General features: G+C 39.5%; 8 protein-coding genes across 12 annotated transcripts; 6 read left to right on the top strand and 2 right to left on the bottom strand.

The window, feature by feature from the left end:
* Positions 1–13,634: 13,634 nt before the first annotated feature.
* itga1 (integrin, alpha 1) lies at positions 13,635–78,253 on the top strand. The gene is made up of 30 exons (XM_084746626.1): positions 13,635–13,878; positions 40,327–40,447; positions 44,541–44,650; positions 49,257–49,345; positions 51,092–51,206; positions 53,150–53,277; positions 53,978–54,126; positions 55,516–55,666; positions 55,784–55,958; positions 56,580–56,653; positions 58,455–58,602; positions 60,887–61,032; positions 62,156–62,299; positions 62,427–62,678; positions 63,960–64,090; positions 65,429–65,604; positions 65,682–65,833; positions 68,483–68,593; positions 70,439–70,515; positions 71,815–71,941; positions 72,038–72,115; positions 72,230–72,306; positions 72,748–72,837; positions 73,089–73,191; positions 73,322–73,438; positions 73,560–73,658; positions 74,394–74,498; positions 74,663–74,758; positions 74,877–74,990; positions 76,090–78,253. Exons 1-30 carry the CDS (start codon positions 13,833–13,835, stop codon positions 76,147–76,149), a joined length of 3,561 nt encoding a protein of 1,186 aa, XP_084602752.1. The 5' UTR covers positions 13,635–13,832; the 3' UTR covers positions 76,150–78,253.
* A 1,599-nt stretch (positions 78,254–79,852) lies between these two features.
* kcmf1 (potassium channel modulatory factor 1) lies at positions 79,853–89,988 on the top strand. The gene is made up of 7 exons (XM_084746457.1): positions 79,853–80,056; positions 82,894–83,061; positions 83,315–83,454; positions 85,825–85,926; positions 86,052–86,235; positions 86,622–86,916; positions 89,230–89,988. The coding sequence occupies exons 1-7, from the start codon at positions 80,041–80,043 to the stop codon at positions 89,492–89,494; spliced, it is 1,170 nt and encodes a 389-aa protein (XP_084602583.1). The 5' UTR covers positions 79,853–80,040; the 3' UTR covers positions 89,495–89,988.
* A 7,549-nt stretch (positions 89,989–97,537) lies between these two features.
* On the bottom strand, positions 97,538–121,899 carry ntrk2b (neurotrophic tyrosine kinase, receptor, type 2b). Its single transcript, XM_084745994.1, is given in 17 exon segments — positions 97,538–99,227; positions 100,347–100,505; positions 103,338–103,578; positions 105,222–105,394; positions 105,477–105,607; positions 106,669–106,857; positions 107,595–107,694; positions 108,001–108,053; positions 111,253–111,273; positions 111,371–111,679; positions 112,115–112,253; positions 112,889–113,025; positions 114,211–114,362; positions 114,464–114,532; positions 114,630–114,701; positions 115,060–115,134; positions 121,084–121,899. Coding segments are annotated over 17 exon segments (2,409 nt in total). The 5' UTR covers positions 121,287–121,899; the 3' UTR covers positions 97,538–99,041.
* A 7,554-nt stretch (positions 121,900–129,453) lies between these two features.
* hnrpkl (heterogeneous nuclear ribonucleoprotein K, like) lies at positions 129,454–148,355 on the top strand. 3 transcript variants are annotated; one of them, XM_084746706.1, is made up of 16 exons: positions 129,454–129,669; positions 131,212–131,318; positions 133,232–133,329; positions 133,437–133,493; positions 135,285–135,328; positions 137,401–137,473; positions 138,994–139,107; positions 139,316–139,444; positions 139,590–139,897; positions 140,884–140,937; positions 141,205–141,241; positions 143,767–143,782; positions 145,190–145,222; positions 145,351–145,418; positions 145,512–145,681; positions 147,440–148,355. In XM_084746706.1, the coding sequence occupies exons 2-16, from the start codon at positions 131,258–131,260 to the stop codon at positions 147,468–147,470; spliced, it is 1,293 nt and encodes a 430-aa protein (XP_084602832.1). In that variant the 5' UTR covers positions 129,454–129,669; positions 131,212–131,257; the 3' UTR covers positions 147,471–148,355. The 3 variants fall into 3 exon arrangements, with proteins under 3 accessions (XP_084602832.1, XP_084602831.1, XP_084602833.1); XM_084746705.1 differs by having other exon boundaries at positions 131,209–131,318; XM_084746707.1 differs by lacking the exon at positions 129,454–129,669 and adding an exon at positions 129,713–130,399 and having other exon boundaries at positions 131,209–131,318.
* Positions 148,356–151,358: 3,003 nt separating this feature from the next.
* Positions 151,359–171,983, top strand: LOC146308619 (guanine nucleotide-binding protein G(q) subunit alpha-like). The gene is made up of 8 exons (XM_084746708.1): positions 151,359–151,786; positions 152,025–152,184; positions 157,371–157,555; positions 162,902–163,056; positions 163,332–163,460; positions 166,143–166,272; positions 166,741–166,894; positions 170,816–171,983. The coding sequence occupies exons 2-8, from the start codon at positions 152,049–152,051 to the stop codon at positions 171,004–171,006; spliced, it is 1,080 nt and encodes a 359-aa protein (XP_084602834.1). The 5' UTR covers positions 151,359–151,786; positions 152,025–152,048; the 3' UTR covers positions 171,007–171,983.
* A 4,484-nt stretch (positions 171,984–176,467) lies between these two features.
* LOC146308618 (guanine nucleotide-binding protein subunit alpha-14-like) lies at positions 176,468–186,924 on the top strand. The gene is made up of 7 exons (XM_084746709.1): positions 176,468–176,908; positions 182,906–183,090; positions 183,939–184,093; positions 184,276–184,404; positions 184,915–185,044; positions 185,193–185,346; positions 186,246–186,924. The coding sequence occupies exons 1-7, from the start codon at positions 176,788–176,790 to the stop codon at positions 186,434–186,436; spliced, it is 1,065 nt and encodes a 354-aa protein (XP_084602835.1). The 5' UTR covers positions 176,468–176,787; the 3' UTR covers positions 186,437–186,924.
* Positions 186,925–188,339: 1,415 nt separating this feature from the next.
* prune2 (prune homolog 2 with BCH domain) lies at positions 188,340–221,229 on the top strand. Of its 3 annotated transcripts, none has more exons than XM_084745812.1 (11): positions 188,340–188,582; positions 194,468–194,534; positions 194,645–194,845; positions 195,249–195,425; positions 198,482–198,584; positions 217,751–217,882; positions 218,035–218,121; positions 219,908–220,006; positions 220,124–220,162; positions 220,613–220,663; positions 220,786–221,228. In XM_084745812.1, the coding sequence occupies exons 2-11, from the start codon at positions 194,480–194,482 to the stop codon at positions 220,817–220,819; spliced, it is 978 nt and encodes a 325-aa protein (XP_084601938.1). In that variant the 5' UTR covers positions 188,340–188,582; positions 194,468–194,479; the 3' UTR covers positions 220,820–221,228. The 3 variants fall into 3 exon arrangements, with proteins under 3 accessions (XP_084601938.1, XP_084601939.1, XP_084601937.1); XM_084745813.1 differs by lacking the exon at positions 188,340–188,582 and adding an exon at positions 189,790–190,137 and having other exon boundaries at positions 220,789–221,229; XM_084745811.1 differs by lacking the exon at positions 188,340–188,582 and adding an exon at positions 189,795–190,137 and having other exon boundaries at positions 220,786–221,227.
* A 2,249-nt stretch (positions 221,230–223,478) lies between these two features.
* Positions 223,479–275,933, bottom strand: pcsk5a (proprotein convertase subtilisin/kexin type 5a). The gene is made up of 37 exons (XM_084746156.1): positions 275,263–275,933; positions 273,110–273,214; positions 270,908–271,081; positions 270,619–270,762; positions 270,249–270,325; positions 268,918–269,006; positions 267,413–267,585; positions 267,101–267,307; positions 260,232–260,332; positions 260,017–260,120; positions 258,057–258,177; positions 257,628–257,816; positions 256,077–256,213; positions 255,802–255,927; positions 255,530–255,632; positions 253,868–254,058; positions 252,921–253,005; positions 252,359–252,462; positions 250,845–250,983; positions 250,489–250,604; positions 249,364–249,466; positions 247,310–247,446; positions 245,246–245,446; positions 244,737–244,805; positions 244,545–244,587; positions 244,220–244,362; positions 241,304–241,504; positions 238,794–238,877; positions 238,458–238,656; positions 236,477–236,691; positions 233,747–233,989; positions 230,990–231,226; positions 230,695–230,872; positions 228,301–228,518; positions 226,690–226,790; positions 226,066–226,261; positions 223,479–224,446 (listed from the first exon to the last, which is right to left on the bottom strand). Exons 1-37 carry the CDS (start codon positions 275,410–275,412, stop codon positions 223,965–223,967), a joined length of 5,685 nt encoding a protein of 1,894 aa, XP_084602282.1. The 5' UTR covers positions 275,413–275,933; the 3' UTR covers positions 223,479–223,964.
* Between the last annotated feature and the right edge of the window lie 12,425 nt (positions 275,934–288,358).

The following is a 288,358-nucleotide window of genomic DNA, read 5'->3' as shown; positions in this document are numbered from 1 at the left end:
CACCATTATACTGAATTCCTTCTGTGATCTCTGAAACATAGATTGAGCTTTGTCCCCGTTCTGTAAATCACGGCGAGTCCATAAAGGTGGTGGGTGGACAACAGGGGACTACTGTAATGCCGCTGTCATACTTTATGAAATGTTAATGACTGGTGGGGTCGAAGGTCGGATCATACAAAATGAGAAAAACTGGACCAGTCAGAACTTTTTATTGTGAACATAACTTTGGGAATTAACCTCTTGAGCACGACCCCCACGTCATGTCTCCTCCTGTGTCCGCTATGCTGTCATGTCAGATGTCACGCCAAGAAATGGCCACACTGAGCAGAATTTGATATCCTCCAATCACAGTGGCTGTGTGACATGCCAAGAATGTGATGTCACATGTGCTGGAAACAACTGTGCATGTGTGCGCTGTGTGCACATGTGTACATTCCCACTGATATACGTACAATCACGTCTGTCCAGCAGGACACAAGAGAAAAGTCATTACAGCGGTCCATTACTCACAGTATCAAAAACTACAAGCCATAACTTTTCCAAAGGAAGGAAAATTCGTGTGAAAGTGCCTGCAGGGAGTGATTTCAGTCCAGTTTTGGCTCTCATCATTATTGAAACAATCCAGTCCACTGAGCGAAGCCCCTCCAAATTTCCTGTGTATTTGACACCAGGATCTGGGGACAAGTCACATTCCTGTCATTGTTAAGTAGTTGTAGTCATATAGGGCAAAACCCAGAATAATAACCGCTTCCAACATTCGACTGAACTTCAACAACAACGCTGCTTATAGTCTTGTTAAAAAAAAACAATATTAAAGCCCCCTGTCCCACATCATACATAACCGTGAAATGTTCAGGAACATTTCCAGCATGTGTACCTGGGAGCAGGGATCAATATTTAGGGAAATCTGAGCCGCCATTTTCACACCTCAAGACCAAGCAATGTTTTAGGGAAAATGCTGGTTCAGCTGTTTAGTGAATGACAGCAGTAACATTGCAGGTACAAGTACATGAAGGATTACGTCCATCTTCATCTTCTCTTCATCTTCATCCTTTTAATGTATAAAATTCTGATTCAATTAGATCACGAAAAACTTTACAAACTTGTTGAACATTAAATCCTTTACAAGGGCAAGATTTACGAGATTTTGTTCTTCTTCTGGTGTTGAGTTTTAAGGCAGTTAGCATCCGTAAGTGTTGCATTACTGCCATCTGCTGGACTTTCCCTTGCTCCCTTAAAGTTCTGACTTGATGATGGCTCCAGATTGGTTGAAGAATCATTGCAGTTAATTAAATTCATCCTGAGGGAAACATAAATGTCTGTACAAAATTTTATATAAGATTACACTCAAAACCACAAATGTCAGCCTCACTTTGGCACAAGAGGAAAAGGGCTAATTAAATGGAAATGGATGTCCAGTCAGTGTTGATGGTAAATTGGCGGGTAAGTCAGATGAAGCAACACATTCCTCAGTGTGTGTGCTACACTGACAAAGAAATCTGCATTCTCTTGTTGTAAAATCATGATAGACGACGATATTTGTCACCTAACGCTATGTTCTGGCCAACAGAGTAACAGCAAGTGGCTAGGGTGATGATAAACAGCAACATGGGCGTGGCTCGTGCACAATGCATCCTGGCACATGTACTGCAGGATGAATTGTGCTGCACTGCCGGCACAGCTCCACTCACAAAGAACTCTGCTTTCTTAGTCAGTATAGCACGCGCTGAGAGATTTAGTGCCTTAATTAACTACATTTATCATCAGCACTGATTGATGATATCCACATGAAAAGTGACAAATCCTCCCTTTAAAGCCTGTAGCATTCACTCTCTGGGTACAACTAATATTTGTACCAAATTGTGTGCCAATACAACCATTAGATGTTGAGACATTTAAGTGGATAAATAGAAATTTTGCTCTGTTAGTGACGCATGATCAAAAGTCCACCAACCAAAGTCATTTCAATCAGAAACTGATGATGAACTGGGGTAGAGAAGGATCGCGATGATGTCACACTGAACTGACGGCAGCACAGAGGAGAAATGGTTTAAAGTTTGACCGCAACAAAATGATTGGGTGATGGAGCTCGTGGCACAATCTGGTTGGTTTAACTGATAGAGGAGAAGGGAGAGAATTGTGAATGAATGAGTCCTGAAGACGGTCTTCCTGATCATCCTCTGGGCACCAAATTTCCTGGTAAATTGTTGAAATTGTTGTTGAGTCACTTCTGATTGGATGGCACACTGCAATCCCAAGCCAGCATGGCTAAAATATTTCAAATAACCAGCTGTGTGCATCTCAAGTCTTCTGCTTGAGCACATCTCTGTGGCTGATTTACTCATTTGTTGCATGTCAGTTATGAATGTAGTCTCACAGGCAGGGATGCATGTAAAAATGTTTGGCATTACGTGACATGAGGGCTCAGATATGCAAACACATGTGTGTGAGGGAATTTCAGAGTTCTGCATGACCATACTGAGCGGAGAAGAAGGATTCTCCACTGTTGTAACAGAGGGCAGAGGTGCCCAGTGTGTCTGTGGGAGACAGAGAGCCGGTGGTCGGGCTGTAACCGACGCTCTGACTCCCTGTTGACAGAGTCAAAGGGTCGAGACCCCAGGCGGAGTGAAGAGAAGCTCCAGGTCCTGTCAGCAGCACAGAGAGGGGTGATAGAGCCCGAGGAAGGAGGAGACTAAAGAGATCTCTAATTGCTGTCCACATGTGTCAGATTGTTGTTTTCACCTGGGGCGATTTGAGGGTGGCTTTGAAGATAGCGTGCTAATTTTTACTCACATGCTCCACATGTGTCGGAATCTGAATTGGGAATCATGAAGAAAGAGATTGACCTGCTTAAACTTGCTTTATCCCTCCTCTAACTTTCCTGACTTTGCCCTCCTCCAAATCTTGATAATTTAAAATGCAGATGAATAAAGGGTAAAAAAAAAAATGCTTAAAAACATAAAAGTTATAATTTGAAGAATAAGCTACATTTTCCACCCAAAACACCTGCTAGAGGCTGACATTTTTTCAGGAATACTGTAGGATTCCCTCGGGATGGGGGTCAGTTTCACTATTCATGATGGAAATGGGATAAGAGAGGAGAAAAAGTCAGTGGGAGCGAGCGGGATACGCTTCTCTATGCCTGTCTATATTTTGGATATCCTGTCCGTCTGAGGCTGGTTGCAGCCACTTGACCAGTGCATGATGTGTGTGGACTGTGGGTTGATGGGAACAGGACGTGAAAGGAGTCATTCTACCGAGACTGGGACAGGACAGGAGTATTTTTGTGTGAGTGGGACGGGACAGGAGTGAAAATCACTTTCCATCAACTTTTAGTCCCAGGAACTATTTTTCAGGGAACTAAAAGGTTCCTTCAGCCCACTGCCCATTGTCTGCATTTCCACTGCGGTCTAAAACCCTGTGAAGATTAGACAATTTAGTCCATTGAAGTATGAAAAAACAGCTGTTTTTACATGTCATTTTTTGCAACAACAGTTATGTCATATAAAGTGATAGATGAATGCTTTTGTAACTCCATAGCTTTGTTTTTTACTGCATGAACTTTCTCCAGGGACCAGGAACCTTTGGAGGAACTCGCCAAAGGAACCAGGATCTAGTTCCAAGAACATTATTTTAAAATGTCCCTGCAATCCAAAAGTAAACTTTAGGGATGGGGCTTGTAGTGAACTTCTGATTGGTTGAGTAATTATGGCCACCATTTAAAAAAAATCTGCAGCCACAAACCACTCGTTTTTTTGTTTGTTTGTTTGTTTTGTTTGTTGTGCTGCTTGAACCTCCTCCATGCTTACTGTTGTTTCAGTGTTGCACAAATAATGATCAATTGTTAATGATAGTCGCACCCAAAAATTATGTTTAAAACCACTTTTTCAAACATCAGTAGAGTAATGTTTTTGACTAATCAACCAAGTTGCCTAATCTTAACGAATATTAGGACTTTCCACTGAAGTCTTGCAGTGGAAACAACAGACAACAACAGGCTGAAGGAGCCTTTTAGTTCCTTTAAAAGTACTTCTTGGGACTAAAGGTTCCAGGAAACTTTGGGTGGAAATGCAGCTCTTCATGATGAACATAGTTTCAGAACTGTGGCTGAAATAAAATGCTGCGACTACTCAGCCAACCCCACCCCCAAAGTTCCTGTATTTTTAGAAAGCACTCTCCCCCGAGCAGGGACATTTTGAGGGGTGAAATAGTGTCCCCCGGCACTTAATTTAGACCCTGGTCCCTAAGGTAGAAACACAATGGGCTCCTGCAGTGGAAATGTGGTTTTTAATTCAGGAATAAATTAAGCACAGATCCTCTTATCATGTCGGTTTCCATCTGCTTTTTATTATGAGGCCTTTCCCGTTTGTTTATAACTATTCAATCTGATTTTATAGTCACATCATTAATAGAAAAGACTAAAAAAAAAAAAAAAGAAAGAACAACACAGTGTGGACCAGACGGGGGGTAAACTTGCATTTGCTCTCCTTGTTCTGGTTAATGTTAGACTTGAAAACATAGTCAAAGGCTGTTCTCATCAAAGAGGAATCAGTGAGGATGGATCTGCTTTCGCTCACACTGAGCTGACAGGAGACTTTCTTTTTTCCCTGAAGTTCATCCCCAGCGGTATTGCTAAGTCACGCTCGCAAGCAACCACCCATACTGCTTCACCATCATGCAGCATAACCATGACAAAGTACTCTTATCTTACACATTCATTGGCTTCACTGTTAGTTTCAGATTAAAAAACAGAAGCAAAAGTCAGGCTCAACATTAATATAGAGCCAGCATGTCCTTATATAGCAATGAGCTGCTGTATTTGTCATCTTATCATAAATACAGCTCCCGGCTGCAGAGACAGACTCAGACAGCAGAACTGGCTCCTGTAACGTGTCCTGGTTTTGTTAACGATGTGCTCATTAACACAGTATGTTAATAACAGGTTCGATAAGCAAAGAAATTGACAAAGATGAACGAACTGACATTAAACAACATTAACCTGGCTGAGAAGGTTCTTTAAAGGAGCAGTTCACAGATTTTACTCACAAAAATCAGTTTCATGGGAAGCCTGGGAAAACAGCTGGAGCTTTGTAAAGTCTGAGAAAATCACTCCTGAGGTTGTTATCAAGGTTTTCTCAGCTGGAGGTCGCTGACTACACAAAACTCAGTGTTACAAACCAGACAGGAAGGATATAACAAAAAGATTATTGACTAATAGGGGATTTTAAACTTTGCATTTGGAGTCGAACAAGCTGTAAGAATTCAACTTTTAAAAGTTGCTATGATAAACGTTTGCAAACACAGAGGATCCATCCATCGTCCGTGACTGCTTATCCTGACGGGTCACGGGGGGGCTGGAGTCTATCCCAGCTGACACCGGGCGAGAGGCGGGGTTCACCACGGACAAGTCGCCAGTTCACCGCAGGGCTGACACACAGACACACACAACCGCTCACATTCACATTCACACCTATGGGCAATTTAGAGTTATCAGTTAATCTATTATACTGCATGTCTTTGGACCGTGGGAGGAAGCCGGAGTGCCTGGAGAGAACCCACATAGACATGAGGAGAACATGCAAACTCCCAGCCACAAACTCCCTGGGGGATTCGAACTCAGGACCTTCTTGCTGAGAGGCGACAGTGCTAACCGCTGCACCACCGCGTGACCACACAGAGAGGATCAATAGCATTAAATTGGACTAATAAACCTAAGTCCTGTATTCATTCTGTTTTTTTTTAGCTCTGCTTTTGGTCCCAACTCCTGATGGAAATATTTTGCTCTTCAGCTGCTAAATGCTCCACTGTGTTCACCAGCTAGTTGGTAACTCTGAGTCTTTGCTTTTTGGTGCTGGGCAGGTCGTGTAGAGAGGGTTTATCAGAGCGTTTTTGCTGAAAACAGCTGTCTGCTGTGGCCCGACTAGGGTTGGATACTGTTCACACTGACATTCATTACTTTTTGTATTCTATAATAACAAAAAAGTTATTTCAGATGTAAAAAAAAAAATGCAAACTGTTCAATTTTAACATTATTTATTTAGAACATTTTGTTATTTATTTTGAAGATATTGTTAACATACTGTTTTAGCATACTAAAGGTGGTGAGGAATTTCAGATGGCTGCTAGTGATAGATAATGCTAATAAAAATGCATGAGAGTGATATGTTGCTGTCTGATGGCAAACTAAAGAAGTAAAAATGTTCTAAATGTGGCACACAGTTAAACTGATATTTAGGTGGGCCTTTTTAGGTGGCTAAAATACATTTTGCTGCTGAGCAGTTCACTGCCCCACATCAAAAAAAAAAAAAAAATCCAAACTATCCCTGTAAGGGTTAAACTGTGTCAACAGATATAAGTTAAATATCGTCTCAAATTCCCAGGTGTCAAATGAGAATTCAATGCAATAACAGAGAACACCAAACGTAGTACATGTTTACTGTGAGCTGTCGTCTGCACTTTACACACAAGCGCTGTCCTCTTGTATACATTACAGATTCCTCAGATGCTCTTTGTAAATAGCTTTCAGTGGTGGGAGACGGTTGTTATGGGGCGAGGAGGCTTAGCTTTAGCATGACTCAACGATTGACTCAGTCTGCAAATAAATATTGTCTGTCAGACTATATGAACCGAGCTAATTTCCTTCACTTAAAGGGGTTTACCGGGCCTGGGATACACTATTTGTTTTCATTACCTCTGTGACTTATATTTGTACGCCACAGAGAGCTCCTCAGAAAAGCTATAATGACTGGAGAATATGGATGGATTTTAGAGTATTCTGTTCAAGGAAAGTATATGTGCAATTGAATGAAGATGCCTTTGATTCATTGGGGACCCTGAGAGAGTCGTGTATCTTGTACACTCCTAATGCTCTCTTCCTGTCTGCATGTATACAGACATTTAAAGGCGGAGAGGGAAGAAAAACACATTAGAATAGACTTCCATGGCTAATAGATGAATATAGTATGTCAGGATGAAAGGCTGGATGGAGGAAGAGGAGGAAACTTTGTTTGGAGGCGAAGAATGAAAACATGGAGTAACCTTTCTGCACTCTATACATTGTTAACAGGAGAAAATAAGGATATAAGTGAGCCGAGGTGTGTGAGAGGATGAGGAAGGGGGGAGATGGGTGGGGAAGGGTATGTTGTTGTAGTGAGGAAATACATGGAAACTAATCAGAGTCTTCCTGAGTCTCAGATATCTGCAGGGCTGAAGACAGGAAGGACTCCTGTAAACTGTCTCATTCACTGGGAGTTCCTGAGCACCCGTCTGATACAGATATCCGTCTTAAGTGTACATTTAAAGTCTGCATATGTTGTGTTGTTGGCCTATAACATCAAATTTTCCTTTGCCGTATAGTGTGTGAGAAAGGCTACAGCATGATGTAGCGTATGAACAGCAAAGTAACTCATTCTGCATGCTAGCTGGTGTAATGATCTCCATGTTTGTAGTTCTTTGTATATAGACATTCATAATATTTAGACTTAGAAACGGAGAAGGAAAACGGTGGTTTTGCGACTCAGTGATTGAAGAAATGGAGACGTGTGCAGGTGTGTTTGTGTGGGTGTACTGTAGTGACAAAGTTGCATGTCGCCAATGTGAAAGAAAATTGCAGGTTAAAGGGCAACAAAAAATAAAGGTGAAAAGTAAATTCAAAAATGGAAAACAAAAACACACAACAATAGGTCACGTCAAGCTGTGTGCTCAAAATAATCTCTGAAATTGTAGCTTTCAGATGGTGCTTGTTGAGCGGCTGCTTGGGTGTTATGGCCGATGTTTACGCAAGAGGTGTTCACAGGTCCAAAAAAACCTACTTGTACTGTCTGGAATTGAACTGAATTCATCCGTTATTTAGAACCTGGGACCTGGTCTCACGCAGAACCAAGAAATTTCAGACCTGAACCCGGCCAGGAGACATAGACCCGGTCGGCACTGATTTCACAGCCGATTGCTATTAAGAAGTTATTGTTTATTTACAAGTGTGGCTTTCCGTCTGCACTTTTGGCGGTGCCGAATTTAACTGTGCTTTGCTGATTTGTATTTCCATTACCACTTTTATCGTGCTGAGCTGTGCCGAGTTGCGCCCGAGGTGGACCTACTCTGGAGTGGGGTACTTTCAGGTATCTGCCTTATTTACTAGGTCATGTTTACTTTGTGACTTGTGTTAAGTTACTGCTTTATAAAGAAAACCATTTTCATTATAAAGGGGGCTTCTCTTGTAAAGAGTTTATAGAAAATTAAATGTTTAATCATCTTCAGTTAAAAGACACCTTTGAGCTGGTCGCTATGTTGTAATGGAGATGCAAATGCTAGCTGTGCAGGGCTGGCGTGCTGAGTCAAACTCAGTCAAGCCAAGCCAGCACATGTGTGTGAAAAAGGGGTTAAGGTGTCAAAACAAAACAATAATGGCCTTTTTTTGCCTGGCAGTGACACATTTAATTTATTCTCCTCTCCAAGAAAGCTGGTAAAATATATCCAGGATTTCTGTTATTCATCTCTTGCTGATTGAAACAGCATGGCTAATCCGCTTATTAATGCTGGAAGTTACAATACTCACGCACACACACGCACACACACACACACACACACACACACACACACACACACACACACACACACACACACAGCACTTCCATCATAATCAGCACTGTCATGGCTGGGTGTCACACATAGAATATAATAAGTAGACCCAGGACCCTCGGTAATAGAATGGGAACGGACCTGACTGATCATGTAATCCAGGTTGTCCCAGGTTGCATCTGAGCTCCTGAGGCTTGTGTGGCCTCATGAAAACCTCCACATTAATGAATTCTAGGTGATTAATTGGGACTGAGAGACACCAACATCTTTACTCCCACAATGAATTTTTTGTTCAAATTTTATGAGACTCCCAAGAAGAGTGACATAAACAGTTGTTGCAGGAAATGCCTCTTAATTTAAAATGCATACAGGAAGAGTTGAGTTGGTAATAACTGTACCTTTGAAAGGCCAAAGGAGGAACTGATTTATTTTTCTGATTTTCTGTACTTTTTTCCTCCATTGGCTAATAGGGCGTTGTAGTTGTAGCTGTTGCGAAGATTTTGCTGTTGCGAGGATTTTGCAAAGGTCTTCTGCTGAGGTGTCGGTAGGCATAAATACTCGTGGACACAATTACCACGAAGAGGATGATACCAGAAATTTTCTTGGCGGTAGTTTGACGTGCCATAAACCTGTCATCAGTGGATTTTTATGTTCTATTTGTGGACCATTTTAAGATAATTATAATAACACCAAACTACTGCAAAATCACCAAGGTTCAGATAATTTTACAGCTCTATTACGGGATGATGGAAAGAACTGTGAAAATACTACATATATGGGGTCATTTTAAGTCACCCCCCTACCTCTGAGTGGGTATGATACTGTTTTTTGCATTACAGGGTAAAATTGCTCTTGTGTAGTTTGTTGTAATCAGGGTGTCCTGGCCCCTGTCTGAATGAATTTTGTCCACCACCCTTCCTCTAATAATCCCTGAAAATCTTACTGGGATTTGTGTGAGTCCTCTCCAGCTGTGGGTAATTGGCACCACTTTTCAGACTATTTGTAACCCTGCACTTTTTGTAACGAGGGGCTGAATTAGCGGGCCTGAATGTGTAGTTCATTCTAGTAGAGGAGCTCGGCTACTGGCCAAAGACGAGACAAGACAGTTTTATTTTTATGGCCCGGGATCACAAATCACAATTCGTCTGAATGGGCTTTACAGTCTGTACGGCATGAGACACCCTCTGTCCTGTATCGGACGAGGAGATACCACCCCAAAACCCCTTCAAGGGGGGAAAAAAGGAAGAAACCTCACCATGCACCATGCCCATCCCCAACCTGGAGGTTACTTCGGGACAAAGTTGGGAAAATTTCAAAACAATAGTGAGGGGTCTGCAGGTCTTTCCTCAGAAAAATTTGGGTTTCCGGAACTTTATTTCCTGTTTGCTGCGACTTTTAAAGAGTGAAAAAAACAAAATGCCAAATACACTGCAAACACGTAATTCATCGGCAGATTTTACAAAATGCATGCCCCTGTCCTTTTCTGTTTTTTTCTCCATTTTTCTCTCAGTCTCTCACTCACTGAGGAGGACGAGCTGCTCTCTTATCATCTCTTATCTCTTAGGAAACAACATTTGCTGTTGCTGTATTGTTGTCCAGAAGGAAAGGTCGATGGATGTTCACTTTTCAGGTCATCATAATGAAAATGAAAGAATTGTGGAAAAAAATCTGTCCTAAGTTGAGAGAAATATGAGAGAACTGTGACCTTGGGAGAAATCCAGGAGTGGGTGGTGAAAAACATGAGGTGGTGTTTGAGGAACTTTCCTGTAAGCCAGTGGCTGTAAGGCAGGTGTGATACCCTCTGGGGCATTTAAGCCATTCTCTTGCGTGTTTCAAACTGCAGGCCAAGGTCTACTCTAGATGTCGCAGCCCTCAGGCCAAACTGGGCCTCCAGAAGGCCAGAGAGGGATGCCAGCCTAGTCTGCGGCGATGGTCTGAAGTTGGCCATCAAGCGATGTTTAAGTGTGACGAAGGACGACTGTAGAAGCAACTGACGTCCGGCAAAGCTGAGAACTGACATTCCCTTGCCCTTTTAGAACTGAAGAACTGAATGGGGTTTTCCTAAAAGTCTTCCAAAAAGTTCTTAATGCCCCAGATAAAGAGAAAAAAAGATCTTAAAGTGATGTTAGTGTCGGGCTCAGGCTTTGAACCTCCAGGGCCAAGGCTGTGCTGCAGCTGGAGTTTTGGGCCGTGCAGGTCTCCGACACAAGCTTCCCCGCCATGACAAAGTAGCAGCACAAGGGGAAGTGCGTTCGTTGGAACTGTGGTTAACTATGCATACATTGGCAACAGCCGCAAGTTGCCAAAATAAGCATAGGTGTCAGGACAAGTCAGGTCAGATAATGCTGTCATTTTGTTAATGAAATTTCAAGGCATGAACTCATTACTCAATGTAAAAAATCATCACAGTTCTTGAATACAGCCAAAAAGATCATTATAAGCCAAGAATAACAAAATATAATGTATATATTTTTTTTTAATTGCGCAAAATAGATTTCTATGTATATTGTGCATACTGTATATGATAGGCTACTGGGAAACTATTTGAACTGACAGATTAAATCTTCAAGGTCCTACTAATACAGATGTAAGGCTTCAGACTACTTTTTAGTACAGTATAGTGGCCTTAACTTTCACCACAAAACCACAGCTGGTAGATGAGTGTGGACCCCTGGGAAATAGATTACTTACAAGCAGGACTGAGTGCCAAAACAGCGTAAGAGAAATTTTACAACTTATATCAGAGAGCAAAAACTAACAATGTTGATGTTTGTCTAAAATCTGCTCAACATGTCTTCTCTCAGTTGTTTTTGTAACAGTGTGGTCGCCGCCTGTTGCACTCTAAACCACTCGAGTCTTTGAGGTTTACTCTGACTCAATTTAAATGGTAATGATTACAAATACATGTTTATGATTAGAGGAAAACTTTTCTCCCACATAACAAAGGCCAAAATGTATTTTTCTCACATTGAATCCCTCATATGTCAGCCATATGTTGCACTTTTACCCACTAACATTACAGCAATTACAATATGACTTCAATGGACGCCCACGACCCCGGGCTTTCAGACGCTATAGCGGGTGGGTTTTATAACGCTCCAAAGTTAGGCTGAATTTTGGTGAAGGAAAATATGGCTTGGTCATTTTCAAAAGGGGCCATCGACCTCTCACCTCAAAATATCTGAATGAAACTGGGGTCTGTGTAACCAAGAATCTCCTCTTTCCAGACATGCACACTTCATGCTAATCCCATGCAGTTTTTGCATGCAGTATTAAATGTGTTATTTTGTTAAACAGAATTGGAGTTGCACAAATTGGATGTGACTGGAAAGCTGAGACCTTTGTGGATTCAATAAGCCCATCTGTGTTTGTGAGTGATGATGTTAGTCACCGTAGTTGCCATTTCATTGTAGTGTGGCCATTTTTTGAAACTTGACCTCACTGTATAACATGTCTTAAAGTGACCTATAGGATGACCGCAGCCTCATGAAACTTCACAACCACAGGCTGGGGCATTCAGAGGATGGATGGGTTTTTTTTTTATTAACAATAATGGGGTCTCTGAGTAACCCCCAGAACACAACAGGATGGCTTGCCTACCATTTGTTGAAAAAATGCAACTGACCCTTTCAAAATCCCATCCCTTTTTGCCCTGTCCTCCAAAAACTGTTGAACAAACTCGGTGCCAATGCCTTTAAGCCAGGGGTCTGCAACCTGGGGCTCATGTGGCTCTTTTGCACAGTTCAATGTGGGTTTGACAAAAAATAATACAGAAGTAAACTTTTAATTTTAATGTAGTTGTTGTGGACATTAAGTTATTCTTACATTCTCCAGTTGCAAATGTGTAAGCTACGCACTGAATGAAAAAAAAGCAGGTTTCAACATTTCATCAACTTAAATGTGTGTCATATAGCCAACATCTATGGCTCAGCACCTTTTCCTCTAAATTTTGGCAGTGGCTAATCTTGAGTCTTGCTGGACTACGACTGCCAAACCCCACCCAAGTCTGAGGAAAATAAATAATGTGATAGTTGCAGCTAAAAGTTGCTGCTCAAAATTTAAATAACCAACACAAAACTGCAATGATCAGTCAATTAACTGATTTGTCAATCAAAAGAAAATGAATTCCCAACAGCTTTGATAGACGAATAATTGTTTCAAGCATTGTTCGATCAAAAAATCTCAAATATTTGTTGGTTCCATTTGATGCTTTTATTTGTCATTCATGGTAGTAAATGAAAGGTCCTTGGGTTTTAGACTGTTGGTTGGATAAAATAAGCAATTTGAGGACATCACCTTGGGCTCTGGCAAATTATTATGAACATTTTTCCTTTTTTTTTCATTTTATAGACTAATCAATTACGCCATTAATTGTTTTGATCATTTTTCAAGCTAAAATGTCGAGCATTTGCTGGCTCTTGGTTCTTAATTGTGAGGATTTGCTGCTTTTTTTTTAGTCATTTATGATAGTAAATGAAAAGTTTGGGGGTTTTGGACTGTTGGTTGGACAAAAGAAACAATCTGAAGAAGTCACGATGGGCTCTGGGATATTATGATTTGTATTTATCCCAGAGTACATTTTTGACTAAATGATTAATGATTAATATATTTATTGTGATAATCGGCAGGTTACTTGATAATGAAAATATGTATTTGTTATAGCTTTATGACCAGAAAAACCTGACTCAGATTGGTCTTAAATTAATCTTCAGGCTCCCAGCTTTCAGATGATGTATGACACGTCTATGTGGCATATTCTGTTGACCTGCTCTCTCTCATTAGGATCTCCTGTCCTCTCACAAAAAGACAGACATGGTTGTAGAGCAGGGTGGAGTGGAGCACAGACCGACTCCTGAAATGTTAAAATGAGTCTATTCTGGTCAAATTGTTTAATGCCCGTCAGTTGTATTTAAAGCCCCACACATCACAGCGGTGCTGTTATTTGACTACTAAGATTTTCCCATGAACTGAGAGCACAAACGTAGCTTATAAGGTCCTGTGTGTGTGCATGAGAACTCCTCACGACGCTCCTCCTCCTCTGTGTTTCAGTCTGTCCCGCCGCTCGCGCATGGAGCAATCAGTTTGTAACGGGACGTCAGACAAACTGTGGATGCTGCAGCTCGGGAAATGCCTTGTGGGCCGTTGTTAGTCATTTAGCGATTTGACTTCTCCGGGATCTTTGCTTTACACCGAGTTGGAAAGAGGAGAAAGTCGGTGGAATAACTGAAGCTACAGGACGTCTTTAACGCGCCGGGATGCTCGGGATAAGACATTTCACTTTGACAACTGCGGCAGTTGTTGGTGAGTAATAACTTTAATTAGTTGTGCGTTTTGTTCAGATTATCAGATGTAATCACGAATGACAGACGGAGACGGAGACAGAGCGCCTTTCCTGCCGCGTCAAGCTCTCCAGCGCATCTTTTACGCACAGCCGGCTGCTTAGATCATCCAGTCTGCATAATTGACGACGGAGCGGCTAAAAGCATCCATTAGGTTTGTCACTCACGTTTCCCTGCACGCCCGTTAAAAGGTGGTGGCACCACAGTGTCCTCGTAAACTGCCCCTAAATACTTTCCGTCCCTACTGCCCAGATGTTACTTATTCTGACTGAGGGAAGCCGCAGAGCGCTTAATTGTTTCTACGTGCAGCAGCCCGGTCTTAAAGCATGGCATTGCCTCATATAAGAGAGACATTAGAGTCAGTCAGATTACTGTATGGCGCTCTAATTGGATGTTGCGCATGCCAGTGTTTACACAACAGTTGTCAAAACTCCATGAGAAGGTGGTTTTGTTGCTTCTCAGCAAACACGACTGCAGCGTCATGTGTTTTAGTCATGTTTCTGCAGAAATAAGTGTTAGCAAAGCATAGTTTGCTGTTACAAAACAATCTCACAAAGGCTTGAGAAAACTCACAATTTCAACACAACTACTGTCTTCACTGAATGTTTTAGTTTGGAATCAAACTCAAAAAACACAAACATTTACGCATTGAAATGTCTAAAAACACTAGACATATACAATATATTTTGCTGATATGTGTACATTGTCCCAAATGTTCAAACGCAGAGAAATCAGTAATTTATTCAAAGTAACAGTGAACTTTCAGGGAACACTGGGATACGTCAGAGAGTGAGGAAGGACGTCAGCCAGTGTGACTAAACATGACGTGAATAAAACTAAATACTTTACCTCATCCATTAACATGATCCTGGAGTCATGTCAGATCAACTCTTATCCGCAATAGTGATTATTTAACAATGAAGGAAACAACAGACCCACACTACTTCAGATGTCATCAAACTAAGTTATTTTGTTGGCATGCTGTTGTTTTTTGACCTCTAGTGGCAGAATTTATGTATTGTGTGTTTAAACTGTGAAATTAACTTAAAACAAGAAGTCTTGTTGACCTACAATCTTTTGTTGTGGTAATTTATTTTTCTTCTGAGTTTTAGTAACAAAACTAAATAAATAAAACACGTTGAGTAAACTCATTAAAGTGAAAGTTAATAACTGAATATTTTCAGTTGCAACCATTTAATTTTCAAGCACCTAAACAATGAATGGGTTGACAGATCACTGTGATTATTTTTTTTAAGTTTATCTGAAGAAGGAAAGCAAATTATCTCAATTTAAAGGTCAGCAAAACAGGTTTTAGTTTGACTAATCCCGTGTAGGCAGACCAATCTCCAAGGTGCATTTTAATTCTGCTAAAGAGGACAAAAACGCTCTGGCTCATTTCTGTTTCTTTAAACCAGTCACAGTTTTCTTGGATGGTGCTAATCCCAGAATGCAATAGTGGTGCCCCTGCAAAATATTGTGGCGAGAACTTGTTTTGGAGAAACGTTTGCACATGGGGAGGCAAGCCGTGGTATTAAAATATCTAAATGGACGCAAAATGGAAGGCAACAGGTGCTAGCTGGTTTATGTCCGTACCGTTAGCTACCCAGGTGCTAATTTGCCATTATCGACGTGTTGGTTGCTAGCCTGGAGGTTGTTACTGTTTCCAGGGGACTTTAAAAATGCAGATAGCTGCCTGAAACGTAAAGTGTCCAATGGCAAGTTTATACACAGTTTACATCCAGTGATTCAGACTTGAGTTTGACTTAAAACTCCGAAATTTTACAGATGGTAGCCTTGAAATTATGTGTTTTCTCAACTTCTTTTTCCTTTTTTTTTTATAGTTCATGAAGGAATCTTTGGAAGAATAAGCAGGAGAGGGAATTTTCACAACTCATCAGTGAGAATTAGATTTTAATTTCTATTGGGTGAAAAGTGAGATCAATATTGTCTTTACGGCAGCTTTAAGAGGCAGTGAGGCTCTTTATTTGTAATGGATATCAGTGTTGTTGGTATTATGGAGTCCCGTTGGTGAAGCTGAGTGAGCTCTCAGGTTCAGCTTTAGAGCAGCAGCAGTGAATTAACTTCTAGGTCATGTCGAAGTAGTTCAAACATGACGGGAAGTACCGGCAAAGATCAGAACCAGAAAAAAAAAGTGAAGAAGAAGAAAGTAAACAGTGCATGTCTCTCTTTAATTCTCAGATTCCTACGCTTACATGTGATACTAACTTGTGATGGTCATTAGAGAATTGAGTTAGAAATGGAGATGAGTTTGTGTGTGTGTGTGTGTGTGTGTGTGTGTGTGTGTGTGTGTGTGTGTGTGGACAGGGATCTGCAGAAGCTCACAAAACAAATCATCAAGAAGTCAGGCTTATTTACTTGGCTTACTGAGCCCCTGCTACCCCCTGTTTCTGTGCAAGCTGATGTTTGTGAATGAGAGCGGCTGCAATTACTTAAAGTGACAGTTATTTTTCCTCTCACCTGTAGTGCTGATTATCCATCTAGACAGTTTTGGTGTGAGCTGTCAAGTTTTGGAGATATCAGCCATAGAGCAGAACATAAAGACTGAAATAAAAGTGTCTGTATTCACAATTTAATAACTATTACTGTACTATATTTTCTGTACAATATACGCATATACTGAACACTCAAGGTACTGTTGATTAGTCAGTGAGGTTTGTAGCATTGGCCTCAGTTCCACCACTGGATTAATCCTCTTTACAGACTCTGAAGACCATCTACTCAGTGCAATAACGTGGACTTTGCAACATGATCTGATGCCGAGGTTAAGCTGGGGTTTCTCTCCTCCACCGACCATAAAATTTGGCGTACTACCTCCCAGCAGCAGCCAGTGTCGGGCTAATAGCTTAACACGGTATGGGATCAAATACTAGCACTCAATGCTTCATCTTAGGCAGTATTGGATGCATTTTCCAATACTGGTACTGGTATCAGAACAACCCTGGTTTCTACATGAAACAGCTCACAACGAGGTGTTGCTTTTCAACTGTATTTTTTTTAAATTTGAGAGTGCTCATCTGTTATATTCAAAAGATGGCAGACATCTCTATAGTTGATATCTCCCAAACTCTCAGCAGCTCACACCAAAGCAACCTAGATGGACAAATAGCACTACAGGTGAGAGGATATTGGGGTGAACTGTTCCTTTAACCAAACTAGCAAGTGTGCTACAATGTTCTCATGTTCTGTTCTGCACACTCTTACTGCTGCTGGTCCAGTAATGTAGCCTGAGCTGTTGCAGTATGACCTCAGCCGGGTTACCCAGGGGTAGAAGCTATCTCCTTCGAGACCATACTGGGAGATCCCGTGTTGTGCTTTAGGAGCTGCCTGCCTGCCTCAGAGGCCCACATGTGGTTATTGTAGTGGCAGCATTTAATCTCCTTAAATTCCTAACGGAGATGGCCGGGGCTACAGGTGGTTTGAGTTTGGTGCTGCAGAGGAGAGCGGCATCTGGCTTCAATCAGTATGTGTCAGACCAAAGTGACCAAGCCTACTAAGGACCTGAACAACATGAACACCTATACACCTTTATGGTCATCATGTTTTTTAAGGACCAATGTTTAGGATCTAATGATGAGCTTGTGGACTGCAAACATCTTGTCTCACTCTCCCCTTCCAAGGAAAACCTACAATGGCCATGAAACTCATGCAAAACATGAAGGGATGTACCTAGAACCGATGTTTGACTTGTCCATTATGGGCTACTGTAGAAACACGGTGGTGCAACATGGCGGACTCCGTGGAAGACGACCCACACCCTCTGTAGATACATATTCTGCCAATAAATCTTACACACTGGACCTTTAATTAATTGATTTATCAGTTCAGCAGTTCCCCAGAGACCAAGATGATGTCTTCAATTTGCTCATTTAATCTGACATATAGTCCAAAATAGAGCTTAATCAATAGATAGAAAAATAACTGACAACTATATTGATTACCAATGCAGTCATTTCAAAATTGTGAAAAAGTGCCAAATATTCTGTGGTTCCATTGTCTCAAATGAGAGGATTTTCTGCTGTGTGTTGTCATGCATCACTGCAAATGAAATATTTTCAAGTTTTGGACTTGTGGTGTAACATGACTGTCAGATTAATCAATAATGAAGTTATTGTTATTTGCATATATAGTTCAAAACTCAAAAGTATGTTAACTATGGTGAGATAAAATAGGAAAAAGCCATTTGAGAAGCTGGAATCTGCTGATTTTTTATTTTCTCCTTGATAAATAATCTAAAATATTAATGAATTATTAACATAATTGTAAATTAGGGCTGCAAGTGATGATCATTTTCATTATATATTAATCCGCTGATTATTTTCTTGATTAATCAATGGATTATTTTGTCTATAAATTTTATCAAACTAGAGGAAAAATGCATTAGATCTTGTCCTAATCCAAGATATTGTCTACAAATTACTTCTTTTGTCTGATGAATAATCCAAAACCCAAAATATTTAATTTCCAGTGATATTAAACAGGAAGAAATTGGAAATCCTCACATCTGAGAAGCAGAAAATGAGCAGCAAATGTTAAACTTTTTTGCTTCATAAATTGCACAAATAATTATTCAAACGATAGTAGACTAGAGCTGCAAAAATTCAGTTTATTATCTGCTAATCATTCTTTCATTTAACCGATTTATGATTTGGTCCAGGCTATAATATGTCATAATATAAAAACTAACCACAAGATCTCCCCAGAGCCCAAGATGGTGCTTTTAGATTCTTCATTTCATCTGACAAATAATCCAATTTATGCTAATGTAAAACAGGAAAATGGCAGCAAATCGGTACATTTGAGAATAAGGAATTTTTTTTTGCTTGATTAATAATAAATAAGTCATTGATTATTAAAATTACATATTAACATTACTTTCTCAATTAATTTATACACAATTTGGTCAATAAAATGCCAGAATATAGTAAAAATGTTCATCACAATTTCCCACAAAGCCAAAGAAAATGTTATTTTATCCAAGTTCGAGTCCAAAGATACTCTGTTTGCTCTCTTAAGACAAACATGGAACAAATGCTCGACCCTGCTTGAGACTTTCTGTGTTTCTTCTCTCTCGTTCTCTTTGTTCAGCTTCTGATTGATGCAAGCTGAAGCTGCAGCACATCACAGAGCTCACATGTGATGATGTTTGTTTGTCAGATGTGGGGAAACCGCCATAGGACATTTTGGGGTTCATATGGTTCTTTAACACATCAGAAGCTGCCGGTTTGTCATGCAGAGATAATATAGACTATATGTTCGTCTTACTCAGGAATGCATTTAATGTCTTTATGTCTGCTACAAAGATGGAGAGAAAAGAAGATGGGCTTTTTCCTGCAGTTTGTCACATCTCAGATTTGAGAATTTGTCTTTTCTCTACATTTTCATGATGGAAAGCCGCAGTAGACGACCATTCATTCATCTGGAAGCTGTAAGGTCCGGGGATATAAGTCTTCAGACATTAAAGCTCAGAATTGAATTTATGGGTCTGAGCGGTGAACCCAGCCATCTCCGTCATTAGCAATATGTCTCCTCCCCCTCCTCCTCGTCTACGAACTCTATCTTTCATTTGAATCAGCTCACTCCCTGCGTCACAGCAATCAGCACTAATCTGACATAAACTGTCTGCTGGCACAGGCAGACAGATTCTCTGGAATGTTAAGTGATTAAGATCTGATCATGTTTATTCAGCATCTTTGATGATTTCAATTTTAGCATCCTCGATTTTTTTAATCAGTTAATTGTAACTACTGTCTAAAGTTATACTACCACTGAACACTTTGAACAGGTAAAAGGAAATCAAGGTTATTGTCTTTACTTATGTTGGCCGAATTATGACACTGTCAGAAACCTGTCCGTCACCCTAACATCTCAGACTGAAGCTCTGCAATGATGTGACCTTTGTCTGAAATATCTCAACAACTACTGGTTGGATTGCCATTAAATTTGGTGCAGACCTTCGTGATCTGCAGAGGATTAACCCTCCTGACTTTGGTAATCCGCTGACTTTTCCTTCTGCACCACCATCAGCCACACTTCACAAATGTTGGCATGCTAACACGTGAAACTGAAAGCCGTCAGCATGTTGGTTTTGTCATTCTGAGCATGTTAGCATGCTGCTGTTACTGTGTGTGTTTCGGCTGCACTTTTGTTTTCTTAGCTGAACTTCCTCAGTATAACTAGCCGTCTAACTTTAAGTTTAACTTAGTTACGTGCGTGTGGTGTAGAGACCAAGACTATCCTAAACCAGCATGGAGATGTATGTCAAACATGTCAGACCCATCCGAATCCTGACACCCTCTCTATACAGAATATGAACAAGTGTTGGTGTCCTGAAGTACCTCAGATGTAGGGCGCCCTTATAGCTCAGTTGGTAGAGCACACACGCCATGTACCGATGCCGTTAGTCCCCTGCAGCAGCCGCCGGCTGGACTCCCACCTGCAGCCCATGTGCTGCGTGTCATCCCCTCTCTCTCTTTCTACCATCTTTCCTGTCAGCTGTCACTTTCAAAATAAAGGCAAAAGCCCAAAAAAGAAGAAAAGGACACCAGATGCTCAGAATCCATGAATACATTCAGTAAGATAATTAGAATAGAGTGAATTGTGACAGCTTGGATTTGTAGCCATTCATCAGACCAGTCAGTGTTGTCAAAAATAAAGTTTCAAAATCAGTCATATTTCCTCTAGATGACAAACATATGTTTTCTGGCAGAGGAAGATTATGTGGTCACTTGCATGACAGCAGCATCCTGCACACTCACACAGATACTTTTAGAGAAAAAAAAAGTCTTGAATGTAGTCCATGAAAACACAGATCCACAGATTTCCATCTTTGTTGAGATGTGATGTTGCAGATAGCCTTGTTCAGCATTTTTGTCTCATCAGTGTTTATCTCATATATGTTTGCCATTTCTGGTTAGCGCTTTATCTGATGCGGCAAAGGTGAAGATTTTCACACATGCAACAAATATGGATGCCTGCGCACCAGCTAACACTTACTTCATAGTTTATGTTTCCAGATTGACTGTGTGACAGTTCATGACTGTGGTTTGAAGTTCTCTAAACACTGGTTTCACCTTGTTTATCTGTCAGGCAAAGTCAGTACAGCATCCTTTCAGAAAACTTGAGACACAATATACTGTATGTATATTACATCTACTCGCCAAACATCCTAAGACTAAAAGTAGCTCCAAAGAGTTGGGAGAAATGTTTGGCCGTGTCAGTCCTAACCTAAATCCAAGTTTTGTCAGTTGAGAAAGCCTTTTAAACAGTGTGTGAGAAGTTAGAGGTTGTTCAGTGGCTTTCCAAGTCGCTAAGACCTGCTCACTGTCAGTATTGTCCTGCATGTGTCTCATCGCATCAAACAGTCCGATAACAACAGAGATGACAGTAATTTGTGACAGAGATACTGAAAAAAAAAGTTTTGTTTGAATAAAGTTGTTGTAGCGTATAGTTTATGATACTGGTGCTAAAATGAATATTACCTAAATGGTACCTGAACCAATATTCTTAATAAAAGAAGCACATTAATGACATTAAAGAACATTTTTTTATTACTGAGGCAAATTTATACTTGAAACTGAACCATATATTAACTGTTAACAGTTTAAAGTATGCTTAAATAAATATGAATAAATTCAAAACGCAAAGCAACACATCCATTTACAGAACAAATTCACATGATTAATAAAATGTAACTGAACTACACTAACGGTGGTACATGCAGTGATGCTTTTGTTGTCTGTATTAACTGCCCTGGAGGGCAACTGTGTCAACAGGCAGCTCAAGTGGCACCGAAATCTGTGTTGCGAGTCGGTTGAGACGTATAGGAAGTGGTCCCACATTGGCACTGGGTCTTGGTAGCCAACCCCAGTTTTTAATGCTGATAAACGTGTGATATCTCAGGCATCAGACTCTTTGAAACTTCATTAAGTGCACCCTAATAATGAGCAACTGCTATTAATGCCTAAATAAAATCATGAAACATGATGTCGTCCATAGCAGCAGGGTCAACCCCGCTCCTTTTCTCAGCGTAGGAGTCTTCTCTGCTTCTTACTAACAGCTGTTTTCATCAGAGGAAACACTTACTTAGAAATTTTAGTGTAATTTACTCCCACTGATAGGATCCTCTGTGAGTTACTCAGATGACGAAACACTCAAGTTCCTGTTAATAGTTTTTATCTGTGCTTTCATCTACATCTCAGAGTCTTTATCAGCGTGTCTGTTTGTCTATAGAGGGAGAGCGTGACCAGTCTTGGTTCAAAGATGGTTTTTGTTGCACGTGAATGTCCTCCTTGATGTTTCTCTGACCATCTACTCTGACATCCTTGTTATGACCGCCATACCTGACTTTTTTATTACAACCATTGAATAAACACATTAATACAACATTTCTTACTGCACGTGGACGACTACAGGACCAGAGTAACGGCCGGTGTACACAGGATCTGGCAGCAGCTGTGTTGTGACCATATTGAGGCCATATTGACTTTGAAAACAAGTGATGACAGGGACGGTTAGAAGCAACAAAAGGTTTTCATATTCAGATACAGTCACAAAGCATCTAAATGCCCTACAAACATGTATTACTGCTTGTAAAACACAAAGAAAGCTGGCAAAACAACTTAATGCTTTATCATAAATGTGGCTGCTAAAACGTTTCCAGTTGGGGTTAGGGTTAATGTAAGTGTATGGATCTGAATGATGCTTTGTGCTTTTGACATGACAAGTTTTGTGCAAATTAGTTGAGTCGAGAGCTTCGGTGTGTATCATGCTCTGCATTCAACTGACGAGTGTTGTGGAATCTAGACTGGCATGATGGTTTGGCAGATCTCTGCGGGTCTTTGCAGAGCAGGGCGCTATGTCAAACCGCGGGTGACACAGAAAGACCAACATGCATCAAGGCCACAATGTGCAGAGCCGAGCGTCAAGCAGGCTGATTTGTTTTTCATCAAAGTGACAGTTTTTGATTCAGAATGTGTCATTTGCATGGATTTTGATGGTGAAACACAAAAACTTGTTCTGTTTTTGAGGTAAAACAAATGCGACTGCCACAGCACCCAGTGTGGGAAAATGATGCAGTGGTTTGCCAAGTGGAAATTCATGTGGTTGTCGGGTCAGTCAGTGCATGTGAAAAGCTCCACAAACAATCAGAAGTCACTGTCTGAACATCGACACACACTTGTCTGAAAAGATGCAGTAAGGACATCAATGCACATTTAGGCAAGTAGGAAATTGGTTGGCAGTATTAAAAATCTTGGCTCACACTTTATTTGAAGGGGTGTGCATAAGACTGTCATTACACTATCATTACATGTCATGACATTGTTTGAAATGTCTTTGTCACAACTAGCTAATCGCTGTGTGTTCATCACCTTGGTACTGTGCTCTGTCATCAAACCAGCCCTATAACATTTAATGACATCTTTATGACAAGTCCTAATGTTGCCACTTGACTTGAAGTCTAGGAAATTATTTATGACACGCATATAATGGCCTTATGATAGCCAGTGTCAAAGCCAACCACATATGACAGTTTAATGTCATGTAAACAGTTTCTTTAAGGTTGTTAATGTCAAGTTGTTGTGACAAAGACATGTCAAACAATGTCAGCTTTGCATTAAAAAGGACATAACTGACTGAATGAGGCTTAATGACAGCAGTCATAACCATTTATAAAGACTCCTTCATGTTCATGACATGGTTATGGCAGCATAGTGACAGTCTTATGCACACTCCTTCAAATAAAGTGCCATTAAAATCTTGATGAAAAACTCTCTAAGCAAAAGTCTAGAAACCATGTTGGTTACTGTTGAGTCAAAATGTAATTCAGACATGAATTTAGTTCAGAGAGAAAGAGTGAAAGCTTCTGGCTGCGTTTCAGCTGCTCAAATGTGAAGATTTGCAGCTTTTCTTTGTCTTACATGACAGTAAACTGAATGTCTTTGTGAGTTTGACTGTTTGTCAGACACAAAAACGCTATTTGAAAGGGTCACCTTGGGGCATTTTCCATGATTTTCTGACCTTTAACAGAACAAAAGACATACTGAATTTATTCATGATTTGCAGCCTTGTGTGAGTACTTTGTGGTCTGTCAGTGTGTCCACATTTTTCACCGTCCATTCAGTGTCAATACTTTCTTAGCTAAGCTTATTTGTAATTATCAGAATGACATAAAACGTGTGCATTGTGTTTTATGATATGTCAGCGTTCAATTTAAAATACTTAACTTCACTTGACTTGGCAGAAGTTTTAAGTACTGTTGTTGTCGGGACAGTGTCACATGAAGCTAATTAAGATGAAGACAAGCTTGTGCATCTTGGTTACATGTAGAAGTGACTGATCCGATGTCAAAATATAGCTCATCGGGCAGGAAGCTGCACTCAGTGGATAAACACAAAACAGACAGGCATATATTTCCTTGAAGAACTGTGCTAGTCAACTGAAGGTTCAAAGATTTAGCCCCCAAGCCTGTGAAACCACAAAGGCCACCCACATGACTCGGTTTCATGCTCTGCTGCCTCAGCCCGCTAAAGATGTGTAGCTCATTCTGCTGTCTCTGCAGCATGTGGCAACCGGGAAACTTCCACTTGGTTGCAAAGCGGAAGATGTTCATTGTCAGGTAAAGCTGGTGTGGTTTATAATATCAGTGATGGCATTACTGGCATCAGTGAGAGCTGATGATAACTGTGTCTTTTACCCTGAAGTCTGAGTGAAAACATCTAAAGAGATGCATTATGTTTTGGTCTTCTGTGTGTACAGTATAGATATGAACAGGAAATATGAAATGGCATCCAACAAAGGGCCCCAGCTGGAATCCAACCAGAGGCGCTGGGGTTATATAGTATGCATCATAACCACTGGATGCCCCATCTGTTTGAGCTGGTTGATTGGACGAATATATTGGCTATCTGCACGTCATCATTTTTATCTCTTGGGATATTTTTTGACCTAATTTAATGGTCATTCAGCAGCACAGCACACACATAACATAAATCTCCCAACCCTGATATCTATGATGTTAATTTCTACATCACTAAAATTTTGACTTGAAGTAGAAAAGTAGAAAGTAGTATGCACAATGTACAATGTACAGATCTTTAGGTTAAAAGTCTAATTAAAGATCTACCCACTTGCAAGTTAGGTTGAAACATGAAAAATAAAAATCAACGAAGCAAAAAGTGTACCTTTTCTCCACTGACCGCCCAAAAGCAAACCAGAAGCTTTGCATTTCCAAAACCAACACTGTCTAGCACTTTTTAATTTACATTCAATATGGTGCTGATAGATAAACAAAGGTGCGTATTCTCAACAAAAATCAAGCATAATGGATGACCATGGATGGTCCTGCTAGCCACATAAGTCGAGTTAGTAATGACAGTCTAGTAGTGCAACTTTGGTCCAACTATTGACTTTAAGATGGATTAGTTTGGGTAGTTTTAGATGCCAGAAACACTTTGTTAGGATTAGTTTGGTACTTGGTTGGGTTTACGCACTGGAAATCCTAGATTGCGTTTAGTTTTGGTAGGTTTTGACATAAAGATACTTGGTTAGGATTAGTGTGGGTAGGTTTATGCACCAAAAATACTTGATCAGGTTTAAGAAACTATAATGGTTTGAGTTAAAATAAGTAACAGAGGATGAACAGAGTGACAAAGTGCATTTCAAGAACCATGATTTCTTTCTCTGTTCTGCCGTTCTCAAATATCCCACAATTGTCACAGGAAATGGTAATGTGACTCTACCATCTAGCATCTTCTCACCCTGGAACAACCACAACCATAGCTTTGCTGTGAGCATGTTAGCATCCTGGTGTTAGCATTCAGCTCAAATCACCAAACCAAAGCATAATCTCACAACACAGCTATAGACATGGCTGGAGGAAATCACTGGTTGGTCAACTGGTCAGTCCGCCACTGTGGTCCAGACTGAAATAGCTCAACATCCACTGGCTGGTTTGCCATGAAATCTGGCACATTCATGCTTCCCAGATGTTGAATCCTACTGACTTTGGTGATTTTCCTCTTTGGGACCTCCAGCAGGTTCACAATGATTTACAAGGCAGTGTGTTGCACTCATATGCTTTGGTTAATCTATCAAACTGTTGTGTTTTGTGTACACTGAGCATTACGGTGTCATAGGGCTGCAAACGTGGCTGTAAACCATCAGTCTTGTTATAGTAAAAATTGCAATTAAATTAAAATGAATAATGTCTCTTGTATGTAATGATGACTGTCAGCAGCACACATCCCGGGTTGGGTTCTGCCACAGAACTGAGTCATCATCGAATCATTATGTCTCTGTCTTTGCCGTCGCTGCAGACGGGGAAGTGAGAGAGAAATAAAAGGAAACTCTGGGTTGCCAAGGTGATGCCTCTGCCAAACTTCTTCTGTTCGCTGACTGTGAATATGAAGTCATCTCCACAAGTCTTATGGTTTTAGCAGTAAGATGCAGAACTTAGCTTTCCCTCTCTCGTTCTCGAAACATGGGTAAATACATTAAATGTGTTTAATGTGTTGCTCTTTTTTAGGTTGTAAAAGTAAATAGTTAAGATGCTCTGTCCAACGTTAACAGTGTGGCTTAACTTGTCTTCTGAAAAAACACCTCTATGAAGTCTTTTAGCACCTAATCTTCCTGCAAATGGCCTCTAAGCTTAAAAAACATAAACACAGAGACTTGCAGAGTGAGATAAGTGCAGAATAATCCCCAAACTTCAGCCGACAACATGCAGACACTTTGTACAGAAACTGATATCTGTCATAAAAGAGCTTCAAATAAACAAGCCACCCGTGAAGGTGCGACATCACATGTCGTGCCGTCTTATGCAGGTCGTAACCCTTTCAGAACGGTCAAACCACACACACACGTATAAACAGACACACAGAGACACACTGATCACATAAAAGCATTCTGCACGTGTTTCACACTTCATCACCCGTCATTGCTTTTCCTCAGGATGTTACGGTTTGAACACTTTAAGCAGCATCCTCTTAACCCCAGTGAGCCCTGGTATAATTAGATAGATAGATTAATTTCAATTCTGTGCCAGAACTGTAAACACCAATCTAAAATACTTACACTTTGGAGGTTTAACTTTTAAAATGGCTCCCTTTTTCAGATGGATTGAGCAAATCTCTTGAAGAAAGTTAAGGGACAAACTCAACAGTTGACTTTTATGATGTGTTCTTCTCTGCTGACCCATCATGAGTAGGTTAACTAGACTAGCTAACTTTTTAGCTAGCTATCAACCAATGTAACCTTTTAGCTATCTAGTAAACAGTGTAATGTTTTGTCAACATTTTAGCTAGCTAGCAAACAGTGTAACTTGTTTAAGAATCCAGAGCAGCTGGAAGTTAAAAGTTTTTCCCCCTCTTTTATAACAATAGATACCGACAGCACTTAAAATTTACTTTTTATTTTAATTTGTTTAAGCAAGCATCTCCATATTGATTAAACTCTATTTAACTCTGGATAACTTAACTTTAAACTTAGTTTTGCTCAGATATGATTTTTAGATTAATCTTTGTTGGTGTAACTCAGTAGCCTAAACTTCACCACCACTTTTATCAAACATTAAGTTCCACCTTTGTCCACAGACAAACACAGATCATCAGATATTCATAGGAATGTATCTCTTCAGTCAGCCAGACTCTGTCCACAGATAGTTTGTTGCTGCTGAGGTATTTTTCGGTCATGTGACTTCTGGCACTGCACAGTTGTTGTGAGGCATCCGGGGCAAAGAAGAGGGGCGAGGAGGAGGAGGAGGAGGAGGAAGAGGAGGAGGCAGGGAAGACAGAGAGACAGAGGAGAAAGTGTGAAGGAGGTTGCCGCTGGAGAAAATATTGGGAGGTCCATTTCAGAGAATTTGTAGCAGGAGGGGAGTGCATTATCTCAAGTTTGAGCAAAAACAAGGAGAGGAGTGAAGAGTTCAGAGGTCAGAGAGAGAGCAGACAACTACTGGTTCTGTTTTTCGAACAGAGGGGATGGTTAGTCATGTCTGCAGCTTCTCTGTTTGATATTCCAATAGTCAACATGTTCTTCTGCCTGAATATGTTTTGAATGTTTCATGACTGCTCCACCTTGAACAAACAGTGTGTGGGTGTTTGATTCGGTTCATTAAGGTTTTGTGAAAGTTGTGAACTAAAGAACCGAGCCGAGCCCCTTCGGAAAAAGACGCTCTCTGTCCGCTTCGAAGTGGACTCATTAGTGGTGGGGAAGCAAAAAAGACCAACCAGAACTGTGTAATGGCAGATGTGTGATACTAGCACAAGTTCAAAAAGCTAAACTACTATTAATTTAGTCTTCTTATTGTAAACTGTCAAGAAAGTGATCTCCCAATCTGTATAAGCCATGTATTAGTGGTGGTCTGACACAGTGATGATCAGACCTGACAGAAAATCCTTGATCTTCTTGACCAAATGAACCAAACTACAGGTGTGAAAACACCTAAACTTCTGGATTGAGTTAAGGGAAATATTGTCAACATGGATAAAGGAAAAAACCCTACACCACTGATAGTCAACTCGTAGCCTGTGGGTCAAATGTGGCTGACCACTGTCTAATTCATACTGAAAATAAAGTGAATCACACTGTTTTTTTTCCCAGAAAGGAGGGGCTGATATTCTAGTTTCGTATGATGGGACAAATCAGGCTGTACAAAGTGCAGTAGGATCAGATGGTGAGCTCTGCAGGGGAGGACAAATATCAGCTGAAGATGAGCAAAAGTCACACAGAAATGAGGATAAATGTGATCCAATAAATGTGTATTTTATACTGAAAGAGCTTAAATATGCTATTCCTTTTGTCCCTTTGTGTTTTATGTGATTGAACTACTGTAACGTTTCAGCGAGTGATTGATGGAGCAGGTTACAGCTATGTTTAATGTTGTATAAATTCTTGCAAATGTTACCAAGCATGTGCAACTAAAACAAAGTTGCATTTATTAAATGCAGTAAAATATCTGTTCTGATTTATCTGTCAATTCTTGCAATAAGTTATTTTAATTAATATCAGGGCTGCAGAGTTAATTGCAATACTATCAAAATCGCAATATGGCTAAGTGCAGTATCGAAATTGCAGAACCAAATCACACTTTTTTGAAAAATTTGTGAGCATTATAAAGAAATACTGTAGTGCTGCAGAGGCGCCCCGGCCTAGAAATCTTGGTCTTCAGATCAAAAGAAAAAAAAAAGTTTATTACAGACCCCAACAAATATCACATGGCCATGATTTTATTTTATTTTTTATTTTTTGCAGTAAAAAAGAAAATTGTGCAAAAATGATCATTCCCACTAACTGTATCGCAATTGTATTCAAAAGACTTAAACATGAACCACATCCGTCAGTGCTGACCTCCTCCTTAAGCCTTTTTGTGCAACTGTGTAACAACGTCCTGCTACTTCCTCCTTTGATACCGAGCGAGGATTCGTCATTAGTGACTGCTGGAGCTCGTCTGGAGAAGGTCTCATGAGGACAGACAGCATCACTGTGGCACAGTCAGTGTTAAACTTTTCTCTTTTCCCAGAATTGATGTTTCTTTGAGAAGCTCTTTTGTTTTGGGTGTAGGTTTTGATCAAGAGATCCTTTTGTAAAACAGGATTTAGGTTTGTCTGGAGTTATTTCCTTGTTTTTACCAGTGTGTGCCAACCAAGACCCCGTCTTGCCAGAAAAAACATATAAGGAATACTTACGCACAAACACACACAAGAACACACACACACACACACACACACACACACACACACACACACACACACACACACACACACACACACACACACATACTTGTACTCCTCTGGGGCTCTCGCTACCTGCTAAGTGCTGATAGGTTCAGATCTGGAGGGTGTATGTGTTTCTGTGTGTGTGTGTGTGTGTTTACAACCAGAGCACCAGAGCAATGCTGCATCTGTGCACCAGGCCCGCCCCCCCCACCTCCTCGCTTCCCTCGCAGGCCAGCGGCAGGCCAGAGCTATCCATCAAACTGGCATCATACAGGGAGCAGAGGAGCTGTGGCGTCTGCCTGGGGCAACGTGTTCACATTAACCTCTGCAACAAGAGGCCAACGCGAGCGGCCACGCTGGTCAGGGTGCTCCTCTCCCAGACAGAAGTTTCCTGGGAAAAATTGTGTCTACTTGAAAAAATTTCAAAAAGTGAAAATAATCTAAAATGGCAGCGGTCAGTAATATCTGGAATCAGCTTTAGACTTCAATGTCAAGATAAAGCCCACAGGGAAAAAGAGCAAAGAAAGTTTATTTCTCTGTGTAAGAAAATACAATATTGACTCAGTGTCTATGTCACCAGATAATCAATATTAGATGACTCATATTGGAAATTGGAGCAAATACAATTGATCTGGAGTTTCCCAGAATCCTCAAATTCAATCCTCCACTGCTTATTGATACTGATACTTATCGGTGCTCTTAATGATATTACTTGTCATAAGTAACATGACATGTTATTTGGTTTTAACCTTTTTGGAGAAGTGACAAGTTAAATAGTTTCCTGAGTTATTTTAATTAGCTGCATTTTTCTTAGCTTTAGTGAAGTGAGCCCACACTTTTGAGTGTCAGGAACTGGTACTGTTTTAGTACCAGTTCTCGATACCCAACCCTACCTGTACCTGCCTTTTAACAACCTCCTGAGACCCTGGGTGGAGTCGGTTTGTTGACAACATCACAGACTCAAAGAGAGACCAGACCTGACATTTACTGTTGATGTTTCAGACTGTTGAAGAGAAGCATTTACATTTTTTCAAACAACAGCACCCTGCAGACAATTTCTAGTAATTATGACGAGAGCAAAGGTGATCAAGTCCGTGTACGGAGTGGGTTAGGGTGAGGGTGGTAGGATGGGCTGACGTTCTTAACGTAACATACTTAACTTGCTTCATGCACATAACGTAAATTACCTTGGTTATGTAACTTAACTTACTTAACTTACTGTACATAATGTATGTAACTTAACTTAGGTGCGCAAGTTGACTTATGTAACAACTTACGTCACATGCATAACTTCACTTATGTATGTAACTCAACTTTCATGGCTAACATACTTATGTTAACCCGCACCATGAGCGTTTTTTTAAACCTAACCAAGTAGTTTTGGTGTTTAAATTGACCACACTGGGACCATTTCACCACGTTAACCCTGTGATGATGAAGGTCTGGTACGCCTGTCGCTGGCTCTCTCCAGCAGTCCCTGAAAAATGACCTATTTTGTCGTTTAGTTATAGGGAGGTTTTGTAACATATCCACTTGCTCTACTTGCGTATTGTGCATTTGAGAAGCTCAGAATAAAGTTAGCAGCAGAGGGGAAATGCATTTCACAGTTCATGTGACAGATTTGGATGGATGAGTTTTGAACAGTTATGGTTGGGGAAGAAACTAAAGTGATCTGAAACTCGACGTCTGCCATCACATCTATATAATCTTGTATATATTAGATGTTTATCTTTGCCAGATTATCTTCCTCATTTAGAGTGTGTTTGTCCTGCATGATGTTTGTCTTTACTTTTCTTGAGTAACTTTGAAATAACAGCGGACAAACAAAACAAGGGGAGTTTTGACCCGTCTTGAACACATTTGTGTGTTTGACAGAGAGGGAGTGTGTCGACGGGGGTGGCGTTGACCCCTGCTGAGGATGTGTCCACAATAATGTGGACACGCTGAAAAAACAGAAACACTGACTGACTTTTTTCTCGCGCTATATGTGTATTTTTTATTAGCCGAGGAAACACAGAGCAGTGAATTATGCCCGCTGGAATAACAGCTCTTTTGTTCACTGCCTATTTGATTTATCACCGCATTTTTATTTTTTTATGTGTGGATTATTATCTGATCAACAGCAAAATTTATGGCAGTAAGATTAAATCATCAAACATAATGTATATATTATGTACGTTTTAACACGTTACAGTCGGGTGTAGGCACTTTGCAGGCTCCTCAAAGAAAATCACTGTTTCTCTTGTTCTTTTCCTTTTCAGTGTTTGCTTATGCTTAGTAAGCGATGTATTTACAAAACACCCCACAACTAACAATTACATTAATCTGCTGTTATGATCCACACCAAGCAGTCATTTCAGCATCTGTATAAACGGCATAACAAACACGGGCGTGTTTCTGTTATCAGCACTGCTGATTCAACTGTGTCTGTGTGTTAAATGTGGAGCTTGAGCTTGGTGCCAGTTAGCAATAGCCTGGCAAAACTTTGAGAAGTCACTGCATCCAAATCTTGTTGGTTTTACATCTTATTATATGTTATCAGATATACAGATTTAACAAGCAAGATATAACTGGATTTAGAGGTGCTGATATATGTGTTTTTAACTCTGGGGGAAGCCTGGTTAGCGGTTTTCCTCTTTATGCTATGCTAGGCTAATCACATGCTAGCTCTGGCTCGATACGTCATACGCAGACATGAAAGTGGTGTTGTTTTTCTTATCTAACTGCTCTTACATTTTTGTTATTATGGAGAGAGTAAAGTCACAAACATAAGGTTCCACTGGGTACTAAATTCCAGGTACTGGTGCCACAGAAGTAAATGGTACCCAGCCCTTTATAAACATAAGAAAAACACATTCTGAGCGGACAGGATCTTTAAGAGCAATCTTTTTCTTGGATCGCCTTGATCAGCATGACAGATAAAAACAAACAGTGGGCTTAAAAGTACCATTAAGCTACTTCTGTTTTATTTTTCCTCTAAATTAATTGCATCGATCCACCTAAACAGCAGACAGTGAGCTAGAAGCACTCTACTGTTCATGTCTTCTTTTACTGCTAATTAAAATTTTAGCGATATAAGTGGATGGCGCAGATCAATGAGTGTTGGACTGTTAAGTGGGAGCATCAGTATCACTTGATTATTAAAAGCACGCTAAACTTAGCACAAATAAATTGCACCGTGACTTTGTAAAACTATAATTAGAGTATTACAGCTGAAGTGTATGTTGTTAATTATACAAAGCGTGTTATTTAAACTGAGACATGCAGTTATTACTTTGTCGGTTCTCTGCACAGGATAAGTGAGGACAACCTGGACTACGTTTTCTGTGTTCATTGGATTCTCATTTGTGTCCGTTTTCTTTTAAAGTCTTTATTTGCTTTCACTGGCTTTGCAAAATAAACCTGAAATGATGTTTTAAGAGTGGTTGATTAGCAGGAATATGGTAGTGTAGTAACAGTATTTGCTCCCACTGTTTTCCTCACAGCGTGAAGAGGTGTAGCATGATTATTTTTGCATGTTGCTTATTGAATCTGGAGGAAGGTCATCCTTTGACCCCTCGGTGTGTGTATTTTTAGTTCCCCTCCCAGAGGTGTTTGATCTATCCCAGAAGCCCCCCACTTCCCAGCTGCTCCCTGTATGTTAAAACTGTTGTGATCAGCAGATTTCACGGACGTAGCATGTGTATGTGTCTGCTGGATGGTTATGGTTAGGAGAGTGTCAACCGCCCCTGCAGTATACAGAGATGATTTGGGGGGGATGAAAGCTTTGACAGTCGTCGGGGGGGATGATGTCATGCGTGGGTCCCAGCTTGTAAGCCTGCGTGTTTTCTGCACCGGTGAAAAAGCAGAGCTCCGGAGAATACATCTGGAAGTTTCAGAGTGGAATCTGACACCGTCGAGCCGTCGTGTTCAGTCAATGAATGAAAGGATGCTTGAAGGGACGAGCGGAGAGATGCCGGAATGGGTGGTCGAAGAGAAGGAGGGACGAAGATGAATGGAGGGAAGAAACAGTAGAGAGATGGATGATCTTTCTGACGGAGCGAGAACAAATTAATGAATGGGAGGAGGAGAGGAACAGGAGAGGAGCAGGTACAAGTAAATGAACATAGTTGGACAAGCACAGGTCACAACCAGATGAACAGTCCAACAGGCAAATCCAAAGGGGTCGGCAAGAAATCCAGAGTCCAGTAAATCAGGCCAGAAAGTCTAAAGACCACAGCAGAAGTCCACAAATACTGGGGAACACTGGGCTATAATAATGAGATGAGGGAAGAAGCTGCTCTTCAGTCTGGTGGTGTGGCAGCAGATACTTCTGTATCTCTTGCCAGACGGCAGCAGGGTGAACAGAATGCGTGGGTGGGGGGAGGGCATTGTCTTTTAGTATCCTTTGAGCTCTGTGCAAACACCTCTGCTGTGAACATCTCATGTCAGTATGTGATGCTTCCAGTCAGGAAGCTTTCAGTCGCACAGGATTTTTGCCTTCTTAAGTTTCCTTAAGAAATACAGCTGTTTCTGAGCCTCCTTTTTCTCCATGACGTTGATACTCAGGAACTTAAATCTGTTCCCCTGCTCCACCTGAGCTCCATTGATGTAGACATGGGCGTCCATCTTTGCCTCCTTTTTTTTTAAAACTCAAGCATTACTATTGGATAGATTGAAATAAAATTTTGTACATGAGTGTGTTTTCCACAGGATGAATTATGACAGCTCAGTTGGACTGTCCATTTAGTGCTCATTCAGCAAATGTTAGCACACTAACACCCATTTCACCAGTTTTTGTTGCATGTAAGCTGTGTCTTGCAGCAAAAAATCCTCTTGTGTTATTTTTGAGAAGAAACACCATTCTTGTGATTCATGCTATAAGCATTTTAGATGAATGTAAGACAAATGTATCTGAAATATATGCATGACTTTTGCAATCACCATTTGCATAAGCAGTGCTCGCAAAATGAGCTTGTGACCATTTTGAGCTAGCATGCACCACTGTGTATAGAGCCACTAGAATGACTATAGACCGATTGTATTCTCTTTAATCATCCTGCAGCCTGTCTGATTTATCTATATGTCCCTCTTCCTACAGATATTAACACCAAAACCCACTGGACTTTGGCCTCTGGCATTCCCCTCTGCATATAAAGACACAAAAACGCCTACATTCATGACCTCTCATGTCCACTTCACACCCACATGCTGCACATTTGCCAAGAAATAAGCAGCGTCGGGGCAGACAGCCAAATGAGAAAATTAAGTCAAAGTCAGCCGAGCTAAAACAATATCAGACACTCAGCACGTGAGTAACCAGTCCTAGACGGATTAAAGAGGAAACTGTGGAACACAAAACAAAAAGAAGTCAAACAAGAACAGACAGTCAGAGGAGGATTATGGAACGTAAGCTGAGGAAGAAGGGCAGTGGAGAAGAAAAACAGATAAAGATGAAAGAACAAAGGAGGAAATCTGGAAATATTTCAGTTTCATAACTTTTTCATGGCTCTAGGCTGCCCGTGACCATGCCAGAGTGAGACTATGAAGCTCCTCTCCTTTGCCAGTCGTGTCTGTTGTTAAACTCCAGCACATGGCGCATGAAGATCCAGGTCCCACCCAAAAGACCTTTTTTCCTTTGAGGGTTCAGACACCAGTCCGTCATAAAAACATTAGTTCATTCGTTCTTTAACTATTACTGGTGTATCTGTTTCTGAGCCACTACAGATGTTTGCTTGCTTTAATTTTAGAGGATTTATTTTAACTGTCAGTCTTGGATCAGCTGACACATTTCAGCTGATTAAGGTCGACTTTCAGTGGTACTTAATAACTTTGTTGCCCACAGGTGCTGATTTGTGTTAAGCCTTAAAGCTGCTTATAGTTGGTTAGATATGTTACAGATGAGCAGGTGCCAGTCGGGTGTGTATTTTTACTGGGGCTGAACTAGACTTTGAAGCCTACAGGTGCTGACTTTGGGGTCATTTTTATAGCTGGTTTGATGTCTCACAGGGCCAACAGGTGCTGATCTGTGCAGCTCCCTGCCCTGAACCGGCTGTGTCGCACACATCTGACTTTTGCTACTTGGTTTGATGTCTTGCAGAATTGTTAAATGCTGAAATGGAGACGTTTTGGTTTTGATAACTGTGTCTAAGAGGGCAGCAGCAGGGTTTTTATTGTGGGTTGGTGTGGCTGACAGACTGCCAGGATCACTCAGGACCACATGGAGTTTGACCAGAAACAGACTCATTGGTCGGATATTGTAGTCTGATGGCTGTGATGCTTAAACTAAATTAGATTAGAATTTTCTGGTGAGCAAAAAGGAGATTTTTTCCTATGATAAACAGCGAAATACATGGGCTGTGTATCTGTCAGTCCTTGTTTCTGTTGAAACAAGAGTCTCTGAGGCTCTACTTAAGCCCAGTAGTGCTTTGATCTACGTGCATGTCAGTGTGTTAACATGCTCACAACAACAACGCTGATGTTTAGCAGACATGATGTTTAAGATGTCCACCATCTCAGTTTGGTATGTCAAGCTTAAATGTTAGGTGCAAGCTGTGTCAAACTTGGCATGTGTCTTTTTTATCTAACTTATTGGTTGGCCAAATGTCAGCTAGAAAGGCAATGTTAAGTTTTAGAGGAGAATTCTTAATATATTTAATGTAATAAATCATAAAATAACAATATTATGTCATTGGGGATTAAGGAAACATGCTAACTTAAAATACTTGCTTCAGTACACACAATTTTGTCCTTTGAAATTTTTACTCTGGGCTAGAGCAAATTTTTGTTTATTAGAGAGTTACTAGAGTATATTAGAGTTAATATTTTAGAAGGAGTAGATGTTTATAAGATGATATAAAGATGTTTATCATTTTAAATTATAAATAAATTAGTCAGCGACTCATCAAAGTCTTTAAGATTCATCCTCTGTGGACCGTGAATGTCTGTCAGATGTCATATCCATCCATCCATGCATCCGTCCTTCCAGATATCTCAGTTGTTGAGTCTGGACCGGAGTGATGGACTCAGTGACGCAGAGCGGTGCCACTAGCTTGGCTAAAACCCCCCTCCTCCCTGTTTTCTGCTCACCATGTGCAATAGAGAACAATATGAACCCTGCAGACAGTGATGGACAGCTTTATATGCTAATACCTCGGAGGCTCATGAGGCCATTTCCATCCACAAAAGGGAGAAGTCCACTTATTGGTTTTCCAGGGCAGATGTTCGCCCAGCTCACGAAAATAGCCTGTTGCATAACTCGCTGGTTTTGATTTGAGCAGAGCAGAGCCAGGAGACACCAAACACAGCAAAACGAGATTGGTATATACACAAAGACGTCTCTGCCAATAGACCGAGGACGTCCCCGAGTAATTTACAGCTCAGGCCAGTGTGACTCTGAACTGTACTTGAGCTCAGTCTGTGATAAATGTAAAAGGCCTGGTTGGCCCTAAGCCATCTTAAATCAGCTAAATTAGCTCTGTGTGTGTGTGTGTGTGTGTGTGTGTGTGTGTGTGTGTGTGTGTGTGTACCTGTGGGTTTGGGTCCATAATCAGGTTAATAGGAACAGGAAATGGAGCTTCTCTGAGAGATGGAGAGGGGTAACAGAGGAAGTACAGAGAGGGATGAGGGAGAAACAGGGGGGATAATATTTCTTGGCCGGGATTCCAGTGTATGACTCTGCAGGTCTGGTTCTCTCTCTCTTTATTCTCCGTCTGCCTCTCTCCACCAGCAGGGAAATCTTATATGAAATCTGTGTGATTAACATCTAAACATGACGGGATGATGACTGGCAGCAGTATGTTTTCATAAGTCCTCTGTTTAGAAGAAGGCAGTGAGAGGGACTGCCAGCAGACTTAATTACGTATAATTTACGCATCTAAGCCTCCTTGACTTATGGTCCACATACATGCACTGATCCCTGTTTGTGTTGCACTCCCTGGCTGTCTTGTATGTCATGTTAACATGCACAAGAGACGATTCAACAGTTCATAATTTTCTTTCTAGTCTGAGAGTAGGGAGAATACTTCTAGCTGGTCTGTCTCTCTGTGCCATTATTTATTTATTTATTTAATATATATTTGTGGCCTTTTCATGGCTTTATTGACAGGACAGCTGAGGATATGACAGGAAAGGGGGAGAGAGAGTGGAGGGATGACGCTCAGCAAAGGTCCAGTTGAACCCACAGCTGCTGCAGAGGACTCACAGCCTCAGTGCATGGGGTGCATGCTGCATCAACTGATCTACCTGGCCACCGTGCTATTATTTCTAACATAGAGCTTAACGTTAGCTAGCAGACATGTATCATGTATGTAACTAACATTAGAACTTGGTCCAGCAGACTTCTACTAGACCAGCATAATGCCAGTTAAGAGTTTACCTTAGTTTCACGTGAATGTGTGGAAGCAAGTCAGTAACTCACGTGATCCATAAATTCCAAGTTCACTGACATAAACACACCTGATGTCACAGCAATATGGCAGCGCACACAGTGAAGAGGAAGCAGAAGTACCTTTTTGTCGGTTTTCACTGTACGTTTGTTGTAAAAAATGCTGTAACGTTTAGATTGGAAGTCAGGAATACCAACTAAGAATTATCAACTTCTCTTCCCTCAGACTTCCCCTCTACGTGCCAAAATGGTGATTGAAAGTCAGAACTGAAAAACAAGTGACACAGAAACAAAAAATACCCTGACAGGAATAAAAAAAGAAGAAGACGTTACTGAAAGAAGAAAAAAAGAGGAAAAATCAGAATATTGTCATTGAAAAACATGTCAGAATAGAAAAAAATCCTTTAAGTGTGTTTGCATACTGACATTTTCAAATCAGCAATAAACACAAAGCCGAAGGTGAAGGTCGTTAGTTTTAGAAATTCATTCCAGTTATTACAATTCGTCCTGCGGGGGAACGTGAACATGTGTGTAATATTTCATGGCAATGCATCCAATAATGGTGCCGTTCGAGGAAGCCAAGTCATTAGGATTGATTCTCTTGGGACCACAGATGTCTGCACGAAATGTCATAGCAATCCACGAACATGTGTTGACATGTTTCATACTGGACCAAAGTGGTGCACTGACTGACCGAACGGTCATCATTTGATCTCTGCTACTAGCGTGGCTAAAAATTCTATAATTACTGTGGGAGAGCCCAGACTCCATATGGTAGTTCTTTATTTTGTCTGGGTCGGACGCATTAGCTGCAAAGCATCATCGTGAAAGAACAAATAGCTGCTTTTTATTTGTGTCTCCATCCATGTGGTCTGTGTCTGTGTGTTTCTTTTTTAATCCCGCTGTTCCTCGACTCCTCTGCACTCCCTCACAAGTTCGGGAATTGAATAAATTATACTGCAGGAATTCCCTGCCTCAGTAGATATAAAGAGTGTCATTGTAGAGCCGGCACAATGAGACATGGACGGATTTATATAGAGCCTCTGTGATATATACTCAGCTCAGTGACAGACGGACGCAGACTACGCACAGTGCAGAGAAGAAGCCATTGTCCTGCAGGTCAGACTAAACTCTGACCAAAGTGCTTCACAGTGATGTTTGAAATTCCTCCAGTGTCCTCCAAAATTACTGTGTGTGTGTGTGTGTGTGTGTGTGTGTGTGTGTGTGTGTGTGTGTGTGTGTGATATGGTTCACACAGTTCCTCACTCATCTCGGTAAATGATCTCTATTTGCAGAATATTGCTAAATATTTGTGATATCATCAGATTGTATAAATAATGTGGCTAAATTACCAAAATGTCCATTATTTAGGAAATTACTGAATCTGTTTATTTTTCATTTCCGAATTGTATCTTGAGTATTTTTTAAATATTAATTGAGAATGTTTGTTTATTCTGACCTTTAATTATTGACATGGATTTCTTAAATAAGAAAATTAATACAGTTGTCTCTTATTTCAGGATTGGATTATTTATTATCTCCCCCAGGCATAAGATAATGCGGTGTGTGTGTGTGTGTGTGTGTGTGTGTGTGTGTGTGTGTGTGTGTGTGTGTGTGTGTGTGTGACAATAGGGCTGGAGCTACTGTCTGTATTTTTTGTGCACATTTATGACTGTATTGTTGAGAACCTCCTGACATTGTGCCTATTTCTGGAAAAAAATGTTTTGAGTGTTTTGTTTTATACCGACGGATAACTCCTCACTCCACCAGTCATCAACAACAGCCAGGTTTAACTTCTAGCTTGTTGCAGGACACATTTTGGCCTTGTAAAAGGTTCATAATGTCCAAATGGATTCACAGACTTGGTCAAGATCTTGTGGACAGTTTGGTCATGAACCAAACAAAAGCTGCTTACCTGTTCGTGTCAACTGGCAAAAGTGGGCGGAGCAGTGGGAGTGGCCAATAACAAAAAGGTGCAAAACTTCGGATTCATGTGCCATGGCCAAACTAACAAACTATTTGTTGCAGACTCTTGTGGGAGGCACCGACTTTAAACTTTAGTCACCCCCCCATAACTCCTGAACCATTTTTCGTAGACAGACCACAGAACATAGATCATAAACAGTCGTCATTGAACTCAGCAGCGTTATATTTTCATTGGTGAAGGTTAGCCTATGCTTTGGCGTCATCCCTTTGTTATGTGTGTGTGAATACATGCACATGTGGCTGCATGCATATACATACATCGTAATACCTGGTTGCAGCTATTACAGATTTGAATGTAACCCTTTCTTTCCCACCGTCCCTGCAGTGCTGCTTGCATGTGTGTTGTCCTTCAACGTGGACCAGAAGAACGGTTTGTCGTTCAGCGGGCCTCTGGAGGACATGTTTGGCTACACCGTCCAGCAGTTTGAGAACAGCGAGGGGAAATGGTGAGTGTCATCGACTGCATGTTCTCAGCTAACGTTCGTCAACTTTCACCACTACACAATTTCCTCCTGGTCTCACAGATGCTGAGTGAAACACGATCTCATTTCGTACATGCACCATCTGATGGCAATTTAACATGATGTTAGGTTGGAGCTTGGAAGATTTCCATAAAACTTCCAACATGGCACAGATCTGAACGGAATGTGGTCAGACTACCAGCAAGGCAGCAGCAGCAGCTTAACTGTGCACAAGAGTGAAAACAAATTCTGTTATTCACAGTGTTGAGAGCAACATGAGAACATTATCACCCAGTGGCCTGAAACTGTCATATCTCCTACAGAGTTGGATAAACCACAAACAGTTTTAAGTTATTGAGATGATTCTTCTCATCCTGAGTTGGTCTGTTAGAGAACTCATAGTGCAAAAGAGGTTAAAAAATCAACCACAACTCTAGTAAAAAGACCAGCACTTCATCTTTGTACTTTCAGGTCAACTGCATGGATGCAACTGTGAGCTTAGCCCCTTCTTAAAGTTTTAAAGTGTCATTGTATGCACTGTTGGAGATTAAAATCTGATCACATTAATGGATTGATGAAAGGGTGACGGCTCACAGTGCTCACTATAGTCAATATCTAAAATTTTCGGAAGGCAAAATAAGTTTTAAAATGTTAAAACTAATTTGTTTGCACAATTTAGTAATTTGTGCTCTGCAAAACCCTGAAAAGCTGACTTTTCATTCAGTGCGTGACGTCTGTAGAACCACTGGAACAGTCTGTTGTCCAAAGATGACACAAAGCTGAACAGAAGTGCACCGATCCAGATGATCCATTGGATCAGTTTGGATGGATGCTTGACTACAGTGTGCAGATTACAGTTCCCATGAAACAGCTTGCAGAGTGCTTATCGCTGACCCACATTAGGCCTACTTGTTTCCTCCCAGGGAGGGATTGGTTGCAGATGTTGATTGGTGTTATTGGTGGATGCTGACTGGCATTTACAGTAGCCAATAGGAACCCTCCCTTTGCCATATATCAATCCATAGAAGTAGAAGAGCTGTCATATTAGCTGACTTCTCCTGGACTGAGATCTACTAGTGAACATGGATGATCTGGGACTGAAAACAGCCTCACAGACCAACAGAGGCTGATGGCAGTTTGCTAAGTTACTTTAGGAACAAGTAAAGCTGTCTTTCCATCAGGTTACATTTTAAAAAATACCCATATAGGTGTGGACAGGGCTGAAAAACATGCAAGAATGCCTACAAAACAACTTTTTTGTCATTGTGGGGTAAGATGCTGACATACAGCTGATATATAATGCAACAGATATGTGATAAAAAACATTTTGATTTCATGGGAACTTAAGGTGTCTCACAAGCACAAAGTGATATCTCTGCCCTGGTGGTCCTTTTCAGAAAATCATTCCTAAATATTGTTAAAGAGAGGCCCAGCCAAACGTTTTATTATACCAAGAGCAGTACTCTATTCAGTTCAATTCAAATCCATAATGAGAACAAAAGTGAAAAACCGTAATTCACCTGTAAAACTAAGTGAAGGAGAACGCACCAGCTGCTGCGGTAATGAGGATATTTCTCTTTACTACCCGAGCTGTTAACCATAAACTGCCCACCGAAGTGTCCACATACTGAGCCTGTAAACATTCTGAAACCAAGCAGCCGTGGCTCCTTTCTAAAACTGTCTGGGAGCGCATTTTTAAAACCTTGTTAAACGCTATTAGAGTGTGGTTAATGGCTCTGCGTGTCTACATCTCTCCTTCACTTACTCCGTCTTTATTTCTGTCCGACCTGTTGCAACACCACCGCTGGGTCTTTCCCACATATCTGTACCTGGTACTGTTCTGCACTCATGATCTTATCACGCTCATATGAGATCAGTTAGATTAATTCACTCAGGGCTAATCAGCAGGGCCAGCTGTGGCTGAACCTCCAAACTGATCTGCTGCATCTCCAGATAGCACTTTTGTTCCAGTTCAGAGAAAAGTGTTGCCCTCACAGGTCTGAGTGATTAAGCCGAACCCGTGAAACATCAGATATCTGAGGAGTGAACGGGAACAGATGACGAAAGAAAAGAAAGAGATAAAAGAGGATGATGGAGAAAGTTTCAGGGAAGTGAGGAGGAAGAGGTAGCAATAAAATTGGAGATGATATGTAGGCCTCAGCACGTCCATGTGGGAGAAAACGATGGTGATCATGTGGTGATTCAACACGCAGGTTGCCACGACGGGGAGGTGACTGATTAGTCGCAGATGTGTCCTCCAGACCTCCACCCTTCAGCTCTTCAGTTCACCTCGGCGGTGTTGAAAGGTGGATCGACGGCACAGAGAAAATGTGTTACAGAGACATTTCAGAGGGACCAACTCTGACTCTCAGCATAAGTTTTGTCTCCTCTCTCAAGACTTCGGGCACAAATATCAGAAAAATGTTGTGTTGATGTTGAGTTTGCTGATTACGCTCCAAAAAAATCTCTTACAAATAAACAAATGATTGCTTGTTTTTTAATGACTTTTTTTTTGCCCTTTTCTTGAGAAAGAACAGGCAAAGATAGACAGGAAACAGAGAGTGGAATACAAGCATCAAAGGGCCACAGGCTGAAATCGAACCCATGACCTCTACTGAGAACTCACAGCCTCTGTACACGGGACGCACGCTCTACCAACTGAGCCACCAGGGCGCCCAAATGATCGCTATTTAATGTAGACAAATTGTGAGGAATCTGGAAAAATTTGCCAATCATCACAAAAGTGTATGGCACCCGATCAGACAGTGAGAGGCGTGCTCCACTACTTAAACAAATTAGCGCTACACCTCTCGCTGCAGGTAATACACTGACTATGGACAAGTAACTCACACAACGCCACTTCAAAAAATCTGAGCTATTCCTCAAAGAAATGCAAGACCTCTGAGGTTTTAAGATGGGTGTGATTCTTGAAAAAGCAAAGCCATTCAGTTTACTATTAATCGATATTTGAGATAACAGTTTGACTAGCAAGCAGTCCACCTCTGAGACTTGTGTCTTTCAGCTGGAGCTGAAAAATACCATTGAATTATCTAATAGACCAAGACTACGAGTCTACAGTTGATATGGGTGAAAAAAATCAACTCACAAAAGATTCTTGTCAACTCATAATTACCAAAAAACACACAAATTACAGCAAAGGCTAATGGGAATGTCAAATGACGAATTAGATTTTGACTTATTGGTGATGCAGATGAAAAGTTACAGGACACCATGGACCTTGAAACACGTTTAATGATCCAATTTAGATTTTAAAAAGTGAGATTTAAATAAGATAACACTACGTTTTGAACTGACCTTTTTGCAGTGATGTTAAACAATAAATCAGTCTTTGACAAACTGTAGCAAATAATTTTGTACATAATTTACAGATTACTTAAAAGAATAAGCAGCAGTGTTTTTATTCATAAATAAAATCCGTAGTGTTGTTGCGGTGTTTCTCACAGCGGGCAGCAGAAAGTGTGTTGTTGTTCCACTCTCACTTCAGATGACCAGGCCCCATTACAGTTCAGGAATGTTAATAAGGCCGAGTGTTTGGACGAAGGCAGATGACCGACTCTTTTTTAGCATCAGTTTACTGATGGAGTGGCACGATGTTGTTAAACTCACACATGGACTAACACTGGCTGGCATGCAGGCATGTGCATACTGGACATACAGTACACGCCCACGTACGCACACATACTGTACAATATATAATAACAGTGGAAACATCTGCAACTTATCGTGTGTTAGTATGAAATGAGGTGAAGATTAAGTGATAATTAAGTGTTCTTTATAATATAATGATTATGACATATTTAAAAGCTAATTATAATAAACCATAACGGCCAATCTGAACCTTATGTTTAATTTAACTATAAAAATATAATTAAGGCAAATCTAAATTGTTGTGAAATTAAAATATCACTCACCGCTCCCAATCTGCCAGTGTTTAATTTCTGCAATAACATCTGAGTTGTGCTTGGTATCACACTCGTAAAACTGTGAGGTGGCTGTGTGGTTGTTGGCAGGATTTCTAACCGACCAATCCCAACTGTTCTTTGTTTTATTTATCCAGGGTTCTGATTGGATCGCCGCTGTCGGGCCAGCCGGCTAAACGGACGGGAGACGTCTACAAGTGTCCTGTGTGGAAGGCGGACAAGGGTTGTATCAAACTGGAGCTGCCCAGTAAGAAAAACGAGTGCATATTTTATCTGTTTTAATTTCCTTTAATTGCTTTTGCGTGTGCACGGGTGAGGACATATATGCTTACTTGTGCTTATTACTATGAGCCAGGAGGACTATAAAACACGTCAGTTTTAGCCTCACTTCCTGTGTTACTTTATGCTGCTGACATGGTTTATTATTTGAAGGTAGGTCAGCTCAATTAATGTGAATTATTTATGTTAAAATCCCCTCTGCTCACGGCAGTCTTTAAAGTGGCAGACTATTACACCAAACTCCATTCTAAAAGCAGGCGTTTTATGTTTTTTTACAGTAAAAACTTTAGTCTCAACATCAGTAAGACTCTTCTCTGACTCACTTTGATCTACGGACACAATTGGCACACATGTCAGTTATCCAGTAACACTGTGATGAAAAGTTTGACACAGATGTACGTGTAATGTTTTTACCGTGCTTGCTTCAACGCAAAACTGTTCAGCACTGAGCAGGATACATGGAAGGAAATGAACACATAAACAAAACCTTCAGAAAGTGCAAAAAGTGTGCATTTAAGTCTCTGTATCTATAGCGCTGAAATGATTGATTAATTAATTATTTGACTATGCAACTATGCAAATCAGGTATGCATGATAACATTGGCACGTCATCAGTATCTGCCCAAAATGAACATTTCTGCAGATGCACGTGTATCACAAGTATGCATACGGCGTGGACGCTTTGTGAATCATCTGACACAGTGAGCACAGTTGATATTTGCAGTGATTGCTCAGCATCAGTCATGCGAGGAGGAGCCAAATCACATTCCTTCAACAGTACAAATTTATTTGCTTGTGTCGCCATCCCGATCATTATTTTATTTTTCTCAGTGAATGTTTACATTTTGAAAAGCATTGTATTTTATGTGTGCATCTGTCAGTGGGTCATTACAAAAAGACATAATAATGTGTTTATTCCAGGAGAGACTTGATGTTCTCTATAATTAGGAGGAAAAAACATGTGCATATATCCGTATCAGCACTGGCAATCAGCCAAAATGAGTTGGAAAATATCTGCATATCAGATATCAACAAAAATCCAATATTGTGCACCCCTAATACAAATCAGCTGTTGAGAAAATAATCTGGACATTATTCAGTTCTAATAAACTGTATATTATGGCAGATTTTTGTGTAATTGTACTACTGTGTGTTTAAATCTACTGTACATCAGACCGGGTCTCATGGGGAGGAAGTGAAGCCCATCAGAACTGCAGGAAGACAGTAAATAAACAAGGTTTTAATGTTTCATCCTCCCAATTATATCTTAACTAAACAGATAAACATAACTTAGCTCCCGGTCAGCAGTCTGCAAAGACTCTATTAGTGTTTGTCTGCGTGTTGACGCACGAGGACTGAGAGCTGAGGGATTAAGACTTTTCATCACGGCTGTTCACACCTCAGAATTATCCAAAAAACAGGAGTTAAAATTCTCCTGTTGTTGGTAAATTACTGGCTTTAAGTGACGATAATACAGTCGGGGCTGTAAATGATACTCCCCGCACCCCAGGGGAGAGGGGTATATTTGTTTTATCTTGAATGAGTTTGACAAGCAAAGGCCTAAAATCTCACAAACTGAAGTTTAGTCTGGAGAACATCCACTGGGAATCGATTGAGGCTGGCAGCTGGAGCCAGACCACTCAGCAAACAACAGGGAGTGGTTTACATTATGACAACAACAACAGTGCTGCAACAGCAACAGCATGACTTAGTTTTTTTACCTCAGATTTATTTGATTTTGACGGATGGATGAGGCGAAATCCAAGGACAGCCCCGCAGGAAGGATTCATAATGTTTAATTTAGGCAGAGGGCTCGTCAGTCACGTTAAGTCTGATCCCCGAGGAGTATGTTTCGACGCCTCTCTCACACACTGGTGCACACTATTCCAAAGCAGGGCAGAGATACGCCAAACCATAATGAGTTAAGTTAAATTGTGCGGTTGTTATGTTGTAATTTTTAATAATGTTTCCGTCCACCCAATAAAACTGAAAGGTGGTTGTGCCAGGGCTGTTATGAGTGTTGAAATGCTGACAAGAGAGTTGTCTGCAAAACATTACTGCAATATGTCTGCATTCTGTTTGGAAAACTGAATCCAAATGACAAATAATAAACATAATCTGTTGGCTGTAATTGAAAATTCAGGCTCCAGTCTTGCAGACTGAAGAAGTGACGCTCCACTGTGGTATTTACTACTGGATGTTACAAAGCTTCCTCACACAAGGAGAAAACGTGGGCGACGGAGACGATGAGAAGCTAATAACTTTGGTACAACAACAAACATAAAACTTGATAGACACCATGAGCAGTTCTCTTTTTACCAACCATATTGGAAATTAATGAATAAAATTACCTAATAGAGGGAATTTAACATTTTAAAAGTTCAAAGTTTGCAAGAGAATATTAAGAGAAATCTGCATTTTATAGTCAGACCTCGAACATGGTCCAGATGAATATGAATTATAAAGCAATTTTAAGTCCATGGCCAAAATGATGTTGCACAAATTAATCAGTTAATTAGCAGTTCTACAAAGATGTCCAATAATCCAGGTATTTTTGAGATGTTTTAGTCTGGAAACACAGAAAAACAAGACGATAATGTATAATGTGTGTAAAGACAACGTTCAGGGGGGTGGAAGCTGTTATATCGGTTATCTGCAGATATCCAAATTCTGGTATCTGAATTGGATCAGAACTGCAAAAAAAAGTGGAACGTGCATCTCTGGTTGGAAACTAACCAGCAAACTAATGTCTCTTCTACTCACAGGGTTCCTACAGCTTGAGGCAAATTAGTTTTAAGACTTTTTTAATGCCACTCTGAATGAAATTTAAGACCATATTTAGAATAACCAAAATGAAGAAACAAACGTCAGTTACTCAGTGTTATTGTAACATACCTTGGACTTTTTGGTCCGGTGAAAAAATTAGATGATCTACTTCAAATGTTGGGGGGAAAAAAAACCCACTTTCCTAACCCCAACTGCATGCCAACGTGTGTGCAGTTTTGGAGTCCAAGAACATTGTGCAGAATAAATCTCTGACTCCCTTATTTGACTTGTATAACTGGTGCTTCATCACTGTGTCCGAATGTAGTCCGGAGATCCGCTGCTGCTCGCTGTGGTGTTGGACTTTAAAACACTTGCGACACAAAACACATCATATACATTTCCTGGCACCAGTTTTAATCATGCCTTGAGTTTGTGATTAAACAGCCAGTTCTCATTGAATTCACTCTTTCCCATGTCTCCATGTTTACATCACCAGACAGGGCATCTTCTCTGAGCATCTCGGCCGAAAACAGAACAAGTGTGGTTGGTTCTGCTATCATGGTCTGCATGACCTTAATGTAAGAGGCGTTCTGTTATTAATTATTTAAAAAAAATCTTTTTAATTCGCAGTGTTAGAAAAAAATTATTAATAAAATCCTCCTTTCCATGATTTAATACATCTTAATTCCATTGAACACCTTTTAAGGCTTTCTCAGGATTCCCAGGAACCCTGTCCTCAGCTAGTAAACTCTGACTCAGAGTTAAGAAAGATACCAAGGCATGCAGAACACAGATGACTCTTCACAAATATTTGGTATTTGACCTGCATTTTTCTTTCATTTTCAAGAGGTCTTTCCAGACCAAGAGGGACTGTGTGTTAAGTCTGATTTGTTCTGATAGTTATCTGCAGTTCACAGTTCAGTGAAGACAAAGCTCGTATTCTCCTCTGCAGCTCCACAAAGCTGCTTTCAGTCCCACGTGGACACATCATGAGGTGCCGGATCTCGGTCCATGTCACTCATTTTACCAGATAGTTGAGAAAGAGGGAGAAGCTACGTCTCAAAGCATCTTTTTACTTAAAATATGAGATAAAAAGATATTTTAAATCTCCGTTCTCTTCTTCATGAGAACTTCTTCATGAAGACAAGAAACAGAGGAAGGAGAGGAAGACTAGGGATGAACTAAAGCCATTAAAGGTCATCACGTCACACTTCTAACCACTAACAGCTCTGTTGCACGTCCGTTCAAAGGAGAGCACACATGCCAGAGTCGTAACTGGCTGCTAATGAGAATCAGAAATGGTTCAATATCAAAAGTCGCCCAAGAGGATTTGGTAAAGAGGTCGATTTAAAATTGAAATGGCATGTGAATGAGTTTGTGAAAATATGTGCATCCCTCGGAAAGAAAAGTAGAGCAGATCCAAAGCATTCCCCAGTTGAGGCAATAGTTTGTCATAACATGCTAATTTTAGCCACATGTTGTGATTGCTTAATGATTCGAATCCTGTTTCTTTTTCACCCTAAACTTGGATGTTTACCAACAGAACATTTTGTTTTGTGCGTCCTTTATTAATCGCCATAAGCTACAGACTGAGGGACAGGCCGGTAAAGTAATGAAACATCCTATATTTAACCACATGTCACTGCTTATTACATCTTCTCGGATTAGACGGAAGTGAGGAAGGCGGGTGAGCGGCTCTCTTCCTCTGGGAAAATACAGGAGAGGAATTTATCCAGCTGCTCTGCCTCTCTGTTCTGCTCTGTGTTTGTCTCACTCTGTTTATTCATCCATATTTTTTTTTTTTTTAGAAAACACATCAGTTCCCAAAGTACATGAAGTCAAGGAGAATATGACCATGGGAACCACACTAGTGACCAATCCCAGCGGAGGATTCCTGGTAAGGGGGAAGTTGCTCTTTGTGATATATAAAAGCTCTATAGTCTCCATACCAAACACAGAAAGAGGACTGAACTTTGCATACTTTCTGCAAGAAACCGGGCAGCAACTATATGTTCACTAGACCTCTGCACTCTATGGAAACGGAGAGATTGACCCTTCATGTTTCCCACTGAGACTTTGTGTCCTGGGAATCTAACAGGATACTGTGAATCAGCTGTATACATGCAGAAATGTATGAGTATGTAGGAGGTGGTGACGCCCATAAAGTTTTATAGCTGTGAACTCCTGTAAAATTTTATTTGTACATGATTCTGACATTTGCAGGGTGTAAAACTTACAGTAACTCTGGAGTAGTGGTCAATAAATCTATATTTATGTAACTTATTTGGTCCAAGAAGCTGTAATGTTGTATATAATGTCCCATACAGATACGTAGTGTAAGTGAAGCTTTAATCCTAAACACCAAATGTAGTTATTATGAGTCTTTGAGAGAGAGTTTGAACACGAAGAGGGCTGGATGTGTTACATAATTTAATTTCTTCCTAAAGACTGTCCCATCAGTCCAATCCCCCAGAAAGTGCACCAGGTGTTGAAGCCAGTTTGAACAAAAGTGGCCAATTACAGCTCATGTGATGCACAGTAGACCAAAAAGGACTTTTCCCCATGTGCGTAAATCATTAAAAAAAAAGTGGCCATGCATTTTTTTTGACTGTCACAACTCTGACAAAATGAATCGTTCCCGCTACCTTAAATTCATCCTTTTGGTTTGATAACCTTTGCAAAGTCTAGAAGAGCTGCACAGTTAGATAATTTTATTCCTAATCATGTTAGCGAGGGCTAAACTGGAAGTACATGGTGAACATGGTAAATATTATACCTGAAAAAACATCAGCATGTTAGCTTTGCCATTGTGAGCATGTTAGCATGCTGATGTTAGCATTTTATTTATTTATTTTTTTATCTATATTTTTGGGGGCTGGAGAGTGGGGGAATAATGTGCAGCAAAGGGGAGTAAGCAGGAATCAAACCCACGGTTGATGCAGGGGACTCACAACCTCAAAACATGGGGCGAACGCCAGTCGGCTACTGCATCAGAAGGCATCTGTCAGGTCAGGAAGGACGACTTGTGGAAACCTCCTATACACTCGGTTGAGTAGAAAAGGATGTTCAAGGAAAAATGGACCACCCCGTTCTCCTTCAGACTTCTGTGATAAAGCAGATCACTTTATCTGCCATTATGGGATCAATCACAAATCCTTCAGTAAGTTTCCTTGTGCGGTCTTCAATTACATGCTGGCTCCCTAAACTGGCACTCAGTCATCGAAACTTTGAGAAGCCCAGTTGTAGGCTCTCTGTTGTTCTCCAGTATTCCTCCGAATGTCAGGAAAGCACTGAGGTTGTGAGGCATGCAGGGAAATCTAAGGAAATGAGGCTGAAGAATTAATAGATGTTATTGAATTTTCCAGTTATTGTTGGTCATTTTTAAGCCGTACTTCCTCGCAGGCTCAGTTTCTCTGTTTCCCTCTTCTCGCTTTCTCTCTCGGAGAAGCTCAGTCTGAAGGGATCTACGGTGGTTTTTAATAGTCCGTGTGTAATCCTCACTTTTAGTAGTTCTTTCCTCTTGGTTTCTTCCTTCAGTAGCCCTGAACCTCCTCTCACCCATGACCTCATACTGGTGGAAAGCTAACCAGTTTTACTTTCTCAAGCGACTAGAGTCTTTTGTGTGTGTTTCCTGTCTCCGCAGGCCTGCGGTCCTCAGTACGGGTACATGTGCGGGCAGCAGCAGTATATCTCAGGAGTCTGCGTGAATGTCAGCTCTTCCTTCCAGATCGTCGACACTATGGCACCCGGCATACAAGGTACACAGCCTGACAAAATAAGACACAGCAGATCCACGCAGGACGTGACGGCATCTGTACAAATGGCCCGTCGGGGCTAAGAGATTATAATCTACTCCTCACAGTAGTACCACCCAAGATCCTGACATCAGACTCACCCTCCCTCAGCGTACAGGGAGATTAGAGCATTCTTCTTAATGTAAACTCGTCTGCGACCCCCATCCCTCTCCGGCCCGGCCCTGCTGCCGCGTTGTATGCCCAAGTTAGGAGACAGTTTACTGCGCCTGCACTCTGTTTCCCAGGAAGGAAACAGCCTAGAAAGAACCGGAGAGTAAACAGTCTACAGTTATTTTCTTTCTGTTTCTTTTTCTCAGGGTTTTCAGTATCACTTTCGCTGCCATTCCTCTAACAGAGACGAACAAAAACACTGGACTGATCCTATAGTGCTGCCCATTTAAAAACCCATTCAAATTATCTAGACTCTGTTGCATCAACAAAAGATTAATTTAACCTAAGATTAGCTCTGATCAGTTTAGCAAAACTAGATTTAGAATGACTAAAACCAGATTTAAAATGAAGCAGAGCTCTGTTGCAAAATTAAAAGCTAATCTCTGTTTAGAAAATGCAAGTTTAATGACGTAAACGGAAATTAAATTGAGTTTAATCAGTACACAGATGCTTGCTTACCCCAAAATAAAACATTACATCGTTTGCTAGCTAGCTGAAAAGGCTCATGATGATGGCTCGATCTAATTTCTCCTCTTTTAAGATAAACTTGTTGACTGAATTAATGTAGGAATAATGTGGCCAAATAATGGAAGATTAACAAAACAGACAAGAGCATAGTAAGGAAAAAAAGAGACACTGTCTGGCAGCAACTGACAGACTGTTTTAACAGATCAACTGGAGTGAAAGACAGAAGAGACGCACCATAGCAGCCTTTTAAGACCTATACCTCCTCAAATGTAGTAGTGGATCACATTTGAAACTGGAGTTTTGGTGCAAAGTATTTTTTTTCTTAAATTTAAGCTACATTAAAAGTTTGGTGCAACATAGTTTAAAGTTAAGTTTAATCTAGTTTAAAAAAAAGAATCCTTGTTGGTGCAACTTAGCGTTTTCCACTGTAAATGAAACATTTGACAGATTTTGCATCTGTTAGAGACATTTTACTTTCTTGAGTCACATGAGGCAGCCTAAGCAAATTTTTGATGATGAATCTAGCCTTTTTTAAGTCAGTAACTACATGTCTATGGGATTGGTAATAAGGAAATACAACTTTGTGCTAAACTAAGCTTTTTACAGCATTTTTTCCAGTATATGGTTTCTGGTGAATCATTTTTAGCTGTTAATATGCAGTTTATACCACTATACTTTTTTAAAACATTCCAGCCATTTTGGCTTAATTCTCATAATGCATTTAAAAAAAATAAAAAATAAAAAATTCCTCCTCCTGTGATTTATTTTTTCTCATGCCTGCCACTAAACTGAAAGTTCAAATTTATTCTTGACATTTCGACTTATTCTGAAAATGCAAAATAAATGTTTTGTTTCCTTAATGTGGCCTGAACACTGCATTCATCCATCGTACTGTGTGCTGTGCAACACAAACATTTAAAGGACCTAAAATTATCCAGTAATTTAGGTAAAAAAACAACAGAAATGTTTCCTCTGCTTTCCTATTCTGTTAACACTCGTGTGACCCCTCAGATTTAACCTGCGACCTCTCGTGTGGCTCCCGAACCCCAGGTTGAAAACTGCAGCTCTACATCATTACATTTTGGTTTGGATCTTCTGTACTGTAGTGTGTCTGCTGTGAGCACAAGTAAACAGGAAGAGGACTGGATGTGTTACATAATCAAATTTCTTTCTTTGGAGTGAAAATCAGCTATTTTAGTGAGACCAGTTTATAAAACACACATCAAACTTACCATTTGATGAACTGTAATTTTCTGGTTTTGTTGCAGGATGTGGGAAGGAGCTGGACATTGTGATAGTTCTTGATGGATCTAACAGTATCTACCCCTGGTCGAGTATCACCGATTTTCTGGAACGCCTCATCGAGCAGATTCAGATCGGACCTCAACTCTCACAGGTCGGTTACATGGATGAATGAAAGAGTTAAATCATGTTTTGAAATGTCTCTTTTTGTCTTAACATCGGGTTGTTGGAATCAATGGATAAATAAATGGATAAGTGGACGGGTTATATAACATTAGACTGACATAGAGAAAGTATGAATGAAGGAATATATTTGCTGCCAGCTCAGTTTTTCAGATTTTATTATGTTTAATGACTTAACTGCCCTCCATTATGGAATTTTCCACATGTTGCCAACTGCAAGAGTAACTGAAAGATGTCCTTCATAAAGCAGACTTTATGAAATGAAGCCTTTTTAGTCTTCAAAGTAATTTTAGCCTGTGTCTTACTAAGTTATACCTTGAGTGTATTTCTGTCTTGGATCGCTCCTCCAACGGGTGGTTAGTTTTTATTATGGTTACATTGATCTGGCCTGGAGCTTGTGGAGTTTTCCAGAGGGAAACACTGGAAAGTCTCCTCGCTGTGGAGCCCGGTGGTTGTAAGTCACATCTTCCATGGCTGCTGAAGTCCTCTGCCTTCTGTATAAAGAACATTGTGTCATATCAGCCCCACCAGAGCCGACCACATCCTCAGCAGACTGTCTGGGAGGGGACGCAGAGAAGAGACGAACGCAGAGGGAGAGAAAAGGAAAAATAAATTTAATGTAGGGTAAAGTTTATATGAAAAATGTGTGTGTGTCTGTGCGTGTTTTCCAGGTGGGAATAGTGTCCTATGGTGAAACCGTGACTCACCGTGTCAACCTGAGCCAGTTCGACAACACTCCTGATCTGCTGGAATTCGTCAAAGAGCTTCCTCAGCAGACCGGCTTCAAGACCATGACTTTCCTGGGCATCGACACTGCCAGGTACTCAACATTAACCCCTCCCCTTTATTTGGGTGCGCCTGGCAACGCCGGGCCACAATACAAATCATTATGGTCTGGCAAGATTTAAAGCCACTGGAAACCCAAATCCACAATAGCCTTCAAACTGTGTAATTTAGGACTTATGTACACAATACAAAGCATCTAAAAAGTTTTGCAAATTATTTTTAATCCAAATAATAATAAACTTTCCTGATTTTTGGTTTGAATTAAGCGTGATTATGGCTGGACAAATACGCAATTAATTCCATGACTCAATCATAAAACAATCAGTTGTCCCTCAAACACTCCTACAGAGTCTTGAGAAATGGTCAGAACAGCAAAATGAGATGTATTTTTTCAGTTGGTTTTCTAACATAAATGCTTATTTTCACTTTTTTTGTAACCATGATGACGTATTTGCATTTTTACTATTTCAAGCCAGATTTCCAGCAGCTTTAACAGGCATTTGAATGGGACAGTGTCGTTTTAAATAGACTTAACAATGGACTCATAGAGGCTTCTTAATTTAAACATAAGCATGAATCATTCCTATTGGCTATCCTATATCTCTAACTGGGCTGTCATTGGTCAAATTTCTCAAACTATGAAGCAGAAGCTCTAGGATTGGTCCAGCATGTATCTGGTCAGACATGGTGGATTTTTTCTTGTTGCAAAAGCTAAGCTTAAAGTGAAATTTCAGCAATTACACATATCCCTTTTGTGCCTGCAGAGGGAGCTGCAGAAAGTCTGACAGATGTCCTCAAGTGGTGTTAGCTAGTGATAGTTAGGAAGAAGTGAGCTTACCAGACCTCTGTAGCCTCCGCAGCACTTCAGCACTTGTTAACCCCCTGTTTCAACCTCAAGTGAGTCAGAGATGTTTTTCACTCATGAAACCAAAACGCTCTCATTTTCATCCATGCCGGTGCCTGTACCAGCTCAGTGCATCTTGCATCTCAGCTATGTCTCTATCTGCAACCTTAAGCATTTATTTACGCTTCAAGTCTATTGAGGCCGAGGTTGAAGCCCAATAAAAAGTCACTGAATGAAAATATTTATCTATATTTTGCAACCTAGGTGGAGCAGCTGGGAAGCAAGACTTCTTGGACTTCTTCTGCAGTGTTTATTTATGGGCAAACTGTACTTTTACTGCCACTTCAACTTCACTGCTAAACCTTAATGCTGATGTGAAACTTGTGGTCTAGAAATGGGCAGCTTAGGTCTACATGAGCTGCTACTAGCATAACTCACGCAAATCTCCGACAACAGTCAAGTTGCATTGTGTGAACAAACCTCCACGAGTCTCATGAAAGTGAAATAACCAACATGCTCAGTTTCAGCAGGTGTTCCAGAAGTTCTTTTGACTGAATTTTGAACATTTCTACGAACCAGGAAGGAGGCATTTATGCCGGAGCGTGGAGCACGAGCTGGGGTGAAGAAAGTGATGGTGATTGTGACTGACGGAGAGTCACATGACTTCCATAATCTTAACAAGGTCGTCGGAGAGTGTGACAAAGATGGCATCGAGAGGTTTGGCATTGCCGTGAGTACAAACTAGCTTTGTGTCAGTTAGAAGAAGTACAAGACAGATCAAGTATGTAACATTATTAAAATAAGATTAAGGGAAGGTGTTGTCAAGGTGGTTTGTTGTTGTTTCCAGGTTTTGGGAGACTACAATCGTCAGAACAAAAGTTCAGAAGAAGTGCAGAAATTCATCAAGGAGATTGAGTCGATCTCCAGTCAGCCGTTACGAGAGCACTTCTTCAACGTGTCTGATGAGGTGGCGTTGTTGAGCATCGTGGAAGCTTTGGGAAGCAGGATTTTTGCCTTGGAAGGTAACACTGTAAACACACACGGACGTGTGCATGCTCAAAAAGTTTTACGTGTTCACCTACCTTAGTTAGTCCACAAAACACTGCTGGAGTTTCACAGGAAAACAGTGCTGCAGGATCTCCCAAGCAATGTAAGTTAATGGTGACCAGTGTTCAAACAAGAAAACATAAACTGCCTCCATACTGCTCACCTGGTCACCATTCACCTCCATTGTTTGTGAGATTCTGCAACACTTTTTTCCTGTGAAACTCCAGCAGTGTTTTGTGGACTAAAAAACTAAACCAGACATTCAGCTGGCATGAACTTTACCTGACCACCAAAGGTTAACACATCGCAGCTCCTGAGCTCAGAAAAATTTCCACTTCAGAGGTTGTGAATACCACAAGAGGAGGGCATTCATATTGACTCTTCTCATGAATACAGTAAACACAACCTTATGTAGAGGCAGCACTTGGTTATGAATAAGGACATATATTACCACAATATTCCCTTAAAGAGATCAGTGTGTTAATTTTCTTCAGTGAATACTCTCTTGATTCAATGGTAAATCATTAATGACAACATTTAATTATGTAATATTTCTTTTGATATAAAAAGGTTAAAATTAACTTTTTCTTCTGTAGCTACGACCGGCAATTTCACCTCGTCCTTCGAGATGGAGATGTCCCAGGCTGGCTTCAGTGCACACACTTCTCAAGTAAGTCTAAATCCAATTATTTATCTCAGAGGAGTAAACAAATACCATATTTGCAACATGAAAGTCAGTGACTTACTGTAAAATCGCTGAACCAGGCTGATGTTGAGATGAGTGTACCACATCTTAAGATTGCAGCGAGGTTCACGCGTCTGTAGGCGTTAAGTTTTAAGAGGAACCGTTTATTTTATCTGAGTGTACAGTATGTGTTGGCATGGATGTTTTCTCTACTAGTGAATCATCCAGACACAATGCCACCACGCTGTTATCTCTGCTGTATCTCCAAGCCTTTGGTGATTCACCTCGGTCAGCGGAAGCCTCCAGACACAGACCCTCTCTGTCCTCTCTGCTCAGACTTCAGACTGACCGTGTTTTGTCTGATTGCACGAAAGACAGACAAGACACAGACACGAGACGTGTACAGCACGAGACGCACCGAGGGAAGCTTGAATCAGTTGTTTGTTCGCTACGGTTAAAAACAACACGCCTGCTTCTGACCCTCCACACGCCTCTTGAGTTCATTCATTAGGTATTTCCTATGTCTATTTTAAAACAAACAGCCTCCCCTGTTACGCTGCTCTTCCTCCTGACTCATGTTTATCACCTCCTCGATCGCTGTGCACCGTCTCCCTGCCCCGCCTGCAGCGGCTCATTGAACTTTACAAAACCAGACACAAACGAACTGAGTCGTTCCTCTGTGTGTTAAACACGTGAGGCCTTGTTGTAATGGTCAGTTGAGGGAAAGAGCCTCTTGACGCAGTTCATTGTGAGTAATGACACATGTTATGTCCTGTTTGACCCTTCCTCTTCCTATTAGATAACTCTGTTTCCTGTATACAACAAAAAGACTGATTACGTGATTTTGCATATTTACTTTTTTCTATATTTTTACAGTTTTGTTCATTTTCATTTTATTCCATATTTTATCCTCTTTAAAGCGTGTGTTTTGTTCCCAACAAAGAAAAATTAAAGTCTTATTAAGGTATTATTTTACTTTTATCTTAGTCTTTATTAGATTTATCTTGTTTGTCTTGCTCTTTTTCTTTTGCTCTTTTTAATATTGTTGTTTTAGCTTCTCTGTACAACACCTTGAATCTACCTCTTTATATGAAACATGCTTTATAAATAAACTGTCTTGAATTAATAAATAACTTAAATGGTTAATTGATTATCAAATTTGTTCAAATAATGTTTATCAGTTAACTGACTACATTTTTCAGCAGTATGTATATTATCAGGTCTTTTTAAATAGTGCTGTAGTTCTGGGCTTAATTATACAACTAATTTAGAGGTACCATCTATATTTAGTATTCACAGTTTATGCTACTTTATACCATAAAAACTCTAAATACCACCAATAAAACTACCACTAAATTTCAAAGGGAAATATTGTACTTTTTACTCCACTACATTTATTTGACAGCTCTAGTTACTTTGCAGGTTCGGATTTTAGATACAAATTGATTTTTAACAAATAAAATTAAATTTTTATAGATAAATCCACCCAAAAGCATATCAAGTATTTTATATAACCTCAACTTTTACTAGCTAAAACATTAAATACAGCTTCGTCCTTACATCTTAATCCATCAGTAATAACATTCCAACAATGTATGTATTGTATTTATTTTTCCCAGTAATACTTTTTATAATGTTAATAATATTTTACATGCAGAACTTTCACTTGTATTGGAGTATTTTTACATTGTGGTTCATCACTACTTTTACTTCAGCAAAGGATCTGAGTACTTCTTCTGTTCTCATATCTGACGGTTCCTGATATCGGCTCTGTTGTCTCCTGTAGGAAGGTGTGTTACTGGGAGCAGTGGGAGCGTACGACTGGAACGGGACAGTGGTGATGCACACCGCTGGAACAACAGTCATTCCAGGAGAGACTGAGTTCTACGACCCAAAGATCGAAGCTGGGTATGAAAGACTCGCAGGGTACCTTGGTGAGTTGACTCTTAACATCTTTTAAAGCCCTGAAAACATATTCTCTCAACCAGATTCTCATATTTTTTCAACCAGCGTGAGCGATGGGGTTCTGTAAGAACCATGGATGCATTATAAATTGCTCCCTAAGCATGAGCCAAAAAAAGTTGTTTAGTTTCCAGCTTCCTCGTTGAGCAGCCCACTGTGCATGAATATTTCAATCAGGAGACAACTGACTAAAGATAAATGTTATTACAGAAATGATATGTGATGATTAGTCTTGACAGAAGGTCTTTGGCGCTTAGGGAGATCTCTGTTATCGAGGGGCGCCTGAACTCAGCAGTGACAAGATAAATCCTCCCAGGGAGTCCGGACACTGGTGGGGGTGGAGGCTGCTGACTCTGCTGGGAAAGACTGCGCAGAGATGGGGAGGTGGAGAGGCACAGCAGCAGGAAGGAGTACAAACAGAGAGAGAAACATTTAAAAAGACAGCAGCAAGATGATAGGCTGACTATAAAGGTGTGCTTGGATGGATTGGATAGAAGTGACCAGCTGATGGATCTGCTCATAACACTAATGATAGCTGGAAGAGTGAGCATGCATGAGAGGAGTAAACAGTAAGAAGAATAAACTACAGGCCAAAACATGCAAAAGTATGGTCTTCCTGAGTGAACCTTTGCTGCTCAGCCTAATGGTCATAAAAAGGACTTTTGCAGGCGGTGGGAAAGTTTTACAAACATAATAATTCATAATAGAGAAAGAGAAATAATGGCCTTACTTGTAGTTTGGTGTAACGTGACATTCCAGGTGGTTTGTTACACACAACCATCTGGGACGATGTCCTTAGAAACTGTTTGGAAAAGGGCAGGCACTTTCAAAAAAACATTTGATTGTATGAATCATCTGTCTATCACATCTAACACGGGCTAACTTTAACCAGTCAGATCAAACTCTTGCTGAGGCCTTGCTGAGTCTTTTCTGTTGAAAAAAAAAAAGCCTTTAGTGCCGTTCTTTGCTCAGTGAAGAAACACTCTCCAGTTCTGATGTAAATGATGCTATTGCAGTATTTAAGCTAACCTCTTCAGGAGCCACCATTGTTTGTTTGAGACGAGTCGCTTCCACGGACACTTCTTGCTGTCGTCACACCTAAAACCCGTAGCCTGTAGCTGTCTGTAATCCCTCCTAGGATGCTGATTGGCTGCATCACTTTTGGTGTGGGCACAGACAGATAACAGACAGATTCTCGCGTGATTTCGTGATCTTGCAAATCCAGCTGCCTCGCAAGGGAAAGTCTGATGTCCTGCCAACAGTTTGAAAGAGTGGCTTTACACTAAATCCAGATTTTTGAGTTCTTCATTTTTTCCTCACCGATTTTAAATGAATGGGGGCTAATTTATGAAAAGTTTATGTCACATAATTTTGCGCACCAGTTAGAGTTGAGCAACATTTGAATGAGAATCTGATGACAGTTAGAGGGCTGCTACTTTGTTACTGTTAATCAGATATGATCACATCCAGGCAGATTAGCTGAGTTTTTTATTGTTAATTCTTAACTAATTGATTAAAATTGATACTTTAAAATGTCTTAAACTAATGGTTGCTTATTTATTTATTAATGTTTAATATGATAGTAAAATACTTAAGATTTGAACCAGTTTTTCAGGAACTTTTCACACTTGCATGAACAGCTCTATGAGAGCTGACTGCTTTTGTATTAAACAGAGATAGACAGAGATATAAACTGGCTCTTTCAACGGATTAAGTGAAATTTCACAGCTGCAGAATAAATATAGAGTTTCTGTTGGACGGGGGAGTAAGATATGTAATTTGTCTAACTTTGACAGCAGATGCCTCTCTCTGTCTCTGTCACATAAATAACACACACAGACTCTCCTCTCTGTCCCGCTGCCTTTTATGGCTCGTCGAGCAACCGCAGCATCTTAATATCAAGTTATTTAATCAACATGTCATTAGAAAGAGCGCTGGTGGGTCCAGGCTCGCGTACTGTAAACTCAGCTGCTGGCACGTCCTCATACCTAAAGGTCTGACTGCACACACAGCCTTTGTGTGTTTGTCTGCGAGTGTGTGCGCCGCTGCCAGTTTCCAGGAGTGTTTTATAGTTTCCTCTACACACACACGGAGATGTAAACAGCTGGCTGTAGAGGTGTTTAAAAATATCCCACAAAGAGAACCAGAGTGTGTTTTTCTCATGGCATTGTTACGTGTGTATACACTGTGACACAGTCCTTATGATGTCTGTTTATGTATGATTTGAATTAACGCAGTATCCACGTGTGTCTTCAGGCTATGATGTCCAGTCGGCCTCCACCCCTGATGGAGTGCTGTACATCACAGGTGCTCCGCGGTACAACCACACAGGCCGGGTTGTTATCTATCGCCTGGATGAAAAGAACAAAATTGTCGTCTCGCAGATACTGAAAGGAGAACAGGTGAGTCTTCTTCACTTTGGTGTCTGGATGAGCCTCCGTTCCTCTGTTTATTTTTTTCATCAATATGTCTGAAAGCTGAAATACGATACTTAAGGATCTGGAACATATTCTAACCCGACCCAGTGTCTGGTTTTACACTTGCTAATAAACTCTAAATAAGACTGCACTGATCCCTTTGGGAATGTCTCTACAGTGTAATTATGGACATTATTTGTATTTAGTGTATTTAGAAATGAAGCAACTTGCTGAAGACCAGTCAAAATAATGTTTAAAGGGACAGTAGTAGTGCTATGTGGTACTATTTATCAAACAGGATTATTCTAGTGTGAGAGTTTTGCAGATATCGGCTGTAGAGATGTCTGTTTCTTCTCGAATCTAACAGAAATGAATGGCGCTCAGCTTGTGGTGCCAAAAAATACATCTGAAAAACTGGACAGCTCATGACCCGTTTATTCAAGAGAATTCACAGAGCTTGTTGCGAGCAGTTTCATGTAGGAGCAATTTTCTTTCTACCAAACTACACCCGCCAACCGTATCACTGCGCAGAAAGAAGAGTGCATCTAATTTAATTTTTGGGTGAACTGTCCTTTTAAGCTAAATTTTCCCTCCTCCTACATGAAAGAGTACAATAGAACGCCACTCAAAGTCAAAGTTCCTACTTGTTAACTTGGGTAAATCGATCTACCCCAACTTCATGAAGAAGCAGCTGTCTGACGTCACACAACAATGACAGCACTCACAATGTCACCTCACGCCGTTTTTCCCTCTCGCCATTTATGCAAAGAGGCTGCACCGCTGAATGCCAATGACACTCATAAATTTTGTCACAGTCAGCTATGTTTTTTGTCTACTTTTGGCCTCATGCACCTGGAACACTTTGAGGTCGGAAGTTGGAAACTTCAACTTCGAAATTCCGACCTCTTACTTGTGTGATTTGTGCAGTTTAAGGCACAAAACTCTACCCATAAACTCTGATAAGCTGCTTTGTTTTCTACCCAGTCTCGTGCACCGCATCTCATGGATAACCTTGGTCTGAAACCCGTCTGTAAAGGTCTGATAAGTGACAATTGTGCTTCAGTTGTGTGTTTAAAATTAACAGATGATTTCTGGCTTCTCTGTGCAGATTGGTTCCTACTTTGGCAGCGTCCTGCAGACGTTGGACGTGGACGGGGATTCCTACACTGATATACTCCTGGTTGGATCGCCAATGTACATGGGCACAGAGAGAGACGAGCAGGGACAAGTCTACGTTTACAAACTTAACAAGGTACACAAGATTGAAAATTATGTATTTTGCGTATTTGTGTGAAAGAGCTTTTATCAGATTCCACAGAAGTTCACTCTGAAAAGATTGTGATGGCCCTTGTGTACTTGTTTATTTTCTCCATTACCAGGACGGCCTGTTTGATCATGAGTTTACGTTAAAGCCCATCAATCAGTCCTGCTGCACGGCCCGCTCAGAAGTCTGCACTAATAAAAATGAACCATGTGGTGCCCGGTTTGGTACGGCCATCGCAGCAGTAACGGATCTCAACCTTGACGGGTTTAATGACGTGGCGATCGGTGCACCTTTTGAGAACGACCACCGAGGGGCTGTCTACATCTATCATGGAGATAAGAAGTCGCTGAAAGAGAAATATGTACAGGTGAGAACAGTTTCAGTGCCACTCACTGAACCATTAATAAAAAAAAAGGTCTCTGATTGTTTATTTAGATTCAAAGAAAATTCTCTTTATGTGAGCCTGGTGTATTTACCATGCTCTATGAATCATGCTAACTTTGGGCTCACCACCTCAATTATAGAGATTCAGGGAATGAGGATGCAACAAAGTCTATCAAGGCAAGCTGCACAAGCCTCCCACAGATTTATAGATTAACAGGATTTTTGCAGGAATCATTTCAAACTCTTATCTCTGAGTGTGACCAAACTTAAACACAGAAAGTAGCCACCTGGATCTACATTCATGTATCTTCAGGCTCTTTCTCTTAGCTAACTTTCCCACTGGGATGTCACGGTGGTACAGTGGGTAGTACTTTCACTTTCCAGCAAAAAGGTTGTGGTTTCTTGTCTGACCAAGGTTCAGTTGTTTGGTTTGTTGTCCAGGGGAGAGTTCATACTTGTAATTTTCCAAAAAAGCGTGGATCAAAGAAGTTAGGTGTGAAGGACCCTTAGTTACACAGCTGGGATCGCTCTCACCCATGGACCCAGATTTTTCAAGTCTGGCGTCTACAGGTCCCACTGTGGGTAGGAAAAGTTTTCCACCTCAGTCAGCTGTGGAGAACAGTGAGCGCAGGAGCACCACAGATTTCCTGTTACCTTTCTTCCTCCATTCTTGGTCTTTCCTCTTCCGTTTGATTTAGCTCCTTGTCTTAGTACTCTGCTTTGAATAAATACAGTGACATGACTCATGATCGTTGTCATAATAACTCACTCAGCATAACCGTGGTGAAAGTCAGCCTCACGCATTGAAACAAGCCAGCATGCGTAGATGAACATGCAGGTCAGTTAGGTCAGAGTTGACCCCAGTGTAGAACCCTGTGCAGTTAGTCTTAATGACTATTGCTGGTGGCTGCTTTCTGTGTTACAAGTAAAAGTTGTTGCGACGATGAGTACTAGCCAATCACAGCACCGTAGGGTGGGACTAGGCAGTACATTCTTGGGGAAAAAAATACTGCTAGCAAAACAATAGCTAGCTTGACATAGATGAGTCTAAAACAAAGCTAAGTAGGACAAGAAACAGGAAAGGAGAAATTTGATCAAGGTTCCACTATTCCACTATTGCAGCACAGAGCGAGGGGACTTAGGGTGGATCAGTTAGCATGTCCCTTGGAGCCTCAGTAGAATCATTTTTGGAAAGTATGTCATATTGAAATAAAGGTGACATTTCCTTTAATGTTTTCTAATTGGTCCTGTGGTGTCTCTGCAGCGCATCCCTGCAGGTGGAGACGGTGAAAAGGTGAAATTCTTCGGTCAGTCCATTCATGGAATCATGGATCTAAACGGGGACGGAATCACTGATGTTACTATAGGAGGTCTGGGAGGGGCTTCGCTATTCTGGTGAGACATGACCCGTCCTCACATACAAACATTCACTCCTAAAGCTACACATTCCACTTGAATCATTACCAGCAGCAGCAGCAGCAGCGTCTGTATCCCGCAGACATCATCTTACACATGTCCGTTATACATTGTCTTACTCGGGTTTGGACAGCTGTGCGCGTCCCGCTGGGCTTGTAGGCTTGAGACCAACAACTTCCTAATGATCGCTCTGTTAAAACCTCTGGCTCCATACCGTTGGACACCAGCGTACCCGCGAAACATCAGCCCACACCATGATTTCACTTCCCAGGCAGAGCTTCTCCCACAGTTTCTATTGGCAGAGGCTCAACTAAACTGTGTGAAAACTCCATCTCCCAAGAGGCTTAGAGTTTAAAAAGGATTTGGCAGCAGGCGACTGGTTCTTCCTGGACTGTTGGCTGTGTTTTAGAAAGCTCAACAGTTGGATATTTAGAGCTGAGGCCAAGTTTATGTTCAAGATGCATCCGTTTCTTGTTTCTTTCTGCACAACAGTGTTTTTACAAGAATTTTAAATTTAGTTTCAATCTGAAAATTGTAGTTAAAGTCACATTTTAGTCTTTTTGTTTCGTTTTAGTCGAGATTTAATCAGTCAGACTCTTTTGTTTTAGTCATCAATTTTTTCTGGCAGTTTCATGATCCTGTAATGGATATTTGCTGAAGGATATTTCTCCTGGCTGTTAAAATTCCAGTGAGAAGTAAGCAGACCTTGAACTGTGTTAAGTACATCTTGGCTGCGAATGTTTTACTGACACATTCTTTCATATATATATATATATATATATATATATATATATATAAATAAGCAGGTATTAGCCATCATTAATGTGTCATTATTGATTATCAGACACTGATAATATATATTACCTGACAAAACAGGCTTTTTATATATTGTGCTGTAAAAATATTCAGTCTACGGTTGAAGGGAGTTGATTCCCCCTCCCTGTCCTTTGATTTAAGTGACTGCCTGTCTCACTGTCTGCCAAACTCCATTAACATATTGCACGATTTTACCATTATAAACATCTACTCCTTCTAAAAGATTATTGATGATTTGTTACAACTCAAAAACAGACACTAACTCATTCAGCATTAATTTTAACAGGCAAACAAAAGCAGAAACGTCTGACTGTGATGGAAATTTCAAAGGGGAACATACTGGCTATAGTGCTGTTGTCAGAGAAGCCAGTATTTCAACTAAGCTTGTTTCCTTAATCTTTATCTCTTTTATGATTTAAAACAGTAAATATACTACAGATTTCTCCTTTAAGTACAATATACTGTTTTCTAAAAGTTGGCATGTTTGTTTCATCTCACCAGGTCCAGAGATGTTGCAGAGCTGCATGCCAACATGACCTTCGATCCTGTGAAAATCAACCTGCAGCAGGCTCAGTATCAGTGTGAACATGCTGGACGCAAATCTGCGTGTGTGAAGGCTGAGGTGTGTTTCGCCTACAGCATCAAATCGGACAAGCAGGACTTAAACTTTGCTGCAGGTGAGCCATCCAGCATCCTATGTTGATTCAGTCATTCATTCAAAATTCTTTTAATGACTCTGTGGTTTCTTCTGCAGAGATCCGCTACGATCTGACCCTGGATGCTCTGCGTGCAAAAGCCAGGGCCTCATTTATTGACACGGACGATAAAAGTGATCGCAGGATTACCAGGACCTTCAGCATCAAACACAGAGAGAGTAAATGCGTGCAAGAAACCTTCGTGATGTCGGCAAGTGCTCTGATCTTTATGATGTACACATGGGCTTCTTATGTGTCATTAAATCCACTCTGAAAACTATACGTTTAGCCCCGTATCCACAAGAAACAGCATTCAGATCCACTGGATTCCTTCAGTTTCTGTGACGTTCATTCATGAAAGTTATGCTCTTGGCCTGTTGGATATGTAAATGGTGTTTTGAGCCAAAAAGGAGACGGGACAAAGCTGTGAGTGGTCTTATGCAGAGCAGGAAAACCTTGGTTCTAACATGAAACAGACCCGTCCTGATCAAAGCATGCCGTGTACAGCCCCGTGCTGCTCTGGGTGATAAATCATCTGCAGGCACTTGGAGAGTCAGAGAGAGAGGAAAATGAGAAAAATGAACAATAGACGATGAGCGAGTAGATTAGGTGTTTTGAGAATGTGACAAAGTGACATTTGAGGTCAAGGAAAATTGCTGTAATTGGCCCTACAAGCCCATCACAGACTGTTCATCACGGATGAAAACTTTGTTAGCTATAGCTACACCACCTACTGTAAAACTAATCGCTCTCCAGCAACAGACATTTAGAGTAGGTGGCACCAAAAAAAGATGTCTTGCATTAGTTCTTAGATTAGCAAAACTAGATTTAAAATGAGCAAACCCAGCTTTGAAATTAAGCAGAGCTCTGTTGCACAATTAAAAACCAATCTCTGTTTAGTAAATCCAAGTTTACTGATGGAAACCAATTGAGTTTAATCAATGTGGAGATGCATCTTTACCCAAATTAACATAAGTAAATAAATTAAAAATGAGACTGAGTGCTGTCGGGACTGCTAGGTATCAAACAACCTAATATCTAAACTGAGGTTTGAATTTAATCTTTATTAATTTTTATCTAGTTTAAAGTTTGGTGCAACATTATGTAAAGCTAAACTTTGATTTAACCTCTTATAAACATGAATCCTTCAAAGCCATATGTGCAAAGTTTCTCATTCTAGCCGTTCACTCCAGCACTGGATTTCTATGATTAGCTGCCCCGAGGCGAGAGACAGAGGAACTAATCAGCAGAAACAGCTGTTGTTGCTGTGTGTGTCGAGCATGAATACCTGCTCTGTTCCAGTGTTCCAGTTTGCACAGAAACTTTCCTCGTAGTCCAGCTCGGAGGTCTTCGGGGGTCGGAGGGTTTGTAAGGGATACAGACGGTACCACAACTATCTTACCTGAGCAAATCTGAACAACAACTGAACGAAACAAAAGCAGATGTATCACAAATTAATTCAAGTGTTGAAGCTGCTGCGCTCAGTGTGTGTTGAAGCTGCTGCGCTCAGTGTGTGTTGAAGCAGAGCATCCAGTGTATTCTAAGTCATCACAGTATCTAGCTTCAAAGCATATATATATATATATATTTCACGATATCGAAATGTTAGGAAAGTAACATTGCACATGATGCACATGAAGTTAAAAAAAGTAATATTGCATATTATATTGAAAAAGTAATTTTGCACATGGTAGTGAAAAACATAATATTACATTTAGACAGTATGATAACTCTCTAACGTGTTTTAAACAACAGGCACAATCTTTGCAGAGTAATGTGCTCAAGTTAAGATGCAGCATGTTCAGCCTCATGTATTTCCCTCTGTTTTAATCACAATTTGGCACATATTCAAGAAAGACCCATATTTATTCCTTACTGAGCCTACACAGTACACTACATGCCATACAGCAGTGTGAAGCAGCTCATGTTTCAATCATTTAAAAGCCCTGTCACACAGGTTTTTTCAGTTATTCGGGTTGATTAGACCTGTTTTCTGCTAACAAAACAGTAACACTGACTTTTCCAGTGCTATGTTAAGTTACACCAGGTACAAGCAAACTTTCAATTAGAGGAATTGATTGCATTAGTGTTAAAATTGGATTTTATTTCAGCGTAACTGCCAGCGATGGAGACTTTGGCATTTCTGTAGTTCTTTTCGCCAAGAGGGAGATGTGATCACTGTCAGAAATTCCTGATGTCTCCAACTTGGAATCACATCTCAGACGCTGATGTGAACGTTTTTCTCTCGGTTGCTCATAGTTACAGTCTGAGAGATATGACTTGAACAAAACAAGGCAGACGCCCACATTGTTATGATGAGTAGATGTCTAAACAGCCAAATAAGTGAAAACACCTGTGTGAGCGGACCATGAGTGTGTAGGAGTAGTGGGATAGTATGAGGAACTTATTGATAGCCGGTGTTATCTAAAGTAGATGGCAGTCAGCAACCACCCCAGTTTGGAGAAGCAGAGAGGAGTACCTGCATGGAAGCTAAGCAATGAACAGCTGTGGACAGGGTCAGCGGCAAAACGTATTTTAGCCACTTAATAGAAGGTAAATCTAAAAAACTCAGTATCAGTTTAAGTGTACGCTGTATTTAGGATATTTTCATCGCTTTACCTTGCCGTCAGACGGTCTTTTCCGACAAGAAAACAGCCAAATATCGCACTTTTTTGCTCAACTCTCATCATTACTAATGATGATTACTAATACTCACAAGAGATTTACAATACAATTAATTTACAATACAATCAAGAGATTATCCTGATTGCTTATTTCTCTTTCTCATCATCTTCATCCTCCTCCCTCCTTCTCCTCTCCCTCTTCTGTCCTGCTCCGCCTGTCCTCTTTTCCTCAACAGGCCCGGCCGGACTTCCGAGACCCTCTCATGGTGTCCCTGGAGTTTGCACTCGCTGATGAGGACCAAGGCCCCGTCCTGGATGAAAGCATTCCCAGATCCATCAATAAGACAGTAAGGCCGTTTTATACCACTTACAAGAGTCTCTCTCAGCACTTTTAAGTACTATCTGCCAAGTAACAGTAAGCAGAGTCACAGACAGGAAGGATTTGGACCTCGTCTCAAACATCCTCCATCTGTCCGTCTTGATAATCCAAGAGTAAGAAGTGGGGTGTTCCCGTTGGTTACAGCACATTAGCATCTGCAACAGCTGACTGCCATCCTTCAGAGTTTCCGCGGGGTTGCATTAGTGTTTCAACACCAACAGCCAGGACAGTCTTCCCACACTCCCACATGCATAGTTGTTCTAACAAGAGTGTTTCCAGATAATTGTTGCAATGAGTGATGTGTCCAGATAAAGAGGGAAAATATTACAGGAGAATTCAGCTTCAACAATGACTGCAATTAAAAGCCTGAGTGTGTAGTAAACAACACCAATGCATCCTGACTGCCTCGGTGTCACATACGGTCACAGCAGCCATGCACACCGCTGCACTCGGACACTTAAGCGAGGAAGCGTTGTTCAGACCTCTCCTGTTATTGTTATTGAAAGGAAGAGAAGGGACACACACACACACACACACACAGAAAGCGGGAAGTCATCGAACGGAAGCTGCAGTGTGCAGCACACGATATTCTTGTCTCTGGTCCTTTCTCGACACTGTTGATCCGAACAGTCCGGTGGGAGATCATTGAGAGTGGGAACAAATGTGACTGTGACCCTCAAACACTCCGGGGGAAAAGTCAAAGGAAATTAAGGTCACCTGGGGTCACCCCTTTATTCAGTGATATAAACAAATAGATAGTAACAGCTGCCTATTTATATATCTGCTTGTTTCTGTAGAGGAGCTTCTGAAGCCCAATATTATAAAGCCTTATTGTTTCAGTATCCTCCTCAAAAATAGTTTAAATGCATATTAAGATACAAAAAAATCTTAAAGGGACAGTTCGCTCTAATGCATTGCATTAAAGTCCACCTCCAGTAGCACTAAAAATGATAAAATGCTCTGAGGGAAGTAATAAATTGCATCTGATATGTTGTTTTTTTTGATAAATAAGTTCAAATACCTTGTTATAATGGCTCACATGTAGCTCCACACCTTGCCTTCTTTTAGAATTCAAGTTTCATGCATATGTGAATAGTCCCCGCCCCCCTCTACCCCTAAGTAGCTGCACCTGGTTTCTCCTCTCTCTTGCTAAGTAATCAGGATAATTAGCTACATCTGGCTTCTCCTGTAGGTTTATGATTTCATATACCCAGATTACCCAGATTGCCCTTGTTCATTGCAGTTTCAAAGCAAGAAATCTGAGCAGTAGTGATCAGGGGTGGATCAGGGTTTCGAGATCCTGTGTGCACACCTGGTCGACTCAGTCGCGAGCAGAAGTCAGCTGTCAATCATGACATGAAGCCCCATTTTATAGCATCAAATAACTAATTTAAACCAAGCTGATCATAAGAAAATGTGTCCTGACATGTACTTTGGATTTTAGCCCATGTGTTAACATGGAGGAGGCAGGATTTATGACCTATCCTGCAGCCAGCCACCAGGGACCGACTGAGATATTCTGGATTCACTTGGGGAGTCATGCTGTCCATCCTTATTTATGTCAATGTTTCAAACTCATTTTGAGGTCATAAAATCTGACTCGAATACATGAATCATAAATTCTAATTTAAAGTGATGAAAGAGAAACTTTCCCTCTTCACCAGATTCAAGTGAAAACAGCCTCCAAGTGTCAAACTCTGTACATATATCATTCTGCACAGTGAAACTCAAACATCCAAGTGAAGCAATAATAAGCAAAGTACATGTCGACTATCACGTCTTAATGTCGACAACCTACGTCTCTGTCTTGTAGATTCCTTTAGTGGACTGTGGAAGCGATGAGAAGTGCATTGCTGATCTCTCTCTCAAAGCAGAGCCGAGTGTAAAAAGGTAAGTGGAAGTATCATCAAAGGACGTGTTAAGACTTTTTCAGATCTGAAATACCAGTATGTCCGTACTGTAAGTACACTGAACCAGTTATCGGTCGCTGTAATTGTTGGTCCTGTTCATACAGGCCACAAAGAAATCCTTTCATAATGAGATTTCAATTAGAGCTGCAACATTTAGTCGACTAATCAATTAAGCAGTCAAAATAAAATTAGTTGCCAACTACTTTGATTATCTGTTACTCATATCAGTCATTTTTCAAGCAAAAATGTCAAACTTTTAAATGTAAGAATTTGCTGCTTTTCTTTGTCTTTTATGGCAGTAACTGATAAATCATGAAAATAAACATCAAACTATGTATCCAGTAATGAAAACAATCCTGATTTGCAGCCCTAATTTCAGTGTAAGAGATAAGGGGAAAATCTAGAGCCCTCTTTCTGTGCAAAAAATAGATTTCAGAGTTCAGCTGAGGTTAATATGAAGTTTCGGCAGACGTGCCAAATAAAGTCGGACAGTGTTTCACTGCCATCCTGCAGTGGAGGAAAAGTCCACAAAGCGGGGATTGCATAATAAAAAAGACTACTTTGGAAGATATCCACTTTAGGGCTGAGACTAATGATTATTTCCATTATGGATCAAGCTGATTATTATTTTTACACTTATCAGATTAATTGTTTAGTTTATAATGTGTGAAAAAATGTGAAAAATGCTCAGCACAGTTTCCCAGAGCCAAAAGTGACGTCTTCAAAATGCAACCAATCAACCGTCCAAAAAAAATAACAAAGAAAAGCTGCACATCTACACATCCAAGGAGTGGGAATCAGCAAGTGATTGATGTTTTTGCTTGAAAAATGACTGAAACAATTAATTGAGTGTGAATATATTTTGGCAACTAGTTTCTTTTGATCAACTAATCAATTAATCAGCTTATCATTGCAGCTCTAATCCACTTATTTAGACTGACAGACTGATGCAAAACAAAGCTAAAGGTCAAAATGCAGTTGCACAAAAGAGGGACTGGGTTTTGTCTGTCATCAGGTACATTAGAATTACATTATGAAGAGATCTCTTCAGAGCCAGAATGGACAGGAGGAACAATTATAGCAACCAATAACTCTGTCAGAATGTATGTGAGAATTATTTTCAGACGGACTTTGTTAGAGTTGTAGCATAATACTGAAGTTGTCGGTCACAGCTCAGTAGTTGGAGCTTTATTGGCAGAAGCTCCTCCAGTGCTTGACTGCACCCTTGTGGGGAGATCTGTGCATCACAACCACTGACAGTTTTCACTCGCCTCTCCAGCATGCTGATCAGAACAGACAAAGACAGGATCGACGTGAACATCAACATCAGAAACAGAAAAGACAACGCATACAACACTAAAGTCATCCTCAGCTTCACGTCCAACATCAACTACGTCAAAGCAGAGGTGAGGTTTCTAGTTTAGTACTCCTCTGTCGGCGTTATTTAAGAATACACAGTCTGACATGCGTGTGATGATGCATGTTTTATTTTGTCGTATCAGCCGGAGAAGGACTGCAATCTGAACCACACTAAACTGGATTGTGGTGTTGGATACCCGTTTTTGGGAAACAATGTGGAGGTTAGTTTCTGCACACATTAGGATCCAGGCTTCATACTGCCTGTACAATATATTAGTTGTGTTTTTCCCTGCACGGCTACTAATTAAGGATATGATGTGATCTGCAATCTACAGGAAGATTTCACAGTGAAATTTCAGATCAACCCTAAACATATTCAGGAGGTGATTCAGATCAACGTGACAGCAACAAGGTGAGAGAATCAGCACAGTGTTTTATTTTTTATTCAGTGTGTCCTCGGGTCTTTACATAGTCTAAAATCCAATATTCTGAATTTAAGGGCTCATATAATGTCTTAAACACAGTCATAAAAACTGATTTAACCGTTGTTACTTTTATAAAGTTGCGATAACGGAAGTCTTGCTTTTGGGAAAACAAATTGTATTGATCATGTTGCAACAACTACAAAATGAACCAGTAACCACAAACACACTGTGTATGAACATGAAAATACCTCTTATATGGCATTTATAATATTCTTATAAGGGTCTTAATAATCTTAAATTTAACTTGTTGAAACCTGCAGAGACCTCGTTATTTTCATTTGAAGCTGTTTGTCTTAAAATGTTTTTGCATCTGTGCAAATTGTCAGAATTTTCACATTTCAAATGATTTGCTTTCGAATGTCCCACAGTGACAGTGAAGAGCTGCCTTCCACCCTGCATGACAACACGGTGCAAATCACAATCCCTGTGAAATATGAAGCCGGACTCATATTCTCAGTGTGAGTAGCTGCACTCCTCATGGATTATGTGTACTGCTCCTCTGGATAGAAAGTGGACGGTTAAAAAAAAAAGAAAAGAAAGGATTTAAATTGATGCAGCAGAACCAGTGATATCTTCTTTCTTTATTCCACACATTCTTCTTCTTTGTCACATATATATTTAATAAATGAATAACTGTCTATAAGTGAAGCTGTGATTGAGAAGAATAAAATCTAATATGATCTTTTTTTAAAAAAAACACATCTTCTAGGCGTCCTGTGGATGAACACATTGTGGTAAAAGAGGGTGAACAATATGCCAGTGTGTTCAACGACACCAGGGTCATTGGAGAGGAGGTCAACATCAGCTACACGGTAACATCCGCTGACAGAGATCACACCTGTGATTTATCGTTATAAACGTACAGCCGCATGCAGATTTTTGGTAATCCAAAATGAAGACCACTCCTGCCTCTGTTTCGCTCTGCCTCTCACATCTGTGCAGGTGGATAAGTCAGGTGATATAGTGACTCCGCCCCTTGACCTTACAATAACCTATCCTCAACTGTCGCCTCGGAAGAACAACTTACTGTACCTGACTCGCGTCACCACCAGCCCGCAGGTATGCACACACACACACACACACACACACACACACACACGCACACACGAACACCTGCAGATCTGTAAATGTGTCTGAACAGGCAGAGACGCCTTCATATCTGCCTCTCCTTCCTCTGCAGGTGAAATGTGATGCGTCACGTTGGATCAACCCACAGAAGATTAACCCGGAAGTTGTATATCCCAATCCATACAAAGAAACACTCAGTGTCTACCTACTGGTGAGTGATCTGAGGAGTGTTGACAGATTACCAGTGAGACCATTCTGTTTCGTGAAGGAGAACCAGAGTTACCATGGAAACTGACCCTCTAGACCACTGGTTCCCAAAATCACAGGAGGTCCCCAAGACTTTGTCTGCTCTGAGGTCCTAAAAATCCAATTTGCACATGTGGACAACATCCAGCTGTGCGGCCCAGCTCCTCGCATCTCACGTCTCAGCTGTGTCTGACGGCATAAAGCATTTATTTACGCTTTAAGTCTGTTTTTCTTGACAATATATGCACAAACGTGAGGTTGATGCCCAGTAAAAAGGCAATAAATACGTATTTTTATCCACATTTTGTAACCTAGGCATTGCAGAGTGTGCCGCTGAGCCAGAGAGCAGCTCACTCTGCTAACCATTATTTTCATTATTGATTAATCTGTTGATTATTTTCTCAATTAATCGATTAGCTCATAAAATGTTAGAAAATGGTGTCTTGTTTTGCCGAAAACCCAAAAATATACCGTTTTTTTCTCAAGAAATTACTGATTAATCTATTATCAGAATAGTTGGTGATTAATTTAATATAATGATCGGCTCATAATCAGTTAATCATTGCAGCTCTAGTTTGGATGTTTGAAAATTAATAAACAATATACACAAAGTAAATAAAAAGTAAACCAGATTTGACTTGTTTTTTTATGTCAATAGTTCAGATCTTCCATCTTATTATGTGTTTGATCTCCTCCACAGACCTGTGAACACTCCCTCTGTGCATCATTTAGCTGCTCCATCCCTGAGGCGAAGCTCAGTCAGGTCAACGTCACGTTCAGAGTGTGGAAACCCACGTTCATCAAGGTGGGTTTAAGTTTTTCTGCTTGTTCTTGGCTCCCTCTGGTGTTTGGTTTGTCTTGAATGGGAATAAATTAATTATCAGACTTATGGAGTGAAGAACTGAGAGGCTAACAGCTACCCGACTGATGGACGGACAGACAGACATTTAAAGGAGATTTGTCTTTCAGGGCGAGTTTACCAGTCTGTACATGCTGGTGAACGGCACGCTGGGAATCAGAAAGGCAGACCTGTTTGAACTGAGCAGCAGTGACCGGACCAGAAGTGTAAGTCACAAAGTTTTGGCGTGCTTGTACTGTATGTGTTTGCTTGTACTGTATGTGTTTGCATGCACAGTATGTGTACATTTACTTTACATACTGTTTATGTGTGTGTGCTGATTAGGTGAAGATCCAGGTTTCGAAGGAGACTTTAGGAGGAATCCCTTTTTGGATCATCATCATCAGCATCCTGATAGGACTGCTGATCTTAGCACTCGTCATCTTTGCTCTCTGGAAGGTAATATTATAGTTCATTTTGTTATTTAAAGACTTTAAAATTAGAGTAATAGATTCTGGTCAAAGAATATAGGAATAGGAATAGGAATAAAAATCTAATTATGAAAAATACTGCTCCCACACAAAACAAACTGGGGTTAAGCTTAGTCCAAATAAAGGTATAGCCAAGTAAATATCCTCCATAAAACATCAAACAAATCGAGTTAGCTTTGCAGGTTTACAAGCAAACAAACAAATAAAAAGGGAGGCTTACATTCATCACGTTTGTCCTTACCTTGGAAAAAATTTCCATGCAGGGTCCCAGTACATTTCCCATTTTTCCCATCAAATAGTCCAATTTCCACACTTGCTAGATTAACTTTTTTCTGCAATCATCATTCCAAACAAAACAGCATTTCTTTCACACATATTCACAAAAGATGAAGAGCTAGTTTCTTCAAGAACAGCGTCTACGAGCAGATCAGGTTCCCAGTGCTTCTCATAAACCTCTGAACAACAGTAAACTATATGTAAAGTTTACTGCATGACCTGAAAACTTTTATTAAACTACTGATCATAGACCTGCACCGATGTGTTTTTTTTACACTTTGTTTTGTTTGTATGGATTAAACATAGGAGATATAATGTGTTAATAACAGCGAGTGATAACATTAGTGCGTTTTAGAGGTACTGTTCCTCCCTGTTTCTGTTCTTTATGCTTTCAGAGGCGAACATGTAAGGGATAAAGTAGAGTGAGCAGGTCATTATTGTGAAATAAATCCAGACAGGATGATTCAGGATCCTGATGTGAAGCAGAGGAGTCTTGAATCATCCTTCATCCTCTCATGGTTACTTACTAATATAAACAAATACACAGAAATGCATAAAATATTAATTTTAAAGTGATTTTATGTCTTTATTTACTGTGTCCATAGCAACAGTCTGCTATACAGAAATAACACACCTCAGAATGCTGTATTTGACCAATCAGAATTGACAGTTTAATAATGGAATAAGCATATTTCCCAAAATGTCAAACTATTCCTTTAATACAGAGAGTGATTTGTACAGAGTAACTGTTTCAGTATGTAGTTTTGTAACTGATCTTTCTGCTCCTCCAGATGGGCTTCTTCAAGAGAAAATCCAGGGACGAATACACGAAGGATGAAATAATGGACTGAGACCGAGCAAGCAGCTGTGTGACCGACTGCTTCCAGCGCCATCGGGTCGCACGAAGCGACGGGCAGACTTTTTAAACAGACAGTCGCACAGACAAAGGAGAGAAAAGAAAAAAAAAAAAACGCCATAAGACCCACAGACACCTCAGTGCTACGACACAGTGACGACGACCTGGAAAACACATTCAGCATTCATGGTTTCCTGCGCGGGCCTGGGTCAAATGATGTTCGCAAATACTTTCCCTTTGATGAGCGTTAGGCGTTCAGATGGTCTCATACTCAGAGAGTGCTTCAACAGACACTTTCTTTTGATTGTATAAAGTCGACGGCACTTAACTGTATACTTAAAAGTATTTGCGAACACTATTTGTTCTAGATCAGCTTCTTTCTTGCAGATATTATACGGTATACGTCAAGTTAAAGTCAAGCCAAGCACTTCCAGAGGAGGAGGAGCCAGAGAGGAGGAAGAAACCGTCACTTACCAGGCATCTGCTGGCGAAGTAGCATCTATCTGTATTACACGCAGCAGCTTTACAAACCCTTCAGAGCTACAAATGCTGCGCTCCAGCTTTAGAGGAAAAAAAAGTACTCAGGTTTTTCAGTATGCAGATCCAATGTCGCCATCGCAGCAACAATGTCCAAAGGTCTATTCACTTGTGAGACGTACAATATGTGAACTTTACGTGTGTTGGAGCTGTCTGATGTCTTAAACTCCTGTTCTAAAGCTTCTGTGCTTGATTAGTTTTATGAGACACTGTACCTTTTAGCCTTTTATAGCATTTTTGTTTTTGTTTTTGCTGATTTTAACATTATAACATGATGGCACATCCTTAATTTCAACATGTTGGCTAAAGACACTGAACTGAACATATGATTTATTTGAATCAAAGGTTCAGTCTCTATGCTTTTATTATATATATATGTTTTTAATCTTAGTTAACCAGTTAAAAAAACCCAAAAATCTTGTCCCAACTCTGATGTTAAATGTTTGTAATTAGTGTCAAAAGCCAAAACTTTGATTGTACTGTAAATATAAATGCTCAAAAGTGTAAAGCTTTAAATGTACATAATTGTGTTTGCTATAATTCATGTAATTTAAGAGATGTTTTGAGATGATTTTGCTCAGGTGCTACACGTATCATGAAGGACGACATTAACATTTGACATATAAAGAAAAGTATCTGGCCTATCTCACAAGTTCAACGCTGATGCAGATATGTAAATATTATTATATTTTGATGAGAAAATGAAAGTATAATTATTCTGTACTGCAAATATACACAAAGATGAGGGTTTGTATCCACTACTTTGGTTTTATTTGATTTAAAGTGATGTTTTAAGCCTGTGAATGACCTGTTTTGAGGCTTTAACATGATTGATGAGATATGACTGTAGGTTATTTTAATTTCAATTTTAATTCGCAAAATAGAAGATAAAATATATTCACCAGCAGTTGCCATATAGTAAAAGGGTCAGTGGTTTGTAGTGTGGAGAAGCTACAACATGTACACAAAGCGTTAGCATACTGTAGACTCAATGTCTCCCATAGGTGGTACACAGTACCTTACAAAGTTATTCTTTCAGGTTTTCTGTCTTGTTTTTGTTTCCAGAAGTTGCACAGCTACACAATATGTTAGAAGAGATTATATTGTATATCAGGGAGACTGAGTTTCTGCCTCTTTCTCCACGTTTTCCCTCACGGACGTACAATAAAGCCGAGGGTAGACGGCGAGAAGAAGAAGAGGCAGCTTTCATATATTTAAATCCTCCTCAGCTCTCACTCTCCACTGTCGACATGAAGCACATGTAATAAATTGTATGTACAGAATGTGTAACTGTCATTTTTTTTAAAAAAAGATTGTATGGCTACATCAGGCTTATGCACGAGGGTGGAGTCACGAGTCTCTCTTTGTTCGCTTGAGGTGGTCTGGGATTTTTTTCTGAGATAGTAAGGGCACAAAGTGAGAGCTGCTCCACCCCAGCCTTCTACACTGCTGTGAAGTCTAATTCAATGTTATGCACTGGTTTGTCAGACTGTAAGCGTCCTCATCAGCACAGAAATGAACTGAATCTTATGTACAAAAATAAAAGACTTTTTACAAAAGAAGCACTTGATCATTAATTCTGATACTTTTGTAAAACAAATGTCAAAATGTAACAGGTGTTGCTTTTATTCTGAATGCAGCTGAATGCAAATCAAAACATATCTCTCATTCCTGGTAGAATTTTTGTGTTATGTGTTATGGGGGCATTCATAGAGAATTATAAATCACTCATAATGCTTTATGACTACATGCACAAAACATATTAAGCTTTCTGATACACTATATCCGTGATGGCAAATTTTTCTCCAAGCAAACAAATCATCCTCCTTTTACACTACAAAATAAAATCCTACATGAAGAAAATCCTTTTGCAGAACAAAAATAGTATTCAAGACAAGAGCTTGAGAACTGCTCCTGGACCCAACAGGTTTGGGTGTTATGCCTCATTTCTCACATATTTCATGGGCTGTACATCGGGTTCGGGCTGTACTATATTTATTTATTTATTTTAATTATTCTCCCCAATTTAGTCATTGCCACTTCCAAATGTACAATATGTAAACAATTAACATGTTTAAACAATAATAAGGTATAACATGGTGACTTCGGCTCTTATAATATTAACAGTCAACATTATTGATGTCAGTTATGATGAAATATAAGTTCAGTTAGCACTTAAATCGTGCCTGAAAAGTTCTTCTATGCACCAAATGGCTGGAGTTTTTAGTGACAGGGACAGTATATGCAGGGAACTGGAATTGGCAATGACTAAATTGGGGAGAAAAATAAAAATAAATAAGAAAATAAATAAATATAGTACAGCCCAAACCTGATGTGAGAAATATGTGAGAAACAAGGCCTGACCCAACCCAAATCCGGTGGCTCCCGTTGGCTCCTGTCAGCTCCTGTCAGCTCCCATCGGGTTCAGGCACTGATCTCAAGCTGTAGTTCAAGTGTCTTATGAATGCTCTTGACCAGTTATGAATTATAAATAGATTGATGGGGTTTATAATACATCGTGATGGTGGTTCCCAGTCTTCTTCTGGCATGCCTCCCTTCACAGGCCAAAAAAAGTTCCCCATAATTATCAATCAGTAACAAAAAAGATCCACATTGAATTTTAGTTCAATAAAGTTTTGCATGATAGCATCAGCAACTTGATGCTTGTTTATTTCCTCTACATAAATCAGATTAATTTGTTTCACTCCATGTTTCCCCTTCTCCTCGTTTTACACAGAAAATGTTTAACTTTGTAAAGGTGATAAAAACTCAAGGACATATGCTGCCTGTAATATATGCATGTAAATACACAATTAGTATTTATGCATTCTGGTTTAAATTTTGCACTTTTTTAGTGAAAATCTTTAACATATGCATTTTTCAATAAATAATTATCAAATAATAATAATTGTGATGATAAATAAAGCACATTGCTGATATACTGAGGCAATAGTTGGACTTTCAGCCTCTGTATACTTGTAATGGATTATTTTCAAATTCTACTACTGGAGGAGCAAGTTTGCACATAGAATGAATCCCATTGCTGGAGGAGACATTCCTGTGAGTCAAAAATAAGGGCAGAAAAACCCAGAACACACTGACTTTACTGCCCGAGGGATTTCATGTAGGAGTGCGCCGCCTAGTGTTCACCCGCAACATTTCGCGATAGCGTTAAGTGACACTCTCTGGGAGGGGAAGCAGAACAAACTGTAAGCTGCTGGCGGATCCATCTTGCCCGAAAAAGAGGCGAGGGTGAAGGCTTTTTTCCAGTTTAGTGTCAAAAAGACTGTATCGTTCCCCGTTAACCGCACTGGGGAGCCCAAGGAGGGGCTGTGCCGCTGTTTGTAGGATGTCCCGACATGAGGGTGAGTTGATAAACAGGTCCACAGCGCTACATTACCTGAGCAGCTAGCTCCTCAGCTAGCTCTGCTAGCTAAGTGCTTATTCAACTCAGGGGGGGTGTTGCGTTTTTCGCGGCTTGCTGGTAGGCTTGTCCGAACACACACATATATGCTACGGACGGCTTTGGTGTAGATTTATCTCTTGTGTCTCCTAATTTGAGGCAAACGGCTGTAACTTCACTTAACCTGCTCGCAATGATACGGCAACATCGCGAAGCCTAGCAGCTAGCCGTTGCTAGGTACTGCGTTACCTACGTTGGTCGTGTGTAGAAGGGAACCCCAGAACCGGGAAAGATCTCGCGAGAGTAATCATTTTAACCCAAATCATCATCTTCTCTTAACCCTAACTACGTGTGTTTTGTCTCCAAATCTAACAAGAACTTAACCACAGTGTTGCCTCATTATATAATATTATTAATTTGTACTACGAAGAACCAAAGCGTTGAAATATCTCGAGAGTTCCGCAAATCTATAGTTCCCGTTGAGACACGATTTTTTGCATTAGCTGGGCTAGCGAGCAGGCTAATGTATGCTAACAGAATGAGTCGTTGGTGTAGCTGCGACTTAATACTGCTTATACCGGCGCTAGTAGCCTCATTAGTTGCACACTATGTTATGTTATATTGTAGTTATTACCATCAGTCGCTTACATTTAGAGTTATTTGATCATTTAAGAGCCCGTAGCAGTAATGTTAGCGCCATACTGTCCCGTCTGGTCACATAATCTAATGTTGTTAGCGAATGCACTGTCATCAAGAAGAAGACAGAAAGTCTAAGGCCTCTGACCATAAACCAATCACTAAGTTAGCTAGCTGGCAGGCTACTAGCTAGCTAGGGTTAAGTTACGACATGTTTAACTGCAAACCAGATGGGAGTATAAATTTGGCTCTCTCAAGTCACCACATAACGTTAAATGTGAGTTGCAGAAGGCCAGACAGGAGGTTGTCCTGTTTAATCGCCTCCATAAGTTGCTATGGTGTTCTGTAATGCAAACATGAGCACAATACAGTGAGATAGCCCCAACAGGACCAAGGGGATTGCTTAAGGAACTAACTATGTTTAAAGTTGGACCATAAAGGTACTTGGTAACGTGTTAAAGTTGTCACTAGTGGACAGGCTAGTTTTTGAGACACTGAGTTGTTTTGCAGGTACTCAAAATCCTTCTTGTAAGTTGATTGTACTGTCACATGAGGAAGGTACACAGTTTTACTCGCTCTTCAGGTCATACTGATACCCAGAGATGACAAAGTATACACATTCTTTACTCAAGTAGAAGTACAGATAAAAGGACTCTAGTAGATGTATTGATTTAACTTCTTTACTCAATAAAAGTGGGAAAGGTCCAGGTTTTGAAATATGCTCAAAGTTATGTCTGACAAGTGTGATATGCACTGATGGATCCATCATGAAATCATCTTTTCTGTATGTTATTGTCCCACCCATTTACTGTAGGTTTAAAATATCATGGTCTTTGCTGTTCTGATGGAGTAAAAAAGCAAACTTTTAAACTAAAATTGTACTTGAACTGATATTTTAGAATAGTGATACATATTGTATTGCCACATTCCTGATACACAGGTATAGGGTTGTTGCTATACAAGAATTCTAAACTTCGACACAATCAGAATATTAAAAAAAAAGAAAAAATATGTCACTTTCAATATCACAGGCTCAACAAATATGATACAACATAGAAAATGTCACTGAACAGTGTCCGTTTTTTCTTTATTTAAAGCCAGGACAATACAAGATAGAACAGAACAGAACTGAGAATAGCTTTGCTACTTACAATGCTACAATTAACTGATATATTGTTTTAAACATGTGATATTGAGAAAGTATTGAAGTATAGATACTTTTGACAAGTATTGGTAACAGTATTGGTATCTTTCTCAGGTGGTACATGTACCTCTGTTTTTGTCAGCCTTTGTAAAACCCCCTGTGGTGATGTTACCAACCCTTAATCAACACGTAAAGCTGATAACTGCATATTGCCAGTTGATTTGTTTGTTCAGGCCTGGGTTTGGTTAATAAATGTTACCTTTTGTGGAGATTTTCTCTGTGTATTTTGCAGCTTTTTGTTGCAAGACGTCATATCAGACTCAACAAAGGAAATTCCCTTTGTACTTGCTTACCTCCTATTACCAAAGAAGGTGTTTTCGCCTTCCACGGAAATGTCAGTGAGTCAGGAGTTGGAATATTGTGTATAATGACAACTATGATCTCTCACTGAAAATAACTGGTTGTGTCTGCAGATTGTTAAGCCAGTGCTTGAATAGTTCTTCACTGTAATCATGTAGTAAAGTGTGGACAAGCAGAGAGATGCCATAATATTTGATTTGATGACTTATAGTAACGGTAACAATCTATTTGGAAAATATAGAAATGGCTGACATAATGTCTGGTACCTTAATTGACTCCACTGTACTTTCTCTCTCTCTATTGACCAATTCGGTTCACAAAGCTCTACACAAAAAGCAATACGCTATCTGAAAATGTGTGAACAGCGCTATAAATTAGTAATAAAAGCCAAATGAAAACAGCTTTCAGATTCCTTGTGTATCTGTGCCTCTGAGTTGTCTTTGTTGTTTGTGAAGTTCACTGCTGGAATGCCAGAGTTCTTCATCGCTGGCACTTGTGGGTTGGTGCCACTCCAAAACACATGCTCATGTAAGTGAGACTGGCCCACAGATAGACACTGCTTTCTCACAGCCAGTCTCACAGGCGCAGTTATAAGGAATTTGTAACTTTATTGTCAGGTCCAGTCGTTTGACTTTATTTTCTGCTTTCCTCTTTCGCAGGTGTGAGCTGTGATGCATGTTTAAAAGGGAACTTTAGAGGAAGACGGTTCAAGTGTTTAATCTGCTACGACTACGACTTGTGTGCATCGTGCTACGAGAGCGGAGCTACAACAACAAGACACACCACAGAGCACCCCATGCAGTGTATATTAACCAGGGTAGACTATGGTAAGGACCTGCCTGAAATAGCCCAGACGGAAAATTGTGTGGCTTACTGATCATACACAAATTCATCACACCGGTGTCACGCCATGATTATTATATTTAATGACTTCACTGTGGCCTACTTTGTGTTTACAAGTCATGTTTTCAGTCATGCTAATGTAATTTATTGAGCGTCATACAGAGGCTCTTATGTTTGTGATAATAATTAAAATATTGATTGACAGTAATGGTTGCTCTCTTTACTGTGTTCTTGCAGATCTGTATTATGGAGGAGACACTTTTTCAGTAGAGCAACCCCAATCATTCACATGTCCTTACTGTGGCAAGATGGGCTTTACAGAGACGTCCCTACAGGAGCATGTAACCTCAGAACATGCAGAGACTTCTACGGAAGTGGTGAGTATATTAATACTAATACATATTAAAGGGATAGTTCAGGTTATTTGAGGTGGCTGGCAGCTGACTTGGCCCCAGTTTTGGCTTCTGTGTATTAAAGGATTAGTTCAGATTTACTGAAGTTGTTAGTCCACAATACGTTCATGTGTTGTCTTTTTAAGTGGCTCCAGCAGCCATTTATACTCCCATTAATGTGCTGTATATTGAAGTCATTAGATGGACGGTGGGGGATACCTTTTTTTTTTTTTTTTTGCTTTCGTCTGTCAGCAACACTACAGTTCAGTCTTATTGCTGTTGATCGCTGCACTTGGGCCGGCTAATATTACTTTGAAGAATGTACACACAGAGGATATTTATGGATTACTTGTTGTCAAAGCAGGAGTTTTATGAGTGTTGTCCACTGCTGAGTAAACTGAGCAAAGCAAGGCTATGGGTCACGCTGCTGCTGATAGTGCAGGTAGCAGATATTCTGTCTGACAGTAATGGAGCCAACTAGTAGAATTTGTGCTCCATCTGACCACCTGTGCCAAGTGAAACCAAGTTGCTATGGTGCAGAAAGTGTGTCTTTGATGGATGTTATTCCATACTTTTCTTATTATCAACGAAGTCCTTAAAAAGACCCAGTTCAGTAGTGTGTTATACCATCTCTCGATACTTTACAACTTACTAAACCTGTCTGTGCACTCAGCCCCAAGGAAATTTGTTCCTGCTTAGGATGCAAATCTATTAAAACTGCACGTAGTTTCACTTTTTAGAGCAGCTTAATAATTAAAACAGCAGAGCGCTGTAGATCTTAGCAAACGTTACTCAAACAAGAGTAAATGGTAGACTATTTCTAGTGGTGGATTAATGCACACTTGGTCCACTAATGAGTACTCACAGCAGCAGGATGATGTATGTGGGATTCACTCAAAATAAAGTACAGTGATCGTGTTCATCGTAATGAAGAAACATGTCACTCAGTGCAACAATGTGGCTCATTCATGAGTTTTTAATAGTTTTTAGACAACAATGGAGCACTATGGTGCAGAGGAATAAGACATGTCAGGGATTGGCTACACAGACAGTACTTGCATAGATAAACCTAAAGAAAAAAAATGGTGCTCAGAGAAACAAGACAGCAGTAAGAGAGGAAGTGTGTCTGTCACCTGTTACTATATGGCAGTTAATGTACAGGATGTCATTTGCTGAGGTGTCATACTGAGAATCTGAAGCACTTGTGTGTTTGTGTACTGTGATACAATCTCTGTGAGCAGAAAAATGTGCTGTGTAATAACTGCCTTAATGGAGTAATTAGTGGTGAAATGTTTGGTATGAACACAGTTTGATGGTGTTTTAAGATGTCTGAGACATGATAAAGCTGGTTTGATTTTACTGCACAGTAGTACTGCCTTTAAACCCTTTTTTCATTGTGTTTGACTTTGGCTGCATGTAATGATTATTTTCATTATTGATGAATTTATTTTCTCAATTAATAATTTTTTCTGTCTGAAAACAACGAAAGATTCCTGTTTAAATTTCCCACAGCCCATGATAATGATTTCTCAAAGGTATCCAGTTTACTAATCATACAAGACAAAGAAAAGACTCAAACAAACTGGAAATAGGGAATGTTTTTTTCTTTTTTTTTTGAGTTACATTTAAACAAAATTGTTGATTGACTAGTCAGTTTATTGAGCAGTCGTTGAATCACTGGTTCGAGTCTGTTAGGTCACGTGTTGCGGGGTTTATATCTGTGTGATGTCCAATTCAGAGATTATCATCACTGTTAACTAGGGATGAACATTTAATTGAAATATTATCAAAATTGCAACATGGTCAAGCGCAATATCCAAATCACAGAAGCTTCTACAAGGAAGAATGTGTGACAAAACAGCATTATAACCTAATACTGACATGCTGCAGTTATAAATCCACTCATATCTGTAAGTTGAGCATTTAACTCATGACCACTTGTTTAGTCTTACAAGGGAAGTCACTTATCAAAGTCTGTTTATATGTGAAAAAAATTGTATTAAGTCATTTGTTGCTACAAAACTCTGAACTGTTGGTGGTCGAGTTGCATTGCATGTTTTGTTGACACCTGTTTTTGACAAGGAAGCTGGAATAAGAGGGATAATATTTTTGTGGAATAGAAAAAGATGATTTCTGTGGTTCTGCATCTATTTTGAAAAGTCAAAACTTACGTACAATAGTTGCTCTCAAACATGCCGCTCACTGCTCAGTGCTGCACACTAACAAAATCATAAAAAATAGCACTTGCTTAATACTTTCTTAATGTTTTATTGTGGGGTGGTGGACACAACAAAATGTTGTTCAAGGGAGGAAAATTCATCTCAAACAGAAACGTGTTACTCTGTCTCATTTCAGATCTGTCCAATATGTGCTGCCTTGCCAGGAGGGGACCCCAACCATGTCACGGATGACTTCACAGCTCACCTCACACTTGAACACAGAGCGCCAAGAGATTTAATATCCTTTCTGTGTTTAGTTTCTACATAAGTGTTTACATATACTGTTTAAATGTCCAAAAAATATTGGTACCTTACGTTGTGTCACATTATACTGAATTGACCCTTAACAGTCTCCGCTTTTAAGATGAATCCAGCAGCGTTCGACACGTACGCAGGATGTTCCACCCTGGACGAGGACTGGGCGGTCCCAGAGCACGACGGACAAATATGCACTTTACTAGCGGCTCCACGGGGGGACTTTCATCCTCCTCCTCACAGAGCTCCACCTACACCCCCAGTAACAGAGAAGCAATGGACCCAATTGCAGGTGGGAATCAGTGGTATACTGGTGTACTTCTCACACACAAGAAGAGTTGGATCTTTCACTTGTACCTAAACAAATTATGTATGTTTGTTTGTTTTGATCACATTATTATCTCTAATCTTTCTGTCTCTCGTCTTTAGAAAACAAAAATCAGAAGATATAAACCCTGCTACCTTAGGACTACTATCAGCCTAATGCAGTTTTTTTGTTAAATCATGTTGGTCCCGTCTTGCTTGCTTTTCAAAGTCAAAATGAATATGCACAACCACATCTTTATAAGATTCCTGTATTCTTGTTTTCTCCGTCCTTCATGTCTTCTTCCAGGTATCTCCAGTGTTGTCTTTTGAAATCATGACGTCTGTTTGTTGTTGTTGTTGTGTCTCCCGCAGAGTTGTTGTCTCAGCTGTCAGGTGTGCGGCGTGCAGCGGGGGGACAGATAAACTCATCAGGGCCTTCAGCCTCCCAGCTCCAGCAGCTCCAGATGCAGCTGCAGTTGGAGCGGCAGCAGGCTCAGGCGGCGCGGCAGCAAGTGGAGACGGGCCGCCACGCGACACGACGCAGCAACAACCCGGGAAACACTGGCACCACCATCCCTCCACCCAGCACAGCAACTGCCAACACTGCCACCGTGGGTGAAAGCAATCCCTCGTCCTCGTCCCACAACTCCCAGTTCCTATTAGCACGGTGAGTGAGGCCAGAATGTGAAAAGTTATTAGTGTAATAATGTGTGTGATTTTGTGAAAGTAGTAGTTCAAACATAGAGTTGAAATTTTTCTCACTTTCCCAGAGTCAGAAACTAATAAATGCATTTGGACAGACCTTTTAATGTATTTGATGTTGTCTGAAGTTATGTCAAACAGCATTGTTAGGCTGTCTGGGCTGTGCTGCCTATGAATCAACATAATCGTGATTTCACAGACACTAAGTAAGTAAACTAAAGGAGGTGCCTTTTTCCAGGCCTCGTCTGCGGGGAGCCCCACAATCTCAGACTTTGAAAAACCCTGGACTGACATTAGTACTGTTGGTTATAAATTATTTGGTTATTAACGGGTGAAAAGGTAACTATTAATAAATGTGTTGACAGCACACATCATGTGTGCTGAAATTTTAGAGGCAGGAAATAACATCTTGATACAGCCCTGTTTGTAAGTTAATCTGCTGATATTAAAAGACAAGTTTAGCATATTTTTGTTATTATTAACAAATTCCGCTTAAAGACCAAAACCAAAGACGCATTAGTTCAGATATCAGCTCCCTCCTGTTATTTGAGTTAGCTTTTTATGGCCTGACGCCCATTAACCTGTAACTGACTGGTTATTTTTTAAGAAAAAACACAAACGCTCACATGGCAGACAGCCTCCAGTGGACAGAGGCTCTGAGTGAAGACACACTGGACTGCTTCTCCCACTCGGCACCGATGAAGTAACAAGTAGTTGTGATTCGGCTTTCATTTGTGAGAGTTGTTCAACAGTTGGTGGTCAGAGCAGCTCTGCAAGCTTCACTTTTAGCTCATACTTTTTCTCCTCTAAGTGTTTTTCAATCCGGTCCAGCAAATTCTTTTAAATTATGCGAGTGGCTGGTAGATTTGCTTCACTCACCAGCTGAAAAACCTTAATGGTAATCTATTCAGTGGCTGGTAACGTTTAAACAGTCACCAGCTGGCAGGTGGACAAAAAAGTTAATTTTGAACACTGGTGTTGTCACAATAGCTCTTGATGCTGTAATGTACTTGGACTAAATTAGCTCTTTGAATCCCTCGCCCTTTAATCTTTGACATCCTTGTCTTGAATAAATGCTTAACGTTTTATGAAAAGATAAACAATATCCAACAGCTGGGCAGTGAACTTGGCAGTAAATGTTGCTGAAACGGGAAAAATCGAGCATTCACCGGGAACTTTTTTGAGCTGTAGATTTAGTACACTGCTGAGTATTTATGGCAACAGAATGGTGTTTGTGGGTTTGACTCAAATGAATGTCCATTTCATCATAATGAAGCGTCATGTCAGCCAGTAAAACAGTCTGGCTGACTAATGTGTTTTTAATAGTCTTTTGTGGACAACAGAGGCACAGAGGAATAAACCATCAGGCTTTGAGTAAACAGACAGAATACTTTGTCACTTCATTATTGGTTTTAGTCTTTTCATGGGCTTTGTTGACAGTAAGCAAAAGAAACAAATAACCAGCAATATCTTTTTAAGATGGGACGTTTACACAGATTTTCAGACATTAAAGCTGCTTTCATTTATTTATGAATAAAAAACATGGGAGTCATAGGAGCGTCATAACAAATTGTGAAAATAAATGTGAGCATGTATTTATGTGGCTACTAACAGTTATTTTCATAGTCGATTAATAGTGAATTCATTAATAGTTCTTTGGTCTGGAAAATGTCAGAAAATGGTGAAAATGTCAGTCATTATTTCACAAAGATGACGTCCTCAAATGTCTTGTTTTGTCCACAACCAAAAAGTATTCAGTTCACTGTCAGAAATGAGTAAAGAAACCAGAAAATATTCACATTTAAGAAGCTGAAATCTCTGAATTTGACTTTTTTCTTTAAAAAAAAAACTACCCAAACCAATCAGTCTATTATAGTAGTTGATGATTAATATCAGAATCAATTAATAATTGAATGATCGTTGCAGCTCTACATTAAAGAATAAATAAATAAATAATATGGAAGTAAAGACAAAAAAATATAAAATAACAATTATAAACATTGTCATTAATTTTCAGTCTATTAGTTCATTTATTTCTGTATATATTCATCGATATTTTGCATATGAATTATTTGTTCTATATTCATTTTTTATCTTTTATTTTTTTCATGTATTTATTTATTTATTAAAGACGTATTCTTTTTAATAGAACTTTCTGGACTCCATAGTTAATAAAAAAAAATACAGGCACATAATAGACCTGACACACAACAATATGAAAAGCCCAATTTAATTTTAAAATGTTTATTTTATATATATTGTTTTACTGTTTTTCCAGGTTGAATGAACCTAAGATGTCTGAAGCAGAGCGGCAGTTTCTAGAAGCAGAGCGCGCGGACCGCAGCCTGTTCGTCCAGGAGCTGCTCCTGTCCACGCTGATGCACGAAGAGAGCTCCTCCTCCGACGAGGACGAGCGCCGAGACTTCGCCGACTTCGGCGCCATGGGCTGCGTGGATATCATGCCTTTAGACGTGGCGCTGGAGAACCTCCAGCTTAGAGAGAGCAGCTCTACGGGGAAGGAGCCTCCGCCGCCTCCTCTTTGATGTCCGAGCGGCGTCAAGCAGACTGTGTCCTCTCTGCTGCAACTGTCAGTGATGGACAGCGAGCAGCCTCAGTCCTCCCTGGGCCTCACCCTCCTTTCTCCCTCCTCTATTTTCTGAGTTTTTGTTTTTTTCTTTTTTCTTTTTTTTTTTTCTTTTGGTGATTGTAATTTCAGGCCTGTCACCATTTTTGTTACATTGTAAACAAAAATAAATGAGAGCAAGTGGGATAAATGTGCGATAGCAACTGAGTGTGCGAGCGAGAGAAGAGAAATATATAAATATATATAAAATATATATGAAGTTGATAATCAATCCACGTAACTTTTCTTTTCTTTATCAGGTAAATGTTACAGGCAGCTGCTTCCTGTGACATGCAAACGGCTCTCCGTATAAATACTCCACATTCAAAAAGTCAAAGAGGGCGTAGGCTCCTCTGATGAAGCTGCTGTGTGTGTTTATGACTATTAATAAATAAAAAGTGCTTGGATGGGTTACCATAACTACTGCATGCAGTTATTTGCAGCGTGCATGACTTTTAATGACCTTGTCATTAAAACCTTTTTTTTTTTTTTTTTTAAATATCCCAAAGCTTTCAACTGTTTCTAAATGGTTACTTCAAACATGGTTAAACTATTGAAAAATCGAGTAGCTTACACAACTGACATGCAGAAATTTAACTCTAACAATATAGTTTGTTAGATTTTCTTGAATGCGTCTATAATATAATGAAGAGAATTGGATTCAGCAGTAGCTTCTGAAGAAATGCTGCACTGTGTGTCTCTCAGCTCCAGAATGCCTTTTTATTCTCTGTCTGATATGTCGACACAATACTAGGAAGAGATGAAGAGTTTTTCCTAGATGTTAATGTTTAGTGATAATAAGCTGTTTAGCACAGTAAACTTTATAATTTATAGATAAGTACAGACGCCCAACTCCAGTTTTGTCCATCGCTCTTTCACACTCTGCTTATGTACAGGCCCACATGCTTTAGATGGCTTGTATAACTTTTCTTTGCTGGGTAACAGGAGCTTGAGACTTTCCACACTGCAGTTTTTGTTTTTTGTTTGTCCTTTTTTTTTTTTTTTTAAGAGAAGGCTTTCTTATTTTTTCTGCTAAGGTTAGCACTTTCTATTTATTCATGTTTGTTTTCTGATTCTTTTTGAGCCTTGATAATGAATCATGCCACCTTCATGCCTATACTTTTACCCTCTATTGTAAAATACAATGAGATGTATATTGAATTTGTGCGTTTAACTTTCATAATGGTTCTAAGACATGATGGGCAGACATTTTTTTTTAATGTAAATTTAGAATACAATAAATATAAACTGCGCACAGCTTTTGATGAAACCAAGAGACCATCACACTTTTGCACTGTGTTGTTTGTGTTGAGCTGGCACAATTTCATAAACTTAATTTTTTTTTTTTTCTGGCCTTTTGCCTTTATCGTGATAGGACAGCTACAGAGAGACAGGCGGCACACGGCAAAGGGCCACAGGCTGGAATAAAACCCACAGCCGCTGCAGAGGACTTGCAGCCTCAGCACATGAGGCGCACGCGCCACAAACTGAGCTAAAATCTTAGAGGTGCAGGAAGTGATTCTGGAGAAAGACCATCAACTATCTTACCAACCGGTGACTGGCTAAAGTCTCCTGTCACAAGCTAGATTTTTTTAAAGCTTAAAAACAGCCAAGAGGAGGAGCAGAAGTCTAGTTTTCTCCCAGACTATTTCAATTACAAGATGCTGAAATGTAATTTTGAAATAACACACAACTCTTCACTCTCTGATACTTTAAACCCCCTATTGATCATTTATAAGTATATAAACATTTGTAGAAAAATAACTCCTCCTGTGGGCTCCCATAAGAAGAAGCTGCTGTGTAAAAAAAGAAAATAACAATAATGAATGGTAGGTAGTTGCAAGATGCATAAACTTAGAGATGCAACAATGTCCAACGTCATTCAAGATTTTAAGTTGCACAAGGAACTATATGTTAAGGCCAGTATTAGCATAGTTAGCAAGCTAATGTTTAGCTAAAGTTAGCTTAACAGCTGGATAACTGTAAATCAGCAAGACTGCAAATTCACTGTTACATTATGACTTGTTTAGGACTCCAGGTTCAAAGGTTAGGACATGGTACTTGACTTGGGGCTTGATTCCAAAGACTTGAGACCTACTTGTGACCTTCAAAACAGTGACTTGTGACCATGTCTGCAATGTTTTAAAACACAGGTCTGTATATAAAAATATATAATATAAAATATGCCTTCATAGGCGATGTTGTATTAATTGATATATGCTTATAAATGTTAAAAGTCACTGGTAAACTTTGTCTTGAATGCTCTGATAAAAAACAATTAGAGCTGCAACGATACATGGATTATTGATCGACTATCAAATTAATTGACAACTATTGTGATGATGTTTTTTTTAAAGAAAAAAAGTCAAAATGTATCTGTTTCCAGCCTCTGAAATGTGAATAGATCCTGTTGTTTGTTTTTTTACTCCATATTCAGTAAACTAAATATGTTCGTGTTGCGGGCAAAACAAGACATGCCAAGACTGAGCAGATTGTGACGGCATTAATTAGTCGAGAAAATGATCAACAGATTAATCGACAATGTAGATAATCGTTGCAGCCCCAATAATAATTAGTACAAATAATAACATGCAACATATTAAATATGAGAGCAGACAGTCAGCGTGATCAAATCAGGAAAAGCAATAATAATGTTTATGTACTCGGTTGAGCAGTATTCAGTGACCAGAGGGGGGTTTTATGGAAAAGAAGGCGGAGGGGGGGTTCTTCTATTTGTCCTTCCTGCAGCCGACACTCTGAAGCTTTCCTCGGTGGACAGCAGGTGACCCCCCCCCCCCCATGTGAGAGACGTGACACCCTTGATGGACTGACCCACAAACTGTCCCACCAGTCTGAGTGGAACATGGAGCTCCTCGCCACCAACATGACAATACAGAAATGTGAGTCACACACCAGGAAGTATAAGAATTCTTCAGTCTATAAAGTTCATACGGTTTGCTTCCTGACAACAGTTTGATAGCTGTTACCACTCGTCTTTCTGTGTGTGTGTGTGTGTGTGTGTGTGTGTGTGAGGTCGTCCAGGGCAGCTGTCCTTGTCACTCCTCAGTAGTTATTGTTAGAAACAAATGGTGCCTGTGGGATACCTTTCATGACACATGTTGGATTCTTTTTAAAGTAGCCCACCACCAACAGCAACAGTGAAACAGATTCACACCTTCACACACACACACACACACACACACACACACACACACACACACACACACAGTTCACAGTTCGCAGTCCTTGACGGGACAACTTATCCTGTAAGAAAACTGTCTGACTGAGATGGTCTTAAATATTTTAAACTGAACAAATCAGCCCCTCTGGTTGGATGTTCAGCCAATATCCTGCAAAATGTAACTGTGCATTTGAAAAAATAGAAAGATTACAGATTGAATCTCCATTGACTTTGAAGGAGTCACATAACCAGTGGTGAAATTTACTGTCCTTAAAGGGATACTTCACCCAAATATGAAAATACAGTCAGTATCACCATCATGCTGATTGAAGATCAGGTTTATTTTGTTCGTCCGCAAAACACTGCTGGAGTTTCACAGGAAAACAGTGTTGCAGAATCTCCCAAACAACTGAAGTGAAACATAAAAATAAAACGCTTCTGTACTGCTCGTCTGTTGTAATCCAGGTCTCCTAAAGCCCCGACATGCCAAGTTGATGTAAAAATGTTATTTACACCATGTTTCCAGCCTGAATCGTCACTGTAGATCCTTAGATTGGAGCCACGTTCACGTGCACATGCACACCGTCTGAACTGGGCGTGTGTGGTGAGACGGTGTGCAAACAGCATGTTGGGACTTCGAGAGACTTGTATCATGCCAGACAAGCAGTCGGAAGCATTTTCTGTTCTTTTCCGGTTGTTTATTACGTTAGAAAACTGGTCACCATTCACTTCAGTTGTTTGGGAGATTCTTCAACACTGTTTTCCTGTGAAACTCCAGCAAAATAAACCCGACCCTTCTACTTCTTTTAGTCTATTTCATTTCATACTTTTTACTTCTCTGCATAAGATAATAAATTATTTCTGATTCTGATATTGTTGAAACTTCTGTACTTAGCGACTAAAGCTGTCAGATAAATGTAGTGCTTTATATTTCTGCTCCACTACAGTTCAGAGGCAAATATTGTACTTTTTACAGTCTCAGGGTGGCAGTACCTCAGTAAGGACTTGGCTTGGGGACTTGAAGGAAGCCAGTTCAAGTCCAGCTCAGACCAAAAAGCACTGAGTGGACTGGAAGCTTAAAGCTCAAAACTTAAGTACAGAACTTGAGTAAATGTAAGAAAGTCTTTACCTCACTGTATGCTTCATATTTAACCCACAGACATGAGAGTGGTATTGATAATCTCATTTAACTCTCTGCAAGAAAGTGAATAAGCGTACTCCCCAAAATGCCGAACTACTCCTGCAAGTCGTGCGTGTAAAGAATTGCGAGGGCGCTCAGTGTATTGTAAGACATACCACCTTTATTAAATGCACAGTATCACAAGGAACATTTCCATTAATTGTGGATAAGCTACTCACATGATGCACAAAGCATTGAATTGATTGATAGAACTGGCTGATTAAAGCAGGATTAAATCTGCCAGGAGAGCACACACATACACACACGCACACACACTCTCACACACGCGCACTCTTGCATACGGTTGTCCACCATCTTGGAGACATTAGTCACACACACACAAACACACACACTCTTTGTATTCACACAGTAAGTAAAATCTGTTATCTGCACAGGAATGAAAACTGTAATCTTTTTTTCTTTTACGTATATATTTACAAAAAAATCCTCGACCCCCCCTCCCCTCGAGATAGATTACATTCAAAAAAGGTCCCGACCCTTCTAGATTACATTCAAAATAATATACTATTCATGATGCAAAGTCACAGTTATTCATCTGAAAGAGGATCAAAATAGGCTACAGTCAGTCAGAGGTTGAGTGGTGGAGGTTTTTTGGCCTCAGAGGCGACTTTTTGACCCCCTCGCCGTCAGCCGCGCGTCTGCCGGCTCGGAGGGATCCTGATGTTTTGAATCAGATCCAGAGTCTGTGTATCCTCCTGCAGACAGACAGCATCTCAAACAGCCTCTGTGTAAGCTCCCCATCACAGTGGAGAGGAAAGAGGAGATCATTTTTCTTTTTTTTTTCTTTTTTTTTTTCTGCTTCTTCTTCTTCATCAGAGAGAGAGAGAAAAAAAAACAACATTGTTCAAATAAAGTCCTCTGCAGATCAAAAGTTGCCAAAAAAAGGATTGTATTCTCACTGGTATTATGAACGAGCACAAAGAAATTATACAATGTAGCACAAATAAAATCGTATTTACATATAGTATGTATTGCCAGTGGCCCATAACACGTTGTCTTCAATAGATGTCACACAGTTTGGACATGATACCTGCTTCAAACAGATTATACTATTAAACATAGCCTACTATTGATATAGACAAATATCAGAACTGTACAGGATGGACAGCGAGTTATGTACAGCAGACACGTGACTATTATACAGAACTGACAAATAAAAACAGACGGGGACATTTTCATCAAGGACAATGTGTTGCTTCAGTCATGGCCGGCACAGCGAGGGTGACGTGTTGTTTTTGTTGTTATTAAGTGCAGTTGAGGTCGAGGCGGAGAGTTGTGCATTTGGGGGGGTGGGGGGGGTTAAGTAACGCTACAAAGTGCACTTAACGTAACTTATTGTCTCAGCTGACAGCCGTACTTTACCGCTCTACGTCTCCGTATGGAAATAATACATGAAAGTCGTTATGAAGCTGCTGTTTTTGTAAAGGTTGATACAGAAGTTTGTGCGAGACACTCGGACTAACACACTCTTACTCCTAAATAGTCTAGCCTGTTTTTAATCTCAGCAGAACAGAAGTGTTGAGGATAATTTGGAAAATGAATGACATGAAGGCATTTTTACCCCATAGTCAAGCATTTTAAAAGGATAGTTTGGGTTTTTGAGGTGGGTTTGTATGAGATAATGCTGTGGACAGGGTCAGCAGCAAAACATATTTTAGCCACCTAAAAAAAGACCCATCTAAATAAATCTATAACAGTTTAGGTGTGCACGATATTTAGAATATTTTCACCTCTTTACCTTGTCATGAGACAACCTTTTCTGAGGGGAGACTACTGTTATATGAGCCAAATGTTGCTCTCTCCAAACCAACCAAACTCCACTGGCAAAATCAGTCATTTTATCCTGCAAAACATTGGAATTGTTGGTCTACCACTGCCTCGATTGCTCTTTTTTTTTTTCATATAATTGTGTAACTGAATCTGACCTAACCCTTTAAAACACAGAAGTGTGCCAACCTTGAGACCTCAAAATTATGGACGATTTCAAAGTCAAAGTGGGGGATCCGGGAGTCTTCTCCCAGAAAAATGTGAGTTTCAGAGATTCATTCTGGTTACATTACTCCCTTTCCTTTAAACATTTCCCTAAGAAATGTGAATTCTTCTTTCCAGGACATCTGAAATTTGCTTGATTATTTTGTTTTTTGTAGTACTCACCATTTCTCTCTTGGGAGGGTTGGCAAGTATGCAAGTATGTAGTATGTACCTCATACTAACCCGACTTCAAAATATCTGAACTATCCCTTTAAGGTCTTCAGCCTGTACAAATGTGCTTGCTGCCAGGCTGACTGGGGCCACTCAGAGAGATGAAAGCACCTCTGGGACACTTTAAGGCCAATCAGACTCTTGATTAACCCTTTTAACTGCAGAATTAAAGACCAGATCCTCAAGTACCACTCTTGTGATGTAAATAAATGACAAATAAAAAGTAGTAACTTCAAAACAAAACTGCAAGAGCTGCGAGAAGTTCTTCGTGTATTTAACCCACATCAGTGCACATAAACTGCATCAAAGTGCTCCGTCAATCCCTCTTAGAAATTTGGTTTAAAAAAAAGAAAAAAAAAAGAAGTCAAACCATGAACACAATCTCATCACAACATTTGAAAACCTGCCTCTGGAGATGCATACAAAACCACGTCACTTACAGATATGGGCCACCGAACAACAACGATTTGCTAAATGGCTGCTGGTGAATGAAAATAAACTAAAATAAACTAAACTGTGCTCATCTTTTTTTCCTTATTTTGGGGGGGGGGGGGGGATCAGGCACAGCTCAACATCACCGAGTCCTCATTCTCTGTGCTTTATAGATACATCAAATGAAAAGGATGTGAGATGAGTAGAGCACTCCAACGATGTTCGAAACACCACTTTGTAAATATAGATGACCTGGTGTAACAGATATTTACATAAAATATGACCAAAAAAAAAGAAAGAAAAAAGGTGTAAAATGCTGTATGCCCTTGTGTTTTACAACCTCAACATTGATTTTACATCAGGAAGTCCTTCAGTGGACTACAGTAGGTTATATAGAACAGACACAGGCATCTATAAGGATCTATATGGGTTTCACACTGTTTTTTTTTTGTAAAGGGACAGTTCACCGCAAAATCTAAAATACATATTTTTCCTCGTACCTGTCATGCTATTTATCCATCTAGATTGTTCTGGTGTGAGTTGCAGAGTTTTGGAGATACAAGCTGTAGACATGTCCGTCTTAGACAGATTAAAACACTGAAGGCGATCAAATGGTTGTGTTGGTTGCAGAAAGGGAGAGATCAGCTTAAACTTTTTACGCAGTGTACGTACTCAAACCGTACTGAACTCTCCGAGCACATTACCATAGTTTGAGAATCTAGGCCTTAAGCCACATAAAAGATAAGATAAATCTTAGCCAAATCATCACAAACTCACTACAGGGACAACTTATTTAAGTTTCAGGTAGTTATATATATATTAAATCCACAAATAAGGGAGGGAGAGGATCAAATAAACTATTAATATGTCCAGAGAGTGAGGCTCAAACTTGTCTGTCCTTCATGCCGCCACCTGACAACCTCTGCACGGCACAACTGGCAACTCTGAATGAATTATATTACAGTATATTATATTACAATTTCATGTCGCATAATTTGTCATTAGTGGCTTTTAAAAAATGAAGTTGCTATAAGAGGCAACGCTGAGCCCATTAATCATGATGTGGTTGATAATCGAGGTGAAATGAAGGATTGATACGGTGGAGGATGAAGGACAAGCAAGTGGATAAAACGGCGTTTATCAGCTCACTGCCGCACTTTGTGTCGTCAGATCCCAGAGGAAAATTTTGTTTCTCACAATCGTCTTTTCTTCGTCTTAGGAAAAATAAGTGAGATTCTTACTTCTGGCTCACATCTGTTTCTCCTAACCCCGCATGTTGGGAGAAGAAGGAGCACTGAGCCAAATTTAAGATCCAGTTTTCTTTTAGATCTCACAGTTATCTGAAGAGCTGATTATTTAAGACAAATTTAAGATCAGTGCAGTGAGACAAAAAAAATTTTTAAACTCTTCAAATTGGGCTTAAATTAATCTCAGCCGAGACGAGACAGAGGCTGTTTCTCAGGAGCCAAATTTAAGAAGCATAAGAAAATTGTCATATTCATCTCATATTGGTCTTAAATCGAGCTCATTTACGTCTAAGAGATGGCCAGTATCTTCAGACGTCGACAGCTCACACCAAAACAATCTAGGTGGGTAAATAGCGCTACAAGTCAGAGGAAAACATGTATTTCTGATTTGAGGGTGAACCGTCCCTTTAAACGCACATGTATAATAATATACACGCACATTTAAAGTCTTCTGTCGACGACTCAGAAACCACAGATTTAAATCAACAAACAGCTTGGTATGAAAACAGTGAACATTTATAAACTCTACAAATATTAAAATATCTGTGACATAGAAAAGAAAAAAAGCTTCAGCTGTAACTTAATGAGTTTTTTTTTTATCTTCCTGCAGAATATGTTGCTGCTCTGTGTGACAAAGAAGACAAAGCTCTATCTACAAGGTTGTGTCCATACACTGTCCATTATGGAGACACATTATTTTCCCTTTGTTCGTTCCCAGCGAATATGGAATACAGAGGAGTGATTATTGAATGCGATGGAGACAGAATAACTCAGTAATCAATGCCTCTGATTACCGGGTTTCATTTTATTTTTATAACATATAGTAGATGTAGTAGATGGTTTGGATAAAGTTACATAATCCTGTATGCATTTTGGTTTCCATTTATGAAACATGCCTCAGTTAACGTCTGCGGATGGATAAGAAAAGAAAAGCGAAAGGAAAATTAATCAAAATTTAAGGCTTTTCTCGATGTGATGAGGACACGGACGATAGCATTTACAGGAACATTTACAGCCAGGTACTGTACACAGACGCAGCCGCTCACGCAGTCACTCATACCACCCTCGTTTCCTCCTCTCCTCTCTGTCTCATCATGTGCACACACACACACGCAGTCACTCCTCATCCACACATACCCAGCTCACACACACACACGCACACACACACTTGCACGCAGAGTACATACAAGAGAACACGGGAGCATCAGCCCAGTATGTCCAGGTAGACGGGCGAGGCCTTGGCGAGGCTCTGGAGCATGCTGTGGATCTCCTTGATGTTCAGCCTCATGTAGGGCTCCCTCTGCCAGCAGCCCAGCATCAGGTCGTACACCTCTTTAGGACAGGTGCGGGGCCGCTGCAGCACGCGGCCCTGCGTGATGCACTCAATCACCTGCAGGATGCAAGTTACAGTATACTTTACACCTGCTGTTTGGCTGTGGTGTGGTGTGTGAAGGCAGTGCAACAGGCTTTCAACAAAAACTGGTAATGAAATGAAACATCAGATGAGTCGAGAGACGATTAAAAATCAGACAAACACTGGTTGTCCAGCTTACTATGAATTGAAGTCTAATCGTATTCATCGGTGTTGTAATAGTTACTTCATTCATGACTTGATAATCATGAATGTTTAGCATTAATGCAGAAGCAATTATTAGATAATTTAATTCACAATTCACTCTTACTTTATAAAATGGTCTTTTTTCTTTGTCTGTTTTCATTCAGAACAACATGCATCATTTTGGACGGTGATAATTTGGATGATTCTGCAAAATTTTCTGAACTTTCATTCATGCAAAAGTTTTTTGTCAAAAGCAATAAAAAGTGCCCTGGTGGTCTTGGGGTAAAGGCGCCGACCATGAACCAAAAAAATGTCTCTGATTCATGTCCAGTCAGGGACCATTCTTTCTCTCAGCTCTTTTTCTTTCATTTTCTTTCTCTGTACTGTCACCATCTAATAAATAAAAACCTTGTGTAATAAAATATTTTCCTGTAAAAACGAAAAAGTTGAGAAAACTAAAATTTTCAAGGCAAATTACTTCAATAGATTTTTGAGTTTTGAACCTGAATCAAAAAGTTTTACCAACTCATAATGTTTTGTTGATATAATTTGCTTTTCTTCTTTAGAGAAACTTAAGTCTTTGAGTTTTAGAAATACATTTTCATCCATTTTTGAGTAAACTCATTAAAGTGAACGGTTCATAATTTAATATTTTCAGTTGCAACCATTTAATTTTTAAGCCCTCAAAAAATGACAAATCAGCTTCACAGCTCACTGTAAACATTTTTAAAATTAGGATTCACATTAATCTAAAGCAGAGTTTGATTCAAAACTCAAAATCTTTTGTTAGTTTACTTGACCTGCATTTTGATGTTATTTGTCACTTATCCCTGATTTTTGATTACTTTCCCAGGTTTCCAGCATCCTCTCTGAATCAGTAGAGTTGCCTCAGCGTTTTTATGTAGGTCCTGAACTTGACCGCAGTGAGTGCAGACGTTGTGTGACTCTGACCTCGTTGTTGGAGAGCTGGTACCAGGGCTGCTTGCCGTAGGTGAAGATCTCCCACAGCACCACACCGAGGCTCCACACATCGCTCTCTGTGGTGAACCGCCGGTACATGATGCTCTCTGGGGGCATCCAGCGGATTGGCAGCATCGTATGACCGCCCACCTGCAGAGACAGAGAAAGAGTCTCCATCAGTTACAAACACCACAAGGCCTTCTGAAGACTGTGTCTGTACTTCATTGGGCACGTTTTGGTCGGGCAGAAAGGATGTGGGCTGGTTGTTCCACCGCTCTGGTCCAGACTGAAATATTTCATAAACTACTGGATGTGTTGCCATGACATCTGGTGCTGACAGTCATGATGCCAAAAGGATCAAGTCTAATGACTTCTGTGATCTTCTGCCACCATGGGGGTTTTGGGGTTTTGAGTAAAATATACTGACAAATATTTAATCCATTGCTGAGAAATTTGCTGCAAATATTCAAGGTCCGTATACATTCAAACAACTCTGACTTTTCATCTAGCAGGTAAATCAGAAAATACCTGCAAAACTAATGACATTCCCATCAGCTTCACCTGGTACTTTAGTACAGATTAGCAAATGTTAGCATGCTAACCAGCTAAAGACAGGGAGTCTCATAAACATTATACCTGTTAAAACATCAGCATTGTCCTTTTGATCACGTTAGCATGCTGAAGGTAGCATTTAGCTCACTTCTGTGCACAGCCTCACAAAGCTGCTAGTAGGCCTGTCACAATAATTGCGTTATCAACTTATCGTAAAATATTTCTACATAATCGATCGATTTTTACATTGGGCGCAGTCCCTAAACAAAACAGAAAGAAATCTATGTCAAGACACATTTTTATGTCATTCATGGTCGCGCTGCTTCTGTCCTCATCATGTCAGGTCTTAAAATCAGGGGCAAGTCCAGACTTTTTTGATGGAGGTGCCCCCAAGTGAGGCACTGACTTTTGCAGGGGTCATGACGTAGGTGCGCACATTAATGTACCAGACCGGCACTGTACAAATATAATATAAAGCTTAAGAATGTCCTCAAAAAGAGATTGTACCTCCATTGTACTTCTTCCACACTCCAGCATTACAAACACTTTTATTTTCATGATTTATAAGTAAATTAACCTTGCAGGAGAGAGGTGTGGGGTGTGGCTCATGAGAGCAGCGTCAGGTGAGTTGATTGGCACAGCTGCTGGTGGTTTTTCCTGATTGCATCTCTCCCCTTTTCATGCAGTTACATGCTGGCCCTCAGAAGTCTGGTGCTCAGGCTAAGAAGAGGAACTCTGCCTGAGTTTTCGGGTTTAAACGGAACGGACTGGAGGACGTGCCGGAGGAGCTGGGCAGCCGTAAGCACGTGTTGTCTATTAATGATTTATGGTATTGTGTTCTGAACAGCAGTCTCATAATAACAGCGAGCTAAAATGAATGCTAACTAGCTAAAACTATTGCTAAACTAATACAGCAGCCCTGATATAAACCCTCCCTTCATGAAGGTTATAATGTCACTTTGTGACTGTAATGCATTATACAGAGACGTGTTTTTTATTTAGTCTACCTTTCTTTATTTAACATATAGTATGATACAATACAGTTCAACAGCACGACAAACTCCATCCTCCAAAGTGACAGTAAAGTTGAATCAACACCTCTCCAAAACACTTTTAACAAAACTGAAAATTATAACCATCATGCCTGTAGGATTTATTGCAGGATTGTTATATTACACTGCATTAGTTTAAACTACATGCACCTAATAAACTGCCAACTGAGTGCATCTTTCATGGCGAACAATTAAGTTTAGTCACTCTGGCATTCCTGTAACACGCCTGTTATTCCTTCATAACCTTTTATCCAATCAGCGCCTTCCTGTCTTCTTCCCTCAGTCTACTTAATGCGTTTCTCTCTCTTCCTGTCGCCCCTTTTATCCAATCACTTTTCCTGCACCTTCATCCTTTCACCTACATTAACTCACATCCGCCATCACTCAATTATTCCTGTAAAATGCACGATATTTGAGCCGGGGTTTATACCAAGTATGGCATCCAAACTTACTACTATGTGCACTCACTGTGCAGTACTTTATCAAAAATCTGCTTATGTGAATTAAGAAAAAACATTTTAGAAGCATAAATTCTATGTAATTTTAGTTTTATTCACTTCTAAACCTCTTCTAAACGTGAGGTTTATGCATTTATATTAACTTTCCTAGCTGATCTCATTTCGTGCTGCAGCATTACAGCCTCATATTGTCAGCTGTGTCCATGCTTTTACTTTCTGTTTGATAAAAATGTTTGATACCAGGCGCTGGTGACAGGCGCTCTTTATGTTGATCTTATCTGGTGCAGGAAAATGCATCTCAGAGACGATGTGTTTTGTTTTTCGGGCAGCAGAGGGCACTGTGGGATTCAGACTGGGATCTGAGACACAGAGGAATGAGTGAAATAAAATAATTCCATCTGTTCCCCAACATGACAATTTTTATTCTTTCTTTTTATTGGCTCGTTCTGAAGCATCAAAGTGTAATCTTCTCACAACCATCATACTATAACTCCTCTATGGTTTAATATGATGCCAGTCATGTAGAGTGAAGGGATGTATTAACTCCTTGCCCTGCGAGAAAGAAAAACTGCTTATGCATTTTTGCACTGTTGGCCTTTATTGCCATGGAAACAGTAATTTTATGCAGATTATAGAATTTGCATTTAAATGGTATTAAAAATAGATAAAATACCTCTGGTTAAAATTGTCATTTCTGCAGCTGCACAGTTATTTCAGGCCCAAACTGGAATAAAATTCTAATTACATATTTGAGACTACATTTCCATATTTCTGTGTGTATCAGAGGGTGCGTGTGTCTGTGTATGTGTGTGTGTGTGTGTGTGTCTGTGTGTGTGTGTGTGTGAGAAAGAGAGTAATAGACTGGGGGGGGGGGGGCGAGGTGAGAGCAGGGACAATAATCAGAAATACTTTGGACTCACTCTGTAGTAGTCTGTGCTGTAGACGTCTCTGGACATGCCAAAGTCTCCTATCTTGACCAGCAGGTTTTCTCCGACCAGACAGTTCCTGGTTGCCAAGTCTCTGTGGACGAAGTGCTGCGAGGCCAGGTAGACCATGCCAGCAGCAATCTGTTGGGCAATGTGCAGCATCTGGGACTGGGTGAGCTCCACCAGGATGCTGTGTTGACCGTCTGCCATTAGCACTGCATCAGGACCGTGGGACCTGCACCCACAAACACTTCATCAGAGATTCAATCAGTCGCACCACTGAAGAGTTTAGAGAATCATAATGCATTGTAAGGCACCGTTTCAGAGGTGGGCGGCATGAATACAATTTTCATTATATTGTGATGAAGTTAATTTCATGTAAAACCAATTAAGAAATAATTTAGAACTGAAACAATTAAACAATAGATAGAAAAATAATTTGTTTTTTATGTTTGATGCCATTCACTGGTTCCAGCTTCTCAGTTTATCAGCTCAGTTTGTCTTTGCACTGGCTGAACATTTACTCCTCATTCACTTTATATTATTACTCCATTGTTGTTACTGTAATTTCTTAAGTTATCTCTGGCATTCCTTTTATCTTATTTATCTCTCATCTTTATCTTTCTTAATCTTAAAGTATCAAAATTGTTGCAGATTAATTTTCCTTCAAATGGCTTCCATCAAATGATTGTAGCTGTACATTAATCGTAGCCCTAACTTATTTAAAGATTACCTAACCAGAGGCGAATGTCTGCTTCAAAGGCCTATATGGAAAAGCTAACCACCTCAGTAAAAACACAGAATAGACAATTTTGTCAGAATTTTAGTCGCTGGATTTCTGCCATCTCAGAATAATCAGAATATCACCCAGCACTAGCTTCAATTCACGGGACACTTCAAGAAATATTTGTACATTTTGGGAAACATACAGAGAGTTACATGAGAAGATCAATACCACTCTCATGTCTGTACACTAAATACGAAGCAGATGCCAGGAAACGGTGAGCCTATATGAAACTTGAACACATCGTCACCCTGGAAATGGGTGGAAACCGTTCGCCTCGTCTTGGTCCAAAGGTAAGAAAATCTGCCTACCAGCGCCTCTGAAGCAAACACGCTGAATCTTGTTTGTTTAATCTGTACGTGTGGTTTCATGGTGGATTATGTGCTGGACTACTTCTTGGTCAACAGCAGTGACTTCCTGGAGTCTCTGCTGGTTGCCTGGCAACTTCACGGCGATTCCAGGAAGTCACAGCCAAGAAATAGTCCGGAACAAAAACACATCTTGTTGTTTTCACACTTTGGTTTCATACAAATTAAACAAACAAAATATAATGCTAGCTGTTTTCTCATTTACAGTACAGGGATAGTTTGGGTTTCTTGACGTCTGGTTGTAGAGGGTTAGCAGCAAGAATAGACGAGTAACTCCTGTGTTCTGTGAGGTAAAATGACTGTTTATGTCAGTGGAGTTTGGTTGGTTTGGAGCGAGCAATATTAAGCTAACATAACGGCATTTTCCCATTGGAAGAGGACATCTGACAGCAAGATAAAGTAGTGAAAATACTCTAAATATAACATACACTGACAGTGATATTGATTTTTTTTTATGTGGGCTTTCTTTTAGGTGTTTAAAATACATATTTGCTGCTGACATTTCTTAGCTTCCTACACTGGTACACTTCTCAATACTGGGGTTGTGCCAACCGCCAGCTACTAGAGGTAATACTCTGACTATGGATAAGTACCTCATACAACCTTTAAAAAAATCTGCACTATCCCTTTAATGCTAAGAATAATAATAATATAATAACACATCCCAAAATGTGGAACTATTCCTTTAGCACATGTCAGTACTTTTAGAAGTGAGAATGATCCTACCTGAGGAACTTGTTTAGGTCGCCGTGTTTCATATATTCAAACACCATGATGAGCGGGTCGCTCTCTACACACACCCCGTAGAAGGTGACGATGTGTTCGTGCTGCAGGTTGGTGAGGAGCTCGGCCTCTCTGTAGAAGTCCGCTCGGCCGCTCTCGTTGGCCTCTTTCAGAGTCTGACCGAAGGCAAGAGAAAAAAGACAGTGAGAATCTGCGGGAACGTACATCTGATTGAGCGAACGGCCTCCTGATCTGTACCTTGACTGCCACGTGGAGCTTCTCCTGGTCTGGCGTCAGGTTGTAGCACTCGGCGAGAAACACCTTCCCGAAGGCGCCCTCTCCCAGCTCCCGCTTCAACACAATGTTGTGTCTCTTGATGTGCTGGACAACTTTATCAAAGGATAAAACAAATTACTGTGTCTTAATTATTTAGTTGGAAAAATAATCAGGATTATTTTTGACCGATTTTGATTTGCGATATTCAAGGTGTCATGGTTCTGGGTTTTATTTTGAAGGTCTTTCCTCTTGTTTCTGCTGTTTTACTTCCTTTGTTTTTCCCTCCTTTTTTGCCAATTGGTATTTTGACACATTTTGCCTTTAAGAAATATTGCACCCTCTGAGATTTGAAAATTGCAGTTGGCCATATTACGATTTTGATAAAATTTCAATTAACTGATCAGCCCCTCTGCGCAGACGTATCAGGGCCTGGCATGAGGGGAAAAATTTTTTGTACATTTCAAAACCAAGGCTGAAAAGTTGAGAATAAAGTTGAACCTTCAGTATTAGTCCCAGGCAGAAAGAGATTACATAAATCAGAGGGGTGAGACTTATTTTTTGGTGGAATTTGCTGGGAGTGAAATTGAAATGTATGGAATAAAGTTTTAGAAAAAAGTCAGTGGCATTTCAACTTTATTCTCAAAATGCGAAAAGCCCCTACCAACCTTCCTCCCCTGATTTTTTATTTTTTCCTATGCGTAGCACTAATATTCAAAGTCTGACTTTATTCTTGACATTTTTTCCTCCTTATGCCTGGCCCCAAAAACCTGCTGTAAAAATGTTATCACTTGAGTGAGGGTCAGATTTTTACTTTGATTATGGCTGGAACTAAAGAATATTTTCATTATCAATTTGTTTGACTCGACAAATCATCAGTTAGTCAAAAAACGGTATAAAAATAGTTTTAAAAAAGCCAGTCATGACCTCTTACACATCTTTAAATTGCATGATTTGTCTGATGAGACAAAACTGAAACATATTCAATTTACACTAAAGTAAAATCGACAAAAGCCACAAATCTGCTCAGTAGTCTAACCGTCCAGCTGGGCAGGAGTCACAATCACAATGCAGGCGGACGCTGACAATAAATACGGCGTCGGGCGGTGACCCCTGCATGGATTTATCAGAAAAGGTCCAGGTTACCGGCCATTTGTGGAGCGAGGCGGTAACTCACACGTGTCAGATTTCAGCATGCTGCTGGAGTTACGGAAGTACTGTGGGTTCTCAATGACAGGAATCTTTGTCATCCCAATGATCACTGCGTCTGGACCCATCTCCGAGGACGACGGGGTGTTGTTGCCATTGGAGACGTGATGAAGGGGGCTGGCAGAGTCATCGTCATTACTGATGACTGAGGAGGAGCCTAGGGAGCCACCGAGGAGGAGAGGAGAGGAGAGAGGAGCAGGAGTGGAGTGTAGAGTAAGAGAAAGAAGAAAGAGGAAGAGGAGGGAAAAGGAGATAGAAGGACTTATAAATAATATAATCAAGTTGAACATAATAAAAAAAATACATCAGAATATCAGAAACAGGTGTAATCTTTCTGTAAGTCAACAGTAACACTTTATTTCTAACCTATTTAGCACGTCGTTAACCGTTTGATGCAGTTGTAACTAGATCTTTTTAGTTCTGTAATGTCTTTGTCTAATTTTTAAAATCTTTTTTTTATTTGCATTTAAGATTTGAGATTATTTAATAAACACATCAGGAGAGAAAAAGAGGATAAAGAAGGAAAAATAGATAAAACAAAAACAGACAAGAGAACAACAGCAACAATCACACCTATACTGTCATTGTCTTAATCTATTATTACTCCTCTTATGAAGCATCCCTAACTGTATATAAACAACTGACGAACGCTTGATAACATAACACAATGTTAATTACATTTATTAAAAGATTTTCTTGAATACTCGTCTATGATTGGTCAAATTCTGCATCCCACAGTCGTTATTTCTGAAGAGCAGACCACTGCTGTCAGTGTAGTTGTGATCATAGATCATTTTAAATTCAGTGTTTTCTAATTTCTAATTCTCTGCAAGATGTCACATAAGTTTATTTTTTTCAAAATGTCAAACTATTCCCGCACGAAAATTACCTCACCTTTAATACCAAACTTGGAGTTTCTTCCGTATTTCAGAATGATGACCATCAGAACGCAGCCAGTCAAGGCAACTCCTGCGATTCCCACGACTACATACACCTGCAAAGATGACAACAACAACAACAACAACAAATTAAAATGTTGGAACCACAACTGTCAAGACAAACATCTGTTGGATCAGCGGTTCTCAATCTGGGGTCAGGTTCCCCAAATCTGATGAGTCATGAGATAATTTACGGGATGACAAAGCAGCAAAAGAAGACAAAAATAGTTTTAAAAGTAATAATAATAATAATAATAATAATAATAATAATAATAATCATAATACATTTGCTTTAAGGGTTCACGAGCCCAAAGGTTGGGAACCACTGCTTTAAATGGTCAGGACTGATGAGGATCACTTACTGCAACACTGTCATCCAGAGGAGGGAGTGGCGGGTCTGAAAGAAATCAAAATGCTTGTCTGAACATTAAAAAATAATTAACAATTATTAATTAGTGCAACCAAGTGGTACTGATTAGCATGCCATGTTATATGGGCTAGAGTGTGATGATGCCTGGGTTGCACACTGACCAATTTTTAACTCCAAATCATTCAAAGTTATGCTACATCAAACTTTTAAACTAGTGTTAAATTAAGAAAGGTTAAATTTAAACATCACATTAAAACTATTAAATGTCTGTTGCATCTTTAAACTAAAATTTAAAATAAGATCCAGTATGAACTTACACCCAAAGAGGTTTAATTTTTAAAATGGCTGCCTTTTGTGTTTTAGATGGAGTGAACACAATAATTTAGGCTGAGCTATCATGAGCAGGCTAACAAAGCGAACAAACTTTTAAGCAAGCTAGCAAACTATGTAACATTTGTTTAGTCTTTAGCTAGCTAGCGAACAATGTAGCATTTTGTTAAATTTTTAGTTAGTGAGCAAATAATGTAACGTTCTATTAACTTTTGTGCTAGCTAGTTAATGATGTTACTTAATATTTTGTTAACTTTTTAGGTAGCTAGCAAACTATATAATGTATTGTTTACTTTTCAGCTACATAGCAAACACTGTAATACTTCAGCTTTGTAGGTAGCTAGCTAAAACAATATAACATGTTGCTGACTTTTTAGTAAGCATACAAAGACTAACTTTTCTTAACTTTTTAGTTAGCTAACAAACACTAACATTTTGTTAAGTTTTTAAGCTAGCTAGCATGTTACTTTTTATCTTACTTTTTTACAGCTAATTAGAAAAAAAATACAATGTTGTGTTAACATTTTATCTAGCTAGCAATAGCCAGCAATACAGCATCCCAACAATTTTACTTTTTATTTATTTATTTTAATTTAGGTAAGCAAGCATCTCCATATTGGTTAAACTATTTAATTTGGGTTTTGTTAAATTCGGATTTACTAAATAGAGCTGAGTTTTGCATTATGCAACAGAGCTCTGCTTAGTTTTAAATCTGGATTAATTCACTTTAAACCTGGTTTTGCTCAACTCTGATTCAAACTAATCTTTAATGATTAAATGAATCTTTGTGTAACCCAGTGGATGAGGTCAAACACCTACCAGTAGTGTCTGGCAGAAGCAAGATGCAGGAAAATGCCATATGAGGAGAAACAGATGGAGAACATGTAAGAATTAGTTAACTATGCATACAGTATTATCAAGCTAATAAATATGAGCATTGTTGGATTTATAAAGCTGAATCATTACTTAAAAATAGGTATGTTAGCAGACATAGACAAAAAACAGCTTCAAAGATGAGCTTAATATCACTTTAAACCTCAGTTTAATGTTCACTGTAAGCCTAGATTAAATTTATTATTAAATTTCTGTTGCACCAAATCTTTAAACTCAAATTTAAAATATGATCCAGTATGAAAGTTAAACTTACACCCGAAGAGGTTTAACTTTCAAAATGGCTGCCTTTTTTTAAAAGATGGATTGAACAAAAGCCATCATGAGCAGGCTAACCAAGCTAACCAACTGTTTCGCTAGCTAGCAAACAACGCAATATTTTGATAACTTTTTAGCTAGCTAGCAAACAATGTAATGCTTTGTTAACTTTTTAGTTAGCTAGCAATTAATATAATGTGTTGTTTATGTTTTAGTTAGCTGGCAAACAATGTAATATGTTGTCTGTTTTTTAGCTAGCTAGCAAACAATGCAACATTGTGTTAATTTTTTTAGCTTGCTAGCAAACAATACAGTGTTCCAACAGCACTCAGATTTTTTTTTATTATTAATTTACTTTACCTTGGGTAAGCAAGCAACTTCATATTGATCAAACTACTTAATTGAGGTTTGCATCACTAGTCTAAACTTTTTATTGAATGGAGATTAGTTTTGGATTGTGCAACAGAGCTCTGCTTAATTTTAAATCTGGATTTACTAATTTTAAACCTAGTTTTGCTGAACTCTGATCTAAACTAATCTAAGATTCAATAAATCTTTGTTTGTGCAACCCAGTCGGTGAGTTCAAACACCTACCAGTAGTGGCTGGGCAGAAGCAAGATGCAGGAAAAGGCCATATGAGGAGAAACAGATGGACATCAGGTAAGAGTTAATTTTAACTATGCATACAGTTATTATCAAGCTAATAAATATAATGATTGTTGGTTTTATAAAGCTTAAGCATTACTTAAAAGTATGTTGGTAGACATAATCAGAAACCAGCCTCAGAGATGAGCTAACTGAAATAAAAATTACATTTAAATGTCAATTTAAACCTCAGTTTATTTTTCACTAAAAACCTAGATTAAATACATTATCAAATTTCTGTTGCACCAAATCTTTAAACTCCAATTTAAAATGGGATAGAGTCTTAACTTTATATTACACCCAAAGAGGTTTAACTTTTAAAATGGCTGCCTTTTTAAAATGTATTGAACAAAATAGTTCAGCCTAAGCCACCATGGGCAGGTTAACAAAACTAACCAACTGTTTAGCTAGCTAGTAAATAATGTAATGTTTTGTTAACTTTAGTTTCCTAGCAGACAATATAATATTTTGCTAGTTTTTTTTTTAGTTAGCTAGCAAACAGTTTAATCTTTTGTTGAGTGTTTAGCTAGCTAGCAAACAATGTAATATTTTTTAACTTTTTAGTTAGCTAGCAAACAGTGTAATATTTTATTTATGTTTTAGCTAGCAAGCACACAATGTAATATTTTGTTAACTTTTTAGCTGGCTAGCGAACAATGCAACGTTGTGTTCATTTTTTAGCTTGCTAGCAAACAATACAATGTCCTAGCAGCACTCAAATTTACTTTTTAATCTACTTTAGGTAAGCAAGCATCTCCGTATTTATTAATCTATTTAACTGAGGTTTGCATCACTAAACTTTTTACTAAATGGAGATTAGTTTTGGATTGTGCAACAGAGCTCTGCTTAATTTTAAATCTGGATTTACTCATTTTAAACCTAGTTTTGCTGAACTCTGATCTAAACTAATCTTAGATTTGACAAATCTTTGTTTGTGCAACCCAGTCGGTGAGTTCAAACACCTACCAGTAGTGGCTGGGCAGAAGCAAGATGCAGGAAGAGGCCATATGAGGAGAAACAGATGGACATCAGGTAAGAGTTAATTTTAATTATGCATACAGTTATATTAAGATAAAAAATATAACGATTATTGGATTTATGAAGCTGAATCATTACTTACAGTAGTAGAAGAGGTCTTCAGCTGAAAAGGAAAGAAAATCAGCACGTTAGCAGAAACCAGCCTCAGAAATGAGTGGACTTCTCACTAATGAACTCCTGTAAGAAGAGTTTATTGGCACCTAAGTGGTCTTCGTCAGGTGCGACGATGAAGTGGGCTGAGACCTTCTTCTCATCCTGGCCATACTTATTCTTCGCCACCAGCCTGTACATGCCGTTGTTGATGTGCGTGGGGTTGACCAGCTGCAGGCAGCCGTGGTACTCGCTCTCGGTGGACAGGTGGATCATGGTGCGGATGTAGTCCTGCTCCTGGAGGGGCTCGTCCTCGTAGTACCACTGCAGCTCGGGCTTGGGGTTCCCCGTCACGCTGAAGGGGATGCACCAGTGGTGGTCCCGCTCCGGCCCCAGCAGCTGCTGGATGGTTGGGGCAACTGACACGGAGGCAACAAGTAGAGGAAGAGTAATAACGGGATGATAGGAAAATCAACACCAGGAGTAAAAGCCAGTAGGAAAAGCAACATTTACAGGCTTAGAAAAGGGGATGCAGTGTGGGGAAGAGAGGAACATCTGAACACTGACATCAGGAGAACATGGAAGAGGAGAATGAGGAGAAATGTGGCAGTAAACAAGCAGAGGAGTGTGGTCAGGCATGAGGAGCTTCACAGGAGGAAGAGTTATGGAAAGGAAACATGGAGAGTCAATAAGATTTGCCAAGAGACAGTAACGATAACAAACTGAAGAGCCTTGTGCTTCTGCTGGAAATAACAAAGTCTAGAAGAAAGTGTTTAAAAGATCATGAGAAGAAAATTAAACGTATGCTACAGCTGGTTAACATTTACAGTCAGCGATAACAGAAAAGTCCTTACAGAGGATGTTGAGCTGAAGGGTGGCCTCCGTCTGACCCACCATGTTCTCGGCGCTGCATATGATCGTCTTGCTGTTATCTTCAGGAGACAGTTTGAACAAGGTCAGCCGGCTCTCTGTCTCCGCCTCCAGAGGATCAGTCTGCAAACACAACATTACTGTTTACATCATATGTCATATGTATGCAAAACTGGCAGGATGCTGATCTTGGATATTTTTTAATATAACGTCTCCTTATAGAAATGTTCTGTCTGTGTGTTCTAAGTAGTTTTGAGATATTAAGCTTGGTTATCTGCCAAAACTCAATAATCTGACATATCTGGCGTAATCAAAGTCTCCTAAAGTCCCAACATGCCGTTCACACACCGTCACAACACACACACAGTTCAGACAGAGTGCATGTGAGCGTGGCTCCAAGCTAAGGATCTACAGTGAAGATTCAGGCTAAAAACACGGTGTAAATAACATTTTTTGGGGGTCAGTTTGGTATGTTGGGGCTTCAGGAGACTTGAGGAGCAGTATGGAGGCATTTTATGTTTTTATTCTGTTGTTAGTTTGAAAACCGGTCACCATTCACTTCTGTTGTTTGGGAGATTCTGCAAAGCTGTTTTCCTACTAAAAAACTAAACCGCTCCGCTCAGAAAGTAAATAGACTAAACAAACAAAGTGTTGGCCCTGTTCCACTGACTGTATATAAAGCCCCTTAAAGCTCTTTATGTATGTCAGTGACATGTATCAAAGGTTTAGGCAGGACGCTGTGAGGTGGAGCGGCTCACCTTGTGTTGGGTAGAGAGCAGATCGAGGTTCCACTCGATCACAGGAGGAGGGGAGCCCGAGGCCCGGCACACAGCTTTGACTTCGGTCCCCTCCATCTCCGTCACGGTTGTTGGGGTGACCTCCACTCTGGGAGCCACTGCAAGAAACGGGCAAACAGTAAAGTTAAACAGCTTTACACGCACTCAACAAAAATACAAACGCTACCAAAAAGAAAAAAATCTGTGTTAGTGACTTCCTGGACAGATTGTTTCAGGCAGGGACACACACACCTAAAGTTAGTGTGATGTCACACAGGTAATATGAAGTGATAAAAAAGTTTTTTGTCTGAAAAGTGGATTTTTTCGATGCAACCAAAAAGAATGAATGAAGCTAGAACAAAAAGTTTTTCGTGTCTGTAAAAGCAAACTTAAAAATAAAGTTGAGGAAACTAGATTTTAATTTTGTAACGTGAGGGTTCGATTGCGGCGGTTGGATCACTCTCGATGAGAATCAACAGCAAGATGGAAACCAATGTATTTCTTAAGCAGCGATTTACCGTCCTCCCCGCTTCAGCAGCTTCACAACAACAGCACTTCCTGGTTACACTTCCTTATTATCACTCACACGTGGCTGAACTCACCAATCAGGAGCTAGGATGGATTTGAAACTGAGATAAATGTGTTGGACCCAATGAGGCGGATTCAGCAAATTGTTTTAACAGTTTTAAAGATGCTGGGGTAAATATTTAAACAAGTAAATAATAACTATTTGAACATAAAAATGTAAGTAGTTAATTTTAGACACTGTAAATGTCATTTTGCCAAATTCACTCAAATATATTAATTAATTTCACTTCTAAAGATTTTACATTTTACAATTTTTTTTCACTAATTTTTTTTTCTTCTTTAGATAAATGTGAAGCTTTGTGATTATCTGGGTGCAAGAAAAATTAAAGAGGTCAGTTGTTAATATTAAATTATCATGTAATTATTAATTATATGAGTATTTGAAAAAAGATGTTGCTGAAACAAAAGATTCAAGTCTATCTAAAGAAATAAAAAGTACAAACTTGAGAGTCTGAATCAAAACTAAATAAAATAGTTAGGACAGTTACCTTAAAATTATGAGTTTTCTCAATCTTTCTTTTAAATTGTTGGCAGAAATAAACCTTTTTTGTGCACAGAAAAGTCTTTTAAGATATTTTCAACTTGTGAGAAATGGAAGCAAAGACAAAAGTGCTGAGTGCAGATTTCTTTCCGTCTTTGTTTTGACCTCTCTTTTCTGACTTTTCTGAACGTTCAATATCAGCAGCGCTGCTTATTATAACACGGTTTCACGTTACCGCAGTCTGGCGGGGTGAGCGTGGCGAAGGCCTGTGTCTCTCCTCTGTCGTCGGTGCATTTCAGGTCCTGACCGTCAGCTTCTTCTAACAGCCTCAGTTTGATCCACAAGTTCTCACAAACACAGTCCAGAGGGTTTCCGGACAATAGGAGCCTAGAAAATTAAACAAGACAAAAAAAAAAAAAACAGCACATGAGAAACTTGTCTTCTTCAGTTGCACAAAACTGACAGTTTTATGAACACGCAACACTTACGGGAGTGATGTGTTGAAGTTCTGAAACGTTCTCCATGACAGCGTTGATAAGTTATTATCTCTGAGATTTCTAAAAGAAAAAAAAAAAACAGTCAAAATCCAAACAAACCTACTCAAGTCTGTGTATCAATGACACAACTAAAGAGGCTGTTTAAAATGCTTCTTACACATATTGAAGTCTTGTATTGTTGAAAAATGCATCTGATGATATAGACGTCAATCTTGTCTTCATCACTGTTCTGTTGGAAGATAAAATGTAGGGTTATCAGTTTGTTGATTCCATGTAAAACTCTGAAAATATATTACAGCCGCAACCATTAATCGATTAATCATTTAGTTGTCAAGTATTAAATTGATTGCCATCTATTGTGACAATAGTTTTGACTAATTTTTAAAGAAAATTCTCTGATTTCAGCTTCTCAAATGTGAATATTTGGTTTAGACAAAACAAGACATTTCAGGATGTCATCTTGGAAACACGGATCAACATTTTTAACCATTTTCTGACCGAACAACCAATCGATTAATCACAGACAAATTATAACTGATAGTGCAAATAATCATTAACTGCAGCCTGAAACAGTAAATGATACTTACAGGTTTCTGAGGTTGATGTAGTGCCTCAGACTGTTGTCATTGATGTCAAACAGTCTGTTTTGATTAGCGATATATCTGTGAACAAATATAAAAGAAAAACCTGTTATGACACATGAAATCACGCATTTAATTTAAACTTTGAAGCCAAGATAGTTGCACAGGTAGTTTGCTAAATAATTTTATATGAAACTGTTTGTATGTGTGTTATATTCAGCGTCAGGGAGGCTGCTTTGCTTTGCAAACTACCAATTATTTCACAGTGGAAGAAGCTGAACAACAACAACAACAGGGAGAAATCTAGTTTGGTTACCTTAAATTTTTCTAAAAAGTAGCTCAAACAACTTCTAACAACTAAAAAGTGATCAGATTGGCAAAAATACAAAGTAAAAGCAAAATATTATTTAAAAAAGTGACATCCCAGCCCTCTTCACAGGTCATAAATAAATTAAGTAAAAAAACACTATCCATGATGAAGTGACTGTTTGGTTTTTATAGTGTCCATCTGTTTATAGTGAAATTAAAAGAAAAATCATTTCTGAGTCACTAATAATAAAAGAGAAAATGGAAAACTGTGAGCTTTCCCATTATGGCCTGAAATTGTTTGTTTTTTCAGTAGCTAAAGCTACTACAAGTAACTTTCGAAAAGTGGAAGTGTTTCCATCGTATCAAACACAAAATATAACTTCAAAAACTAATATGATCTAAACAAAAATTTCTTCCTGCTTCTTTTTAACTGGCTAACACACTACTCACTGTAACTTTGGCTGGAAAAATATAAACACAGAGGCATCAGTAATAAACTGAGACTGTTTCATAACCAATTTTAAACTCCTTGATGACAAAAAAAAGTAATTTAACTCCTTGAATCACTGCAAATGTGAATATCCTCCAACAATCAGTAAGTACTGACAGCACTGGTTATATTCTATAGTGTCGCAGTGACAGTGTGAAACAAGAGAATCTGTTGTGTTTGTGTGTTTTATGAAACTAAAATACCATGACAGTGTGTTTTTTTGCGGACACAGTCAGCTAAACTTTATACAAACTGCCCGCGCAGCTGCCATATTCCTTCACTGAGGGAATCTGATCGGCAGCACATTTAGTGATCAATATAATGTGACAGCGTCAGTGACAGACATTGTGTTCAGTATTGTTGCTGATATTGTGGATATTAGTTTTAGTTACTTTAGTTTTTAGTTTTAGTTACTTTTTATTTAAGATTAAAGTGTCCTGTCTCTTTTTATGGTCTGGAATGAGCTGCAAGGATCCTTAACTTGGACTTGGTTTTAAAAATACTTTTACAGAACAGCTTCATTGCTTCTAGTGTCATTATTCATCATGATTTTTTTTTAGAAACTGATCTGTGTATATATTTTATATCTGTTTCTAGTGTTTTGATATGTTTTTTTGTGATGTATAGCCACGTTTCCACCCAAAGTGTCGGGAATTTTTAATCCCCGGAACTACTTTTCAAGGAACTAAAAGCCCCAGAGGAAAGGAAAAGTTCAAAATAAAATCTGGTCTTTATCTAGCCTGTGTCTCCTCGACATAAATGAGCTCAAATTAAGACCAATATGAAATTTGAACCATTTTCTCATACTTCTTAAATTTGGCTTCTGAGAAACAGCCTTTGTTTTCTCTCACCATGAGACTAATTTGAGCCTAATTGTTATTTTTTTGCCTCACTACACTGATCTTGAATTTGTCTTAAATAATCAGCTCTTGAGATCTAAAAGAAAACTTAATGTCTTAAATGAGATCTTAAATTTGTCTCAGTGGTCATTGTTGCTCCCTGCTTCCCATCAAAGAGAAACTTCTGAGACACCTATGAGCTTGGCAAAAGATTTTTCTTTTGCTTTTCTTTTGTTTTGCTCCTTTTTTCTCCTAAAGGGAGAGTTTAGGAGAAACAGATGAGACTTCAGTGAGCCCAAAATAAGAATCTCGTTTATTTCTCATGAGACAAATATAAGAAGATTGTGAGAAACACAATTTTCCTCTGGAAGGTTCCTTCAAACTTCTTCCCAACCCACGAAGATTAATAAGTCAGTCAGTTTAAGTACTAAAAACAGACAGCTGTTTTTATATTTATAGTTATTTTTTCACATGAGTACACAACAACAAAGGACTGGACTTTGTCGTCAGTCCTGCTTCCTTCTGTAACTCCAGCTGTTGATGTGTCGAGCACAATGAACAAAAAACATGCCAGTTTGCGGCTGCGGATTTTTAAAAATTCTGCAAGTGCTCGACCAATCAGAAATGTTCAGCACTGCAAGCCCCGCCCTTAAAGTTTCTGTACTTATGGACTTTTTGGCGAGTGAAATAATTTCCTCTCAGTTAAGTTAAAGCAGACCCTGGTCCCTGTGGTGGAAACACACTTCCTCTACAGGTTCCTTGAAACTTTTTTAAATTATTTTTCTGCACTGTAAACTCCAATTCATCCATGACACAAAGTTTTAGGGCAGAGTTCATGCAAATGTCGAGAACTTGAAAAAAATAACACGAAAACTTTATCTTCACTTGACACAAACACTCGTCCCTTGTGAGACTTTGCGTTCACTTAAAATAACATAAACACATTATTGCAACAGGCGCTGCAGTGTTGGGGGGATTATGAAATTTTCTGGGGCATGATAGTGCAAAGCATTCATTAATCATTAAAGGGTTTGAGTAATAAATGAAAAGGACATTTTAAAATGACCCTGTTTACATTGCTGAAGTAAACAATCCTTTCACAGCATCAACTTAGATTTTGTGCGACTTTTTCGGACGTTGGAACAACAAGTGAAGAAGTAGGGTTGACTGTGTTTATTATAGTTAACCCAGTTTGATCATTGATTGACTCTGAAGACTTTTTGCTGTTTTGCTGACTTTATGCTGCTTATTTGCTCTTTCTGCATTATGAACATTTACATTTGTTGATTTGACTGATTTGTGTGTGGTGGGAATTGGGATAAAAATCTGGAAAATTCAAGCATTTCACTAAGTTTTTCTGTGAAATATAAAAAAAAAGGGGGTGTAGGACTGGATAAGCACACACTTCTTCCTAAACCTTTTTGGACATGAATTATTTATTTCTGCTGACCACTTGCTGATAAGTTCATTTGTTACCCTTGTTTGTTTGTTTATTTTTCTGTGTGTTTTATTTTATAAGATGTCAGAAATAAAATCTAATCCAAATCTTTATCTTCAAACCTAAAAATTAAAGAACCACTCAGAGGGGACTCCTTAGGACAGAGTCGTCTCAAACTGGGGGCCCGTGTCTGTCTAATGTGCATATGTTGTGGGGGTCCCTGAGATTAAAACGTTTGGTAATCCCTGACATAGAGAACATGTTTTTTTTAAACTCATGGTCAGATGTTTAGAGGTTGAACCTGGTGCGTTTCAAGTTGGCTTTATAATATTTTAAAACTTCTTCCCATGGAATTATATTAACAGGATATTAACGTGTTTTTCTCTGTCTGGAGCCCCGTTATGGATTTTATTGGAGAAGACTGTGCTGAAATCATATTAAAAAGGGTCCACATGTTCATTAACATTTTATTGATATGGAGGATGATGATGATCTATGTTTGTGTTGTTTCTTTTCTTTTTGTTTATTTAGTCTCTCTGTTAATCTGATTGTGTGTCTCTAGTTTTTGTGTTATGTGCCTTTTTCTTTGAGGGCAACAAAAAACCTTACAAACTGAAATACAGTAGTTGTATGACGTTTTAAAGGGACAGTTCACCCTAAGATCAAACACATATTTTCATCTGGAGTGCTGTTATTACTTTTAGATTGTTTTGGTGTGAGTTTTGGAGAAATCGACTGTAGAGATGTCTGCCCTCTCTTGAATAAAATAGAGCTAGCGGGCACTATGCTTGTACTGTTTAAAAACAAAAAAATGAAAAACTTAACAGCAATGTCTCTTTCCAGAATCTGCTAACCAACATCACCGCAAGGAAGAAGCGTGCATCTACTCATGGGCAAGAAGTTACAGCTCAGCCGAGGAGGATCCCGTGGGATATTTCGGATTATTTGATGGGGGAACCGGCATGGCAGCTAAGAAATGTGCTGCTGTGGACGAGGTCAGCAACAAAAGGTATTCTAGCTACTTAAAAGAGTTTAAAAAAGTAAAAATGTCTGTTATATCATCCTATCTGTGTACACTATGTTTAGAGTATTTTCACCACTTAAGTTTGCCTTCAGACAGCTTTTTTTCTGATGGGAAAACTCTGTTACATGAGCCAAATATCGTTTTTTCCAAAGCAACCAAACTCCGTAGATGAAATCAGTGATGTTTGACTTATATAACAGTAGTTTCCAATCAGAAAAGGCTAGGAGGAACTGATTTGTTTCATTCAAGTGCCACTACTAAACCAATCCATGTATGACTCTGTTGGTTTTCTGTTTTCTAATACTACCCATCCAACAACAAATGACTGATAACAACAACAAGGAGACAGAAAACAAGGTGACATTTGGGCCCGTTTTTGTTTACAATGAGATTGAGAGAAAAAATAAAATATATTTCTTAATCAGAAGGGAACTAATGTGACCATAAACAAGCTGTTAAGAAATTGTACCACAAATCTCTAGAGACACATTAAAGCTCACCACACAGAAATTTAGGTAGGTTAACATATGTCAGGTTGTTACATGCTAATTAAGTTAATACAAGGAGTTATGTCCAAGGAGTTTTTTGTCTTTACATTTTCCCTGGCAAAGTTATAGTGAGGCAACAAAGTTACTTGGTTAGGTTAAGGCAAACTACTTGGTTAGGAAAAAACTGAGTTGGTTAGGTTTATGCAACAAAACTCCTTAGGTCTAGGTGACAAAACTACTTGGTTAGGTTTAGGGAAAGATCATCTCTTTCATAAGGGTGTATATAGTCACATTGGCAATTCTAACCTGGGTGCAAATAGCCATAAAAAATTGCTGGCAAAATTAACACTTCTCTGCCACTTGGGGATGGAGAGGAGAAGGACAACTTAAGAAGGGGGATGAATTTTGGTCATTTTGCTAACAAGGGGGACAGCGTCTCCTCTCATCCCCCTAAACTCACCTACTGATTATACTGGAGGGGAAGGCAGACATCTCTACAGCCAATGTTGTTTCAGTGTGTAAAAAAACGGTGTATAACACAAATTCTAGCCCAAGACAATATGTATTTTTGATTTTACCATAAACTGTCCCTTTAAATGTGAAAGCTGCTGAATTTATCTGTCAAAACCGCACATTTTACTCACCACAATAAAAGTCTCTTCAGACAAACTGGGGAACGTTTGCAAGACTTGTGTTACTTGCAAAATGCAGAAAAGAATAATCATGTTTCTTACACTCATGATGTGTATGATGTGACACCTAAAGCTAAAGTCTGTCTGCCTCAGAAAACTCACCCTCCATCCATCCTCCTGTGGGTGCCATGCAGTTGTGTATACTTGTGCAGAGGTTGTAGCAGGTACACTCCGACACAAGCCTACACACTGACTGACGCAGATAAGGCTACATAACTATCTCATGTGTAATCTGGCAACAACAAATGTGGTCATTTCGACATCACATTGAGGCTGTTTCACCACACCACCGCCGCCCAGAAGCCCGAATTAACACCTCGGGAGGAGGAGGCTGCTGCGTCGGGGCCTAAACATTTACTCCATCACTACCTCTGGAGCTGTTTTGTAAAGGAAACACCGACTAATCCAAATAAGCCTGACGGACGCGCACTCTCACCACCATTACGCACACGCGCACACACACTGTCGTCCATCTCCGCCACACATATACGAGGCTACATGATGTGACAAACCCATATGAGAATAAAATTATACATTTTGTGTTTGACATTAGGCGCAAAAGACAGATCTACTCATCTTTAATCCACAAGATTGGGATAATAATAACAGCAGGCCTGCTGTTGATGTTATTACCTTTATTATTTTTATTAATATTATTATAATCCTAGCCCTTGGGTATTATTGCGACCTATACGATCTTTACGCATTGCATCCTAATAAGTTCAAACGCTGTCATTTTCATACACTTACATCTCGGTGATGTTTTCCATGTCATCTAACGTGAGGACAGGGAAATCCTCGATCCCCGGTACAGAATCAATACAAACAATCCTTGAGATGCTGCAAGTGCAGGATGCGGGGCAGGCATCGCTAAATCTCCACAGCCCCATCACCATCAAAACCAAAAACAATCCAAGACGAGCCATGCCATATTCCCCCGCGCTGGAGTCCATCGCAGGTCCAATAATGATGATATCCCCCTGCACGAATCCCCCAAACAAACAGAATATCTGCTCAAAATGAAATTATTTGGATTTTTTTTCCCTCCCTCGCCGCCTTTATATCTGGCCAAGTTAATCCTTTTCGACTCCGCAGGAGGAAAAAAAAAAACAAAAAAAACAGGAGACGTCGGTGAGGAATGCGCAGCAGAGCCCACGGTTTTAATATCAAGATGCCATGGACTGGCCTTCCCGTCTCCGCAGAGCTGGTATCACACTACTGCATATCGATGTCGTGAAGCAAGGTGTCAAGTGGTCCGTCCTGCTGCTGCTGCTGCTGCTGCTGTCTCACTCCTCTTTCTATCTCGGGCTCTGCCTTGTAAAACAAATATGAGCTGTTCCAGATGTTTAGAGATCAATAGGCAGGGAGCGATTTCTCATATGTGTGCTGGTGATGATGGGGAGGAAAATAAGAGAGACTGCTGCACACTGGAGTAAAGGATGCGTGGTGATGCTGCGTGTGTAGGGAGGAAGGAAGGCTACCTGCATGCGTCTATCGATTATCGCCGAGGACGAGCGCATCTCCCCCCCAGCCATCACCCGGATTGGGTTTACAGGAGAGGGGAGATGGCTGCGATGATGATGATACCCTGGAGATGTATTTCTGATGAGTTGTATTTATAGGAATTTGTTTGAGAAATCACTACAATAAAACATACAGATGCTGCAGTACAGTGTCCAGCTGTGGGTCAAATGCCAGCTGTTTTGCGGTGGGCACACAACAACAATATGGATGTAAACTCTTGTGTTGTAGTTACTCTGGAGCCATGCATTGGATGAAAGCAGCGCTTTTTTTTTTCTCCCCTCTCCACTGTTGTACGGTTGGCCATTAGGCCTATAGTGTGACGTACGGTTGACGCACAAGACGGGGTGCATCTATGAAAAATAATTACCTATACTATGTCTGCAAGCATCAAATGGGTCTCACTGCAATCACTGATCAGTGCAAGATACAGGAGCTAGAATTGGGGGGAAAAGGACTTCATAAAAAAAGAATAATAATTGTTTTGACACATTGCAGTAAAATCTGAATTTTATGACAGTATTTACAACACTGTAATCACTTATAAATGTTTTAATTGTAGCACTTTAAAGTACAAACTATGGTATATTCTGATTTTAAGTTTAAGAAACTTGTTAAATACTGAAAAAAGGACCAAATTTTTATTGTTCTGATTATGGTTGCAAATTTTGTGCATTTTTCTGAATAATTTTAACACATGATTAATTCTTAAAATACAAAACACACATTTATTCTATTGTTTTTTTTAATCTAATTTTTTTTAATTTTTTGTCTTCTTTTTGTTATTTGAAGTTTCCTTTTTCAGCAAATGCCTTTGTCAGAAAAAACAATGTCAAATGAGACAAAGTCACTCATCGATAACTAAAGTAATTTTCAATCAGTTAAATTCTTAATATAGAGTAATTGATTAATGATTAATCATTGGCATCTCTTGCTCTGATGTTGGTGTTCACTGCGCTCTTAGAAATAAAGATGCTAACTAGAACCATAAAGGTTTCTTTGGCTTGTCTCCATAGGAGAACCCTTTTTGGTTCCTGGTAGAACTTTTAATAAAGGTTCCACTTGGAACTTCCACTTGTTCTGCCTAGAACTCACCATAAAAAATTGTACCTAGAACTATCTGTGACAGGTTTTAGCCATAACCCCCGTGAGAGGTTCTAAAAGCTCTGCCAAAACCCCTTTATATCCCAGGTGTTTTATCTAAAACCCACCCGATTCAACTGAGAACCCTTTTATATTCAAAGAGTTATATCTTGAACCCACACAGGAGGTTCTACTGAAAAACCTTTTATGCTGCGGTACGAAGAACCTTTGACAAAACAGTTCTTCAAGGACTTCAACAATCCTTGAAGAACTCTTCTTTCTAAAAAGGGTTCTTTAGAAGAAAAGGGATCCGAATGGAAACCTTAGTGTGATTAAAAAAACACTTGACAAAGACTTTCTTCAAAAAAGGGTTCTTCAGAAGCAAATGGTTCTGGGTAGAACCTTGGCCCATCAGGAAAAGCCCTTTTGGAACCTTTATTTCTAAGAGCGTACGATACATGCATTTTAAATATTGTCAGAAATTCTATAATTGTATTTTTGTTTTTATTTTGATGATGAATTTTGATTTTAAGATTATTGTTGTCAACTATAAAATTAATTGCCAGTTATTCTGATAATCGATTTATTGATTTGGGTAATTTTTTAAGGAAAAAATCTCTTCTTAATTGTCAGTATTTTTTTGTATCTTTAGTCCTCTATGACAGTGTGAATAACGAGACATTTAAGGGTGTCATCTTAGGCTCTTAGAAACTCTGATCAACATTTTTCACAATTTTATGGACCAAACAACGATCGATTAATCGAGAAAATAACCAACAGGTTAATTGACAATGAAAGTAATCATTAGTGGCAGCCCTAAAAAATAATACAAATATTTAGGAGCAGCCCTGAAAGTGTTGCTTCGATGTTGGTATCCACTCATCAGTATAAACATTAATAATACATTCATAATTTAGACGATTTGCCTCAAACTTAGCAAACAAAATATCACCAACCCTTTATGCTTCACTCCTCTGAGAGTTACTGTGCAGTGTTAAACATCAAGATGATAAAATGCTTCAAAATGATCAAATAAATGATCCTGTTTACCAGCAGATTCCTTAATTTCACTCATAATAAGGAGACATACTCAGCCAGGACACCTGATCTATGACAGCCTGACGCAAAAAGACACAGATGAAAGAAATGGGGGAAAGGGGTTATATTTTAAAAAGTGTTTGTGACAAAGATCATTTCATCAGTATCTATTAATTTTGACACATTACAGTAAAATCTAAATCATAAACCCACTGTAACCATTTGCAAAAGTTTAAACTGTAGAAATAAAATCAGTAGACAATAGTATATTTTGATTTTTGGTCAGAGTCTCGCAGACTTAAAATCAGAATATGTCATCAACCTTCAGCGTGGTTAGCAGTGTTTTAATTATTGTGAAAACAACAAACTAGAGTTCTTAAAATGTATGAGAGACACAGCAAGTTTTCATTAAACTATATAAAAAAAGGGGGTCTCGGGAGAGTTTTAACCATCAAACAATGCATGCTGGGAAATTTGCTGATATGCTGATCATGTCTCTTCAGAAACTCAATTTAAAGGAAAATATGTAGCAATTGCGCAAACAAAAATGAGTCCTGCAGTCCAAATAGCAAGTTGGAGTAGGTTGAAATCCTATAATATATGATCTATGGTTGAGGCGAGTTGTTTCCCCCTCACCTCCTCCTCCCCAGACTCGAGGAAGCTCAGGCAGGCTGCAGGAACGAAAGATGAGCACATCAATGTGAACTGACAATAACAAGTTACAGTGAGTCCTATAGTTGTTCAGCTTTTGTGTAATGTAATGTGTTTGTGTGATGTAAAGCTAAGCCCGTTATCCCGAAAACAAAAGCCCACTGCTACGAAAATCCACACTCTGGAGTTTGAGCTCACTGACTGCTTGTCTCACTTCCTGCCAGACTCCATTAACATTTTCTTCAATTAACAGTTATAAACATCCACTCCTTCTCAAAGATTATTCATGATTTCTTACAACTCATAAACCGAGTCTTTCTGCAAATATTCTGCATTAATTTGAACTCAGATCAATACAAAAAAATTATTCCAACCTGGAATAGAAATTTCAAAGGGGGACGCTGTACAGAACATTCATACAACTCATCATTTGAGGTCAGAAGATTTCCAGTTAGAGGAACTCAAGTGTTCTGGAAATAAATACAAGAAATTTTAAGTCGAATTAACTTGAATAAATGAAACTTGTACCGTGTGTTTAGTTCATTTTTTACAGTGTAGCAAAAAAATATTTATGAGCGCTGACCTAGTGAGTATTGCTCTGATTTTGTTGATCACACACAAACATATATGTTAAAATACATTGATAATTTAGACATGAATTGCAACATAATTTTAAGTAACTGAGCGAATGAAAGGTCCTTTATTTAATCCTTTATTTTACAGTTATGCAAGGTTAAATACAAAGTTGATAATATGTTTCAACATGATCAAATAAATCCTGTTTCCCAGCAGATTCCTAAATTTTTTCTGATACTGTGGAGGCGTACACAGCAAGGACACATGGAAAAAGAGTATATTTATTTATATTTATACATTCTAAAATACAGTCCAGTGTAATTATTTGTAAAGAATTGTAGAGCTAAAAGGGACAGATTCTGGCATATAGCGAAAATAGAGCAAATATTTATTCCTCTGATGTTGGTGTCCACTCATTTTCCAAAACCTTCATTTTTTTGCTACTTTATTTACCGTTTTCAATTGTACAATTACAAAATATTTTAAAAAGGTGCAAAAAAAAAAACAAAAAAAAAAAACAATAGCTGGATCACAAACAGGACACAAGAAAAAGACTGCCAGACAGTTTACAGGATAACATAAATAATCTTTCAAAAAGTGTTTTCACAGTAGTAACATTTCAGGAGCGAGGTAAAGTTAATAATAGATAATATACTCTAGACATTTATTGCGAAACACTTGTACCTTTAATGCCCCAAACTGAGCAGACAAAATGTCATATAAATCCTTTATTTTCCAGTCCTTTGAGAGTTACTGTGCAGCGTTAAACATCAAGGTGATAATATGCTTCAAAAATGATCAAATAAATGATCCTGTTTACCAGCAGATTCCTAAATTTCACTCATAATGAGGAGGCATACTCAGCCAGGACACATGATCTATGACACAGCCTGGATGGTTAGTGTCGCTATGGTGACTTGCTTTTTACAAATAGCGCTGACAATGTCAAGTGTCGCTATGGTTGCAGATGAAAATATGTATGCAGGCTTTTTTTTTTATGAGAAACATCAAGAACTGAATTATATCTGTCTCCATGGTAACCTCAGAGTATAGGGAGAGAGGGGAAAGAGAGCTCTTTATTTTGCAATAGATCCTTGCCTATATCTGAAGGAGCATGACAACACTACGAGGAAAAAAAAAGAGTGGGGGGGGGGGGGTGTTTAGAATAGATCAAGTATATGGACATAATTCAGGCTTCTGATCTGCAATAAATGGGCAGCGAGGTCGTGACTCCAGCTGCTGATAAGCCTGATCTTACGGCCTTTTCATTTTAGCACTGCAGAAAAACCAAAGTGCATGTAGTTGCACTGAGAAAAGTAGATTTGTTCGTGTCTGTACGTGCCAATGTAAGTCTGTTTTATGGCGGTTCAAGTTCACATATCAAATCAAATCCAGAGCTCTTGATGAATTGTGCAATTTCTCCGGAAATGGCTGAATTATTTGTGAAGTTAAAGAGTAAATATTTATTATGTCAGATGTCGCAATTCATCTTTTCTAATCTTCTATCTGTGAATCTCCCTGCTCTGGGGTGAACTCTGAACTTTGCCCTGCACCAGCTGTTGGTCTGACATGTCAGACCGAGAGATCCTCCTCTTCCTTCTCCTTGTCCTCCTCCTCCTCCTCCTCCTCTTCCTCTTGCACATTACAGTTTGGTTGCCACTTGTGCATCATCCTACCTCCTCCTGAACCAGCTGGTGGCAGACTTGTCTTGAACCTTGCGTGCAGTGATGCAGCCGTGACTCAGCCCACTGATCTACATCCTGTACTATCCACCGTCTCTCAGTCTGTGGATTCCCAACGCTGTGCACACTGTTACACTCCTGTCTTATATGGGTGAACACCAATATAGTTCTATAGTAGAGTAAAAATAATACATCGAATAATAAAATAATATTTAATAGTTCTGTTTCACACATAACTAATGTTACTTACTTTACTTATTTCAGACCATCACCTAGGATTCATGACTTATGTATGGTTGTAAAATCAGTAGGGGAGACCAGGGTGTGTTGTAACCCAGGTTAGTTGTAACACTGTCAATCTGACCAATCAGGAAAGTGTTGTGGTGTCTCTATGAGCAACACTGTGGCATTTATAACCAAAAAACTGATTGTGTGCATGTTGTTTGCAAGTGCAAGCAGCTTATTTTGACTGAAGGCGGTGCCCCCTAGTGGGCGTAGTAAGCATGACATGAGAAGTAGGTGCGAGGATGGCTCATGAAAGCACCCAGGGTTTTAGTCTTGTGTGAAATGAAAAGTTAACATAGAAGAAATTTTGTTATGGATGTAACGTCCATCAAGTAAGGTCTGTCACGGGAAATACAAAAGAGAATTACCAAAATCTTGATCTTTTCCAAACCCTAACCAAGTACTTTTATTACCTAAAGCTAAAACCAAGTAATTATTGTACTTAAACAATGCAAAACCATGTGACCATATTTTGCAACATAAACGTTATTTCATCGTGCAAGTGAAGCCATTTGCCTCACATGACGTAGTTATTCTAACCCAAACTGCAACTGCAGTAGTTGTGCCTAAACCTGACTAAACTGCTGTTTTACAACACAAATGACATGTGTAGTGTCACATGACTTACGTAATATATGTCGTTTTGGGAAACTGGCAGTCAACCTTTTCTGTAATGTAGCATTCATTATATTGTAGATAAACTTACATGACCTGAAGTAACCGTTTCTTTTGTTTAATTTGATGCTTTGTATTCATTCTACCTTCAAGCCCACATGCTGAAACAGTTAGTTATAAAGGCTACTTGGGGTGGGGATAAATGTACAGTAAATGGTTTGAATTTCTGCATTGTGAGCATGGAACACTTTGCAAACTCAAGGCAAAAGGAAGTGTGAGTCAAGCATGTATATAGTCAGTTCTGCACCTGAAGGGCAGCCATCTACATTTGCCACAACTGTGACACGTGTGAACATGTGAACCTTTATGTGACATGTACACATTCAGGAATACACACCACACATTAAGTGTTTTTTGTCACTCTGTTTTTGGGATCTCTGTCCCACGTGTACACCATCACAGGCCTTGTTTAGTCAAGCTAACGGTCTAAAACCCAAGGACATCAAGATTACTATGATATACAACAGAAGAACATGGTAAACATCTAATTGAAGAAGATCCACTCCCTCGAGAAAGGTCTGTCTGCGTCCTCACAGAATATAAGACACACCCTCTTTACTGCACGACACAGCCACTGAGACAACATAATGAAAATATATGAATCCATGACCTTTTCTTAAATGTACCCAAGTATTTTTTATTCCTAAACCTACCAAAGTTGTTTTTGTGCCTAAACACAATCGTGTAGTTTTTTTTTCTTTTTTGGCTAATCATAACTTAACTGTGACCCTTTTGCAGGTGTGTCTTGTAGCAGTCCTGTTATATATACATTTTTTCCCCCAGGATGGTGAAGTCTGGTTACATATCTTGGTAAGCCAGTCGGTGGCAAAGTAGGGCAGGTCATGCCTTTGTTATCCTGGGTGAAAAAAAGTCCTGTAGTGGGCTCCTATGTAGCTGCAGATAGAAGAAAGCATATTTTATTAATCTCCTGGGGGAAATTACATTTTTCTCTCTGTTGTAATTTTCTATACACTTGCAAGCTTGAAATGCATACACATACAGGACCTATAGCCATCTGAGTGTGGGGGCTGCACACAAACATATGGTCAGGTGCCTTGAGTGGTTGGTGGTTAGGTGCATCAGCTCCAGCTCTGGTCCATACTGGACTTGTCCCAGCGTTCCTCTGATTCCTAATCCAAACCCTAATGGACTGAGCCACTGTTTAGCCATCCCAGCCTGAGCTTTTCCTGCTCCAATCTACCTGACTCGATAGATACTAGCACGTTAGCTGTGCATGAACCCAATTACAGCCCAGATTTTTATATTATATTTCTGCCATATTCTGCCCATATTTCCCAATAAATCTTACCTTAATTTTGTCACTTTTGGACAAAAACAGTTTTGACTTACTCAAAATCTGGTTGTACTTTTAAGTAATATGTAGTTAGGAACTGGGACCCAGCTGTGGGAGTCAAATGAACCCTAAAAATACGTTTATAAACTAACCTGGCAGTCTAAATTCAGGATACCAAAACTCATCGACAAGTCAGACAGTGTCTGTAGATAGGAGTGTCTGCCGAGGGAGGCGGGGTTGTTGGAAGAGCTGCCTGCGAGCCTTAACTCGGGACACAGACACGATCGTACTAATGTAGAGTTTGATAAAAATTCCTGCGTGGCCATACGAATATATCGAGCGCTTTAGTTTAACGTAACGTACCGTAGCTCCGCCCGCCGGTGCTGTCTTGATGCACGTTAGTAACAAACCACCGGGTGAGTGTCGACGAATCGAGCTCATCCTCGGTGTCTTCTCTCCATGCTGAAAACGTGCGAACGTTTCTGGGCGAGGAGACCGTGGACGACCGCAGTGAACCTGGTTTTACTGCAGGTTTGTTTTCCTAACCGTTACATGTCGTTATATTGGTTTATAACGCCGCGTCAGTTAACCAATTTGTTAGCCGTGATTCATATAACTAGATTTAACCGCTGACATTACGGGGATAGCCGGATTGTGCTCATGTTATTCCAGCTAGTGAACGTTAAACAGTCGCAACGTGTACACTGACACGCCTCGCAAAACACACAGAAAGACGCCGAGGTTAGCTTAGCAGGGCTGCTAGCTTAGCCAAGTCATATCAACTCAGCCACAACGTAAAGAAGCTAGCTAACTTCTGTTAGCAGGCAGGCAGAACAGGTGACAACACGTTTTCATTTTGTATACGCATTTTTATTTATGTGCAGCTTCCTCTGGTGTTTGGTCTAGTTGGAAATAAAATGGCTCGATATAACAAGTGCGTGGTGAGCTGCCCCCACTAATGGTTAATTTGTTCTGCATGGCACAAATGCATACACGAATATGTGTTTTCTGCAGAAGCTTTCATGCCATAGGGGGGTAGCTGTGTGTGCTCCTGAAAAACCCACTGTGGTTAAAATGGGTGCTGCTAATTCCTGCACTGTGTAGGCGTTGACCAGTAGCATCTCCCTTCAACTTAGCAAGGCCTCAGAACAGGAGGAAAGCTTGCAGAAATGCAACCTGCTTTTTCAGTGTTAAAGTCGCAACAGTGGGCAGACGGTGCGTGTGGGTGGACTGTATGCGTAGTACAGTAGAGCTCATACAGGTTAGTATTACACGATGACACTTGTGGCTATATTTAAAGTGTTCAATACAAGATGCTGACTGAAATCATTCATGCTTCCGAATTAGGGCTGCACAGTTAATTGAGACATTACCGAAATTGCAACATGGCCAAGTGCAATATCCAAATCGTGGATTAATATTGAAGTTAATTTTATAGAAATTGCAATATGGCTCTGTGCAATTTTCAAATCAAATCGCAGGAGGTGCAGTATTTGTCCGAGGCAAAATGTGTGTCAGAAAACTTTGAAATGAATAAATGTCATGAGGCGTGAAGTCCTGTCTTAGACATCAGATTCTTCAGTCTTAGAAACTTAGGTAAAGATTTCTGCAAAAAAATCACACCATAGTTAAAGCACACATTTTTCAATAAAAATAAGAATAAGAATGTATAAATTATCATTACCTCTACAATTGCAAATCATATTGCAATTGCAAAGTACTGTAATGCTGCAGACATGTCCCGGCCTACAAATCTTGTTCTCCTAAGAAAACATGATTATTTGGTTCAGACCTGAACAACTGTCATATCATCATGATCCCAAGTTTTTTTTTTGCTTTGTTTTTTTATAGTGAAAATAAAAATTGTGATGCAAAAATGATCATTCCCACTAATTGTGAATTCCCAAACCATAGGCTCTTCATTTATTATCTTAAATGACACAAAAGCAGCAAATTCTTACATTTAAGAAGCTGGGTTTCCCCAAGCAAAATTATTAGGTCTGGTGGCAAGTATGCTTTAATGGGGTCTGGCGGCCAAGTGATTGTATTATTTCCCCTCCACCCTTTTAGCAGATCCAGGGAGAGGAGCCTGTTTGCATTCCAGTGAAGGTGCAAGACAATGGAGGTGAAAATCGAAGAGCAGGACGAAGACAACACATTCAGCAACACTGACACGAATGGTAAGACCAAACACATCTTAATTTTGATCAAGGCAGGGTCCAACAGTAATGCTTTCTGGCACAGTTGGGCAAGTGGCGCAGAGCAGTGTGATGTCTCTGAGAGTAGAGCAAACGCAGTATTTCTTTTTTTTTTTTTTTTTACTTCTAAAGCTCTAGTCTGATCGGGCAACTGGCTAATTGTCGTTACTGAACTTACAAAACTTTTTGCAGGACTGGGTGATCTGGCCTATAACTAATATCTTTATTTTTGGGCTGTACTGTGGTATATAATGTATATTTCGATATACACATTTTCTCTAAAATAACATGCTGTAAATTCTCAAATACTGCAAACGTATAAGCCTATCAAAAAATATTAACACAACGAGATTGTTAATTGACATTGTTAATGTGAATATAATGAATAAATGGGTAAAGGAAAATAATAAAACAGCTGGAACAGTCTGGTAAGTTCAAAAGATTACATCACTTTACTGTAATGCATATATCATGATATAACAATTTCCAAAATCTAAAATGATATCTATATATTGCCCATCCCCAGTAGTGCAGTCCTTATTGATAGACCCGTAAAAGAAAAAATGAGCCATTCATGACCATCATGTAAATTGTATGAATGAGCTCATGCATTAAGTAGAAAATGAACTGAGCCTGTGAGTTGATATACCAGCTAATTAGTTCACTCAAGGGAGGAAAAAGGAGAAAAACTGAACATTTCTGGCTGGGACTACATAGCATGTGGACATGTCAGATGGTTGAGGGGTTCTCCTGTCCAAGATACTGCTGTTCCGTGGTCCCCGAGCAGATCTGCCCGTGTTTTAATCCAGGAAGGGTACACCGTGGTGCTGGACATAATCCAGGATACAGTTGGATGCTGAATGAAACCCATTCTTGGGGTGGAACATACTGTAGACCTCGCACTCACCATGTATTTATATTTTTGTCACTCCTGTTAATCCTTCGGTGGCTGTGGAGAATGATGACAATTTGCTTCCCTTTGGCATTTTTTTTCTAAATATTACAGCAGGATGGGCCTAAATTTTAGCCACCATGTGTAGCGTTTTTATGTGATTATAGAAGATTATAGCAAGATTTTATTTTTAGAAAAGTGTGGTAATCCTGTTAAAACATGGACGAGCTTGAAGAAACAAAGATTGCATTTTTTTTTATGCTGCCATAAAGAGGTACCAAGGTTGGAAACTGTACAGAGCGACGTCAGAGGGATTATTTGAAGTGGGGTTGTATGAAGTGCTCAGCAATAGTCAGTGTGTTACTTAGTAGATGGCGGTCAACACATCCCCTGTTCCCCCAGCAAAGAGGCTTAGCAGTATAATGTTGTGGACAGTGGCAGCAGCAAAACTTAATGTAACCACTTAAAAAAAGATCAATCCAAAAAAATCAATACCGGTTTAAGTGTATACTATATTTATAGCATGTTTACTGCTTAACCTTTCTGTCAGACAGCCTTGTCTGATGGGAAACCATCTGTGAAGAAATATTACTTATTTTGCCAATGGAGTCTGGTTGGTTTGATGAGAGAGATATTTGGCTTATATAACGGCACTTTCCCGTCAGAAGAGACTGTGTGATGGCAAAGTTAAGTGGTGTATATATTCTAATTATAGCATACACTTAAACTGATATTGATTTTCCAAGGTGGGCCTTTTTTTAGAAGGCTAAAATGCATTTTTCTGCCACTCCTGGTCACAGCAGTACATTGCTTAGCTTCCTACACTGTGACACCTGCTGCTTCTCCAAATCGGGGATGTGTCAACTGTCATACACTGACTTTGTATAAGAATCTCATACAACCCCATTTAATGTGAACAATCCCTTTAGGATTATTAGCTAGGACGTCAATTGTGACAGATGACTACTGGCTCAGATTTGACCTGGATTGTCTTCCCTCTCAGGTAAACGCCCAGCCGAGGACATGGACGAGGAGCAGGCCTTCAAACGTTCTCGCAACACAGACGAGATGGTGGAGCTGCGTGTGCTGCTTCAGAGCAAAGTAAAGACCCGTTCACACAGTGTTAGTTGTTAGGCCACACTGCTGTTTTTTTTTTCCTATTGATCAAAGTGAATTATTTTTAACGAAAACCTTCTATTTCTCCACAGAATGCCGGCGCTGTTATTGGAAAGGGTGGCAAGAACATAAAAGCCCTACGCACAGACGTGAGTAAATGGATGGATCAGTGCCCAGTTTAAATTGAAAGGACCCCAACCTAAATTATAATTAACTCAAAGCCCCTATTCATTGGGTTCCTGCAGAAACAGTCTCCAGTAGGTTTTAATCATTTAACATCAAGGATTGACATGCACTGTTAGTCAAAGATCACTTCTCTATAGATGAGAACAGCACATCTGGGTACTTTGCCCTTTTGTCATGCCCCCTCCCCTTTTTGGGTGAAAGCAGCCGCTTTAATTTAACCGGAGTTAAATGCAAATTCTAAGGTGCCATTTTAATAGCATGAAGTTCACTGTATTTCTTAGCAATTAGGATCTCAAATCTTATGGCCAGCCAGGCAAAAATTTATGATGTCATCATTATATAGAAAAAAATTAAAGAAATAGGGTTAATGAGTTCCCTCACAATCTGCCACCATCATGATAGATGTTGATAGCTATTTGTGCTTATTACGACACTGTTCACTACAAGCCAAGAAAAGTAGAAAACAGACTTTCTACATTATTTTATGCCGTTTTCAAGGTTCACTATTACCCCTCATCTAGACCACAAACGTCAAGTCGGCATCACGCTTGCATGATGACAGCTTTCACGCCACATTAAAGCGTCTCTCTACACAGGCTCTGCATTGTCCGTGCGTTTTAAAGTGTTCAGCAGCAAATGAGCAGCCAAACTGTCTCTGCAACATGCGGTTTTCCTTCGATTTGCGTCAGTATTCCTGATCTGTTTTCCGTCAACACGATGCATGAGCACTACTGTGTGCATGTCGTGGGCATGAATGAGCAAAACAGATGTAGGTTGAAAAAAAAGTGAGCGCCGGTGGCCGCGCTCTGAGCAGACAGGTGTTGGTGTTCAGAGCAGAGCTTATGTAAGTCATAAAGAGGCATCACTATTAAGTTGAGACTGTTACATAAACAGTGAAAAACTCCTAATAGTAGCTTTAACTTATCTGTGTGATGAGGACGTACATGTAAACACTGGTGGGGTCCCACAGTTTACCATTTTCATTCTCTCTGCTGATGGCTTTTACTGCCCTTGCAGCTTTAAGGCGTGGTTCAGCTATTTTTTTTTTTCAATTTGGCCCTGGCACTTTTCACCCAAAAGGGGGTGCGGTCGATCTGACGGCAGGAAGATGACATATGCCGCACTCATCTACAATGTTGGCTCATGTGGACAGAAAGAAGGCCTTGTCAGTCAGATCTGTTGGATTTTGTTTGCAGACTGCTTGTGGGTTTCAACCTGATTCCCGTCACAGTGTTGAAGCTGCTGTATGTTTGACCTTCAAGTGACAACAGGTGCCTGAGTGGATATAGTTTTTATTTATTTATTTTTTTTAGGCTGTTTTTTTTATACTTACCTTTGTCCAGGTCACACTTCCTGTTCTTCTTCACTCACCACAGTTTCAAGTCTCTCATTTCACTTTTGGGTCAAAGTGTAGCGTGTATTAAATTAAAAATGTATTCCTTCTCCCCCTCTTCCCTTCTCCTTTACTTTTTTGCTTTTATTTTTGGCCACCTTCCTCCGTTGCCCATGTACTGGATCGACATGCCCCTCCTGCGTTGCCCACCTTGACGTTGGCCCAACCTCCGCCCGCCCCTGAACGCCCGCCCGCCCGCCCGTCCACCTGACACTCCCGGTTGGCCCCGCCCATAAACCGTGCCCCTCCTTAAACGGGCACCTAACTTGACATCTTGTGATTGAATGCCCCCGCCCAATGCCAACCTCCTCCACCACAACCACCACCACAACCACCACCACCACCACCTCGGCCCATGCAGTACAATGCCAGTGTATCAGTCCCAGACAGCAGTGGCCCAGAGCGGTATGTCCCACCAGTTATTGCCTCACTGCCTGATTAGAACAGTGAAACACATGTCTTTGATAACCTGCCTTCTGTTTCATTTTAACATTTTTATATACATGACAGTATACTCCCCCCTCCCTCAAACACCCCCCTCCTCCACTTGTAAAAGACGTGTATTGTTCCCTTTGATTTTTCTGTCCATTTTTAAGGGATAGCTTGGATTATTTGAAGTGAGGTTGTATGAGGTGCTTATCCATCGTCAGTGTATTACCTACAGTAGGTGGTGGCTGGCACACCCCAGTTTGGCGATGAACAGAGGAGGCTTGGTGTGTGAACTCCAACTCCAAAGAAGTTGTGATGCTGTATAAAGCATAAATAAAACTTCTGTTTGATTTAATACAGTACAAAGACAAGGTATTCAGGGTCTGATTTACTAAAAGTTTGCATGTGTAAACGTGTGCAAACTTGATACATTCCACAGATAAACAGGTGAATTGGGAACAGATACTGTCATGATTATTGAAGGGGCGTCCTTGAAAGGCTCAGTTGTTCACAACCAAGGATCGGTCGAGGTTCGCCACTTTGTGGAAAACTGTGTAGGCAAGTAGTTTAGAATATTTCTCGAAACAGAACTGCAGGAATTTAGGAATTTCTCCATCTACAATCCATAATATCATTAATAGATTCAGAGAATTTTTTTCACACAAGGGGCAAAACCAACTTGTGACCTTTGACCCCTCAGGCTGCACTAAAAACCCAAATAATTGCATAAAGGATAGTGCATTGGTTCGGGAACACTTTGGAAAACCGTCAGCACAGTCACTGATTCCACAGCAGTACATTACTTAGTTTCCTACACTGGTACTCCCGCTGCTTCTACAAACTGAGGGACTGCCGACCGGCAGTTACTACAGGTAATACACCGACTATAGACAAATACCTCATACAACCACACTTCAGATACTCCAAACTATCCCTTTAAGCATCTCCACTGAGTTGGACTTTTTCTCATTACAGTTTCTTGTCCATGCAGAGAATCACTGACAGCCCACTACCAAGTAGTTGGTATTTTATGGTTAGCAACACAGCTGTTGGATGTTGTTTTCCCTTGCTGTGATGTTTAATTTTACCATGAAACTTGTGGAAAGCAGACATCTTTTTTTTTCTCGCTCTGTCCTCTGTGGCCCACCTGGCCCCCTTACCTCCGACCTCCCCCCCTCCTCCACCCCCCTCTCCCCCCTACTGTTTTCAGCATCACTGTCCATGATTTCTGAGAGAGCGCTGTGCTCTTGTCTGGAGGCTCCGCCCCCCTCCCCTCCCCCACTCTTGTCACTCATTGATGTCGTCTCTTTATTTCATTGTGCTGCATCCCTTCTGTTAAATTTCTCTCAGGCCACATCAGATCAGAGCTGCCTGCCAAACCTTTCATAACCCCCCCTCCCCTCCAACCAACCCCTCCACCCCTGCTCCTGTCCTGTGCCACAAAGTAGTCAGTAACCACTCACATCTCCTTCCCCACCTCTGCTGTGTTACTCTCTTCTACTGCCCACCTCGTCTCCTCCTCACCTCAGCCCCCGAGCCCTCTCCTCCCCACCTCTCCCCTCTCCCCCAACCCCCTGGTCACAATGAGAAGGTGTGCTGGTGGCGCAATTGTCATGGCAAGCTATTGTTTCAATTTGTTACGTTCCTTTTTCCCCAACTGGCTGGTGGTGGGATGGTAATTGAAGATCTCTCTCTTTCTCTCACACCCCCTCCTCCCCCAACTCTGTGTGGCCAGTCTCACGTTAATTTTGAGCCGTTCTGAAGCTGCCCATCCTCCCAAGGCTTCTTTTACTTTGAAAATGATATTAGAATGAGTGCATGTCAGCTGCTTATTTAATCAGTGTAGAGTTGGGGAAATGTTATAATTGTTCGTAGTATGCAGCAGTCTTGATTTTTCTCTTTTGTAGTTTGAAGCGTTTTGTAAGTTTGTCCATATCTGTTTGCTGGACTGCCTTTGATGTGTTTTTTTTGTCAAGTTTTGCTCTGTGTTCTACTTTTTGTCCCCCTTGTAATGCCTTGCTTCCTTTGGCCAAAATGGTTCCTGACAGGATCCTGAGTGTGAATGCCAGCATCGACACTATTGGAGAGATTCTGCTGAAAATCATACCGACTCTAGAGGAAGTAAGAAACCACATTTATCACTTTGTTAATGAAGTGTACATGAACTGAACGTCAGTGTTCCTATTGGCATAATTAGAATAAAAAATAGCGTTGAGTCATTAATACGCAGATTTTGAAGTTCACCTTGTGATGGAGTTGCGCACAAGCCCTAAAGGTACTCTGAAGCATGTACACATTGTTTTTGTGCTAAAAGCAATAAAGAAAAAAATACTAGCTTGCAAACATGGAGGTATATAATGCAAATAAAAAAATTCAGCCTTGTAAAAGTTTTATGAACAAAAGTTTGGCATTTTACATATTTGGTAGAGCTCAAGGATACACACAATGTGTTTTGGTGAGTAACACTGAATGTAACATAAATTTTCGTTTGTTTACAAGAAAACCCTGCACCTTTAAACTGAGAACCAAACCTGGATCATAATAGTGTCTTCTGAAATGACTGAACCTCACTGTTGTGGCCAGATTTTACCCCTGTATCCAACCAGAGACAAAAGCTGTCTTTTTGCTTTTTTCCACATTTATGCTCCAACATTAAAATGACCAAATTTACAGCAGAAATAAAACATGTTTACAGTCTGGTACAAAAACAGGTTTGGTCTCTAAAGCTAGTTTTCCCTGTTCATGACAACTTTACAGGGGCTTTTTTAAAAATGAAAACTCACCAGTTGAAATTACAGTAAGCCTTTAAGTTACTCATAATTAAGGGTGTAGCTGCTTTGAGTCATCGCAGGTGGCGTGAGCTTCACAAAGGCTCTTCAGAAAACTATGGGTGACGTCAGGGAGCAGTTCTACTTCATGTTTGGCCTTAAGTCACCCTTATGGTTTTAGTGGTTTGACCCACTCAGCCCAAATGAATTATTTGACCATGCATCACTGCATTGACTCCAGTGTGAAGGCAACCCATACTGATAATGACCCACATCCAAATTTAACAGTTAGCAAGAGCAAAGTGAAACATTACACATCTATCGCTCCCTGTTTTGTCTGGCTCTATAGCACCAAATGGGGTCTCTGCCATAAATACCACCTTTTTAATGCACACAGAAATGAGCCTTTGTCTAACTTAGACTGTCACAGAAATGTTGATTTGGTGGTATAATTTTGCAACTGAGTTTGAGTGCCAGTTATGTGGCATGACTGTCAGTTGCTGCTTTAAAAACACACCTTCTAAATCTGAATCATGCATCTTATTTTACTAGTAATTAATATTAGAGATTTGAGAAATCACTAACCAGACATGATATTCCTGGCCAGATCTTCTAAAACAAGACTACATTCATTTAAGCAGCTTGATAAATCCCAATATAATTATTTTTAGATGATCTTTATATATGTGGTCCATCATGTTCTACCTGAAACGTGTTTTCATTCTCCTTATATATCCATGTTATATATGCATACAGTAGGATGTTGTCCACTTTGTCCACAGAGTATCTAAAGGCAGAATTGTTTTGTTAATCAACAGTGTGAAGAGTTTGACGCCCTATTGACATGGCTGATCTCTCTTTGTGTTTCTGTAGTACCAGCATTACAGTGGGATTGATTTTGACAGTGAGCTTCGCCTGCTGATCCATCAGAGCTTGGCAGGAGGCATCATCGGGGTAAAAGGTGCCAAGATAAAGGAGCTGAGAGAGGTAGGACAGAGGCCACGATGCTCTGCAACAACAGTTGGCCTAGAGAATTATTAAAATTATTAAAAGCGTAATTTTTCCTTGTATTTTTTGAGTTGCAGTAGCATTAATGATATTACACAGTCATAAGAAAAAAGTACTAATTTTGCTGGTGTCACTGGCAAGTTGAGCGGCAAAGCATGGCTAACATTTTCATGTTTCTGTGCACTAGAACACCCAGACCACCATCAAATTGTTCCAGGAGTGCTGTCCACACTCCACTGACAGAGTTGTCTTGGTGGGAGGAAAGCCAGAACGTGTCATTGAATGTATAAAAGTGATTCTGGAGCTGGTGTCAGAGGTGAATTTACGTCTCTGAAAGCTGTTGAAAGCCTTAACGTACTTTATACAGCGGTTGCTTCATCTCCTTCAAATGTAAAGACAGTTAAAAGACCAGAGGAGAAGTCCATCATTTTAACTAATCTCATTTCTCTTTCATTTTGCAGGCACCAATCAAAGGTCGAGCCCAGCCCTATGACCCTAATTTCTACGATGAGACATACGACTACGGCGGTTTCACCATGTTATTTGAGGAGAGAGGCAGACGACCCATCGGTGGTTTCCCCATCCGTGTGCGTGGGGGCTTTGAGCGCATGCCGCCCGTTCGTGGCAACAGACCCATGCCCCCCTCCAGAAGGGACTACGACGACATGAGCCCCCGTAGGGGTCCTCCACCCCCGCTGAGCAGAGGCGGACGAGGCGGCAGCCGAGCACGAAACCTGCCTCTTCCCCCACCACCGCCACCAAGAGGAGGGTGAGGAGGATTCTTATTTTACTTGGGGTGATTTCACACCAAACCACTGGGGCACACGCACCGGACGTGCGTGTGCCCCAGTGGTTTGGTTTGTTTTGGCAGGTTTGGACTAAATAACCAGACATAGACTGTCTGAAGAGGAGGGTCTCTGTTTCTGCCAAAGCAGATTTTGGTGTAGTTTCCCAGTCTGTCCAATCAGTGAGTTACTTGTCAGTCCCTTTGACTTTATGCCATGACACCTGCCGTTAACATGAAGGAGTCTTTATGAATGTTTATGACTGTTATGACATTCTTAAATTTGCAGAAACAGCTTAGCTTTATGTTTTAACATTAAACTTAAGTGAGTTATGAACAGTTCCCTTAACCACAACTAAAGGTTGGTTTTGTCATAAAGAGGTCATTGAGTTTTATTACACTGTCAAATGATTTTACAACGGCTTCATGAATAATTCCCTTGATCTCAAATGAAATAATACCATTTTGACTTGTCATTGTTAACTATAGCTGGTGTTAGCTAGCTAGCTCGATTAGCCACACAGCTACAGTTGAGTAGCCCCGGGGTGCCAGGAGTCAAACCCTGCAGGAAAACCACCATGACACTGTATTCCCTGTCATCAGACTGGCCACCGTTGGTCTCAGAGGCTGTGGTCACTGAGATATCCCAGTCTTACCAGAGTTGGCTTGCTATCAGCATGTGGAGCCAAGATGAAAGTGCAGAGCGATCAGCACTGTGCATGTGCAGCTCTCAACAGAGACGAGAAGGGAGTGAATGTGTCAACTCATAGCTACTTCCATTATCAGCTCCAGAAAAAAAAAAAAACCTAGATACCCCGTCAAATAAAGTATTCCCATCTTTAACTTGTTCTGGACCAAACAAACCCAACTACAGGTGAGAAATCACCCTCACATGCACGGTTGTTTAGATGCACTTAGCCATTTAAATTTTACTTTGCCAACTCACTTCCCTTGTCTGTCATTGTTTGCAGGGGCGACAGGTTCTCACATGGCAGCTATCATGGCAGCATGGACGACAGACCAAGGTGAGCTCATAGTCAGATTGTCAGTAATTGAATTTCTCACAAAAGCGGAGTGACAGATGAGAGAGACTGAAAGTCGCTCCGTAGCAGAATGTCAACCCTGCAGCCCCGATTCAGAGTCTGGTCACAGGTCATCTGTAGAGTCTGCATGTCCTGTCACACTCACAGCTTCCTTAATACCAATCCAACAGCGCCGACCTGATGATACTGTAGTGTTAAGTGTCCTGTGGAGTAGAGAAACTATTTTAATGCATAGCTTTTTGTCTGTAGTGACAGGAGAGGCCGAGGAGACCGTTACGACAGCATGGTGAGTGCCGTCTGTGTTTACAGGTGCCGCTGTGTGTTGACGTGTAGTCGCTGTTTGTGAATTATGTTTCAGACGAGCTGATTGGAATTCCTCTTTCTGAGTGTAGTACAAGCACGGAGGCATGGACACTGTGCCGCCTCTTTCACTGTGTATGCACACTGATCTAGGCCTGTTGTTGCCTGGCAACAGTTGTCTCCTTGGTTACCACAGAGCAGCTGAGTACGTAGTCCAGAGAATCCACCAGGCTAGCAAATGAACTTGAGCTGAAACCAAAGCAATTCCTGAACAGGTTCCCCTCAGGTCTTAGCTCCAAGAAAAAGTGCTTCAATAAGTAAAATAATATTTTTTTTCCAAACAAACACCAATAGATCAATTAATTCTTGAGATTTAAATACAAACATGCTGTGCTTGAGAACAGCAGAAATATCAAACGTTTGTCTTCCCCTTAAGGACCTTTTCTTATCCAAATACAAGAGCAGGAGATTAATTATTACTTACACATGATAAGAAAATAGATAATAAAACATTATCACCTTCTCACATATGAGGAACAAGTTTCAAAGTGTTTACATGTTCAGATAACTTGAAATGTTTGTTTTTATTTATTGCGGGTGTGACCTTGTTGGAATGAAGCCTGCTCTCAACGAATCAAATTGGTAGTGGCTTTATGGGGTTAAGGCAGTTTATTACTCTGCATTTAAATGTCCTGAATATGAGTCTATAAAAAAGTAACACCCCAGATTGTTTAAAAAGGTCAAGCACTAAATAAGTTTAAATGTTTTGACCCAGTTTCCAGTTACTTCTGAGTTGCCACCTGTGACAGCTTTAATGTAAACTAGTTCAGCGACATATCTTCTTTCTTCCAACCTTTATCTTTGCATCCTATATTATTTTAAGTTTCTCTTTCTCTGGCAACTGCATCCCACTCCATGCTGTTTCATTTTAGAGTTTAAAAAAAAAATGTGAGAGCCCCTCTTCTTCCTGCTTCAGACTAACCAGGCGCCTGTGAACTTTCCGTTTCTCTAATACTGGGCGGGACCTCCCTTTGCTCCCAGAACATCTTGCATTCTTCATGGCACGGGTTCAACAAGCTGCTGGGAACTTTCCTTAGAGATTCTGTTGACATAATAACATCATGCAGTTGCATCAGTTTGTCAGCTGCACATTTCATGCTGCAAATCTGTCATTCCACCACATCCTGAATGATTGACATATGGTGACTATGTTGAAGCCTTTGGAGATTACAGAACTCACAGAGCTTGAGATGATGTGCGCTTTGTGTTTGTGTTAATCTGCTGGAAGTAGCCATTAGAAGATGGATAGACTCATAAAGTACATGATTAGTAAGAATACTCAGGTGGACTGTAGCATTTAAACTGTGCTCAGTTGGTGTTAAGTGGGTTAATGTGTGCAAAGAAAAGTACTTTCCACCAGCAGCAGCCTGACCCTGTGGGCACAGAGCAGGAGGGATTTATGTTGTTCACACTAAATTCTTCCTGAGCATGTTGCAGCAGAAATCGAGACGCGTCAGATCAGGAAATGTTTTTTCCAGTCCTCTACTGTCCGTTGCTCCAGTCAACAAAACTCTTACAAGATTAAACAGTGACGCATGATATATTAGCTGAACATCAGTATCGGCCAATATTCATCTTGCTGAGTACAGTCGGCAAATAAAATGACATTTACTTTTGGCAGTAGCTGATGTTTATCTGTTGTGTTGCATCAATTTTGTCCTGGTTAAATGTTGTGTTGGCTATTTGTTATCAGACACAGACAACAGTAGCTAGCATACTCAGCTGCTGATTCAGAGATGAAGCCACTGCCATGACACAACTCTGGTTTGACGTATGATCTGCTCATTCAAAGATTCAAAGAGCTGAATGACTTAAAAACACTGGGCCAAATTGTTAGTCTAAACATCGGTATTGGCCCAGAATTACTCTTACTTATTTGCAGAATATGACAGAATTGGAATCTAATATTCATAAATATGTTTTCATGTGGATATAAACACCTGAAAATAAAACTTTTATTTGTTACCGTAGAGTGAGCTGTTTATACAGAGGGTGTGGGTCCTTTCTTCAAAGGCCGCCATGTTGCACCACCATGTTTCTACAGCAGTCCAGAATGGACTCATGATCTCAGGACGGTCCCACAGCTTCTTGAGATTGTTTCAGCGGCCTACAGGCCTCAGTATTTCAAACCAATAATGTACTTTTCCGATGAAGTGGAATGAGATATTTGAAGCATGAATGTCACTGAAAAAAATGTGCAGGGACTCCTTAATGCTGTGGAATCTGCAGCACAGACTCAGATCCTTGTGAAACATTTCCAGCACCTTCCTGAATCTGTGTCTCAGATAATTCAGACTGTTCTGGATACAACAGTGATTCTAAGCAGCTCTGACCAGGGTGTTGGTAATTGTGCAGAAAAGTTTAGAAGGTTCTGAGAACATATTGTCATTATTGTGTCATTAAAGCAGTTTCATGTTTGTTTTTTTCCCTCAAATCGATCCTGATATGCAGAGTGGAGGCGGATATGGTGAGTGTTGTTTATATAAATCCAGTACAGATTTACAGTTATTTCATCAAAGAGAAATCGCATCTTTCTCACATCACATCATTTTAGATTTATCTCATTCCTGATTCAAAAAAAGTTGGGACTCAAACATGAGTAAAACAGAATGTGATAATTTGATCATCTTTTTTTAACATGTACTCAGTTAAAAAAAACAGTACAAAGATAATACACAGTCCTTAAAGGTTAACTTACTTGTTTTTCATAAATATATTTTGTGGTTGTATGTTGGGACAGCCACATAGGCTGTGTTATTGGTTAGATCCTACAGTCAGTGTCCGAGTTAATAGACACACAGTCTAATTGAATCCGGTGCATCTCCACTTCCTCCCACTGCACAAAAATGAAGCCAAAATATTCCGGATGTGAGCGCTGCCACGTTGAGCTGGTGACGTCATTTGGAGCCAGAGTCCGTGCAGCGCTGACCAGGGTTGGATCGGGTATGGAGCTCCCGCCCACACGCCCGGCCGAGTCAGTTGTAAGCAGAGCTCAGCTGTCAGTCATGATGTGAAACCCACTTTTTATAGCATCAAATAACTAATTCAGAACAAACGGCAGCGTGATAAGAAGTATCTAAAATGACAGAAACCACGTTGGAGACACTGGCACTTTGATGTTTTAGCTCGGCCCATGTCCCATCTTTTAACACGGAGGAGGCAGGATTTATGACCTGTGCCGCAGCCAGCCACCAGGGGGCGATCAAGATATTTTGGCTTCACTTTTGGGGAGCTCTCATGTCGTCTATGTTAATATAAATTCAATGCAACAGCCCTGACAAAAACATCGATCTTCACAAAGCTCATAATGTTCAATTTTTGTTGACATTATAGGAAAAGTCAGAAAGTCTTTATGGAATAACAATTGCATTGGATTGTATTCGACTGTACAAGTGTACCTAATAAAGTGGACACTGAGTGCAAATTTTTTTTAAACTTGGCACCAAAGTAATAAAGTTAATTCCAAAATTGTGTAACAGCTGATTAGTCATTTTTGCAGTGATTTCCTGGTTCAGTTCTGCCATACTGTGCTATGTAACGGATCATAACGGACATTTTTTTGAATCTCTTTTTTTAGGCATCGACTGCACTTAACAGTCTGGTTGCCTAATCACTCATGTTGCATTTAAAGTCTGTTGTAAAGCTGTGGTGTAAACATGTCCCTACACCCTAGCCATTGCAGCAATAAAAAAAAAACCTTTCCTTTGAAAAAAAAACATGTTTCCTTTAACACATTTATTAGAGCGCACACACACACAGAAGACATAGTTGAGTTGGACATTTGGTGTGTTTACTGTCACACTATCTCTTGTCTTTTCCCCTGTGGTGTATTTCCATTTTTCACTTTCTTGTTTCCTTTCCAATGTTTTCAAAGACAACAACTCTTCCTGGGAGCACTTCCAGTCTGGTGAGTGGGGATGGATTATTATTGTCCCTGTGTCTTGTTTCCTGTCCTAAAGGGATCGTTTCCTCTTGTTGCATGCTTCAGTTAAAGACAAATCCTCCTTAAATGTTCTTTCTCACCTCCTCCTGTAGGTGGCAGAGGCTCATACAGTGATATCGGGGGCCCAGTCATCACAACACAGGTCACCATCCCAAAAGATGTGAGTAAGACATCAGGTCCCTCTCAGAAAACATGATTCTTGCAGTAAAGAAAGACAGAAAGGACATTTCTCTCCTGTGTGCTTGTCTTGCAGCTGGCTGGCTCCATCATCGGTAAGGGCGGCCAGAGGATCAAGCAGATCCGCCACGAGTCTGGGGCATCCATCAAGATTGATGAACCACTAGAGGGCTCTGAGGACCGCATCATCACCATCACAGGAACACAGGACCAGATCCAGAACGCCCAGTACCTGCTGCAGAACAGGCATGTGCTCCTCTGTCTTTGTCCCAAACACTCATCTCAGTGTGGTCTCTCCTGATGGCCAGTGTGCTCAGTCTCTACTAGATTTTTTTCTTGTTTGCAGTGTCAAACAGTTCACTTTGACTTTACTTAATTGCTCCCAGGGGTAAATTTGTCCTGCAGCCAGGTGAAAAACACAGAGTGAAACATCAAACATACAATATAATAATAGGTTTGTTGCTGTTATCATTGCACTGTACACCATATACTGCATTGAAGTGCTACTACTTCCTTTAGTTTTTGGTCCAGGCGTTGACTGAAAGTTCAATAACAAAGTGAGAAATCCAAATGGTGCTAATTTTCTAGTCTGAATTTTTAATATTTTTTTTTTTTAATGAAAAATTCTGGATGGTTTCAGGTTCTCAGATTGTGAGGATTTGCTGCTTTCTAAACTGAATGTTTTTGGGTTTGGGGCTGTCAGTCTGAGAAAAGAAGCACTTTGGGGTCTGGGAAATTTTACATTTGTCAATATTTTATCACATTTTATTGACAAACAACCGGTGGAGAAAGTCATTAGCAGATTAATTGATTAACCAGAATTTTAATCTTGTTACAGTATTATTATAAAAAAAGATACTTGATGCCTCTTTTGATACCACAGTGGAAAGAAAAAAAAAGTCCTAGGCACAATGACGTCCAGTTGTCCATCCATCTGTCCGTCCGTTCCATTCTTGTGAACAATTTATCTCACAAATGCCTAAATGAAGTTTCTTCAAATTTGGCACAAATGTCCACTTGTACTCAAAGATGATCTGATTAGAATTGGTGGTCAGATTTCACTGTGTCCGTCATGTCCGTCCCGTTCTTATGAACGCTGTATCTCAGGAACGCCTGCACAGAATTTCTTTAAATGTGGTACAAATGTCCACTGAGGCTCAATGTTGAACTGATTAGAATGCCAAAGGTCAAAGGTCACTGTGACCTCACAAACATGTTTTGTTTTTTTGTTTTTTTTTGACATAACTCAGGATTTCTTGTGCTAATTATGACAAAATTTCACACTCGTCTGATAGGATAAAATGATGAAGTGAAGGCACGTTGTTCCCAAATGGTCAGCTTCACTGTGACATCATTTTGTCCAGCTCTCTATCAGTCCTCTGTCCTCCTCTGTAACAATAGTCTCTAAGTGAAGACAGCGTGTTTCTCTCTGGAAATTTACTTGTCAATACTTCCATTTTCCAAAGAAATATACTTAATACCTTTTATTAAATTATTTCAAAGTCTTCACTGCATATCCGAGTTTGGACAGACGTGGATGGAAACTGCAAATTGTTTGTTTGTTTTTTGTTTTTTTCTTAAGTAAAACGCTTCACATTCTGCTATTAAACTTATGTGCAAACCTGGCTGGAAAAAAAAACTGTAAGGAAAACTGTTTCACTGCCTTAGATAAAGGCAATTCTGCCAGAATGTAAGAGTGTTGATCCTTTTTTTCTGACACCAGTATTTCATCTTGAAGAGCTTTTCGGTTCACAGACACTTCCTGTCCCCCCATCTCTCAATGGCTAAGCTGCTCTCAGCAGTCATATTGCTTCTTGCAGACATAATTTATTCTCAGCCTTGACCTTGGCATACTTTTTTCTGACTTTATGATTTTGCTCCACATGAAAAATGTCTAGCAGTTTGCAGCATCCAGCAGTAACCCCCGTGTCATGGTCCTGTTCAAATAAATATTCCTAATGTCATCATGAAACATCCTTACCTTAAATCTGTCTGTTATTTCAGCGTGCGGCAGTACTCTGGTCGGTTCTTCTAAGAGGAAGGAAATGAAGAAGAAGATTGAAGCCATGCTGCCATACTGTTTGCTCCTTCTATTCAGAGCCTACATTCCTCTGCTTTGGGTAGATGTGCCCCCTCCCCTCACTGTCACACACTACACCATCTATCTATAAATGGAAATTTTTATTTTGAGGAGTTTTTAAAAAAAAAAAAAAAAATCTGGAGCTGTCAAACAGCAAACAAGGCGTCAACAACATGTTTCTGTGCTGGTGTACTCATTTTTACTAGGAGATTCTTGTGCCATCATCGGAGTAAACTCATCTGTGCGATAACTTTTGGTGTTGTAAGCCGCCCCCCCCCCCCCGGTCCTTATCTCCCTCATTTCAGTACAGCATGCAGAATGTAATCTTTTTGTAAGGAGCATTACGTGATTTTTGTTTTCTTTTTTTCCTCAAATGTTTAAGCACACTCTTCAGATGAAGATGCATGGTCTCAGAATGGTTAAAGAACCGTTTAAAGAAACTTAATTTTTACACGACATCGACACCCTTTTCCTCTGTCAAACAAAGTGCTTTTTGTAAGATGGGCTTTAATGGAGTAATCTGACATTTTGGGGGGAAAAAATGCTCATTTGTGTCTGGTAGAGAGATACAGAAAAGCTAGATAAGATCATCCGTACTAGGGACGCACAATATTGAATTTTTGCTGATATCTGATTAATTGATATTTCCTGTCTCATTTAGACTGATTACTACAGAAGCGCATTGTTGCCATGCCAGAAAAATCATATTAAATCATATTATAATATAGTATAAAATAACGTTATTATAACAAGATGTTTTTCACATTATAACAAGCTGTTTGATATAAAATGAAAATATCTTTCTACAGGCTTTAAGATATTTTCACGTTATTACGGCATGGAAACTTATTATGTTATAACATGATAACTTATATTGCAACAATATAACATTTATCTTGCTATGACATCAATGTTTCATGTTATTACGCGGTAACTTATATTATTATAACGCGACCTTAAATATAAGTTATCTAATGTGAAATGTTCTGTTATAACAAGAAGTTATGACATAACAGAAAACCTTTAATGTTATAGTAAGATACATATGTTGCTATAAAGAAAGTTTGTATGTTTTAGTAACGTGAAAATATCTTGTTATAATGTGAAAAATATCTTTAACTTTACATTAAATGTGGTGACATTTTAACAAGGAACTTTGTAAAAAGTATGTTGCTATAAATTGCAGATGCATGTATGTTTTTCCACCTAATTGCAGAGAACGTCGAGTCTCTCCTGTAGGCGAATCAACATATTATTGTGCCTACTCTTATTGTGATGATGTTTGTTTAATGCAGTTTGGCTCCTCCTCACATGAACGACAGAGGAATCCCTGCAAATAGCAGCTTTGTTTTCTGTTTCAGTCACTTTAAAAAAAACCTCCACACCGCAGATATATTTGTGTCACATGCGCGTCATCTTATCGCCATGTTGTATCGAAGCAAACATTGATTTCAGGCCGATACTGATATTTAATTTTAAAGCCTTTATCCGCCAATACGATGACGTGCTCGTATTATTGTGCGTCCCTGATCTGTGCCTCTCTAATGTAAGAATGATATCAGTCTTTTCATCTGGCTAGTGAGGAAACTCCACCAGATACTGAATACGTTTGTTTTCCAAAATGTCAGACTTTTGCTTTAAGTTGGGATAAACGTGCCAGTGTGATATAACAAAAAGAAAATTTTAAGAATTTTTGTTTTTCATTGAAAAACAAGGAGTTGTATAAAGTGTGTGTGTGTGTGTATATATTTACATAGAAACAGTAATTTCATGAGTGATTCAGTTAGAAAGGCCCAGGATACTTTCTACTTTCTTGGAAAGAGATGGCGCCGAAGGACAGGTTTGGTAATCTTTTTTTTTTTTTTTTTTTTCCTCTTTCTCTTTTTCTCAATCTTTATTTGATTTATTTTTTCGCCACTCACCCTGATGGACTCGCTGTAATGCAACCTTAATATCTGATCTGTTGGATGCATTTATTCTTCTTTAAGTGTTTTTAATTTTGACAGTTTGGAAGCATTTTTAAAGATGCAGCTTTACAGATTTATGAGTCCGTGAGTGAAGTTTTCTTTTTTTTTTTTTTCTGTCCGGTCACATCTGTATCTCTGTGTCTGATATCTGTAGTACCTGCAGGTGTTGAGTAAATAAAGTCTGTGTCCACAGTTCACCAAGTGTCTGTTTGTCTTTGTTTCGACTGGGGCTTAGAGAAATATCTGTCCAGTCAGTGCAGAGGTTGGCAACTTTCACTGTCACAGGAGCCAAAAAAAAAAAAAGAGAGGAAATAAATCTGTCTGGAGCAGCAGCTATTAAATTCTAGACTTTCCTCTCAGAGTTTTATTTTTTTTTTGTTTTCCCCTTTTGTGTTAGTTGGTTTGGCCAAACCGGCATATATGTTCCCTCACATTTCATTTTGTTAGGTCAGTTTTGTTCAGTTAACACAGTTTTGTTGCTGTCATTTTTGAGTATAGTTATATTTTGTTGACCTCGTTTATAGGCCTAATTATTAAGTTCTTGATTTATATTGTTTGGTATCATTTTTTGGGGTAAATAAAAACCCTCTTTTCAACAGATTCCTGTTCTCCTCGTTGCCTTACTGCTTGGTCCCTGACAATCATTTTGAGAGTTTCTCATGTTTAGAATATGTCTCATCTTGAGATACTAAATGAATATGTTGATAAAGTTTGTCATAATTTTGAGATACTCTGACTTTTTTTTAGAAAGTTTTTCATTACTGATAGTTTTTTATTATTTTTAGAAAGTTTCTCATTATTCTCATAACGTTTTTCATCTCTTTGAGATACTAACTTATTGCTTTGAGAAAGTTTCTCATCATTTTTAGAAAGTTTCTCATTATTTTTTAGTTTCTCATTACTCTGAGATACTAAATCATTACTTTGAGAAAGTTTCTCATTATTTGTAGAAAGTGTCTCATCTTGAGATTCTGACTCATGTTGAAAAACTCATTATGAGAAAGTTTCTCATTGTTTTTATAACATTTTTCCTTTTTTTTTTTTTTTACATACAAAGTCATTATTCTAACGTTTCTCATCTTTCTGAGACACTAATTCATTACTTTGAAAAATTTTGAGATACTAGCTCAATATTTTGAGAACATTTCTCATTATTTTTTATAGTTTGTCATTATTTTGAGATAGTAACTCTACTTTGTGAATGGCTCTTATTATTTGGGGAAGATTTATCATTATTTGTAGAAAGTGTTGCTCATTATTCTGAAAAACTAATTTTGAGAAAGTTTTGCTTCAGTTACGCTGATTTTGATAAAGCTGATTATTTAGACATACAAAGTCATTATTTTGAGAAAATTGCTCATCTTTTTTTTTTTTTTTTTTTTAGAATTTATCATTATTTTAAGATACTCATTACTTTGAGAATGGTTGTCATTATTTTGAGAGAGTGTATCATTATTCGTAGAAAGTCTCATTATTTGTGAAAGCTCCTCATTATTTTGAAAACTCATTTTGAGGAAGTTTCAATTTTTTTTTGGAAAATGTGTAATTATTTGGACATACAAAGTCATCTTTTAGAGACTCATTACTTTGAAAAAGTTTCTCATTATTTTTTAGAAAGTTTCTCATCATTTGAAAAACTTGCGCTGATTTTGAGAGTTAATTATTATACAAAGTCATTATTTTTGAGAAGGTTTCTTATTATTTTTGAAAAACTAACAACGCTGATTGTTTTGATTATCACTGTAAAGAATGATGTCATTGTTTTGAGTGAGTTTGTTGTGATTCCGACTCACAGGATGTTTATATTTTCATCACATTAGCAGAAGTGGGCGTCCATACGATCTGCTTCCAGTGAAGTTGAGGTCGGCGTGTCAGCCTGTCACACGCCTCCGTGGTTTACTAGTTAACACCGGAAATTTGTTCCCATAATGTAATAGTGGGAGCCCACACGGCTTCCCATCAGAGCACAGCCCTCCGTCACATGGTGCTCTGCTGGTGCTTTTCTACCCAGGACTCACGGGGACAGGACAAACAAACCTGGACGCAGAGGAAGAAAACACCGAGCCTCTCCTGCAGCCCGGAGGAAAACCCGTGGCGTGAGAACCACTTCCTTTTACCCCCGGGGAGTAACTTTTGCCAGGTTTTTTTTCGTGTGTATGTGTGTTTTTTTGTAGCGTTATGAAGTGAAACTCCGCCATATTCAGCCCACCACGCCCGGAGCTCAGCCACCAGGCGTAAAACCAGCCTCGCTGCTTCACAAGTTGTTGCACAAACTTAATTTCCTCTTCACAGGAGAGGAACAAGGTAATACAAACAGCCTTGAGAGTAACGACTCCACTTCCTTAAATTTACATTTGTTTAAACCTTATTTCCAGCTCAGGAGAAATATACAGTGTTGGTGCGCGCAGACAGGAGGAGGAGGAGGAGGAGGAGGAGGAGGAGGAAGGGGGGGTTCTTCTGCAGGGGTTAATCAAAATAAATTGACTTTTTTTTTTTTTTCTCCTCTCCCTGTGTAACCAACATTATGTATGTGCCTGGGAAGGAGGAGAAGTGTGATCCAGGAGTAATGACTCTGAGCTCCGTGGGGGCTTGCTGCCTCAGCCCGGAGGCCAAAGAGGCTCGCAGGATCAACGATGAGATTGAGAGGCAGCTCCGCCGGGACAAGAGGGACTCCCGGCGGGAATACAAGCTCCTTTTACTCGGTAAGATCCCAGAAATCCTGTCAAAATGCGCTCTGTCTGTGTGGTGGGCATGTAAACAGTGATGGAAGAAGGATTCACTTCTACTGAAGCAGGAGTCACACTAAAAAAAAAAATCATGCATTCAAAATTTTACTTTGAAATATTCAACAGGATGTGGAAAAGTTTCCTAACAAAATTCAAAATATAGAGGGGCGACTATCATTAAAGGACTGGATTTGGATTGATCAATTGTTACTCATACACAGGGGTGGAAGTAACTCATTACAAATACTCAGATTACTGTGGTTAAGTAGTAGTGCATTTTCAAGTCTGTGCTTTTACTTGTACTTGCAAGATGTACTTAGTTACTTTTCAAATCATACTTTTTGGGAGCCAATCAGGTGATCTGATCACAAACGAGCATATGAAAATAAAGACATGGATGGAAAACAGAACATTTGGAGTAAGGATGTTAATGATTAATCAGTTGCCATTAAGAATTTAAACAAATAAAAATGTATCCATGGATATTAAATCAATAGACATGGCGGTAACTGGGCCTGATTTGACATTGTTTTGTTGCGCGGAGCCATTTGTTGAATAAGGAAACTTAAACTTTGACTTAAAATGAGCAAAAAAGATAATCATTAATCTCCTGTTGGCCTTTTCAAGTATTAGTTAAAGAAAACACAAAATTTGCAACCCTCGTTTGGAGAGGTGATGGTGACATCATGGTTAAAAGTAACTAATAATCTGAGTAGTTTTTGTAATGAATACTTTGTCCTTTTACTTAAGTATATTCCACTGCCCATACGTTATAGATTAACTATGACATTTCTGAAATTCAGTGGTGGAAAGAGTTCTGAAAATAAATCTGTACTCAAATACAAGTGAAGGCGCTGGTCTCAAAAACTATTCAGAGTATTAGTTGCTTTTTAATCATTGGTGTTCAATGTATTAATTATCAATGTTGGTTTCTCCTCTCCTCTCCATGGGTTTGCAGATGTTATGCATTTTCCTTAACCAGTTGTTCAAAAGGCTAACAATCGATTGATCATTAATAATTTATGAAACACGTGTAATTTTTCCTAATTTTAAGTCTAATTTTAAGTTTCCTCATTCAACAAATGGCTCTGCAGGACAAAATGATGTCAGGTGAGTTGCAGATTATTGATTGAATATCCATGATTACATTTTTAATTGGTCAGATTCTTAACAGCAATTAATTGATTAATGATTGATTATTCACGTCGTTACTCCAAACCTGTGCTGCTGTTTGTTTGTCATCATTTTCATTGGTCCGTTTGTGATCAGATCACCTTATTGGCTACAAAAATACAGATAAAAGGTTTGGATATTAATTCAAATTGTACTGTGATTTTAAAAGTAACTGAGTAGATTACATACTGTAATCAATACTGGAGTATGAGTTAAAGTACAGACTTTAAAATCTGCTCATAAAAGTACAAGTACACAAAAAGCTACTTAATGACAGTAATTTGAGTATTTGTAATTAGTTCTTTCTGTCCCTGCTGAGATCATCTTTTGAATTTTCAGGTGGTTTGACAAAAGACGTCTGACTGTTGTTTATTGTCCTTTAGCAGGACGATTCCTTGATCCTTTAAGCTTCTTTCTGTTTACAAACTATTTATTGGGCGTTGCTGTGTGTGAACCGTGGCTCTGATGAACCGTTGGTATTAATTAATGGCGATTTGAGAGGATGCTGTTTTAGCAAAGTATGGCTGCAAAAATGGCAGGAGGTGCGATGTCTGCTGAAGGCAAAATGTGTGTTAAAAAACTTTTAAATGAACGAATGTCGTGAGGCAGAGATGTCCTGACCTACAAAAAAAAAAAAAAAAAAAAAAAATTGTAACAGTGACGTCAGTTAGATTTGATTCGGTCACAGCTGTAGAATATTAAATCATCCATCTTTGCTCATTTCATCTGAACCTTTCTGACCCTCAGTTTTTTATCAGCCACAGGTTATATGAACTTCTATTAAAAATACAGCAATTCACCAAAAACTGGATGCAAAAATCTTTACCTGATGGGCTTTGAAAGCACTTGAATGCGTGACGATGTGTTTGTGGTTGAATATAAACTGTTTATTTATCATGAAGGGAGTAAAGTGTGTCATGTGTCACATGATGACTCAGCACTGATACAGTAGCTGCGCAGCAAAAAGTACATTAATTATTAAAAGTAAAAGTCCTCATAATGCATCTGAAGGGAACCTTTAGAGCCACGTTATTTTATAGTGTTGGATTATTATTACTGACACGTCAACATGAGAAAAGAGGTTCTGATGTTGTTGCTGGTGGAGATGTAGATGATTTTAAATAACTTGATATACGAGGGCACACTTTACGAACTTAACCTTTAAAGGTCCAGTGTGTAAAATTTACAGGGATTTAAGCAGAATATGGCAGAAATGGAGTATAGTATTCATAAGTATGTTGTCATTACTGTATAATCTAACGGGAGAGTGAGACACTTTTGCAAGATGCCATTAAATCCCAAACACTGGTCCTTTAAATAAGATATTAAATACAGAGGTTTTATACTTTATTCTGTTATTCTATTGCTACTTTTACTTAAGTAAAAGATCTCAATGCTTAAGACACAAATTAAAGCTCCATATAAAATAATTAAATAGATGTATTACAGATCCTATACCCAAGTGGCCTTGAAAGTATTTGAGTGCGTCATGATGTCTTTGTGGCTGAATACGAACAGTTAACGTGCTCTGTATAAAAAGGAGCGGCTGGTCACAGTACGCTACAGCCGACCACAGAAAACTCTACAGCAACATCACAGTGGCTCGAAAAATATTCATTACAGCCAGTAGTGTAAGAAGGACTCGCATCCTTTACTTTAATGTCACACCAATGTAAAATAAAAAAAATAAAATAAAATAAAAGTCCTGCAATCAAAATCCTACAGATGTTAAAATACAGAGGCATTATCACCTACATGTACTTAAAAATTAAAAATAAGTATATGCATGCAAAAAATGTTACATGTGAGAGTTATAAAACATGTAATTTGATCATTTACTGTTGTAGCTAGTTGAGACGGATCTAAATTTACATAAAGGAAAGAAAGGAACAGAAATAAAGAAATCAGTTATGTAGAAAAGAGTTAAAGATGCATGTTGAAGAAAAGAAAATACTTGTTGGGACATTACAGTAATATCAGAGTAATTTCTTTTTTTAAAGGCTGCTCTGTTGGAAGCATTTTTAAAATTGTTAAAATATTAACTTGAACTTGATTCGATAGTTTCATAGTTCTTTTTTAATGAGCCGATCATATATTTTGTGTTTAAATCTTTACCCGTAAAGTAACAAACACTGACAGACGCAGACGAGTCCTAACAGGTAGACAGGTATTTGATAGCTGTAGGCAGTGTCTTAATAGTCCCACGAGCTGCTGTGAGTAAAGCTGCAGATGCAGTCAGCATTCTGCTTTCAAAAATGACTGACTCATGCTGAATGTAAAACGGCACTTTAAGGTTCAAAAGTCAGATATGCAGCTTCATTGCTCCCCAAACAAAGACTAAGAAGAAGTCTTTTAATTTGAAAATGTGCAGTTGGCACATTAGACTCAGATCCATCAGAATAATCCTCAAGTGTATATTCATTTACCTTTTTTTTTGTTTGTTTTAAAGTGGCATACTTTCACTTCACTCTGAAGCTTTCTAACGGTTGCCAGCGAGTACTTTCATTTCAACTTTGCCAGCTACTGCTGGGGGGGGGGGGTGCCGCAACTTCTGCTAGTTCAGCTTTTTCAAAAGATCCACGGAGTGACTGGTGAGATGACAAAATACTGTTTGTAAAACTTTGACTCAAAGACTAAACATGACACCCACAGCGCCCAAGAACAAGATAAAACCCAGACTATAGTAATTGAAGCTAAACCGTTATGCAATCCTGAACTTATCAAGATTACATAAGAGTGAGACGTGATAATACTTCACACACACAATACAAACAACAAACACTTGTTGCTGTTGCTTTGGTAATGAAGACAGCAGGCAGAATTTGGGGAAACTGGCTGGTGAAATTCTCTATTTTGTCAACAAATCAATAAAATAATGTTTACCATGGTTACCAACCTAGATCAGCATATTAGCATGCTAACATTTGCTAATTAGCACTAAACACAATGTACAGTTAAGGTTGACAGCTCATTGTCATTAGTTTCGCAAGTATTTGAACTTTTGACCAGACAGAGGTGTTAAATGAAAAGTCATGGACTGTATAAGAGAAGTGGATGTCGTCATCCTGACGTCACCCGCTTGACGGCCGCTTTGAAGCTTCAGGTTTTGGTGTTACCTTGTGTTTTTGGAGCCAGAAGTGACAATATTTGGATGAGAGGGTGGAGCTGTGGAAGTCACTGTAATAGTGACTTGTCAATCACAATCCAGAAGTATTACCTGCTTTATCGTCTGTTTTACTCTAAATTGGATCTTAATTTACTAAATGAAGCTCATGTGGTATTGAAGACTAACTAACGATGGATTAAGATTAGGGCTGCACGATGTGGCAAAAAAGTCATATTGCGATTATTTTTTACTGAAATTGCAATTGTGATACGATTAGTGAAAATGATCAGTCTTGCATTACAATTTTAATGAAAAAAAGTTTTCTTTTTCAAAAAATTGCGATCTGGTTCTGTGATTTGAATATTGCATTTGGCCATGTCTCGATTTTATTGCAAGTGCAATTAATTGTGCAGCCCTAATTAAGATAGAGCTGCAACGATTAATGGAATAATGAATTGTTGTTCAATCAATTAATCGACTATTTTGATACACAATTAATAATTTCGAGTTACTTTTTAACAAAAAATGTCTAAACTGTCTGATTTCCGCTTCTCAATTGTGAATATTTTCTGGTTTCTTTACTTCATTTATGACCGTAAACTAAATATCTTTGGGTTCTGGACATTTAGAACTCAAGACTTTTGAGGACGTCAGCTTGGGCTTTTGATCAACATTTTTCCATCAATCAATTAATTGAGGAAATAATCAATTAATCGATGATGAAAATAATCATTAGTTGCAGCTCTACATTAAGACCATAAACTCATTTGAAAACACGGGTTTTATACAGTTGAAATGTTAAGAAATTACCAAACTTAGTATCATCCTTTCAGGCAGTTTGTGTGTTTACAATGATGTTATTTTTCTGTGGTTTGGTGTCAAGGAACTGGCGAAAGCGGGAAGAGCACTTTTATCAAGCAGATGAGGATCATCCACGGCCGCGGATACTCCGACGAGGACAAGAGAGGCTTCACCAGGCTGGTCTACCAGAACATCTTCACCGCCGTGCAGGCCATGATCCAGGCCATGAACGCGTTACAGATCCCCTACACGTATGAAAACAACGAGGTAGACCACACCACAAACTACTGTTCCTCTGTCCCTTTTTTTTTTAAAGCTGCTTCACACAGATGAGATTGAGCAAGAGGATTTGCCACATGCTGCCCCACAGAAGCATGTGAGAGGTTTACTGTCTCAGAAAATGACAGAGCCTGCAGTGTATATTCAGGGTGAAGCACTTCTGGTAATTTGCGCTGGTGTTTAGTTTTGCAATCCCGCTGCCGGAGAGTTATGTCTATTTACGGAAAGCACAGAAGATGTTACACAGCAGGCATGTGAAGACAGGTACTCCTGAGCCAAAGACAAGCAAGAGACAACAGAGGGAGGGAGACGGAGAATTCCCCATTAATCATACAGCTATCTAGTAATGAATTAATCACACAAATTTTGCTGTTGCACACAAATACGGCTTTAGATGAAGTTCAAGGTAAGGAGGACACTTCCTGTGTCCTGTGATAACGGAAGGAGGAGCGGCGTCATGTGGCCCTCATGGACCTTTGGCAGCTTTAACCAAGTCTGAGTCAGCATGCGGGTTAAGGTTTATCTCTCTCTCTTTGACTCTGAGTGAAGGTGGTGTCCTGTAAAAGCTCACCGGATGACACTGTTTGTCGCTGAACGTGCAGCTGTTAGTACTGAGCGCCTGCAGGTGAGGGAGGCCGAAAAGCCACCATGCTGAGCGACTATTCGCTGAACGCTTCCCTCGAACAGAGATTGTGCAAGCGGTGTGCGTGGCCTCGAGAGCTACTCTGCATTTGAAAAGAGTTTGGAGGGTGGTGTCTTTGTTTTTTAGCTTTTCCAAAACCAGAAACAGATGTGTAAAAGTGTAAGAAATGGGTGAACAAAGCAACAAAAAAACACATGCAAAAGTATAAGAAATGGATGAAAAAATACACAAACACACCAGTAAAAGTACAAAGAATGTATTAAAAAACAAAAACACACATGCAAAAGTATGAGACGTTGATTAAAAACTAAAAGTTAAAGTGTAAAAAATGGCTTAAAAACCAAAAACACACATGCAAAAGTAGAAAAAGGAATAAATAAACAAAAACACATGGATAAAAAAGTATAAGAAATGAATTAAAAACCAAAAGCACACAAGTAAAAGCATAAGGAATGGATTAAAAACCACAACAGTAAAAATATTAGAAAACTGATGAAACATTGTTTTTCTGCTCGGATGTAAGCTACAGTTAGCATGCCAGGCTAACTAGCTTACTGCCTACAGTAAAGTGTTACACCATTAGCTTGCTACATTTTGTGGGGCTCCAGTTTACTCAACAAAAAAGCTCAGTTGCCGACAGCACGTCCACTGTGTGTAATGTCCCCGTTGTGTGGACGCTGGAGTGTAAGGAAATGTTAGCAGCTCTGTCCTGCTATTTATTGGATTGGGGGGATGTTTACACTTTAGCAATCTGAGCTGGTGTTATGTTCTCCAGACACATTTATTAGTTGTCATCCCAAAAACTTTGTCTCGTAACATTAACTATAAACACCACATATCTGACCTCAGTCTTAACTGTCCAAGTGTGCGAGCTATGCAACCAAACAAGGCTATGTTAAAATGAAGTAATGCCTGATTTTGCACGGGACCTGTTAGCTTTAGCTTCTGTGTAAGCTTAGAAAACCTGACAGGCCTAGCAACCGTAACCAAGGGGGGAGGGGCTTAGAGAATGGCCAATTGGAGGCATGTGGTATTTGTGTAGTGTTAAAAGTAAGAGTAAACTTTTAGTTAATTGCTAAGAATATGCTACAGTGGTGAATTAGGACTATTATAGGTAAAATAAATGCTTTATTAGGGCGCTGTGGAAAGGGGTTTAATATTGGGAGAAAAAACTCAAAATGTCCAAGATTAAAGTTGTAAATTTAAGAGAAAAAGCTCAGATATTCTCTGAGATTAAAGTGGAAAATTTACAAGAAAAAAACATGAATATTGTCTGAGATTATAAAGTCATACATCTCCAAGAAAAAAAACGTCTTGATTAAAGTAATACATTTAAGAGAAAAATTGCAAAAATCCTTTCACAGAATAGTAATCCAGTTTTTAACCTACAATGGCCCAAATATGCCATCGTAGCACGCAAAGAAAAGAGGTTAAAAAAAAAAACAGAAGCTGGCACAGCAGTTTAAAGGATGCCTTTAAATTTATTCCTTCATTTCTCCAACGAGAAGAAGAGTGGGAGCATGAGAGTGGTGAAGCAGGAGCCATAAAATCAATTTTAAAAGATGCACGAAAAGGGAAAGACATTTGAGGAAATGGCTTCCCCTAGAAATGTTAAAAAAAAGGAACTTAAAGTAAACATCTCTCTGGTAGCAATTTCAATTAGTCAAACAACAGAAAAACAGTAAAATTACACACATTGGAATAAAAGGTGATATAATAAACTGGTTAAACCCAGTTTACGGCGTGTAAAGATGCGTTTATAAAACTGGAATTTACCACAGTGTGGCAGCTCCTCAACATTTTTTATCACGGCAGGGTCACAATCTGCCGTTTATCACTATATGACTTAAGAGTCAGAACATTAAATACAGCTGACCATCAACATCAGGACAATTACAGTACGTCTGCAGCAGGTCCGTGTACAGTAAAGTTGTTTATTGATGAGTAAATAGACTTAGAGTAATAGTTCACCCATAAATGACCATATAAAGCTTTCCAAAGTGTTTCCTGGCTAAACAATTACTCAGTGGGTCCAGGAGTGATTCTCAGTCAGGGAAGTATTTATTATTCATCAGACACAATAGATGGACGGAAGGGTGAGATGGGGGGACTGGGACTTCCAAGAAAAACCCATGTGCTTCTATGAACTCTTTTTGTCTGTGAATGCATATGAAATAAAAAATAGATACACTGAAATACCATTAAGGAGAGAAAGTAGATGTTCTCTCTGTTGTTTTTGTGTGCAGCACATTGTTGCTTCATCAGTTTACTGTGAAGGTGTGGTCGGGGATTACAGCAGTCCTCTGTCATCCTCATTATTTTATATTACATTTTAGCCAGTAAAAGTTTACTCTAACAACTAACAATTATTTTCATGACATTTATTAATCTGCCAATTGTTGTCTTGATTAATTGTTTAGTCTATAAAAGGTTAAAAAATGTGAAAAGTACCCATCAAAATATCATGGATCCAGATGTAATCTCTTGTTTTGTCTGATTAACTGTCCGCAGCAAATTCTCAAATCTGAGAAATCAGATTATTGAAATGGATCAAAAACCAAAAACACACGAGTGAAATTGTAAAGAATGGATAAAACAAAAACATGCCAGTAAAAATATGAGAAATGGATTAAAAACCAATAAAACACAAGTAACATTGTATGAAAGGGGTTAAACATCAAAAACACACCATTATAAGTGCAAGAAATAGATTAAAAAAACACCAGTAAGTGTAAGAAAATGATTAAAAAAATAAAAACAGACCAGTAAAAGTGTAAGAAATACATTAAAAACCAAGACCAAATGGGTTGAGTTTAAAAAAAGAATAGATTAAAAAACAAAAACACACCAATAAAATTATTAGAAATGGATTAAAAACCAAAACTGTATTACTAAAAGTATCAAAAAATAGATGAAAAAAAAACAAACACGCAAGTGTAAGTGTCAGAAATAGATTTGAAAACAAAAACATAGAAATAAAAGTGTAAGAAACTGGTTAAAAACCAATGACACACCAGTAATATGAAAGAAATTAGAAATAGAATAGACCAGTAAAAGTGTGTGTGTGTTATTATTATGGCACCACAACCAGCAGCACCAAAGAGAAACAACAGCTGGAAAGTGTCAGCATTTTTCCAGTTGACTCTTTATAAAGTCGTCAGACCAGATGTCAATTAAACATCTGGTCTCCCGCGGCTCATTTTGTTTTGGTGCGTTGTGTTTAATCTTCTTTCAGAGGGCTGCAGTACGAAGCGAGATTAACGTGTTAGCGAGGTATGTTGGGTCTAAAGCCGGAGTTGTCACTGTCCTGAAGGTGGCTCTCTTTTAACCTGGCTAGGTCACCATGGTAACCAACACTGAACCCGTAACCTGGTCGGGAGCAGGTCACGTTCAGAGGTTCGGATTAAATCATCCGTAAAAACTGCTGCTCATTAACTGATTATTTTCCTAATGAAGTTGTTTATGAGCGATTTAGATTATAAACTGAGAAAAGATGTTGCTGAGCTGTACGTCCATAATGTCACTGATTGAAGCCGACAATGTTACAGCAGCACAAACTGTATGCATTGTGTTGCCATGGGAACCTCTGTTTGGTGATGCAGAGTCATTTTTTTCCTGTTTGCCTCAGGTCATATTAACACTGTAAATTTGCACAGTGTGTGGATGATGCACATCCACATTGGACAGTGTCGGACTGACAGCACGCGTATGACGTTTAACTGTTTGTTTGAAATAAATGTCAGCATTAAGATCACATTTAGTTGATGAGTCTTTTTCTGACAGCGTTCTTCTTCTCCTGCCTTATTTGCAGCAACAGTGTTGCTTTTTTGCCATAATATACTTTGTATATTTTCCACTGCTTTTAATTACAACAACTTGTTTCATTTTGACTGAAGTGGGCAGCTTGCAATTGCTTCACTTTGTGCGGAGGAAGAGTCAAATGATGCAACAAACGGCCCCTTTTTTATGTGAGTGTGCAGAGTCTGAAGAAGGAAGCCTGGTTTGCCTTTGTGAAGCACTTTGTAATGTGAATTTTGAAAAGTGCTCTATAAATAAAGATTATAATTATAATTATTATTATTATTATTAACAAAGCAAGCTGATAACCACCGTCATGATGCCCGTTATCTCTGCCTGGGGGTTTAGGTTTTGTCGAGCCAGCTCATGCAAATAAAGCCTGGCTTTGTTGAGCTGCCTTCATATTACAGCTCTGATCTTGACATAATTTCCTGTAATTTGTCGGAAAATTTGAGCCTCCCAAAAAATGTTTTCACCACCTCTTTTCGCCGAACCAAAGTCCGCCTGTTTGTTTTCCGGACCGCGGTCTAATGGAAGTTTCACACGTGTAATTTTGGTTCGGATCAAACCGAAAAGTCCAAAAGTCTGGAACAAACGAGGTAGATGTGAAAATGCCATGAGATTAGTGATACAAATCTGGCTCTGAATTACAGAACATGAAGCTATGAGTTTGAGCCTTATGATACTGAGGTCAGAATAAAAAAAGATGTGGCGCGGGGTGTAAGGACATAGGCGAGAACAGACGTCTTTTATCCCTGACAATCATATTTAGTGAAAGTCTCTTTCATAACGCTACATTAACAGTGCATAAGAACTGAGGAATGATAAATCCCTCTGTATATTTGTGTTGGATTAAGTCATTTATTCCAGTGTGCGTTTCTGTTGTTGTTCAGGCGAATGCCAGTATTGTCAGCGGGGTGGACGCCGAGCAGGTCACGACATTCACAAACCCTTACGTGGACGCCATCAGGAGCCTGTGGAGTGACCCGGGGATTCAGGAATGTTACAATCGGAAGAGGGAATACCAGCTCTCGGACTCGGCCAAATAGTGAGTGTAAACAGAAACGCTGCCAAATAGTTTCCACTGCTTCATCTGCAGGTTGTCTGTTTAATGCACTCAGAAGGTTCAGGTTCAGCGCTTATTCCATTTAAGGTTGTTGACAAAAGGCTTAAAAGCAAAGTCTCGCTGAAGAATTAATTATAGTAAAGTGACTTGAATATTTTATAATAAATGTCTCCTGCGTTGTTCTCCTGGTTCTATATCACCCTAACTGATTTTGTTTTTTATTTTCTTAACTCTGGGTTTTCCCTCTCTGTCGACAGCTATCTGAACGACTTGGACCGAATTGCTGAGACTCCTTATCTCCCGACGCAGCAGGATGTCCTGAGGGTCAGGGTGCCTACAACAGGCATCATAGAGTACCCGTTTGACCTGGAGAATGTGGTGTTCAGGTGAGTGTACGGATTAAATTGTCCCCACATCCCCCACGCCTGCTCCCAACCTCATACACCCACGTCAAGTTTATATACAAGGCAGGATGGGTCCATACTTTCATGTTGTTTATGCCAAATTCTGACTCAACTATCCGACTGTTGCTGTGGAAATCGAGACTCATCAGACCAGGCAACATTTTTCCAATCTTCTATCAGCCCCGTGTGAACTGTAGCCTCAGTTTCCTGTTCGTAGCTGACAGGAGTGGCACCTTGTGTGGTCTTCTGCTGCTGCAGCCTTCAAAGTTTGACATGTTGTGCGTTCAGAGATGGTCTTCTGCAGACCTCGGTTGTAACGAGTGGTTATTGGTGCTACTGTTGTCTTTCTGTCGTCTCAAACCAGTCTGGCCGTTCTCCTCTGACCTCTGGCGTCAACAAGGCATTTCCGTCCAGAGAACCGCCGCTCACTGGATATTTCCTCTTTTTCTTCTTCTTCTTCTCTGTAAACCCTAGAGAGTGTGTGAAAATCCCAGTAGGTCAGCAGTTTCTGAAAAACTCAGACCAGCCCGTCTGGCACCGACAGCCACGCTACGTTCAAAGTCACTTAAATCACCTTCTTTCCCCATTCTGATGCTCGGTTCGAGCTTGAACTGAATGTCTACATGCCTACATGCATTGAGTTGCTGCCATGTGATTGGCTGATTTCATATTTCTATTAACAAGCAGTTGAACTGGTTTACCTAATGAAGTGGCCGGTGAGCGTTTTTTTTTTTTTTTTTTTTTATTTGCGTTCTTGTTGTAACACCTTTTGACAGACCTCGACCCAGAAGCTTTTAATTGTGAGCATTTCCAACTGTTGGTCCGAGGCCAGCTCTGTGAAGCTCGCGAGGCGTCCGGTGGCGCCGATGCACCGCTTTGAGTCGTGTTAACTTCAGTGATGCATCCTTAGAGAGACGGTGTGGGCCCTACTCCAAACCTCATCCCACTCTTCTTCAGTAATTTCACATCCTAAATCTGCACTCAACAGTCTCTTTTTGGCCTGAAAATTTGATGATGTTATATATTTTGTAAAATATCTCGGCAGCCATCATGTGAATTGCCATGTCAGTGCTTACATAAATGGGTCAATAAATAAATCTGTAATTTAATGCTTAATTGTTACCATAAATAAATACATCAGTAAGTAAATATTTATTGCTCTTATATTACTCTTATATTAATTAATTAATTTACTTACTCAGTTATGTATATTTTTATGGTTGCATTTATTTATTTATATATGACCTACATTCATTTATCAATAGTGTAACTTGATGCAGCGAAATAAATAATTCTGTCAGCTTCATCCATCTGAACTCAGGAGTGCAGGACTCTGCACTGCGACTCGGTGGTTGAACTTGAATCCACTGGTTTTGACTCACTTAAGATGACAGCAGCTGATGCGGGTCTTAATGAAATATCGCATGCTACAGTGGTACATATGTCGGCTGTAGCTGAACATATGGAGACAAATGGCAGTTTGATTTTTTTTTTTTTTTTAAAGATCAGTTTGAGGACTTTGCTGGATGAATTGGAATGATGTCATGATCTGTGGAGACAGTACAGCAACCGAGGCTGCAGGGACTGAAGCATTAATAAGCTTTAAAATATATATTTATTTATTCAAGCATTTTATTACACAACTATAAATTCATTAATTTATCTAAACATTTAATTATATAATGATTTATGTATTTGTATACTTAATTTTGGCCCTTAAAACCTTCCTTAGCGTGGTTGTACACAAGTAGAGCCTCTCAGAGCCGTTAGCCCGGCTGTAGACTCGACTCTGCACTGTGGACTCTTGTTTCTTCCTGTGTCAGCATTGTTGTGGAAGTACAGACACAAGTTGGAAGCCATTATGTCTTGTTAGTCTTATTAGTGTTGATTGAGCACAGCTGGACCTCGTTTAGCAACTAATTGTCCGAGGTCGATGGCTGTATTTTGCCCATTTATACTGTATTGTCACAAATTTCATTAGCTGTGTCGAATCAGGCTTGTTTTTGAAAGTTGGTTTGGTTTCTGTTTTGAATTACCTGAAATTGGTATCATTTAAAGGGATGGTTCACCCAAAAGTGAAAATTCAGTCAATAATATACAACAACAGAAATAAGATGAAAATCCCCAGGGGGTTCTACCAAAAGCCTTTTGATATTACAAGGGTTTTATCTAGAACCCACCCAAGGGGTTCGACCAAAAGCCTTTTGATATTACAAGGGTTTTTATCTAGAACCCACCCAGGGGGTTCTACTGAGAACCATTTATATTCTAAGGGCTTTGTCTAGATTTCTACTATAATTGAAGAACCCTTTCTTGTAAAGAAAGGATGAGAAGGGTTCTGAATGAAACCATTAGACTTAAAAAGAACCTATGACAAACCTTTTCTTCAAAAAGGGTTCTTCAGAATCTGGATACACCTTCAGGCCTTCAGGGAGAACCTTTTTAGAACCCTTATTTCTAAGAGAGTACTTCTTTAGTCATAATGTTTACATTACTAATAATGAATTTATTAATTAAAACCTCTCATTGTACTGTTGTATAATTATTTATTAAGAGGTTTAATAATCTAATTAATCACCTCAGCCCAGCTCTTGATACGAGGAATAAAACTGGCTGTGAATCAGTGACGTGTTTTTTAATGACGGCTTGTTTTTGTGGTCGTAGGATGGTGGATGTGGGCGGCCAGCGTTCAGAAAGGAGGAAGTGGATCCACTGTTTCGAGAATGTCACGTCCATCATGTTCCTGGTGGCGCTCAGCGAGTACGATCAGGTCCTTGTGGAGTCCGTCAGTGAGGTGAGAAATAACCTTCAACGGTCACAAGCGAACGTCTTCCTATATATTTTGCCAGTGGGAATGAAAAGGGGTTCACTTTGGGACAATCAAAAGAAAATCACTGGGAGGGACACAAAGGGACTTTGTTTCTTTTGTTTAAGGCCAAACCTGTTAGGTGGCGATGATGACCTAGATTTCTGCAGAGTCCAGCAATAGTCTGGTTTCTCTCTCTTTCTTTTTTTCTTTCTCGGTCACAGTGACAAACCTCATCCTGACCCTCCTCTGCGGCAGTGTGCGTAGCTCACCTGCAGGGGGAGCTCTTTAGTCGCTCTGTTCAGCAGAGTGCACCTCTCAGCAAGGCCTGTTCACTTGATGAGATTACAGCCAATTGAATTTGCTCACACAGACGATCACTGCTGTCTAATGCTGCATCTGATTTCATATTTGTGCTCAGGTCTTCGGTGTTTGTGTCATGTGTTTTTCCTCAAGAATCGCATGGAGGAGAGCAAGGCCTTGTTCCGGACAATCATAACCTACAAGTGGTTCAAAAAGTCCTCAGTCATCTTGTTCCTCAACAAGATCGACTTACTGGAGGAGAAAATCATGTACTCGCACTTAGTCGACTACTTCCCTGAATATAATGGTAAGAGGACACCGAGCATGATGGTGTTTATGTTTTGAATACAACATTATAATAACTCAAGTAAGAAGCTCCAGCTGTTGGCGGTTTATTTAGATTTTCTGTGTATTTAAAGCAGGGGTAGGCAGTTGAATTGGTTTTGGGAATGAGACTCAACAATTGACTATTTTGCCAACCTGGCCTAGATTTTCTAAAGCCCGAAAACGGAGCCAAGATAAGAGGAAGAAGTCTAGTTTTCTCTTAGATTACTTGAACATTATGCTTTAAAGTTATTATGGAGGTTTTGCCCAATGATACCTAAAATAAGCTGCCTACCCGGGCTTTTAGAGTGACATATCTTTTTAGAAAACACACCCTTGCTTCAGTCAGTGCTCTCAGTGGTTCTGCTACCACAGCCCACTGTAGGCGGCTTGACGCTCTAATTATTCCCCTCGCCGTAATCTGCAGAAATGAAAAAAAAAATCTACAGGACCACTTGTAAAAGTTTACTTAAAAAAAAAACAAAAGTGTGGTACAGAAAAAAAATATCAAAAGTGTGCAAAGTATCTGTCAAGCAAACCATCATATCCAAACAAAAATCAGCAACGAGAGGAAAAAAGCAAGATGTCAAAAAAAAAACGACTGTCTCCACTCTCGTCTTGCCTGACTGACTGACCTCAGGTTAACCCCTCACAGGAGCCTCAATTAAAGTAATTAAAGACGCACAAATGATTAACTTATTACAATATTGTACATATAAACTGAAAATACCTGTAAATATTCCTTTTAATTACTCCTAAATGTCATCTAAACCGTTTTGAAATTAACTTAATTATTTATTTCTTACTTCTTAAACCAAAACTCAATGAATTGCATTTAGGCTTCTACACCCACCATGGTCTGGTATGACCATTAGCATTGACTTGCCCCTGGACAACAAATGTTAGGTGGTGAGTTGTCAGGTTTTGGAGATTTCAGCTGCAGACATTTCTGTCTTCTCTCCAATATGACAGAACTATATGGCACTCAGAGAGCACATTTGAAAAACTCTTGACTTTATTTCTGCAATAGAATCTCCTTCCTACATGAAACTGCTCAGAACAAGGTCTGTGGATCATCTTGAGTAACCGAGTCATGATTTCTGTAAAGAGACTTGAGTTGTTGAGTTTTTCAGACGTGTGCTTTGAGCACCACAAGCTGAGTGCCGTCTAGTTCTGTTATATTGGAGAGAAGGCAGAAATGTCTGCAGCCGATATCTACAACAGTTGACAACTCGCACCAAAACAATCTAGACTGATGAATGGTACTAAGGGTGAGAGGAAGAATATGTATTTTTGATTCAGGAGTGAACCGTCCTTTTAACAACACACTGAGGCCCTTTTGTTTCCTGCTTGTGGTTCCAGTTTATTTGCTCTGTCAGGTCACCTAATGCTGATCTTCTCATTCAAAAATTTTAAAATTATGCGATAATATAAAATGCTAAAATGTAGCATAACAGTAGCTCAGGTCATAAAGAGTCATTGTTGTATAGCAAGACATATCCTGGCAACAGGAGAAGCTGGAGAGACACGTCTCTGACTCCTGGATCATCAGAATCTGATCCCTCCAAGGCTTCGTCCTTCTTCCTCTGCATCTTCTCTCCGTACACTAACAGCTGCACCTCCAGTCCTCCGTCAAATTCCCGAAGTTTACGGATTACAACATGCTCATTAGACACATCTGTGGTGGGAGACTGACCACTGACCAGGCAGAGCAACTTGGAGCTCAACACTCTAAAGACAGTCGTGATGATTGCAGATTACAGAAACACTGTGGAGTTCCTCCTCTTCCTCGGCACCGTCATCACCCAGGAGCTGAACGTCGGCTCTCTCATCAAAAAAAGCACAGCAGAGGATGTACTGTCTGTTGCACTTCTTCTGCACCACCATCATGGAGTCCATCCTCACCTCCTCCGTCACCAGCTGGTCCACTGCCGCCACCGCCAAGGATGAGGGCAGCGGATCATTCACTCTGCCCCACGCGGGGGTTAACATTAGGTGACATGACCGAGTCTCCAGGAGGGGACAAAGTAGGGGACAGAGTTGTTGGAGACCTCACAAGATTCAAAGGGATAGTTCATCCAAAAATGAAAGTTCAGTCATTATCTTCTCAACTTCATGCCGATTGAAGATCAGGTTTAGTTTCGTTCACAAAACACTGCTGGAGTTTGACAGGAAAACAGCGTCACACAATCTCTTGAACAATTGAAATGAATGGTGACCAGTTTTCAAACATAAGAACAACAGAAGAAAAACATAAAATGCCTCCATACTGCTCCTGTGGAATAATCCAAGTCTCCTAAACCTGACCTTCTGTTGGCATGAGGGTGACGAGATGATGACCGAACTTTCTTTTTTTGGATGAACTGTCCCTTTAAGGATTGTGAAACACCTCAATGGTGAAAAGGCATAAAGTTAAACAAAGGCAGAATCCACTCAACTACTGGCTGAATCAAAAACTGCAGGAAAAGTTTGTTGTGAAAGGCGGAACCGCTTCTACTTCTTCTTTTATGTTTCACAGCAGGCAGAACAACTTTGCAAGTCATATTCTGATTAAACGTTCTGAGGCATGTAAACGCACAACTTATTGGATCACTTTATTAAGTGTTTATGTAAACAGTTAAGAATGATTTCAAGTCTCTCATACCGCCCCTCCACACTGTATAATAATCAACACCTCTATCACCTCTATTTATTGATATTGCTGCAATATTGTAGGGATGACTATTGGGGCTTTATCAAAATATAAACACAATTAGATTTTGATTTATTTAGCACATTAAAAAGCACAAACAAAACAATGCAACAATAATAACAAGAATATGCAAGGGATACTAAAAACCTACAAGGCTTATCAGTCTAAATACTTAGAACCTTAAGTCCTGTTTTATGGATCTCACACAGATGGATAGTAAGAAAAGAAGCAATGATATGATAAGTGATAAAAATAAAATACCAAAAAATCTGACAAATAATCATCAGTGATGCAGATATAATGGTAAAGTGGGTAAAGGCTAATAATAGAACAGTCTGATAAGTTGATTTCAACACTTAGGCCACATCATGATCCAGAATCGAAGACTTGGACTCATTCTTGCATATTGTCAATATTCTTCACATTTCTACAGTGAACTAAACACATTCCTGGCAAATTTCCATTCCTTCTTAAACCTGTAAAGTCTCTAATTTATTTAAATAGCAGTAATTTTGAACATACTTTTTTCTATTGCTCTTGTATTTTTGTTTCTCACATACTATTGTCAATTTATCTTTTCTGTTTACGCTTCTTTGTGCTTCTTTTTCATATATTATGCAGGTTGTAATGCACCAATATACCACAGTAAATTCTTTGTGTGTGAAAAAATACTTTGCAATAAAAATTATTGTGATTTTGATTTATAAAGTTAGCTAATGATAATGATAACTTCATTTTTTTTTTGCAGCTTTCAGAGCTGCTAAAGGACAAATTAAATAAGCTGGAAATAATCAAACACAAAATCGCAGTCAACAAATAAAACTAACAAAAAATCAGTTAAGATATTATAAAATGACTCATAAAAGATAAGATGCAACAGGCAACAGATAAAATGGTTTAGAAAAAGCCAAAGAGTGATTAAAGTGAATCTCGAGGGAGCTAACATTTAGCCACCAGAAGCTGCTGGTCGTACCGGAGCCGATCTGGCTACAGCGACACGTATTGAACTGATCAAGGGTGTGTTTTATTGCTTATGAATTCAGCTTTTCATTCGTAAGAGGAAGTTGCTTTCATTTCCTCTTTCCTCAGTTGCACTTAAATGTTCTGCAGCCGTTTTGTGTTCCAGTGCCGGCCTGTCCTATTTTCTGGAGCTTTTATGTACCTGCAGAAAATGCTACGGTGACTTTCATGCCCTCTGTCTCTTTGCACCAGGTCCCCAGCGGGATGTGAGAGCAGCAAAAGATTTCATCTTAAATATGTTTGTCAGCCTCAATCCAAACGAGAAAAAAATCATCTACTCCCACTTCACCTGCGCCACAGACACAGACAACATTCGATTTGTCTTCCGCGCGGTGAAGGACCACATCTTGCAGGGCAACCTGGAGGACTACAACTTGGTTTAAAGCGGCGGTGTTGCCGCTGTAATTCAATCGGCTTTGTACAGCTGGCAGTCAGGAGAGCTCTGCAGTGATTCAGTTTGCCTCACACTGCTGCTGAACACTATAATCCACAACGGGACATTGAGAAGCTACAGAGCTTGTCGCCAAATGACTGTACTACTGATGTATTTCAAATTTTCCTGTTAGGCTCTTTGGAAATGGATGTCTCCAGCTATAATGAAGTGTGTCCTGACAATTAAAGTGCTGCTTTAGTGAGGAGTCTATTATAGAATGCACTCTGAAATTTATGGAGCTCTTTGTGAACGTTTTCGAGCAGTAACAGTATAAATGCACATGGATGGATTGAGAGGGGGGAAGAAAAAAAAAGTATTTTCTGTGGCCTCAAAAGCCTCTGAGGACTTGTGATGTACTAGGTCTCTCCTTCAGGGAATCTGTGGAAGTGAATGTAGACTAACTGCAATGCAGCACCTCACATCACTAACCCAAGTCGGTCATAGTTTATTTTTTTAAGTTAAAAAACGATTTGAAAAACTCTACTTAGTTTGTGTCATGACTTAATGGGAAACGAGTCATGATTAACACTAATGACACATTTTGCTTTTTGATATTGATTTGCACACTGTGCATTTTGCAACATTTCCTATCTGGGCTGATATTCCGTATGTGTGTGTTAATTGGGTATTATCATTTCCACAACCTCATTTCAAGTTTGTACACTTTGCATTTGTCTGTGATGGCATTATTCAGCCTTAAACCACTTTTAATGAGCACAGCATTAATATATTGTTATGTAATTTAATGCACATTTCAAAGGGAATCCTTCTATCGCCCTGCTAGATTTTGCTACATTAGCATTCCTTGTTTTTGGTTTTGTTTTTTTTTTTTGTTTTTTTTGGAAGTCTTTATTTTGTCAAAGCTGTAGAAAAAAAGTGTTCAGGGATTGTTTGATTGGATTAAAAGGTAACTTCTGCATTTTCCAACCCGGAATCCCCTATTTTCCCATGTTTTTGTTACTAACACAGCAGCCATTTTCCTCTAATGTCACAGTCAGGGTGGGATGCTCAAATGTTGTACAACTGAGTTTCAGGTTGCAAGTTGTATAAACAAAGAAAATCTGACAAATCATAATTATTTCAGCACTTCCTAATTAATCAGCAACTAAAAAGACAATCAATAGTGAAAATCTAGAGGGACATTCAGCAATATTTCAAGCTAAAACGGCGTATTTGATAATCCATTAGCTACCATGAGACAACAGCTGACATTAGCATTCACCACTTGCTGGCTAACATCATTGTTTGACAGTGTGACACAATATGATATAAAACACATTTACACACATGTATTTAAGCCTGAAAGTAAATGTAATCAAGCTTATAGTGTAAGCTAACGTTAACTGCCTTGCTGTCTCCTCACTCAATCTCAGAAATGTTCAGGCTAAGTCAGTAATTTTGTGCTCAAAGGAACAAAAATTTCTGTGTAGTATTCATACAGGTATCCTCAAACACAAGGAAATATGTAATATCAGATTAAACCAACCAACATACCGGCAACCCTGTTGTAGCTGCTTAGCTTACATACTTGCACGAGAGACAGCATGACAGTTGATATCGCATCACAAGCTTGATTACAACCCGGTGTCTTTTACTTCCCGGCCTAAAGAAATGTTCTTTGATATTTCAGAATTAATCTGTGCTTTTCTTGTCGTATTGTGTAACACTATCGAACGGTAATGTTAGCTAGGAAGTTGTTCATGCTCATGTTAGCTCTGGTAGCTAACAGGCTATCAAATATTAAAAATTACTTTTAGCTTGAAATACGGCCCAATAACCATGTGTATTTTTACTTCTCATTGCAGCTTTGTGAATATGGTGAATGTGGACAACAAATACTTGAAATTGGTCCAGTATTAAGACCACTTCAGATGTTCAGACTGCAATGTAATCTTCACGGGAAGCTGAAACTAAAACTTAAAGTGCTCATTTTGCTACTGACAGGCTGAGATTGTTATTCTAAGTGTCTAACAAAATTATGGAAAGGATCCTTACAGACAGAGACTTTTTTTAATTTGTAAGATGCATTTTGTTTAGCCAGAAACGGCTGTTTCATTTCTCTCGACAAGCTAACCAAACTCCCTTTGCAAAATTGTAGTTTTACCACCATCTTCTTCATTCAGACTTGACAGAAACTAATTAAACTTCACAAAAAAACATCTTGGCTCATCTTTCCACTGTTCCAACAATGACCATCTCTGGTTTGGTTGAGATAAACCCTTTAGTGACTCGGGCAGATCTGAAAATATTCTGGCTGTACTTCTTCTTCTATACTGCTTCTGTGTTGTCCAGCTTTCCTCTTGCTCCTCTCCTTCAGGGTTTATTTGGACCAAACCAGAGTTGGTGATGTCTGGAAAAGTGGAAAGACGAGCCAGTGGGTGAGTTTTATTTAGTTTCTGTTGAGTTTTGCGTGTTAAAATCTGTCACATCAGTCTCATCATGGGAAATCCAGGGGGGTCCAGGTTGAAAAATCCCGAAGTTACTCTTTAAGTAGTTTTCTTGCCTAAAAATCATTTGCTAAAATGCCTTAAGAATTTGCCTTATTATTTATCTTAATGCATTTTGTAAATATAAGGTGGTACAGTCAGTATTTTTCACCTTTACTTGCATCAAGGTCAGTGTTGAGAGGCTAACCGCTGAAGAGAGAAGTGTTCTATTAAATAATCTCTGAGGCATTAAAGTAGTGCCTTCTTTTTCATCTTAATTCTATGCTGTTCAAGGATATCAAATGCATGAATAAAAAGCTAATGAGAGCGTATCAACGGCACTAATGTTTACACGACCCTTCTCTTCTTGTTAAAAATAATTACAGCCTAATTTGAACGGTTTAATTTATGGTTCACTGTCACTGCAATGTCTTAATGCGGTCTGTGTTTTTAATGTGATTGGATAAATAAACAGACTTTTTTTTTTTTTGCTGTTCATTTGCTGCTCAGTTTTCCATTCTTAGTCTGTGTTTACAAATCAGCTTCGGCGCAGTGTTTGTCGTCTTGGCTGCTCCGTCGGCTCATCTGGAGCAGTGTTGGTCCTGAAATCCTCCTCTGTGAGACATCCATCTGGCTGCAGCCTGCAGCAGCACTTCTGTTAGACGTCCATATATTCAGTGTTGTATACCACACAGGGATATATAGTGCGGCAAGGAGCCCTTACTTCTAGAGGAGAACAGACGCCGAAAGTAATGCAGCGGCAGCACATGTTCTAGTGATGTGTGAGGATGGATGCTGGGCATAACATCTTTTCTGGTCCCTTCAATCACACCCAAATCTTTCCTGAATATATCTACCACTCTACATCCCAGTCAATCACATTATACATTATACACTAAGTCTGCAACTAACAATTATTGCTTTATGCAAGTAGCCTGTGCAAACAGTTCATATCACTGGGGTTATCTCAGGTTGATTGCTGCAGGAATGAGGCCTAAGACCCAGAAATGAGCTAGCATTTTTGCATTCCCGGTTTGCGAATTTTTGCCTCGCTGTAGAGCGAAATCATGACCCGCCCTACTCTGACTGGCTAGTACTCGTCACCTTTGTTGGTTTGGGTCGTTCAGGTTGGGTAGGTTTAAGCATGAGGAGTGATATTGGGTAGGGTTACGGTAAGAATATCAAGGTAAGCCGAGCAGAGAGAGAGGAGGGTGAGTCATGCCTCAGCCATCCTGGGAAAAAATGTCACTCTTGGTTCCCTCGTCTTAAAGTCACAGGCCGTATATTAAATAGTGGATAGAGGTTCCAGGTCTGAAAACTGAAGCCTATGCAGAAGTCCTCTAAACCTACGTTTTTCCTAATGGCCAGCAGGGGGCGACTTCACTGAAGCCTGAGTAAGCTTATGACAACATGACTTGATTTATGGCCTCTCAGTAAACAGTTTCCTAATGAGTTTATTGTCTCAATACTTGATTTAAACTCTGTTGAGCATGATGTTCTTTTTTTTAACAAGATTCTGTTACTGCATCACCTGTTTCTCACCTAAAATCTTTTCAAAAACATATTTTAGTTGATTATAGTTAATGGAAGAAACTAGGCAGGTTGCCATTTTTTCCTGCTGAAAGGACGAACCAAGCGCTGGCCAAGTTGCAGCACGTCACCCACAAGCTCCACGCTCTCGTCAGTACTGCGCATGCTGTGGTCGCAAAAACCAACCATGGCGAACCCTGTAATGCCAAACTCGAGACTTTGAAATGGTTGACGTGACGGTTGGCTCGCCTTGGTTAGTTTTTGAACTGGGTTTTGGTTAGATGCTGGAAATAAGGTCTGTGGTTAACACAAGCTTACAAAATGTTCATGTTTTGTTCAATGTCATAAAATACATCAGTAAATACCCCACTCTTTGAATTCTGAAGCTTGTACGTGACTTTAAAAAGGCAGTTACTAATGAGTGGTAAAATGAGACTGAAGAGGTTGTCTGGGACATTAAATGTCATCATGCCGAACACTAGTCATTGTTCATTAGTGAAGATTATCTTGCTGAGCAAAACATGGTGTAATAATTTCTGTTTCAGAGCTTATTTTCTGCGCTAACCCAAACTCCAGTGGGATTCTCTCATTGGATTTTTGTCAAGGGAACCAGAGCGATGCTCATTTCCAGGTTGGCCAACAAAAATACGTCATCCCTGCAGCGCTATTGGACTTTAGTCTTACATTTCTAAACAGAAACCCTTTGTTAAAATATGGAGGCTGTGGAGTTTGAATGATATTAACAATTACCAGCCAGGAAGGATGCAAATGAAAGACATTATTGAGTTCATACCTGCCAACCCTCCTGATTTTCCCAGGAAACTATTTCCCATAGTTCTCCCAATTAAAAAAAAGGGAGGGGGGGGGGGGCACATCTATAAGTCAGTAAAATGTACTTCAAGTGTGAAATGCAGGAATGTTTAATATGCAGTAACCCAGTGTTTCCCAACCCTGGTCCTCAGGGGACACTGCCCTCCATGTTTTAGGTGTTTCCCTGCTCCAACACACCTGATTCAAATGATCAGCTCGTCATCAAGCCTCTGCAGAAGCCTGATAACAACCTAATCATCTGAATCAGGTGTGCTGGAGCAGGAAAACACCTAAAACATGGAGGGCAGTGTCCCCTGAGGACCAGGGTTGGGAAACACTGCAGTCGCCCTTTAGGATTACCATAGTGAATTTTCATTTTTGGGTGAACTATCCCTTTAAGGTTGGCAAGTATTGTTGACTTGCCTGATGGGAAATTTAGGTTCAAGTGTTTTTAGAGCCTTCCCCACACTATTTTGCTATCTGCTGTGAGTCCCCAACTTTAACTGCAATAAGAAATTACTGGAATAGCCCTTTAACCTTTTTTTTGTATTTAAGTCAGGACATTTTGACACTTCAGTTTCTACAATGCACATCTCTGGTGCAGATTAAATACATCTAAACTGTTGGTACGTTGCACCTGCCTGTCCTCCTCATTGTGGGGGGGAAAAAAAAGAGAGTCTCAAATTCAGGAGCCCATGGGAGTCTGGAGCTGTAAGCAGATACACAGAGTCACAGTGGCTCTCAGTGAGAGACTGTCCGCCTCCTCTGCACAGCAGGAATGTGGAATGCACCTGAACTGGATCCTGCATGAGGAAGAATGACTGCTCAAAGTCGCCAACCCACCTGTTCCGGGACGCAAGTTTCCCTGGCAGCTCCCGAGAAAAAAAAAAATCATTACCCATTCATTTCACTAATCCCTGTCTGCCGTGGCGCAGTTTAAAACCCAGAGCGGCTCCGGCGCAACGATGGACGAGTGCTGCATGTCCGGTCAAGAAGCCGAGAGACTCCGGATACACAGAGAAATAGAGAGACAACTTCGACGAGATAAAAGAGAGTCTCACCGGGAGCTGAAGCTGCTGCTTTTAGGTGAGTGTAGTTACTCACTTCCACATGTTCACCCACTGAGACTCAAAGTTAATGGTTTAAAATAATTAACAACCACATGCTCACATTCTGAGGCATTAAAACTCATAAATGGACATTATATAACAGTATAATTTGGATATTACCTCATAAATCCAGCCTACAAAGTGATAAAAGCCAACAGGTTGCCATACAGACTGTACGTAATGGTTACAGCCCAGGTGAACAGCTATAATTATTTTTTCCTATAAGGTGTAACTAGCTCACTAAAATGTTCCTGTTGAAGGAGAACTTACTGTTGTAATGATTCATCCAGTTGTCACTGTTGATTTTAGAGACTATTTAAGGTTTAAAAATGAAAGATCGTTCCTAATTTATATTACACAAGAGGGTTTAGGGCTAGATTTGGTTAATTTGACTGAAATAGCAATTGCGATATGTGATACAATTAATAGGAATTATCAATTTCCAATATTATCAATGTTAAAATCTGATAATGTGATATTTATTGAGGTCTGTACCAAACAAACATGTTTTCTTTCACCTGGAGAATAAGATTTTTAGGCCGGTGCATCTTTGCAGCACAACAGCACTTCACTATAATACTGTTTTCTCACATTTTTCCTTTTTGTGATTTGGTTCTGGCTCTGTGATTTGGATATTGCCTTTGGCCATATTGCGATTTTATTGCAATTGTGATTAATTGTGCAGCCCTGTGAGGGATGTAATGATGTAATGATACCAAAAGGTATGATAACACTACGAAACCATGTTTGTCATATCATTCTGTCGTCTCCAGCATGTTTTGTTGGTAGAAAATTTGGTTTTCCTTTTGTCTTAAAAGTGCGTCTGCCTTCTGACTTTAATAAAATAAAATAAAAGTAGCCAGCCACAATGTAAGCATGTGGAAAAATATTTCATTAATTGTCTAAATAAATAAAAATTAACACAAACAATGCAGCAGTCAGTAGCAGCACTAAAAATAATAAAATAATTAACCAAGAAATATCACAGCATGTATTGTCACAGTCCAGTGTGATACTGAGATACTGATTTTTTTTGTCTTTGCAAAATGAAATATTGTTTCAACCCTATGACATAACTATAATGTTTGCTCCACAAAACTTTTCCTGTGAAGAGAGAAGTTACTGTTATGATGATTAATCCAGTCGTCACTTTGATTAGTTGAGATGAAGCAATATAAAAGTTTTATTGTGACAGACCCTGCATGACTTATATTTGATTTTAGAGGCCGTCTTTGTTATTTAAAGTTTAAAAAATTAACGGTTTAGGGGATGTAACGATACCAAAAGCTCAAGGTCATTAATCCCACAATAAAAACTCCACAATATGATATTCATTGTGTTTTATAAGATAAAATTAAAACAATAAAAGATAATAAAATAACCATGTGATGTCACAGCACACATTGTCACAGTCAGTACGGTATTGAGGCATTATTTTAATTGCTATATTGTGATATTCAATATATTGTTACAGATATACATCACTCGATGATAACTAAAGTTTTCCTGTAAAAGGAGATCTTACTGTTATGATGATTCACCCATTAGTCACTGTGATCAGTTGAGATGTAGAAATAAAACAGCTGCAGCTGGTTTGTGATAAAGCCTGCATGACTTATATGTGAAGCTAAATGCTAACATCTGCATGCTAACATGATGAGGTCAAATCTTTATCGCGCTAAAAAGTTCAAGTTTTGACTTTATTCTCAACATGGTTTTGAAATGAAAAGTAAAATTAAAAATAAAAACTTACCCTTTCTTTGTTTTCTCCCGTATGTGGCTCTTATACTCCGTTGAATTAATCCCTGCTGTCTAAACCCATGAACACTGTCCAGTCCTGTCAGACTGCTGTTATTACAGACATGTCTGACCCAACCACAGCTCCCTTTAGTTGCCCACTGACTTACCTTTTCTTTGGCGAGCGATTCTGCCCATGACAGTCTAGGGGCCAAAGGAAATAGTGTTCATTAAACGCAGCTAAAACAGTATCCCATTTGTTTTATTTTTTTAAAAACTGCTGTTCTTTCATAGAAGGCAAAGAATACAACCTGCTGTTGAGTGAGGTTCAGTGTCGGTGAGATTTTGAATGAGAGTTTCTTACTTTTCGTTTGGGTTTCACATCGCCTCTTTAGTAGTACAGGTGAGGCTTTCAGTCTGGGTCAAAGTGATGGACTAACCAACAGATAGACAGCCGACGAGCCACGTGCAAAATATGGTCAAAAAGTCACAGTGTCTGTGTGGAGGTTAGATGGCGGTGATGTGGGGACTGCAGTTAAAGCTGCAGGCCGTGCTGTTAATCCTCGGGGCCAAGTGAGTTAACACTCTGATTAAAAAAAAAAAAAAAAAAAAAAAAAAAAAAAAAAAAAAAAAAAAAAAAGAGGGTGGGAAACAGGGTGCATGCAGGTTAAATTTCCCCTGAGATTTGTTGCAGCAGTACAACTGCATGCATAGAAACAACTGAAAGCAGCCTTTCTAATCATTTAATTAAATAATTAAAGAAATCACTCATGCATAAATACAGCACACAATAAAGAAATCACCTGGAGAGCTTGCGCTGCTCCACATCATTTAAAAGGTAACATAGCCTGCAGGGATTGGTAAAGGTGTGGGTGTGGGCGTACACGCAGTTTCTGATGAACTCGGGGCTCATCTGCACGTCTCTAGTGGGCAAACTTTGGAAGAATGGCACAAGAACTGCCAGGAGAAGATCATGGTTTGGGTTAAAATAACCTTTGTTACATAAATTAACATATGTAACTTACGTACGTTATGTAAGTTAAAAAGAAGTCAAGTTAACTTAAACCCCAGTGCCCTGTTTGAAAGTCCTGTGTTTGTTTTGACCCACCCTTCCACCCCACCTCCTCCATTCGTGGACTTTCTCACTCTTTACACTTTATCACCTGACTTTGACAGCAATCAAAACGCAACACTGGAGAGGTGCGTCCGCAAATGATTACAGAGGGTACCCACAGTGTCACGCCGGAAAACACAGAGGCACTGACCGAACTGCTGCCGACTTCACCGTAAAGTTGACTGCAACTCTCTTAGTTCTGAGCTAATTTTTATGGACTCTAGTTTTTTCTAATAGTGGTGAGAAATTGAACATGGTAGTAGTTACTTGTTGGAGTTAAATTCAGTTACTGTGGGCGATCTGATCAACTCTGTGCCAAAACATTAACCTTCTGAACAGCCACAACTTCCAGGCTCCAGCCTTTGAATATGCAACGTGAAGAGCAAATTATTCAGAATTTCAGCTTTTGTGATTTCTGACTTTCTAAATAAATAACAAAATGTACTGATATTTAAATTTAGAAGTTTGGACTTATTAAGTTTATACAGTTAGGCAAACCCAAGACACATGGATTATAGTTACACCATTCTTCCTGTCTTAAAGAAAACTTAGATGATACACACTGATAAAACACTTAGGTATTAAAAGCTTTTCGAAGCTTTTCAAGCTTTTCAGATTTTGCGATTGCAACATGATTTAGTGGAAATGATAATTTTTGCATCACTATTTTTATTTTAGCTGAAAAAAAAACCTAAATTTTTAAGTTAATTAAACTATTAAAATCATGATTTTGTGTAATTTTTGAGGTCTGTACCAAACAAACGTGTTCTTACATCTGGGCAACAGTATTTGTAGGCCGGGGCATCTCTGCTGAATACAGTACTTCATTATAATGCTGTTTTGTCACACAAAATTGACCCCTCTGCAATTTGGATATTGCACTTTGCCATATTTCCTTTTTTTTATATTTCGATTAATTTTGCAGCCCTAATCTGTATTATAAAAACTGTTCATTATACTATACAAAACATCCTTAATTCAAAACTTTGCAAATCTCTGCTGGTTCCATCTGACAGTTGTGGTGACATTGCAGCAGGTGCTTCACCATCTGTCGCCTGCTGGAGCTCTGCATGCAGTCTTCTAGTTGTGAAGATTTGTTGAGCGTATTTTTTTTTGGTCTCCCTGAAGTCAAATGCTATTGAGTTCCGGTTCATCAGGTTTAGCCGACAAACCCGGCTATTGCAGACGTATCTGGATCGATAGATATCGAGGCTTTGGTATGTGTTTTTAAACTAGTGACAGGTTTCCTTTTACATTCTTCACATAGTTGGTGAAACCTTGATGAGCAAGCACTTGATAACCTTCATAGGTAGTTCCTTTTCCTCATTCAAATCGAACTGGACGGCTGCATGTTTCCATGAGACTAGACGTGTGCATTGAGGCTTTAAGCGCTGGTGCTCCTCTAGGACATTTTTCGCACATTTTCCAATAATAATGCTTAATTGTAAAAGCCATGTTAGGTCAATACGTTACATTATGTCTGTTCTCTGCAGTTTTGTTGCTTTTGCTTGAATTGCATGCGCTAAATAAATGGCAGGTAAGTTAAAAAGTGCAGACAATAAAAAGAGAAAAAATGTGTCACAGTGCAGAGCATCGTTTTGACAAGTATGATGATGCGTAAACACCAGTCAAAAGAAAAATATTAAAGCTCAGAATAATTCAGATGATGCCTGTGAACTCTGAAAGCAGCTCACTTATAACAGCTTGACTGCTGGTTATTTTGGAAACAATATATTACACACGAACTTCAGGTTGAGTTGAGGCTGTTTGGAGGTTGTAATATCCTCCTGTAAAGGTCAGTCTAATGGTTAACATTTTTAGCCATTTTAGCCGCTTAGCTGACATTCTTATCAAGAGTAATTTACAACCAGAGGGCAGGAAGCCGTTCACTGTTTCACTCAAGGGCACATTGTTGGGTTGACAGACACATAGACCTGCATAAATCAAACACAAACCTTCAGTCTCCTTCAGCAAAGTAAAGTATATGACTTAAATACATGAGAAAAGCCAGATGAAAGGTTGGCAGCTTGGAAATACCAGAAGATACGAAGTATAAATGCAGCCACTCATGTAAACATTCTGACACCTGTAGCTGTGAGAAAAAAAGTTTAATAACCTGTGAAACTTTAACTTCTTATATTCCTGTTAGATGATTCGATCAGACTCTCAGTTTTCAGGTCACAATTAAATTTAAGGAAGTCCACTGTGTATGGTGTAGACCTGCAACAATTAAACCATTATTAAATTAATCGTTAACTATTTTTATAATTGATTAATCCGTTTCTTTTCTCCTCTGTGACAGTATTTTGGTTTGTTTACAAAGTAAGACCTTTGAGATTGTCACCTTGGCCTTTGGGAATCATTGATCAACTTTTTTCACCATTTTCTGTCATTTTATTGGAAAACAACTATTAATTGATTCATAGGGAAAATAATCGACATAATTAATTGACTATGAAAATGGTACACCCCTCTGATTATTGAAATTAAAAGTTCATTTTATTGGCTGGGTATTGATTCAGATGTCCCAAATCGCTTACATTAAACTTGATATTGATTCGGTGAGGGATATTTCAGTTACAACACAAATTATGTTTGGATATGAAAGAGAAATAATGCTGTCAATTGTACGAGGAACTTTTTAACCTCGCACCAGGAGATCAGATACCAAAGGCTGGACTGAACGGATTCAAAATGCAGGCTATACCACACTTCCACAGGAAAAAAGACCAATAAAAGATCGATTTTAGTTTCCTATATTCTTTCACTTTGAAAGGTTGTGTAAGCCATTCTGGAGAAAAATTGTTGACTGTTGAGTCTCAGGTCGTCAGTGCTGGTGCTTTGGTTTGGTTTGGTGACACAGACCAAGCCAATAAAACAACTCCGACTCAACAGTCAGCCCAAAACATTTGACTACCTGGAAGTGAGACTCAACAGTCAACCATCTTTCTCCAGAATCACTTACCCCATCTAGGAATGCAGCTTTTTTTTTTGTTGTTTTGTTGCTGAAATCCTGTTTGGCCACATCTGATCGAAGCCCAGATGCTTTTCTTTGCCCCATTCCTGGCACCGCTTTGATCGTTTCCATCCTTCAGTCTCATTCGTCTCATTTTGCTCCTGTAGGGACCGGTGAAAGTGGGAAGAGCACGTTCATCAAACAGATGAGGATCATCCACGGCAGCGGATACAGTGAAGCTGACAGGAGGGGTTTCACCCGGCTGGTGTTTCAGAACATCTTCACAGCCATCCAGGCGCTGATCCAAGCCATGAAGACTCTACAGATCGACTACATCGACGACAAGAACATTGTGAGAAACTGTGCATGTTTTTTAAAACACTACAGTACATTGCATCAACATCCTGGTTTCCCATGGTCGCCATCTGTGTTTAGCATGTTAGCATGCTAATATTTGCTAATTAGCACTATTCATGACATAAAGCTGAAGAAAGTATTGGATACATTTAAAAGATGCACTAAATATCATGTCAATCCATGCAATAGCTGTTGAGGCGTTTCACTCAAAACTATAAATATGAACCTCATTGTGGCGCTAGAAGAAAAGTCGGGGGGTCAACAAAGTCCTCATGATTCATCATATGGGGACCACAAATAAAAAAATTTCATGACAATTTCATGCGATTGTTGTTGAGAGATTTCAGTCTGGACTGATATTGGCATCCACAGAACCACACTGTTAACATCTCTAAAATTAGCTTCTGTAATCCAAACTGTAATTCAAATTTACCTTAGTCACAACAAATTATTACAAAGTTGTGATTTATGTTTTACTGAAATAAAAGCGGTTGCACCATAGAGATAAATTACAACTCTAACATATAAATAGTTACAGATGCCTTTAGGAAGGTGTAAATCACAAGATGGCAGATAATTATTCTCACTAATGGTAAAACTACACGCTTTGTGTTAGGTTATGCCCAAAGTAATCGTGGTGCAGCCCATTTTAGTAGCTGATTTAGCCACAAGCTAACTGGTGCGACCCGCTGCAGAGTTTTTGTTTGTGTCCCCAAAATCCACACAGTTCTAGATGGAATTCTGCTGCAAGTCTTCAGCCTCCAAATGATCTATTAATGGGTCGGTCAAAGATTGAAAGTTTGTGTTTAGAAAAATCCCCTGCGGATGTTCTGTGTGTTTCAGAGCCACGCAGAGAAGCTGAGCCAAGTGGAGGCAAACCAGGTGTCCACTTTGGAGGCTTGGCAGGCGGACGCCATTAAGCGAGTGTGGAGTGACCTCGGTGTTCAAAGGTGCTACGACCGCAGGAGGGAATTCCAGTTATCCGACTCTGCCAAATAGTAAGACTCTATTTATTTCCTGTCTTGCAGAGGACAAGAGCTTTTACAATGTGGAAAGAATAATACTCATAAAACTTGTGCACGTGCGTATAACAAGTGCAGCTTTCTGCATGACTTTCCTTTTTAGCTGGTCGGATTTGTGTCAGGATATTAAACTGGATGCACTGTTGTTCACTTCTCAGTTACCTGAGCGACTTGGAGAGAATCGCAGCCGTGTCGTACATCCCGACCCTGCAGGACATCTTGAGGGTCAGGGTCCCCACCACGGGCATCATAGAGTACCCCTTTGACCTTCAGAAAGTTATCTTCAGGTAACCTATTGTGGATTGGTGATTGTTTTTGTGCAAGCAGCTCAAACCAGACCAGTTTCTGGCAATGAATGAATTACAGATTTCTCTGAGTTGGAATGTTGTTAGAAGCATCTGGGATAATGTGAGTACACAACTCAACAAATTATATAATATGTCTGGCATTATTTGATATTTTAATGTGGAAATTTTACATATTGTAGCTTCATCTTGTACGTAACCTCTTTTGTACACAGTGCATGCTGGGAAAATTAAAAGTCATGGCTTTTCGGTGACTTCTGTTTTTGTTTTTACATTTCTTTTTGTGTCTGAATTTAAAAAATGAATTTTAACATGTTAATTAATAAGCTTTAGAGGTGCAGGTTTAACCTTTGGGCAGATGTCACACAGTTTCCAGTATTTTTGCTAAACTAAGTGCTACCTTGATATTTGGCATCTTCTTGTTTTTCTTGGCAAGAGAGCAAAAAACTATATTTTTTTATTTTGCTTGAATCAGTGGTCTTGTTTCTGCAGGATGGTGGATGTGGGCGGTCAGCGTTCGGAGAGGAGGAAATGGATCCACTGTTTTGAGAACGTCACCTCCATCATCTTTCTGGCGGCCCTCAGCGAATACGATCAAGTCCTTTACGAGAGTAAGAATGATGTAAGGTCAAAAGCCTCTCAGTCTGTTCTGCTTGTGACATGGCTAAACTGTATTTGCTCTCAGTACTTGTTTATTCTTTATCCAACTTAACAAACTTATTTCCAAACTCTAGCCTTTTGTCTAAGACTGTTCTCACGTCCTTCTTCAGAATCGCCTGAGTGAGAGCCTCGCTTTGTTCAAGACCATCCTCTCATACCAGTGGTTCCAGGAGTCCTCAACCATCCTCTTCCTGAACAAAACAGACCTGCTAGAGGAGAAAATCACACAGTCTCATCTGGCGACCTACTTCCCGACATTTACAGGTGAAGCATGTGATCTCTTCCTGCCCTGCATGAGTTAAACCAGCATTCATAGCTGTGTCTGAAATCACTTCCTATTTTTGATTAAATGCACCATATTTACTGTCCACTATTTTAGTTTGAGTAGAGCTAAAACAGTTGATCCTTCCTAAGTCCCGCCCCCTTTTCACTCTGCGCAATAAGAGTTGAGCAAGTTTAGTAACTAACGAAACCTCCTTCCTCCTTTTGTGTTTCCTGTGTGATGTTTCTTTTTTGTCAGTATGATGAAGAATTTTTTAATACTTCTCTTCTCTGCACATGTCAAACAATTTCATAATAAAAACACAAAGTGCAAAATAAATACATTTTTTAAAAAGTAAGCAAGTAATAAAAATTAAGGAAAATAGGAAGGGCGACTATTTAAGGCACAATTTATGAAATTTACAATTTCCATACACACTTTACATGCAACACTGTCCATTACAGTCTTCTTGCCTGTCCTTCAAATTGTCTTTCATAGTTAAGGAATCAAAAAATAACGTGTTCTTAAAATAAGTAAATAAATAAAATTACGTAACAAGAGATAAAAGATGTAACAAGATGAAACAGAAGAGTGGGAAGCCCAACTGGAGTCTGTACTTTTTCATTTTTACTCGAGTAAATCAGTACTTTTACCCACTTCTGCCTGTTCCTCCCAACCTCATCTCCCTGCTACCCAGGAATCCCGTAAAGACTTAAACTAACAGCATTCAGACACAGAGGAATTAGATTATTCTAATTCAATATCTAATGATATTCACAGAAATAACCAAAAGCAAATACTATAGTTTACTATAGAGTTAACTGTTTACTGTCCTCCTATATTGGGAGCCTTTGTCTTTCCTTCTGATTCCCTCTGATTTTGACCACTTCCGCCTCCACAGGGCCTCAGCGTGACGCCGAAGCTGCGAAAAACTTCATCTTGCAAATGTACAAGGACCAGCACGGTGAGCGCCACAAACCCCTTTACAGACACTTCACCTGTGCCACGGACACAGAGAACATTCGGGTCGTCTTCAAAGCTGTCAAAGACACACTGTTAGTCGAAAACCTTCATAACTTCAACCTCGAGTGAGGACGCTGCTGGGAGGTGATGGTCCTGCGTTGTGAAAGGAGGAAACCTGCTCATACAGTCACACGTTGTAACACTTTCATGGACATTTTTATCTGTTAGGTGCAGTTGCAACTTGTTCAGAAAACCTCAAAGAGAGACAGACAGCTGATAATTCACATTTATCTCAGCACTGTAAAATACAGGCAGTATGTGCCATTTCTTGCAACACACTTCACCATGAAAAAGCATATTTTCTATTGCAACAGGAGGGAACTGTAATGTCAATTTATTATTGTACTGAGGTGCTGGAGATGGGTTCCTCCTATACCATTACTGTTTTACAGGTAAATGGTGCCAAACCGGTTTGGCAAAATCTAATCCGCTGAGAATGCAACAACACTGGGAGGAGCAAATAGATTAGCCTGCAGGGAACTACAGTGCCTTTAGTTAATATTCATCCTGATGTGTTCATTTGTTTGACAACAACCGTGTTGTCTATAAAAAAATAATCTATTCTTCTATTTTTTCCACTAACTTTTTCCACCTTGAAAATATCAATATTAAAGCCACATGTATGTGTTTGTAACAAAAATGGATTCTGCGCTGTTCCTTCTTTGCTCTCTCAGCTTAAAAGTTAATTAGAAACTGCTTGCATACAAAACAACTTAAAGATTAAAAAAACTGAATATAAGTTGAATTATTAGTTTGACAAACAAAAGAAAGGTCTTAGAGTTTTAACTCGCAGAATGCATGCTGGGAAGTTTGAACCAACAACAACCATTTTGTAGTTTAGTCAACGACCAAAATATGCGCTAAGTGCATAACAGATGTTGTGAATTGGTCTTAAACTAATTAGGCTACATCGTCCTAATCAGTTTTAGCAAAATGTTGACTTAATACGGAAACTGGTTTTTAAAATGTCATTCTCATAAGAGATTAATGTTTGTGTCAAGTGAACATATTTTTTTCATGTCATTTTGACATTCCTCAAAATTTTTGTGGACTCTAAAAACACTAAAATTTTGTCATGGATGAACTGACCCATCAGAAGTCCCACCTCTTTTGGAGCATTTTCTCCCTTCCTGTTAACTTACTTACATTTTGTACATGCTAGGCTAGGCTAGGCTAAGCTGAAACAAAAAACACATTTTGAAGATTGAAGTTCAAGAAAACGCTGGGGAACTGTAACAGCAACATGTAGATAGTTACATTTTAAGCTAGCTATTGTTAGCTAAATGCTAGCTAGGTAACTAGCTAATCTACATCAATTCTTAGCTAGCTAGTTACATCTGATAGCTAATGTTAGCAAAACATTTGCTAACTAATCTACATCTATTGTTAGGTTGCTAGTTAGCTAGCATTTTCTAATGTTAGCTAACTGATGTGACTATAACTTGTGTCCCTTTTACAAGTCCCCCGTGAAGATATTTGAACCAGCTTCAAAATTAGGCTTTCTTTTTAACATAGATGAGCCTAAAACATAGCATGTCTAAGGAAAGGAGAAAGCTGACCGAGGTTTTTTTTTCAAGTTTGCACGACTGTTAACGGAGCACAGAGCAAAAAGAGGTGGGATCAGTTGGGGTTTACAGTGTTATTTTTCTTGTCACATGGAGTGCAGAAATAAGTTAGCATGTTAGCATCTCTGTTCCCTTGTCTTAAACATTGCATTTACGCTTCAAAAATCCTAAACTTGGTTTTTGTTTGTGAAGATTGTCTTACGCAACTAAACTTTTCTTTGCCACAGAGCCTTTTTTCTGGATTAATCCAAAATCCACTCAAAAAATCTCACTGAAATTTTGTGGAGGGAACCAGAGCAATGCTAACTTCGGGCTGACCTGCAAAAATCCATCCTCCCTGCAGCGTTTTATTGTGCAGAGCTTCGTTTTGACATTGAAAATATATGATAAAACCCCAAGGTTTCTGCTCAGAATTGTATGATCTGTCTCCATCCTCCTCTATCATCCATGATATATGACTGCAGCTGCACGGCACTGATTAACCAGAGGCTGTTTTTGGGGCGTCTCTAGTCTGTGCTGGAGCTTCAGGCGTGGTCACACTGATCGGCATGCTGTGGCAACAACCTTTGTACTGAACAATGATCAACATCGTGCAAAGGTCTGACAGGCTGGTCTCTGTCTTCCTGTCTAACTGCCGGGACTGAACAGTGGTAAGTGAAAAGAGGCATTCAGCGAGGTTAGACCTGTGCAGAGAACAATGCCTGTTTCCACACGGAAGGAGAGACTGTCTAGGTATTGATTTTATCTGCTATGTGGCTCTAGTTCGCTTGTTTAAGGGTTGAAAAGTTCAGTGCTAATGCAGGATATAAAAGGACACATTTGAATTCGCCTTATAGACAGTCAGTGGAACAGCAAGCATCAGATATTTGCTTTGGATCAGTCACTGTTTTCTTACCAGCATGTGGTGAAGCGTGTGAATATTATCAGCACATGAAGCTGGCAATGTTCTGAACGTTATTGCTCTTTTTTTTACCCCGAGGGCTAATAAAATGTTGTAGCTGCACAGCCAGACTCACAAATCTGCTGTCAGGCATTAATGGCAGTCCCACACTCCTCGTGGGTAAACTCTCAGAAATAAAGGTCTTAACTAGAACCGGAAAAGGTTCTTCGGTTTGTCCCCATATAAGAGAACCCGTATTGGTTAATGGTTGAACCTTTTATAAAGGTTCCACTTGGAACCCTTTCAGAGACTTCTACCTAGAATCAGACATAGGGGGTTACCTGTAAAAAGTTTCACTCAGAACCCCCTATGAGAGGTTCTACAGAGAACCCTTCTATAATGTAGTGTTTTCACCCCGAAACCCTCTCTGAGGGTTCTTTCTATCCTCTCTGGGGGTTCTATCTAACCTTCTAAGGGTTCTCTTGTAAACCTTTTTACATCCCAAGGCTTTTATTTAGAACTCCAGCAGTTCTAACGAGAATCTTTTTATATGCCAAGGGTTCTATGGAGAACCCGCCCGAGGGGTTCTAACAACAACCTTTTTATATTCTAAGGGTTTTATCTAGAACCCAATCAGCAGGTTCTACCAAGAACCTTTTTATATTCAACAGGTTTTATTGAGAGCCCACTCAGCACGTTCTACCCAGAACCTTTTTATATTCCAAGGGTTTTATCTAGAACCCACCAAGGGGGTTCTGTTGAGAATGCTTTTATATTCCTAGGGTTTTATCTAGAAAACACTCAGGGTGTTCTACTGCAAACCTTTTTATTGTCAACAGGCTTTATTTAGAACCCACCAAAAGTGTTCTTAATGGAACCTTTAGTCTCACAAAGAACCCTGGACAAACCCTTTCTTTCCAAACAGGGTTTTTCAGAGGCAGACGGAAGAACCCTTTTGCAAATCTCATTTCTAAGAGTGTAGCAATAACGCCACACACACACTGAGTTTATCCCCTCCAGTCGAGGGTAATAATGACAGACACACACACACACACACACACACACACACACACACTCCTATAGCCCCATTCAGTTGCTCTCACTGCCTGAGGAGGAAGCTGCTGTGGCAGAGAGCTGTTATAGCAGGTGATCGCCCTTATTTGGTAATGGCCCAGATCATGTGACCACAAAATGGTGGAAGCTGTGAGCTGTTTGTAAGCTGAGCATCTCCGAGAGGCTGGGAGCAGGAAATATAGGCAGGCAACTTGGAAGTACATCCATGATCTGAGACGCAAGAGGACAGAGATTCCCGAGCCCCAGCAGCGGTAAGTAGATGGTTTTTATTCTGCGAAGATAAAAAGAAGAGAAAGAGGGATATGTTCTTGTTTTTTTTTCCTTCCTCTCACAGCCAGCAGACAGACAGGAAGCAAGAGGGAGGGAGGGGCTGCTGTCATCAGCACTGTGGTCCTGTGGAAGTGGAGCAGCTCAGCATCCTCCATGGAGGATGCACATAACAGCTGATTTTCTTATTCTGCAGTGTAGGAAGCAGCGTCTGTCATTGTATGTTTGTTATCTGTGTTTGTGTGTGCACATACTGTACATATTTCTGTGAGACGTCATCCTGGCATTTATCTCCACTCTACAGGAATCAACCATTCAGCTTCTTTTTCCCTGCTGCAGCTGCTAATGCAATCACATCTTCCTTGTTTGAGGCATGCAGAGTGTGCCGAGGAGGAACGAGGATGTTTCTTTTTTCATGCGAATGAGCGCACGTGACTCACTGTGAATTTGCATCTCTGCCCAATCTGTGCTCAGGCGAGCGTGCAGTCATTCGCTTTGAATCAGCACTAGAAAAAGACAGCGAGGAAGGGGTTGGGGGGGGGGGGGGGATGAGCTTGTCATGATGTAACAAGCCCTGCTCCTCACCCTTTTCCTCCTCCTCCTCCTCACCCATCAGCATCCCCTCCCCCCTCCACTCCTCCTCCTCCTCCTCCTCTTTGAATGGGAGGATTATTCACTGGGAAAGATGACCTTTAACCTCAATATCTTGCTCATTTTCCTCATTCTTCTCTCTCCTTTCAACCATTACCACCTTATTCTTTTCTCCCCACTGTTCTCTGATAACTGTGCAGATCTGTCTGTAAAATAGATTACAGTCGGTGTATTGATTAACTAAAATCAATACACTCTGTGTGAACACATGCTGATGTTTGGTGGGGGGTGGTTCTTGTACTTATGCCTTCTAGTGCAGCCCAACCAATACCGGGTTATTGAGGCTGATGCTGTTATTGAGATTTGGGAGCTAAAAAAATCTGGTTAAGAATTATTTTGGATCCCTTAGATTCGTTTTTAAACTCGGCTACAAGGACCTTTACTATAGTGTTGATTTTGGAGGCTCTTGTGGACAAAACATAATGTCAAAAATACAATTATCTAAAGAAAAATCTCCTCCGGTATCTTTTTCTGAACGTACAGCACTACTGACTGTAATTTTGCCTTGGAAATTGTAGTCTTGCACAGCCAGAACTGCCAGGGGGGGCAAAAAAGCCCTGCATTGTTTGCATTTCTTTAAACAGGTCATTCCCAAAGGAAATTTTATTTAATGTTAAGATTATGTCTGCAGTCCACCTTGTATAAAGCATTTATTTTGTTTCTTTAGGAAATAAAAAGCCCGTTAATTCAGCCTAAATGAATTTATTTCTCATTTATAAAGTTTTAACATGTATATGTATAAATAAAGCGTCAAGATAACATAAACTGATGCAAAAATGGCAGTGAAAATGGTCGGGAACGTTCATTTCTGCACCAGAATTTATTGGGTTGCGACGGTTTGTCATTTAAAAAAATTGGGTCTCCAGAGAAAAAGTTTGGGAAACACTGCTTTAAATCATTCACAGATGTGATGGGCAGTGGAAGCCCAGGATGTGCTGACGGTGCGGCTGCAAAAAGGTGTTGAGGGGGAGCTTGTTTTGCACGTCAGTAGGTGAGCGCTGGCATTAAAATGCCACATGCCTTCATGCCACTTAAAACAACCAACCAACGGCAGACTTATACTGCTGTGTGCATCTGGTGAGTCAGACGAGGGAAAATAGGCTTTCCCGGTTTACATGCCTGAAATGGTTTCATTTGATTTCAAGGAGAATCCGACCAGATTGGAGACATATAGATTAACTAAACAAGTCAGTCTTCTCACTGATGGACTTGTTTGCTTATGGAAGTCAAATAGAGGTGGAAGTATTAAATTGAGATTTTTTTTATGACCAGCTAAAAACTCCTTGTGGTACGTTTGAAGATCATGTAAAGGAAAAAGGTTTATCTTCTGGTGATACATGGTGGAACACAGTTGCAGAAAACACTGAGAACTGTGTAGCACTGAATAATGGAGTTAGGCCGTTAAACTGTTGTTCATGATTTCTGTGTTCAGGAACCTGAAACATGTCTCGTGAGACGCTGGAGCCATTGGTCCCCCAACACAATATAAGCCACATAAACTGACACACAGATGACACCACCTCCCCCTCCCCATCCCCTCACCCTCCCTCACGGTCAGTCATGAACTGAGCGCTGAGTTCACTTCAGCTCATTTCAACAACCCGACACACAACAACAACAGCACAATCCTGTCACTGTCCTCTGGTGGTTCAAAAATGTCAGGACGTCCAATAAAGCTGCTGGATGGAGTGTCCATGTTTCAGGCTGCTCTCAGTTTAGTGCACTGAGACAGCAAAACTGAGACAACTAGATAGCCAGTCTTGTTTGTACATGTACACTGATAGCAATATACTCTAGTTGTAATGAGCTAATATTGTCCAATTTATCGAGTTCTAACGAAATCCGCTGGTCTTCCTGCACCCGTGATGTCACAGCGATGTTACTGGATGCACGAAGAAAGATTTCAGCTTGCATTTCTAGTCTCCACCTCTTGGCACCCAGGGCATGTGCAAGATGAGCATTTCTGTCACCTAACACAATGTTTTGCCCAGCTAAAGGCTAGGGTGGTGATCACACGGCGACGTGGACGTGGGCGTCAGAAGCTTGTGTGCATTGCAGAAGTGTTTTAAAACCTTGACTTTAGTAAAAGTAGCAATGCAGCGTTAGAAAAATGTGTGAATCTGTGAACGATTGCAGTCAGATTCCAACAGCTTAATTTGCACGACTAGTGTGAATTACAGTATTGCAGATACTCTCTATGCACCATGTTGACAAATGACAGATAAAGATAAAGCAATCTATACACATACATTAACTATATATATACATATACATTACGAACAGTGCTTGATGAATGCCAGACATCAAAACAACCCCCTCCCTCCCCATGTGCATGTGTTAGACAAAAGCCTGGACACACCCACACATCGTCTTACATAAGGAAACTGTTTAACAATACATAATAAAAGGTAAATAGATAAAAGAAATAATAAGCTGAGGCCTTTTGTTTATCAGCATGTCAGTCTGATTCCCTCATGTTGTGACGGGCGAATACAAACCGCCTTTTAAGAACACAACTTTCTCTCATTTCCCTCACTGCTATTTTTGGTTTTTGATCCTCTGTGTTAATAAAGTGTGGGTGCTCATGACTCAGTTTTGCGAGGAACTGTTCCTGGACAGTTTTGAATTTTTTTGGGCGCTGTGTGAGGAAGCGCTGCTGTGTCTCTACAGCAGTTCCTCCACACTGTTGGCATAATCGCTCCTGTTTTGGCAGCCGTGCCTTCTTGTATCTGCCTGTTTCTGCGTGCAGGCTGTGAGCGCTCAGTCTGCACCTTGTTAACATGTTTCTGTGTTTAACATCAGTCACTGCTCAGGTACGCTGCCACAGTGTACTGCCTTTTTTAGGGTCAGATAACATTGCATTTTACTTTGTGTGATTTTGTGTTCCAATAAGAGAGATATTTTTGTTTTTCTTGCGTAATAATTTGGTCCATACTAACAGCTATGGACTGTTCTTGAGACAGAACATTGTTTAACTGAATTGAGACCAAAGCGTCAAAACCAGCTGAGTCAGTGTCAAGCTCACTGACAAACACACTGCATTTCCTGTGACCCCTTCATGATAAAAGCCAGCTTGTGTTTTGCCAGTTAAACGGGTTTCATGTGAAGCTGCAGCAGTAGGAAATGTCCTGTTTTAATTAACAGTGAGTTAAATACAATATTTTATCCAGGAATGTCACCACAGACACCCAGTTCAAAATCCTGCAAAAATATAAATATTACAATACTTTCATCAATGGGCTATATGCTGTTTATGCTGAAATGTGCTGTATTACCTCTTTTGCTAATAGATAGTGACTTAATAGACAAAATGTACTGAAAAGTGCTCATATTTAATCTATGACTAGATTATTAGTACCAATATTAATTTGTAAGTCGCATTTTACTGTGGTAGTTTGTTGAGGAGGAGCTAATTATATCTTTTATATTCTGGGTAGTTTAATCTGCAACTATAAAAATATTTGTGTGGCTTATGTTCATTCCACTGCAGGTATTTTTAAAGTTTAACTTAACAACTGGTCTCCCTCACTCAAAAGTCAGATTAATGTTCTTGTCTGCAGATCATTAAATGTAGAGGGCTCGCAGGAGACGCATTACTCAGTCTGGATGCTCTCCAGGTTTGTTGTTGAAGAGTCCATTTAATAACTGAGTATCTCCTCATAGGTCCTCCTGGGGATGGACCTGGCATCAGAGAGTAAAATGAACTCTGAGGGGGGCGAAGGCAGACCAGGTGAGTGATGAGTCAAACAATGCGCAGATTCAAACACTTTTTCAAAAGAAATGTACAGAAAATACCACGACCCAGGTGAATAACTGTCTTTATGTCCTGTTTTTCTGCAGTCCCTCCTACCTCTCTACCCCTGCAAGGAGGTGCCACTCAGAGAAAAAAGCTATCAGCCCCTCGTATCAGCCTGTCACTGGACCAGAGCGAGGATGACTTGGGGGAGACACCAGATGATCTCGACATTAACGTCGATGACCTCGACACTCCAGATGAGGGGGATTACCTCGACTACACGGACCATGAAATGGACTGGGAAGGTGGGTAATTCAGAGTAAAAACAGTTTATAATGAAAATATCACATATTCTGAAGTCTCTCATTTTCTAATATAAAACTCCTAAAATTTTTGTGTTGTGAAGATTATTTTAAAACTTTATAACTCATGTTACGATGTTTTAGGGTTTAATTCTCCAAACGACATTTTCATAGAAGACATTTTGACATTGTTAGACTGGGTTGCACAAACAAAGATTGAATTATTCTAAGATTGGTTCAAATCAGAGTTAGTAGCCAAAAAAAAAAAAAAAAAAGTTTACACTTACACATGAACAGAACAGAGCCGTCATTCATGTTATTAGTCAAACCTGCACTACAGCAAGTCAAAATGTCTGCTGTTAAAACGGCCAATAATAACACAATATATGCTCTTTTCTCATATCAGACCCCAACACAGCCAACAGGAGCGGACCAAGTGAGCATTACGATCCAATCCCGACATACAGCGCTGAGGAGGAGCGGCAGGACGGCAAACTTTGGCGGACGGTCATCATCGGGGAGCAGGAGCACCGCATCAACATGAAGATCATCGAGCCCTACATGAGAGTCATCTCCCACGGAGGTGAGACATTTTACCATCATAACCATGGATGCTTTTGTACATATTCTCTAGTTGCAAACATTATGTCAAAATAATCGCCAAAGCGGTAATGTGCACATCAGTATTATCACTGGGCATCCTGCAGAAAAGTGTGAAAGACATAAAGAGGAATACCTGCACTTTAGAGAGCTAAAAACCTGCCCCTCCATCTCCTTTGCATTTCTGGTCAGGAAAAAAATTATTTAATCTGTTTTTATTAAGAGAAAATTATTCTAAAAAGATGCTACAGTTGAACTCCAGTCCAGGCTAAGGCAGTACAGAGCTCTGCTCTTTGTAATAAATGTTCAAATGCTATTTATTGAGTTCACATCAACATCAGTTTAAGTGAACACTATATTTTCACCACTTTACTTTGCCATCAGACAGCAAGTTCTGACAGGAAACTGCTGTTTTGTTAGTCAAATATCTCTGTCCCCAAAGTTATTTTTACCTCATTGGACACAGGAGTTGCTGGTCTACTGCTGCCTCGATCTTTTTACTTTATTGTTTGACTTTAAAAGTTTTTTAAAAGGTTAGTTTGAATTCACCAAAAGCTGTAGAAGACCAGCTCCTGTGTTCTGTGGAGTAAAATTATTTTTTGCCAAATATTTGACCTACAAAATTGTGGTTTCCTGTCAGAAAAGGCCGTCTAAAGGCGGGGAAATATTCTAAATATGGCATACACTTGAATTGATATAGATTTTTTTAGGTGTGCCTTTTTTATGAGGCTAAATACTTTTGTTGCCGACCCTGTCCACTGCCGTTCTTTGCTTAGCTTCTGTGCTGATGCCCCTCTCTGCTTCTCCAAACTGGGGGGTGTGTTGACCACCGTCTACTGTCAGTAAAACGCTGACTAAGTGAGACGAAGTCCCACGCACAACCTCACATCAAATAATCCTCTTTAATCCACTTTAAAGCAACCAGAAACTGTTGCAACGTGGTGTTGTTTTAGAACTTTGAAAAGGGTGTGAACATATCCTTTTAATACTCTACCCAGCATTCATTACACGTTCTGCGTTCTATTAATCCCATGTTAGAGATGCTGGCACAAAGACGAGCAGAAATAAACAGCCAGCATAAACAATAAGCACCCAAACTGAGCAACATCTGTTCATACTGTTTGGACGCAGTAAACATTCCAGTTTCCTGTGTCGGTTCACAGTTATCCTGAATATCTGATTGCTGAAATAACACCACATTATTAAAGTCACAATCTTTGGTATACTGAGTCACAATGACTTATTGTTGTTGAGCTGGCTTCTGCTAACGACATGGTGGAATGATGTCTCATTTTGGAAATGCTTCCTCTTACCGTGGAGACGAGCCAACCAAAAATGAGAGAACGCAGGCCGCCGTAGTCGAAAGCCAGATGAGGGGTTTGACATCAGCCAGTGGCCATCAGAGAGAGGAAAGTCTCCAGCAACAAAACGCAGTGGAAATTTTCATGTCCAATTTTCACATCCTCTCCACATTAGAATTGGATTCACGTTGAAAATTGGCAAAGTGGCCACTTGACAATAATATACCCTGTGTGTTTAATGAAGAGTGGCTGCTGCTGTCCAAAACAACCCACTTGTATAACGACAAGTGTTGATTTAAAGGACCAGTGTGTGAGATTTAGGGAGCTTTATTGGTAGAATATGGCAGAACTGGAACATAATACTCAAACACATGTTTTCATTAGTGCACAGTTACCTAAAAATGAAAATTGTTAAATTGCTAAACTGTTTATATTTACAGAGGGCACCAGTCCTCTTCCACAGAGTCCACCATGTTGCACCGCCATGTTTCTACAGTAGCCCAGAGCAGACAAACCAAACAGAAGTTTTCAAATGTCTTTTCTGTCTGGCTAACAGTCTAAAACCCAAAGATATTCAGTTCACTGCCACATAAAACATAAAAAGAACACATTCAAACCCCAGAGAAGCTCAAACCAAAACATTTTTGTTAATTTGCTTATTAAAATAGTTGCCGGTAATTTCAATTAATCGACAAGTCATTTCAGCTGTACAAATCTCCAAATGAGGAATATCCATCCTAATTTTAATTAATAATTAAGGTTAACCTTTTATTTTACTAAAATTCAACTTGAATAATTTTTTATCAGTTGCTTCCCCTGATTACTGTTAAGAACTGATAATAATTTTGGGTTGGAGGGGCATAACTTTTCTAAGGAGAGGTGGTTGGTTTGTCCCTTCTGGGCTGCTGTAGAAACATACGGTAACAACATGGTGGCCTCCTTGTAAGAGGGCCTGTGCTCTCTGTACATACAACACCTTTAGTCTAAAGTAACAAAAACACAATTCTTATTTTCAGATGATTATACACTAATGAAAACAAACTTATTGATGTTATATTCCATTCTGCTGTATTCTGCATATATGCCCCTAACCCTTACAAACTGGACTTTTTAATTTGTCACCCATCTATGGCTGCGTGACTGCTGGGGGGCCTGGGTCTTAAATTAAGGCAGGCTCAGAGTCACACCATATTGGTTTCACAGGCAGGGGCCCCATCTTTCTGTCCTCCCTCTCTGTGGGGCCCTCAAAAACCTCAGGGCCATGGTTTTGCGCCCTGGTAAGCCCGTGTCTTACATAAGCAGTGGCCGTATTACCATTATTGGAGGAAATCAGACTCCTAACCACAGGGTAATGCGTTTTCTTCCCACTGTGCTGTCATGGGCTTAAGTGAAACATGGCCGTCCCATGGAAACGGAGACGTCTGTCACCGAGCAGTCAATATCACAAGCTCTGTCGTTCAGATAAAAGGCCCTCTGTCTGAGTGACACCAAATCTGGTGATGAATGGGTTGGTGAATAAAAGGAAATTACATTAATATGAAAAGTAGTGAGAGGAAACAGCACAGAGAGACAGTCAGACAAAGGAGACACAGATTGGCAGATAAAGGGAACAAAAAGGAGGAAAATATGGGAGCAATCAAATTATGAAAACTATGCTAATTAAGGCTAAGTTCTCACCAACAATGAAACAAGGTCAAGTTGACTCTCGTTACTTTTATTTTTATGTGTTTTTATCAAGGCTACTATGGCAACGGAGTGAATGCCATCATAGTGTTTGCAGCCTGTTTCCTTCCAGACAGTGACAGAGAGGACTACCATGAAATAATGGAGAACCTTTTCCTGTGAGTATTACACTGATTAATGACTAATGCACACTTTTTACAAGTAATTTTCTTTTTCAGTTTGTTTTACGCTGGCCTGCTTTTTAATTTTGTGTCATTATTTCGGTCAGTCATACAGTTTTGTTTGTAAGGAAATGTTATTTCTTTTGCAGTAACGTTCTGCTTGTCAGACACACTAGCAGCAGGGTTTATCCGTCCATCACTTTGGTCATAACTAATATAACACAACATAACGGCAAAAACTACAAAAATAGTATTCAATGTAAAATGTACACAGCTTTGTGCTTTGTGCTAAATGCTAACATGCTCATAGTGACAACACACAGATGTTTACCATGTTCACCATATTAGTTTAGTGCATTAGCATGCTAACATTTGCTAATTGGTGCTAAACACAAGGGGAATGTCACTGGACTTGACATTTTAGGATGTGTTAGATGAGAAAAGGATTACCAAAGTGATTAGATTTCATCCCACGAGGATTATGAAAGTCTGTATCAAATTTCTTGCCGGTTCATCTAATAGTTGTTGAGACATTTCAATCAAAACCACAAATGCTGGGGCGCCCCGGTTGCTCAGCTGGTAGAGCTGAGCCCCATGTACCATAATTAGCTAAGATTGTGAGCATGTCTGCTTAAACACCAGCATGTTTAGCACTGGCAGTGAGCGTGTTAACACATTTCTGCAGGCTCTTTTAATGGGTGCTATGCCGGCAGCCCATTATCTAGCTAACTAACCTAGCCAAGTACAAACTGCAACTGGTGACATTGCGACCATGATGATTAAGGTCAACTCAAAAATAAGCTATTAAGGGCAATAAACTCCAAGGAGAGTCTGAGTGTGTAGTTTTGGGACAGTGGGCCTTCGGAACGTTTAGCTTTTGTTTTTCGGATATACAGGCTTTTGGTCCAGTTGAACATGTTTGGGAGCATATAGCTTTTGTTTTTGTGATAACAGGCTGTCGGACAAATGGGCTTGGCTTCAGTTGGACATTTTTGGAAGCACTGGGCGTTTGTTTTCAGGATAACGGACTGTCGGACAAATGGGCTTTCAGTCCATTTTTCAGAGTATTGGGGTTGTATGCACAACAGGCTGTCCCCCATGTGGTGATACATCTCAGGTTCTGCTCATTTTAAGACCTGATGCTGTCCTTTTTGAATTTACACAATGCAAATATAAAGGAACATTACTTAAAAGATTAATTTAGGATGTAGAGAATGCTTCCTAATACTTTGAATCAACCAGAGCATCTCTGAGCAAAGAAAACTCCCTAAATAAAGTAATAGAAATAAAGTGATAGTCTAGTTTGTTTGCCCAGACCTCCCATGTTGATGTCTTCAGTGTTGTGCTGGCACAGTTGCATTTCATGCTTGGACAGTGTGATTGGGATCCCACAGGCTGTTCTGTGAAAGATATTCAGTAAGCTGGCATATCTGAGAGTTTTGGATAGAAATGAAAGGAGGTAAACCATAGTGTCTGCAGTTTCGGCTGCCAGATGGCTTGAGGTCTGAATCCTTGCGAGGAGGAGTTGACTATAGCTGGGTGGTCAATGGTATGCAGCTTGATGTCAGTGGGAGATGATCACAATAGCCACGAAACAGAGTGGACCAGCAGTGTTGGTTTGTAAGCTGGAGAATGACATTGGATCAGGAGGGAGGAAAGTCAGACTGAGCCCAAAGTCATTGAAGTTGGAGGAGTTGTAGAGGAAACTGGAAGGACTATGTTAGCTGAGAATATTGTCAACTTTATTTTCAAAGGAGGTGACAAAGTTCCCCGCTGACTGAGAAGAAGGAGAGAAGATGGGGGGTTGAGAGGAGAAATGAGAACGGGAGATAACAGTTTCTTTTGGTTTGAATCAGAGTATTGGATTTTTTAGAAAGGTAGGAGTCTGATTGAGCTGCCGAGATGGATGCAGGGAAGGGAAAAAAGAAGAAATTCAAAGCAAAACAGCTCATCCATGAAGCAACGTTTGTACCAATTTCTCGTAGCCGACATCAGAGGAGGGCATTTTTTTTAAAATGCTGCTAGTTTTTCAAACACAGAGCAACACATTATATGTCTGCTTTTTCTTCATATTGTTGGCATTCAGACTCACAAAACATGCTTCTGCATTTCTTGCTATTGCATTTCACCATTTTTGACATAAAAGACTTGGATGACATGGATGTTTTTCTTTTGGTATCTGGAATTTAGCTGATCGGAATAACTGATACTGTAGCACAAATGTGAGTTATTGAAAGAAGCACATTGATGTAGGGTGAAGTTATAGTTTTGATGTCATATTTATGTTTTGGCTAATCATTTTATGTGCAGTATAAGAACTACAAAGGTATTATCCAACCTGAACAGAAATTGGGCCTCATGCATGAATCGTTCGTACAAACAGATTTGATCTTAAACTGAGAACTTTTCTGGCATTCATCGATGCTTACATACCTTCTGTTTTGCTCTTCACCTTGTGAGGCAGCTGTCCAGCTATCCATTTGTGTGCACACCCAAAGTGGTGCAGCCAATCAGCATCCTAGGTGGGACTACTGGCAGCTACAGGGGTAGTTTTCGGTGTGACAACAGTGAGAAGGGTCCATGGAAGCGTGTTGGACGTAATAGACAGATGGTTTATCCAATAACATGCCAAGTGTTTTTTGAAAGTCCCTGCCCTTTTCCAAACTGTTTGTATACAGGTATATACAGTTAATTTGTTTACGGACGACTTCCCAGATGGTTCTGTTCTTGCTCTTTCATAAGATCAAAATTTCGCTTTTTGTGGTCTGTAGCACCCAATAATGTAATAATTTACTGAAAATGTAATAATGCCTGAAAATGTAATAAAATTTGCACTTAACTCAATCGAAAATGTAATAAAACTCAATAATGCAATAACTTGACTAATAATGTAATAAAATATTCTGACTGATATTGTAATAACATTTTTACCGATAATGTAATACATTATCGGTAAAAATGTTATTACAATATCATAATGTAATACCTTATTACATTATTGGAGATTTATTACATTTTCAGGTGGGTCATTTTAAAAAAAAAAATAATGTAAAACTTCACAGATAATGTAATATAGAGTTCTACATTTTGTGTTTTGAGAATCCAAGACTGTTATATAGCCTACACTGGATTTGAAACAACAGAATGACTGTACGTATGTATGATTTCAGGCTTGACTGTATGTATGTATGTATGTATGTATGTATGTATGTATGTATGTATGTATGTTTGATTTCAGGCTTGACTGTATGTATGTATGTATGATTTCAGGCTTGACTGTATGTATGTATGTATGTATGATTTCAGGCTTGACTGTATGTATGTATGTATGTATGTATGTATGATTTCAGGCTTGACTATATGTATGTATGTATGATTTCAGGCTTGACTGTATGTATTATGTATGTATGTATGTATGATTTCAGGCTTGACTGTATGTATGTATGTATGAATGTATGTATGTATGTATGTGTGTATGTATGAATGTATGTATGATTTCAGGCTTGACTGTATGTATGTATGTATGTATGTATGAATGTATGTATGTATGTATGAATGTATGTATGATTTCAGGCTTGACTGTATGTATGTATGTATGTATGTATGAATGTATGTATGTATGTATGAATGTATGTATGATTTCAGGCTTGACTGTATGTATGTATGTATGAATGTATGTATGTATGTATGAATGTATGTATGATTTCAGGCTTGACTGTATGTATGTATGTATGTATGAATGTATGTATGTATGAATGTATGTATGATTTCAGGCTTGACTGTATGTATGTATGTATGTATGTATGTATGAATGTATGTATGTATGTATGTATGAATGTATGTATGATTTCAGGCTTGACTGTATGTATGTTTGTATGTATGAATGTATGTATGTATGTATGTATGTATGTATGTATGTATGTATGAATGTATGTATGATTTCAGGCTTGACTGTATGTATGTATGTATGTATGAATGTATGTATGTATGTGTGTATGTATTAATGTATGTATGATTTCAGGCTTGACTGTATGTATGTATGTATGTATGTATGTATGTATGTATGTATGTATGATTTCAGGCTTGACTGTATGTATGTATGTATGTATGAATGTATGTATGTATGAATGTATGTATGATTTCAGGCTTGACTGTTTGTATGTATGTATGTATGAATGTATGTATGTATGAATGTATGTATGATTTCAGGCTTGACTGTATGTATGTATGTATGTATGAATGTATGTATGTATGAATGTATGTATGATTTCAGGCTTGACTGTTTGTATGTATGTATGTATGAATGTATGTATGTATGAATGTATGTATGATTTCAGGCTTGACTGTATGTATGTATGTATGAATGTATGTATGTATGTATGTACTGTATGTATGTATGAATGTATGTATGATTTCAGGCTTGACTGTATGTATGTATGTATGTATGAATGTGTATGTATGTATGAATGTATGTATGATTTCAGGCTTGACTGTATGTATGTATGTATGAATGTATGTATGTATGTATGTATGTATGTATGAATGTATGTATGATTTCAGGCTTGACTGTATGTATGTATGTATGTATGAATGTATGTATGTATGTATGAATGTATGTATGATTTCAGGCTTGACTGTATGTATGAATGTATGTATGTATGTATGTATGAATGTATGTATGATTTCAGGCTTGACTGTATGTATGAATGTATGTATGTATGTATGTATGAATGTATGTATGATTTCAGGCTTGACTGTATGTATGTATGTATGAATGTATGTATGTATGACTGTATGTATGATTTCAGGCTTGACTGTATGTATGTATGTATGAATGTATGTATGATTTCAGGCTTGACTGTATGTATGTATGTATTAATGTATGTATGTATGAATGTATGTATGATTTCAGGCTTGACTGTATGTATGTATGTATGTATGTATGTATGAATGTATGTATGATTTCAGGCTTGACTGTATGTATGTATGTATGTATGTATGTATGTATGATTTCAGGCTTGACTGTATGCATGTTATGTATGTATGTGTGTATGATTTCAGGCTTGACTGTATGTATGTTATGTATGTATGTATGTATGTATGTATGTACGATTTCAGGCTTGACTGTATGCATGTTATGTATGTATGTATGTATGTACGATTTCAGGCTTGACTGTATGCATGTTATGTATGTATGTATGTATGTACGATTTCAGGCTTGACTGTATGTATGTTTATGTATGTATGTATGTATGTACGATTTCAGGCTTGACTGTATGTATGTTATGTATGTATGTATGTATTTATGTATGTACGATTTCAGGCTTGACTGTATGTATGTTATGTATGTATGTATGTATGTACGATTTCAGGCTTGACTGTATGTATGTTATGTATGTATGTATGTATGTACGATTTCAGGCTTGACTGTATGTATGTTATGTATGGATGTATGTATGTACGATTTCAGGCTTGACTGTATGTATGTTATGTATGTATGTATGTATGTATGTACGATTTCAGGCTTGACTGTATGTATGTTATGTATGTGTGTATGTATGTATGTATGATTTCAGGCTTGACTGTATGTATGTATGTATTAATGTATGTATGTATGAATGTATGTATGATTTCAGGCTTGACTGTATGTATGTATGTATGTATGTATGTATGAATGTATGTATGATTTCAGGCTTGACTGTATGTATGTATGTATGTATGTATGTATGATTTCAGGCTTGACTGTATGCATGTTATGTATGTATGTGTGTATGATTTCAGGCTTGACTGTATGTATGTTATGTATGTATGTATGTATGTATGTATGTATGTACGATTTCAGGCTTGACTGTATGCATGTTATGTATGTATGTATGTATGTACGATTTCAGGCTTGACTGTATGCATGTTATGTATGTATGTATGTATGTACGATTTCAGGCTTGACTGTATGTATGTTTATGTATGTATGTATGTATGTACGATTTCAGGCTTGACTGTATGTATGTTATGTATGTATGTATGTATTTATGTATGTACGATTTCAGGCTTGACTGTATGTATGTTATGTATGTATGTATGTATGTACGATTTCAGGCTTGACTGTATGTATGTTATGTATGTATGTATGTATGTATGTACGATTTCAGGCTTGACTGTATGTATGTTATGTATGGATGTATGTATGTACGATTTCAGGCTTGACTGTATGTATGTTATGTATGTATGTATGTATGTATGTACGATTTCAGGCTTGACTGTATGTATGTTATGTATGTGTGTATGTATGTATGTACGATTTCAGGCTTGACTGTATGTATGGTATGTATGTATGTATGTATGTATGTACGATTTCAGGCTTGACTGTATGTATGGTATGTATGTATGTATGAACGATTTCAGGCTTGACTGTATGTATGTTATGTATGTATGTATGTATGTATGTACGATTTCAGGCTTGACTGTATGTATGTTATGTATGTATGTATGTACGATTTCAGGCTTGACTGTATGTATGTTATGTATGTACGTATGTATGTATGTACGATTTCAGGCTTGACTGTATGTATGTTATGTATGTACGTATGTATGTATGTACGATTTCAGGCTTGACTGTATGTATGTTATGTATGTACGTATGTATGTATGTACGATTTCAGGCTTGACTGTATGTATGTTATGTATGTAATGTATGTATGTACGATTTCAGGCTTGACTGTATGTATGTTATGTATGTATGTATGTATGTATGTACGATTTCAGGCTTGACTGTATGTATGTTATGTATGTATGTATGTATTTATGTACGATTTCAGGCTTGACTGTATGTATGTTATGTATGTATGTATGTATGTATGTATGTACGATTTCAGGCTTGACTGTATGTATGTTATGTATGTATGTATGTATGTATGTACGATTTCAGGCTTGACTGTATGTATGTTATGTATGTATGTATGTATGTATGTACGTACGATTTCAGGCTTGACTGTATGTATGTTATGTATGTATGTATGTATGTACGATTTCAGGCTTGACTGTATGTATGATATGTATGTATGTATGTATGTACGATTTCAGGCTTGACTGTATGTATGTTATGTATGTATGTATGTATGTATGTACGATTTCAGGCTTGACTGTATGTATGTATGTATGTACGATTTCAGGCTTGACTGTATGTATGTTATGTATGTACGATTTCAGGCTTGACTGTATGTATGTATGTATGTACGACTTCAGGCTTGACTGTATGTATGTATGTATGTACGATTTCAGGCTTGACTGTATGTATGTTATGTATGTACGATTTCAGGCCTGACTGTATGTATGTATGTATGTACGATTTCAGGCTTGACTGTATGTATGTATGTATGTACGATTTCAGGCTTGACTGTATGTATGTATGTATGTACGGTTTCAGGCTTGACTGTATGTATGTATGTATGTACGATTTCAGGCTTGACTGTATGTATGTATGTATGTATGTATGTACGATTTCAGGCTTGACTGTATGTTTGTTATGTATGTATGTATGTATGTATGTATGTATGTACGATTTCAGGCTTGACTGTATGTATGTTATGTATGTATGTATGTATGTACGATTTCAGGCTTGACTGTATGTATGTTATGTATGTATGTATGTACGATTTCAGGCTTGACTGTATGTATGTTATGTATGTATGTATGTATGTACGATTTCAGGCTTGACTGTATGTATGTTATGTATGTATGTATGTATGTATGTATGTACGATTTCAGGCTTGACTGTATGTATGTTATGTATGTATGTATGTATGTACGATTTCAGGCTTGACTGTATGTATGTTATGTATGTATGTATGTATGTATGTATGTACGATTTCAGGCTTGACTGTATGTATGTTATGTATGTATGTATGTATGTACGATTTCAGGCTTGACTGTATGTATGTTATGTATGTATGTATGTATGTACGATTTCAGGCTTGACTGTATGTATGTTATGTATGTATGTATGTATGTACGATTTCAGGCTTGACTGTATGTATGTTATGTATGTATGTATGTATGTATGTACGATTTCAGGCTTGACTGTATGTATGTTATGTATGTATGTATGTATGTATGTACGATTTCAGGCTTGACTGTATGTATGTTATGTATGTATGTATGTATGTATGTATGTATGTATGTATGTATGTACGATTTCAGGCTTGACTGTATGTATGTTATGTATGTATGTATGTATGTATGTACGATTTCAGGCTTGACTGTATGTATGTTATGTATGTATGTATGTATGTATGTACGATTTCAGGCTTGACTGTATGTATGTTATGTATGTATGTATGTATGTATGTACGATTTCAGGCTTGACTGTATATATGATATGTATGTATGTATGTATGTATGTACGATTTCAGGCTTGACTGTATGTATGATATGTATGTATGTACGATTTCAGGCTTGACTGTATGTATGATATGTATGTATGTATGTATGTATGTATGTATGTACGATTTCAGGCTTGACTGTATGTATGTTATGTATGTATGTATGTATGTACGATTTCAGGCTTGACTGTATGTATGATATGTATGTATGTATGTATGTATGTACGATTTCAGGCTTGACTGTATGTATGTTATGTATGTATGTATGTATGTACGATTTCAGGCTTGACTGTATGTATGTTATGTATGTATGTATGTATGTATGTACGATTTCAGGCTTGACTGTATGTATGTTATGTATGTATGTATGTATGTCTGTATGTACGATTTCAGGCTTGACTGTTTGTATGTTATGTATGTACGTATGTATGTACGATTTCAGGCTTGACTGTATGTATGTTATGTATGTACGTATGTATGTATGTACGATTTCAGGCTTGACTGTATGTATGTTATGTATGTACGTATGTATGTATGTACGATTTCAGGCTTGACTGTATGTATGTTATGTATGTATGTATGTATGTACGATTTCAGGCTTGACTGTATGTATGTTATGTATGTGTGTATGTATGTATGTACGATTTCAGGCTTGACTGTATGTATGTTATGTATGTATGTATGTATGTATGTACGATTTCAGGCTTGACTGTATGTATGTTATGTATGTATGTATGTATGTACGATTTCAGGCTTGACTGTATGTATGTTATGTATGTATGTATGTATGTATGTACGATTTCAGGCTTGACTGTATGTATGTATGTATGTACGATTTCAGACTTGACTGTATGTATGTTATGTATGTACGATTTCAGGCTTGACTGTATGTATGTATGTACGATTTCAGGCTTGACTGTGTGTATGTATGTATGTACGATTTCAGGCTTGACTGTATGTATGTATGTATGTATGTACGATTTCAGGCTTGACTGTATGTATGTATGTATGTATGTACGATTTCAGGCTTGACTGTATGTATGTTATGTATGTATGTATGTATGTATGTACGATTTCAGGCTTGACTGTATGTATGTTATGTATGTATGTATGTATGTACGATTTCAGGCTTGACTGTATGTATGTTATGTATGTATGTATGTATGTATGTACGATTTCAGGCTTGACTGCATGTATGTTATGGTATGTATGTATGTATGTATGTATGTACGATTTCAGGCTTGACTGTATGTATGTTATGTATGTGTGTATGTATGTATGTACGATTTCAGGCTTGACTGTATGTATGTTATGTATGTATGTATGTATGTATGTATGTATGTACGATTTCAGGCTTGACTGTATGTATGTATGTATGTATGTACGATTTCAGGCTTGACTGTATGTATGTTATGTATGTATGTATGTATGTATGTATGTACGATTTCAGGCTTGACTGTATGTATGTTATGTATGTATGTATGTATGTATGTACTATTTCAGGCTTGACTGTATGTATGTTATGTATGTACGTATGTATGTACGATTTCAGGCTTGACTGTATGTATGTTATGTATGTACGTATGTATGTATGTACGATTTCAGGCTTGACTCTATGTATGTTATGTATGTACGTATGTATGTATGTACGATTTCAGGCTTGACTGTATGTATGTTATGTATGTATGTATGTATGTACGATTTCAGGCTTGACTGTATGTATGTTATGTATGTATGTATGTATGTATGTACGATTTCAGGCTTGACTGTATGTATGTTATGTATGTATGTATGTATGTATGTACATTTTCAGGCTTGACTGTATGTATGTTATGTATGTATGTATGTATGTATGTACGATTTCAGGCTTGACTGTATGTATGTTATGTATGTATGTATGTATGTATGTACGATTTCAGGCTTGACTGTATGTATGTATGTATGTACGATTTCAGACTTGACTGTATGTATGTTATGTATGTACGATTTCAGGCTTGACTGTATGTATGTATGTATGTACGATTTCAGGCTTGACTGTGTGTATGTATGTATGTACGATTTCAGGCTTGACTGTATGTATGTATGTATGTATGTATGTACGATTTCTGGCTTGACTGTATGTATGTTATGTATGTATGTAGGATTTCAGGCTTGACTGTATGTATGTTATGTATGTATGTATGTACGTACGATTTCAGGCTTGACTGTATGTATGTTATGTATGTATGTATGTATGTACGATTTCAGGCTTGACTGTATGTATGTTATGTATGTATGTATGTATGTATGTACGATTTCAGGCTTGACTGTATGTATGTTATGTATGTATGTATGTATGTATGTACGATTTCAGGCTTGACTGTATGTATGTTATGTATGTATGTATGTATGTATGTACGATTTCAGGCTTGACTGTATGTATGATATGTATGTATGTATGTATGTATGTATGTATGTATGTACGATTTCAGGCTTGACTGTATGTATGATATGTATGTATGTATGTATGTACGATTTCAGGCTTGACTGTATGTATGATATGTATGTATGTATGTATGTATGTACGATTTCAGGCTTGACTGTATGTATGATATGTATGTATGTATGTACGATTTCAGGCTTGACTGTATGTATGATATGTATGTATGTATGTATGTACGATTTCAGGCTTGACTGTATGTATGATATGTATGTATGTATGTACGATTTCAGGCTTGACTGTATGTATGTATGTACGATTTCAGGCTTGACTGTATGTATGTATGTGTGATTTCAGGCTTGACTGTATGTATGTATGTGTGATTTCAGGCTTGACTGTATGTATGTATGTATGATTTCAGGCTTGACTGTATATATGTATGTATGTATGAATGTATGAATGTATGTATGTATGATTTCAGGCTTGACTGTATGTATGTATGAATGTATGTATGTATGAATGTATGTATGATTTCAGGCTTGACTGTATGTATGTATGTATGAATGTATGTATGTATGTATGAATGTATGTATGATTTCAGGCTTGACTGTATGTATGTATGTATGAATGTATTAATGTATGTATGTATGAATGTATGAATGTATGTATGATTTCAGGCTTGACTCTATGTATGTATGTATGAATGTATGTATGTATGTATGTATGAATGTATGTATGATTTCAGGCTTGACTGTATGTATGTATGTATGAATGTATGTATGTATGTATGTATGAATGTATGTATGATTTCAGGCTTGACTGTATGTATGCATGTATGTATGAATGTATGTATGTATGTATGTATGTATGAATGTATGTATGATTTCAGGCTTGACTGTATGTATGTATGTATGTATGTATGAATGTATGTATGATTTCAGGCTTGACTGTATGTATGTATGTATGTATGTATGTATGAATGTATGTATGTATGTATTAATGTATGTATGATTTCAGGCTTGACTGTATGTATGTATGTATGAATGTATGTATGTATGTATGTATGAATGTATGTATGATTTCAGGCTTGACTGTATGTATGTATGTATGTATGAATGTATGTATGTATGTATGTATGTATCAATGTATGTATGATTTCAGGCTTGACTGTATGTATGTATGTATTTATGAATGTATGTATGAATGTATGAATGTATGTATGATTTCAGGCTTGATTGTATGTATGTATGAATGTATGTATGTATGTATGTATGTATGTATGTATGAATGTATGTATGTATGTATGTATGTATGAATGTATGTATGATTTCAGGCTTGCCTGTATGTATGTATGTATGTATGAATGTATGTTTGTATGTATGTATGTATGAATGTATGTATGATTTCAGGCTTGCCTGTATGTATGAATGTATGTATGTATGTATGAATGTATGTATGATTTCAGGCTTGACTGTATGTATGTATGAATGTATGTATGTATGTATGTATGTATGAATGTATGTATGATTTCAGGCTTGACTGTATGTATGTATGAATGTATGTATGTATGTATGTATGATTTCAGGCTTGACTGTATGTATGTATGAATGTATGTATGTATGTATGAATGTATGTATGATTTCAGGCTTGACTGTATGTATGTATGTATGAATGTATGTATGTATGTATGTATGAATGTATGTATGATTTCAGGCTTGACTGTATGTATGTATGAATGTATGTATGTATGAATGTATGTATGATTTCAGGCTTGACTGTATGTATGTATGAATGTATGTATGTATGTATGTATGAATGTATGTATGATTTCAGGCTTGACTGTATGTATGTATGAATGTATGTATGTATGTATGAATGTATGTATGATTTCAGGCTTGACTGTATGTATGTATGTATGTATGTATGAATGTATGTATGATTTCAGGCTTGACTGTATGTATGTATGTATGAATGTATGAATGTATGTATGAATGTATGTATGATTTCAGGCTTGACTGTATGTATGTATGTATGTATGAATGTATGTATGTATGTATGTATGTATGTATGTATGTATGAATGTATGTATGATTTCAGGCTTGACTGTATGTATGTATGTATGTATGAATGTATGTATGTATGTATGAATGTATGTATGATTTCAGGCTTGACTGTATGTATTTATGTATGTATGAATGTATGTTATGTATGTATGTATGAATGTATGTATGATTTCTGGCTTGACTGTATGTATGTATGTATGAATGTATGTATGTATGTATGAATGTATGTATGATTTCAGGCTTGACTGTATGTATGTATGTATGTATGAATGTATGTATGTATGTATGTATGTATGTATGTATGTATGAATGTATGTATGTATGTATGAATGTATGTATGATTTCAGGCTTGACTGTATGTATGTATGAATGTATGTATGTATGTATGAATGTATGTATGATTTCAGGCTTGACTGTATGTATGTATGTATGTATGAATTTATGTATGTATGTATGTATGTATGAATGTATGTATGATTTCAGGCTTGACTGTATGTATGTATGTATGAATGTATGTATGTATGATTTCAGGCTTGACTGTATGTATGTATGTATGTATGAATGTATGTATGATTTCAGGCTTGACTGTATGTATGTATGTATGAATGTATGTATGTATGTATGTATGAATGTATGTATGATTTCAGGCTTGACTGTATGTATGTATGATTGTATGTATGTATGTATGTATGTATGTATGTATGTATGAATGTATGTATGATTTCAGGCTTGACTGTATGTATGTATGTATGTATGTATGTATGAATGTATGTATGTATGAATGTATGTATGATTTCAGGCTTGACTGTATGTATTTATGTATGTATGAATGTATGTATGTATGTATGTATGAATGTATGTATGATTTCAGGCTTGACTGTATGTATGTATGTATGTATGAATGTATGTATGTATGTATGAATGTATGTATGATTTCAGGCTTGACTGTATGTATTTATGTATGTATGAATGTATGTTATGTATGTATGTATGAATGTATGTATGATTTCTGGCTTGACTGTATGTATGTATGTATGAATGTATGTATGTATGTATGAATGTATGTATGATTTCAGGCTTGACTGTATGTATGTATGTATGAATGTATGTATGTATGTACGATTTCAAGCTTGACTGTATGTATGTTTTGTATGTATGTATGTATGTATGTACGATTTCAGGCTTGACTGTATGTATGATATGTATTTATGTATGTATGTACGATTTCAGGCTTGACTGTATGTATGATATGTATGTATGTATGTATGTACGATTTCAGGCTTGACTGTATGTATGATATGTATGTATGTATGTATGTATGTACGATTTCAGGCTTGACTGCATGTATGATATGTATGTATGTATGTATGTACGATTTCAGGCTTGACTGCATGTATGATATGTATGTATGTATGTATGTACGATTTCAGGCTTGACTGTATGTATGTTATGTATGTATGTATGTATGTATGTACGTAGTTAAAAAATGACCAAGTCAGTCGTCATTATGTTTTGTCATTTTTATGCTGACATTTTCATTAAACCTGTACTCATACAGGTAAATCTCACGGTATGTCTTCTGACCACTATCACTTGACATAGGCTAGAGAAAGATGTTAAATGGTCCGTATATATATAGTGCTTTACTATACCTGAAACGATACCCAAAACGCTTTACATTATACATAACATTCACCCAGTCACACACTGATGGCGGAAGAGCTGCCATGCAAGATGTTAACCACGACCCATCAGGAGCGGTTAGAGGTTCGGTGTCTTGCTCAGGGACACCTCAACATGACCTCTGCAGGCCAGGATCGAACCAGCAACGGGTACAAGACGGCCACTCTACCCACTGAGCCATGCTGCCCCGTCATTCAAAGTGATATAATAACCATTTATGAGAGGATATATTTATGTCAAATTTTAAATAATGTGTTGGTGTTATGAATACCTATGCATACCCTCGTCAAATGAAGTGTTACTTAAATTTGTTTTGTTGGTTTGTGGTTGTTTTCACGAGATAGTGATTTGTTGGAAAACTGTGGAGAGTGAAGTATGTTTAGGGAAGCAATAGTTATTCTTCTGTTTCAAAGTCAGTGTATTTAACAGTCTTAGATTCTCAAAACACAAAATATAGACCTCTGTATCACATTATCTGTCAAGTTTTACATTATCTTTTTTTTTTTAAAAAGACCCACCTGAAAATGTAATAAATCTCCAATAATGTAATAAGGTATTACATTATCGGTAAAAATGTTATTACAATATCAGTCAGAATATTTTATTACATTATTGGTCAAGTTATTACGTTATTGGGTTTTATTACATTTTCGATTGAGTTAAGTGCAAATTTGAGTACATTTTCAGGCGTTATTACATTTTCAGTAAATTATTACATTATTGGGTGTTACATGGTCCTTATGTGGCTTTTCTTTTCCTTTTCAGTTGTTGTTTTCTTTTTTTTCTGAGTCTAACGTCACCTGTCAACTGTTAGTGTTTTGCTGTTTTGTAGTTTGCACACAGCGCCGAAGTCTGCTGCCCTTTTATGGATTTATTTGGACGTTTATGTACGCTAATTGCAAATTTCCTGGCACGTGCATCCAATTTAAGATCAAACACAACAGACTGGACTGCCAGCGCCTTAGTTGGCTGTCATTTCCATCTTATTGCTTTGTTTAAGGGCAAATCATCTCAGAGAAAAATAAGAAAACATTCATGCATGAAGCTCATTGTATCTAGTGGAGTACCAAATTAAAACAACAGGAGTAGAAAAGTATTTTTCAAAACTCTCATGCTAGTTTTATGTCTCTTGGAAAAGCAATGTCAGTCTGCTTGTTGGTCCATAACTGTTCTAGATGGAAATATTTCAGCAATGAATGATTTCCTGTGAAATTTTGTTCATTCATGTTCCTGAGCGGATGAATCTGACTGACTTTGTTGGTCCCCTGACTTTTCCTCTGGCACCATGATGAGGTTTTGTGCTTTTGAGTGAAATGTCTAATGACTGTTTGATGGATTACCATAAAGTTTTGTCTCATCAGCCTCAGCTGCTCTTTGTGTTCAGTGCTAATTCCCTTAAAAACTCACAGCACAAACTATAAACATATTTGGCCCTGCACAGACGGTTAACTGTGGCAGACTATCTCACCACAGTAACCGATAAGAACCTGAGAGAGACATTGACAGTGTCCAGGCTGAGTGACCACGGTTTGGCAGCAGAGAAGGGGCAGAAATCGACTTCCCAGAAGGGACAGGCTGTGCTGTCGCTGTGATGAGAGAGCTGTAGAGACAGAACCACTCTTTCTAACGTTAGGGAGGAATTCTTTCCAAAATCTGAAAGAAAATTGCCCAGAAATGAAATCTGAGGGAGAAATTATGCCTCATTCTGGGAGGAAAGAAAAAATGTGCAGCGTTGGTGCAAATGTAGAGATGTCTGTCTATATATTTATGTCCCGCTGGTTTCTTTTGTTGTGGCAAGAAATGACGCATTAGCAGCCATCTTTATTTGTTTGTTTTCTGTGTTATTAATTGACTAATGGTTGTCTTATCCCTGTTAGCATTTTATTAACTATTGCAGTTCACATTTTTTCTGTTAATTTAATTCTTTACCACTGTTCATTATCATAATTTTGCTCTGGCAACACTTCCAGTGTCGTGCCAATGAAGCCTATTGAATTTAATCAGTTTGCAAATGTTAGCATGCTAACAGCCTAGAGAAGACCTGTGCAAAATGCGGCCTGGGGGCTGCACACGGCCCAATGAAAGGCTTCATGTGAATACCAGAAGTTAAAAACCATGCAAAGACAGTCAGTAGCATTTTGCTCACTATTAAACCATTATCAGACTTTTATTTTGAAAGGGGTCATAGAACACTTCTGATCAGTCATACATTATTAGAGATTTGGACATTATTATAAGGCCATATAACATTTGTGTCTGGCCGACTGCATTGTGATCAATTTCTCACGTGGCCCCCTGTGAAAAATAATCGCCCACCCCTGGTCCAGATGGTGAACATGATAAACATTAGGGGTAAACGTCCCTGTCAAGCCCAGGTACCATATAAGCCCACTTGAAGCTTCTGAGTCAAACAAGGATGAGCTTATTTTGCTGTGCGATGTTTCTTCCAATTAAGCTGCTTGTTAAGTAAAAGACACTTTTAATTGTCAGCCAATCTGAAGAAAATGTGTGACAGACGCCTGCTGCTCCCAGTAGAAGTTGTAAAAAAAAAAAAAAAACTATTGTGATTGTTACCCTCAGAAGAGAACCTTGTTTTGCATATTTCTACTTATGTTTTTCATCATTTGCCATCAAAATGTAGGAGACATCTTAGATTATTACTTTAATAAGTTATATAAGTAAAATTATAAGTAATAATGAGTTTTAGCATGTTAGCAAACAGACCACCATCACTACAGCAGCTGCACAGCAAACTTCAATGACATAAAGCATTTTTGTATGCAGTGTATTTATATTATTTTACTGTTAAATAGACTAGAATATTTATCTTTATTTATTTTTTTAATCAGTCTTTTTTACCAGGCGGGCTTAAAGGGGACACAAGCAAAAAGATAACAGTCTGACAGCTGATTATTTCTCTGCATGATCAATTTATACTTTTCATTTTATGTTAGTGCAACATATAGAGACTTATATTATATTGTTGTTAAATAGTTGTCATATGTGTAGAATTAAAAATTCTCTCTTTTAATCATAATTTCACTGTTATCTTTAAGTCCACCGGCTCTCATTAAGTCCAGTTCATCGTATTTCAGTGGGGATTTTCTTCCCTTTGAGCTTTGATCCGTTTTCCTCCCTAATTTTAGCTTCACCCAAAGAATCAGCTCATGATCAGATAATTAATACTCACATTTAAGTATCAATGATACTACACAGGTCAATTCATTAATGTTACTCCACAATGAACTGAATACTTTTAAAATGTGTTTTTAAAATATTTCCAAACTACCAGCCTTTATATGATGACATTTGAAAATTAGTTTAAGTTATTTTTAATTGTAAATCCTGGAATCTGAATCATTTATTGTTCTTAGAACATTAATATTGTACTTGCAAATGGAAGATCTGCACTTTCAACCAATTTTGTCCAATTTCAAATGGCAACATTTGAACATTTGAGAGAGATAATGGCAAAATGAAAGCACCTATTTAAACATGAAGTATTTTCCACCATAGGTTTGATTTTGTTCATGAATTTTTTTTGGCTATATTCCAAAGAAGACATGTTGTAAGTTTAGCTTTTTCTGCATTGGCAGCGGAGCAAACAGGCTGATCAACGTCACTTTCAAATGCCGTTTACAGGACAGAGGAGAGGAGGAGAGACAAAATTAAAGTAGCTACTGAGATACATTTGAATTAAAAGAAAATTGCACTGTTAAGATTTTATAAATGTTTATTTATTCATCAAGAAATGATGAAGTGCGCTTATCTGTAACACCCGTGGGCTTAAAGGATACATCACTGCCCTACAAAGGAAAAAAGCAGTAACTTCACAGAGTGCAGAACTGAGAAAAGTAATTTTAAAGTTTTCTTGTTGTCAAGCCAAAATAGTTTCAGGCAGATAATAATAATGTTCTATAGCTTTATATCAGGTCGTTCTTTCTACATATTAATTCTGACCTGATTTGACCTTTGACCTTTAATTGGAGGTTACTGTGTTCTGTCTTTGCAGAGCTTCTCAAAAGATATTGAGTCATATTAAAGCAAAAGACAGTGACTTCCATTTTATCTGATCACTTTAGCTGTAAAAAGCAGAATAATGACAAGTGTGATAAAATCCTTAGTCTGATAATGACATAAAATAAAACTGCACCTTTTACTGTCATTCTTTAAATAATTGTTATTATCATTAGGTACCCATGAAGCCCATGTCAGATTTTTTTTTGACATATTTAGACTAATGAAACAACAAAAACCTTAGAATTTAGTATAAATGAATTATGACCCTTCAAATGAGACATTATGCTTTAATTTTAACTAAAATGTTCTCACAGTATATATATTAAAAATGTCTGAAAATGGGCGTTTACCTGCTAAACATCTGCATGTTACCTTTGTTACTGTGAGCATGTGAACTCTTTATCTTGTTGAATTTAAGCTTATAAATAAAAAGTCTATGTGAAGAGTACAGTATATAGGTCAATGTACAAGTTTTGGGTCAAATTACATTTATGCTCTCGATCAGTCACTCCTCTGTTATTCAAGGAACTTATCATTCTTCATAAGATAAAGGGAGGTATTTAACTGTGTGTGTGTGTGTGTGTGTGTGTGTGTTTGCAGCTATGTGATCAGCACACTGGAGCTGATGGTGGCGGAGGACTACATGATCGTGTACCTGAACGGAGCCACACCTCACAGAAGAATGCCTGGCCTCGGCTGGCTGAAGAAATGCTATCAGATGATCGACAGAAGGTTTGTCCCGGTCACTTAAATCCGTTATCTGATAACACAGTGATTGCTTAAGAGAGAATAGGAGCATCATATGACTGAAAACATCTAAATCTCCCCATAACGAGAGTGAAAATGAGCTCGTAAACACACTTATTGTGATTTATTGTCCTCAGGCTCAGGAAGAATTTGAAATCCTTCATTATTCTGCATCCATCATGGTTTATCAGGACTGTTCTAGCCATCACCAAGCCCTTCATCAGGTAAGAATTATTCCATTTTTATTTCTGTTATATTTCTGCAGACACTTGTGGTTCCCAGAGGACGACTTTTAATGATGATGTACTTGGCTTTCCTCGCACCACCATGAGAATGACATGTCTGGATTTTAAAAATGTTCGAGGAACTATTGCATTGATTGTAAATCTGGTTCAGACATTCATGTTACCCTCAGGATGAATTCGATTAACTCTGATGATCCTGTGGCTTTTCCTGTATCACCATCATCGGATCAAAATCATTAATTGTCTGATAGTTTGGTTTATGATCAGATACCTGCAAAACTAATATCATTCCCTTCAGCCTAAGCTGCACTTTGTCATAGGAGTTAACTAGCAAATTTTAGCATGCTAACATGCAAGGGTGTAGGTTTTGTTTCTGTTTCAGCGGGTCCTCTTCCCACAGAAAATTATGAGCATCAAACACTCTGATGATTGTTTAGACACCAATTTGTAGCAGCAATGTTTATATTTATGTAAAGGAAAACACAAAATTTAGGCACCAGTTAATTCATGACAGGTTAACATATAAAATGAGAGGATCTGTCTGCAACAACATGCTATAGCATGGCTATGGAACAAATGAGAGATCCATACAAGAGATGACACAGCACTAGTCACAATCCAAAGAGAAGGACGCCACTCTGGCAAAACAAAACAGACAATAATCATATTTCAGGGTTTTTCAGAAAATGTAATCTAATTCTGAAAATGTCTACAAATTGGTCCTTTGCTATGGTTTCTATCAATCGTGCTGGTCAGCATGGATTCATGAGGGGATTTTAGTGATATGATTGACCCATTTTTTTAATTCTGGGGTTTTATTTGATTTCCAGTATGTGATACGTGACATGTTGTGTACTTGCAATACGTCTCCTAATAAGGACACTCTCGGTAGGACTGTCGTTGAGATGCAATTCAAGTTCAATATTTATTATGAATTAAGTAATTCGGTTCAGTATAAAGTGCAAGTGTAACATGATTCGTGGAGCTCACCTCACTGCCCATTGGGCCACGTAATACTTCGAGGAAGCTAGCTGCCGCGTGCTCGTCATAGCTGCACAATGATGCAGATGAATTCCTGCAGTTTGGCTGTTTCTTTCTCACATGTTGCTCTATCGTTACCTTCAGGACATGTCTGTCAAGTAATGCTAGATTCGCATACAGCAGCAACACAAACGCACACGTACACCAGTGATGTGGATCACAGAAGAAACGCCCGGCTTCTGTGCTACAACACAGCTAATGCAGCTCGCGACACAGCATAAACTTTTACTGACTCACTGCCGTTGTTATTTAGTTGGCTTGAAATTATGCTTAACGTTCTTCTGTTAAGTTTCTTTTGTCTCTCAATGTTAAAACATTAGTTTAAAATCGCCCCAGCCTGTGGGAGCAGCTAACATGCAAAACATCAACATTAGCATTCTCATTGTGACCACAGCATTTAGCTCATTGCTTTGGCAAAGTACAGCCTCACAGTGGCTCCAGCATGACTCTAAATCTTGTTTGTGTTCATTGGCTCACTGCAGAGTTAAACCACTGTTGTTCCACTTTGAAAGTTAAACAGACTATAGTAAACAATAACAAACTTTATTTATGTAGCACCTTTCAAAACGCACTTAAAAAGTACTTTACAATAAAAACAGGAAACAAAAAGAATAAAACGAACTAAAAGCCACAGTAAAACAAACTAAAATGTCGTTAAACATAAATAAAATCACCAAAAAGCCCTTTTTAAAAAAAATACATTTGTTTTCCTTTGATGTCACAGCGCCAAGTTCAGCAGCAAGATAAAGTATGTGACCAGTTTGGACGAGCTGCAGGAACTCATCCCCATGGACAGCATCCAGATCCCAGAGTGCATCATTAGGTGAGTCCCTTGAAACCCTCAAACGCCGCACCACCTCCACCTCCCGCGAGCCTGAGGAATGTCCCTTTAAATGACTTTATATTCGTCTTGTCATTTGAACTCTCACCTCCTCTCCAGACTTGACAAGGAGCTGAAGGAAGCAGCGGAGAACTCAAAGTAAGCATCGACTCTCCTGCCTCTCATTACTTCTCTCTGCGGAGGCACTGGCCCCTGCCTCAGTTTTATCCTTGGCTGGAGCGCTCATTTATCAGATGGCTCACTTTTTTAGATCACAGGGACTCTTCTGCTGGATGAGGACCAATTGGATTTGGCTATGGTTGCAATTACAGGAAGGAGACAGGGAAAAAAAAGTTGCTAAAGATGCTAAATTCACCGCTTTATCTAATTTATCATTACAGTAAAATAAATGAGCCAGCCCTTATTGCAGGATGATCTATTATACTGATAAAAAATGCAGGAACAAAGCTGTAGAATCACACACAAATCTTTGGCTGACTAATTGTGCATTGAATTATAAGTTGCATGTGTCTTCAAAATCATAAAATACCATTGCATTGCAACAATAAATTCTGCTCAACCACTCAACTTATTTTTCTTTCATTCAAGAATGAATAGTTTTCTGCTGGGACCGGAGCCAACAGCAGCAGGCAGACCAGAGTAAGTCCTCTCAGACGTTTAAGTTCACACGTGGAAGAGAAATGGCCTCGTGTCAGCAGTCTGTCACACATACATAAACATACCGTCTTTAATGTCTCTGTTTTGTTCTTTCGTCTTTCCAGCAGACCAGACGAGGCCGGTGCCAGCAGCTCTTAAACCCAAACATCCTAAATGGATGGGTCACCTCAATGTTCAGAAGTCACTGTTGTATTTTATGGGTGAAGCTGTAAAACCAAGGCAAAGGCTGGTTAAAGGGATGTTTCGGATTATTCGAAGAAGGGCTTGTATGAGGTACGTATCCATAGTAACTGTATCACCTGTGGTAGATGGCGGTTTGTTCGGCCCCAGTTTGGGGAAGCAGGAGCAGTTCCAGTGTAGGAAGCTGAGCAGTGCTGTGGACAGGGTCGACAGCAAAATGTGTTATACACCTCTAAAAAATCAATATCAGTTTAAGTGTACACTATATTTCGAATATTTTCACCACTTTACCTTGATGACAGCCTTTTATACTGGTAAACTGCTGTTAAATTAACTAAATATCGCTCCTTCTCTCAATTGTTTGCTAGCTAGTTACATCTGACAGCTAATGTTGGCAAAAACTAGCCCTCACTAGCTCTCAATTGTTTGCTAGCTAGTTACATCTGATAGCTAATGTTAGCAAACAAACAGCTAGCTAATCTACCACTCCTTTTCTCACTCAGCCAGTCCAGTGGAGTTTGGTTGGTTTGAAGAGAGCCTTTTCTGATGGGAATTCGACATTATGTAAGCCAAATATTGCTGTCTGAGAAAAATTCTCAATATTGCATACACTTAAACTGATTAATTTTGTTAAAAAGTGGGCCAAAATACATTTTGCTTAGCTTCCTACACAGGGTACTCCTGCTGCTTCTCCAAACTTTCAGTAAGTACCTCATACCATCCCACTTAAAACAATCTGAACCATTCCTTTAAGCCAATGTGTGCGCGTGTGTGTCAGTGTTTGTCAATTAAGACACTGGAGTTTAATATGACAACACAAACTTACAATAGTACCTGTTAACACAGAGTTAGAGCTCATTCTTTATGGCCGCTGTAGCATCTACTGTACCTTAAAACTGCAATCAAGAGAGCTATATCGTCAAGTGTGATGCTTGGCAGCACTTACAGAGTAGCATCATTGTTCACGGTAGGGTAGGAAATGCAATTACACACCAGACAGTGCACTGCGCAAATCCATTTGTAGAGTCTATAGTGTTGTGGTTGTGTGCATGAGAAGCAGTGAAGCAATAATATCACCCTTTACTGGTCACACGCTCTCAGTATTTCAGATAAATAAGTGACTTTTGTGTCAGCAATCTACAATAACAGCACAAGGTTTCAGCCAAAACAAACCTTATGCCATAGATGACGACCAAGTATTGCATTTAAGCAATCCAATCCTCTGTCTTAATACTTGTTCTAAAACTGGAAAATAGATCTACAAATAGATATTTTAACTTTATAGAGTCTATCTGAAACCAAGGAGGAACTGCTCCTTGCCAAGTCCTGCCTCTTCTTGCTCTGTGCACCAATAACAGTTGAGCTAGCTTGGTATCCAGCAGAAACGCGGCCAAATTTCTCCTTTCCCATTTCCTGTGCTTAGGTTTGCTATGCACAGACTTATCGTTTTTACCCAGAAACTGTAACATAACGTAAACGTTCTCGACTGATTTCAATGAGTTGTTTCTATATTCAAAGGTTTATGATTTTCATGGTGTAAGTTTGAAAAAAAAACAAAACATCTTCTTAGTCCACGTAGCTCATAAACCCTGGCCTTGAATATAAAAACAACACATTGAAATTAGTGACAAAGTGTAAAAGTTACAGCTGCTTTTAATCCAGAAAAAACACCAGCTTCTCAGTTTACATTATTTACTCTTGAACAGTCCAATTTGGTGGTGATGCTGATGTATCGGTGTCTACGTTTATATGTCAATGATACTATGTTCTTGGCTTATGTACGTTGAAACCCCTCCAAATTTTGACATTGTGTATATACACACAGTATATTTGCATCTTAAGTTTGCTAATGTTAGCAAAATGCTAGCTAACTAGAATGTTAGCTTGCTGATTACATCTGACAGCTAATGGTAGCAAGATACTTTCCAACAGCTAGTTACACTATAGTTAATGTAAATTAAATGCTAGCTAACTAGCGACCTAATTTACATAAATTTTTAGCTAGCTATTAACATCTGATTACATACATAAGTAAGGTTACCAAGTTTGTTTGACCGTTGTTAGACACAAACCAAAAGAGGCAGGACTTAGGATGGGCCAGTTAAATATAAAACCAAGTTATCAGTGCAATGTAAGAGCATGTCTTTTTAGCTCTGAAAATGTGTGTGAGTGTGTGTGTCTGCGTGTGTGTTTCCAGTCTGTTTGTCAAATCCCATAAACACAAACTGGGAATCGTCTCTTCAGCCTCTCGTGGATCATCAGGAAGAAACCTCATCAGAAAACAAAGACGGGATTTCTGTAAAGCACAATATCTTCTATGTGTGTGTGTGTGTCCACACGCATGTGTGTGTGTTTGTGCATCAGTGCATGTCCCTCATAGTTTAACTGATGGTCCTCGTACACGTGAGTCTTCTACTGTGGTGTATTGAGGATGTGCAGAGCAATTATGGATCACTGTCTAGTAAATTCAATAAAAATGGACTGAAGTCTGAACGTTTGTCTCAGTCGTCGTTTTCAATCATGTCTGATTCGTTGGTTTGACTTTAATTGCTTTGCTGCTAAATGACGACTCGGTTTGTTTCCACTTGGTGAATTCATGAATTACTCTTCTCTAATGCATTTTTTTAAAGGCTTTATTTTAGTGGAATAACAACAGATTTTCAAATTAAAATTCAATGACAGCAAACACTTCGGAATATAGAAAAGCAAAACGAATGTCAATTTAAAATGCTAATCCAACACCACAACAATTTAAAAGACGAATAATACGATCAATGAAACTGTCAAAACTAGTAAATGATCATGATAAATTATGTTATATATATACGGGAAGTCATCATACTCCAAACCAAGTTTAGAAATCAAGCTTAATTATGTAACAAGTCTTTAAGAAAGCTAAGCAACATGGGTTTTCTTCATTTTGTGAATGGATCGTGTTTGTAAACTGCAGCTCATTATAAATAGCTTCTCATGTCTCATTTGGTTCAGCTCATATTCAGTGGAGGATAAATGGGTCTGTCCCTCAGGGCAGGAGGAGATAAACAGCACAGAGGGAGGAAGAGTAGTGAGGTAGAAGAGGAAAGAGAGAAATGTTTCTTACGGTTCACCGGAACGTGTAGCTCTCATCATCGTACTCCAGCTCGTCCTCGTTGTCGTCCCCCAGCTGTCCGTACCGGAACTTCCTGTACACGGTGCCGTCCTGCCCCATGTAAACAATGTCCTCATCTTCATCGTCGTCGTCGTCATCGTCCTTATTCCGACGTTCGCCGATGTCGACCAGCTGAGTGTCTTGGAAGCGACCGCCAGAGGAGCCGGCGCGGCCGCTGTAGGACGCCAAGGACGAAGAGCTGTAGCCGCCGTGTCTGCTGCCGCCCCCGTACCCCCCGCCGGAGCCCAGCTTCTCGTAGCCACGGGGAGGGATGTCCGGGGGTGCGCTCTTTGAGCGGGAGTGTCTGACGAGGAAGACGACGGCTATCAGTCCCAGCACCAACAGGATGCAGGCGATGATGAAGATGGTCAGGTTACCTCTGTCCTCCTCTTCTTCCTCGTTCCTGAATGGCAGGTTGGTGCTGAGGACGCACTCTCCTGGAAATCCCACAAAGACAGAAAGTTCAGACACAGATGCGCGAGTTATTGAACTGTCTGATGTGAAAATACTGTGAAAATGTGTAAGACTTGTGGGAAATTATTAGGAGAATATGGCAGAAATAGAATCTAATACTCATGTGTCTCTTCTTGTATGGAAGCAGTCATGTTGCACTGCCATCTTTCTACAGTAGCCAAACACTGGCTCTAGAGAGAGACTTTTGTGTTTTTTGCATAGTTTCTGTTTCACTTGGAAGGGGAGGGTGAGACAATCATTATTGAGTTGGTTGCAATCTGCTAGATGTCACCAAATCCCCCACACTGGTCCTTTAAAGTGAAAGTCAACATTAATTCTGCTGTTTGCGAGTTTTTCAGCCACCATGCTTGGAAGAGGAGGGTGAACCCAGGTGTTTGCGATCTGCAAGTTCACCACCACATGCCACTAAATCCTCCGCACTGATCCTTTAATAAGTGATTAATCATACATTTGCTGGTTCCAGTTTCGTAAATGTGGGTATTTGTTGATTTTCTGTTATTTGGGGTGCAGATTCCTCTGAAAAGTGAGGGGATCATGTCCCCATGTTTCCCAAACTCCTATCTTTTGTCTCCCTCACAATTTTTGTGGTTTCAGTTCACTTAAGTCTAAGCAGTGTCTTCTAAAGTCCAGATGAGAGAAGAGAGGAGCTTTAGTAATATTGGATTCATTTAACAAGCAGAAGTGAATCCAAAATCCTGCTTCTGTCTGCAGCACGTGCAATGTGTTCGAAAGCCAGGTTAACTTCCAAAAACAAAAGCAACAAACCCTCATTCACTGAGCTACTCAGCCTGAAGCGTGAGCCCCCTGAGCTGAAGAATAAGTTGTTCATCAGTACAAACCCACACTGAGACATGGAGACAGTTGGAGCCAAACTTGAGCGTTGGGTTGTTGGAACTAAGTTGGATAGAAGTAATCAGTAACTGCTGGGCAGTGCAGCCGACTCAGCAGACTGAATCCTGCTCACTACAAACCAGTCAGAGGAGCACAGAGAAAAACAGGAATTCAGAAATCCTAACGGATCGGTGCGTAGGATTACGTGACATCTAGCAATGAGCTTGCAGATTACAATCAACCGAATGCCATGCACCTCACCCTCCCCTTCCATGTAGGGCCAGCACAATTTCAATGTTAAATCAACAATCGAGCAAAGTGATCTTTCAATTTCAATATTCGAAATCAAAGGCAGAATCAAAGATTCTCCCAATATTGTTTTTTTCTCTCCACCCCCACCTACTAGCAGCATCTGGCACATGTGCAAAGAAACAAACACTTCAGAGACAACACAGCGTCGCTCATCCAATGTTCTATCACACTTGATACCATATAGACTATCTTTTAAAAAAAAATGAAAATGTAAATGACAGTTGTCAGGATATAAAACCAATGATCTACTGATCCTTACAAATTAAAACTTGTCTAAACCAGTCTAACAATAGCACAGCCATCAGTGCTGGAAAAAAAGAAGTTTAAACTGAAAAATCGAGTCAAAATCAACTCATGGATTTAGAGAATTGTGACACCCCTGCTTCCAAGTGTGTAAGAGAACCTATGGTAGCCATGAAACTTGCACAAAATAGCCTACCTCGAGTCTCAGTGCAGTTACAGCAGTCCTGCTGCTGTGTCGAGGCCTCCTCATCCTCCTCATGGCGGCAGCACAGCAGACAGCGCCCCCCCGCTTCCAAGATGGCCTGAGTGGGACACACTGTGCAGTTGGCTGGACCGGGTCCCCGACACTCCAGACAGGAGCTGTCGCAGTCCTCGCAAGCGTGTCCTGAACCCTGATGAGGAGCGGGAGACGGGACTGATACTGAACAGACTACATTCACAGACAGACAGCATGAATTTTACATCACAACCACTGATTCTTTGCTTCTAAAGAGATGCAAAAGTTTAATTTCTAAAAGGACTGAAAAGAAGAGATGCTCTGCCTTTCAGCTTAATCAACTAATATGCATCTACCTGCCAGACACTTTCAGTCAGTTGCCTCACAGCACGAGCCAGGAGATTTATTTAGAAATCGTGACACAGTAATAATTTTCTCTCTGCTGTTTGAGATTTCTCCTGGTGCAGTTTAAATTACATTAGATGATACCTGGGGCCAAAACATTAGTAATCATTATTGTGGTGGAGTAAGGACAGGGTGAGGATTTCTTTAATATAAAAAGTTAATATTTGTAAAATTAAAAGCCAAGAAAAGTGCTGTTACCTTTATTACAGGATACTGGCCGATGTCGCACATGGACTCACACATGCCATCTGAGAGCAGGTATCCAGGGTAGCAGGCGTCACATGACTGGGAGTATTTTCCTGCAGAGACACAACAACTTAAAGGTGCTATGTGACATTTTCCTGGTGGATGTTAAGTGAACTGCACTCAGCATCCTGCTGCATCTACCAAAACAACAACGCGAAATGCACAAGACTGAACGTGATTGACCGACCTCATGTTAATATATGAGGAAGTAAAATAATGTTCTGTCTCGACCACAGGCGACATGTTTTTCACTCGCACGTGTTTATTCATGAGCAAAATGTAACCTTCACTGTACATTTACTGCCACAAGACAATTTCAGTGCTAAACACGCCAATGCGGTACCAGTATGGACGAATGCTTCAGAGTGCCGTGAGCGTGTCACTGATGCGCATGCTGCTCATTCGTTGACATTGGCGGACTCCATTCTAAGCTAACGGTGGCTAGTTTTGCACACAGTTGAGCTAAAATAAACTGAGGCCAGACACAGACATCAAAGCTGGGTACACAAAATAAGTTGACTCTTATTCTACTTTTCCTCTGCACAGCACCGTCTTTTATTGGCATCCCCTCCTCCTAATGTCGCCATGCGAGTGTGCAATCAAGACGAGAGAGACACAGAGAGAGACGACCAGTGAATGTAACAATGACGTGTAGTGTGTCTGTACAATCCAGGCTGTTTGTCTGTGAATAAATACTACAAGATCCAAGCCAGGCTCCTGTGTTTTGAATGTTGCTGGAGGAGGTTAGCTCCAAAGAAGCAACAACTCCGACACAGGCTCACTAAAGGTGGGCTGACCTTTAAGGCGGACCAGGCTATTCTAATTTCACTGACAAGCTGCTCCTCTGCTCGGGAGATGACCACAGCTTTTAACCCCAGTCATCATTTACCCCAGTGATATATACATATTTGAATATCATGTCTTTATTTTTTTGCATCAAATTATGGAAAATAGTAACTGAAGCAATATCTGTATTGATAACAGTATCAATAAAATCCTAATGATAACCATTCCCTGCTACAGAATGATATAAAAACCTAAAAAACAAAAAAAAAACAATGGACCTGCCCTTCAGAGGGAAAGCCTGGTGATATTTTATATTTCTCCTATTGTCAACAAATGATATTAAATAATAAGAAAACCAACAATCCAGAGACGCTGCTAACAGGCACTATCTGTGTAACACACCACTGCATCTGCTGACACGTTCCATCACTGCAATGACACTGTTGTTTGAGTGAATCCAACAAACGCAATTCTTACTCCTGTTTGAGAAATTTCTGAACATCTACAATTTCACACACAGGCTGGGAAATTCACAAACATTTTCATGGCATTTAGTGACAATAACAAAAATATTGTTATTCTTCTAAGATTGTTAAAAGTGATGACACTTTGTAGCATCTACAGTATGCATGAACCTGCATAGTACTGTTACCTCATATCACACAGACTGAGCAGTCCACCACTTTTACATCTGCGGTCCGTGGAGGAAACCACACCATCAATACTTCACCTACATGTGAGCGCTTGCGTGTTTTTTGCATGACATCAAATGGCTACCTGAGCACGCTCTGCAGCTGGCGTGGCAGGGCTCGCAGGTCCTGTGCACGGTGTCGTGGTAGTATCCCTGAGGGCACGAGGGGAGGCAACGGCCTTCTCTCCGCAAGTAGATGAGGCCCAGAGTGCAGCTCAGGCAGCCGTCCTCTCCGCCCCCGATGCACTCACCGCAACTCGGGTCACACTTCTCACACATCCTTGAGTCTGTGTTTCCATAGTGACTATCAGATAGATGGCGAGAAAATAAAACAAAGTTATGATAGATTAGATTCAATTATATTAGATTAGAGTTTTTTGTTTGTCCTCAAGGGAAATTCCTTTCTACGGCCACTTAGTCACACATACAGAGATAAACAACCGTAACTACTCAGACACAACGTAGAGCCAGAGACGCCACGACAGAGGGAGAGCCGTCAAAACAAAACACTTCAAACAGGCACAGGTTCTGCATGATAAAGTCAAACGGGTATTTTTTGCTGTCTGCTGTGTCGCCTGTATGAAGGTCTGAAAGTACGCTCAACAAAAATATATATTCACAAAAAAAATAAAGACTTCTGTGCACGGAAAAGCTTTATTTCTCTCAGATTCTGTCAAAAACATTTGTTAAAATAAGTGTTAGTGAATAAAAGGTGATTAAACAGAACGATTATTGCACAGGTGTGACTTGGACTGGTCACAGTAAAAGGACAGTCTGATAATGTGCTGTTTGAGCTCTGGGGGCCACTTTTGCAAAATGACACATCGATAACATTATTTATCAGATAAAATTACTAAACATTAAAAGGCCTGTAACTCATCAACTCAGTCTTTATTTTTAAATTAGCCAAGTTATTAAATCAGATATTTTACTCCATTAACTGCATTTTAGTTGTAAATGTTACATTTGAAAGAGTTAATCCAACATTAAACACAGCTGGAGCTTCTTCATGTTGGAATGATTCATAAACATAAACTGCTCCTCTCAGGGACAGAATAGAGAGCAGAGCATATTTTAGTATGAAATACACATTTATGGGATCAGAATAATCCTCATTTCTGTGTAACTTTCGCTCCTTTTGAGCTAATAGTCGTCTTCCCCTGCAGACCTTACTGTCTGATCCTGCTGCACTTTGTGCTGCCTGAAAGGCTGTCACACAAAGATCAGCCTTCTCTGTTACTAACAGCCTAAATAATCCCATGATACAAAAACGGAAAAACTCTGTGTCAATTTATTTTCATTGTGAATTTGAGGCCTGGCACCTTAGTGGAGACTGCAAGTTGAGTATCACTGCCCTGATCAAACACTCCTCATGTCTACTGGGAAGCTGGAATTTCCAAAAGTTCCCAGTTGGAAGTATTAACTGGAACGCCCCCTGAAGTCGGACTTCCGACTCGGAAAGTTGGATGAGCCTCATTAACCTCAAAATCCAAGATGGCTGCCCGGCCCATCAACAGCAAGTGACAACTGTAGTATATACTCTTATTCTAACTTATTAGGAGTCTTACACACAGTACAGTCCAATTTCCATCTGTGAACATGTTGCTACAGTGTTTGTATGAGCAAGAAACTGCAAAATGCATCGTTATCAACAGGTATTGCTAACAATGGTTGATCACTTCTGGAGGACTAACAGTCAGTCGTCCTCAGGCAGCGAGAGCCAGGGAGGTTCAGCTGTTTAACAGCAGGGGAAAAAAATCACAGATGTCAACATTATGATTAGTATATCCAGATCCAGTTAATGATGAGAACTCAAAGTATCTACACCACGATGCTCAGGACTTTATTTCATATTTTACTACACTGGGGATGATTTTAAATGATGGGTGCTCCCAGGCGCCAGAGTTAAACAGCATCTCTATATACCACACATGTCAGGTGGACAGACGTGCAAAGCAGAAGTGCTCGCTGACACAGATTTTAACAAATTTGTTAAGAAAATATGAGAGAAATAAACCTTTTGTGTGCAGAGAAGAAGTCTTCGATCTTTTACTTTAACTCATGAAAAATGGAAGCAAAAACAAAACTGTTGTGTTTATATTTCGTTGAGTGTGTGTAGGGTTGCACGTCAGAGGAATAAATAGTCTTTGTATCCATTTTCTGTTTTTTTTTTCTTGACTATTTAACTGCACATCAATTTAACGGCACATTAATTTAACACTCTCAATCACCGCACCCCAAATAAAATCAGGTCTAATTAGCATTTTACAGGCCACATGAACGGCTATTTAAATCTCAGGCTAAATTAGCTTCTATCTCCAAACTGCAGCCCCGTCCAGCTAACTGAAGACGAGCGCGGGTTTAGTGTCCACAGTGACATTATGTGACTGGAAAAGATCTTTTATTAATGACAGAGCTGTGTGACCACACTTAATGTGATGGATGAGCGGCACAGCTGGACGCTGAGCAGGTTAAAGTACCTGTGCTGGCAGGTCTCCACACACTCTTTGCCCTCTCGGAAGAGGTGCATTTTACAGGCGAGGCACTCGTGGCTGTGCTTCCCGACGCAGGACTGACAGGAAGGGTGGCACGGTTCACAGTTCTGCCCAGACTCGTCCTCGTAGTGGCCTGTGGGGCATTCGTCCACGCAGGTGCCATCTGTACCAACAGACACACACACACACACAATGATCATGCGGCTACACAAACAAGTCACAGATGCCCGCAAAGCTTTCCAGGACACGCGGAGAAATTCACGAGCCAAACTCGACTCACTGAGCAGGAGATGTCTCTGGTTGCAGCTCAGGCAGTGGGATTTGCCCGGACCTGAGCACCTGTGGCAGTATTTGTGACACGGATGGCATTCCCCGTCCTGGTCTGCGTACTGGCGAGGGGAGCACTTGTTTGCCGATGGCACGCAATGGCCGTGGCCGTCGAGCTTATGGTCCTCTCTGCAGCTGGTGCAGGAGCCGGCGTGGGGCCCAAAGCAGGTAAGGCAAGATGCATCACAGTCTAGAGATAAAAAAGTTACAGAATCAAAGGATATTATCACAACAGCAGTGCAGCACATGAAAGAGATTGGCTTGACTTGCTAAATATATGATATCTAATAACATAATAGTTTATCTAACAATAAACCATTACCATGAGATTTGAATTGTGTGAATCAGCTCACAATTTTATTTTTCTTTTATTGCAGCCTTCCTCTGTGACTAAACCAACTGATAACAACCAAACAGAAGCCATCTTTGTGTGGATGCACGCTCGCTCTGCAGCAGAAGATCTTTGAACAAGAACAGAAAGAATCAAAGGCTTCATCAGCGAGGCTCTACGCCCAGCACGCATTCACCACAAAAACTACCCATGAAACACTTTCAGGAACACGCTGGGAAATATACATTCATTATTAGTTAAAGGGATTATTTAATGCACGGTTGTATGAGTTACTGATCCAGAGTCAGTGTATTCCTTGCAGTAGATTGCGGTCTGTACGCCCCCAGTTTGGAGAAGCAGCAGGAGCAACAGGCAGCTAAACAACGAACTGCTGTGGACAGGGCCAGCAACAACCACCCAGAAAAATCAATCTTGAAAATTTCACTGCTTCACCTTGCTGTAAGACAGCTTTTTCCAACAGGAAACCGCTGTTATACAAAGCAAATATTGCTCTCTTTGAAGTAGTCAGACTCCTAAGTCAAAAACGATCATTTCAATTTGCAGAATACAGTTGAGTGAGTTGTTGGTCTACCACTGCCTCAGTCTGTTAGTTTGTTATTGTGTCACTTCAGTGTTGAGGTAAAACAACCTGTTTCACATATGGAGGTTTGGTTGGTTTGGAGAGAGCGATGTCTGGCTTGGAAAACAATGACTTCCTGTTGGAGAAGGCTGTCTGATGGTAAAGTAAAGCCATGAAAATCAGTAAAACTTTAGGGTAAGGGTATTTGAATTATCATGAATTCATGCATGATTTACTGCATGGAAAAGACTTGTGTTACTATTAGGAATATACAAGACATGCCAGACATCACATGAATGATTTAATGTAAGAACATTATGTTAATTAAGGTAACAAACTGACCAATCACAGCAGTGCACATGTATTCTGTTGAATTCCAAGTGAGTTAATCATGATAAACTAAACATTACTCCCTCCTGACTTTATCATGTTTGTGGGCCTTCAAATAAAGTCCACCATTCTGTATATTTAGGTATAATGTATTTGGAAAAAACACAAATTAGATCATAACGTTACGTTAACGTTATTTAAGAAAAGACGGTTTGAAATGCCATGTATGCATAAACAACAAATGGTTATTTGCAATCATGTCATCAGTGTTTAAGATGGATAACCACTTTATTTGCAGGTTCATAAACATGATGAAGTCATGACGAAATAATGTTAAGTTTCCATAATGTTTCCATAATGTTTAGTCCATCATGGCTACAACACAGTACATGTGCACTGCTGTGACTGGTCAGTTTTTTTGGCCTGTCCCTTTAACCGCAGACTTGAAGACATAAACATCATTAATAACTCACAAATCATAATGATTGAAATACCTTAATTGTTCGTATTACTCTTGTTAATTCTTCTACATTCTTGACAGTTCATGAAGTACTATGAATGTATTTCATGAATGAAGTCATCAATGAACTGATGCACCTTCAACATCAAGTTACCAAACAATCTAAATAAAATGTACTTAAACTGATTGACTTTTTAGGACGACCTTTTTCTACGTAGCTAAAATACCTTTTGTTTCTGACCCTGTTCACAGCAGTTCATTGCTTAGCTTCTGTGCTGGTTCTCCTCTCTTCTTCTTCTTCAAACTGGGTGCATCTTTACCTGCATCTACTGTAGCTAATATACTATCGACTGCCTCATTAAATAATAATCCGAACTCGCCCTCTAATACACCTTTCCTGGTAGTTTCCACTTATTAGGTTCTTAATCACAAACATTTTCTGCAGCCTGCGTTCAGGTTCAGATGAAAACAAATATAAAATAAATCCCCCTCTGTCCGTTTTGCAGTACAGCAGTGTACTTCCTTTTAAATGTCTTACTGCTGGCAGCTACTGTATGTAGCAACAAAAGTGGGCATCGCCTACAACATTTTTCCTGGGAGAAACACACCATCCTTTGTGTTTTTGAATAACAAAACCAGAGCGGTGTGTCTTTCTCTAGGGAACTGTCTTTGGCATCGCTGTTCTGTTTTCAAGGTTTGACAGCTGCCTGTTAACTGTCTGAAAAGCGTTGCTATTTTAGTCTGAGCTTAAGTCAGGAAAGACACTCCGGCATAGTAGAGAATATAATTGAGGAAGTGCATGAAGGACGCTCCACAGAACAGAAAATGTTGCATCGGTGAGGAGAAAACAAAGTTTTAGGAGAAACAGAGCATCAGAGTATAATGAAAAATAAGTCAAAATATATTAACAAAATCACTGAGTTTTGATCATAGAAGTGCACTTTTGGCTCTGAAATTATCCCACAGTTAACAAAACAGATAAACTTGTGCTGTACGTCTCCTGCAGTACCTTTACATTCTCCTGTTAGAGCGTCTCTGTGGGTGTGAGAGGGGCAGGATGCCAGACACGCTCCATTATGCAGAGTGGCCTCAGGGTCCATACAGGCATCGCAGTCATTGTTGTTCGGGCCGTCACACAAAGCGCAGTCAGGGTGGCAACGCAAACACTCCCTTTCCTCTTTGTCCTCAAAGAACCTCTCGGGACAGTCAAGCACGCACAGGCCCTCGTGGAGAAAGTGATACTCCTCGCAGCCTGCACAAAGAACAGCTTTTAGCACCGACTGGGAGAACAATTTAGAACAACACAGTGAAGCTATACTATAGTCCAAGGTGCAAGGGTCTTTGATGAGACACGAAGGAAAAATTGATTTGAGAAAAGTTAAAGCTGTGCAAAACTGCACTCTCGTGTGGCACTTCTCAGATGGTTTGGGATCTATCAACATAACTATAGAGTATATGTCACTTTTTACCACTAAGTGAGTGTGCAAATGAATAAAATGAAGGCTGCCTTCACACGACAGCGTGTAATTAAACAGACCTGGACAGACGGATGGACGATTAAATTTCCCTCTTTTAGGGAAAATAAACTCGAGACAGGTGAGTCAGATGCTGTGCATTAATAAAATCAAAATTTCTGTCATTGTCATCAAGACACAATTGATTTAGTTGACACGTTGGAGAACAAAACGACGAGTCTACTGCAGACGTGGGCTCTCAGTCTGTATCAGGCCAACCGAAAAGTTCCATCCAGCCTGCAAGGCCATCATTCATGAGCACTTGGAAATATTGCAATTAAGATCTAAAAAGGAAAGTCAGTATCATTTTGCTTACCGTTAAACCATTATCAGGCTTTTATTCAGGTTTATTCAGGGTCAGTGTTGTATTCATCAGTAAGGAAAAATAACTGCATCTTTTATATGAAACTAAAACTTTATTCACCATCACTGAAACTTGTATCTGACACGACTACCAAACTAAAACTTAAAGTTTTGGACTCAACAAAAATAATAAGCTCACAATTCCATCACACTGCAATTAACAAAATATGACGCACAGCAGAAGTGCATTACTGTGTTAGCCAGCCAGTGAGCCCTATGTAGAAACATTAAGCCTATCCACTGTTAGATTTCGCCATTATTACATCCTTATAACACATTCGTGTCTGGCTCATGGCAGCCTGATCAACTTCTCATGTGGCCCCCAATTAAAAATAATTGCCCGCCCCTGGTCTCCAGCCAGTCATCAGCATGCTAACAGGTTCACAATAACAATATGAAATTGTGAACATTATGCCTGCTAATCATCACAATCTTTCACCCCATTCACACAGGACTAATATCACCAGGGGATGTGATTTAGAAATTATCCGCCCACATCTGTGTTTTGTGTGGCGTATTCGATTAGGATGAGCCAATTCTGCATTTTACTCAAATTTACTGACATTATTTCCCCACATATGATGTCAAGGCTCTGCGTCACATTGATGTTTCACAAGCAGAGCGTCTGTTTTCCTGAAGCATCATTAATGATGCAGTTTAGAGTTATTTTTCACACTTTCTCTTTGCGTTACAAGCAGAAATACACATTTGTAATCAGGGGTGTCACGGTACTCCAAATCCACTATTCAATTTGACTTCTGATTTTAAGATCATGATTTCATTTATATTAATTTTTTTATTTAAACAGTTTTTGTTTTTTTGCACTGACAGAGACACAATTGTTAAACCATGGAGTCTTGATTAGTAAAGATCAACAGATCATTGTTTTTATCGTATGACAATTGTCTTGGAAAAAACCCAGAACACAGTCTGGTATCGAGTATGAGAACAGCCTTTAAGCTAGACTGTGTTGTCAAAGTGTTTGAGAGAAAAAAATACTGTAAGAACTCCCTGATTCTGCCTTTGATTATTCAAACTGAAAGCTCATTTCAATTGATTTTTAATTGAATATTGAAGCTAACCTCCTCTGTCATCGTCACAGTGGATAAGCGTTGATGGTAGCAATGAAACAAGAATTGGTTTCATGATAAACCAATGACACCCCCAATTATTTTTAGCATATCAAATGTTTAATACTGTGATAACTGTGTCTGATTACTACGCTTTGAAAAACTCACGGTAAATCCTGTCCAGCATCAAACAAAGTTAGGAACAGTCTAATAGATGCAGCAGCAACGTGGGTTTGTTTTGCGTCAGTCAATGTCCATTTTTCAATAGAAAACTTGGTGAAATAATTTCAGGTGTCTATCAGTACTTTTAGCACATAATACTGCAGTAATACTGTGATGATTCTGGTCACTACATTTTCATACCAGTTCATCTCTAGTTAATGGAGCTACAGGAGAAGTGAAGGAATCACCAGTTCTCCTGTGGTGGAAATGACTGTACAAAATATGTTGTGATCCATCCAATAGTTGTTGAGATATTTCATTAAATAGCGATAATGTAAAGGTGGTGCTATAGGAAAAGTCACTGTCTGGGCACCGTGAACGTGTGCACAAAATTTCATGGCAATCCATCCAACGCTGGTTGAGATATTTCAGTTGGGATCAAAGTGGTGAACCGACCAACTGACCGACATTGTCAGCCCCTGCAGCCACGTCACTAGTGAGTCTAAAAATAACAAGCAGCACACTCGCATGACAACACGACGTGAAGAGGACTACAGAGAGGCAGAGGCACGTTGTGAACGAGGCACTGAACGAGCTGAATTTGTCCTCGTTTGCATTGTGTTTCAGCACCTGTGCACTGGCCGAGTGGGCTGCACTCCTGACAGGCTGGGGGGCAGCGTTGGCACTCCCTGTCCCGGACAGTGTGCGCTGGGGGACACTCCTCCACACACTGGTGCTTGTGTAGGAGGAGAGGCTCTTCACAGCTGAGGCAGTGGGTGGCGTTCTTCACACAGGACGCGCAGCCCGCCGCGCAGCCACGACACACCTGGCCTGCAGGATAACCCCTGAGAGAGGCCAAAGAGAGATCAGGAGACACACAGACACGAGAACACAGTAGAATCAAAGTATTTCAGGTAGAAAGAAAGAAAGTTCCTCCCATGAAACTTCTCAAAACTCTGAATTATCTTGAGTAACCAGGTCATGAGTTTTGGAAAGAGACACTGGTTTTGATTTTTTCAAAAGTATTTTTGGTGCTATGAGCACCACGAGCCGAGTGCCTTTTCCTCCCATCATACTTAGAGCGAGGGTAGACATCTCTGCTACCGATCTCTCCAAAACTCTGCAACTCACACCAAAAAAAATCTAGATGGATAAACTGCACTACAGAGTAAAATATGTCATATGCAACTGTTTCCAAACAAGAGATGCTTAAAGGGTTAGTTCAGATTTTTTTTTAAGTGGGGCTCTATGATGTGCTTCCATAGACATAGTTGTCAGGTGTATTACCTATAGCAATGCAGGATACAGCAGCAAAATATATTTTAGCCACTAAAAAAAACAAAACAGCTAAAGTGTATGCTATGTTTAGAATATTGTCACAGCTTTGCCTTGCCATCAGACAGCCTTTTTTGATTTTTATAGCCAAGTCTTGCTGCCACCAAACCCCTTTGACAAAAACAGAAATTTTACCTCACAGAACACAGGAGTTGTTGGTTCATCACTGCCTCAATCTGTTAGTTTATTCATGCTATTGTGTCACTTCAGTGTTTTAAAGGGTTAGTTCAGATTCACCAAAGTTACTCAATAACACAAATAAACTGACCAGTTGAGGCAGCGGTAGACCTGCAACTCCCGTATATTGCAAGGTAAAATTCTGGTTTTTGACAGAGGAGTTTGGTTGGTTTGAAGAGAGCAAATAATGATGTCTGATGGCAACTGATACTGATTTTATTATTTTTATTTAGCCTTTCTTTAAGTGGCTAAATCATTTCAACTGAGGCCACAGCAGAACATTGCTTAGCTTCATACACTGGTACTCCTGCTGCTTCTTCAATACTGCACAGTTATCTACATGTACGTAATACTCTGAGTACCTCTTATAATCCCACTTCAAATAATTTGAATTATCCCTTTATCAGATAGACTATGTTGAAATCACTGGGCTGCATTGCTTTCAAATTCCTACTTAAGACCATGGCAACTATAAATGCTCTTGATGTATTAAATCCTAATTAAGTGATTTGTTTTCCTTGTAATATGTGTCAAGTTGCACTGCATATATTTTTTTATAAATTTAATTTGCTGTCATGAATTTGTGTGCTGCTGCTGCTGCTGTTGGGGTAAACAAGAGGACTGACATTTTGCTCTGCTCTGCTCTCTGCTTCAGCCTGCAGAGGACAGCTGATAATTACTCCAGACAATCATGTAGTACTTAAGCAGGCAAAGTTGGTTGTAAATATAAAATAAAAATCAAGCCCTCACGGCTAAAAAGTTAAAAAGGTCGTCTCAGTGCTAATGGAGCTTCGAGGACCTCTTCAGCAAGGACGAGATATTCTTTCAATCTCGAGGATGTCACAATTTAAAGGCACATAAACATCAAGTCAGAATCACGGCCAGTGAATATATATCCTGACATTTTATTTTTGGCTCTTCAGAGGTCATGCCTCAACATGATTTTGCCAGCAGGGTTAAATTCCCACCTTATTTCCAAACTGAGAATAATCAGTTTAGAGACAGAGCTGGAGCACACTCGTGTCCCAGCACGAGAAAAGCATCTAAACACATTTAACTTTGAGGCAAAAAACAAACATTGACAGGATCGACCCCTAACCTGACACACTGTTGGACGCACTGTCCGTCCTGCAGGAATAACGGAGCTTTCCTCGTGCTCTGACAGCGGCTGCAGCGCTCAGCGTCCGTGCACTGTAAACAGCCTGGAGGGCAGGCCTCGCACGCACCGCTCAGCCGACTGGCAAAGAAACCCCCCGGACACTTTGACACACATGTTTGCTGTGTGGTCAGAAACCGCCCTGCAGGAGGAAGAAAGAGTAAACACCATCACTGCAACAGAGCTGGATGTGCTGTGGTGCAGCCACCAGAACATGAAACTGCTGTTTACAGGCCTGAAATTATACAAACACCTCGTCCACGTAGGTGATTGACGGACCTTTTGCACACTGTGTACACTGGTTCTTCTCCTCTCCAGAGCAGGACTCGCAGGACGGGTGGCAGTCCTCGCACGCTCCGTCATCTGGAGGTTTAACAAGCAACAAAGTGAACATTAAAGAGTCACGGTGCTTCTGACTGCAGCACGACTCACGGCGGAGAGAAACCGAGCACTAATCCAGAACCATCGCTGTCCAGACTAACAGATGGAACCAGAATTTCTCAGTCAGATGGTGGTGGACAATCTTAGTAACTTATAAGGAGGGAAGCAAAGGTTGCTGGGCACTGTTTTCAGGTTCCAGTGTGTAGGATAAAATGAGCTTGGATTTCGGCTGGTTTGTCACGAGTTGAGCTTGTTTTTAACCAAATTAAACATTACTGCATATTAAAAAAAAATATTTATTCATAACTGAACACATCCAGTCACTCAGCGCAAGTTTGATCTTACATAATTTACATTCATTCTGCCGAGAGGAGATAAAAGTTACCTTCATTATGTTGTGTTTTTGCAAATCTGTATCCTCACTGTAACAGAAATCTTGATGCTTACAACATCATTATTTTACTGTCGAGGCTTGTTGCTGTTTACCAAGTTAAATAAAACCTATTCTCTTTGTTATTTGAGCTGTCCTTTTATTTTTTCTTCATTTTTAAGGCAGAAGGCAGGAATGGAAGAAAAAGTTTTATAGCTGCATTGGAGCCTTTAATTTTTGTTTTACTGCTGTTTTATATTGAAAAAATGTTATGAAAACTGTTATGAAAAATACAGCTGCTAAGTTAATAAGCAATTTTTAAATTAACATCATATTTTGGTGTTTTTCTTACATCAATTTGGGGAGAATTTCAGCAATTATTGATCTGGAAAACCAATCAAACCAATCTGGCAACCTTGTTGTTGTGAGCCATATTACTGTAATACTGCTAACAGTCACAACATAACTTACATAACCTCTAGTTGACATTTTTGGAAATTTCTTGTCAACATTTAGATGAGAAGATTGACACCACTCTCATGTCTGGACACTTCAGGCTAAAGCCAGGGACTGGTTAGCTTAGCTTAGCATGTTCACTCTGTACTATTTTGTCTTTCTTTTGTCTTTTATTGTGACCTTTCTTACTTACTAGGAGAAACATAAAAATGATGAGTTGTGGTTTTAAATGGGTTTTATGCGCTGTAACTAATTATTTGCAGGGTGCAGAGACTTCCTCTCGCCTGGCAACCTTTAACTTAAGAAGAGCCAGGTTAGCCATTTTCCCAGTTTTTGTGCTAAGCTAAGCTAACGACCTCCTGGCTGTAGCTTCATATTTAACATACAAACATGACAGAAGTATCGATCTTCTCATCTAACTGTTGGCAAGAAAGTAATTAAGTGTATTTCCAAAAATATCAAAAACCCTCCGTCACAGAAAATCATGTTCAAGTTACTTTACACTTAACTTGCACAGATGTTTTTCCACTTTGTAAGCAGCTGATAGGAATGTATGAATTTATGACTGAAATGTTTGGTCATGATATGAGCGATGACAGTCCTGGATCAGGGCTAAGGGAAACATTTTAGCATGACATCAGCGTGGACGGGGATATTGCACCTTTGCTTCCTTTTCTGCCTGAATTTCCTGTCTTTAAATGAACAGTCTGACATGAGGAACCTGCTCATTTACTGTCTTGCTAAGAGTTAGATGAGGATCGATACCATTCTCATATCTGCATGCTAAATATAAAGCTAGCGCTAGCGGATTATTAGCTTCCCTTAGGATAAACACTGGAAAAAGAAGGAAACAGCTAACCTGACCAGCATGCCTTCCTGTAAAACGACAACTTGTCGTCTCCACACAGATATCATTTTTTCACCTTTTACGGAGGCAGACCAGACCAGCTGTTCACCCCTGCTTGTAGTCTTTATGCTAAGCTAAGATAATTACCTCCTTCATTTAGCTTTCCTAAAATGTCTTCTAACAACAGCATTCAAAAAATACCATTGACTAAAATTAGCGTGTAAACCTCACTCATCACAATCTGAATGAACTCGTAATTAGCTGACACAAAAGCTTAATTGCATCCTGTAAAACGTGCTCTTCCAAATTTGTGTGAAGGTTTAAGGCTTCTATAGTTGTTGCAATTCAAAGTTTAAGAATAACTTTACTTCTGTGTGTTCATTTTCAACCTTTGTATTAACCTATGTACTCTTCTCTGAGTTATTTTAGTTCCTATAATTAAGATGTCTTGCCGCACACTAATTACCATATGTTGTTTTAAGGTCTGTCCAACTAACTCTTAGGGGGGAACTGAATGTTCAGCATATACAATCAATTATTTTAAAGTCCGTATCTGGCTGACGTTCAGTAGTTCTGCCTGTTTTGAGTACTTAAGTTGGTACAGGGTTCAGGGACGGAGGCACACAGACCAATTACCCTCCAAGATTTCTTTTCTGCCCCTGTGAAAGTGCCCAAATCCCTGCTTCATTATGGGCAGACAGTTGGATTAGTGGAATACATAAGTATTAGTCTCACCGCTGCGAAAGGTCTTAATGGGACAGACCTCATGGTCAGACACACACTCTCCGTTTTCCAGCGTCTTCCCCTCCTCGCACGACAGACAGTCGTCGTCCTCCGGGCCGCTACACGTCACGCAGTCCGAGTGGCACTCCTCACAGTCATTGGTGTCTTCGTCGCCATAGAAACCCTCAGGACACACTGAAACACAACTCCCCTCTGGGGAAAACAGTAGAAGTTTCTCTGAGATCAATATTGCATGTAACCCACTTAGCTGGGCGAATGCATTCATAAGGAGTTTACTTAAAGGGGAACTCCGCTAAATTTATAAATCAAAGTCAGCTTGCAGGTCTCTGCATGTGTGGAAAAAGCTGCATGTGACTTCAGAGGGAGCCGTGTGAAGTTTGATATGTAAGTTGTGGCTGAGCCTCCTCATCTCTGCTTGAGGCCACCAGCTTCAGGCTGCATCACCTGCTACCTGCATAACAAATCCGAATCTCTGACCAAACTGTCTAAAGTCAAATTGCAATATGGGTAATGTAAGATTTTGACAAGGGGGAAGAATTTGTGGAATTAAAAAAGTAAGGCCGCACAATAAATGTCAGGACCGATAAGTTATCAGCTGGTATTGGTCTATCAGAACTGTTTTTAGTTTAGTTTTCAGTAAGATTTAGTTCAGTCGGAGCAACTGAATATCATTTCATCCATCTTTGCTCACTACGTCTGAGCCTTTATTACCCTCAGCTGTGCATAAACTACAGGTTATGTGAACTACTTTTTAAAAATATCAACCCACTCTCTCCATCCCTTAGTAGCAGAGAGAGTTCAGGGGGTTCAGAGGGGGTTGTGTGCTTGAAGATGTTAGTCTGGTCTGCCTGACTCGCTGATCCTATGTTGGACTGACATTTGTGTAAGTTAGAACAGTAGCATGATATCATGATAACTGGCAATATGACGTAAGTGAAAGCAGCATTGTTACCTGCTCCAGAGGTGCAAGAAGACTGGAACAGCAAAAAGGAGAAATACAACAAACTAATTTCACCAACTCAGGCAGAAGCACCCAGTTCACTATGAGAGGAGACAGAAGTCCCGCGAGGAGAGTTCAACAGCTATTCTATAGTTAAAAAAATATTTTTCAGTATTATCATAGAAATACCCTGACTATCGTGGTATTAAAGGGCCGTAGCCCAGCCCTACTAACCGCGCTGGTGTATTGATAAATCCACGGCGCTGTCCGTGGTGCTGAAGTAGCAGACAGATTTATAAATGTGCCCTTTTCTCTCAGTCCTGCTCCTCGATCAGCTTCGTCTTGGATCTATAATATTCTCCATCTACAAATACTCAATTCTATACTATACTGTAACTGGTATACTCTACAGTCAGTTACACCTTCATGATCAAGCTGACAAGTAACAACATGTAGTTGCAGAAGAGTGAGAGGATCATAGAGTGTCCTGAAAAGTGCTATATAAGTATAATGTATTATTATTGTAACTATAGACACACTGCTGCCTGTAGTATTCCTATAATATGTATATGATCATCCAGTCTGTGCTGCTGAAAATGCCCCCTTTCAACCCCCCCACCCCACCCTTTTAAAAATTAACAGAGTCCAACAGTGTTATTGGAGTGCAATGTTAAATCTGTAGCGTACTCTTAAATATTCCATTTTATGTTACAGTACTTGAACTTGCGATATAAATTTATTTTACAGCTATACTCAAGGCTGTATAACCAAGTGGGCAACTGCCCTGAGGCCCCGACACCTTCAGGGGCAATTGATTAAATTTATTTGGTAATATGCATTATTAAAGCCCATATAAACTGAAACAGTAAGCACCTGCAGGAGCTTCTGCATTTTAACTAGATGCTAGATGTCTTGTAGAGCGGCTCCGTGTCAAAATCCAGTTTTAAGATCTTTAAAAGGTCGATTGATATCATGCTTACATGGTACACGTTCTTAAAAAAATATGTAAGCAATCAATATATCTCAAACTCACTTGGGATTCACAGCTAATTTTTTGCTGGCAGGTTAATCTGACTCTGGCTAAAGACAAAATGTGACATCATGTTGTCAAATATGCTGCGATGTCACACGTTAAATTACCACAACGTGAACATGAAGTAGAAAAGGAAGTACTAAGCTCGACCTGTAGCATTTAAACACTGCTTACACACAGTGTTGTACAGTACTGAACCACGTGTCATTAAACTAGTAGTCTAACTACATTTTGCAGTAACTTGTTGGCAGCTCAGCTACTTTCATATTTGCAGTGATTCAAGTAGTTAAACTACTTTTTTGGACATTTTTGTGCAGTTAAGTATTCAAACTACTGTACAAAAAAAAGCCCAAGATGCTGTTTTTTTTAAATTTCCCATTGCTCATTATTGTTATAATAATTGTTATAATTTTATATCTAATCTACATTGTCAAGTTGCTATTTTTAGTAGATTGAAGCAGCAGTTTGAACTTTCCAAGTAGCTTTAGTGATGCAAGTCTTTGATAATATGATTCTATATATGAGTATATTATATTTAATGCAGGACTACCTGAGTATTTCCATTTTCTGCTACTTACTACTTATAACACTACAAGTCAGAGGGAAATATTCTACTTTTTACAACTTTATCTGAAGCTATAAGTACTCGATACTTAACAGATTTTACAAGCAGATCATTATAAAATGTGATGCATTGTTTTAGATTAAACTTCCCAAAACAGTAAAATTCTGCACATACATTAATGCATCACTAATAGTAATCCAATATAATCATATTAACTTAAGTAACTTAAATATATAAGTTAATACTTTTACTTGTAATGGAGTATTATTATATTGCAGTATTGGTACTTTTCCTTAATTAAAAGGATCTAAGGCCTCTTCTGGGACTGTCAACACTGCTTTATGCCTCGACCAGGTGGGGCAGTTTTACCTGATAAGAAGAGGTCCGTCTCACACCAGTAGCACTCGTGTTCATCGCAGCTCACACAGTTGTCATCACATGGAACGCAGGTCATCTCCTCTTCCACGCTGTACGTCTTCGCCGGGCAGTTTTTGTAGCAGCCATCCTGAAAACTGATAACAGAAGCAGCAGTCTATACCTGCAGCTCTCCCTCACACACAATCACACATAAATCCACTCCACTCTCACAGCAAAAAAAGGGCCCTTTTCATTCGAGCACGGCAGTGAAGTGAAAGGCAGAGCGAGCGCAGAGAGGCGAGATCACACATGGCGACAGTGAGGCACACAGCCTTACTTGTAAAAGCCCTCAGTGCAGGACAGGCAATGCCTGGGGTTATCTGTTGAGAGCAGACAAAAAAAACTCAGCTCTCCCTTTAAACAGGAACTACCAGGAAAAACTCCAACATGGTCGGAAAGCACAGTGAGTGGGAGGAGAGCTCGGTCTACTGTGGGCAGCGCTCATTCTGGCTACCGGGCCGTGACTTACACAGGACACACTTCTTGCAGCCCTCCTCACAGGCCATGCAGTCGTCGTAATCTGGATCCTCCACCTCCCCTGAGACAAAAAGAGAGAGTGAAAGAAAGAGAGAAACAATAAGGAAAAGAGGGCGCAAGATTTCCTTCCAAACATGCTGCAAATTTTAACAGAATTTCAAGTAAACCTGCACAAGAAAATGCAAATGAATGCCTGTTTCCATCTACTGCCATTCTGCTATTAGGAGTTGGATCATCGAGATAAACAGTTGGTGGTTATAGTTAAAAGTCGAGGTGTAAGATTAGTATAGCAGGAGATAAATTCATTATTTTTGTGGACTTAAAATCATTTGTTGGCCTCGCTGACCTGGCGTTTGGCCTCTGAGCCCTCAAAAAACTGACAACGCCGACGGCCGAGTGGCCTTTGCCCTAAATGATGAAATTCCAGGCTTAAAACACAGCTGCGTACCTCAACGGATACGAGGGAAACCACCTCCAAAATAACACTTTGGCCTTGTTTACCTTCTCCACACTCCACCTTCGCACACGCCCCGTCAGAGACGTAGTACGAGGAGTTACACTTGAGGCAGTGGCTGGGGCCTGTGCAGAGGCGGCAGTGGTCGGAGCAGCGCTCGCAGCTCCTCTCTTTGGTGTGGTAGAAGGCCTCAGGACAGGCATCCAGACACTGGCCTTTGTACAGGTAACGCTCCACTCCAAACTTATCTGCAGGGAGAGAAAAAAAACGGAAATTCATAGTGTGAAGAGGTGTGATGCTGAACCTTGGCTGAACCTGCTCAGCGCCAAACAGACAAAGTTATCCACTAGTTGGTGAACGTACTGGAGCATTCAGCAGCTAAAGAGCCAAAAATATTCCTCAGAAATTGGTGCAGACCTGATCAGAGCCACGTGTACAGTAAATATTGGATTTACATTTGTCAGGTGGGCAGAAAAACAACATAAAATGAATGCAAATGTCGCTCCATGTTTGTGAATGTATAAACAATCAACTGTTCACCATATCAAGGTGATAGTATATCTGTGTTTTCGGCTGTGGAGCTACACAGTGGTGTTCACTGCTGTCTGTCTGTCTGTTTTTAGTCATTTTGTTAACAAGGAGGGTGGCATCCCCCATAAAGTCACACACTACTTATGCAGAAAATCAGAATTATCTCCATGTATAAAGTTATTCATAAAACCTTACACTGACAACTAAATAAAATCTAGACTTCACATAGTGGTTTTCCTCCTGTGTGCCTTTACTTTACATTAGCTTTATGAACACTGTGATATATATTATGTGTTTGGCTTCGTTTGTCACTGAATAACACGCGTTTCCTGGCTTCAGTCTCCTCCACCATGACTGGGATTTTGCCTTCCGAAAAGTTTTCTGTTCTCCGTTGGTCCGTGGATATTCCTGACCAAACACTCATTTGTGCTGCATTGTTTAAGGGGAAACTGCTCATTGCAGGGCAGGTCCATACATTTTGAGTTAATTCGTGATTTATAGATCACAGGTGCATAAGTTACAAATGGGCTTCTCAGAACCTGCGTGTGCAAGGTTTTTCTGTGCTCAGTGTGTTTTATGAATCAAACGTAAGCACACTGTGGAAACTGAACCTAAGAGTTCAAGTATAAATCTAACAACTGGCACAACTGGTAGGAAGGCTTTTCTTTTTCATTTCACTAATTAAAAGGCAATTTTTCACTATAATCATGTGCTTTTTTTAGGATTTTAACTTAAACTGTATTTGGTTGAATAATTAACTGCAGAGAGCATGTATGTATTTCTAGTTTTTATATTTTTGCTTGCATATTTATGCTCCGAGTGACTTTTAACTATTAGAAAGTTGCATTTCCTGTTTCCCACGGTAAGAACACAGAAACATGGTGACCCAGTCACACAAAAAAGATTTAATGGTTCACACACTCACCCTCACCAGTACCAAGTGTTCAGTTACTCTAAACTGCAGGTATTTAAATTACATAAAACACATCTTTGCACACATTTAGTTAACATTGTTAACTTCATGTTGCTAGTTGCTAACAGTGAAATAAATGAGTTTTTGTTTTTCCAGTTACCTGGCGTTACCTAGAGTTCTCTTCCTGGTCTGGCAAAAGATGGTGCTGAGGGCGGAGCCTGGTTTTATGCAGAGGCCTAAGCAAGGACCGTACCAAGACCTCTGACAGCATGGGGGGGGTCTCATTTTGTTAGGTCTGTTAGTTGAGTTGACATCTTGTTTTATTAGCCTTATTTTAAAGTACAGTTATGTTCTGTTGATCTTTTTTAAGGGTCCTACAAATCTGATAATTTAGTTGCCTTCAGTTATTTTCCATGTGGAATCTTTTTTAGGAGAATAAACCCAACTTTTTTGAATTTTAAACCTTGACTGCTTGTTCCACGACAAACATGATCAATAATATATGGAATTACAGACAAGAGGCTTTTAGAAATTATTCAGTAAAATTAATTCTACTAAAGTTCACCATTGTGTTAAGCTAAAAAGGTGTGTTAAACCTGATTTTTAATTCCCTCTCTCTCTCTCTCTCACGCACACACAGTACATAAACACACTTGTTCAGTCTCACCAGTGTCACAGCTGGTACAGTTGGCAGGTCCTGCGTCCACACAGGTTGCACAGGTGTGGTCACACAGGTGACACTGGCCACCTGACCGGTACTTGCCCTTGGCACATTCCACCACGCAGCGGCCCTCGTCCAGAGCCCTGCGGTCGACAACAACGTCAAAAAAAAAACCCAAACTTTCAGCTGCAACACCACAAAATCAACAGATATGAATTATGTCTATGCAAATGAGCTGAACTCATTTACATCCCAGCGTGTAACATATGGCAGAGTTACACAGATGAGTGTGTTGACACAGGGAGAGGAGAGGGAGGGGTGGAGATGGCTGGTTAAACTCAGAGGCAATGTGGGATTTTTAGATACTGATGCTGATTATTTTAAATTATGCACCACACACACACAAACACACACACACACACACACACACACACACACACACACACACACACACACACTGTATTCTTTAAATCAGTGATTCTTCAACCTTTTTCAACAACTAACTTTTTGCAGTCAGGTTCCCGCACAAAACATCTGTGGTAGAAAAAAAACCCCAACATATACTAAAGGGATAGTTCTCCCAAAAAATTAAAATTGAGTCATTATCTACTCACCTTCATGCCGACTGAAGGTTGGGTTTAGTTTTTCAGTCCACAAAACACAAAATAAATAAATAAAATGCCTCCATACTGGCCGTCTGGTGTAATCAAAGTCTCCTAAAGCCCCAACATGCCAAGATGACTTGAAAGACGTTATTTACTCTGTGCTTTTAGGCTGAATCTTCACTGCAGATCCTTAGCTTGGAGCCACGTTCATGTACCTTTGCACACCTGAAGACTGGGATTATACCAGAGGAACAGTATGGTGGCATTTTACTTTTTATTATTTTTCCATTTGAAAACTGGTCACCATTCACTTCCATTGTTTGGGAGATTCTGCGACACCGTTTTCCTGTGAAACCCGACTTTCAAACGGCATGAGGGTGAGTTGATAATGACTGAATTTTAATGTTTGGGTGAACTATCCCTTTAAGAGGTACAATGGAGCCCTGAGCCCTCAGTGTCAGCTTGTTGAGCTAAATCTTTCTCTGTGTTTTCAGCTGTTTGCTGCTGCAATTCAACCACAAATCCATTTTCTTGATTTTCGTCTGCCTTTCAATACTGAAAATGGATGACTGCTTTCTTCCTCTGTGAGGTTTTTGGGCAGTTGATAGTTTTCATCAGTTAATGATGGTTGTTAGGAAGTTCATCATAATACTAATATTCTGCCACGATGCAATGTTCATTCTGTTTGTTCAGACCGTATGTGTCCATTTATTTTTTCAGTGAATCAATTAATGGTTTAGTCCATAAAATTAAAAAAAAAAAAAAAAAGTGGAAAATTTGAAGTGAAAAATGTCCCATTGCATCCCAAAGCGGTGTCTTAAAATGGCAAACCAAAAGTAAAAAAAAAAAAAAAAAAAATGAAGATATTCAGTTTTACTATGATAAAGGAAAGAAGAAAATTCCGTGTCTCGTTTTGAGAAGCTGGAACAAAATGCCCATCATCACTTCCCAGAGCCCAAGGTGATGTATTTAAATGTCTTGTTTTGTTCAAACAAAAGTCCAAATTCTTAATATATTCAGTTTACAGTGATACATGACAAAGAAAGACAGAAAATCACATCTCTCATCTTGAGAAACTGAACCAGAGATTGTTTGGCTGATAGATTCCACTTGAAATATTACTGAAATTATTCATTCATCATCATAATAGCAGCCAATTATTTTCTTTTAATCGACTCATCAATTAAGTGACTGATCGTTTCAGCTCGGTATCATTTTCTTTGACATTTTGATTAAAATCAGAGAAGACTCTGACTTTAACAACAATAACATCATTTATATTAAATTAACCAGCATCTAACTGGCTTTGATTGTAAAAATACCAATAAGTCTGTGAAAACTTTATTATCTGAGACTCTACACGTTGGGGAGACACCTTTTTTTTTCAGCAGAGAAACAGGAGGATGTATTCATTTCCCCTCTGACCCGGAATCTAAAAAGTCAAGACCAACTCACCGTGAAGAAACGCAGCTGATGCAGTCTTCTCTGTGCGGCCCTGTGCACTTCAGACACGTTGCATCACACGCGTGGCACTTTCCGTTACTGTCCTGGTACTCTCCTGATAAAACATACAGCGAGAAAAGGCGATGCTGACCGAGAAATGAAAGAAATGAAATGAAACTCCACTGACTTATGGATGAGCTAAATATCAATATATTAATGTATATAACAGTAACACCTGTTATGTATACATGATATAAATTCAGGAGCAGGAAATCATTTTATTTGTTAAATTAAAAGTTAAATTAAGTTAAATAAGTAAGAACTTCATGTGTTAAAGGGACAGTGTATGAGGTACTTCTGCATGGTCAGTGTATTACCTACAGTAGGTGGCGGTCAAAAGGCAAAAAGCAAAATGTATTTCAGGCTCCTAAATAGATATATCAGTTTAATTGTACCCCATATTTAGAATAATTTGGTGTCAGACAACCTTTTACGATGGGAATCTGCTGTTATATGAGCCAAATATGATTCTCTCCAAAGCAACCAAACTCCTTTGATAAAATCAGTACTTTAAGTCACAGAACAGGAGTATTTCTGGTGCACTGCCGCCTCAATCTGTTAGTTTGTCTGTTTTAGTGTGCGACTTTGGTGTTTTAAAAGGTTAGTTCGGCTTCACTGAAGTGACACAATAACACAAAAAAACAGGCAGTGGTAGACCAGCATCTCCTGTGTTCTGCGAGGTAAAATCACGTTTTTTGCCAATGGAGTCTGGTGGCTTTGGAGAGAATGATATTTGACCTATATTTAGCTCATAGATCTGTCTGTTCATTGTAAGCCAGCAGCCCCTTGTGGACATTGTGAGTATGACAGGAGATACATGAGCGAGAAAGTCTGCGAGAGGTGGTGGCGTAGATGGAAACAAACACAGGACTTTGATCCAGGAGCTGCCCACAGCTGTGCATTGCTTAGCTTCCTGAGGCGACTGCCATCTACTGTAGGTAAAACACTGACCATTGATAAATACCTCATATAACACCACTTTAAAAAACCCCCACAAACTATCCCTTTAAGGTTGCATTATAGTTATCTAGCAGCAGTGAGCCAACACGTAATAGAGGGAGAAGATGGTTGACTGACCGTCTGTGCACTCGGTGTTAACAACACACACTCCCTCCTGCAGGCTGTGACCGCTGGAACAGCTGCTGCAGTTCCCCCGGCTCGGCCCCACACAGGTGAGACAGCTGGCGTCACACCTGAGGAGGAGAACACGCAGACTGAACACATGTGCACACAAAACGCACATACTGACTGCAAAAAAAAACAACAACAACACACAAACAGAGAGAGAAAACTACATCCATACAGACACACAACAACAAATACAAGCGTGAAAAGGAGCACAAACACTCTCACAGAAGCCAACCACCAGAATAAGGCCTGCCATCAGCAGATAAACAAACCACCCACACCTGAACACACACCAGTGAGCTCACCTCCTACATATCCTGTGCCCATCAGCTATCTCTGGGTTTGGCTCTGTGGCGTAGAAGCCAGCACTGCAGGAGGGCACACACCTCCACTCCTCCATCAAGTAGCCTTCTGCACAACGGTTGCACGCTTCAACACCTGCACCTGATGCCGCAGTGAGGCGGAAACAAACATGTTTGTGAAGGGAGAAAGGACTCAAAGGACTTCTGCAAACAGCCACAGCTCATTGTCACATACAACTCCAAATCCAGAAAAACTGAGACACTGTAAAAACATAAATAAAATCAGAATGCAAAGATTTGTGAATCATTTTCTATATTATATTATTATATAATCCTATATTCAACTGAATACCGTGCAAAGTCAAGATGTTTAATGGATAAAGTTTCATAAATAAACACACAAAAAGTTGGGACAGGGCTCTGTTTACCACTGTGTTACACCGCCGTCTCTTATCAAGACTCACTTAGTGTTTGGGAACTAATTGTTGAAGTTTTGAAGGTGAAATTCTTTCTCATTCTTTCTTGACATCAGCTTCAGGTGCTGAACAGTCTGGGGTCTGTGTTGGCCTATTTTTCGCTTCATAATGCTCCACACATTTTCAATAGGAGAAAGGTCTGGACTGCAGGCAGGTCAGTCTAAGTATCCGCTCTCTTTTACCATGAAGCCACGCTGCCGTGACACGTGCAGAATGTGAACATTTACATTTTGGATTTTGTTGTTTCACTTGTTACCAGCCTTCGTTGGTTAACTGCGCTATTTCAGTGACAGAAGACAGTGAGAATAAAAGGCAAACTGTTTCAGAAATGAAGATTTCATTGGGTGATCAGATACATGCTGAATTAAACACAGAGTCCTAACGCTGTTAATTCACCGTCTACTGTGTGTATGATGGTATTTGACAAGTTTTTCAGCTGTTACCAAAGTAACTACCCAGTTCGCCAAGTCCTGTTTGGTGCGGGAGAGAACGCACCTACCTTCTCATAATTTTAAACATGTTTGATTTTATCATGATTATGAACTATTTTTGATCCAAACTAGGGCTGCACTCATATTGCCATTACTTTGACTTAAAGTGGTAGTGATCATTTTTGCATTACATTCATTTTTACTGAAAAAGCCCCTATTAAAACACGATGATGTGACATTTGTTGGGGTCTGTACAACAAAATTTTTTTTCTTGCGCCTTGAGAACAAGATTTTTATACCAGGGAATCAATGCAGCGCTACTGTACTTTCTTATAACTCTGTTTTCTCAGACAGTTTGCCTTTTTTTCTTTGCGCTTTGGTTCCGACTCTGCAAATTGGAAACTGCACTTAGCCAAATTGCGATTTCAATAATATCCTGATTAACTGTGAAGCCCTAATCCAAACTTAAATTTAAAAAGAGCATACAAGCCAAGATGCAAAAGCAGGTGTTTGCTCTCCATGATGCCACGGGCGCCAACGCGTTAGGGAGATGGGGTTGTATTTGAAGAAGCCTTCATTCAGTACTGGACCCTGACCCTTGACCTCTCACCTGCACAGGTAGCGCAGGCCTTGTGACAGGGCTTGCATTCGCCTTCCTGCTTGTCGTGGTAGAACCCCGCCGCGCAGCTCTGCTGGCACCGATTCCCCTGCAGACTGGAGAGGGCGGAGAGAGCATGTGGCACCGTGACACACACACACACACCACCAATCATGTGACACCGTCAAGATGACTCATTGCCAAGACTCAGTTTTCCAACCCACAGCACACCACCACCACAAGTACTTGGTAAACTGAGTCACGGTACTCCGGAAGCTTCTAACTTCTAACAATATGGTGAATCTTTGACAGAGATGTTTTGTGTTTTCCTCTGATGATACTGCAAAATGGAAATGAAGATCCATTTTTCTTTTTTCGAAGGATAACACATTCCTTTGAATACAGAGTTGAAAATATTGAAGCTTTTTCTAATTGTTATGATGCTGCAGAGGGTGTGTGTTGGTGTGTGTTTGTGTGTGTGCACTGGGGAGAATCAGTATTCTCAGCGGCTGCGAGCGAAGGAGCAGTGTTTACCGAGCAGTTAATTCAAGCATCATCAGAGAATTTGCTTCACCTTGTGTCTGGTTTGCATTCAGTGCAGATGCTGTAGGAGGTGCACTTCAAGCAGTTTTCACTGCACTTTCTGCACATATTTGCATCTGTGGGGGAATCAAACAATACACATGGAATACACATCAGAGCGATTAATCAATCTTACTCACACAACTCTCAACAGCACTTACGTCAACTGACTATTCATTAGCGGGCTCATATGCAGCTGTTTCCAAACAACGGAGCCTTAAAGGGATAGTTTGAAATATCTGAAGTGGGGTTGTGTGAGGTACTTATCCAAAGTCAATGTATTACCTCCAGCAGATGGTGGTCAGCACAGATTGGCTACGCAATGTACTTTAGCCACCAAAATTTTGACAGCTTTACCTGTCAAACAGCCTTTTTTGACAGGAAACTGTCATTATATAAGCCAAATATGGCTCTCTCCAAAACCACCAAACTCCTTTCACAAAAACAGCAATTTTACCTCCCAGAACACAGGAGTTGCTCGTCTACTGCTGCCTCCATCATTTAGTTTATTTGTGTTATTGTGTAACTTTGTGTTATTGTGTGACTTCTGTGAAACTGAACTAGTTGTTTAAAACATCAAACAAACTAACTGATCAGGGCAGCGATTGACCATCAAGTCCCACATTCTAAGATAAAATTGCTGTTTTTTTCAAAGGAGTTTGGTTGCAGGAAGACAGAGACAAAACAAGCAATTTAACATCAGTTTCCCATCGGAAAAGATTGTCTGACAGCAAGGCAAAGTGGTGAAAACATTATAAACATGGTGTACACTTAAAGTGATTTTTAGCAGGTAATTCACTATGGCTATGGAATAAGTGCCTCACACTTCAAAAGATCTGAACTACCCCTTTAAAGGTTAATTTGGGGACATTTCCTCTATATTGGTAAGAATAATTACAAAACACTTCATAAAGGCGGGTCTGAGGCCAGAAATCTGACCGTGGTCGAGGTAGTAGTTGTCCCCACAGGTGGCTGTGCAGGTGTTTGTCCCCTCAGTGAGGTGATGACCGGGTATACAGGATGTGCACTGGTTACTGCGACTCCCGGTGCAGCTCTCACAGGAAGAGAAGCACCTCTTGCAACGCCGGCGGTCACCCCAGAATCCCCTGGGACACTCTGATACGCACAGCCTGTTGGACAGACAAGGACCAAAGGACACGGAGGACAAGAGGTGTGACTCTTTATGGCTGGGCTGCACCAACAAGGATTCATTTTTAAACCTGATTAAATCATGATTTTACCTTCACGTTATCACCCCATTTACACCTGGTATTAAAACGTGATCTGTATGCAGATCTGGATCGTTGGACTGACAGCATTTACACCTATTTGAGATCAGAACACAAGCCTGAATTCCTCCAGATGTGGTCTGACAAATCTGATCACATTCTGATCACAAAGCATTTACACCCAGTGTTTGTGTTTTTCCTTATCTGGTTACTGTATCTAGACACCGATCATAATTTAATACCAGGTGTAAATCAAGTGTCCGCTGCACCAAACATTTAAACTAACTTAAAATTAAGAATCATTATATTTGAACCTGTCGTTAAACCTCAGTTAAGTTTTTCCTCTAAAGGTAGATTCAATTTATTTTGCGCCAACACTTTAAACTCCAACCTAAACTGTGATCAAGTATTAACTTTAAACTTGAGAAGGTTTAATTTTTCAAATGGCTGCTTTTTTGAGATGGATCAAGCAAAACAACCAAGTTCCTTGAAGAAAGTTAAAGTGCAGACTCAAGCTAATTGAGCTGCCAGTTGCTGCCAGACAGTCTCCCTTTTTTTTTTACTGTCCTGTTGTCCTTTTTTTAATCTTCTATTATTGAATTTTTCCTTTAATTAAAAGGAGGAAAATTAGAGCTTCTCTGCCATGTCAAGAGTTCTAACTAAAGTTTTAGCTAGCTAGCAAACAATGTAATGTTTTGTTAATTTATTTTAGCCAGCTAGCAAATAATGTGACAATTTGTTAACGTTTTAGCAAACAAAATAAGATTTTGTGAACTTTTTGGCTAGCTAGCAAACAATGTAACATTTTGTTTAGCTAGCAAGCAAGCAAATAATGACAGTTTGTTAACATTTTAGCCAGGCAGCAAACAACATTTTGTCAAACGTTTAATGTTATGCAACATTTTCTTCTCAAATTATACTTAGTTATTTATTTTAATTTGGGCATGCAATCATCTCCACACTGATTAAAACATTTTATTTTGGTTTACATCAATAAAGTGAGATTACTTTTTATAATGTGCAGCAGAGGTCTGCTTAATTTCAAATCTGGACCTACTCATTTTAAACCTTGTTTTGTTAAACTGAATAGAGCTTATCTTAGATTTAATTCATGTATGTTGGTGCAATCCAGTCTAAATGAGCAGGGATGAAGATTTCCACCCTCGTAATGTGAAACCATGGTCATGTGACTCTTTGCCATTCAAGCATTAAGAATCTGCCACAATATGTAAACATGTGGACTAAATAACAGCTGATTGTTTTCATTTGCAATATGTTTGAGCCTTATGCTCTGCAGCAAGAGGATAAACACATACTGTACAGTGATTTCTGGGTCTGCTGACTGTACTCTGTGCTGTGTGATCATGTTAACCTTGTGTTGTTCTTGAACTTGAGAAAAAAGTGTAAACACGTGACACACTGCTGCGGGCTGGGCCCCTCACATCCATCGTCACTGCATTCTGGGTCGCAGGGTCCTGGAAGGGCAAATACTCGCAAAGTCACTGCACCATCACAGCAACAGCAGGGAAGTTATTCAGATCGCTGATATGGTTCTTTATTTAACTGATATCCACTCTAAATCTGCATTCGAGTGCATTTATCTGAAGACGGGGCGGCTTAATACCAGCTGAGAACAAGACTCACCGCTGTATTCTTCAGTGAGGTCACTATCCATCGGCATCTCGACCGATCGGGCTCGCTCACGATGCACGATGGGATACGGCTGCTCTGCGGTGCCATAAATCACCAGGGACCACTCCTTCAGCATCCCTGTGAGACAACAGACCGAAAGAAAGAAAGAGAGAGAGCTAGATAAGAGGTCTGTCCCAGGAGGCCTGCACTGTATTTCAGCTGTTGTTCTAGTTGAACTTCAATGTACGTTTCATAATAGCGAGATGTTACAAACAGGAAGAGCAGACCTGGTTCAGTGCCGTCTCTCTTCTGAGAGGGAGTATCCCGGATTCTCAAAGTCCACTCCCCCGCCGCCTGCTCCCCCCAGCAGTGAGTCGTCATCAATTCCCAGTTCTCAAATCCCTCAGTGGAGTCATCAAGAGGCCTAAACCACAACATTACGTAATCACACAATCATCATCATGAATACTACTAAAGCTACTACTACAACTGCTTATACCACTACTATTAATGGTCATAACAGTCACATGGTTTATAAGAAGAAGTGTTCAAATCCTTTACTTATGAAAAAGACACAAGTAAATGATGTACAAATACAAATACTCTACTAAAAGTAAAGCGGAACTGCACAATGAGGTGCTAATATCAGGCTAAAATAGTGAGATTAAACAATTAGCGTTAGGGGATTAACAGTGCAATTAGCTGACTGTTGCAGAGCTCAACTAGGCTCAACTAAACTAGTTAAAGTAAAGCTGTGTGACATCTGAACTGAAAACAATATTAAAAACGTGACATGTAACGCATAGTAATGTTTAGCTGCTCAGTGTTTTCTCAGGCTGACAGAATCCTCTATTATTTATGAGGATTTATTTTTCTTTACTTATGTCTTCGTATAATTATTACTAAACAACCAATTAGTTAACAGGACAGGTAATTATGAAGCAACAATATGTGCAAAAAAGGGCAGTAAACATAAGGTAATGAAGGACTACTCACTAATTACTTAGTATTACGTATCACTTTATGTTAGGGGACACAAAAAGAGTATCTCATGTTTAAAAGTAATTAGTAATTAATAAGTCATTATTAGTTTTGTGCCGTCACCAGCTAGTTCAGAGTTGATCAGGAACCATTCATAAACAAACTAATCATTACCTAATGATTCATTAATATATGATCTCCCAGTCTGTTCAGTGCCGTCTACTGTTACCATTGCTGGAATTCTCTGCAGGCCTCATCATCCTGCTCCTGTCCACTCAAATGAAATCCGGTTTGCCGTCTACCATCTGCCTGAATCCATGTGAATGCAGCTTTGTGTGTGGGTCCGTCACTATGGGTGACTACTTTCACATTATACACAGTAGTTTCAGCCATTATAAATGTAAAAAATTAACTGGAGCAGATTTAATTAGAGAACTTTAGCAAGTGTAGATAGTTACTTTTCCACTGATGTGCTTTAAATCACAGGTATCAACATTTTAAGTGTCTTGTTGCTAATTTGTGTTGTATTTTTTAGAATTAAAGAGGTTTTTTCTAGAAGTAAGACACTGCATGAAGCAAAATAATTGCCAGAAAATAATTTAGCCAGAAACTTGCCCAGATACCAGTTCCCTGATCCGCTGCGATTTTCCACTAGTGTTTGCCAAAATCCACATTTTTTCCCCCTAATGGGACAAGATGCCAAACTGAGGAATTTAGCACCGTGGAGTTATGTGCTGTGCTCTAAATGAAAAAGTGTGGCTCACAGATTACTGCTGCACGGCGAAGCCACAGGGGAAGCGTTGTAATATTTTAGTTTCCACACATTCTGTCCGTGATTGAACATCTTTCTTAGTTACCTGTTAGCTAGCAGCTGCGACACGGTGCCTGAAGGTGATGTGAGCGTAATGGAAAGGTCGCCGCGACGACTGTGAGTGATGGCAACGCTGACGACGACATGCTCCACATAAACAACGTGCTGCAGGGGCTCGCCGGAGCAGCCCGCGCTCTCGTACACAGACGTCAGCGCGGAGCCGGGATGAATAGTTCTGTCATGAGACGGAGAGAATAAAGAGACACGGCGAGCAGCAGAGATGAGAGGAGGAGGCAGAGAACAAGAGAGAGTTACAAGGAAAAGGAGCAATAAAGAAAATGACACCCATTAAAGTGTGCGAGAGAAATCCATGTGAGAGCTGAGACAGAAATAGATAAAGTGTGATGAAAGGGGAGGAATCAAGGGAAGCCCTGACTCAAAGCGGAGATGTCTCGCTGTGCGGTTGGCGTGATACCTGCTCAGCTGGATGGGGGCCTCCTGCACACACTCGTGCTGGGAGGGAACTTGTTTCCAGCGCTCGGCCTCCTTCACCATGCTTTCAGCATCCAGCAGGCCGAAGCCATACAGGTGGCTCACTGATGCACACACAAATATACACACACACACACACACACACACACACACCACATTAGCCAGGGCATAAAAGGCGCTGTAGCTTATAAAAGACATCTCACACTCCTGGGACTTTGTAGGCGTTTATTACTGTTCTGCTCACAGAACCTCATTAGTGTGTACGCTCGCTGTTTGATAGTTTCCCTAAAAAGAGCTGAGAGAACATTTACCAAAATATGCTTATCAAGCTTAACCCATCTTTGTAAATCTTCTTTATTATAAGTTTTGGGAAGATTGCATTCAAAAGATATCGCGCAATTATGCATTTTCTCCAAACTATTTACAAAGAAAAACAATTTGGAACTAGAAGAGTGCAATCAGTGGAGTTCAGATCTCCACCAGAAAAGAATATTTGGGTGTAATTCCCTTGTAACCACCAACATTTTGATGACTAACTGTAATTTAATTACAGAATACTCTAAGGGATAATAACAATTATAATCATTTTGTCTTTAATTATATGTAAGTAGTTAATCTCCAGCACTACTAGTATCCTATTAGACATTTATTTGAAATTTTGTCCCCATTATCCCTGCCGGACATAAGCTGGGAGGGGATCATGTAGTGACTTTCACGTGCGTGTGAATGAGTGAGCGTGTGGTCACTGGACCTGCAGCTTGTCCACAGCTAATCTTGAATACGACTGGAACGATCAGCCTGTATTTTCGTGTGCGAGTTCATGACTGTATGCTAAAGAACCTCAGTGATTCAAAATTCTTAAAAAACATTTTTTATGTTTTCAGGTCATCCCATCCTTCTGAACACGATATCTCACGTGCACTTTGAGGGAACGTTCACTAGAACTCAGAGATGAACCGATTTGATTCTGGTGGTTTAATGTCAAGGTCACTGTGACCTCATGTCCATCGCAACTGTTTGACTGGTTCGTGGAGACATACACAACCGTGAGGCAGTAAATCCATTTTTTGACTGTTCTGTTTTATACGACCACTTATAGTTGACCTCTCACTCTTCTTAGCAAGTGATCAACAGCTGCCTCGGTGTGACATCGTAAGGGCCACGCTGATGCTGAACTTTGCAAATCTCTGCTGGTTGCATCTGGCACTTGTGGAGGCATTGCAGTAGGTGCTTCACCATCTGTTGCCTGGTCGGGATCGGCACTCTTAGCATAGTTAGCGTATAAATTCTTGAGTTATGGCCAAAAACATGATTTGTAAGGTCACAGTTGCCTTTGACAAAATATAAGTCATCCTTCAGTCCAAGTGGATGTTTGCGCCAAATTCAAAGAAATTCTCTCCAAGTGTTCCTGCATTCACAAGAGTGGGATGGATGTGAGGTTATACTAAAATCTAATCAGTTTATCTTCGAGTCCAAGTGGACATTTGTGCCACGATTTAAGAAATTCCCTCGACACGTTCTTGAGTTATCGCCTTCAAAAACATAATGCCTCTGGCCACAGCTGTTGCCAGTGTGGACACATGTCAACAATTTTCAAAACTTCTGCAGCCACAAAAAAATTAAGCTGATCGGTCCAGTAGGATTCGAGATTAGCTGCATACAAGCTCAAGGTCTGTTGATCACACATGCATGCATGTTTGGAGGAGGTTTGGTGCCCTGATAGCTCAGTTGGTACAGTAGAGTGTGTGTTAAATGTATTGAAGCCAAGTCCTCTGCAGTGGAAACAGGTTTGATTCCAGCCTGCAATTCTTTGCTGCATGTCATCCTCGACTCTCTCTCCCTCTTTCCTGTCACACCTTTAGCTGTCCTATCAATAAAGCCATATAAGCCCCCCAAAAAATAAGTTTCAAAAGCAAAAAAAAGACATTTAGCAGTGGAACTACCTTTGTGTCCGGCTCCATTAACGTGCCAGTCAGGTGCAGCGAGATGATGAGCTTTTGATGTTCGGACAATAATGTGCTGCACATCCCTCCAGGTTAGCAAGGGGCTGTGAAAAGGTCAAACAGAGGGAAAACATCACACTCTCATCATCCGCTCGTACCTGTTAACGGTGGACAGATTCTGTGTGTGTGTGGGAGAGCTGCTGCTGCTGCTTTACTTGGCGTCCAAAGTGAGAGCGATGACACCTGCAGCCATGGCGGAGGAGAGGGAGGTCTCAGATTTAGCCCGGCTGCAGCTCTGCCGTGGACCCAACGTTACCTGTCGAGGACACCCAGATCTTTTTACCTTTTTAATATTTAACAGCGTTCACCTGCTTTTACACAGGACTGCGCTTTTCTTTTGTGTTCGTTGGCCAGGACTAAGAAATGTGATCACGTTACTCCTTGTTTTAGTCTCTTTACAGCGGCTCCGTGTATGTTTTAAGATTTCACTGGTTCTGTTTAAGGCTCTTCATGGCCTCTTCTCCCTGCCACTGTGCATCTGGTACCTTGAGATCCTCGGGCAGAGTCTTTTGTCTGTTCCAGAGGCCCTGCTGAAAACTAAAGGGTACAGAGTGTTTGCAGTCAGGAGCCCCGAGGCTCAGGAACAATCTGCCCGAGGAAATCAGGTCGGCCACAGTCAGCTATCTCCTTTACGTCCCTTCTTAGAACAAACTTTTGTCGCAGAACCTTTGCTGATTTTACCAGAGTTTTAATTGCTTTTTAACTTCTGTTTCTACTTTTATTTCTTAAAATGTTTGTTTTCCTATTCTTGACTTTCACACACCATTTTATACACCACCTTGTATTTATCAAGGGTTTTCTTTCTTTTTTCTTCATTATTTTCATTAAGTTTCATTTCAAGTTCAAGCAAATATCTCTGCACCTCACTTGACATGGTTTTGTCTGGCAATTACTGCCATTTCTAGACTATTGATTAATTATCAATTAATACATTAATACATTTGTTCCACTACATTTTTAAAAAAATATTTTCAGGACTATATTATACTCTATGATCCTGCCAAACTATGAGACTGCACACGTCTGATCGGTCTCAAAAAGCCCAAATTAAACTGACATTTGTTATAAGATGGTTTAAGTCTCAGGTACATGTGAGATAATTCATACAGACTAAACTAAATGTCTTATTAAACTTATCACACGATGTCATGGAGCCGACTTTTTCCATTCCCAAAATGTAATTTCTTCGAGTTGGTATGTATCCTGCTCATCTGATCAACATTTATATGCGCTGTGAAAAGTGCTTGGTCACTTGTGTTTAGTCTTTCTGCTCACACAGGTTTTCTGTAGGGGGAATTTAATTCCTGACCTGTCTGACCCTTTAAGAAGAAGGAGTGCACTGACCCATTTAAATGTCTTGTGGGTATTTTCCTGCTGTAAGGTTAGTACTTTCAAAAGACAGGAATGTTTACTGGTTTATCAACTTCACTAATGATACGTATTTTTTGATACCGTCTCTTGAGAGGGTACATGATTATTTTTTGTTAAAATATAGTCAAGGATAGTTTAACTCCAAATTATCCATCCAATAGGAGACTGATGCTACTAGAGTCAAAATGGCACTAATTCTCTATCTTATATTTGGGTTGGTAAGCTCCCAGGATCCAAAAAGCGAGGCCCAAACCTTACCGAACATGTTGCTATATTCCTGGGCTGCTAACCTCCAGAAGCATAAAAAAATGGTGTCACTCCCCTGACATTAGTTGGTGCATTACAGAAGCCAACTCCTGCACTTCATCCTCTGTCCCTGCATTATGTTTTTTGCTCCCCTTTCAACACGTTTCTCTCAACAGACACACAGTTTTGACAACATTTCTTTCTGTCCTCACCTCTATCTGCAATAATCACCTCTTTTTCCTTCCACTCCAGATCCAATTTTTACGCTGTGGCAGAAGAGAGGGTCTGGTCTCTCTTTGTGACCTCTACTTCGACGAGATGTTTGATTTGATACACCAAAGATAGCGACAAGATTTTCAGAACTTCAAAAGTCTATTCAGATACTTTTAATTGCATAATTTTGCAAAAATTTACCTCTGTTAGAAAATATAACCTCCACCCCACGATTACAAAACGATATTTCATCAGTCTACAATATCCTCCTCTCTTCTCTGGCTGAAGGATACATGGGAAAAAGAGCTGGGGCTCAAACTGGACGACAACTGGTCGAGGGATGAACCTCATTAAGTGCAGTAAAGTTTCCTGGTGCAGATGACTCTCTGCTCTTTCTCCCCAGCAGAACACACACACATCTTTCTCCTGCCCAAAACTTGACATCTTTTTTTTGACACCATTTTCTACACATTTCCTTCTCTCTGCGCTGGTTGATTGCCATTTTTCTGTCTCCCGTTGAAGGCAGGTAACCAAATACCACGCTGCCTTTGTCGTATCCTAACCCCCCTGCTGCAGCTACTTCGTCTTTTCTTCGCTTCTTCAGAAGATCTCTGAAAGACCTTTCTTTCCATATCAATTCTCTAACTTTGATAGACATTTAATCCGATCAATACCCCTCTTTATTCCTTGAGTTCTGTTTCTTCTTCTCCCTTTTTCTGAATTACTTAATTATTTATTTACCATTGTTCTTATCATTATTTATTTATTTATTCTCCCTCGTTTCTTACTCAAGGTATTGTATTCTTTACCCCCAGGGGCTTGTGGGAGGGTGAACTGGTTCTGTGTCTGTTTATGTTTCTTTGTGGGTTGAAACAGTTTAACGTGTCAGAAAATCGTCAGACTTCTTATTTACAGTTTACACCTGCGCTGTAATGTTCTCTAAAGTTTGCTTAACAAATATTTCAGGGGAGAGTAAAAAAAAAAAAAAAAAGTGGTTCAATTCCAGCGTCCCTCCCCGATCGACCGCAGACAGCAGGTGACAGAGTCTAAACGAGTTGGTCTGTTTTTCACTCTGCAGGAACATGGAGGAGAGCCAGAGTTTTGTGTACTGTGAAGGTTTTTCCCCACTAATTATGTGCAGAGGACCCTGAGTGATGAACCTAAAAATAAATAAATAAATAAATAAACAAACAAACACCTGCACGCAGGTCTATCCTCTCTATTCACCAGCCTTTGAGTACACACACCACTCTGTCACTTTGACACAGTACTGCACTGTTAGTTCAAGTACTAGCAATAATTTGTGTATTGCCTGTAATTTTACATGTCGTGACTAATTGCTCTATTGTTTCTACTTTATTCTGTTCTTAATTTATATACACCTTTAACCCTAAAATGTTTCGTGTCCTGGGGGATAAAATCATTTGGTGGGCTGTGAGGAGAGCGCCATTAACCTTTAAATCATGAAAAACAGTGAAGGGGGGGGGGGCTCAAGTCCTCAGGTCATTTGCCTTTATGACAACAATCAAAAAATATGCTCATGTGTTCAAATCCAAGATGGCAGCGTGCGTGGACAAAGTTAGATGTTATTTTTTCATGTTTATTACATTTTTGAAGAATGATTTTACATGTTCTTGTTTAAAAATAATGAATTACACTTCCTAAACTTTGATTATCAGGCACTAAATGTCTGTATCATGGTGGTCACACGGGCCACACAGGAATATGAAACTGGTAATATCACTCACAGATAGGTGACCATAATTACTGCACACCTGCCTTTGTTTTGTGGGTGTTACACAGGAGACTGCCTTGTGCTAAATGGGAGAGAGAAGTACCTATTCTGTCCTTGTGCTGCTGTAGCACCCGACATTCCCTTCCGGGGGATCAATAAAGGATTATCGTAACTGAACAAAGCATAAATCAAGTTAACGGGTTTTGGAAGCACTATAAGAGATTGCCAGGTATGTATGGTTGTGCTGCTGGCATGTTGTCAGGTGTGCTAACAAAGAGATTCTGCAGGGAAAAGGAAAAAAAAAAAAAAAACATAAGTGGAAAACCCCTCAGTGAGCCCGGAGCTCGAGGAGCAGCTCTCCATGTTCATCCAATTTACTCTAATGAGCCGCCCAACTCTGTTACCCATGACTCCTGCAAATTACATGAAGTGAGGCAAGTACCTGCCGTCGCCTGCCCTCCGACTCCACACCACACACTTACTTAAACAGAGAACACAAAAAAAAAACAACCACAATTATATTTCTTATTTTACCTGACGGGGATACGATTTAGATCAAAACATTGTATGTGGAGTCAACGTGCAGGTGTTTTCTCATTGATGCCGTTTTCCAAAAGCCACATAATTACACACTGTATAATTACAGACTTTCCTTCCTGGTGTGTTGCCAGGCAAAACACAAAACTTTCTGCCAATCAATCAGGCAAAAAACAGTACAAGTAGGTAATTAGGTATTCCATAGGAGGATTCCTCCTCCGACTTTAAGAAGCTTGTCATTTGGCCATATTGTCTATGCTGGCATGCTACAGTGGGCCTCCTGAGTCTGAGTTTGGCTTTCAGGATGTTTACAAAGGTACCTACTGTATAATTAGATGAGCTGCGACTGTTGAAGAGCCTTATAACAGAGCTCCACTAATGGCTTTAAGTGTAAATGAACTATAGGTTCCAAAAATACTCTGCTGAGGTGGAAAAACATTTCGCTTCTTCTTCCTGTGTCTTGTGACTTTAAAAGTTATCGTTCTAGCAGAAAGAAAGTTCATAGGGAGTATGTCTGGGGCGTATTTGCTTGATTGACAGGTGTCTCAGACCATCACACTCAACTGCAGGAGTTGTCGCTCGCTCGCCCCCAACGCTGCTCCCCCCAGCCAGCACCTCATTTCCCGAATGTGTATTTTCTGGCTTTAAGCAGCTGGCAAGACAGAGTGATTTTTATACTCAACTACAAGACATCCCTTAAAGTTCAGCCAAAGTTACAAAAGGTCATCTTCAAAAATGTTGTGAAAGTGATTTTCAGATTTGTTGCTAATATCATTTCATTATAAAAGGACTGAGAGAAATGAGGTGGCTGCTCTTTCTCTCAAAGGCAAGAAAATATCAAAACACACTCAGTTATTTCCTGTCTGTTTAGCTCTGCAGAAAAAAAAAAGCATTTCGTTCCCAGTTTGTGTTTGGAGTTATAGGTGAGATGTCAATACATTTAAATATTTCATATTTCATGGCATGTTGAAATAACAAGTTATTCACAATTTCCAAGCAATGTTAGTTGATACAAATTATTATGAAAACAGGAATGTCCTTGAGGGAAAAGCTCCATTTGAACCCAAGTAAATATTCATGAATTATTCATTTATTATTGGAAACATTATTCTGATAAATGTTGAATTGTGTGCTTGATGTTGACAAATTTCACATTTTATCATGTTCAGCTCGCCTGCTGTGCACCGACTAGAAAACTAAGAGAGATTATAATTGGATGTTTGTCAGTTAAACAGTGTCTGTTTTTCTTAAAATTAATACTAAATTACATGGTTCTTTCAAGGAAAATTCATTTTGAAAATTATTAGGGATTCTTCAGAAATAACAGATCTGTAAAATAAAGTGTTTGAAGACAATCATGAATGACAAAGTATTTAAACTGTTGATGCAGGAAAAAAAATGTCTTTGCCTCTTATGAGATCTAGTTTAAGGTGAAATATTTATTTAAAAATCTGAAACAATTTGCTTGCATTTATCACTTTCTATTTCCAGTGCAAAGGGATTGTGACATAACTTGTAGGACAAAACCTTCCCCAACTTTCCAGGTTCTCTACAAGAGCCTGTGGACTGATTTCTACATGAAAAACTCAGGATGAAACTTTTGGGAAAATCTAAAGGATGCGACGTTGAAGCGTGCGCCTGAGTGCTTCCTCTCCTGTGCCCCTACTGTGGCAGCAACGCACGGCACCGGCAGTGCCCCCCTTAAAAGAACAATTTTATATTGTGAATTCTTCATGTTCAGATGTGTTTGCTCAGAGACTTTTATTTTGAAAGTAGTGCTTGTTTTCCGCTTACTTATTTTTCCGCTTGTTCCGTTATGTGTTTGCTGTCATTGTGGTACAGAAGTAACTGACAATGTCATGTCAGAAATTAGCCTCGCCCCCCTGGCGACCCATCCACCCCCCCTCCAAAGAGTCAGAGAGAAAAGAGATATTTTTTTCCCCAGGATGGCAAAGGTCTGACTCACCCTACTCTGACTCTGATTGGCTTACCCTGACATTCGTTCCCAAATCCTAATCAATGACACTACTCATGCATGAACCTAACTGACCCAAATGACCCAAATCAACAAAGACAATTTGCATTAGCCAATAAGAGTGAGAGTAGGGCAGGTCATGGCTTCACCATCCTGGGAAAAAAAAAACATTGCAAGAGGAAACACTGACTAGCAAACGTCATCTTAAAAATGCATCTGGAAGCCTCTGAGGTCAGAAGTTTGAAATTTCAACAGGGAAATTCCTACATCCGACACCGACTTGAACGCAGCATTTAATCGCAGAGAGTTGAAGCCGAGCAGCCGGATGACACCAGAGGGCAAACCAAAAAATATTTCTCCATAAAATATGATCCACTTTCACCCAAATCAGTGATTAAAGTTATAAAGTTTAAAGTGAGGCCGATTACAGCAAACAGATATATTCTCCTTCAATGCTCTGCTGCATCACAAGCGGAAAAAAAAGGGATTCATTGGACGCAAATTTAGTGTACCCAGCATGCCCCAGAGCGCGGGATGATTCATCAACAGTTTTTAATCGTTTTCCAGAAAAAGACAAACTCTGAAATACCAACTAAAATAACAAAGAATACCTACAAAACAAGTCTTTTATCATTGTTGCGTCAAATTTTGGTGCATCAGTAACATATAGCACAATAAATGTGATTAAAAAAAACAGTTACATCGATTTTGACTTTGTGGGATAATTTTAATTTTGATTTTTGGCTGATGGCCTCAAGTGAGAAAATGTTTTTGGTAAAATTTGGGTAAAGCAAAGTTCTCAGTGAATACAGACGCACAAAACTCATCACTAAAGTGCTTCCATTAGCACACAGACCCATCTCAGCACATCGCAGCCTGTGTGCATCTTTCAGTACTGAACAATCACGCTGAAGAAGCTTCTTATGTTACTCACGGCCTCTACTCACCACTTCCTCCGCCTCCCCACCAGCGTAAGCTGCCGCGAGTGTGGAGGAGCAGCGCTCCAGGTAATCTGGCTGGCGTCCACGCTGAGTGCTGCTGCTGATAGAGATAGTGTAGATGCTGCCGCTGTAGCCGTCACAGGAGCAGTGGTCACCTCTTCGCCCTCCGTTCCCCGCCGCCCAGACAAAAATGGAGCCCCTCCCGCGCCGGCCCTGAGATTAATTGGGGAGGCAGACAGAGGTGAATAATTTTTTATTGATATTTACACATCGATATTTTTCTTCCTCTTTCACACACAAACTCTTTCTTTCTCTCACTTTTTTGATGCCATTCTGTAAAGCGAGACGAGTCAGGGGCCCCGGTCCCTCCAATGTGGCCCCGTCATCTTCAGGCCCCCAGCTGGCTAAGTAGATATCAATATACTGTGGCTTGAAGCTCAGTGATTGGGCCTCCACAATGTCTGTCACGTCTCCGTCCAGCATACGGATGCCTGCAGGTGGCAGAAGAGGAATGACCACGTTTATGCAAAACTATGGGCAACACTTTATTTGAAGCAGTGTGCATAAGACCGTCATAACTACACAACACCTGCCATTAACATGTAGGTGTCTTTATAAACGTTTGACGTTGTCATTAAGTGTCATTCAGTCAATTATTTAATTTAAAACAAAGTTGACATTGTTTGAGATGTTGGTTTGTTATAACATGACATAAATCCAGCAAATAATGTATTGGCATTATAGAACTTAAACAAACTGGGTAACATTTTTTGAATGGGTGTGCATAAGACTGTCATTACATTGTCATAACCTTGTTGTGACACCTGTCATTAACATGAAGGTGTCTTTTTCAATTTTAATGCAAAGTTGACACTGTTTGTTTTCATTGTGACAATGTGACATAAATCAAGCTAGAAATTTGTTATGACAACTTGACTTAAAAAATGTCTTTATTATGAACAGCTGACATTATCAAACTTAAAGAAATTTTAAAGAAGCTTTATATTATCAGATGACATTGGCCAGTCAAGCTAACTAGCTAATGCCAACATGTAACAGTAGACAGAGGTTAGCCTACTTAGCAACAAGTAAACTAGCTAAACACCGTCTGGATCAGCTAACCCTGTCAGCTAAATCACACTGGTACTGTATTCATTGTCAAACTGGCCTTATAAACTTTAATGACATCTTTATGACGAGGCCAAACTGTACCACTTTACTTGTAGCCAAGAAAAATATTCATTACACTCTTATAATGGTCTCATGATAGTCAGTGTCAAAACCAGCCTCATCTGACAGTTTAAGTTAACTGTCATGTTGAAAGTTTCTTTATGTTTGATTATGTCAATTGTCATGAGAAAGAGACATTTTTGTCTCGGAAAATGTCAAGTTGTCAAAAAAATACATTTTTGTCTTGGTAGATAAGAAGTTGTCATAACAAAGACAGTTATGGCTTGATAAATGTCAAGTTGTCATAACAAAGACAGTTATGGCATGATAAATGTCAAGTTGTCATAACAAAGACAGTTATGGCATGATAAATGTCAAGCTGTCATAACAAAGACATTATTGCTATGATTAATGTCAAGTTGCCATAACAAAGGGACCTCAAACAATGTCATCTTTGCATTAAAATGACATAATAGACCAAATGACACTTAATGACAACAGACAAACATTCATAAAGATTCCTTCAGGTGTCATGACATGGTTATGACAGTGTAATGACAGTCTTATGCACACCCCTTCAAATAAAGTGCTACCAAACTTTGACCTCCAGAAGTCCTTCGCCATCCTAGTTTCACGTCGTCACATGGACTCACCGCCTATCCGAGCCTGGAAAGAGACTCCAACCGTGCAATGAGAGTTATTTGCAGCGGCAGCAACCATCCCTGCACACTGAGTCCCATGGCTTGGAAGAAAAGGAGGAGAACATCAGAACATGAGGTTAGATGCATATGCATGAGGAGAAGACGGGCTATTTCCGTTACATCAAACCAGTGAGAAGACAGAAATTTAGACTGGGGAATTTGCATATCCATATGCATGTAATTACTGAAAAATGGAAAGAAAAGCATGCATTAATTAAAATTATGACAGTGAAAGGAAATTGTAAAACAGGTGCAAGGAGGAATCTACAACCACAGTTCCACAAGAAAGTTAGGATGTTGAGTAAAACGTAAAAGCACTGACCTATATTCAATTGAATACAGCACAAAGACAAAATACTTAATGTTCAAACTGATTAAATTTATTGGTTTTCATAAATACACACTCATTCTGAATTTGATGCCTGCAAGAAGTTCCAACAAAGTTTCTTTTTACTCAGTAAGAATTTAACAAACTGAGAACACTAAATGTTGACGCTTTGAAAGTGAAATTCATTCCCATTCTCTGCTTGATATACGACTTCAGGTGCTCAACAGTTCAGGATCTCAGTCCGGTCGACATGCTCCACACGTTCTCACAGATGTGACAGTTACCCATGATGCCATGGGCATTAACACGCCTCCGTACCATCACAGATGCTGGCTTTTGAAGTTAGTGCCGGTAACAACGGTTTTCCAAAGTTTTCAGAAGCCCATGCAGTATCCTTCACACAAATATGTGGGTTTTAATGCAGCGCTGTCTGATGGGGTCAAAGGTCACAGGCATTCAATGCTGGTTTTCGGCCTTGCCTCCTTACATGCAGAGATTTCTCTGGATTCTTTTAATTATATCACGGATCATAAATGGTGAAATCCCTAATTTCCTTGCAGCTGTGTACTCAGAAACGTTCTTAAACTGTTGGACTATTTTCCATCCATGCTTGTGAATGACTGAACTTTTCCAGGATGCTCCTTTAAACCAGACCATGATGTAATCAATAAACAGCTTTTTTTTTGACCATTCCACAACTTTCCCAGTCTTTTGTCGCCCCTGTCCCAACTATTTTTAAAATGTTTTGCAGGCATCAAACTCAGAATAAATGCATATATACAAAAAACAATAAAGTTTATCAGTTTGAACATTATAATTTTTGTTTTGTATCCAAATGAATGATAATGACAAGAATGAATGACAAGTCGAAAATGGTTTGCAAATCATTGCATCCTGTTTTTAATTTACATTTTACACAACATTTTGGGGTTGAAGGAAAAAAAGAGGTACTTACTAGTTTGAAGCGTTGTTGTAATAATTTGGAGAAGGATCTTGGTCTTGTCCGTTCACATCATAGCTGGCGAGAGCATCCTGAATCAGATGGATAGTAAGTAGCAGCACATAATAAGACGCCAGTGGTTATCTGTCTCTGTTTCATCAGACAAATCACAAAGAGCATTATTCACCAGTCCACTCGACAGCTAAGTGGATCAGACGTTTAATGTCCATTCCAATACTGTTGGCCGGCCTTTGCAAACCTTTGGCCCGAAAGCTCTGCCTGCAATATCTGTCTCAGCTCGGCGCTCTTACACTAAGAGCTCTGCCAAATTGCTTATGATTAATGTCCCTTTCCCGAGAACAGCGTCCCATCCCAGGGCACTTACATAATTTGGCTTCAGATCCGGATGCTCCCTCTCAATGCCATCATCTAGGACAGACACCACCACACCCTTCCCAGTATACCCTCTGCTCCAGGCCCCCGCAATGTTCATACGAGACCGGCAGCCTTTGGACTCATCGCTGCAGTGCTGTGGAGCAAATAGTGGGACATCCAATTTAGCCCTTGGGAGTAAAGAATAAATCAGGGTCTATTTTAGGCTCTGTCTGTCTGGGTTTATGTGTCTGTGATTCAGACTTGAGCTTAGTAAAGGGAAAAAAAAAAGTCTGACTCACAATGTACCACAGGCTGTTCCACATTGAGTCATTGTAGTGCAGCATCCGGGTGCGGCTGGACGGAGGACGAGCGGTGGGAAGGTGTTTTGTCTTCGTGTCAGTGGAGTAGATGTGACTGGCTCTGGGGTTCCTCTTTGCTCTTCTCTGGACCACCTGTTGTTGGAGCCATTCCACCTTAAAAAGGAACACACAGGGTACTTGTACAGATGTAAGCATGGAGCTTTTAGAGTCACACCAGCTGTATGGTGATGCTCAGCCAGCTGGATGGTCAGTCCACCACTTTGACGCAACTAAAATATCTTAGCAACTATTGACTGGATTGCCATGAACTTTTGTACAGATATTAATGTTTGTCAGAAGATCAATCTTTATAATTTTAGTGATTTACATATAATTGTCAAGCAAATTTGAAGAAAATGTCTGAAGTGTCACAAAAACATGAATTACATGCATTTCCATCAACTGTTTTGGAGCAAATAAACTAATCGCAAAGCATAGTTTCATCAGAAGTTTCCAGTATTGGCTAGACTATTTAACAGAATAGAAGTGCAGTAGAGGTCATGAACCAGAAACAAAACAAGCTGTCTGCCAACTGCCACTAAACCTCAAAGAGAAAGAAACCAGTCACAAAGGCCATCAGCGAGAGCGATGGTGAGAGTGCAGAAACAGTTTGTTTTCAGGGCGGAAACAGCTGGTCAGTCAAGTGAGTTTTTTGCTGCCTTCAAGTGAAGTGAAGCGAGAAGTCGCGTTTACGACATGGGAAGTCGTGCACACAACTCTTCAACTCTGAGCTTTCGGGAAATTTCCGCTTACGATGTTGTGAATACCACAAGAGGAGGGCGTTCGCGATGACCCCATTTGAAGGCAGCAAAATTCTCTTACAACGTATTTTCATCTCTCATCAAGTGCATTAACTAATTTTCAAAAAAGGCAAAAAAACACCTCAATTGAGCATAAAACTAGCACCACCATGAGGTTCACATTTGTGGTCCGCTCCCTCAGGATGAATGGTTGTAGACTGTTAGTCTTGTTTGCAACTCAAAGGATCATTCTGGTTTATTATGACTTGTGTGTGCTTCTTACTTTGGGCCATTATTTCGGTTATGATAAAGCTGTACTTAAGCATGTGGGAAAACAGTGACATTGCTGCAACAAAGTCTGAGAGGTGAAGAAGCAGTCAGTTGAGCAGACAGGCTGCCATTTAGCTAAATCACATTTTTGGAAGTAAAATCCAGAGCGTGTGCGCCCAAAATGCAGGTAATAATCCCTAATTGACCGTCTGTTGAGCCCTGTTCCCAAATTACTGTTGCTAAATCTGTAAAGCTTGCACCGGGGCTGCACAATTAATCAAACTATTATTGAAATTGCAATATGGTCAAGTGCAATATCTAAATCGCAGAAGCTGCAATTTTTTTTGATAAAGGTAAAATGACAAAACAGCATTATAGTGAAGTACTGTGATGCTGCAGAGATGCCTGGGCTTAAAATCTTGGTCTTCAGATAAAAGAAAACATGTTTGTTTGGTACAGATCCCAAGAAAAGACTGTTGAATGTTTCAGTTACTATGAAAACTGTGATACAAAAATTATTAAAAAATGATCCCACTGATTGTGAATCATGTTGCAATTGCAAAAAAAGTCAAAATTTGCAATTGCAATATGATTTTTTAAGTCATATTGTGCAGCCCTACACGGCACTTATGCAGTTTGCATTGATAACGGTGACAGATTTACCATCGAAAGCTCCATGATTGGTTGAAAACACAGTCTCTGACTGACTTTGAAATGTTTCTAGGTCACCTGTTGCTGTTTTTAGGTGATGTAGAGTTTGTTAGTTGTAGTATTTATTGTAAGTATGATAAGGAAAAATGTAAGATCAGACATTTTAAAAAATATATATATATAATCTCCTGTTTGGCTGTTTGTGGATTTTTTTTTTCTTTCTCCCCAAACATTTAAACCATAATCATCCATTAAATGCGGTGTGTCATAATAGGCATTTGGTTCTTTGTGAATGATTGCTGTCATTTTATGGTTTTGTGGCTGCATGAATGTGTGCGAGGCCATGATGTGAAGGGATGAGTGTGCAGCAGGGGTCAGCACATGAACCTGTGTGTCTGTATCTGCAGGTTAGAGAGGGGACATGCAGCTGATTAATAATCCAGGTGCGTCTTCCAGTTCTCCTCATATCGCATTACTATACCTTGGTCTCCTTGGCAATGCTGGCAGTGACTCCTCTGTTGGACACGGCGGACCGCTTCGCCGTCTCGTGGTGCCGAAATCTATAATAACTCTTCAGGTCTCCGATCTGGTGAAACAGACATCAAACCCTGGGAATTAATTTGTTTTCAGGCGAAGGCGTGTCGCTCATCCTGCTCTGTCGCTGCACTAAATAGCTGTTAAATTATGAAGCTGCCTTTGGTATCTTTCATTAAGGCAGCTACCTTACACCTCTGATAGTTTTTCAGGCGGTGGCAACCTGAGCCACACGGCTGCAGCCACACTGCTGCTCATGTCCACAATGGCATGACGTAAACAGATTCTTTTAATATACAAGAAACGGAGCTCGGGGTAATTTGTGTTTAACAAAAAAGTGTCACAGGTTGGTCGTTTTCTGTGACTGACGAGAACAAATTATGGCTCTAATTTATTCCCTGATGTCTCTGTTGTGGAATTTGCTTTTGACTTCTGACCTCAGCAACATGAACTATGTTTTCAGCTTTAAAGAGTCTTTCTGGTTCATATCATCCGTCCTGTACTGAAACATGGACCCAAGACCTGCAACTTTCATTACAGCTCCCGTCTCCAGGGAGTACATGTGTTGAATTTTATGGTCCTGGGCTCTATAACTCGCACTGTTTTATTTATTTGCTTTATTATTTATTGATTTTGTTTTTTATTTGGTCATTCTGTGAGTGTGTATTGACATGTTTGGTCTGATTGATTTCTGTTTTTATTTCTTTTCATGCTGACAAATTCTTTGTGACCCTTTATTGAAAGGGCAATAAAGTGCTGGATCTTGGTTCTTCGAGGATAAACGCTTTGGATAATTAATATTATACGGTCAGGGTTAGAATTAATGAAATGAAGGTAAGAGGTGAGAGAACAAAATGAGATTTTTTTGGCAGCTTGGTATCCCTCTCACACCCACGAACATCCCAACAGGATTGTAATGTGCTGTGTAATGAGCAGCTGCTGATTTCTAATAGAAAAACTTCTCCAGCACTCCACAAAAGTACAAAATCTTCTGTCTATATGATTAAGCAAATATTTTAACTTAATTTTGCAGTAGCCTAACTGCAGTTAAGTCCTCCTTTTACCAGTTAGGCTTATTACCTTTTTATCATTTTGAGACATAATCATCTTCTGCAGCTATGAAAGCTACATTTGACTGTCAAATATGATCACAATTTTCTTAAATCTTGAATAGAAATATTTAATTTCTATGGAAGCCCATTTCCACCAGCAAGATGAAAAAGGCCCTCTAAGTAACTTGAATGAGAAACATTCTCAAAATTAGTGTTAAAAAAGTCCTCAAATAAAAAAAGCAGCTGTAATGAGACTTTTTGTAAAGTAATTTGTAAATAACATCCTCAGCCATTATTTTGAGAAAATCCTCTCTTTATTTTGAGATACTAAGTCATTATTTTTTGGTACCAACTCATTATTATTTGAGTTCCTCATTATAATGAATTAGAGGATATTTTCTCGTCACACTGGCAGAAATTGACTTCCATAAGTTTGTATAACAATATTCAAGACAATATTTTACAAGAGATACAGAAGTATCTGCTGCAATACTACAAGACTTAAGAACAACATTTTCCTGAAGCTGTGACACTCCTCCATTCATCCTCCACTACTATTAAAAGTTTATTTTCTATGTCTTATCATTTATTCAAGGGGGGAAATAAGGGCTATTGAGGGCCTCAAGCCATTGTTTGCCTTAGGCCCCGAAATGACTAAATCCACCCCTGACTGTTGTCCGGACAAAAGAGGATGTCACTTTGAGCTCTGGGGAATTGTGATGACCATTTTTTTTTCACATTTTACAGGCTAAACAATTAATGATTAGTTGTTAAGTTTTGTTGTTAAAGCTTTGAGACGATATTTTTGCAGCTATCATACTGTGTTTTGCTGTAATTCAGCATCTTTAACTGGGTTGTGGCCTAACTTGGAGCTTGTTGAAGTAAAGGCCTGCACACACGGAGCTTCCCTTCACGTCTACATAAACAGTGACAGATTGAAAAATCAAATAACACTGACAAAAAATTAAGATCAAGACTGCAGATGCTCGGTAGATGCTGTGTTTGTCTTATACACACAACATGTCACAGTACGGTGGATGACACCTACCTGACCCATGTTTGTAAATCCATATTTCTCTGCTATCCTGTTGACAGACTCACTCTCAGCTCTTATTCTGATCGCCCAGTCGTTGGTGTAAACCGCTGCCTGACAGAGCTGGAGCAGAGTTCCCATCCACAGCGCGTAAAAACGCACCATCGCTGCAGGGATAAAGAGGCTTCCTCTAATTAGACTGTGCCCAGGTGTGTCTCACGCGTCGTTGTCCCTGCTGCACGCCGTCCTCCTGCGGAAAACGTCTCTCATTGCGATGAGTTTGTCCTCAAAATCGGAGTACACCGAGGAGGCAGCGGCTGTTGCCGAGACGTTCTGCAGAAACGGAAGGATATCTGCCGGCTGAAGTTGTCAAGACTTGACTCTTTTCCACAGGGAACAAGCAGCTATCGGATTACTGCTTCAACATGGGAGGCAGGGATCAGCTGTAGGGTGTCCTTTATAAAGATCAGACCTGTGGCTGCAGCCCAAAATGTCCTCATGGTGCAGCTTCGTCTCAGTGTTACAGTTTAAGTAAGAAAACCGCCCTTTCCCTCGTCAAGACACCTTTTTCACGGCAGCCAACGTAGCAGAGTAAACACAGGTGTTCATGATGAAGGCCCCGTTCTATTTAGCCTAACAGAGCCTTTCCCGGCGAGACAACATGCACAATAGTAGCACCCTGAGCTGAATGGAACAGGACTTTAATTAATATCATTGGTAACGCCTGTGTTTACACTGCTGTTTCATGGCTGCAAGGAAAAAGGTCAATGCCCCTGCTAGTTACTGTAAAAATACTAAAAAAAACAACACATTAAAATAAATTAAATTAAATAAACAAATAAAACTGATGTTTGTTTTTGTTTTGTTTGCATTACACTAATTTACTGAGTGGCCTATGACTTGAATTAATATCCAGACTTTTTTTCGTAGCCATTAAGGCGATCAGATTGTAAACAGGCCAGAACATATGGATGAAAACAAACTGCAGCAGAGCTCACACAGTTATCAAGTCATTATCATAGACATGGTTGGAAATGTTTATCTTTAAATCAATCAAACAATAAATTACCCGCAACTAAGGAAGGAGCGGCTGGACAGACTAATAAACCTAACAATGAACATAAAACCCTTAGAACCTCATCCATTAGTCTATCATTAATTGACTGTTAAATTAATCTGCATCTATTTTGATAACTGATTAATCGTATTGAGTCATTTTTTAATTTAAATAAAGTCCAAATTCTCTGACTTCAGCCTCTTAAATGTGAATATTTATTTGTTTCTTTACTCCTCTCTGACCATAAACTGAATATTTTGGGGTTGTGGATAAAAGAGGTCATCATCTTGGACTTTGTCAACAGATTAATTGGTAATGAAAATAAACATTGCATGAAAGACTGGAATGGTTTCCTTTAAATAAGTGTTCAAGGCCAAAAGAGAAAAAATTATCCAGTACCTGACAAAAGACTTTGATTTGACTGAAAACTTTGTTTAGCAGAACTTTGTTTTTATATTCTTTCCTCTGTCATTAACCATCTCATGACCTCCAGATGTATCTTGAGACCCTTTGAAGGGGACTCAACCTCTAGGTTGGGAAACGCTGGTCTACCTAAGTGCATATAAAGTATCTCTACCTCAATCAGCTGCTGCAGCAACATCAAAATGCCATTTACACAGTCATTTCAATGCATTAGTACTTATATCTAATAATGTCATATATAGTTATATAACACTCAGAAGGGGTCAGTATTTTCTGCAGAACGAGTACTTTTACTTTCAGTCTTTTAGGTACATTTTGTTGATAATGCTTCTGTACTTTTACTTGAGTAGAATATTTTGAATGCAGGACTTTTACTTGTAATGGAGTATTTTTAGACTATTGTACGGGTATTTTTACTTAAGTAGGCTTAAAGCTTAAGGTTTGCTATGCTATTGGACCACTGTGCACATACATAATGAGATTCTCAGTCATGTCACTGTGTAAACTGATCGTGTACATGGCCTGTGTGTTTGCAGTCGAAAGCCTCATCCTGAACCCGGAGGATGTGTTAAGTATTTTGGGGGGGGGGGGGAATAATATTTGCCTGGAGGCGATGGATTTTTTAAATTCTTTTTTTGGCCAAATGCCTTTCCCCTTGGCGCCACAGCAGCCTGTGCATTGTGAAGCAATATCCCTGCATTTAAAAATTCACTGCTTTAACTGGGTCAATCTGAAGCAATCAGAAAAAAAAAATCCTTCATGGTGTATAAGACGACCATCAAGATGTTCTGAAATTTTAATGTTCCGATTCTACACAGATGGGAAGACTAGAAACTTGAATGGTGACGAGCTGCAGTTAGTGAATGGAGAAACAACCCACAGCATACTTACATACATATATGGGGCCATAACAATGTAAATCTGTGGGCTGTGTGGTTTGCAACAACACACAGGATTTTAAAATAATGGTTTCAATATGCATCGGGTTGTATAGGCTCTGCTGTAGCCTACGCAAGTGGCCGTTGTGAGCATTTATACCTGCGTGCTTGTGTTTCTGCATCACTCTGCAATTACAAACCACCAAAATGCCAAAATGTGAGGAGTTTTTTTTCGCGTAGTTCAAGGACTGACAACCATTCATGCTCACATTCATACCTACGGATAATTTAGAGTCACCAGTTTACCTAATTCAGGCATGTCTTTGGACTGTGGGAGGAAGCTGGAGTACCTGGAGAGAACCCACGCAGACATGAGGAGAACATGCACAGAAAGGCCCTGCACCAGCCACAAACTCCTCAGCCCACCGGCCGGCTGGGGGATTCAAACTCAGGACCTTGTTGGTGTGAGGTAACAGTGCTAACAGCTGCACCACCGGGCCACCCATCACAGAAACCTCCTGGTCAAATATTACGTCGATCAAACCTCCCAATCAAAGCCAGGCTAGCTGTTTCCCTTGTTTTCAGTCTGCTAAGCTAAGCTAACCTCCTGCTAGCTATAGCTTCATATTTACCATGATAGACAACATTTATCTTCTCACCTAACTCTCAGCCAAAAAGCAAATAAGCACATTTTCCCCAAATGTCAAAGTTTTCCTTTAATGTGAATTTTAATGTTCATTTGGATCTGATGTTTCTGAGCAGCGCTGCCCTCTGTGTCGTTTAGCCTAAAGCGTTTTGACGGTCGCACTGTTTCAGCTCGTATGGTGTCCACAGATCTCCTGCAGAACTCATTATTTAAATAAATAAACACATAAATTAATAAAGGCCGTGAAACATGAAAGATCTTCATTCATAATTTTCCCGATGGAGCTCTAGGGATTTATACATCACTTTATACTTCAGTAATGAATTTTATTCTCTTCATTCACATAAATTTATATAATCTAGGCCAGCGGTGTCAAACTCATTTTAGTTCATGCGCCATGTACAGCCCATTCGATCTCAAGTGGGCCAGACTAATAAAGTGTTGCATAATAACCTCACTTCTAAATTCTTCCCCTTTTTATTGTATAATGAAGTAAAAGTACTCTGAAAACATTCATGATTAATGAACGATCTGTTTAATGAAGAAATGACGACAGTGGATCTACAAATGCGCAAAACATTTATGTATTTTGGAGCTGAACAACAACACAGTATTTTACTTTTTAATGATTTTGTTTAATGATCTTGTCGAGATCTAGAAATTCTTTTAATTTTCGTTGCCTCTCTAATTCTGGGATCACCACACAACACCAACTAAAGTGGAGGCTAATGATGAAGATGGTTAAGTTGCAGCACCTCCTGCCACACAAACTGCTTACAAATCAGTAATTTTGGCAGTGCATTAGCAACAGAGTTCCTCCAGTATTACTTTAAGATTTAAATGTCACACAGATTGTTTTGTGAAGCTGCAATTTTTTTTTTTTTGCACGATGTTCAGTGTATTTAAAAATGACCACAATAAGTATTCATTATTTTGTTTTGTTTTCAGTGAACTGCTGTGCTATTTGTCTACACATTGCAAAGTCATCCAGTGGGCCGGATTGGACTGTTCGGTGGGCCGGTTCTGGACCACGGGCCATATATTTGACATCCCTGATCTAGCAAATACAATTTTTTTTTTTTTTTTTTCAGGCTTTTTGTCTTAATTTGACAGTGACAGGTGATGACATGACAGGAAATGGGGCAGAGAGAGAGGAGATGACACGCAGCACATGGGCCGCAGGCGAGAGTCGAACCGCCGGCTGCTGCAGAGGACTGATAGCCTCAGTACACGTGCGCACACTCCACCAACAGAGCTGCAGGGCCGCCTCAGCAAATATTAAATTATAATTGAATTGCTTATAATGCTTTCCATTATATTGTTAGTATACCAACACATGCATTAAAATGTATAAACCCAAAAAATTATAATTTCCTTGATAGAGACATAGTCAACAATCAGCCTATAAAACTCAACAAATAACATACTGTCATCTATTACCGAGCGATCTGGGGCAAAACAAAGTCTGACACAGTTATGTTTTGTTGTTTAATATTAACACAATAATAATACTTTCACGTGGTTTGGTGCATATTGATAAATGAAGTTAGCAGTGAAGAGGAGTTGTGAATAAAACTGGAGGAGAAACTGAAAGCAGGAGATGAACTAAATGAAATCCTTTGTCCACTTGATCTCTTTATGTTGCAGCATACCACAGAGAAAGCCGATCTTAACTTCCTGCCCGGTGCCAAAGTAGCTTATTAGCGCATGTTTCGTGTGCTACAATACCGTATTACATGGAGAGATTCAAATGGCCAGAGTTGATAGGAGTTTGAGGATTATGGGAATATGTGATGCAACATGTCCCAGTATGTTGAATCTTTGTGCATAATTTCAGAAGAAATGTTGCCTGTTTTGCATTACATCAGCCTGGTGAATAAGATCATGCTGGCATCGTAACTTCTTCAACTTAGTCATCCGTACACATTGCCGTCATCTCACTAATTGAATTGCAGGGATACAAAGTTGATTGACTGGGCAGATCATGCTTTTCATTTTCATAAAGCTTTCCTTCCTCTCCACTGATCTTGTTTATAGTATAGATAACATACTGTGACTTTGAATGAGCTCCGGGCCCAAACATCTAACACAAAGGCTAAACCAGTCCTATAATATCCACTGACACTGATCTTCAGGGACACTAATTCCAATTAATGCCATGGCGTTAGTCATATAATTATGTCACCAGAGACCTGCTTTGTGTGTGGCAGGTAGATGAGCTTCATAATCTGATGTATATTACATGTTGTTGGAGATGTCCTCCTACCAATTAAGAGGAGTCGTGGGCATCAGCCTCGTGTCGTTGATCTGATGCTGTGGGAAATAAAAGTCAGCAGCACAACAGCTGATCATTTCTGATAAGGCAGCAGCTGCTCTTGTGTCAGTGCATTTTTATCAGCTCTTTGAATGACTGTTTTGCATCTATCTTGAAAGTCTGTGTGTAAATCCAGATGGGTTTTGTTATGAAATACTTAAATCCCCTGAAAACTATGAGGATATGAAGCTACAGCCAGTTAGCTTAGCTTAGCATAAGGACTAAAAACAAGGGGAAAAGGTTATCCTGGCTACATCCAAAGAAATGTCGGCCAAGTTACTGAAATTTAGTTATTGGTTACAGTTACTAGTTACGTCTTTCCAAAGTGATTAAATTACCTTACCTATTACTGAATAAAAAAATAATTAGTTACCAGAAAAAGTAACTTTTGCTTTACTTTTGAACATCTGCTTTAATTCACCTGTTAACGTACAAAATATAGTCACCTCCACCTCCAAAAATCCCAAGATGGTTACACCCATAATGACAAACACGAGAGTTCAAACCGATGGCTGACGTCACGCCAGGAGCAGTGGCTTCTTAAAGTCTCTGCTGAGGTGAAACAAGTGTGTTAATTAATAAGCTGTAGACTTTGTTACCTTTTAGCTTTTTCCCTGCTTCCAGCCTTCAATGGTTCAATAGGTTTTCGATCCCTTTAAATTGATTTACACATAATTTAATATCACTTAGGCACAACCTTTGTTCTCTAACAAAGGACAGTCTGGAGAACTTTTTTTATCAGTTAATGTTAGAAAAAGCAGGATATTGATTGCTATGACCGCTTCTCAGCTAAATTGTTGCAGAGGACTTGCAGGACAATGCAGTTCCAACACAAGCAGCCAAGGTCTTTCCCTATGAACTGTGGATCTGAAAGAAAAGCAGCTGTACATGTTGTGGATCAGAAAATGAAGACCCTAAAGGAAAAATGTTTCTTCTAATTACAAGGATAAATGTGCAGTGCAACCAGAAGAAAAATCAAGGTTTCAGAATGTTATAATAATGCTGTCTGTTCTATCATCACGTACCGATGCAAAGCAATCTCTGAACAAGCAAAAGAAGAAATCAGCATGGAAATGGTCTCTGTAAGCTCTGTGCCTGGTTACCAACCTGTCAGAATATTTTGGTGTTTATAGTCATGTTCAATGTCCAGCGTGTCCTTGAATGGTAAATTACAGAGAACAGGTTCATGATGCAATATGCGCTCACAGTCTTTATCATCTACTCCACAATGGAGTAGAAAACAAACTAGCTGAACAAAACAAAGGAAAAGCACCTCTCGGCAAAGCAGTCACAGGACTTTGAAGTTATCTAACATGTCTTCAGAGAGACTGACTTTGATGTTCAGAGAACTCGTCTCAAACAGTGACACATTCCCCTGAAAATAATTGTCAAACGTGTTCCTGAGCACACTGACTGCCCTGCAGGCAGCACAGGCATGAACTCTTGTTTATTCTTTGTTCAAAATGTCTTTTTACTGTTTTATAAACTCTCATTGTTCCCCGTCATGAGTTCTGCTGCATGACATTTAACAGTGATGTGGATTTTATTTCTTTTGCTTGTGAACTGTCAGTTCTTTTACTTGTGTATGACAGAACTTCAGCATTGTGTTGTAACCAGTTTCCAAGAGATGTGTGTTAGTTGTTGATCTGGAGTAATAGTTCTGCAAAGACGTCAATGTTTCTGCAAGCTTTTCTATGCACGGTGAACAGTGATACATCCAGCCCATCCTCACCAGAGAAACGGGCGTATTGACCGTAATAATAATGAGACGAGGAAAGGATGAAGTTATGTGATGATAGTTAACCCAATAATGAAAATTCAGTCATTATCTACTCACCCTCATGCAGATTGACAGTCAGGTTTAGTTTTTTAAACTAAAACACTGCTGGGTTTTTGCAGGAAAACAGCGTTGCAGAATCTCCCAAACAATGGAAGTGAACGGTGACCAATTTTCCTAAAAATGTCTCTTTCACAAAAGTGGATTTTTTTTATGAAACCAACCAACATTCAGGTGCTCAGAAAAAAAGAATTAATGACGCTAGAACAAAACCTATTTTGTCTGAAACTAGAAGATCTGTTCTTTCTTTTGATATGTTCCATATTAACATATTCAGAGAACCGAATACTCTGTGGGTGAATTTTGTCAACAATGCTGGTGCTGGCTGGCAACTTTTTAAAAAGCGAGGAAAGAGTTTCTCATGTGTCACAACTAACCTGATGCACCAGATTTGTCATAGAAACCATCTGAGAAGTTGTCCTTGGAAAATGGCAGGCGCTTCAAAAAAATATTTGGTAGGTGATTGGATGAACCACCTGTCTATCACTGTTGTTCAGGGACTAATTTCAACCAATCAGATCAGTAAATAACATAGTAAGAGAGCCAGTCAGCCAAAGAAGAATGAAATTTGTGGTCCCCTCTTTCAGTGATGAAATACTCTCTGGTTTTGATTTAACTGATGCTGTAGCAGCACCTATGCTCACCTCTTCACACCCACAGCTGCAGTAGTCCCTCATATGATGCTCCGAACCACTTCGGCCACAAGCGCATAACTTGAAACCTGGCAAGACAGATTCTCTCGTGATCATGTGACCTTGTGCGTCCAGCTAATGCCAAAAGACTAAGCGGCAAGTTTGGAAACTTATCACTGTGGTGATTATTTTATCTTTTTGTCGTGCCGATCATCCACCACCCTCAAGAAAACTTTTTGACGCGACTTCTGTTGGGGTTTGAAACGGAAAAGAGGAAAGTTGTAAGTATAGAAGAAAGAACCATATGAATGTCGATCGACCCCCGTGGTCGTTCGCCCACATACAGCTCGGAGAACGGGAGAAGAAGCATGTTTCAGCCTTAAGATAAACTGATGTATGAGTGCATCTGAAGCTTAACGGTGCACTTGGCGATGCCGCTCACATATCTTAACAAAACCATGTAACAGAAATCATTACAAGTGAAGGAATGAGCACAAAGTCAAAACTTCGCTCACAAACCCAGCTTCTATGTTGACGTTCCTCTGAAAGCTCCAACTACATGCATTTGGGAAGTTCTTCTGATTCTTGTGAACCTCCTCCAACATCTCTGATTCAGTCTGGGCCCTTGTCGAATATCATCCCACTCTTTTTTAAAAATCTTAGCTGTGTGTGTCTGTGTGTGTGTGTGTCGACTTTGAAGTTTTCTGTGAAGGCAAAAATGTCCAAAACTAATCAAAACTTATGCCGTTTATTGACAGATTCCGAACACTGGTTATTTTTCCTGCCCGGGCTGCCAGCCTCTAGAATGAAGTGTTATTACTTTCCATGTGTGCCATCTGATTGTAGCTCCTGCCTCGTATGGAGAACCGCGGTGTCGCAGGTCTGTTGTGTTTCTGTGTGCTTCGCAGCCGAGCCGTGATTGTATTTACATTTCATTGCCCATTTTTGCATCAGTGACAGCAGTGGCAGGGGAGAATTTAGCTCATATTTTATTAAACCAATCTGCAGCTATCGCAGTTGACTCAGAAACTTGGCAGGTCGTGTGGAAATGGGTACTTTTTAATTCATTATTTACCACGTCCCAGTGACACACACACACACACACACACACACACACACACACACACACACACACACACACACACACACACACACACACACAGAAGTGCTGCAGTGCTACACATGTAGATATGATTGGGATATTGTGTGTGTGCCCGAGTGATTCCTCTGAAATCTAGAGAGCTGAGCCAGAGGATGTGCCCAGGCATTGTGTCTGCGTGTGTGTGTGTGTGTGTGTGTGTGTGTGTGAGCATGCATGTGGGTGTATTTTTAATTTGGATCCCCTGGTCCACATTCAATCCATATTTTTCTTTTATTTGGTCACTAATGAGGCTCCTATCTCAGTTCAAAGAAAAGAAAATTCTTTCAAGTATCATTGCATCTTTGGGGCTTGTTTATCAGCATCATTATTAAGTCATTGGGAAAAGGAGATACAGTTTATGTTGCATCATTTAGTGCATTACTCCTCAAATAAGATTATTTTGCTGGTGGACCCGCGGCGGACAGGTTGTGTCTCCGGCACCTCTGACTTCTCGGTCTGATTGACTGTGAAATGACCTCTTTAGTTGTAATGTGGTAAAGTGAAACATAATATCTCTATAGCAGCCTAAGCTCAATGACTCATGCAGTATTAGCTTTGCTGCTTCCTCTCAGCATGCACAGGCACTTGTAGTTGTTTTCACATGCCCATTATGCATGCTTGTTGATGCCTCAAGACATGTTTATTTTTTTCCTCCTTCATTTTCAGCCGAGCCTTCGACTGATGTTGCGCTGAATTGCGTGAGCCAACTTTGACCCTTGATGTTTCTTTGAAGAGGCCTCTAAATAGGCTTGTTCTCCCTCTTTCTTCCTCTGCAGGCCTCTGTGTTTTCTCTCCGGAGCTCCATAATGGCCAGCCTGGACCGGAGCCCATTTACCTGATGTGTCAGTGTGACACACAGGCGGCGGCCCGGGTTGCTTTCCATGTAAAGCTTTTCTCCCTTTTGTGTGTGCCAGCATTCTTGAATAGCACTGCAGCATTGCTGACAAAATAGTTACCTACCTCACCCCAGAATCCCTGCACACACACACACACACACACACACACGGACACACGCACATGCACGCACACTTCCCTTTCTCTTTATGGATTCAAAGCCAGTCTTCTCTGGCTCCTTTGTTCCCCACTCCAGGCTGGGCTCAGATCCTCTCTGCTCTCTGTAAGCCCGCTCTGCTCTGTCATCAGGATTACAGGCTGTGCTGTAGCAGATTAATGACTGACAACTCTACACTCCTCTCAGCATTGCGAGGCACACACAGAGCTACTAGGAGGAAGCGTGTGCCTGGTTGTGAGGGAGAGAGGAACAACTGCGGGGGAGATAATGCATTGTGTTGGTCTGAGAACAATATGTTAGCTGTGCGATTGTGTGAGAAGTGGAATCGTGTGGTTGTGAAACTGTGAGGTGTGTGTGTGTGTGTGACAGGGTTTGTGTGTGAATGTGGTAATGTAGTACGTGCTGCAAAAGCATTTCAACTTCCACACCTCAGTGCAGCCCTGCAGGACACAGAGTTAAGACGGTGAACATAGAGGCTTCACTCGAACAGGGCTAGGTTGATGTGTTTATTTGTGTGTCATCCTCCTGGATGTCCCTGGGGTAGATAAAACATGATAAAGTGCCATCCCAGTGGAGAAAGTGTGTTAAAGTGTCTTCTAGGATGTCCTCCCAGTGGGGAAAATGTGGCGAAGTGCCCTCTAGAGTGCCCTTCCAGTCGAAGAAACATGATAAAGTGCCCTGTAGGTTGCCCTTCCAGTGGAGAAAATATCGTAAAGTGTCCTCTAAGATGTTCTTTAGGTGGAAAAATACATGATCAAGTGCCCTAGGGTGCCCTGCCAATGGAGAAAATGTGGTAAAGTGCTCCCCAGAGTGCTCTTCCAGTGAAAAAAACATGATGAGTTCCATCTAGGGTGACTTTCCAGTGCAGAAAATGTGGTTCAGTGCCCTGGGGTGCATTTCAAGTTGAGAAAAAAAAAGTGGTTAAATGGCCTGTAGGGTGCCCCTCCAGTGGAGAAACTTGATGAACTGCCCACTAAGGTGACCTTACAGTAAGAAAATGTGATCAAATGCTTTAGGGTGCCTTTCCAATGGAGAAAACATAGTAAAACGGTCTCTAAACGGTGCCTTCCACTGGTAAAAATTCAATGAAGTGCCCTAAGGTGCCCTTTTAGTGGAGAAAATGTGTATAAGTGCTGACTAGGTTCCACTTCCAGTGAAGAAAATATATTGAAATGCACTGTAAAATGCCTTTCTAATGGGGAAAAGATGATGAAATGCCCTCATTGGTGACTGTCCAGTGGAGAAGACATGGTAAAGTGCCCTTCCAATACAGAAAACATAATTAAATGCCCTCTAGGGTGCCCTTCCAGTGGAGAAAATACAGTGAAGTGCTCACTAATGTGCCCTTCCAGTGGGGAAAATGTGACCAAATGGTATTTAAGGTTCCTTTCCAGCAGACACAATCAATTGTCCTAGGGTACCCTGGTACCCTGGTGTCCTTCTAGTGGACAAAACATGATGAAGTGCTTTCTAGGATGCCTTTCCATTGGAGAAAACCTGGTAAAATGCCTTATGAGGAGCCTTTCCAGCAGAGACAGTATGAACATGAGACTTAAGGTGCCCTGGCAGTGGACAAAATGTGGTAAAGTACTCTTTAAGGACACTTTCCGGTTCCAGAAAACAAGTGCCTTAGGGTGCCCTGCCAGTGAAGAAAACACAGTTCAGTAGCATTTGCTCGAAAATTAGTTGACCTCTCTGTGCCACTAAATGATTAAATAGTTCCCTTTGTGTTTTTATTACAAAGATGCAGTAATTGTTACATAATAAAATTAATCCAAACCATGGGTTGGAACTATTTCACTATAAATGCATCACCACTTTCAGCACATTGATACAGCTGGTGCCCTTTTTATTTTCTTTCGCCCCTGCCCCTCAGAAAACCTGAGTCCGCCACTGTGTGCATACGCACACTCGTGTACTCGTGTCTCAAGAGCACAGCAAGACAAAGCGGTATTACAAGTCCAGTGCATGAGGGACTGCATGGACTCCTGCCTGACACGGATGCATATTCCCTCCAACGACTCGTCCCAACAAAAACAAAACAGAATCTGTTTCTAACTGCTTTGTTTGAGGCAAAGTGGAAGCTGGCAGCAGTCGCGCAAATCCAAACAAGCAGGCAAACAAACTGAGAGCTAACACTTTCCGAAGTTTGGAATAAATTAGGCCAGGATCTCATACCACCTCAGAGCCTCATAGAAGCAGCTTATGTGTGTCATGAATTACTAAGTAGTAATATTTGGGGCTTCTCACAGCCATCAAACAGCTGAGGCTTAATTTCCTGAGACTTGCCCTGGAGTGGCCACGAAAGTGGGCTGTCTGAGCCGCCATCTGAGGACTGAGAGGCGTCTGTTCCTTGTGTTGGGTGTATTACTTGTTTTCTGTTTTCCTCAAGATCCATAGTCATTCTGTGTCTATCCTGATGGCCTGAAAGTGACTGATGAAATGGCTAATAATAATATCCAGTGGTGAAAGTAGTGCTGTGAAGTGCTTGGATTTTTATTACTCCCACTTAACTACCTTAAAGCGAATTACTGAACTTTTATTACTAGTTTTATTATTAGTAATTTTTTAAAATAATTGTGCCACAAATCACACATATGAGGTGATTTAAAAGACGATTTTTCGAGACAAGAAAGTGAAAGGATGTTTTGAAGGATGAGGCTTTGAAGATACATAATTAGAAAAACTACACACCCAAAATTTGTTTAAGCATAGTCATGCCTGTCTCTCCTCCTGCAAGCTAATGTTAGCCGCTGACACTGCGATGCCTGTGTGTTTGTACCACGATGTGACAAACCTACGACAAATTATAACTTTCTTTTTCTTGAAAATGACACACATGATGTAATTCATGGCACAGTTCAACCAGGATCAAAAATAATTTGTCTCTCGCTATTATTCACATTTTTTTTTTTTCCAAACTAAGGTCCTGTGGGGAACACCAGAAGGGAAGGGACTTCATCTCTCTCTAAATGAGACATTTCCTCTAAACTTCACAGATGGGGTCATTTAAATAACTGCTCAAGACTCAAACAGGTAAAATTATTCAACACACCTGAGCTGGGAGCCCTGGACTCCAGTACCTTAGTATTTAAAATGACTCCACCTCATCTAGCTACAACAGTGAAATGTCAAAGTTTACATGTCAGTTAAAGGGGACACTTTTCTGCA

The sequence above is a fragment of the Lutjanus erythropterus genome, chromosome 20 (genome assembly GCF_056507025.1).
Source record: "Lutjanus erythropterus isolate fLutEry1 chromosome 20, fLutEry1.hap2, whole genome shotgun sequence".
NCBI lineage: Eukaryota > Metazoa > Chordata > Actinopteri > Lutjaniformes > Lutjanidae > Lutjanus > Lutjanus erythropterus.
This window is presented reverse-complemented; position numbering and strand designations above follow the sequence as displayed.

Coding starts and splice junctions, on each gene's coding strand:
- itga1 (XM_084746626.1), top strand. CDS start 13,833: ATGCTCGGGATAAGACATTTCACTTTGACAACTGCGGCAGTTGTTG. Junction 49,346..51,091: donor ATCCCAGCGGAGGATTCCTG/GTAAGGGGGAAG, acceptor CTGTCTCCGCAG/GCCTGCGGTCCTCAGTACGG. Junction 72,307..72,747: donor ATCAACGTGACAGCAACAAG/GTGAGAGAATCA, acceptor AATGTCCCACAG/TGACAGTGAAGAGCTGCCTT.
- pcsk5a (XM_084746156.1), bottom strand. CDS start 275,412: ATGGTGCGTTTTTACGCGCTGTGGATGGGAACTCTGCTCCAGCTCTGT. Junction 255,633..255,801: donor CCTCACTGAAGAATACAGCG/GTGAGTCTTGTT, acceptor TTGCCCTTCCAG/GACCCTGCGACCCAGAATGC. Junction 238,878..241,303: donor CATTAAGACCTTTCGCAGCG/GTGAGACTAATA, acceptor TTAAACCTCCAG/ATGACGGAGCGTGCGAGGAC.
- LOC146308618 (XM_084746709.1), top strand. CDS start 176,788: ATGGACGAGTGCTGCATGTCCGGTCAAGAAGCCGAGAGACTCCGGATA. Junction 183,091..183,938: donor ACATCGACGACAAGAACATT/GTGAGAAACTGT, acceptor TGTGTGTTTCAG/AGCCACGCAGAGAAGCTGAG. Junction 185,347..186,245: donor CTACTTCCCGACATTTACAG/GTGAAGCATGTG, acceptor CCGCCTCCACAG/GGCCTCAGCGTGACGCCGAA.
- prune2 (XM_084745812.1), top strand. CDS start 194,480: ATGGACCTGGCATCAGAGAGTAAAATGAACTCTGAGGGGGGCGAAGGC. Junction 195,426..198,481: donor GAGAGTCATCTCCCACGGAG/GTGAGACATTTT, acceptor GTTTTTATCAAG/GCTACTATGGCAACGGAGTG. Junction 220,007..220,123: donor ATCCCAGAGTGCATCATTAG/GTGAGTCCCTTG, acceptor CCTCCTCTCCAG/ACTTGACAAGGAGCTGAAGG.
- hnrpkl (XM_084746706.1), top strand. CDS start 131,258: ATGGAGGTGAAAATCGAAGAGCAGGACGAAGACAACACATTCAGCAAC. Junction 139,898..140,883: donor CCACCGCCACCAAGAGGAGG/GTGAGGAGGATT, acceptor CATTGTTTGCAG/GGGCGACAGGTTCTCACATG. Junction 145,223..145,350: donor CTGGGAGCACTTCCAGTCTG/GTGAGTGGGGAT, acceptor CTCCTCCTGTAG/GTGGCAGAGGCTCATACAGT.
- LOC146308619 (XM_084746708.1), top strand. CDS start 152,049: ATGACTCTGAGCTCCGTGGGGGCTTGCTGCCTCAGCCCGGAGGCCAAA. Junction 152,185..157,370: donor ATACAAGCTCCTTTTACTCG/GTAAGATCCCAG, acceptor TTTGGTGTCAAG/GAACTGGCGAAAGCGGGAAG. Junction 166,273..166,740: donor TTGTGGAGTCCGTCAGTGAG/GTGAGAAATAAC, acceptor TTTTTCCTCAAG/AATCGCATGGAGGAGAGCAA.
- kcmf1 (XM_084746457.1), top strand. Junction 83,455..85,824: donor CAGAGACTTCTACGGAAGTG/GTGAGTATATTA, acceptor GTCTCATTTCAG/ATCTGTCCAATATGTGCTGC. Junction 86,236..86,621: donor AGCAATGGACCCAATTGCAG/GTGGGAATCAGT, acceptor TGTCTCCCGCAG/AGTTGTTGTCTCAGCTGTCA.